General features: G+C 42.6%; 11 protein-coding genes across 15 annotated transcripts; 5 read left to right on the forward strand and 6 right to left on the reverse strand.

Moving 5' to 3' along the window:
- Window positions 1-11616: 11616 nt before the first annotated feature.
- cmtr1 (cap methyltransferase 1) lies at window positions 11617-21105 on the forward strand. Of its 2 annotated transcripts, XM_080490236.1 has the most exons (24): window positions 11617-11820; window positions 12780-12884; window positions 13073-13233; window positions 13371-13529; window positions 13630-13722; window positions 13821-13892; window positions 14177-14271; window positions 14647-14719; window positions 14830-15028; window positions 15147-15265; window positions 16022-16118; window positions 16215-16347; window positions 16802-16981; window positions 17064-17120; window positions 17203-17260; window positions 17347-17415; window positions 17606-17737; window positions 18332-18457; window positions 18649-18740; window positions 18927-18995; window positions 19119-19166; window positions 19284-19396; window positions 19807-19915; window positions 20020-21105. In XM_080490236.1, the coding sequence occupies exons 2-24, from the start codon at window positions 12782-12784 to the stop codon at window positions 20153-20155; spliced, it is 2493 nt and encodes an 830-aa protein (XP_080346362.1). In that variant the 5' UTR covers window positions 11617-11820; window positions 12780-12781; the 3' UTR covers window positions 20156-21105. The 2 variants fall into 2 exon arrangements, with proteins under 2 accessions (XP_080346362.1, XP_080346363.1); XM_080490237.1 differs by lacking the exon at window positions 17064-17120 and having other exon boundaries at window positions 11634-11820.
- Window positions 21106-22374: 1269 nt separating this feature from the next.
- On the forward strand, window positions 22375-27005 carry hebp2 (heme binding protein 2). Its single transcript, XM_080491456.1, has 5 exons — window positions 22375-22411; window positions 22575-22713; window positions 24483-24618; window positions 25144-25324; window positions 25426-27005. Exons 2-5 carry the CDS (start codon window positions 22639-22641, stop codon window positions 25610-25612), a joined length of 579 nt encoding a protein of 192 aa, XP_080347582.1. The 5' UTR covers window positions 22375-22411; window positions 22575-22638; the 3' UTR covers window positions 25613-27005.
- Window positions 27006-28882: 1877 nt separating this feature from the next.
- Window positions 28883-128200, reverse strand: nhsl1b (NHS-like 1b). Of its 3 annotated transcripts, none has more exons than XM_080490212.1 (8): window positions 127721-128200; window positions 50323-50475; window positions 44842-44969; window positions 42410-42614; window positions 40412-40543; window positions 35421-38678; window positions 34290-34425; window positions 28883-31424 (listed from the first exon to the last, which is right to left on the reverse strand). In XM_080490212.1, exons 1-8 carry the CDS (start codon window positions 128037-128039, stop codon window positions 30749-30751), a joined length of 5007 nt encoding a protein of 1668 aa, XP_080346338.1. In that variant the 5' UTR covers window positions 128040-128200; the 3' UTR covers window positions 28883-30748. The 3 variants fall into 3 exon arrangements, with proteins under 3 accessions (XP_080346338.1, XP_080346340.1, XP_080346339.1); XM_080490214.1 differs by lacking the exon at window positions 127721-128200 and adding an exon at window positions 79516-79638; XM_080490213.1 differs by lacking the exon at window positions 40412-40543.
- A 3615-nt stretch (window positions 128201-131815) lies between these two features.
- Window positions 131816-139993, reverse strand: acbd3 (acyl-Coenzyme A binding domain containing 3). 2 transcript variants are annotated; one of them, XM_080490718.1, is made up of 8 exons: window positions 139691-139993; window positions 137283-137424; window positions 136907-137047; window positions 136517-136675; window positions 136199-136373; window positions 135829-136078; window positions 134968-135255; window positions 131816-133995 (listed from the first exon to the last, which is right to left on the reverse strand). In XM_080490718.1, the coding sequence occupies exons 1-8, from the start codon at window positions 139956-139958 to the stop codon at window positions 133781-133783; spliced, it is 1638 nt and encodes a 545-aa protein (XP_080346844.1). In that variant the 5' UTR covers window positions 139959-139993; the 3' UTR covers window positions 131816-133780. The 2 variants fall into 2 exon arrangements, with proteins under 2 accessions (XP_080346844.1, XP_080346845.1); XM_080490719.1 differs by having other exon boundaries at window positions 131823-133995; window positions 134968-135252.
- A 3603-nt stretch (window positions 139994-143596) lies between these two features.
- On the forward strand, window positions 143597-145557 carry mixl1 (Mix paired-like homeobox; the record flags this gene model as incomplete). The annotated part of the gene is made up of 4 exons (XM_080491076.1): window positions 143597-143672; window positions 143747-143958; window positions 144748-144874; window positions 144983-145557. The coding sequence occupies 4 exons, from the start codon at window positions 143597-143599 to the stop codon at window positions 145555-145557; spliced, it is 990 nt and encodes a 329-aa protein (XP_080347202.1).
- Window positions 145558-145706: 149 nt separating this feature from the next.
- On the reverse strand, window positions 145707-154320 carry lin9 (lin-9 DREAM MuvB core complex component). The gene is made up of 15 exons (XM_080490482.1): window positions 154267-154320; window positions 153409-153441; window positions 151489-151580; window positions 150573-150686; window positions 150157-150287; window positions 149779-149904; window positions 149463-149620; window positions 148501-148634; window positions 148284-148412; window positions 148065-148166; window positions 147890-147970; window positions 147677-147802; window positions 146783-146965; window positions 146580-146677; window positions 145707-146484 (listed from the first exon to the last, which is right to left on the reverse strand). Exons 1-15 carry the CDS (start codon window positions 154295-154297, stop codon window positions 146379-146381), a joined length of 1644 nt encoding a protein of 547 aa, XP_080346608.1. The 5' UTR covers window positions 154298-154320; the 3' UTR covers window positions 145707-146378.
- Window positions 154321-155578: 1258 nt separating this feature from the next.
- parp1 (poly (ADP-ribose) polymerase 1) lies at window positions 155579-167199 on the reverse strand. The gene is made up of 23 exons (XM_080490442.1): window positions 166943-167199; window positions 165623-165791; window positions 165013-165131; window positions 164704-164918; window positions 162961-163051; window positions 162760-162876; window positions 162284-162460; window positions 162012-162174; window positions 161776-161916; window positions 161455-161694; window positions 161278-161343; window positions 161058-161190; window positions 159582-159777; window positions 159359-159487; window positions 159145-159228; window positions 158455-158577; window positions 158219-158347; window positions 158032-158130; window positions 157771-157923; window positions 157414-157541; window positions 157267-157328; window positions 156961-157075; window positions 155579-156289 (listed from the first exon to the last, which is right to left on the reverse strand). The coding sequence occupies exons 1-23, from the start codon at window positions 167063-167065 to the stop codon at window positions 156208-156210; spliced, it is 3054 nt and encodes a 1017-aa protein (XP_080346568.1). The 5' UTR covers window positions 167066-167199; the 3' UTR covers window positions 155579-156207.
- adorb1a (adenosine receptor B1a) lies at window positions 163542-164642 on the forward strand (the record flags this gene model as incomplete). The annotated part of the gene is made up of 1 exon (XM_080490433.1): window positions 163542-164642. The coding sequence occupies one exon, from the start codon at window positions 163542-163544 to the stop codon at window positions 164640-164642; it is 1101 nt and encodes a 366-aa protein (XP_080346559.1).
- A 2758-nt stretch (window positions 167200-169957) lies between the features above and the next one.
- On the reverse strand, window positions 169958-177872 carry LOC308126811 (adenylate cyclase type 8; the record flags this gene model as incomplete). The annotated part of the gene is made up of 20 exons (XM_080491449.1): window positions 169958-170170; window positions 170244-170446; window positions 170601-170715; window positions 170823-170915; window positions 171002-171148; window positions 171351-171509; window positions 171646-171727; window positions 171864-172024; window positions 172120-172206; window positions 173438-173639; window positions 173955-174055; window positions 174174-174344; window positions 174423-174657; window positions 175097-175255; window positions 175440-175567; window positions 175703-175814; window positions 176090-176220; window positions 176522-176671; window positions 176778-177521; window positions 177717-177872. The coding sequence occupies 20 exons, from the start codon at window positions 177870-177872 to the stop codon at window positions 169958-169960; spliced, it is 3549 nt and encodes a 1182-aa protein (XP_080347575.1).
- Window positions 177873-185619: 7747 nt separating this feature from the next.
- On the forward strand, window positions 185620-215829 carry LOC308126127 (protein EFR3 homolog B). Its single transcript, XM_080490262.1, has 24 exons — window positions 185620-185750; window positions 186170-186309; window positions 197458-197534; window positions 200476-200603; window positions 201094-201244; window positions 203890-204011; window positions 204338-204487; window positions 207046-207180; window positions 208124-208202; window positions 208536-208671; window positions 208748-208909; window positions 209053-209164; window positions 209300-209351; window positions 210282-210454; window positions 210557-210632; window positions 210748-210909; window positions 211473-211604; window positions 211711-211778; window positions 211910-212037; window positions 212138-212229; window positions 212845-212893; window positions 213091-213197; window positions 213304-213353; window positions 213455-215829. The coding sequence occupies exons 2-24, from the start codon at window positions 186303-186305 to the stop codon at window positions 213558-213560; spliced, it is 2454 nt and encodes an 817-aa protein (XP_080346388.1). The 5' UTR covers window positions 185620-185750; window positions 186170-186302; the 3' UTR covers window positions 213561-215829.
- A 2604-nt stretch (window positions 215830-218433) lies between these two features.
- On the reverse strand, window positions 218434-223733 carry LOC308126696 (pro-opiomelanocortin-like). The gene is made up of 3 exons (XM_080491253.1): window positions 223395-223733; window positions 220346-220509; window positions 218434-219296 (listed from the first exon to the last, which is right to left on the reverse strand). The coding sequence occupies exons 2-3, from the start codon at window positions 220463-220465 to the stop codon at window positions 218625-218627; spliced, it is 792 nt and encodes a 263-aa protein (XP_080347379.1). The 5' UTR covers window positions 220466-220509; window positions 223395-223733; the 3' UTR covers window positions 218434-218624.
- Between the last annotated feature and the right edge of the window lie 35931 nt (window positions 223734-259664).

The raw sequence follows: 259664 nt of genomic DNA on the forward strand, positions 1-259664 counted from the left end.
TTTTAAACGATATGTCTACATGCTGATCAATGTTACTACAAACTGAATGTGAGTCAAAGAGAGTCCATATCTATTGTTTTTCCGTGGACACGTTTAGTACTCACGTTGTGTTTGTTGGCCAGTACTGAGTCTGTACAGTGAGTCACTCATGTGTCAGCTGTTCTGATCACTGGGACAGTAGGTCAGGCCTGACGGGGTCAATCAGCAGGACACCGCTGGGATTAACCCACCTGCTCTCAACGTCTCACACAGTCACAGATGTACAGCGCAGCTAAAAATTGCTGCAGGTCTAAACCTGAAGTTTGTCTGGCAGCTGGACTCGTCTTTCTGTTTGTTCGCTTGTTCATTGGTATGTTAGGACAATTAGTTCCACTGAAAAAGTTCCAAATACAATTCTCCCTGGAGCACAACTTCATATTTTAATGATCTATGACAGGAATCTGCAACGTTTATGACCAAAACAGCCATTTTTGTCACTTTCCACAAAATCAACTTTTACTGGAGCCAGAAAACACAATAGTTTAATATATGAAGATAAACTGTGTCTCATGTTGCATTTATGAAGTTTCAGTTACAATTTAGGATGGTAAACATTTCATTACACTTTCAGCTGTTTTTGTACCTGATTTTAGAAGTTTCAAGCTTCTTTTTCAGCATTTCTAAGACAATTTTGACATTTTAGCTGTTTTATCTCATTTGGCTCTTCTTTAAGCAGTTTTGTGTGTTTTGGGGTTTTTGTTTTTTTCAAAAATGTGTAAATACTTTCCTTTCCTTTTAGAAATCATTTATGGTTCTATTTTAACAGGGTTTTACGACGCTTTAGATTCACCATTTTTAAAAGCCTCTTTAATCCAAGAGTTAAAAGTTCTTTTGAAAATGACTTTACGTGTGGAAATAAAATGAAAACACAATTAAATTTTTATTTATTTTTAGTGAAAGGTTCAGGAAGCTACAAAAGAAGGACCAAAGAGCCACAGGTTGTAAACCTCTGGTCTCTCCCAGCCATCTCCTATATCGTTTATCCAACATAAGCTTTCGGAGCACTCGAGCTGATCCCAGTTGACTATGGGAAAATGTAACAAACACCCAGGGCAGTTTGCAAGTCCATCACAGGGTAAACAACCCTCACATTCACATCGACAGGATATTCACAATCTGCAGTTATCCTGAAATGCATGTCACATACATGCAAACTCCAAACAAGAAGGCCCTGAAGCCCACCCTGACTCCAGTCGTAGACGTTCTCACTAACTCACTGCAGTTAAGTTATTTGTCTCACTGATGCAACATAGTAAGAAACCCACATACAATGATAGAAAATGTATGTATGAATAAGAAATTGGTTGACAACTGTTCAAAAATTTTATTCGCAAGGAATTTTGCTTTTTTTAAAATTTGTATTAAAAAAATCAACAAAGAAGCTATAACAGTTAAAAGCTGAACGATAGAACAACATTGTGTATACAGTCCTATCAATGTTTGCTCTGTCTATATTTTACCCGGAGATACGATACGTACACGTGACTGCGCATCTCAGAGATCTTGACTTTATTCCTGTGGTGGTGACACTGCAAACAGAAGGAGCCGGTCCAGATTAACTGTGACTCAGCAACTATCTGATGAGATTGGCGGGTCATCACATCCAAACTCGTTGGCCAGGAGCGAAGATTAAAGCTTTAATTATGTTTGCAGGGATGTTCCTTGGAGACTCTCGGCTGAGCTGTGCTGTAATGAACAGCCGGTGTCTGAAGACTGACTTAGAAATTAAAAACTCTATAAGTTTGTTGTTCTGTGCACATTGCATAATAACTTTGATCCGTGGTTAGTGCTGAGTTTCAGTCAACAAAGTACGTACTGATCAGTATCAATTGCACCGAAAATTGTTAGAAACAAAACCAGACTGCCTCATTGAAAGGCTGTGGACCCCTTTTAAACCTCTAATTTAATAAAACACTATGTTTTAGTAAATATAGTTAATTATAGTTACACTAACTTTCCTACCATGAGTGTTCTGGATCCTATCTTAGGAAATACCGATTTTGTTTACTTGGCTGATTTGAAAATGGATGAATTAAAAATGAACATATTTCCCCCCCTTTTTGCTCTTTCAATTCCATTTATCTTCCAGTGATGGCCTTTTTACTGTTTGTCAGCCATGTGCTTATTACCCACGGAACTGTTTTCTGTCTGACTGGACTAAAAAGAAAATGCCTTTGCCAGAAGTCAGACCACAAGTCAAAGTCAGCCTGAAGCTGTTAACCCAGCAGGTTTTAAAGTTTTTGACACCTGTGAATTGTAAGTAGCTTCACCATTAGTGCAGCTTCACACCAGAATTTGGAAAATACGTGCTCCCTTACTGATGTCGTGGTACTTTAAATTAAATATTAACAGATTATTTTCCATTGGCACTGCAGTTTTAGACATTGTACTGTTTGTTATTTAGATTTTTTTTGTTTTTCATAGCAGGACAGTTTGACGGTAAATCTGCTGCGTTAGCACAGTTGAAGGAATCATTTATACTGAGGTCCTTTTCCGTCACACCTCATCAGATTTGTCCATTATTTTTTAAAAGGTGGTGTTGTAGCATCTCCACCGTCTTCTCAGTGTTCAGGAGCAAGCTTTCTGGAAAAATCACACAACCTCACGCCTCATGTTTCTCCTAAATCTTTCTAAACACCTCGACAATATATAAATTAATTAGATAAAAATGTACAGTGATAAAGACTCACTAACATGAGATTAGCTCTTTCTGCATGTCATGGTGCCGTTAAGGATAATTGACTGCTGAGAGGGTTTTAATGAGCTCACGCAGGAGAACGTATTTAAAACACAGCTGAGCTGTTCCTTCGGTGATGATGAGCCGTTTAAAGGGAGGAGGAATGTGCTGTGTCACTGAGTATACGCACACACACGCACGGACTCACACACACACCCGCACACACACACGCACTCTCGAGCAGATAAGTCGACTGGGCTAAAAATAAGATTGTGCTTTATCACACCACAACATGTGTTCTTCACTGTGTTTTTGTGTTCGTCTGTGTGGGAACACGAGTCTCTGTCCGATAAATGAACTTCATGTTCGTCCGCTCACCGTGTTCACACTGGAAAGAGAAAGAAGTAAGATAATGAACATGAACAAAACAAGATACAAAGATGGAACATGAGTTTTTAACATTTATCTCTCCCCCAAAACAAACAAAAACCACACAACTTAAGAAAATAGGACTGTCCAGCTTTAAAGGTTAAACATTTAAACATTTTGAAGTATTCATTATGTAAAAGGAGCTGATTGTACTGACAATAATTTCTATGTATCCCACCTATTGACGTGGTGAAAAGGGGTGCATTTATTCTTTGAGACAGTCAATATTGCAGTTAAACACTTTGGGGTGTTGATTTTCATCTTCATCAACATATATGAATGAATCTTCACCTTATTAATCTCATATGACAATAAAATATCTTCTTTATCTTTCCCTTGATGGCATTACTATTTCAAAAGTTCATCGACAGCGACTCCAACGTGGAGTTGAATGGGTCTTTTACAAAGAAAATCCATCCATGCACAGGGAGAACATGCAGAATGCTCAACCAAGGCTGGAGACATTGTCGAACCACTTCATAGCCGTCACTGGAAGTTACTTTAGCATAAGGGCATCAATCATTTGTCACTCAGACGTCATTAACATTTTAATGTGGATGTATTCATATTTTATTTTATTCTTAAAACATGTTTGAGATATAAAAATAGAAAGAGATGCCTTGGGAATGTGATTAATGGGTGTTTATCAATGAAATTGCTCCCACTGGGCCATTTCCTTGCCTTGTGAAACTTACCAATAATGCTGTGAGGCTTTAATATGTCACTCTTTGACTGGTTAATGTTTTCCACGTCGACTGTATTTCTCATGTGTGAAAACTGTCTTACACGTTTTGATCAGAAACCGTACACTAGGAATGGCTAAGTAGGTGTCCGTAGAACTCATGTCCTGCATGTTTCAGGCGTCTGTTCTTCAGGTGTGCTGCAGCAGGGAGAGACTGAACCCATGCAGGACGGAGACCCCCCAGGACCAGGGTGGCAGGACCCTGTGGTACATGAACACACACGCACAAGCTTACACGCATGCATGAATGCACATAAACAGTCTCGGACTTACAGCGTTTTCTTTTAAAAATGTTTTTCTGGATATGCCTCTCGCTCGTCGTTCTCATCGACCTCGCCACGAGAAAAGACATTTAGCTCTTTGTTGCTGGCTGTAAGGAATGGTAACAAGAGCCTCCTGAAGAGACGGCACAGACGCAGACACACAAAGGACCTTCCTGTGTGTGCGTCTGTGAACCTGGAGAATGTGAGACACAACGTCTTTCAGTCCCCGACTCCCTTCTTCCCTACGGCTGGGAATTTCATGTGTAAAACGAGAAAAGAAAGACAGAAAAGGTGCGAGGCTGTCACAGTTGTGTAAGTGTTTCTGTGAATCAAACCAGTGTTAAAAGTCTGGTCTTAAGCACCATAGGTGTTACACACCGCCTCCATATTTCCACACGTTTTCTCTGTAAAGCTCCTCTCTAATCTGTCAGTGGTGTAACCCCGACTGGCTCGTACTGGGTAAGATTTGGGCTTTTTCCAAAGCAGCTTATGTCTATAACTGGGTCAGAACTTGTCGCCTCATTCACCCTGGGCTGCTGACAGCTAAACAGTAACACTGCGAGGTGTCCAAACAGCGGATCAGATTGCCTGAGTTTATCCACGATGAATCAGCGAGAAGACTTTTTTGTTTTTTTGGCCAGTGTTTGATTTCCACTAGAGACAAACATGGCGTGACTGTTGTAGAGCATCACTGTGGGTTACTCCAGCCTTCTTCGTGAACTGTGAACTTGAGTGAACAAAATGTTTGAGTGGTTGTTAAACTAAAAGTGGGGCCACCATGGAGATCAACAAAATTCCAAAACTCTTTTTTTTTTTTTTTTTTTTCATCAAATATTAGCTTTGCTGATACGCTTGTGCAAGGAACGGGTCACTTCCTTTGCCCCCCTCACAAATCCCAACTGTTGATTATTCAGTTAAGTTCAGGCACTTGTTGCTTCAGAGTGAGAAATCTGAGACTCTATGCTGACATCTGGTGCACAAAGAAAGTAAAACTTTCATCTTTTATCACTCTGAGAATCGGTGAACAAACTCACACAACATGCCGACCAAGTCTGCAGTTTCATTTTATTTCATAAAGCATACAGTTATAAAAGAAAAGTTGTGTATGCTCAAAGGTGCTTTGCTGTGCATTTAACAGGATTCCCGCCGCTGGAGCAAAATCTATAAGAACTTTACCGCAAGTGAAAGTAACTCTGGTTTATTTCAGTGTATTTATACAGCAAGATACAATATTCACACAAGTGTGATGAAGCATCAACGTCACCTGCAATATAATCCTATAGCACAAACAAAACACTGAAGGTCTATTTCCGTTACCTTTGATTACCCACTTTTCACAATGGGAATTTTATTTTGGTATCGGAAACATTGAATTCAGTCATTTCATAAACTTGTTTCGCAAACACCGATCAGCTAGACTATGAAAGCAGTAACAATATAAGATAATGGTGTATTGTTTAAAATCCTTTTGCTGGCATCGATACGTTCTTTAGAAATCCATTCAAATAACTCAATCCCTCCACCAGTCTAATGGGTGAGGGGTGTAAATAATGACATAATGTTATTATGACATAAATAACTTGCTTTAACACTGATTTGTGTCTACCTGTTAGGGTCGGTAACCCTTTTACACCTCTAAGTATAATCTGGTCTAAAAAGGAACATGAATGATAAGAGGATCTTTGACAGATCACTGCTTCACTCTGACCTGTTTACCTGCTAACTTTACACATCCATACTGCAAAGAGGTTACGGATACAGTCGCCCTCACAGTTTCACTTCAACGGCTCATTGCTGAAACATTCATGTGCTGTCAAAGTCATCATAAAGAAAGAAAAAAAAAAGTGTGCACGATAGCGAAAGAAAAACAGAAAAACTACCTATGTTAAGAGACCTGAGTGGTCATTTCATCGATATTCATCTAGTCTGACGTGGACCTGGGAGAGATCCAGGGGGATTCACACGCTGGTCCAGGGGGTGTCCAGGGTGGTTGTCCTGGACCCTCGGCCTGACCGCAGCACCGCAGCAGCGCTGTGGGTCAATCCAGCCAGATGTCTCCCAGTCCAGCTCACAATACAAGCTGGCAGCTCCACGTCAGGAACTACGAATCTCATTCAGCGTCCAGATTGTTTGGACATGATTATATACAAGTTATGTACACATAAGGTGCAAAATAGCCTCTTTTTTTTCACATTTCAAAAGTTACACATTTGTTATGTTTCTCTCTCAAGGTTTTTTTTTTTCTTTGTGCATCTTAAATGTAGATTTCTCTTCTTCTGCATATTATTCGTGTGGGAGCGAGAGAGAGAGAGATACCCATGACAAACTCACTCTATCAAGTCCAGAATCAAAGGTAAAACCGAGGCTTCTGATGTGATCCCTCTCTTTCTCAAGCCAGCCGAACCGCAGAAATCCGTAGCATCATAATAAGTGCCAAGGGGAATATTTTAGGATATTTTTGTCAGGTCTCATCTCAACTGTGTCAATTTGTTTGGTCAGTTCAGACACAAGCTTGTGATTCATCAAGTGCAACATCCACCACAATAATCAGAAACACCAAAAGCTGCCTTCTCTTTGTTTTACCGCTTCACATTCAGTAAAAACTGCTCCGTGCTTTAACCAAGAGGTAGTTTTAAGAAGTGCGTTATGTTTTCTCTTTCTTTTGATTCTTAACTCTTCACTGCAGCGGTAGAGCTTTAAGGCAACAACCTCATCGACTAGAACACAACAAACGTACAACAAATCACAATCATGGATGATGATAAACTTAAACTGCACAAAGAGCGACATTAATCTGGATGCAGAAAGAAAAAAAAAAAAACACAAAACAGAAACATAACATCACTCAGCATCGCGCCAATCAATACTGTTGAATATTCAGTTTGATATTTTGGGAAATATTCTTATTGATTTCCAGGCCTGAAGTCAGCGTGTACATACATGGTTTTGGATATTCTTTTCAAATTCCCCCTGAACATGCTGCACAAACACAAGAAAAGCCGCCAAATAAGTTAGTAGGAGTGTACAAAACTTTGGATCAATCAACCACCTGAAATTTAACTTTATGGGTTTTCTGCTGCCTGGCAGCTGCAAGGGTCAGGAGACGGCAGTCGAACAAAGCTTATTTCCCAAAATAGCTCAGTGCTTTGATGGAAAAGTGTGTGTGTCCTCCATCCATCTCATCTGAAAAGGTGACTGGCCGGCTTGCAGTGCAGTGTGAGTTGGCGGGAGCTGTAGCCGGACATGCCGATGCCCATGAGACCCATCAGGATGGCCATACATGGCATGGCGGGGCCCACCCGGCTCTGCAGCACAGTCTGAGCTGCCTGAGTCTGAAAGAAAGAGGAGGGGTCAACACCACCACCACCACCACCACCACCACCTCCGGACAGCGACCATGCCACGGGGTCAGCAACCTCCCTCCTGGCTCTGGCTGCAGAAGAGTCCTTCAAGAGGTGACCCTGGTCACACGCCTGTCTCATCCCAGCGATGGTCTTACCATAAGGGAAGAGCCGCACTAGAAACTCCATTATTTACAAGTTCGAGTCTCACTTCATCTATTCTGTGACTCAGAAATCTGAGCCAATCCAAGAAATGTCCTGAAGTCAGACATAAATTTAGTTATTATCCCAAAATCATTGTTCCCATTCTTGTCACTTTCCAGTGGAAACCATATCCTACAAATACAAGTACAAGTATTCCGATCAAAGTGAAAACATCATGTATTTCTAAGGTTTAAAAGCATTTAAAATGCCATTTATGTTTCTGAAAAAGACTATGATAGCAAATCTGAAAGTAGAGTTATTTTACTCTTTCATTTAAAAATAAAAAAGCAGAGGTTCTGGAGGTGAATAGTCCTCGAAGAACAAAACTCATTCAAAAAGAGTCTAAATGTGGAATATTTTGGTAACAGAGATAATGAGCTTCACACTTAAAAAAACAAACACAGTCCATACTGTGAGTTTCAAAATGTGGCTGAGGGTCTATGGGAATACCCATCGTCATTGTGCCCGCGAACATGGATCTCATGCCATACCTCAGGAGATCCAATTAGAGGGCATTTACCTGGCCCCGGGGAGCTAAGACGTTCCTAATTCAAATCCATTCAAAGACAGGCTGCTCTAATCCTCCCATGACACACACTGAAACAACTTTTTGTGTACAGGGATGGTCCGTGCTGTTATTCAAAACAAACTTGGTTTTAAAAAATAAAATTGTATGTTAACAATATTCTAACACAATAATTACTCTGGTTAATACATATAAAATACAAAACTGTCTAAAGAGACATTTTCTCAGTTTGAAATCTACAATCTAAACATCCAGGTCCTGGGCTCCAGGGACCAAGACATGTTTGTTTAAAGAGAATAATGAAATGTTTTCCTCTCCAAATGACCCTAGATTTCTGTTATTGACCTAAAGAAGGACGCATCATACGCACCTGCAGGTATCTAATGTATCCTGGAGTCAGACGAGGGATGCGGAAAAACATGGTTGCTGTTCTCTCCACTGCTTCACAGCCGAAACCACGAAACCCCTCTCCAACAAACCCTCCAGGCTTTGTGCTAGGCAACTTTGTTACTGGTAATCCCTTTGCTGCTTTGGGTTTCTTCTGCCTCCGTCTCCTCTGCCAGGCCGGGGAGGCAGCAGCAGGTCTCTCCTGTGTCCAAACACACCCCTGAGCCCCTGCGCAGAGACACACACTCGTCCTATGATGAGCTCTCTGAGGGAGTCCAGTCTCTACAGGTGGTATATAATGAGTTGGCTTCGTTGCGTAAGCCGATCACATGGTTTCAAACCGTGTTTGTATTTGTCTGCATTGTTTGTATTTGTGCCCATGGTGGATCAGCAGAGTCACTGGTGTCGGGGGAGATTATTCTAATTGTTAGAGATGCTCTAAGTCCATTGTTCGACTAATATCTGGGGAAGAGACGCATTGCCCCATCAAGGAATGACAAGGCAATGCCGCAGTGACGTCTGCGGGGTAATTGTGAAGCTCTTTTAACAATTAAGGTTGCCCTCGGTGAGATAAAGTACGAAGGATTCTGGCACGAGTGTCTGCAGCCAGGCCGGCACATACTTCAAACTTTCAGTGTCCTGATGTGTGCCTGACGTTTTGCAGTTACACAGCCGTAGTCCATCTATTTTCTAAAGCTACGGATATCAAATAGAATTCGAAAAAAAAATTATATTTATGATTTTGTGCTATTTTTAAGCCTATTAAATTTCTACTATTTATCATCAATAATGTTTATATGTATAAATGTGATTTTTTTTTTTGCATCTCTTTATCAGGTAAGAAAATTTAAACAAGACACTATTACATCAGATACTGATTACCCACAGATATAAAACATTTATTGTTGAAATGATTTCAAAGTGAAGGCTTAGAGCAGAGAGAACTACGTCACTACGTCACAATACAAAGTATTATGTGGATTAACATGTCACTGAGGCAGTTTTTGTAAAATCAACTTTGCCATGAAATGCAGATAACAAACTTAAACTGCCGTGTGACTGCGTGGATCTGTTGCAATCTTCGAAAATAAGGATTTGACCGCTTCTTCTTAGAAGGATTTCAGAGACTCATCGGTGAAGACATGCAATGTAGTGGCACGTTGGCTTCGAACTGCTTCACAACAAGGAAACTATTCCCCTCTGCTATCTCTTGCGTCTTTTGAACGTAAACCAAAGGGATTAAAAGTTTGTCCTTTTGGAGAAAATGTTTTTTAATCAGTTGTGTTGAGAAGTTGGCGCCTCAGAGGTCATGGTGACACCCTTTTGTCTGCCTTTTCTTTCCCACAGAAAACACGCACAGTTATTTTTGACAAACAATCACGGAGCTCCAAAGCCTTTTAATTGTTTTGACAGACGGCTCAGGATCCTTTACTTCACATGCCGGGAACAGATTAGCCCCATCTTACAGACATGCAAGACCGGTCAATGGGAAATCTAATCACGTTATCGCACAATAAACAAGGTAATTAAAGATTTATGTAAAGTTGTGTTCGCTCATTCCCACGGAAATATGTAAGCTCCTTGAACATGATTGCCAATTTGCTGCACACACTTGTAACAAGAAAAAAGTTCACCCTGAGGTAAGCAAGTTGGCTTTGGTGTGAGCAGTACAACACGACGATTGCAATGCAACGCAAAATATTTGTTTTGAAAAGGAGCATAAGAACACATCCCATGTTGAAAAGTAAGATATTTTACAATTTCATTAAAAAAAAATATTATGATGGCAGCAACACACATTAATAAATTTGGCAAAAAAAACCCATTATTAAGTATAGTGAAGTATCCACTGCTGAAATAAGTCTATAAATGTCTAAATAGTAAGAAGACCATTTGCTCCAGTATTTGATTGATGCCATCTAGTTCTTGTTTGATGCAGGATTATAGCTGTATATATAACTGTCATTTCATAAGAACCGTATTTATTGTCACCTTCTTCTTTTTTAATATTGCATTATTTTTAAATTGTCCCAAACTGTTTGGATTTGGTATTCAATTGGTAAAGTTTTAAGAGTTATCATCATTTCAAAAATGTTGTCTCTTAGTCATATAACTTTGGCTGAGACAATCACAGCGACGCTTCGAGAGCTTTCCTTTAAACAATTTGATTACAATAGATCATAGTCTTGGTCTATGTGTTTTTATAAATTACTTTTAATGTTATTTAAAAATCTTAATTAATGAGGGACTGATTATACATGTTCATTTTGGTGTGAGTTGTGTGTATCAAGTCATTTTTGAACTTATGATGAAATTTGTCTTTTGTTGAATAGTTGCTTTATTGCTTTCAATAAAACTAAAATCATTAATAACCAACAGCACTCAATCATCTATCCCAGCAGGGGTGGGCAACTAATTTTCCCAAAGGGCCACATGAAAAATTTGCACTACCATGATGGCTGAGACACAACTTGGATTAAGTTTTGCTCAATAAGAATTATGGCTTGATCAAAATTGGGTTTTTTTTAAATTTATTTCTAAGTGCTATAGTTGCTTTGAATCACTTTTTCTCAGAGTTTTTCTCAGTCTTTGTCTCGAAATCATGATTACATGTTTCCAAATTTCCATTTCAGTACGTAAGTGAATAAAAGCTATATATATATATTTATTTATTTTTTTCATTTATTTATTTATTTATTTTTTATTTTTTCCCCACTGTGAAACACCAATCTTGTGAGGTCACAATTGATAAGACACTATTAATGACAGATAACGTGACAACTTTGACTATTTTAAATGTAATGACGCCACAGTTGACAATAATGTTCATTCAATTAAGGAATTCCTGCGGTGACACCTTGAGGGCCGGTCAAGCGGCGCTAAGGTTCACATCTGGGCCCGTATGTGTCTATTTTGGGCCCCCGAGCATTATGATATCCCGATCGGCTTGAGCTTTGGAGTTTTAATAAGGCAGTTGTATAGACAGGCCCTTTCTCGGTGACATCATCATTGCGCGTCGACGGATACAGAAGGGCCTTTGAACGCTCTAAAAACAGAACGCGGGCTGAATGTAAACAACAGAAACTTTCAACCTTAAAGACAAATTTCACCTTCAAATAAAGGCATTGCAGGAGAATCTGGAAACACATGTGGAGGAAACTTTGTGTCGATGCTTTGCCACCACAGAAGAGTGAAGTTTTTCTCCTGAACGGGTAACAGAAATAAAAGAAGGCTAATACATGAGCTAAAGGCTAAATGCGCGTTAGCTGCGTAGTTTCATTTCTGTGGAAAACAAAACACTTTACATCAAGCAGAAAAGTCTCTTTTAAAACAAAAAACTTCTGTTGTATTTTAACGCTACAGTTTTTCTTGCAGTCCGACTGAGCCCCGACCTCATATATTCAATACAACTTAAAAGACGGCGCCACATGCTTGTTTGAGTTTTCTCGATCTTTTAAAGCTACATTCATTGAAGTGCGTGGACATAAGTGGGATATATCTTGTGTATGTGGATATACTGCGCAATGTGTAAATATCAAGACAATGCACGAAAGGCTCTGACCAGCCAGGTATCCAAAATAACAGGCGAATCAATGACATGTGCTTTCATATGAGAACTTGCAGATGACACTGATTTGATGCAGCTTTACCTGACATGGAAGCTTATCAGTCAGACTTTCTCACATAAGAATGGCCAATATGTAGTAACATCATTGTAAACATGCCTGCTTTTATGATAATGGTCTATTATCGGATTCAAACATAAGATCTCACGCCTTCCACAGCAGTTTTTGGCTTCGTGTGTTTACTTATGCAATGAGAACTTGGTCATGGTCAAAGTTGATGTCCTGAAAATATTTTTGTTTTTGTCATGAAAAGACAAAACTAACAAGGTGACTAATATACCCCTGCAAGCAGTTAAATCGTTTAGTCTTTCATCTTTGATAGAGTGGGAAATGCATTATTTTTTTGTTGTTTTTGTTTAGGATGTCTGAGTCCACATATATGACTGAACTCGTAGCACACGTTTACAAAAAGAATTTGAAATAGTTCTATCATGTTGAAATGATAATTTATGTTTTTGTTCAATATATTTTCCAACATGCCCAATGCTTGCTGCCGTTGCACTTCATACATTGTCATTTCTGTTGTACTGTCTGCTTATTTTCAGCCATGATGAAGAGACGGACTGATGCAGTGTTGGCGCCACTGCAGGGAACAAAGAGACGCCTTGATGACAGCAGCTCAGATGATGAATCACAATTATCCAGACAAGGTAGATCGTTCAGTTTTCTTACCCGTCCTTCCACTGATTTTGAGAACCCCGTTTCAGTGTAAGATTTCAATGCTTAATGATTAATTGGTGTGTATATTTACTGATTGTACATATGCATAAATTGTCAGAACTGTTACTTTGTTGGTCTGAATGAATGATTTGAACGCGTGTGGTTTTGTCTGCTCCAGACTCCAGCCAAAATGACTCCCTCAGTGACCAGGAGGACCACAGACCGGGCTTCTCCAGACCCTCTATCTCTTCCTCGTCGTCATCTTTTGATGCACAAGAGACAGATGCTCAAGCCGCCTCTAAGTTCGCTATGTATAACAGTGTCTCACAGAAGCTCATGGTAATATATCACATTTATCCTCATGGTCTCTCCCACTAAGTTCTATTTGCAATATGTTTACTGTGGATTTTTAGAAATGGAAATTTCATTAGTGCTTTATTAAATCCCCAGCTTGCTGTCATTTATTGTATTTCTAGGCCAAAATGGGCTTCCGAGAGGGCGAGGGTCTGGGGAAGTTTGGCCAAGGACGCAAGGAGATTGTGGAGGCTTCCACCCAGCGAGGGAGGAGGGGTCTTGGCCTCACGCTGCAGGGTTTTCAAGGAGAGCTCAATGTTGACTGGCGTGATGAACCTGAGGTAGGCAATAATAATAACATCACCATTTTGTCTTGAGGATCAGTCCACTGTCAGTTGCTGGTATGATAAATGTCTCTCTTTTGTTTCTTCCTTTGCACAGCCAAGTGCAGTAGAAAAAGTTGATTGGTTCCCTGAATGCACCACCGAAATCCCAGATTCAGATGAGCTGAGGGACTGGATGATTCTGGGCCGGGTAAATGCACAAACACTCACTTAAAGAAATCTAGTTCAGTATTCCAAACATGGTCTTTGTTTTAATTGTATTTGTTTTTCTCTTTTGACTCCCGACAGAGAAAGCTGAAGATTGAAGATGAGACAGAGTTTTGTACAGAGGACCTCCTGCACACTATTTTACGCTGCAAGGTGAGTCAGAACATAGAACTGCTGCCAGTTGAATATATTTTTTTTCTTTTTACTAAATGCATCTGCAATCATGGGATAAAAAATATGTTATGCTCAAAACAAATTGTGTTGTTTTACGTGGATATTTAAGATTTTCTGTACATTTAATTATTTGGTTGATGCATTATCAACAAAAGCATATATTAAGTACAATCACTGATGATTGGAGGATCAAATCATTATTTATTTTTACATCTGCACATGTGCCTGTTGTTTCACTTCAAGTGTGTCTGTATGATGTTCAGACAGTATTTGATGACCTGGAGGGAGAAGAGATGAGGAGAGCCCGGACACGCTCCAATGCTTATGAGACGATAAGAGGAGGTATCTTCCTCAACAGGTCAGTTTTTAGACAAGCAGGACCAGACATCACCATGGATAAAACCATTAATGTGTTATGTAAAATAAACTATTACTTATTTTGTTCTAATTAGCTTTTACTAGTCCCTTATTGTGTACATAATGAGAATCGGTACCGTGAGATTTGTTGGTTTTTTTGCATATAAGTGACTGCAAACATCAGCCATTGTTTTGTCTGACTAAAACTCCTTCCAGATTGAAATCCACTGCCACAAATTATTTTATAAGATAAATTATGTGGGAAAATATACAAATTGTAGTCAAATATTCACATCTTTCAAAAATTCACTGTATGATTAGTGGTTTTAGGATTAATGTGTGGATCCGTTTGTATTTATGTGCTTTCTGTATTTAGAGCGGCAATGAAAATGGCCAACATTGACCACTGCTTCGACCATATGTTCACCAACCCAAAGGAGTCTCAAGGGGTGAGGGGATCAAAGTATCTGCTGATATGAGCTGTGGTGAACCTCGGTTGGATCGCCTGACACAGGCCCCTCTGAACAGATGGTGAGACGAAACCTCTCTCATTATGTAGAAACCCCTGACGAAGGACCGCGAGAGCGAGCTTTTATACTTCGGTGACGTGTGCGCGGGCCCGGGGGGCTTTTCGGAGTACATACTGTGGAGAAGACGCTGGCACGCCAAGGGGTTCGGCATGACGCTGAAAGGACCCTGTGACTTCAAACTGGAGGATTTTTATGCTGCACCGAGCGAGCTGTTTGAGCCTTATTACGGTACGTCGAAAAAACCTGCACATGAGGCGAGAGAGAGAGAGAGAGAGAGAGAGAGAGTCACAGGTTGTGTTTCATCTGATGAATGATTCAGTGAAAGCTTGACCTCTGTGTGTCCCAGGCGAGGGAGGGGTTGATGGAGACGGTGACATCACTCGGCCCGAAAACATGACAGCCTTCAGAAACTTTGTCATGGAGAGCACGGAGAGAAGAGGGCTTCACGTCCTCATGGCAGATGGGGTAAGACTCCTCCTGCACAGGACGTCAGTAGAGACTGCTTTGCTGTGGTGTCCAACATGTGGCCCACAGGCCAAAGCAGTTCACCAGAGGGTCTCTTGAGGCTCATAGAATGAAGATGTAAGGTGTGTGACTGTGACACGTCATTTGGTAAACCCCTCGGAATTTCCGTCCAATCAAAGTATTTAGCAATACAATGTGCTATTTTTTGTGTATGCTGTTCCATTTTCTTAATAAAAAGTTTTAAATATTGAAAAAGTTTTAAATATATTTAGCAATGCAGCATGCATGGAAATACACACGGTGTGTGTTCCGTATAAACATTTCTTATATGTTGTGTAGCTGAAAACAAGCATATTCACCTGTTCTTTCTGAATAGTAGTAGCTATGTCGGTAAATGGTACTACATGTAAATATTAGTAGTTCTCTGGCAATTTCATGCTGTAAACGCAGCACACTGCACTTTTGTCAATGCTACTGTTTGTCCACTGCGGGTCACTCTTTGAGTAAGAGTGCTGGACATAACTGACTGAGCAGAGATATATATATATATATATATATATATGAAAACATTATAGTCGTCAGTATTTATGGGTTGTTATATAATCATTTTACTAGAATGGCACGATTGAGATGTAGCGCTGGAACTAAAAGACGGTTCAAACCTCTGCTGAGGAGAATTCAGAGATTTACATATCAGAACCTGAGTTCTCGCTGTCTCTTTATTGTTTGCGTTGGTTTTGATGTGACATCCTCCAGGGTTTCTCTGTGGAAGGACAAGAAAACCTCCAGGAGATTCTGAGCAAACAGCTGCTGCTCTGTCAGTTCCTCACCGCCATCTCTTCGCTCCGGACAGGTGTGTGTGTTCACATGAGCAGAAACAAAAATCGGCGTCCTCTCTGAAGCTTTGGAAAAGCACATGAGATCTAGGGTTTCTTTTTGTCTTCTCCAGGGGGCCACTTTGTCTGTAAGACCTTTGACCTCTTCACTCCCTTCAGCGTGGGCTTGGTCTACCTGCTCTACCTCTGCTTCGACCGGATCTCTCTCTTCAAGCCCGTCACCAGCAGGCCGGCCAACTCTGAAAGGTGGGCTTCCAGCGGCGGATCTGTGTCTGAAGAGCGTTTGGAACACGTCCCTTTCCATTTCCTCCCTCTTGTTATCAGAACTTTTTTTTCTGGGTTATCTAGTTTCCACCCACGGTATAAAAATATGTTAGTCACTGTGGGTTATCTGTAGATGTGAATGTGTGTTGCTGTTTGTTTCGCTGCGTTTGTCCTGTGATGTTCTGCTGACCTGTTCAGGGTGTACCCTGCCCTCTCGGCTGGAGTCCTGTCTAGTGTCTGGTGACACTTAGTAGGATAAAGTTGTTTAAAAACCTCAGTAAAAAAAAACAACTAACAATGCAGAATGAATCTTGTTCTCATGGTTTTGTCAGTAGGAGTGAGTGAAGCCTTCTCATCGGTTACAGATCCGATTGTGGATTTTATTCAGATGAGGTGAGCGTCATCCGTTGCTCTCTCCTGTCCTCTTCGTCCACAGGTACATTGTGTGCCGCGGCCTGAAGCCCGGCTCAGACGCCGTCAGGGAGTACATGTTTAGAGTCAACTTGAAACTGAACCAGCTCAGGAACACAGACACCGACGTTACAGAAGTGGTTCCTCTCAGTATCATCAAGGAAGACATGGACTTCTACCGGTTCATGGTGAACTCAAATGAGAGGTAAGAAACACGCGGGAGAGAAAGAGGCTGTGATCACTGTGCGTCTTAGCAGAGCAGCTGATGCTTGTTTTTGTCCGTGCAGCCTCTGCGTTGTCCAGATCAAAGCCTTGGCCAAGATCCACGCTTTTGTCGTCGACCCGTAAGGAGCCTCTCAGCTTCACCGTGGCCTTTTATGTCGCATTGTGTGTGTGTATGTGTGAAATTTACTGTGGTTTCTTTAGGTCGCTTTCAGAGGCGAGGCAGGCTGACATCAGGAAGGAGTGTCTGAAGCTGTGGGGGGTGAGGAGAGAAACCAGGAAAACGATAATACTAGAACATGTACTTGTAGTTCCGCTGAGCTGATGTGTTCTTATGTCGCTCTCTAGGTACCAGACAAGGCCAGAGTCGCCCCTGCTTCTTCAGACGCAAAGTCCAAGTTCAATGAACTGGTTAAGGTTGGTTCATTAAGTTAAAATATCTAAATTTTCTCTTTTTATACAGACTTTGGTTTATAAAAATAATTTCTGTTAATTGATAATTAATTCTAAAGTCCTTCTTGGGTAACTTCTGTTTTGTTCTTTGTGCCTATAAATGATTATTAACAGCACAGACTGTGTTTCCTCTCTGTCCCTCGCCCTCCCTCAGAGTTCAGATGTGGAGGCGTTTCAGTGTAAGCAAACTGCCCTCAACTCCACCACACTGGAGAAACTGCGTCATATCCTGGACCACAGGTGCATTGTGGGAGGCGGGGAGCAGATCTTCCTGCTTGCACTGGGGGTGAGTCCTAGAGAACCTTTCAACAGAGGAATGATTGAGAATAATGTGGATTAAGGCCTAAAATATATGATAAATGCTGACAACTTGGACGAGGGGGATTCAGGCATTTAAAACATAATGACCTCTGAGTCTTTAGCATCAGGAAGACGAAACCATGACTCACTGCATGTTGGTGTAGGAGCTGAAACAAGTCCAGTCAGCTGAATTGATCTGCTGCGAGCGACACACACGCTTCCAGAGACGACTCCTGATCGCAGCATGCAGAGATTCTGCAGCGAGTTAAACAGGATTGATGTTTAAGCTCACGAGTTGTTTGTTACAGAAATCTTTACCATCTCTCTAAAAGAAGTCTCTCTTGTGAGGAGTCTTCATTTCATGTGTGATAGCATTGGCCTGCTTTGCTCCTCCATCTCTACAGTGTTACACCCATTAATGGCAGACAGGACAGTTTCATCAAGCGCAGACGGTTTATGTGGAGGTTTTTATTCCTCTGAGAGGATTTGCTTGTTATGCACAGGCTGGCCTGCGATTGAACCTGTTTTCATGTCCTTATCTGTTATTTTCTGATGATTTCTTCTTCTTTTTTTTGGGTAGAAATCTCAGATATACACATGGGATGGGAAGCTGCCCGTACGCTGGAGGAAGATGGAAAATTTCAACCTGGAGCTGCCAAGAGATACACTCCTGAGTGTGGAGATTATCCAAGAGCTGAAGGGCGAGGTGACAGACGGGGCTGATAAACTGAAGGGAACAAAAGAAATATGAAAGTCTTTATGATGCCTCCTTATTACTGATGCACATTTCTCATTAGTTGTTTTATGTAGTGGTTTTGATGAACGTCTGTATTTTTTACAAAAAAAAATAAATACTGAATCATTTTCGGAGCTTTAAACTCTCTGTTTGGTCCTCAGGGTAAAGCTCAACGTCGAATCAACGCCGTTCACGTCATGGATGCTCTGATATTGAACGGCACTGATGTCAGAGATCAGCACTTCAACCAACGGTGAGATTCAGTCGCGTTTGTCCTCAATAGGGTGATGCTGCTGCTTCTGATTTCAGTGAATCGGATTTATTTAAAAATAAATAAATAAACATTTTCTATCTGTTTTGTGTATTTATCACATACAACAGTGAAAATGTCTGATTGTTTTGCTGTGAATTAGTTAAATAAGTCTTGTCGTATTTCCAGGATCCAGATGGCTGAAAAGTTTGTGAAGGCCGTGGCTAAACCCAGCAGGACAGACATGAACCCAATCAGGTGCTGACTCCTTGAAATCTCACTGAAAAGGACAGTTTGTGAATAGAAATCTGAACCAAAACGTTGTTGTTGATAAATATAATGCTAAAATAAATGTTTAAATTCCTCACTTCTGTAATTTAGAGTGAAAGAAGTTTACAGGCTGGAAGAAATGGAGAAAATCTTTGTCAGGTAAAACACAACATTTCTATTGAATAGGATTCCGTATGGTACAATAATATCGCCGTTTGAATAGTTTCTCCTGTATGTCGAGATGAAATACACATTTTGTGTGTCTTTCTCGCGCAGATTAGAGATGAAGGTCACCAAGAGTTCAGGAGGCGTCCCTCGTCTGTCCTACACTGGCAGAGACGACCGACATTTCCTTCCCACGGGCCTCTACATCATTAAGACCGTCAATGGTTCGTGTCCACGCAGTGCAGCCGTGTTGTAGCGGAGCGGTCATGCTCCTGGGAATTGGGAAAGTTACCAGATGGGAGCGTTCACATGACGACAAGCAAACGGCCAGCACCACGTCTACAGATATGTGACAAACAACAATGACAAAGAGTTTCTTTTTAGCCACGCTTGTAGATAAGATACTGTACATGAAGTAGGTTTTCACTGCAGTTAATGTTAAGAAGTAAAAGACACATACTTGTATGATGTTTATACTGTACCTACTTAGAAGTCAGAAGTTTTCCCATTTCTCAGTTACTTGTGAACGCACCGTTATCAGCCTCAGAGACGTTGGTGTCGTCTGTTTCTGTTTAACAAAAAAAAAAAAAAAAAGGCGTCTATGATTGCTGAGATCATTTGTTTCCCTCCTCAGAGCCGTGGACGATGGCGTTTAGTAAAAACTCCAAGATGAAGTTTTTCTTTAACAAGATGACCAAGGAGTCCACCTATGACATGCCACCAAACTCTGCTGCTCCTTTCCAGTATGAACTGTCCTCCTCACTAGATCTCATTTTATCAGTCCGCTATTCATCTTCCTGGACTTTGCATTGATTGATGGAGTTGTAATCGCTGTGTTTTTCCTCAGTGTTTGCCACGCCGAGAGACTCTTCTGGGCCTGGGTAGACGGGGTCATCGTTCACGATTCTCAGACCCGGATGGACCCTGAGAAACTGTCCAAAGATGATGTGCTGTCCTTCATCCACCAGCATTATCAGCCCTGAAAGACTCACCGAGTCTCTGGCTGTCTACAACTTGTACACAGAATGCACTCGGAGGTGGCGCAGATCGAGTCCCGACGAAAACGGAACATCGCAGTTTATTCATTAATATTTAATTTGACAGTAAAAGAATGACTTTACAGCTGATTGCCTTTGATTTTATGAATCTTCTTATTTTATTGTCTGGTTAAATATCAGTTAAGAAACTGCTTTATGACCCTTATCTAACTCCTCCGTATTATCAGAGAAGTTATTAACCGGTTGCTGCTGGGATTTTGCAGCCAAAGAGATTATTTTGTTTGCTCCCGTTTCTCGTCACGTTTGGAATGTTTCGTTTTAAAGACTTTTGACAAACCGGTTGGTCTTTGTGAATAATAATGAATACGATGCACCTCATCGCGCCCGTATGGAGACTGGTGCTGCTGGAGTCTCTCAGCTGAGCTGCATGTCCCTGTAGATCCAGTTTTTCTAGTCTTTCAAGCATTGCGTGGGTGCGTGTGTGCGAGTGTGTGCATACAATACATTAGAAACGACAGGGATAGACGAATTGTGTGTCCATATCAGTAAACACAGTCTTGTTTGCTTGTTGTGCTCCTGTTTTGAGCTTGACTGTTCTCCAGAAGACAAAAGCGGCTGGCAGCCCGGACCTCCACTCCCAACAAAGTCCCCTGCCAGACCCGCAAATACGACAAACTCAGTTTTAATGTTCAATCGAAGTGACAGATGTAGCAGCTTCCTCCTGTTGATACTTCATCTCTCGCCAAGCATGTGTGTGTGTTTGCAAATCTAGAAGGGATTCTAGTAGTTTTAAGATTTGTTTCTGTTCTTTTGGATTGTGCCTCACTGTTACCTGTTTTGTTTTGTTCTTCTTAAATGCTGTAAATGGGTTCTTTCTCTCTTGTAACTAGCTCTGAATTCACTTTCATGTAAATAAAGAAATGTTCATAAATGGGATCTGTTCTTCATATAATTTAATTTCCGACTGTCAACAAACGGCTCGCAGCGTGTCATGACTTCATCCTACACAAAGCAAAACGCAGAGGATGGCAAGTTCCCTCATATTTGTAATTTAATGAAATACAAGAGTTTTGCAGGAACATCAGGGTCCATCATTTATTTATTTAGGTATATTAGCTTACACCCTGGACAGGTCGGCAGTTCGTCACAGAGCAAACAGACAGACAGCCACACACACTCACCAATTAACCTCAAATGCATGTTCTTGGACTGTGGGAGGAAACTGGAAACTGCCGTGCGCAGATTATTGTCTAGTTCTATAACATTTCAAATATTTTGATTCTACAAAATATAAATAGAAAGGAAAATAGCAGACAATTAGGTGATTTTCCTTGAAAGAATTTGCAGTCCTGAATAACGAGAAACTTGATTTTTGGGGGTCCAATACCAGTCCTTATTTATGCTTTCAAATTGAACTGTAATACCTGGATTGTGATCCTGCCCTTCAGTTGGTCATTCACTAACTTTGAAGACATCACAGCAATCTAATCTAATACAGGGGTGTCAAACACATTTTAGTTCAGGGGCCACATATACAAACAGCCCTATTTCCCCTTGAGGGGGCCTGACCAGTAAAATAGTTCCACAAGAACCTTTAAATTTCAACTTTAAAGTTTTTCTTTGTAATGGTGCAGGTGAAATGTCAAAAAAAAAAACTTCAATAACTTTTTAGAAACTCAATATCTCAACTCAAGTGTTTTGTCTGCTACTCTTCAGAAATGTTAAAAATAAAAAATAAAAATCAATGTTGTCTTTGACATTTTTACCATTTTGTTTATTTGTCCTGTCGGATTGGAGCCTCCTGCGACCAGTTGTGGCCCACTGGCCTTTTGTTTGAAGTCCTTGATCCAATACAATTTGATCACTTTATCTCACACTCAATATATTGCAAACACTTTTGCACACTTGCAACAGACACACTTAAATTAATGACATAATCAATGTAAGTTGCCACTAATCGTGAAGCAAAGTAATTGTTTTATAATATTATATTTATTTATTTATATTTATTTATATTTATTTATATTTATTTATATTTATTTATATTTATTTATATTTATTTATATTTATAGTTGTTTCGTAATATTTTTTATAACTCATAATTGGCCGAAGTGACTAACTTTATTTGCCATTGACTTTCTCGTCCAATCAGATTTCAGCTTTATGTAACCGGAAGTGAAGTTACGAAAACAGACGCTCGTCACGCCCAGATCGACAGCAGCGGACGGACGCGTCTCTCGGGTAGGTTTGCTTCTCGTATCTTTATTATTGCAACAATCAACCAATATCTGATTTTCGATACGAATTTAGGCAATAAGGCTTCTCGTGTCATTTGTCAGACTTGTTAAACACTGTCACGAGCTGTGAACACTGATTCTGGTTCCATGTTGTTGATGCTTTGCAGCAGAGAAACTTCAGACTTTATCAGGACTGTTTTTCTTGGGGTTCCACCACCTGCTTCTTCAGTCATGTTCAAGGCGATGGGTCAAGCCTTTTTCTCCTCTGGACTGCAGTATCCTGAGTTCACCGCAGCAGAGAAACAGGTAAATAACGTTTGAGAGGTCACCTCGTTAAAAAGAAAAAGGCAGAAATGGGACCTTTGTCCTGATGTTAACTGCTGTTTGTCACGAGACTGACAACCTGACTGCTGTCATTTATGAAAGAGATCACATGGTTAGGGGTCATTTCAAAACCCAGATCATCCTCTTTCTCCTTGAGTAATTGCAAATTCAATGTTTTATAGTTTACAGCACATTCTAAGCATATCACCTGCTGTAACAATTATTAATCTCTTTATGGTAGTTAGATCTTTTTTTTTAGGTTTTTGGTGAATCAAACCAGATCAAAATCCTTCTCGTCAAAATGTAGGATTTGGACGTTATCACCACATTTTGCAAAGGCGTTCATCATAGTCCCTATCCTCAAATTCTAATTTCCCTAACTGGACGCTGGAGTGAAGGTTTTCGGGTGGCAGGAATCCTTGATATCAACAAAATGTGAACTTAATGCTGAGCAGAGCCTGTTTGTTGTGATCATCTTTTACTTTCAAACACGGCATCTCGCGTGATCATACAGACAGTCTGTGTAGTAACTCGGCAGGGAGGTTTTTCCAAACGTGGGCAACTATCCAGAGATCTTCTGTGGATTTTAACTGGCTCCCATCCTTCAGTTTCTCCTTTTCATGTGATCCCAGACAGACTGTGTAATGTTGAGATCAGAGCTCTACGGGGGGTGTCTACCGTCACTTCCAGAGAACTCTGTTCTTATTTTATGTCGATGACGTTCGCTGTACGCTTGAGGTTGTTGTACCGAGCGTCAGAATAAATCTGGAGCCAGTCGCAGAAGTCATTCCTTCATTTCACACTCACTTAAAAAACAAGGATAGCTTTTGCAAGTACAAAAAACTACATACTGACAGTACTTTCATGAGCACATATGAATCTGCTTTGCCTTAAACCAGGAGTTTTCATAATGTGAGAGGATGAACTCCCTCCTTCATATAACTTCAACAACGTCACACATCCCAGCCCTCACGCCACGCTGACTGTGTCTCATAGCAAGTCGTCCTTTTTGATTTAAAACCAGACTCCTTTTTTTCCACATTTTAAAGTTTATGTTCAATTCTTGTTGGGCTCTAAAGGCGATCAAACAAACAAATCTTAGTGTGACGCTTTCACCTTAAGATGTCTGGTAATCCTTCATTAATTGACTGAAAACAATATTTGATAGTTTTTACCTTTTTTATTTACGTCTTTTCATCCTGAGTTATTCTCTTGAAATACCAGGGAAGAATCCTGTTGGAAAAAGGCATCCTCCTGACCCCCAGATCCAGATCCTCCCCAGTGGAACAAGACGATTGATGTTCATGTAGAACCGAGCAAAATCCAAATCTTATTTATTCAGTTGACAAATTGAACGTGGATCCTTTATGATCCAAATGAGCTCAGGAGCTTGATGGTTTTTAGGAAGCAGGACTCTTATGTTTGTGCACAACATTGATTTCAAAGGCAGTCCCCAAAGAGCCAATTTGTTCCTTGGTTTCATTCTCCTCTGAACTCTTTCACGACATTCCCTCACGCTGGTTATGAATAGAAGTTTAAGTTTCAGGGGACGACCATGCTGCAGCCGCCGCTGCGTTTGAACTATGTGATGCACATCTTATTCTTATATTCTTTCTTCTCACTAAGTTTGGTGTTTTATGGATAATAACTGAACGCTTGGACCTTTTTGGGAAGGAATATTAAAAAGAAGAATCACTCGTGAAAGTGGCCATCGACAAAGATCCAAATGAGTGTTTGTTTGTGGTTTCTAGGGACAAGACTATGAGATTCGCACCTACCACCCCACCAAGTGGGTCAGCACCACTGTGAGTGGCGCTGAAATGGATGCAGCCACGAGTTCTGGCTTCTTCAAGCTCTTCAACTACATTCAAGGCAAAAATCAAAACAGTGAGTCTCGTTGTCCTAACGGGAGGACAGTCGCACACACACGTTTACAGCTGCGCACGCTTTAAAGTCGCCAATCAACCGCAGACCGACTTTACGAAGCTTTAAGCCCGCCAAATGAAATGTCACCTCATCAGGCAAATGTGAATAAATGTCACAGACAACTTCAGTTCAAAAACAGAGAAGCCGACGAATAAAACGCCAACACAGAGTTGCTGCTCAGCGGTTTGTCGCAGCACCACTGCCGTGGCCTTAGTCAGCAGTTTGCAGGAGCATTATTTATGAGAATATATACTGTCCGTGCCGTTGCCATCGAACTGTGACGTAAGGAGATTGGATTGTGATCCAGAACCATGGTGTTTAATCATCTCCGTCTGTCGCAGGTTGTGGTTTTCGTGCCACGACCATCTGTCCCCCCCACCCCACCCCCCCCCCCCCCCCGACGCTGCAGTCTTCACCTGTTGGATGTGTGCTGGCAGCGTTTTTTTTTTTTTTTTTTTTACTGTGTCTTTCTTGCCGGTTCCTCAGAGACCAAAGTGGAAATGACGGCTCCGGTGACGTGCCTGGTGGAGCCCGGCGCCGGCCCCACGTGCGAATCTCAGTTCACCGTGTCCTTCTACGTCCCACAAGAGCATCAGGAGAATCCCCCGGAGCCGAGCGAACCGGATGTGTTCGTGGAGCACAGGAAGGAGTTCACCGCCTACGTCAGGTAGAGCGTCGCGTCCCAACTCTGAAAGTTGTTTCCTGTCCGAGGCGACGACAAGGAAACACCGAACCTGAACGCGCCTCCTCTTTCCTCCATCTCTTCAGGACTTTTGGGGGTTTTGCCAAAGAGAATTCGAAGCGTGAGGAGCTCCTGAAGCTTTTAGAAAGCTTGAAACGCGACGGAGTCGAACACGTGGACAAGCCGTTCTACACCGCCGGGTACGACAGCCCCTTCAAGCTCACGAACCGCAGGAACGAAGTCTGGATCCTACAGAAAGTACCGGAGAAGTAGAGGGTTCTAAGGTCACACCCTATCCATACCAACTGCAGCTGAAATCTACTCGCATTACACACGGACTAAATATGTTTCTATTTTCACTAAAAGGAACTGATTTAAGCTCCAAAAAAACCTTTGTGCTAAAGTTTTAGAGGGATTTTACTGATATATCGTGTCATACATCGCTGATTGACTCCAAACACATATGATGTTTAAATTATGTGAGGAAAAAAAAAGAAAGTGGTAGTCATAAAACTGCCTTTTCAGGAAAAAAAGAACAGAACCTTAAAGTGCCTTTCAATTATCTTTAAATTCAAAATATTTTAAGATTTTGTGTGCACACATCACTGCCTTTTTTTGTGCATTTACTCGGCTTAATGTTAATACCATTGTTAGAAATAAGATATTTTTGCAAGCAAATGTTCATGTGGGACACAGAAATGAGTTTTTGTTTTTATGAACTGGACTGTAACTTCACATCTACTTGAACATTGGGTTTGGGTTTGGTCGGCTTTGTAGTGGGATGATTAAATCTAACATTTGTTCCGTATAAAAACGCACTTTTATGTTCAGCTGACATTGATATAAGGATTCAGTAGAACATAAAGATGAAGTTATGGTTAGCAGTTTATCAATAAATGCATCAGTCGCTCCACATCTACCAGCTGCTGAGGAGCTTCATCCTCGACCTGGAGCAACGATGTTCACCAGGTGTTTTCCAGCGAACGCTGCACATTTAGATCACATAATCTATAAGCTATTGGCTGAGGTGGCACTGTGCCTGTGGAAAACAGGCGACGGATCAGAGTAAATCATCGCTTTCCACATTTCTATTTGACGATCGTCGGGTGTCTTGACCTCAGGTGAACTTGTATATTTGCGTAGATTTGGACTGTGACCGGTGCCGTTGGATTGAGCCCAGACGTGAATGTTTACGCCGTCACCTTTGAGCGGGAGCTGTGGAGTCTGACAGCCGTTTTGATTTTGTTGGCTTCTTGTCAGCCGGTGCAGGGAAGGTGACTCTGCTTGGATCTCTGACAAGAAAAAAAGAAAAACACTAGCGCATTTATTTGATCTGATCTAAACTGGCTTCGCTGCCTTAGATAGTACATTTGTAAGAATCGGTTTGCACCGGTTGCGTCACTGAAGGTTTTATAAATAAATTGATTGGACTCATCCTGTCAACTCGTTCTAACGTTTCCGGGTGAAACAGAGCAGCTAAAATCATCATTACACTTGTTTTAGAATAGTTTTTGCTTTCATTTGTTAAATTATACTGTGTATGTTCATGATGTTTACGTAATGCTTGATTAAGGGAACAATGTAATAAACACTTGCACATTTGAAAAAAATAAAGGAGATATTACCTCTGAAAGGTGTAAAATTCATGATTAAAACTTGTCAAATGAATACTGTGGTTATTAATCTTCTCTTCTGTGGTGTGATTGTTTTTGTCAGCCACAGTTAAGTTCCTCACAACATTAAAGTTCATCTTGAGCCGCTCATCCGTTCTGTAACAGATAAAGTTCAGCTCGTCCGCCACACTCGGATGATCGTGACCTTTCTATCAGCCGGATGAAATCCTCGTCACATTTCACTCCGCCCTTCACCTTGTCCTCTCGTGCCCTCTCTGGCGTTGTCACCGTCAGGTTGAAGCCTGCTGAGTCATTCCATTTATTTGTGGCTGAATTGTTCTCAATATCATGTTCAGACACTCAGCAGAAAACCCCTGCATACACTGACGCTCGCCCCATCTTCGTCTGCTGCTCACCGCCTGTATTGATCTCATTGGCGGCGCCCGGTGAGGTGAAACATTGCCGCAGCGAGGAAATGTATAATGAGGCTCGGTGTTTTAATCCAAACACCTCAGTGCATTTTAATTTGACTTGCCCTCCGGCCTGATTGAGCCTTAATGTGAAAATGCACCAGCGACGACACAAAGAGAAAGCATTGTGACTTCGTTATGCCAGGGTGGGTAAGTGTACATGATTTTAATTTGAAGAAGGCAAAGTGTTGGTAGGTCACACTCAAACGAGCAGCCATGGATGATCATTCATTCTTTATGTGTCCACATTTATATCCAATCCCAGTATGAGGAGATGCTCAATGGCACGCAGAGCCTCTTTAGTCAGTGTTGGAATGGTATGGTGGGGGGTGGGGGGTGGGGGGTGGTGTTTTCAAAGCATTTCTAATCACTCTTGGCGCAACATTCATCTAGAACGGTTGATTCAGGCCACATGCAAGGATTTTCTCTTTTCTCAGCGGGGAAATATTCACACAGGCAATTTAGTTTTCAACTATTCACATCAGATGCCCGTTTGTTGACTGCAGAAGGAAACTGAAACACCCAGAGAAAACCGAGAGGGAAGACATGCAAACTCACAGAAAGGTTTCCATATCCACTCAGACAAGTCCGGAAATGTGATATATTCTTTCTCACTTAATTTTTGTGTGCAGTGTTTAGTTTGTGATTGTTGCACTTTTCATTTACTGTCAGATCATGATATGATCTGACATATGCTTGATTTTAATGCTGCATTACTTTTTACTCAAAACAGATTTGAGATTTAGAAATTGGCAGGTAGCTAATTTTTTTGAGGTTTAGAAAAACAAAAGTCAACAAAGACCTGAATACATTTAGTGAAGCATAACACTCAAAGTCTCTGCAAATCACGATGAACACAGGCGGGGTGCAGGTCAACGTAGTTAATGTTTCACTTCATGCCCCGTTTGTTCAGGAGGACAGAGGAAGGCATTCAAGTGTTAATAGTGTGATTACAAATGGGATCGTCAGCATTGATTCTGTCCCAACAGATGGACGCTGGCGTTTTGAGAGCATCAGAGCAGGTGATGAACAAGACGGCCTCCATCTCGGTTTCCTTGAAGACACTCAACAAGCCAATAAAACAGTATTTATAGGATTTTGGCTGCAGGTCACTGCTGAATGTTGAGAGGTGGCACTTTACGATTTCAAGATGAGGGCAGGGCCAACTGTGGGTCAGTGACTCAGGATGGCTGGTTGCTGCCTTGATGTTTATTCTGGGCAGGTCTGTAATTCACTGTGGGTCCTAATGGGATGTCCAGATGGACACATAACTGATGACCCCAGCGGAGGGGAGGAGAGGGGAGGCGTGAACGATGGCCTCTGGAGTTTCCCAGATGACAGACGAGTGTGGGCGCCATGGTGACGGCGCTAATGAGGCCATGATTTGAGGTGCTGGGCGGGCAGGCAGCCGTGAATCACACACACTCAGATAAATGACACGCAGACACACACTTTACATGTCGTCTTTTTTTCCTTTATTACACAGACACAAGAGCGTCAGCATCCTTCCTTCGGCTCGACTCCCACTGCCTCACCACTCCTCACGTCCTCCCATCGCTTCTCGAGCGCTCTGTGATCGAGATGTTCTGCTGTCATGAGATGACGCTCAGTCACAGCTGGGCGGGAGCTGGGGGGGGACACACTTTGGTCACAGGTGATTAAACCACTGGGTGTTACGGCCGTTAAGAGGTTATGAAGTCTCGCGCCTGTCACCTCAGTTTGCAGCCAGAAAGACACCACATTTACTCACCTGAGAGCACCAGTTTGGGAATTTGCATGACTCGAGATTAAGGGCAGTAGAAGTCCAAAGCATAAATATTGACATTATTGCATTTGTGAAGCACCTAAAAGAAAAATGGCCCTGCTGGGTTCAGCTCAGTAAATGCAGCCCTTTGATGTCTCTGCATAACCGCTCATTCAAGTGAATCTCTGACCTTCTGAAGCCCTGCTATATGGAAATAAATAATCTACTAAGAGGAAACCACTCCCGTTCGGCAAACACAGGGCTCTAGAAATGTACAAAGTCTCAGAAAATAAGTCAAATGTTACTAAAAACTCATTTTCTCTATGTATTTACATACAGAACTTATAAAAACTGCAGGAGGATAAACTCAACAGAAAAGTCGACAGTATAGTAGAAATCATTTCAGGCCTAAAAGGTCTATCAGAAACTTTCAGCAAACCGAACAAAGTGTGGTTCAGACAAACACTCTGGGATTGTGTCAACATCCAGATTAACAGCCAGCTCGGTTTATTTGTCAAGCTCTTTGGTAACCTACACAATCACTAAAAGACCCCGACTATAAAATAAGATTTATATCTTATGTCACTCTTTGCTTTACATTTATAGATTCATACCTAGCTCCTGAACACAATTTATGACATTTTCATGAACTAAAACAATCTTTAAAACATACTTTGAACATAAAAAAAAACAAACAAACAAAATAAGAAGACCTATGCACAGTGTAAAATCTACCAATCAGAAATTGGTTAATGGAGATTTTATGAGCCTTTTTCAACTGAGCACATTTACCATTTTGGTCGAGCCTTTTACAACCCCGTCTATTGTTCACGCCATTCTCATGTCGCAGTGCAGCACTGAACCGTCCTGAACACAGCAGCTCTGCATTCGAAACCACTGAGCTAAGAGCAGAAAGTCAAAACTACCTGGGAACCGTAGCTGAAGTCCGTTTCATGGAGCCGTCCGCTGCGCCACGTTCGCAGTATCATGAGCTGTTTGAAGCTACCACTTTCAAACCGCGATGTTCACACTTTTACAGAAATCATAGGCAAAAAGCAGAAACTGAGAAGATTGAGAAGACGAGCGTCCAAGCACACCTTTAGATTTCTCTCTTTACGCTTCTTCTACGTTGCACCAGCAGGAGCAAAATTAATCGAACGGTTTGTAACTTTTCAATTCTTCACTTCACCTTAGTTTCCAATCCTATCAACAGAAATGAAGCTGCTCCCCAAAAAAAAGAAAAGAAAAGAAAAAAGAAACATAAAAAGAAGCAAAACAAAGGGGAAACAAACTTAGAACACCAGGCGTTAAAGAAACACTATTCTTTTAACAAAAAGGGGTAGATAATCAAAGAAAAGAAGGGATGACCATGATGGCAGTCTTGAAAAGCTACACACTCTGCTTCAGGCCACTTCCTGTCCACGCTGTTCGGGCGACCACTGGCTTCCGGTCAGGAACTTACAGGCCCGCTCCCTCGGGCAGGAGCCTTCAGCGGGCCTTTTCTAGGGTCCTCTTCCAGCACGCTGCCCGGCTACGACAAATCAGTTCAGCTCCCCGCGTCCTGGCGGCGGCTCGTCCACCTTTAACTTCTGCTTTCATCAGATAAAGTGCCGTTGGAGTCTTTGAGAACGGGCAGCGTCTGAGCTGATGGTCCGGACAGACTTTCTGCGATATCCCCGTACTCGCTCTCGGCGAGCTCCCCCTCGCGCTCACAGATTACCGTCATTGGGCTGCTGAGGATTCGACTGCGTGCGTTGTACTTGCTGCTGGCAGCTGAGGGCGGTGTTCGGGAGCGTCCATACTTAAATCCGCTCATCGAAAAAGGTGAGGAGGTTGGCGAGGACAAGGCCAAGGCCTCGTAGCGGCTCCACTCCTCTGGTGGCCTTTTACCACGCCCAGGGGAGCCCGACGGGCTGTGTGGAGCCGATTGCGAGGACGGCGAAGCATTCGGGGGGTCCAACGATGACTCCGATCGTGTACGCTGGCAGCGCGGGTCGGTGGAGCGAAGCATCTCGGCGGCTGACATCCGGAAGCTGGTCTCAGAGCGGCTTCCCTTTTTCAGGAGGAGAGCCTTGAAGGTGTCACTGCTGGTGGCGGACTTGCGGAGGTTGCGCTGAATGGAGCCCGACTGACGGGGCAGCGGCGACACCGGTCCTGGAGCCGGGTCTGTCGGGGTGGCGGGCGGAGACTGTGGCTGGCTTCCAGCCCTGGACTTCTCCTCCTCGGACTCCTTACGACCCAGGACCTTGCGTTTTGACCTGTGGACGGACAGATGTTCACAAATCAATTGTATATTTGGCCAAATCCTGCAGAGCGAGTGAGTGTAAGCAGGGTTAAGTAAATTAACCAGTTTAGAACAAATGCATGTTAAAATGAGAGAAGAAGAGGAAACAAAATCCATTCGTTTGTGGAGAAAAGCAACAATTGGGGGCAGTTTTGTCAAGAGATGATGACAACTGATTCAAATTGTTCAAACTAAATTAGGCTGCAGTGCTAAGGATTTCCTACACGTGAGCAAAAAAGCTCTCCCTCAGTGATGTTTGTGTTGCAGCTTAAAAAAAAGATTACATTTAAAACTCTGTAGCCCACGTGCCTCAAATATTTGTCCCAAATTTGCCATATGTCAGCTCTGCCCCCAGCAATCATGCGTCATGGTGCTGATCTCACTGAGTGGTGGGGATGTTTATAAAAAAATAACTGAAGGGGAGGCAAGAATAGGAGTTACATTATGGTTAAGAAAAAAAAAAAATCCAAAATCTGCAAACACTGCATCTCTGCAGAGAAGCTCACAAGCAGCACAATGAAATTAATCAAAAAACAAACTGGGAAAGGAGCCCAAAGCCTTTTTAATCACATGAGGACGAGTCAGGCTCCTCTCAGCAGGGGGTATCAGAGTAGTTGACTGCACCACTCAAGCCTACACTGTCGATGACTCCTGCATCAAAGCAAAGCAATAAAGCTGCATCTGAAGGGAAAAAAACGGGGCATTAGGGCGAGCAGGGAATCAGCCTTATTAATCTGTGATGCGGGGGGGACTACGCCGAGGGAGTGCTAATCCCAAGGTAGCATCACCACCGTAGTAGAAATTATGCTCGCTAATTAAAGGGAAGGGGCTACTTGCCACTCCGCACCTCTCTAGTAAGGTTGCTACCACCCACTGCAGGCCCCCTCTGTACAGTGGAGACAAGAAACATGTTTAAAACGGTAGATTCTGTGATAAGAAACTGATCCTGCAGGTGAAGAGAGCAGTGAAGGACACAGTGAGACAAAATCTTTTAATCCTCAGTTTACCTCCACAGAAATAAATTCTCCTATAAAAGCTGTGAGAAAATAGAGAATCTGTTGAAGGTCAAAACAAGGGGGAGGAATGAGGGGCAAAAATGGTTCGTGTGAAAATCGGGGCCCACTCCGTCTCTCACAACGAGAGCAAAATATGTCTGTGCCCCAATTTCAACCTCAAATATATTGTCTGCGCCTGTGAGCTCCCCCGACACATTAGCCCATCAGCATTACATAACACTCGCCTCACACACATTCTCACACATGCACACCTGAATTCAGTCTGCCATGACAGCACCGCGCTGAACTCGTAACAAACAAACACAGCGACACTGATCTCGGTTGAGACGGCAAGCAAGGCCATGATTTAAGACATGGCTCAGAGTGCTGGATCGATTCCTTTCTCTTGGCTGCATTACATTTGTTTTGGAGAGACCTCCCTTAAGACATGTTGTATTTTCTGCTACAGCTGTGACGGCATTTGATTCTGGGTTTTTATCAGTCTACTTTCCCAGAGAGAGTCAGACAACACAAGACAAATGGAGGAAAAAAAACAAAGTTAAAAGGAAGGTGAGAAGAAAAAGGTGGCATGTCACAGAGGTGACAAATCAAATGAAGGCACTGATGTGTTTCCATGTTTTTACAGTGTGAAAATTATACTTCATGATCCGTCAGGTGAATGTATTAGAAAATGTTTTGCACATCAGCTGAAATAGCACCAGTGTGTGCCTGATTGGACGAGTAATTCTTTCTACAGGAGTACATTTGCTCACACTTTAAAGAGCTCTGCCAAGAATCAGCGATGAAAATCTGTAAAATTATTCTATATGCTCTCTCTACTGGAGAGGTGTGATGGAGGAGGGAGCATGGTAAACAAGTACAGTTCCTGGCATGAGGTTTCTTACATGCACGTACATAATTAAACTGCACAAAGAGTCGCTATTGAACACGTGATGTGGGCTTCCATAAATACATAGACTATCTGTCCTGGGCAGGGATAAAATCCCGTGAAATGAAATCCTGTGGCGTTCAATGGAACTCCGACTGCCGCCGCACGTGACGGCGAATGGCAAACTGGTGGGCAGCATGAGAAATTTATGTGCGCGCTCTCGCTCTTCAAAGCACATAAGCAATGTGTGTCAGAGACCGTAGAGCAGTGTGTAAGAGAGAGAGAGAGAGAGAGAGAGAGAGAGAGAGAGAGAGAGAGAGAGAGAGAGAGAGAGAGAGAGAGAGAGAGAGAGAATCTCTCCAGCGGCCTCTAACCTAGATTAGGACCAGAGGGTGTCAAGGAGTTAAATAATGGATGAAGCAACAGTCTTTATTCTCCTGCTGAGAGCGAGCAGTGATAATGTGATGACACCAATAGACGTCTCAAACACTCGATTATATGGCTTCCTGAATAGACCCCCACATGCTGCAGTGTCCCACTTGCTAGACACCGACAGCCCCCCTTTCTCCCGGTCGGAAGATCAGTATCCTGACAGATGTGTGCGCTTCAATACGGGACAGCACTGGGTGAAGTTATGACCAGGAGGTGGAGGGAAGGAGGAGGTTGATGAGGAGAGTGAGGGGTGACGGAGGGCAGGAGCTGAGAGTTCAGGGTGACATGTCGTGGTTTATGAGGGCAGTGAGAATGAGATTCTGACGGAGGGAAACGAGGAGGAGGGAAATTGGTGTGCGGGGAAGAAAACAAACAAATATAAAGAAAACATGATGAGAGAGTAGGACCAGCTCAGAGGAATAAATTATACATCGGGAATATGAGTGGGGGAGGAGGAATGAAGTTGTTGGAGTACCAACTAAACGAGTGACATAAGGCAAAAAGCAGAAGTGCATCGTTGTACCTGTGTATGGCGGCAAAGAGGTCCTCGGTGGTTCGGGGCCGCGTGGGAGTCGGGGTCACCATCTTCCCCTTAGATGCCCCGTTGGAGGACGATGGGGCCGGAGACGATGTTGTCGTGCTGGATTCGAAAACCTCACCTGGGCCAAAAGAAATGCACAAGTTAAAACCAATCCACACAGTTGGAAAAGATCTAAAAAGAACACAAACACACACACTCATGAATCCTTCCTGTCGCATTAACCTGGCAGCCTATGAAATCTGAGGTGGTACGGAGGAGGTGTCCAACTGTCTTCTTACATTCTCTCTCTGTCTCGAGATTCCCTCTCTTTTCTTCTCCTCTTCCCTCCGCGCTCACGTCTGCGCTCCGACTGCCTGAGTCGCTGCAGGCAGTCTCACTTTACGCTCTCTCCATCCTCTCCTTCATCCCCATTGCCAGATCCCTTCCCCCCCTCCTCCCCCTCCACTACGACAGAGCCCCTCCCCCTTCTCCCTCCAACCACAAAAAGCATCTCCCCCGGGACACTTGCCCCCCACCCCCCACCCCCCACCCTCACCTCATAGAGAAGAGTGGAAACAGACAGCGCAGGACAGAAGGGGAGAGGATGACAAGGAAAGACTGAGGATGACAGATTAACAAAAATACAAGCAGACAGGCATAAAGAATATTTGGACAGCGGGATGGAAGGATGGAGGAGTGTAGTTGAGACAATGGAGGCTGAGGAAAAATAGCGACGTGTAGGGGGAAAAGAATTGAAATGAAAGAAACCATAAGAGAAGTCTGCCGAAAAAATATCGAAGGATGAGTAGAAGAGAGAGCGAGAGTGGATGATTTCACAAGACTGCAGCACTGCTGTCCCATGATAAGCTGTCTCCTCTGTTCTGTTTTCACAGCTTTCAAACCTTTAAAAGCTTGTGGCTTCAAGTTTGTCTCCCCTACTTTGGATGTAAATTAATTTCATAGATGCCCGAGGTGCCGGCCACAAGTCTGGCAGGCAGCAGAATCACTCATAACCATTACAGATTTATGGGAATTCATACATCATTTGAAAGTAGACATCTATCCTGAAGTGAATTTGTATCCTAAAGTGTTATTTTGTGTCTAATAGGACAAAGAATTCTAAGTGAGACTCACCTGTGTCATCCTCTTTGGAGCTGATGGACCCAGTGGTGCTGCTCGCTCCATCTGCCTCCTCCTCTTCCTCTTCAGGGGTCAGTCCATTGGTACAAAATCCTTGGTCAATGCGAGTATCCAGACAAGCTGAGGCAGAGATATAGAACTCCTCCTGTGCGAATACTTCATTGCTTTCTGAAACCTCTTCCTCCTCCTCTTGCTCAATGTCTTTCCTTTGAGTCAGCCGAGCGTCTACTCGATCTTCTGTTTGCAACAGTCTGCTTGAGTCCTTGTGCTGAGCTGCAGACTTTTCATTGGTTGGTTGAGAGTTAAATAATGGCATGAGGGAAAGTTTGGGTTTCTTTGAGATCGCAGGAGGCTTTTGTTTGATGGGGGAGCTATGAACACTCCTGGTGGAACCAGGCAGTTCTTCATTTCCATTTCCATTAAAAAAAAAGTTGCTCTGGTCATCAGCTTTCCAGATTATGGCAGCACTATCTGGTGTGTTATTTGTGATATTGCAGTCCAGTAACTCATCCAATAGCTTTGACACAGGTGATGGTGGGCAATAATCTGAGTCTTCGTATGAAGAACTGCTCAGCACAGGTAACACAGAGGGCCGCGGTTTGGAGTCACAGGTATCCAGGGTCAGGGGCTTTAGCCCCTGAAGGAGGTCCATTCCCATTTCCTGAGTTGTACTATGGTCTGAATTGCCATTGATTTCTTTCACTGACCGCTTGACTGAACGAAGCTGAACACTCTGGAGCGCAAATGGGGTGATCAAAGGCTTAGGGGACTTGGTCGGGCTGTTAAGAGCTGGTTTCGGAGCCTCCTTCACTGATGTCTTAACAGATGGTTTGGAAGAAGCTGGGACAAAAGCAGGCAGAGGAGGTGGAGGAGGGGGCCCTGCGGAGGAGGCAGGGGGAGGCGGAGGCGGAGGCGGGGGACTGAAGCTCCCGTTAAAGGATGAACTGGGGTGGATCAGTGTTTCGGGGGAAGGAGGAGGGGGAAACTCTGGGGAGGTGGAACAAGCAGGGAGCGGGCTCAAAGAATTGCCCTGGGTATTGGGTGGTAGTGGGGGAGCTGAAGAGCAGGCTGAACTTGGTGGTAAAGGTGGAGGGAAGAGTGGAGGTGGGCTAAGAGGGGTGTTGGGAGCTGAGGAGGAGGAGGACAGCAGTGGAAGCAGTTGAGGAAGAGTGCCACAACTTTTAAGAGAATCTGAAGTGTTGGAGGAGAGCGATGTGGACGAGGAGGAGATGGAAACTGAGGAGAGAAGAGACGACTTCCTCTCTGGGACTTTGGGCTTTGCCCGGCTGCCTGAAGGGGACATGGACCTTACGAAGGCAGGCACTGGAGTTCCGGCTGTGGGGGTATTAGACTGGCTGGAGTAGCCACTAGAAGGGGAGGTCAGCCTGTGCACCCTGTCGGGTGAGGAGGTGGAGGTTTTGGGCTTCAATGGGACGCTCCCCTCTTTGGCAGGAGGCCCCGAGGCTGGATTGTTGCTCTGAATCTGTCCTCTATTCTGCACTCCAACATGAATGTCGGCCGACGAGTTATCTGATGCATGGCCCGGGGGGGTCTGTACTCTCTGGTCTGTATGATTGCGAGGGTAGTCCATGTAGTATCCCCAAGAGTCTGCATAGTCAGACCGCAAGCTGCTGGTGTCACTGTGGGCAGGCGTCACGTGGCACAGCGAGTACACATTCGACACGCCGTTCGAGTTAGTCGCTAGCGACGCTGCAGAGCTTCCTGCACTGATGCTACTCTGACTACGAGGACGTAACACCCAGGGGTCGTCGTAGTCACTGCTGGGGCTGTGAGAAGGTGACGAAGGTGAAGCACCTTTTCCTTTCCCCCCCCTCAGTCCGATCTGTAGGCTCTGCTGCAAGCTGGCAATTAGAGTTTCACTGAGCATGGCGCCGTTAGGCTCATTAGTACCACTGATAGCACTGACACCACCAAGGGGCTTCTTGGCACCTGGCTTACGTCTGAGAGAATCTGTACGGGCCGGGGGCAGCGGAGGCTTCTTAGACTTGCGAAGGGAAATGCTGCGGGATAAAGAGCGATCACTGTACAGACTTCCAGTTTCCTCCTGATTGGCCATCTCCCGACACTCGTACATGCTGTGTCTCGTAGCTCGTCCAGCTGCCACTCCTTGTCCGCTGCCATGACTGCGGGACCGCAAGCCTGAGTCCATGTGCATGGAGGTGTAGTAGCCATCATTATCTTGGGAGTAGAGGGAGCTAGAATCGGTAGTGGTCCTGGAGGAGTGGTCCAGGCTACTGTACAGCTGGTTTATCGGAGTGGAACAGCTGGAGGTCAGAGTGCGGTGTGGAGCAACCACATTTTCCGGTGTGTCGTAGATCCACTGTTCCTCTGGCAAACAGGAAGGTGGTGTTGGAGCGAGGGTGCTGTGGCTGTGCACGCTGCCTTCTGAGTGGCCCGACTCACTGGCGGATGCTGCGGCTTTAAGACCACTATCTTGTGGCATGTGAGTCGGGGTGGAAGTGGCCAAGGCTGGGTAGGTAGAGCTGTGCGAAAAGCCTGTTGAACTGGCGATCAGGGCATCAGTGTTGGTGGGAGTCGCTACACTGAGTGGTCGAGAGGCGGGATATGCTGAATTTGGTGAGTGGGTAACCTGACTAGACTGAGCGTTTAGAGCGATTATCTCGGAGGAACAAGACAGGGTGGCATTGGGGATGTATGAGGTGGAATAGGCAGCATGAGGAGAGACTGCACAAGCTGGACCTCCACCCCATTCGCTGGACTGTGTCGCTCTCACCTCCTGTGACTTGGGCCGGGGCAGGGTGCCTGTCCTCGGAGCATTTCTCATGTGTACCACGGTGTTGTCCACCTGTAGCTTTCCAATCTGTCTCTGAGGCTGCTCCTCTAACTTGATGGGTGTGCTGCTGTAGATAGGATCAGCGCTGAGAGACACTCTGGCACCCTGTCGGGGCAAACTGTGGAAGCGCGAAGAGTCTCCGTTAAACTGATGAGGCAGCATCACGATACCAGAGCTGTCGCTGCTGCAGATGGATATACTTCCTGTCGAGGAGGAAGCAGATATGCCCGCCATTTGTGCAGCAATTCCTTGTCCTCGCTGTGCCCGAATTCTTCTCATGGACGGGGGTACAATTTTTATTTCCTCGGTCTGGCAGCTGGTGTCTCTGGTGTCCAAACGACGGAGTGTCGAGTTTACACTCCCAGCTCGGGTCAGAGTGGAGTATTGTCCTGGGATGAACATGGAATGCGGCCGTAGTTCTCCGCCGCGTCCTTTCGCTGTTATCAAAGAGAAAAAGAAATTAAGATAAAAATGAGGGAAACGTGCATTGCTTTTCTTGTAAGGTCTCTTTTCCCCTGTTCAGCCATCAAACCTTTCTGCTCTTCTGCCTGGACTGTCTGCTAAACTGTAGACACACAGAGGCTAATTAATTTAATTTAACCTGGTCTTGTGTGTTATTAACTTCTGGTCTTCTTCATTAGGCAGGAGAGGTTATGAGGAGAGACAGCGCTTCCTACTATGCTGCTCCTCCTACTCTGAAAAACAAAATAGTCTCCTGGGATCCAGGACATGCAGCTGGCGAAGCATGAGGCAGCCAAAAACACAAACACACACACACAGAGAATCAGACACAGACACGTCATACATGAGAATCTGTGCATACCCATACAGAGCTGATATGGTCATGCACAGTCAGAAAGGACACAACATACAAAATGTGCAGGGACAAGGACACACAGAAATGCAGATATCAAAAAGACAGAACATACCAGCCAGTCAACAAACAATGTGAGGAACGAATTGTGAAACGACAAAGGATTCCTAATGTGTCTCCCATCTGTAGAGGCTCTCCTGTTGATGTTCGTATTCCCAAACATACACACTCCTGTGTACTTTCTTCTCTCTCTGTCCCTGTCCCTTTGCGCTATCTCCTAAGCCACACATACACTCTCTTCCCCCTTTGCTAAAAAGCTAGACTGACAGCTTGGCTGCTGCTGCAACTGCGATAGATTAAGCTGCAGGTCTACTTCGCAGGCAGCTCTAGTGCAGAGCGAGGGAGGGATGGAGCACTGGGACAATTACACCGGCCCAGTAATCATGACATTCAGAGGATGTCATCAGCCGGGTGCTAACAAGACTTTCAATCTCCTTTCCGATCAGCCATGGGGATCTTATCTCACGGAGAAATGATAGTTTCCTCCAATGCTGCTGCTGTCCTGTGGCTCAGTGATGTGCAAATAAACATTAGCCATGTGGTGAAGCCGCAGAGCACAGTGTCAGCTTAGTGGGTTTAGTGTTCACTTAACACCCAGCTCAGTTGAGCCACCAAGGTCAAACGACCTTTGAACTTTCATATTGGTCATGTCACCCACATCTGTTCAGTTTGAGGCTCATATTCTCAACAGAGGCAAAGAGAAATGACTCTGCAGCCGTTCAGGTGTGACTAATCTGAGCCCATTGTCATGTAATCTCTAATTTTGGTGAGTGAGACATGCATGGATAAGATTATCAATATGGTGGCAGGATTAAGGCTCATATACACACACATTTAGACACAATTCACAGAGAAAGGACAACAGAAAGTAGACCCCAATCGATTATGACGCAGTTCGTATGTAAGAAGCGCAATCCCGCATTCAATTGCTATGTGGCAATTTTTTCAAACAGGAAGAACCTAAGTGCAAATCAAAAGATTTATATCAGGTATAGGAGGAGCTTCTTCTTGGCTGTGTGTTACTGCTAAAAAGGAGACCAAATGAGGACACATCTATAGAGGGGAAATGGTGAAACACTGGACAGCTGCAGGACCTTGATCTAATACAGTGAACTTACACGAGTCAGTTGTTCTTGACAAAGTTACTAACTATATAAAGCTACGGTTGATGAATGCATGAAGTCAGCGAAGCGAGGGAAACCATAAGTACTGAAAGGAGACGTGGTGCTCATCCAGAGTGTTGGTGCAGGTCTGTGGACAGCAGAGGGCAATATACAGCCCCACAGTGATGCATACCTAGCTCCTGGTTGAAGTTGTCAGGCAGCCCTGATATAGTCTTTCTGCGTTTGACCTTCTTGGGCCGACGGGACACGGTGTCAGTGTTAATGAGGGAGCGCCGGATGCTCGCCTGTCGGTCAAACACTGCCCCTAGTAGCCGGGAGGGCGAGAGCAAGGCAGGCGGACAAACAGGCAAACAGCAGTCGGTTAGTCAGAGGGAACAAACTCAACAACATGCAGAGGGTCAACATGCAACAAATGAAAGGCAGGGAATATTAGGCTCAGCTCAGCAAATTTACAAATATAAATGATCTTTTCTGTTTTTAGAAGCATTGTAGTTCCATATAGCTTTGGTGTTCACTACTCAACAGGTAATATTTTACTTAAATTAGTGGAGTCACATTAAATAGTGGTTATAACCTCTCAAGTATTATTGTGAATAATAACAAATAAAACACAGACACTTGTGAGTTGTTTCTGTATTAGAAGCAAAGCGTGAATTATTTGAAAAAACAAAGATTTTATGTAGGTGAACTGAACCTTAACCAATTCATTATCCATCAGCTAAACTATAATCTTGTGTCTGCTTAATAGTAATTTCTTATGCATGGGTCACTGAGTTGTAAACATACAAGTAAGATATATGAGGTATGAAGTGCATGCTCTTATCACAAAAAACACATGCACAGGACATATGAAGTGAAACATGCACTATGACTCTATCTCTCTCTCACACACACAGCTTCTAAATATTCTCCTCTCTCCCTGTCCACTTTCTATATTGGACAGGCGATATCGTCAGAAAAAAAAGCTGATACTCCTTCTGCTATCTGGGTAGCTGGTGACAGGCTGCAGGCATCAGGGAACTAAAATTGATATGAGGGCAGATAGTGTCAATCACGTAGCGCACGAAATGATAGAAAAGTCCCTGATCTGTGTGCGCTTTGCTTTTCCTGTTCCAGTAATCTGAAGTGACAGCAGATGAAGCCTGTGCTGATTTGTGTGGAGTGGAAACTCGTAAAGCTCTCATCAGTGTTTAAAAGGTGAGTTTGGAGTTATTTGACAGCGGCAAAGTTCATATGCTGAATTGGGATTTTGTGGCATCTGCAACAGGAACCTTTTTTTTTTTTTTTTATAAAATCATCTCACTTGTGTATTCTGTGATTGACTATAATAGAGACAGACAATATATCTAGGTGGCCAGCTTGTGAGCAGTGGACGGCAGCAGTGAAAAACGAGGCCTGATAACAAGGGAATAGAGTCGACACGTTTTGCTGTGTACGAGTGTTCGTCTGTCAAACGGCTGGTGATCTGACATCAAGTCAGTGAAAAGCCTTGACCTCTGGATAAGCTGTCAAACGATTTTCACACACAAACGCTTGCTCTCGCATGCATAAAGGAAGGTGAAGGTCAGGCTCCAAGAGGCATGATGGGAAATGAAAAGATATGGAAGAGGAGGGAAACATCAACGGCTGACGCTCTGTGGACGACTGGATGTACAGAACTTGATTTGTGTGCATCCATTCGGTCACAGAGGGTTAAATTAAGGAAGAGTCTGACATCTTAACAACTTGGGTCCCTCATTCTTAACTGTATTACTCAGAGTTGGAAATTTCACAAGTTGGAAGAAGCAGTTTGGAAACTAGATGGACAGATCTTTTCATGACATTTCAGTGTGTCACCAGTTCTTCCATCTTCTTCAAGCAACTGCTTTTTTGTTTCATATACGAGTTATGATTGTAATTATACATCATTCAGCTTAAATAATAGTTTGATAAGATATCTAATTTCCAAAGATGTCAGGGTTTTCCTTTAACATAAAACAAAATGTGAATGGATGAATCAGGACGGACCGAACTGTTTGTAAACCACTAAAGAATGGAAATGCGGAACTGGCTCATTGGTTTTCACAGAGCGACACTGATGAAGAGGATGTTGGCTGATTGCTACTGGACTGATGAGAGACGGACTGGCTGGCTGGATGGATGGTTACGGTCGTTTGGATATCGGGCCTACCTGTGACGTTGATGGGCACGATGTCCGTCCCCACGGCCTGAGCCGCCCGTCTCATCTTCTCCTCCGGGGTTGGGAGGGGTGGGGCCTTGGTCCATACCACCTGCCCGTCCACTTCGGACACCTCGCCCGCTTCGCCTCCTCCGTGCGACGTATGAGACCTCATGGAGAGCTGAGATTTATCTTCCTCGGCAGACGACGCTGTGGACTAGATGAGACAGACATGGGTTAATAGGATATAAGATATCAACTGCAGAAAAAAAGAGAAAGAAAATGGATCAAAAGCAGACAGGATGGAAGTAAAAAAAAAAAAAGAGTAGGAGAGGAAGTGACTGAGCAACTGAAATGGGGAGGTAATGAGGCAAAGAGAAACCAGCGAAGACAGAGTGACAAAAATGACAGAACAAAACAATAGTGGGTAATAAAACTCAACAGTAAACAAGCATTTAGTAAGATAAGGGCACAGACATGACGTCTAAAGGAAAATGTCAACATAATCAAAGAAAATATGAGTTGGGAAACAGAACATTGCACAGCCTCATTGACCATAACTGACAGATCGTTCAGGTTCTATTGGCACACAAACTTTAATACATTACATTGGAGTGACCTTTTGAAGCTCGGCGCATGATAAACACGATTAATCAGATCCAAATGGAAACCGCCAAACCTATGCGCACACACACACTGTTAACAAGAGTGAGGAGATATAGCGGCTTAAGGTAGCAGGATAAAAGCACAGAGCTGGAGCAGGAGGAGGAACTGAGAGTCACTCAGGCATTAAACGGTGTTGACACACTAAGAGTTCTCAATCGGAGAGTCAAATTTACTGCAGTGAGCAATGCCGAGCGCAGTGTTTTACTGCTGCATCCAGGCTTTAAATTGAGCCGTTAGTCAACAGTTTCATTCACCGTCAGAGACTCTTTTCAATCAGAGGAGACGCCACTTAGAATGATCCACAGCACAGATTAAAAACAAACAGTCCTAAACTGTTCTGATTACTGATGAAATCCAGGAGAAGAAACATCATCACTACATTATTACAAAGTTACTCACATGTTAAACATCTAATAGTTTTCCAATCAGAAAAAAAAATAAAGAAAAGAAAGAAAAACAGGAATAAAAATCCAAATATCACAGAAAATAACAAGCCTTTGTATTATGTGCACAAATGTTCATCCCGACGATTAGAAATGTCAAACTGGCCACAACAAGAAAACATGAGCGCTTTCATACAAACGGGGGGGGGGGGGGGGGGGGGTTTAATGTAACCAATAAATCTCTGCAACAGCTTGGTGGCCTGTTACTGTGTATTTCCGTGGCTCAACCAAGAACCCCATTTCTCCTATTGAAGCTGCGGTCAGGCATAGTTAAGCTCAGCAGCTTTAGGACAACAGGAAATGACGGTGACGTGAGAAGAAGGGGACAAACAGAGGATGAGTGGTTAGTGGCTGGGGGGACGAGAAGATGGGGTGAGTGCGCAAAATGTAGTATGTAAAAACAACAGTGTAGAAAAACAACAGTTTGGTGTGAAGTTGAAATCAGGCATGAAACAAAAGCCTGGCATCAAGGGGCTTCAGGGTACAAAGGAAAACCTGATTACGACAGAAAGACAGAATCTGACCCCCCTTTTTTTTTTCCAGAGGAAAAAGGACAAGAGAGAAGAGGGGGCATAACTTTCATCCACTCTAATGGCCAATTAGATGAAAAGAGCAATAAATAATAACTTTTGTCTGGTTCTTTCATTTCTACCCTCGTCTCTTTTATGTATTGCGCCTATTTTTTCCTGTCCTTTTCATTTAAATTTCACTAACAATAAAACTCTGCTGGACAAATGACCAGTGAGGCAATATATCTAAAAATATGCAGGCTAAATGTCAGAATGAGGAAAGTGTTGGGATGGTTTGATCAAATAAATGTAAATAAGCAATAGAAATTGTTGCACATTTGTTTACAGTCTTATACCGGTACTGTGGGCTGCACAATCAACCGGGGGCTCAGAATTGTGTTGGTTGAGGCAGGGAATGAGTAAAGCAGTACAAAAGATGGCTCCATTAATTGCTATTTCAAACACCTGTATTTACATTGATTTAAACAGAAAGCATGTGATATTGTCCTGGTGTTAGGTGAATAAAAAACATTTGTGATTTTTTATTTATTTTTTTCCCCTAAATAGAAAGTAGAAAAAAATTATAAAGGAAAAATCCTAATATAAGTGATGAGATTGAGGCACAGACAAAAATTTGACATTTCCATGAGACACCACCAGAGGGCAGGCTAACACAACCTTTTTCACCACGCGACCATGTGACTCGTATCCTGCAACTAGATGAACTCAGAAGTTAAAATAATAATAAAAAAAAAAAATAATAAAAAACCTCCATCTGTACTGCTGGTGTGTGTGTTTTTTGATTTGGGTGCAGATCTGTTTGTACCTTTTTGTCAAGTTCATCCTCCTCTTCATCCTGCAGGCTGCTGGTGGACTGTAGTGGGTCAGAGAAGGTGGGACCCTGAGAATAGTACTGGGAGCTCCGAAAGCCATCTTTCCTTAACTTGTCACATTCTGGAGAAAGGGTCACAGATAGAGAAATGCTTCACATACAAAAGGTTAAGAGAAAAACACACACAATGTGATACGCAAGACTGATATTTAGATTTTGCTTCTATTCAGAACCTGACAGAAAATGGTCATTGTTCACAAGGAATAATGAATTTCTAAATTTCTATGAGAACACTGAGAAAGCAACTTTTTTGTTTTGAATTAACCATATTGGTTATGAAATCACGAGAGAGAAAGATGTTCAACAAACTTCAAATATAACAGTGTCATAATTTGTGCAGCCAAACTCTGATGTGTCTATCAACAGATGTTTCTATTGTCCAGTTAAGCCTTAATAGTAAATGGGACAAAAAAATAAATAAAAAACTACTGATGACAGGCAAAGGCAGTGGACACCGTGGACAGTTCAGCAGTCTATCACAGGACAAACACAGATACATGTTGAGTACTATGAACTGCAGGCATAGAGAGAACATGCAAACGCCACGCAGAAAGACTCCGGAGCCCGACCCAAACTTCAACCAGCGCCAACTGGGGACAATGATCACGAAGTTAAAAGACATTTAAAATACAAACTAAATCTGAAAGATGAACTGTGGTAATCCTGGTTTCAGCTACAGATCAGAGTATTGAACTTTTAAATGTTGGCGATATGCAACAATGCAGTTAAAAGAAAGTGTGGAATATATCTAAGGCACAGATAAAGCTGTGTGCTGTCCAATGTACGCAGTATGATATAGAACTGGCTGACCGCCCTGTGAGCACGATCCCTGTTGGACACTGCCAAGTGCGACTCACACCTTCTTCTCATCACCACCTGCTGTGATGGTGTGCGCGTGCGTGCGTGCGTGCGTGCGTGCGTGCGTGCGTGCGTGCGTGCGTGTGTGTGTGGGGTATCAGTTTCAGTCTGTCACACACAGATGGCAGAACCGTCTCTCTCTCCTCCATCCCCCTTTCCTCTCGGGGGACATTTAGCACACCATCTCTCAGTCTCTCTCTGCAAAGACCAACTAATGCTTCCTTTGTATATCCATTTAATAATCAATCATATTCACGACCATTGTCCTTATTGAACGTGTTCGGCTGCTTTTCCACTTGATCAAGACGTATCAATGACGTCTACCAAAATCCTAAAAAGACACAAATTCTCAAAATATGAGGAGCTTTCTCCACTTTCCCTCAGTTTATTTCCATTATGTCACAATTACATTTCCTTTTATGTGTTGCCCACTGACACATTGACTGCCTAATCAATTCAAATGTAAACCCTCCTGATATATATATATATTTTTTTTTTAATCCTAGGAATTAATTCTGGGTGTGCGCGCAATCAAAGTCTCATTTAGTGAATTATGCATGTGTACTTAAGCACATGCACTACTAGAGCTGATACCTTAAAGATGCAGCTTTTGATCCCTTTTATGTGCTTTTATTTCCAGCGCTAATTAGAAGCCCTCTCTGTGGACAGGCACTCTGATGCATGTATAATACTGTCAGCTAATGGAACCTGATGGGACTGGCGTACTGTAACAAAAGGGTGATGCGGTGTGGAAGATGGGTTTTAGAAACTATAATGATAATGAGGACGATGACGGGGAGTGGAGCTCTTGAGATGATTGGTGTTGCATGATTGAGGACGGTTTTATAAAATAAATAAGTCGACAAGCCGAGTGCTGCTTGTTGCCATGCAGAACTGCAGAGAGAGAGCCAGGAAGTGATTATGAGAGGATGAATGGAAAAAAAAAACTGAAGGGCACTTTGGATAAATGTGTATAATGGCATTACTGTAGTGTATGGATGTATATGAGATTTGGAAATACTAATTGCCTTTAGGCAGTCTCATCCCTAATCATCATTTCATACATACGAAATAAAGACATGTAAAACAGCATCTATCTGAAGCTCATGTTAAATCAAACAACATAAAAATATATCAGTATTAAGCTGATAATCACATCCAGCGGAATAAGATAATTAAAATGGTGATTTATTAATGTGTGATTACACGCTAGTTATCTGTTTAATCGTGCTGATTGGCTTGGATACAGGAAGCACGGTTCATGTTTCATTTTTCCATTAATTCTTAATGCTGTGTAGAAATATGAAAAACATTGGAAAACAAATCAGCGCCCTTGTTCTCAGTTAATTATAATATTGACTGAACACGCACACAAGTCTGAGGACACTATTGACAATTACCACGCTCCTTTTATGTAACTTTAATGATGTATTTCGACCCTTTGGCACGTTTTCTGTGTAACTACCGAGCCGACTGACACTCCTCGTCACTGAACACGAGCTGACATCCATGTGAGGTGCAAACTCAGGATGCACTTTTCAACGCCGATTGATTATTCTGCTTTGCAGAGCAGAAAGCCGCCTCGTGCACCTTACCACGCTCATGATTGGGGCACCGGTTACTGTGAAAGGTTCCATGTGCACGGCAGTGGAGAGGAGGCTGGTGTAACCTCCACATATGACCTCGGAAATACTGTGACGTTGCCTGGTGCAGTACAATGTGTTTTTGTGGTTTGAATTATGGTGCCATCCTGATGAGACGTCTTTGAAATTACCGTCTGTTTCTATACATTCTCTGTGTCTGTGCATTTGCCCTGTAATGAACTGATTGGATGGATGGAATTGATGGATGGATGGATGGATGGATGGATGGATGGATGGCAGAAACACACTACAGATGGCAGGATTTTGTTGATAAGCTACATGTCCAAAATAAGAATAATTAAAGGAGTAACTGCGGTGTGACATGTCAGTGATTTAAAGGGATACCTGCGCCCAGACTCCACGCACCAATGGCATGTTGATGCAATCAGGACTTTTTGCCAAGTTAAAATGTTTGTCTGTTGTAGATTTTTGTCCATTTTGTGTTTAAAACAAACGACAAACAAGGATGTCAACCTTACTTTTACTCCTATTTAAGGTGGAATTGTGTTGTGAAGTTAGCCGTACAGAGGATAGTCGTGTCTTCATTAGTAACTGAAGTGACATATGTCCCACTTCCCAGTGAGACAAATGCATCTGAACAAATGGGAACCTCCCACTTTAAAACTGTGAGGTTTTGGCAGGCGCTCATAAATAGATTCAAGTTCACTCAATATGGTAAAACTTAATAAATGTATTCGCTCTGAGCACAAATGAGTCATTTCAGCTATATTTTGCATCTCGCAGCTATAAATTACAGACCTTCAGATAAATAAACTTCTCATTTGTAACAAATATATACTTTTTTTTTTTTTTTATCAACAGTTAGAACAATTTGTTAATGATAAAAACAAGAATGTTGTTTGTTTGTTATCAGTATGAATAGACTGGTAACAATCCCAGTTCCCAGTGACATGAACACAGAATACTTCCTGCGGCAGAATGTAGTTATCTAACGATGACCAGCGTGGAATTATACATGCCGCCATCACAGATTTACAGCATTACATGATACGACACTTCTCTCAGACTGAAACCATAAAACAGTCACAGCTTGTGTTGTGTACTCCGCAGTCTCCAGCACTTCCTGGAGAGAAGCGTTCGACACAAGACATCACATTTCAAATGGAGCGCACAGATGCGCTCACTGCACACCTGTTGCCTTTCAGTCAGGACCCCTGGGGTTGGGTGGTGGTGACACAGGCTGACAGGATGGTGACAGAGTGAAGGGGAGGGGGGCTCAATTAATCCCACCTCCCAGGTGGCGTCTGTGTTTCCCAGCAACATCAATATTGCAGGAAGTAATGAGCAAGAGAGACAGAACAGAGGTGAAACAATAGGAAAGGTAAAGATAAGCGGAGGCGTGTTTGAGCAGGTGACTCACTGAACGTCAGCATCAGGTTACAACCCCCCCCCCGCCCCCCGCCCCTTGCCCCATCCCAGTTTAGCGCTCGTCCTCTCTTTATCTCACCGTCGTTTTATCTTCTGGCACACAAGGCCAGCGCCCAACGTGTAAACAAATGGCTTTAACTGTAGCTCATCAGTCAGATACATACACACACAGACGACCCAGTGTGTGCATTTTCTCACACTGTTATCTGAGAAATAAGTGGGAAAACATTTCCCAGAAACTCTCTTCGAAACCCCCGTCAGCATTTTATTCCCCCTTCCTGGTCCGGGAAGTTTGTGAGGGTTTTTAAAACGTTGTCACTCTTCTGTGATTCCACTACAAGATCAGGCCTCTGATCTAACCTGAAACAAGCAAGTAAAGGATCTCACACTGTTGTGTTGTTTGATAAACACAAAGGACAAGTTTGGACTTTTTCTTTTTTTTTTTTTACACCGTTGTACACAAACTTCATCCTAAGAGCTCCACCTGATGATGATGAGCTGGTTGGAATCGTTTTATCCAACATGGGATTTTTCTCAATGTGTTCGGGTTGGCTTCTAATGAAATCAATGATGTATTGAAGTAAGCACCTATATGTTTATCAAGTTGACCGTTTCTTTTATACATAAGATGTATATCTGATATATATCACAATAATAAATAATTATTAGTATAATACTGTATAGTATAATAATTACAGTATCAATACTTAGATGGTGGGACTTATAAGCACTAATAACCGCTGCCCTCCTCACTAAAGCTCCACTCTATCATCACAACCACTGTTGTTTCTCTCCACCTATCAAGGCCAGTTATCAATGGAGGGACTTATTCACCTGTGCGCGACGGCGCAAATCAATCAGCCTGACCAATGGGCAGTGGAGTTTTCTTCCACCTCAGTGACACAGTGTTTAATGTAACACTGACTTTTCCCTTTCATGCAATTCGTTGGATGTAGGGGTCCTATTGTGGGACTAAATCCAAGGTGGGTAAACTTGTTTGAAAATTGCGAGCAGAAGGGTCTACCACAAACAACTGTAGCCCGACTCTTTGCCCACCCTTCAGAACCTGGAAAGCTCACTTTTTATCATGACCGTTTCTAGCTGCAGACATGCTGGCCGGTCATACTTCATCAATTGGCACTGGATCATACACATGATACCATCAAATGCAATTTTATTTTTACACAATATTTACGTTATATTTAATACCACATTTATCACCAATATACTGCTATTTCCCTATTAAATACACTAGGATCGCATGGCTAGATTCCAGGAAATATCAATGGGTTTTTTATTGGACAATTATTAGTTAATCATTATGGCGCCAGCTTAATTAAAACTGCTGCAGTTCTGATGTATTTTTGGCATTCACAACTAAGATACCATTAAATCTTGCAAATGTTGGCAAATTTGGTTTTATAAAGGTATTCGTCAACTTTTTTATGTGAATTTGACAGTCAGAGTGGTGGTCATCACGCCCACTGTCAGCGAGCATGATTATGCTTTTGAAGAGCTTCTTTACCTCGCAGAGCGGTCTTGAGGTTGACTTTGGCTTGGCGGTGGAGGTCCTCTACACAAGGCGGCCTGCTGCCTGGTAGGAAGACGTTCTCCTGCTGGTGCCACGGCGCCGTGTAGTGAACGGTCCACTTGCTCTCTTCATCCAGGTTAGACACAGCTAAAGAAACACACAAGTGAAACAAGTTCAGTTAGTTTTTCTGGTCTTCATCATGCCGATGTGTATCTCCTTTAATTCTCACCATTTCGATAAAGAAGAAGAAAAAAAGCAGTTCAGTTATAAGAGCTGCAGAAACTGAAGCAATAAATAAAAACCAACACATAAATGATATCAAATCATACCACAGGTAAAACAGCTCTACAGGATGCATCATGTCGTTTACCTGAGAGCAGCTTTGTTAAACTCAATTTGTTTGAGTATTGATCACATGTCACGGATCCCCTTTCCTCAACGTCTCGAATCACTTCACAGTTTCTAAGCCCAACCATTGAGAAAACGACATGTCCTCTTGAGTACTGTCTCTGCAAAGCATTTGTGTATATTTGTAAAAGAAAAGGAAGGGGAAGGAGAATGGGGTGTTTTGTATGACGGTGTTAGTCTCGACACCATCAACATGACACTTATCTGAGACATCAGCAGGCCACACAAGTCTTGGGGGGGGGGGGGGGGGGTGAATCTATCTGGAACAAGTTGGAGGGAAACGCTGACCAGTTGGTGTCCACAACTCACAAAAACAGACAACTTGACTTCTCAAAAATGTCTCTTGAGAAGCAAAGTACTTCAATAATACTGATATCAAGTCAGCACAACTGGTTAGAATGATATTCCTTCCACGTCTCACAAGGAAAACGGCACTTACATGCCATTTTTAATATCCAAGGTTCTTTCTCCCAGTCAGATGTACACATGATACTGCTGTACTACTGCAGCTCATGCTGCCATCACATGTAAACACATGGATACAGCGTGAAAAACTAAATCAGTGGCCAAAAATAGCAAAATTCAATGGGGATCAATCATTCAATCAATCACTGTCATAAGTCATCTTACCAAGCGAGCGTACCCAAGCCAAAGTTGGCGATCGTGGATGCAGAATTATCTCCATTTATGCAGCCAAATGGGGGACAAATCAACTGTTTGCCCCCTGCCTGACTCTCTCAGCATGTCCATCTGGTGACTGGGAGCGGGGCAGGGGACTGGAAGAACCAGGAGGAAGGGGACGGACCTCGACAGACAGTGGAGGGTTTAGAGGGGCTTTCACAGGTGCAAATGAGCCACAGTGGGACGCCTGGAGAGGTGGACTATGTCAGTGGAGGAGGGTGGGTTAACCTTAACAAACTGGTTGATCAAGAAGGTTTGAAGCAGTTTAGTGCTGTGTGACATAATGAATTGTCAGTATAGCTGAAACCTGAAAAGAGTAACGGATGCATTTGAATGAGGACGTTAGCAGTTTTGACACTGATGTCCTGAAGTTTGTGACAAATGGCACCTTGGAAATGTCAATGAAGCTCAAGAGAGAGTTTGTCCATGGCCCCTGATACTTTATCACTTATTTCAGTTTATGCCTCTGCTTTGCCACCTTGAAACACTCTTGAATACTCTGAGCTGGACCACTGGGCCCAGCTCCAAAACTAGTTTAGTTTCATGAGCTGGAGCAATAAAGTGACGATGGTATGTGTCCCACTTAAGCCTATCCAGTATCACATCACATCCAGTCCAGTGGGGGCTGTAACAACTAAACAAGTTGTTCAAACATGAAATGTTCAAGTAAGTTCATTATGTCTTTTGTCTTTTCGAAGGTTTTTAAACATATCATGCCATGTTTTTTAGGGCACGGACAACTCGTCTATGTGGTTCCGAAAATCTCATCCACGACTAATTTGTTTCAGCATTACTGATTTGAAGGATTGGATTTCAAAGTATATTTGACACATTTGGAAGGATTATTAAGTTTATTTGACACATATTTCATTATCGTCCACTACTAATGTTTTCACGACAACTTTTTTTTCAGCATTATTAATTTGAATGATTGGTGAATTTTGATCTAATACTGATCTGATTTTACACATTATGCCAATATTTTTTGCTAATTTTGACTTCAAGATATTTATATGTGACTTCCAACTGAGCTTTTCATCAAAAGTAATTCCTAAAAATGTATTACATGCACTTGTTCAATTTGTTTACCATTAAGAGAATGGTAAACATCATGGCACTAAATATATAGTACATCATACAGGATCTATTTTCTCACGAACTGTCCTGCAATCATTTTTGTTTGACAGTGTACTTCCGTGAAACATTTCTGTGTTTGCTGTATGTGATGCGTTCAAACTCTGTGTGTGTGTGTGTGTGTGTGTGTGTGTGTGTGTGTGTGTGTGTGTGTGTGTGTGTGTGTGTGTGTGTGTGTGTGTGTGTGTGTGTGTGTGTGTGTGTGTGTGTGTGTGTGTGTGTGTGTGTGTGTGTGTGTGTGTGTGTAGTCACTGATTATCTACCCGCGGCTCAGTCATGCTGCTCTGCAGCGTGCCTGCTTGGATCCAAATTGTCAATCAAATGTATCACGAGGCAAAACTGTCCCGAGCACAAGTCTGAACTGAAAAGCCGCATGCGACAAACAAAACCAAATCTATACATACAACCAGTCGGTGCCACTGGAATTAGGAAAGTTGCATTTTCAAGCTCATTTTTAGTTTGGACCAGTTGTGGACAGTCCTCCTCGTTGAACATGGACCTGAAGCTGCAGCAGTGTGTGAATAAGAGTCCAAAAGATTTTCCATTCCCACCATTTCTCCCACACACTCGGCACAGGTATCCCCACCCCCACCCTGCTTTCACAAACCGTGGGGTTTTGAATAGACCTCAGTGAGCAGGCAGGCCAGGGACATGGGGACCAAGGACACAAAGCATGTATTGTCCCCCCCTGCATCAGTCTCCACATCAGCCCTTTCAGTGCCACAATACCCCCTAGCTCCTCATCTCTCACACGCACAAACACGCAAACGCACGCACGCACACATACACGACTCTGGCGCGAAAGTCTTTTAGAAGTCTAATCCCGCCGCCCATTGACATCCCAACTCTCCCTGCGCTCTTTAACAAACAGACAGAGCAGCACTGGCTCAGGACAAAGTGCCAAAGCAAGCCACAGAACTTCCCAATGTAAAAGCTGCACACGGTATGGCCGGCCTGGAAAACGCACCAGCATGCACGAAAACACAGCAGAGCTGAGGGATTAGCTGTAAGGATCAATAACGGTAATCAAATTATATCGAACTGGGTCCCAAATTGTGCACCAGCAATACAGAGTATTGACTCCCAGTCATGATACATTTCTAAAAAAAACAAAAGAAGCATAACATCAGGCATGTCTGATTATTCCTAACCTTTGTTTTAACCTTTGACCCATTTGAATTAACAACCTTTTATCGTCAACCTACCAATATGAGAGACTGTGCAAATTTAATTTTGCCAAAAACATGAAATCCTCTGGTTGCACTGACCACACAAGACCCTTGGGGGCTGCAGAGGAAGGTCATGGTGCTGCGCTGAGAAGCAAAGTGCAGGCATGTGCAAGATGAAATGATAAGATGTGAGAAGTCTCAAAACGCTGAGGTAATGATTAACCATATCAGCTCAGCCTTGGCTCCAGTTAACACGTGGGCTATAAATACCTTTCAGATTGGAGCTTGCCCTCCTTCATCTGGACTTTGCTCTGCCGTCATATCCTCAATGCACAGACACTGATAAAATAATAGCCTTGCAACATAACTAATCCCCTTAAGCATAATCCACTCTGCATATGACACACAGACCTGAAAACCAATCTCTAAAATCAAGCCGAAACCGGTCAGATTATTTTCTTTAAACATAAGTAAACTTCTAAATTGGTACAAGAATAGGCCATATTGATTTTTTTTAAATCTCCTGTAAAGTGACTGATTTTAGATTCCTCCAACTATCCCTTAAATAAAAGCTACTGGGTCATTTAGTGGCAATGCTTGGAGTCTCGGTCCAGTGGTTACCTGGTAACAGGGTGCAACAGAGGGTCGTGTCTGGGCTCAGCAGCGTAGCTGTACCACCACAGGGAACAATTTTAATGAAATCATGTAAAAAATCATTCAAGCTGATATGCTGCTGATACAGAAAATGATAAGTAAAGCCATTAAAGTTGAATTAAATTAAGATTGAATTAATAGAAAGCTCCAGGAAATTCACACACAATAGCAACAGTGTACAGACCGGAAACCAACGGTCTGTTTTCCATTCATTTTAATTGAAAATATAAGTCTGATCCACTTTCGAGAAGCATCAATCCGAATTAAATGAAGACAGAAAATCTTACCCTTCCTTTTGAAGTACTTGATGACAGATTTTAACGAGGTCCCGATAAAAACCATTATTCCGACTAAGTGTGTTCGTCTCCTTTACAAGAAAAAGTGCCACAAAAAGAGAGAAATCCAGGGAACGACAGAGAGAGAGGATCAGGATAAAGGCGCGCTGGCATCGGCTCTCCTCCACTCACATTCTCTCTATACGGCAGCTTGGCTGCAAGTGTATGTGCGCGTCTACTATGCTCACAATAAGTCTCTACCCCTATCAGTCTTTCTAAACACACACACACGGTCCACCACTCCCCCCATCATCACCACTACTCCTCCTCCCTCAGGCAGTCCGGTCCTACGAGACAGAAACACACACACACACACACACAGCAGGAGGGGTGTAGGACCGGCCCCTCTGTTCCTCTGCGCTTTGGTTACCAAGGAGTTCTGGCTCCTTTCCCTTTATTTCTCATCATCAGTCATTTTCTCGTGCCGCCGTTACCCCACTACACTCTCTCTCTCCACGCTGCTAAGATTACAGCTTGAAGTGAAACTTTTATTTTCCAGCCAATCAGGACAGCGTTGCCATTTTTGCCTTTACAGTCAATACTCATTTAACTGCGCCCCCCTTATTTGGGGGGGGACTGTCCATAGTTTTTCTTCTCTTTTGATAAAAAAAATAAAGAAAAAAATGCACTGCCTCTTTCAGTGCGATGACAGACTCATCTGGGGAATATTTATGCATCTAATTAAACTATGAGCCACCTCTTCAGAGGAACCTTGTACATCCTTGGGAGGGAAAAAAACCACATTGAGCTTTTCACAAGGTATTCTCCAGGGGATTCAGCTTCCACCTGCATGCAAAGTGCAATGCAAACAGAGAATATCATTACATACAGTGCATCACACAGATGCATGTACATGTTCATGTCATTCTAAATCATAGTAAAAATTATATTTAATTCCAAATTTTCAAATATAGATCATCCAAGTTGAAGGAACTTGTCACTGATATCCGTTATTTCCTCTTATCGTCTCTTTCAATCAACCTTTCCTCTTTGGTCTGATCATCTCCAGCCTGCTGTGTGTGCACATGGCGGCTGAATCTGTGCCGCATAAATATAGACCACATACAATCCTCCCATTGTCCAACCTGCTCACAATCTATCACACACACACACTCCAGAACCCACCCATTCAAACACACACCCATGGAGGGCAGGACAGCCCCTCCTTCAGCGATTGTATTTCATTTCAGCCAAAGTGGTTGATGAGCGGAGGGAGGGGGCGTGTGGGAGCTACGAGGGGGCTGCAACATGAGCTTGAATAGAGTGCAAATGATCCTTGAATTTGTGGATTAAAATGTTTTTTCCCCCCAACTGCTCACTCCCAACCTCCCTTTTGTGAACCTTTTAGTCCATCATTGAAGTGCAGTGCGAATGTGCAGACACAAGGTTGAATTGCGCTTTAATCATTTTTGTTTATGTTAAAATAATTTACCACTTCCGCAGAGTCGGCTGTCTGCTGTGATGTGTCTATTACAGTATTCATCAGTTGAAAGAGACCTTGGGCATTGGCGTTGTGGATGGATGTCTGATGAAGGTTCAACATGTGTCTGACCTGTTCTCAATATCAGCTTACACACAAATATTAAACCAAAAGCAAACACTACTATGACTACTATGAGTGATATTAAAAAAAATTAAAAAAAAGACCCAGAAATGTGGTTATAGTACATCAAATGCAATAGATTTAGAATCCAGTTTTTATAATTCACAAAAATAAAAGGTAATGTAACACTTAGTTACTCTCACCTCACAGTGAGAAGATTCTTCCTTTGCATGCCTGGGTTTTCTGAGGGTTCTGTGGTTTCCTCCCACAGTCTCATCATGCATTTGATTTTAATTGGAGACTCCAAACCGCCTAAAGATGTAAATGTGGATGGATGGATGGATAAGCTCAAGTCTTGCGTGTTTTGACAGCAGTTTCTCATTGGTTTACATCACATCCAGCTTGGCACACGTACAGAATTAGGATAGTTAATGCAGACACAAGCCCAAGCAGAATCTCTCATTAAAAGGCCTATTGTTCTTAGGGCAATGTCAACACGCACACACACACGCGTGCACACGTGCAGAGGCAGGTCAACATATCCGCCCGAGAAGTGCGTCAAATCTAGGCCACTTCTCGGATTAGGGATATCCGTTCAGCCATACGTCCTTCTGCTCTTCCTCACTGAAGAAAGGAAGCCCCCACTGCTCCCCAGCCCAAACAATATCAATCTTTCATCTGTTCATGCTTCCAGCCGGATGTGAAGGACGAGCGTAGGGACTCTGTGAATGAAGCCTGAACCGAAGAAAATAGGCCATTTAAGAATACCAAACACCAGAGATTATGTCTCAAGGAGTAAAACCACATAAATCACTCTGTAGTTCATATTGATCAATATTGTTCACTTAAATCAGCCAATTTCTATATTTTCAGTTGCAATATAAATGTAATTAGGATCTTATGACTACAAATGCACATGTCTATGATATGATTAGTTTATTCAAAGCTGGAAAATTGCAAAGTATGACGGTGTCAAGCACTCAGATTTACAATGTCAAACTGAATGATTTGTTTTGCTTTTCAAAACCAGACATGAGCATCCAGCAGCCGCCAGGCAATATGTGGCCAATAGCTCCATTCTTTGCAGATCGCAGTTATTATTGTTGGTTATGAGAAGAAAGTAATTTTAAACAAATTTGAAGAGTAACTTCTCTGCAATTAAAGCAGAGAAAATCATGTTTTGAATTTTTGCACTTGCTCATAAAAATCAGGGCAGAGAACCTTCCTGTTGGTTACTTCCGTTTTCAAAAATTCCTTTAATATTCTCACAAGTGTTTCTTTGCAAAATGCTAAGTAGTTTCAGTTACCAGGTTTAGTTGAAGCACAGAATCCAAGCACATGATTGTTAGCGTTAAGTCATAAGGTGGAGGAAGAGGGACAGTGAGGAAGTGAGGGGGATGAATCAGGTCATAATTACGACTCCTGAGCAGAGAGATTAATGAGGTGCTCCTGTTCATTCTGCTCATTTCCTTTGTCTGCCTTGTTTTCACACCACAGTTGGATCTCTCCATCAACCTGGCTGAAGCAGCTGCAACCTCTCTCCCGCTTTTCCTTACAGATTTATTTATTTACTTCTTTTTTTTTTTTTAAATACAAGGCTACTGAACTCTGATTCCCTCTAAATTCACAAAATCACCTCTTCTTGTCTTCAAAACAGTCATTTGGAAGGATTCATGCACACACACACACACACACACACACACACACACACACACACACACACACACACACACACACACACACACACACACACACACACACACACACACACACACACACACACACACACACACACACACACACACACACACACACACACACACACACACACACACACACACACACACACACACACACACACACACACACACACACACACACCCACCCACACCCCCCTGCGACAGGTCTCAGCTTTTATTTCTGTAATTGGACTTATGAAGGAGGGCTAAGCTGACCCTGCAAAACCCTTCAAACTCACCCTGATCGGCTAATGTGACCCCCCCTTTCTCCTCTTTCTTTTAGACATAAGCACTTTCATGACTGCTAATGTAACCAAGACTGTATTGATTTTACACTCCCCTGACTCCCCTACCCCTTCTTCTTGCCCCCTCTTGTTCAGGCTCCGACCTCGTACACCTTCCTTGCAGAGAAGTAAGCATTGGTGAGCATGGAAACGTAACACACTCGCATATGAAAACGCAAAGATTTTGCAGTTCGGAGTGTAGCACACAAAGTAGCTGATGAATGATCTAAAACGGATGATGTTCCGAAATGTTTATGTTTGGTAGATATATATGATGCACTATATTTTCTACAGCGTATGAAAGTACTTCACAAAGACTGAAAATATAATTTCAGTGCAGAGTTAAATACAAAATCAATAGATATTCATATTACACACTCTTAACTTTAAATTGATTTAAATTAGAATTCTCTTCGATTCCAAAATGACTTCAGAAGTAATGTGATTACTTTGTTCAAGAATGGAGAATGGAAATTTAAGTTGTTCGGTAAAGTTGACAATCAAAAGCAGCAAATCCTCAAATCTGTTCCTTCTATAGAAAATAGTGTCAGTACACTAGATATGAATGCTTCAACAGGAAATCTACCAGAAACCTTGATCCTGCAGTATGACATCTGTGTGCTGCTGCAGGTTTTCCCTCTCCGTCTGTGGACTCTCTCTACATCTTACTATTATATCTGACCTCAGGTATCATCAGGTCCCAAACACATCTTGGACTTTGCTTTCAGGACTTTCTTCAATGGATGTTACCAGAGTGAAAAGAAAAAGTTCAAGTATCCTGTCTTTTATCTTGGAATGACTCAGCTGAATTTGAGACCAACAGATCGGATTACTGTTGGACAATTTAAGGAACAGAGATTAAAGTCACAATTAATCATTGTGACCATTTTTAAAATTGAAGCACTGTACTCTTGTTTGACTTGGTCAATGTACTCCTTGTTTTACTGTCATCTACCACTTGAGAGAAAGGTTTGCACCTTATGAATATAGAGTAAATCTTATATAAACAAAGTCGTGCAGAACATTTTATAGTTCCTCCCCCTTCTCTCTTTTTCTGTGAATGAAAATCTATAATTCATAGCATGCAGAGCAACACCCTGGTTTTCTCCTCCCCTCCCCCCGTCTTTCATGCCTACATGTCTGTGAATGAAAGCGTAGCATGAGGGGTCAATGGGAATTGGATAGTTTTTTCCTCTCTGTGATATACAGGAAGACATGAATAATCTAAGAGCGCTGGGGGGGGTATGTTGAGAGGGAATAATAAGTAAATCCCTGTTAGGAAGCTATTTCTGTGAAAACTAACATTCATTAGTTGATATTTCACACTCAAGCAGCAGTTATCTGTTGATCATTGCTGTGAGCTGTGTTGCTGAGCGGCGGAGCGGCGGAGCGGAGAAACCTCTCCACAAGACCCGTAAAACGACAATTAGGCCGAGTTAAACTTCAAACTCTCTCCTGAATAAACATCAACTCTCACTCCAAGTCCCAGTGCAGCCAAGGTGACGGAGAGGTTAGGCTGAGTAAACATGCTGCCATTTCTGTCACTAATTGTTTTAGCATGGGGTTCAGTTCCCGCGCATCTCACACACACACACACGCACACACACACATTTCAGTTCAATAAACTCCTGCACTCACTGAACGACCTTTTGGAAACTGAGTAAACACTCGCTGCCTCCGTCTCCCCCGCCTCCGTCTCTGTTCAAGCAGACAGAGGTTACTGGGTAACTCCAGTCCTCCTTTAAACCACCCCCCCACCACGACTCCCCACCTCTTCAGCAGTCTTTCCGTCTGACCTGCTCCATTGAAGCAGCTGGGATGCCATCACACAGACACACACATGCACGCGCACACATTTACAATCGCCGCGATCGGCAAACTACAGTCAAGATAGACACAACAACCTGAGACTGCTGTGCAACCCTCACGTTGATCCTCCAATCCAGTTTAACCAGCTGTCCGCTCTGTGCAGACAGCAAAGCTCTCACTATTCATCCAGACAAAGTCAATGGCCACTAAGCTTTTGTTTGTAGTGGTTTTCAGCAGGCCAATCAGCAGTGGATTTGCATTAATGTTTTGTGGAAAAAAAACAAGTTAGGTTAAAGAGGCTGTGTGTGAATTGTTTGAGGAGATGTATTTCAAGCTACAGGAGTGGTTCAAAACATTTTAGTGAAAAGGTTTGTGCGTTTGCGATTTTGGTGAGGCTTTCAGAAACGATTTTATTGGCTTCTTAAACAATTAAGCATGAATCTTGTCCAGCTAAAGTTCACTTCATGGATAAAAGCAGATTATACAACATAAACTGAGGATGGATCTTTAATATTAGCAGTGCTTGTCTGTGTGTGTACCAGATTATTCTTTTGATTGAAAAGCAGTGGGGCCTCTCTCTCTCTCTCTCTCTCTCTCTCTCTCTCTATAGGCTGATTCTCCTTTGTGATCCATGAGAAAAACCTGAGTCCTGGGTGACACCCTGCAAACTAAGCCCAGAGCCTGCACACATCATTTTAAATTTAATCACACCCTGCTCTTTTGTATTTATGTGTTTTCTGTTTCAGATGTGCACAGAGGAGCCTTGATGTGGTGACACATGTATGTTTGTGTTTTCAATTCAAACACAACAAAGCTGCGCCTACTTAGACCGATGTGTGTGCAAATGTATGGATCAGAGAGATGTCTTTGAAAAAGGGTGGAACAATACCAATGCGGGGAAAATGGAGATGGTATCAAAAGGTGAAAAGACTTTCAAAGTGAGACACGAAGAAGGGAAATGAGGCAGGAAGCAAAGTTGCATCCGCAGAAAGGTTGAGGGAATCTTTGATGTGGTAGAACTGGAACCATATTGCTGAGTAGCGATGTGATGCAGGATAGAATAGACCGCTTTTAAGGGAGTAGATGGAGAGAGGAGAGAAAGACAGCTAAGAGAAAAAGCTCAAGGGAGTTTGAAGGAAAAACATCCAGATTGTAGGCCTTCATCTAATAGAAAAATGCATACATACAGTGAGACAAACAGACACCAAGGCTCAGCAGGCTCACTGGCCATGCTTGATTTTCTCTCCGCGAAATGTTTAACCTGGCTGCTCCTTATCGACCGCCTGTGAAATTCAAGCCGGGATAAAAGGGGAAGGGAAGAGCCAAGACTGCGTGTGTGTGTGTGTGTGTGTGTGTGTGTGTGTGTGTGTGTGTGTGTGTGTGTGTGTGTGTGTGTGTGTGTGTGTGTGTGTGTGTGTGTGTGTGTGTGTGTGTGTGTGTGTGTGTGTGTGTGTGTGTGTCTCTACTCGAGGTTGCAGATAGACAAAGACACAGTAGAGTCAAGTCTCTACAGAAACAAGTAAGAGCAATACCATAGAGATTTAAAGAAAAACCCTCACAACAGCGAAGTGTAACCGCTATACAAGTCTTTCCATGCATCCATTGAACAGGAAGAGTTTTACGGTCGTGTCAGCTTCAGCACAAAGAGGGCGGGTCACTCTTAAAATGTACACGCCTGTTGAGCAGGGACTTAAATGCTGTTATTTTACGAGCTGGGCTGATTTGTACGCATTTGGGGCCGTTGGAGGAGGTGGCAGCTTTGTTGGTGACTTGAGATGTTTTATGTCGTCGCCAAAGTCGATTTGTAGCCAACGGACCGTTTCATCCCCAGCAACAGAGTATTAAATCCAATGCAATTTGACCCGGCCGTCCCATCACCTCCCAACGCTGGCAGAACAATGAGCTGAACCAGAAGCAGGCCTTAAAAACTTTGGGGTGGCTGTTTTCCTCGTGTTTGGATGAGCTGAGGAATGTTAAATAACAGTATTATCAGCCTGTTGATACTGGTCATATGATCAATGTAAGCATGTTCATTGTAATGGCTTAAACATATATGGGAAAGTTTTATCCAATTTCAACTAGATTGAAGATGTTTCACTCCATCCTAAGGAAATAAATTTGCCTTGCATGTTACACTGGGTATGCAAACTGTCTTTAGTATGATAAGTCAAGCTTTTTATTAATGTCCAACGACTGCTATGCTGTAATAAGGGGATCACTGAGCTGCCTGCAAGGCTGATTGAACCTCCTGTTGTCTTCTAAACAGTCCGACTTCACTGTATTTACATGTAGCATCATGTTTGTATGTGAACACTTTCATGGCAGGACTCCAAGTAGGTAGGTCATCCAGCGTTAACCGATAAATACATAAAACATTAGCTCAGCAGTTCGTTTTCAATTATTTACCTCACAAATCCCTCCCTCTCTTTCTCTTACTTCTTAAAAATATTCATTACACTGTGCAGTTGCAACAAATTAATAAAATATTTTTTAAAAATCCCAGAGGAGATATCTGTGAAACCACAAGTACCGTTTCATAAAGACAGACCCCCGGCAGAAAGCACATTACATTAAGGTCCATTACCATCCAGCCACACTGTCTCCACTCATATTGACTCATGGCACTTCGCACTCTCCAGCGGACCCTCTAAGAACCTGCAGCATCAATTACCACAATGCCTAAGTGTGTGTGTGTGCATGTGTGGGAGTGGATAGTGTATCTGAGGCATGCGGATAAGATTTAATTCTGCATTATCACGACCAAAAGCGACATTGTGATATGAAATCTAAGTATAATTGGTATTGTGTGAACGCATGCCTGCAGCGCTTTTTCTAATCTGCTGCAATAAAGACCACAGACACATTCCAGTGAATGATAAAGGTCAATATCGCTGCATTACATTCCCATTAACCCACACTTTTGTCTTTTTTGCTCCATCTTGATACATTCTTGCACAGATAGGTTATAAGACAATCAATGTCCATGTGCCTAAAGCCTATATGCATGAAAGGACGCGAACACACAGCACATCCACATCGTAAACATTATGTTGGCTGGCACACTGGCTTCATGACCTACATTTCAACACCAGAGCTGTCGGTTCCCCTCTCTGAAGAGGAGGTGTGTCGTGATTGTTTCTCCTTCCTCCCTCATTCACAATCATTAATCCAATTTCATAATTAGTTCCAGGCATAAAACGCCATAAATCTGACAATGAACACACTATATTTAATAGTCAAATGCAAAGCCTGTTGTGGTCTTCCACATACGAGTGGGTTTTTGTGTACTCGTGGACTTTCGACATTGGAGTGATTCCAATGAAGTATGAATTATGGTCAGTCGTAAGATCACTGGCAATCAAAAGGCAAACATTAACAATATGATTCACAAGTTTCAATATGTCTGGCATAAGGCCGTCAATGAAAATTGATTTGCCGAGTGGCAATAAGGAAATGTGATTCATCTTTCTGTTGAATTTGTGTTAGATAGATGTCAAGGGTTTCAAATATGTCAGAGCATGTAATAGATATGTAAGAGATACTGTTTCACAGTAAATTGACAGTCTATTCATTCCATACATCAGTATGGTAATTGTGTTATGTGGGAACGTGCAATGACAATGAAGGGATTCAATTTTTTTCCATTTTTACTGAGTGACATGTCACTTTGGCCGTTTCCATGACCCTCATGTTCTGCTCGTGCTGCTGACGAGACGGTCCTGTCTGACTTCAGCATAGAGCCGCAGAGACAGACTGAGCTAATTTAGGTTAAGTGCCTCCGGTAGCTCAAGGGCACAAAGCAACAAGCCACCTGGGGCTAAAAAGCATCATAGCAAGTGTGTGAACGGCACACATAAACCCGGACAGCAACAGCAAGTGGGCTAAAGCTGTAAGAGCTACAAACTGTACACGAGTGTATTTGTCTGCAGTTTTTCCAACACTGTGCCGTTTGACCCATTTCCCACAATGTACCTCACTTCTCATCAGCAACATCAGTAGGTCACTTGGGGAGTGTAAGGGGGATGGTTTCGAAACTAAAGCACTCAATCAGTAATCAGTGACACAACTGACTGAGCAATGACCACAAGTTTAGGAAGTGAGCAAGACAACCGACCTCCAGGCAGTAACACAGTTAGATATGAGGTTAGATCTGAAGTCGGATTCCAGGTCTGGTGGACGGATCGATCGTGTTATTAACCAATACGTTTGCAATGCATGACTGCATCTGCCTCCGCTCATCAGGACGGCAACATGGATTCAATTTGTTCCCCATCTCTGTTTTTTTAAGTGCGATAATGACTTTACACAAATTTGACGTGTCCAAACCTAAAAGCATGAAGACCAACTTTTGGAATTGTGTGAAGAGATCCCAAATTCACACATTATTCTTTAAAAACTACGTTTGTAGCAGTGCTATCTACAATTACACTAATGAAAAAAAAACTGAATTAAATTATTAATTGCTGCATGTAAAGTGCCCCCAAAATTTCCCAGTTTGGGGTGGCAGAGCATTTTCTAACCCTTGGGTTGGTTGTTCACTCTCAGCCAGACGATAGTGTCCTTTGCCTCCATTGGTTCACCTTCCATGACTTAGTAGTTGGAATGGGCCTGTGTGTCAATGACTGTGAATGCAAACGTGAATTACAGTGTTGATGATGTGTTGAGACTGTTGAAGTGGCAAAAATACCACGATATGGACAAAACATTCATTTACAGCTACAATTTTGTTGGAGCTAAATTTAGAAACAGGTCAAAGTTGCATATTTTGAATCTAAATATCCCAAATATTTAATACATGATTGTATTTGTTCCATAAAGATTAAAGATGAATTTGCCTCAATAACACTTGAGTCAAGAAATTAAAGCAGTTAAAGAGATTTCAGCCAGTCACTTTGTCTTTATAACTGCTCCTACTATTGTGACTTGTCATTGAGTCCTACATGAAATACAGTAGCAGCAACATCCTTGGAGTTAATCAATGGCACTGACCCGGAAGTAAGATAGTATTTACGAACTATTTTCACAATTTTCACAAAGCTTAAGTCATTACAAATCACCATCTGTCAGGGTTTAAGTCACAGTCTTGTTCAGTAGCACTTCAGTGGATCTCAAACAGTGATTACAAAAACTCTTATGACTCACAATTTATCCAGATATTTTATGAGAGCAATAACGTAGCCCCACCACAGTGTCACAATGAGAGTTGTAATCCGAGGGTGAGGTTAAACATGTCTCAGGACAGACTTGGTGCTCACAGGATGACGTGGATCAGTATCACTGTGACACACATGCTCATACGTCATCTGACTTATCAATCAGATAAGGTAAAGCCTCACACCGGGGTGTGTATCTGAGCACACATGCTTCATTCAACACTAATCCTATGTTGAGACCCTGTCTGGGAAAAAGGCACAACCCCAAATCCCCTAAACCCCTCCTTCCCTGCCTCTCCCCTCTTTGCTTCCCCCTCCTTCTCTTTGGCGAAAGCTCCATCCTTCCCCCTTCTGTCCCATCCAAGCAATAATGGATGGAGAGATTTAATAGAGAGAAACATCCATGAGTGTGCCCTCTAAATGGGCCTTGAGGGACATGTAGCAAGCTCCCTGATCAAATACCATCAAAATTTAAGACACCATCACTCCAAATCAAATTCCCTATGACACCTCTTGTGTCTCATTTAGGAGCAGACCAATGGGCACCCAGTATCTGAGAAACTATTAATTCAACCTTAATTGTATTTGATAATCACTGATTAACTTATGTTACACACTAAGCTGTTGTTTTTTATGTGACGTAACTTTTATATTAGATAAAACACAGATGAGAGACTTTTGTACTGATAAACGTGAACATTGCTCTTTGGTCTTCTGGTTGTCTGTATTATTGTGCCACCTTGTGGTGAGTTAAAGCAACAACCGAAACCTCCAGTGAGGCTCTACCTTGTAATTTGGTAAAACTTTAAAGAGTTTAGGGAATACAGAGGTGTAGTAATTAGCACTCTGACCTAACAGAAACAGCTGGAACTCTGGTTTCCTCCCTCTGTCCAAAAACATGTGTTTTGGACAGTGTGACAGTTTGAACATGTGATTTTTAAACTTTAAAATTGCCTGAATGCGAGTTCCTGTGATTGTATCCATCTCTCTCATGTGACGGACTGGTAACCCGATCAGGGTGTGTCCTGCTTCACATGTTCAGTTCCCTCTGAGTTGGATATATAAAGGATGGATAAATGTCCAGGTAATTCTCTAAACAAACACTTTCACAGCATAATCAATAACTGTTCTCCTGTAGTTTTTAGCATGGGAAGAAAAGGTTTTATCTTGTTTGTCTTCATGGTCTTTTTTTTTTTTTGTCTGTAACTCCTATCAATCCATGTATGTGGTGTGCAGGACCCATAACAAGATGTTGCCATGGTGAGGATGGCAACTCATTAACGAGACAGATTTAAAGAGTCTCTAAAAATCACTTTCTCTCTTTTCATAATCAGTCTCTATGGGGGCACACAAGCTTTTCAGAGGCTCAGCTTTGCTCTCCGAGGCTTAAAGGAGCGTCCAGCTGAGTGGGACATAAATGAGGACTGGGGACGGAGACGGAGGAAGGGTCCATGGATTAGAGGTCAAGTAAAAAAAATATAAAGCGGGCTTCGATTACCAGAGCAACCACAATCATCGCCACTCGGATCTTAACATATTTGGTCACTTTGCTTTTTATTTCAAGGTATACTAAGCAAATTTGAATGAATGCTTACAGGAAGCCAATGCTGAATTCCAAAAAGTTCAAGTTAAAATCAGAAAGAAACCACATTAAATACATTTTGTGAGCATCATTGACTCACTGTGCTGCTATTGTGAACCATGCAGAATGAGCGAGGACTGAAACTGTGCATGCAGGCAGGGAGCAGACTGGTCAGGAGGGTAAATAGGGCCAGAAGCCTCAGAAAACCAGACTCAAAACAGCATGAGGTAGAAAAAAAGCTCCCTCTAAACGCAGTGCTCATTAAAGAAATGAGCTGTGACTAAGTTCGGTACAGCCACGGACTGCTTAAACACACTTATCCTGCACTACAGCGCAATTAGATCTTTCCGACAACAAGACTGAGAAGAACTGCCTGAGAGTAAAGGATAGTAAAAGCTGTTGCTGAAGGAAATGTAGGGAAGATTAGGACTTGAAATTAATTACCTCTGTTTCCAGGATCTTGATAACATAATCAGAACCTTAAAGCGGAAATGATTTTTGCACTAAACTCATATTTCATTGGATGAAGGAAGAGCCAACTGTTGGCAAGAGATTATAAAAAAAAGCACATGCTCAAAAACACACAACAGAAAATCAAAAGGTCGCCTGATGGGTTAATTGTATAAGATAAGATAAGATAAATACCAAAACATGCTTTTTTGGCTTTTATTGGAAACATATGTACAGGTAAAGTGTGCAGATCCTCCACATTCTTTACACCAACCCGACCTCCAGGAGGCTCTCGATGTCAAGAAGGGGCAGGGAAGCAAAAGGCGCCCTGACCACAAACAAATACCTTCAAAAATATGAAAAAAAAACAACAAACAATACATTAAATTTAAGTTACTCAGAAAATAATAAGGGGGGAAAATATCCTCCAAAATAAATCTATTGGAGGCATGACAGCAATACTTAAGCTGTGTGAGACCCCCACACCTCCTCTGACACATCAAATCAATGACAGGATAAATGACTGTCGCAGTGATTATCTGCCTGTTATGTCCTGATGAGATAAACAAGCCATTAAGTAAAACTGCACTGAACACACATGGGGCTGTGAGGCTCTCTTACACCTGCTCACTCCTTCTATATACACCCCCACCCACCCACCCACAGGTCTTCACCACTCTCCATTTGATGCAGTTTCCCAAATGAAAAGCCAGCTGAGCCCGGACCGACCATTAATCCAAACATATAATCTGGCGCACACACAGGCACAAGACAAGACTGAAGGCTGTATAGGCTTAGTCTTGATAAAGAGTGTTTAGAAGGTGGATAGATCGCTGTAAGTACCCATCCAATAGCAAATAAGCAACACATGATGAAAACAGAAGAAAGAGACATGGACCTAAACTCGACTGGTCATGACTCAATTAGGCACTGGTAGCACAAGGTAGAGAAGCACATGATTAACCAATCACTGGCCAGCCATTACCTACTAGCCCTCTAACAAGCTGAGAGGCCTCTGTCCTTTTTATACAGCGCCTGCCATTACCCACCGATTACCCTTCACCTCAATTATCTCCCACATTCACCGAGATGGAAATGATGCAACTGCTGTAGCTTTTCTATTTGGAATGGGCAAAAGAAAATAAGAAGCAGACATGCAAACACATAAAACAGCGCTGCAGACTTAACAAGTGAGGGGAAAAAGACTGAGAACGATTGAAAGAGACAAGGTTGCTTTGAAGAAAAACAGAGCCTTAACCCATTTTACAGTTGAATGACCTCAACCAACCCCTGACCCCTTATTCCCAAAACTCTGTGTGTGAGAGAGAGAGAGAGACAGAAAAATCCCTTTCCTTTCTTCATCTCATTAAGCCATGTGTCATGCTCTCGACTCCATTGTTCTGCCACCTCAAACCAGCAAGTGAGGGGGTTTTCATCCACATTCTGTCTGAGAGCCTTTTCGTCATTCACTCAACTGTGTGTCAGTTTGTCTTGTGGGCCCTGAAATCCCTGAGTCAGAAAAGGATGAAGCTTCATGAGATAAATGGGTTTTTTTTTCATTCAATCGTTCAATGTACGAAAGTCTGAAGGGTTTGGTGTCAAAGAGGGGAATGAATGAAGAGATGAGAAATGGGGCCGTTAATACTTTAAACTTCTTGTACCTTTGCAGGAGGACGAACAATGGAGCACATGTATTTTGTTTAATACATGACATACTTCTTTGCATTGAAGGTTTGTGCCATCACAGGTTGTATGGATTTTATCACCCTAAATAGATGAAAAACGCAGTTCTGCTTGCGTGAGCACAACATTGAAGGAGAGACATTGACCAAACATCACGGTTGAGAAAGAAAAAACCCTCCCAAATCCCACTGCTAGAATTATATTACCCTAACCGAATTTCAGTGTGGCTTCCCCCGTAAATGCAGCCAATCCATTTAATTTGGTCTCATCTAGTTACTCAACAAGCCTCGCCTCCCTCAGGTGCTCTTCCCTCGGGAGCCGTTGGTTAAATGGTCAATAACTGAACCTGCCTTCCCACCATGGGATTATGGGAGATCCGGTCAAACACCTGCTCCACCTTTAAATCAATGGGATATTTTAAAAGCAAAAAGGTTGGCTAAAAAGATAAAATAGAATATAGTGAAGCTCATACCACTTACTGGAATTTGAAAAATATAATATTGATGTAAAAAATGTTATATGGTGTAGTAGAAGAAAATCTTGAATATAGAGAATAAAGCAGTAAAAACAAACATGATGTTTACAAAGACAAATGGACACAAAAGCTGTAGCAGCCAAGTTCCAATCTGAGTTTGTATTCATGCACCAGTGAGCAGGCGAGCCTCATACGCAGAGTGATTAGGAGCTTGATTCAACCTCCAGACAATACTCTACCAATGGCAGCGACATCTTGAGCTGTCATGGCACGTTAGCCAAAGCGTGCGTGAGGATGGGCTGCAGTCGTCTGGCAGCATATTGTTACGACACACACACACACACACACACACACACACACACACACACACACACACACACACACACACACACACACACACACACACACACACACACACACACACACACACACACACACACACACACACACACACACACACACACACACACACACACACACACACACACACACACACACACACACACACACACACACACACACACACACACACACAATAAAGGGTTTGTTTCTACATAGAATGGACAGTTGAAAGAAAACACGGCCTTGTCTCATTACCTTCATGCATTCTGCTGCAGTTTGATCGAAACACTAAATGCTGTTACTCAATTTTGGTTTATGGTTATATTGCGAGTACAACTCTCAGGTGACTGAAAGTCATGTGTTTGACCTGCGTTCAGACTGTTTTATACAGTTCTGTCTCTCGTCTATGTTTTAAGACGCCCTTTTATCTCCCTGATTGCTCCTTTATGTAGTGGCAGGGTGAAAGTGGGTCACCTCCGTAACCCCGCCAGTGTCGGCCCAGCACCCCTGTACCATCAGCTCTGCAACACTTCCCTGCAGGCCTGGCCCATCACCTCCAGCTGCTACCTATTATGTCTTGTTCCCAGGGGTAATCACCCAGCGGAGCATCCTCAGCAATATCTGTCCTAAATAAGAATGACACATGGGTGCAAGCATGTGCATGCAAATACATCCATACACTGAATGCACAAAACCATATATGCAGGCTGAAATATTAAAGAAAAGATTTCTGCCTTTACTATATCAAGGAAAAGGAAAAAAACAGGAACAGACGTAACTTCCAGTAACTCTTGAGTTGTATGACAGGTTACATCTTTACATCGAAAACTCTGTCAGGGTCAATCAGTTCCTGCCTGGAGAACCCTCCCTCATACAGGAAAGGTCAAAGGTCACGAGGTCACAAAGCCACAATCTGCACCCATGCTGCACAGGAGCTCAGCAAAACACACACACACACACATGCAGGTTCACACTAACTCACAGAAGGACAGACGGTACAGATCACACTCAGTTACACAGAGATGAGAATCACCTAATAAGAAGCGACAAAGCCCGGCTTGAGAAAAGCTTCCACCACATGTGTTGTGATTCTCTGACACTGTGACATACAATGTATAATTATTTCCAACAAACAGCTCTGGTGACTTAAGTACATGTTGAAGAAGAAGCCTGGTCCCCAGCTAAGACAAACACCACAATTATTCCTGCAGCAAAACAGAAATGTGGCGTTAAGTCTCTTAGCCTCTTAGTCAGACTTCAAAGATACAACCTTACAGAGGGGAAGCTCTACAATTGGAGGCAACAAACCCTAAAATCACAGCGTATTTCTGTGTTTACATTGTCTACTGTCCTTTAATGAGCGAGGACAGACACTCTGCTAAACATAACAGCTTTAAGTATAATGAAGACGCACAGTAACTCTCAAAGACACAAAGTTTGCATCGTTCTCTAGTACCTTGGCCATCTTTGTAGGATTTGGTTTTCCCCGGTGATCCATGAGCAAAGGGTCCAAGCATTGGTTTGGGGGTCCAGAGCGAGTCCTGTTTCTGGTGCACCTTGGACACGGAGAGCAGACGTTTGCGGAGGCAGCCCTCTGGCCTGGTGGGCCTGGGGCTGGGGAAGGCCTGAGCTTGGAGGCTGTTCCCCATCTTGTTGGCGGGCCGGAAGGAGCACAGAGTTCGCTTCTCGCCGGGGGGTTCCTCATAGCAGGCCCTGTCCCAGCAGCTCACCGCCGGCTCCGAGGAGAGGCAGTGCACGTATGTGATCATCCCCAGCTCAGAGCTAAAACCCCGCCACCTGCCCTCCCCTGATCTCTCCACGACCAAAACCCCCCAACTCCTCCTCCTCCTCCTCCCCCCTCCTTCAAGCTGGACTCTGCACTCGAGGTGATGGGATGAGGGGTGACTAAGGGGATGTGCGTGTGTTGGGAGTCCTCCCCCTTATGCTCAAACCCCCAACAGGCCTCCCTCTCTCTTTCTGGGAAGATGAGATGGAGGGTTGGAGGTTTTCGTTAACCACCGGGGACACCCCCCGTCTCCTCCTACTGTTTTTGTCTTTTTCTCTCCGTCTCTCTAGGGATCCTATTGACTTGCATTGATTTGCCTGACAAAGGAAGGCTTTGCTCAGTGTTCAATTACAAGATTTAACTCCAGAACAAATATTGCATGAAAAAGTTGCATAAATAATCTGGTACAAATCCTGCAGTAGCCAAAAAAGTAGAATTCTCACTCCAGAATTTGACCACAAAAAATTCCCAAATACTCCAAAGATGCAATGCTAAAGTTTCGAAACAAGGGTCATTGTCTCAATGGAAATACCTGCGGCTGAAGCATGTTTTTCTAAAGATTGTTATGTTGTCCATTGCAATTATCTTCATAAAGTTTTTCCAGATAAAAAAAAAAAAAAAAAAAAGATTCCCCAAAAACTAAGTCATGTCAAATCCAAAGTTGTGGGCTGTCTCCTCTAGTAAATTCAAAAAGATGAGGAAAAATCTCTGTTTCAAAAGGACTCATCCGGCAAGTTTGCAGCATCAGAGAGGACCCTCGTTACCCTGCCTGCACCCGTCTGAGACGGAGCATCAGCATTGTCCAGTGGCTCCACTCAGCTCCGCCTCCAACTCGCTCTTTTCCCCCGGTGCGGTTCTAATCTGTAAACCCAGATTATCCAGCCTCCAGCCCCTCGCCTTTGATTGTGACGGACACCCTCACACAACACAGATGGACACCAGGCTGCAGTTAATCAAGTGCACCACTGCCACTTTGCAAATGTGTGGAAGTTCAAGAAGCCCCGACATGCAGCCTGTCAGCTGGGTCATTTGGGTGAAATCAAACTGCTGCCTCACACAACTGATGTTTCCCAGCATGTATCCAGGTGAAAACATCGGTGTAATTTCAAATGCACAAAACACACACAAATAAACACAACTTTGAATTTAAAAGGATTTGAATTCAACCGGAAGGTGCAGCAAAGCAGCGTCCAGATGGACCGAGATGTAATACCTGACAGTCTAACGCAGACAGATGTAAACGCAGCGGACAGCAGATAAGTGCCACACAAAGAGATACAGGCAGATTAACAAACAGGATGAGAGTAGTCACAAGTGGTTAAAAAAAAAAAAAAAAAAAAAAAGGTTGAGAGACTAATCTGCCAGGTGAAGGTGTGTTTGATCTTTATCCAGCTTCACCTGAGGTAGGTAAACCTATTGATATCATGTACTTAGATGGAAAGATTTAAAATAGGTTAAACCTGAAAAGTGGGTTATACACAGTCAATGGATGCTGCACCTATAAACTAATAGTTATTCTGTGTATTAGAAAACCAGTTGACAAAAAAAATGAAAGTTAAAGAGACCGAAATAATCAGTCGAAGATAGTGAAGCAAATGTCTCCCTCTGGTGGTAGCTATCACAGGTGACAGCTTTATATATCAGCTATATCCTCCATCCACATACTCAAATGATTGGTTTTACAGATAATGGGAAATGAATAGTGAATTTAACCACATAAGAAGATTTTTTTTTGTTTTTGCTCTGTTTATCTATTATGCCTCTTGCTGATAAGAGCAAGACCGTTTTGTACCGACACTGGACTATTATTTAGAATAGAATGCCTTTTATTGTAACTTGTACAGGTACAGTGAGATTAAAAACAACTCCAGTGACAGTGCAGCAGTTAAAAAAGGGCAGAATATAGTGCAAGAAGGAGGGTGGGGGGTGTAGGGGGTAAGGTATTTATGGTTTTCATGGGATTCTGCACCATCAATGCACTTTTTTTTTTTGTTTACAACATACTATGTGGGTTGTGCTTCAACAAAATTTTGTTGCATCTATATGACAATGACAATAAAACGATTAATAGATATTACGTGAAATAAATCCAAATTACTGCATTCCTGATCACTAATAATCAGTATGACAGACAGTAATTACTGTTTGATATTAGTGACATACAATTAGTCCTGTTCATTAAATCAGTTGCCATATTTTAAATTGACAGAACACACCCACCACAACGATCAAAGTCGGCTATACTTGAATTAATATAGCAATAAGAGTGAGGAGAATTTTGTGTCACATACTTGTTAATTTCAACACTGTTGGTTCTATCTTCAGTCTGCTGATGGTGCAGCCTTGAATTTGGAAAATGTGGATGAACATATATACAGATTATATAAAAATATTCAATGGATCATTCGTAAAAATGAATAAAAAGTATGTGGAGATTAATTTGTTAGAAAATGCTTAATCTCAAGGCGGCATTTGTAAAAAATACTGTACCTTAGCAGAAAGAGGGGAAGAATGTGTGTGTGCGCATTTGAGCGTGCGTGCGTGCGTGCGTGCGTGCGTGCGTGTGTGCGTGTGTGCGTGTGTGTGGGTGTGTATTCGTGAGATACAGCCAAAACCTCAGCAGATAGCTCAAGGCTAAAACAGCCATTACCGATGGTTATCATCTCCACTGCATGGTAAGGCAGCCAACACACAAGCTGATTACAAAACCCAAACCACAATGTGCACACACACACACACACACACACACATACATAGAATGGACCAACCGCAGGACACACACGCACCAACGTAAAACAGTGTGTGCCCCAACGGGCATGCCAAAAAGATTCTGGCTGTGGCCTAAATTGCACTTAACACTGTTGTTGCCCTAAATCCACAAATGCATAGACCCAGTAGGTCATCCGGTTCACATGCAGAACAACATCAGGGCTCAGTAAAGTCAAGTGATCCTGCACAGTTACTGGCATCATGACAACAGAGGGTGTTTTGCTAGTGACACGCTGACAGACATACATTAGCCATGCCAGGGCATGTTTGTAGAGGTGACAGTAAATACACACAAACATCATTGTGACCAAATGTCAAGACAATCCACCGTCTGTGTGTGTCAAAAATAACTGCTTAAAGCATCCATGCATGCTCATTATAGTCCTTAAATAACACCAGAACCAGTGTGAAAAAGTGTGTTTTCACACTGTGTTTTAATTGTGTGTGCGTGGCGGGGGGAGCAAAGCGGAAGGCTTTGGGAACGGGACAATAGTAACCATGGATACACGTAGGTCTGAATGGCGTGAGCGGAGCACCTGCATGCCGAGTTGGTTCTCTGTCTGGGGAAGTCATCCACGCAGCCACGGGGAGTCGGCCATTGTCCTTTCAAACTTCACCCACAACAACTTTTCCAGCATTGTCCCTGGAAACACCACTAACATGCTCGCCTCCTCCAGTACTTTTCCCTGCATTATCATTCTCTCAAACTGGCAACACAATAAGATCCCGTTAACGACTCCAGCATCTTCTTATCTACATCTAAACTTCCTAAAAATAGGGGGGGGGGGGGCTATTGTTCTGTGAACTCTATTCAAAGGATAGAAGGTTCACTGGAGTTGTGGTGGACACCTACTGAAACTCCATGTGTTGTTTATCTATCAGGAACAGAAATCCCTTCATCGTTTGCAGTTTGGCTTGTTTTCAGAGGTCAGCTCTTTCTCAATTGTCTCCAAAATAACTTTCAATACAAGTAGACCGACATCTCCAGATAGAAAAGCCATCAAGCAACCTACAACAACAGCAACAAACAACAAGATGTACCCTTTTGGTTTTATTGAAACAAGTATGCGTGCCAAATTGCACCGACGGCGAGTAGAAGTGTTAATTCTGCAGGCGATTAGCTACCAACTGCATTTCATTATTTCCTAATCGTTAAATCCACCAATTACTGAATTTACTGCAACTGTAGACAGAAAGAGACGGCCGTTTTTTAAACAGTAGATCAAAATCCAAGATATTGTGTGTGGTACATAAAGAAAGTTATTCTTTACTGGTATAGAGAATAGAATAGAATAGAATAGAATAGAATAGAATAGAATAGAATGAGCTGCAGAAAGTTCTGTTCACGCTGAAGGACAAAGTTGTCCACAGTCTGTCTCATCACCCCCGCTAAGAACATGCTCATATCTAAATGTCGACAGTATTAATAATCCAAAGTTTTAACGTATAGCCATATAGTAGAACTTTGAACTGTTTGAAGGATGATTTAGGTATCTGATCTTCAGCCTTTCACCAGACTTCACAGTGTTTATTCTAAGCCTGGAATTCCACCGTTAGTCCACCGACTCTGCTCCCCACATTTCCACACCGCAGTCCTGTTGCCATTTCTTCCTTCCCAGTTCAGATAAGCTCCCTGCCGTACTGAGTGTGAGAACATCCGTCAACATCACTGCCCACCAGGCCAGGGGGCAGGTAGCAGGTCAGCCTCAGGTCAGGAGGTCAGTAGGGCCAATGGACACACAGCACAGGTGCTGTGGCTATACAGAGAAACTTCCCTCTTACACACTTGGATAGGTTAATGTGGGAGGACATTAACGAGAGCTGAATGAATTACAATATAGTATTTCTCTTTTGGGAGGGGGACGTTTTTACTTTGGACAATAACTTCCGTTCAGTTGCACAGTAAAACCTAAACTTAATCAATCCTGTGCTTCATAATCTTAAAGAAACATACTCCTAATGTGCAAAGTATTTCCTGGTAAAATCACAAATGTTAATTTCTACTGCTCAACGGTGTTTCCCTACGATTGGAGAAGTTGTTTTGTTTTGCTCTTTTCTCTGAACCTTTGTGCAGGACCTCTGACAGTGGAACATTGTGACCCGTCTGTCTCACATTTTTACACCTACCAAATCTAGTCACATTTTGACCACCTCTCTTCAAATTATGACTTATACTGTTATGCAATCAAAAAGTTTCATGTATTGTATAATAACATTAGCTACATCCACTAATTCATGATAATTTTTCACTTTGTTATAATATTACTCATGTTGTCTGATTGGTCCATGCTGTGCAACAAAGACAACAAAACTGAATAGTTTGACCAATTGTGCCCAAGTAAAGAACAACAGAAATTAGATCGCGGGATTATAAATTCTGACTGAACTGCACTTTAAGTCATGGTTTCATCGCCGGAGCGTCTGTAAACTGACCGGCTGGCACGCCGGCAGTCTCTCTCAACTGCTTCCCACAATAATTTAAAAAACAAAACCTCTGAGGACTCTAGAATGCGCACACAACTGAGTGAGCTGTAATTAGGAGCTGAAAACGAACCAGAAAACACTCGGCTGACATCCACCCAGCCACAGATCCGACATGGCCCGAGCTGCCCTCAACTGACCCTGGAGCCAGGAGGCCGGATGAACCCTCTTCAGTGTTTGTGCTCGACGGGGCTTAAACCAACGGCAAATTTCTTTTCCCCCCTCACACTGCAGGAAACCTCCAATTTGAGCGAGGACAACAACTCCAACTCCAGCTAATCCCCGCTCGTGCCTCATCCCACTGGCTTTATGCGACGGAGGCTCAAGTGCAGAAATAACTTATGTGAGAAGCCAAAAGCCACAGCAACACGGAGAGCCTAATTCTAGCCTTGAAAAATGGCTCAGACTAAAATGCAAGGCTTCACTTGGGGGAGGAGGAGGAGGAGGAGGAGAGGAGAGGGGAGGCAGTGGTGGTCAGTACAGATGTGAATTCACTCTGGACACAGCTGGATGTGCAGAAACATGGATTGAAATGTGTCACATCTGCCCCACAGTTGGCAACCACAACTCAGGGGGGCTTGTGTTTAAATCATAACATAAGTAGACATTCACTCACTGGCAACTAATGTAGAGCAATCTACTGGTCAGGTCGCCATTTTTAATGTATTACTGAGTATTTGGGTCAGTTTGTCAAGGCTCCTGTAGCTGGAAACACAAACTGGGACTGGTGCTTAAACTGCAGCTGTTCGTCACAGAGGGACAGCCCAATTATTTATGATCTGATGTGCATGTGAAAACTTTGAGACATTAAACAACACGCACGTCAAGTAATAATCCTCCAGCAAACACAGATGGTTGCTTAAGCAGTGTAAAGCACCGACGGTCAAACAGAAAAGACAGATTTGGCCATCTTGTCTTGCGAAAAAACTGAATTACTTCATCGTACAAAACTGAATTCCTTCTCCAACTCAACTCCCACAACATCTGTTTCTCTCCATTTTCCAAGTCTGTTAAGAGTCACATTGCACCGACTCTAACTGACAACTGCATTCAGCAAATGAAATGGAAATCTGCCACAAATAGTTGATCTGTTTGCTTTAAAACGCCTCATTACAAAACGTCTACGGGAGAAGAGAAAACACTGGTTTCGCAAGAAGGTTCATTTTCAGTGTTTGTGATAAAAACCCAGATTGAAGTGCACTCTAAAATTAATCTGTAGATTAGTGTATCTTCAATTCAAATCAACAGTTTAGTTCTTTACATTGATCATTTAAAGTTGTGTATTTTACATTTTTTTTCTCTATATAACAAGACGGTATGACTTTATACAACAACAAATCTATATTACGTTTCACTTTAGTTCTTAAGTACATGTCTTTTGCAAGTATCTGTGATTCTACTCGAATATAGAATATGAATAGTCACGAAATGCTTCAAAGTCTTGACAAGACAATGAACCCACAACAGCTACGGCACAACTCCTCAAATCCTCACCGACTGGAAACGTTACACAGGACTTCTTAGAGGTTCAACATGAGCAGGTGACTCTGGTGGTCCATCACTTGGATATATCTGTGTCTGTGTTGGCTTTTGATACCGTTACACAAATTCAGTCCTTTTTGTTTTGAGGCTCTCCAACGTCTTGAATCAGCTTCAGTCAATCTGCTCGACGCTCTACATGAGAAACCGTTTTACAACATTGTCCTAATCTGCTCCGAGACGTCGCTCAGTTAGTCCTGTCAGCATTGATCTTCTGTGAATAACCTTCCATGCAGAGGATTTTGACCAGGGTCTTCTCTTTCTGAACGTCAAGTCAGCAATCTCTCTATTGACTGCTTTGGTGTGTAATGAAGAACAGATTTAAGGTAATCTGGTGTAAAATGTGTTTTCTTAAAGCAAGTGTTGTGTATAAATCCTGATCTTTAGAGAAACAACATTAACATTATGTTCTGTCAAATCACAGTTGACGTCCAGAAACGTAATGAGAGAATTACAAATTTATTCTTAGTCAAATAAAACAATCAGAAGTTTGGAGACGCAGTCCTGCACCAAGTGAGGAGTTTAAAGGTTTTTTTTTTTTTTAGCTCTGAGCAGAATAAGACCTTTCAAAAAGGTAAAAAGATGAGGCTGCCAGTAAAAGAGGAACCGGTTTCCCTCTTTCATCATTTGAACTGGTCAGTCAGGTAATAGCCAACACATGGCCTCTCTCTGCAGGAAAGCAGCACACAGACTGCTGCTCCACCAGCTGTTACTGAGGACAACACTCACATACACATGCATCTCTCCTATGTATAAAACTCATTTTACCAATAAAGCTGACTCAGAAGTTAGAGAAAGTAAGATAAATTCACGACGCATGCAGCGGGGAAAAAAAGCTTTCTTTGATGTCGAGAGACAGGATTGGTGGAGAAATTATATCAAAAAGCAGTAATAAAGGGGAAAGAAAATAGGTGGTTCTCAAATCTGAACATGCATGACTTATAGACAGGAAGAAACAACAAAGGAGGATATGATTAAAGTGAGGCATAAGGAGAGGATCGCGAACAAAAGGAAAACATTTAAGGAAGGATACTGGGTGGAGGAAACTGTGACCGAGTTACTTTGCTCTCTGAGGAGAGAGATGGAGCTCAACTTTTCTTTGTCTCGCACAGTCTGGGGGAAAAGTCCACACTCACACCGGAGCAAAGCAAGCACACTCGCACTGACCTACCTTTCAGACAGAACATGGCTCTTCATTTGACTCCCACACCAAGCGAAATGCTCCTTTTTCTTCTTTCGTCTTCCTTGCTACTTCCTAATAATCATCCTTCTTGCCCTCCTCCTCCTCCTCCGCTCTTCCCGGCTCCCGGTTAGTCCGCGCCGCTCAGCCAGCCCGTTCACACACTGACCCACAGACCCTGACACATACGCTCCACTCGCCATCTCCCTCCCTTTCTTTCTCCACTCACACACACACTTTGAGTGGCAGCAAGCCAACTTCTACACCGCAGGAAACTGCTTTGCACCCCCCCTTCCCCTCACTCTGCTTCCTCTCTCTCTCTCCTTATATCACTAAACGTGTCTCGACCACGCCGAAACCCCCACCAACAGCCATGTCTCCACACCATCACTGTTTAACAGATAGCCAGAATCTCAAACTCAATCTGAAACTCCTAAATCTGCCGTCACCCACAATCCCTCCGAGTAGTCTCCCAAGTACAGTCTGAAACATAAACACTTAACATGTTAAGTCAATACATGAACTGAACATGGACCTGTGAGGTTAAAGAGCAGGTGAAAAGCAGAATTACATGAACACACCCGGACGGTCGGCCTTGTAGAGGGTAGTGCCCGTGGAGAATCTGGGCAGTCAGCAGTTCAGAGCGAGACGGGGGGGCCCAGCTTGAGGCCGATCCTTTGTGCAGTGATCAAATATAATCGCTTTAATCCCCACAATTCAACTGCTTGTTATCAGATGCTGCTACAAGCTTGGTGCATCGCAATCCCTCCACTCTGGCTTTTCTAAAATTACCTGCATCAATGCATGGATAAGGGGCAGAAATACAGATCGACTTGCAGTATATAAACATGAACAAGACAAAATACTGTCGGTCTATGGATGTCTATCAGGATGGTGAGGAATGCAGAGACCAAATACTGTGAGTGTTGGGTTCAGTTCAGACTAACTAGCTGAATGCACAACCATATTGATTACCAATGAGGGTCTGTAATGGCTTTCTCAAAGTGGGTAAAGATGCTGTGGGGTACAGTCTTTAACAGAGCAGTAAAGCTTTGAGGACGCAGAGGAACATTCGAGGCCTGCTAAAGATGTCGCTACGCAGGATCAGGGTTAACTACATTTCTGGCAGTCATCAGTATGCCTGTCTCATTCCTCATCACACACATCCATGGACTAATGAATTCAAATATCTTTTCATTTTAAAAGCACACCTGATGGTAAACACAGCAAAAGTCATTTTAATTTGCCTCTATTTATTTTGTGCATTACTTTCATCTAACCAGACAGGGAGGACTTTTGAATGTTATCGCTCTTCCATCTATTCAATATCTGCAGTAGTTAACTTCCTCAACTGCTATGATTTCAATAACTTACATAAAGTGGAACAGCTGAAGTAAAGAGGAAATATCACTGGGAGATGCAGTATCACCTACTGCAAGTAATTCTCCGTGTGCACGTGTGTGTGTGTGTGTGTGTGTGTGTGTGTGTGTGTGTGTGTGTGTGTGTGTGTGTGTGTGTGTGTGTGTGTGTGTGTGTGTGTGTGTGTGTGTGTGTGTGTGTGTGTGTGTGTTATTTACATGTTAATCCCACTTTAACACATGTGCTTCTACCAGATGTCAACAATTACAGACTGATTGGGGCGACTGTCGCCGACATGCTGCTACGAACGTCCATAAGGAGAACGCCACAAACGCACAACGCTGGGAAAAGGAAAATCTGCAATTAAAAGCAGACAAAAATGTTTCCATAAAGCCACCTAACCAGACAATAAACTCTCACGTCATCAAACCTTCACCTTAATTGAATGCTGCCTTGCCCAACATGAATTTAACTTTAACCTTTTCTATAAAAGCCTCAGCTTGGAGGCAACACTTTAAGGTCTGTCTAATCACTGCTCCCACAAAAAGCTCAGGACAGTAAAAGTAGAGAGGCAGATTTCCTTTGCTTTTACGACACAGCCATCCCAGTATACATTTAAACGTATTGCTCGTTTGCCCCCTTTTAGATATCAGTGTGAGTTTCCAGACTTTTTACATGCGATGTCAAAAATTGTTTTACAGGAAATAAAATGCAAAAAGCGACACCAAACACATAAATAACTTAAATACATAATAGACATACAAGTTAAAGTTATAGTGTTTTTGATTCACATGGCTATTGATTCTTGTACTTATCACTAAATGTTTCCATATTTGTAGTATTGGGGTGTATTTATCCTAAGAAATTTCTGTACAGTATTATATTGCCTATAATTATGTTTGTTTAAACTTTGACATTTGCTGTACAAAAGCTACTCGTTCATACATTTCAGTACTTGACTGAATCCCATTAAAGCACTTTTTGACAGGCGGCAGTCTCTTTTCTTAACTTTAAATACTAAAGATGACTTTAAACTCAAGCTCATTTGGATAATCAGCTGCAAGGAACGATTGCTGCTGCTGCTGCTGCTGCTCGCAGTGCCAGTCCAACTCAAGCCAATTTGGTATCATTTACTCAGAGACGTTGTGATCCCGCCCAGTCAGAGAAGGTAATGCAGCTCATCACAACAATGAACAAGAGAGATGAGATTAGATGCCAGTAAACATCCCTAATGAAGAGCATATTTAGAAAAAATACGACTCATCACTGCTGTCATGTTGTAAGATACAATCTGGCTTCAGATGAAACACTATCATTGCTCTAATCTAAGGACTAAATCACCGAAACGCCATCTCAGCAGACTGCAAATCTTCTGTCACACCGCAGCTGCACGAGCACGACATGCTGTTATTGTGTGGTCCAGTCCCCGCGCCAGTTCAAGATAAGACTAAAGCAGAGCAGGAAGATATAAACTAAGCTTATTTTGGCAAAAATACAGCTTCAGGGCCAACAGTCACATATGCAAAGAGAAGATCCTAACAAAGAAATATAATAGGCTACCTGCATCAAATTCATGCAAAAATGTGTTAAAAGCAGAATTTTTATTACATGACATCACCACGGCTCTTCTATATGTAATGAGTTGGATTTTAAAACCTCACATCAGCACATCTTATCAATATAAGCCCCAGACCTCAATCCTCTTGGAAGCTAAATCATGCTCACCAACATAACTAGTTCCACATTTTAACATTAGGTCAAGGCATTGATGGATTATAGGTAATCATACAAAGCCAATATATGGTGTAACGCTGTGCTGGTAAGGGTGTGCAATGTAGGGCAGAGATTTGTTTTATATATCTGGAAGTAAGAGGTGAACAGATTTAAAATAGGCTGAAAACTAAATGCTGGCATGTGGCCCTGCTTTGTAGGGTTTTTCCCAGCAAAAGTAAGTCTGATCTGGGATGAGCTATTAGAGACATAAATAAGGAGATCAAGCAGGTCAGAGAGAGAGAAAAAAAAAAAAAGAGACTTACCTGAGGTTGAGCAAATTGGAATCAGCACATAGGAAAAATAGAAAGGAAAAAAAACGGTTACCGGTATTCGGATATTCGGTTATTCGGTACTTTCCATAGGCACATAGGTTAAGATTAATGTTGACTGTATGTGCTAAAGTACATGATTCTGAGCACGGTCAGCGTGTATATGCCCTGGGCTGTGGGCCATACCACCAGATTTTCATGTCTGTCTATTAATGAGGGCTTGCTGGTTTATACATCCCATCTCCCCCCTTCCAGCAAATTATCATCTGCTAATCTGGATTTACACACTGACGACACAATGATGGTGTGTGTGTGTGTGTCCACAAAAAAAGGCTGTTACGCAAGAGCTCGGTCTCATCTGAATCCTCTCAAATTTCACTAAGCATCTCACAGACGGCCATGTCCTAAAAGAGCCTTTCATCGAGCCTAAATTCTAAAACACCTTCTAAATGTGAGACCCAATTTCATTTCTGGATGCCACAACACTCATGTGCCAAGAAATGGTTGATATTTAGGTCAATTTGCCACTGACCTAAATGTTCGTGACATACAAAATAACCACAGCGATACCAAATCTGTAGATACCAAATAAAACATCTACCCAACACTAATCTTCAAATCTTCCAACTTTCATGTTAACATGGCTGTTCCACATTTGCCAAAAGCAAACATCAACTCGTCTAGTAGAATCAGAATCAATCTGTGTTTTATACAGCGACTTCATATACTGCAAATAACTTAAGCAGCATATAAGGAGGAGGAAACAACTAAAACCCAGATTCCTGGAACCTATACAGCCCGGACAGCGAATGTTCAGAAAAGCTTCAGCTGACTGGTTGTACAATCTATTTTTTCAGGTGGCCTTCCAAAATGAGGCATTATGCCCATGCAGGCTGAGCGGGAGCACCGATTGCATGCCGAACATTCTCTCAAACAGCAAATTTACAGTTGTGTGTGAAAGGTTTTTAAACCAGGGTTTTCTGTATAATGACAATCCAGAAATATTCCACAATAAAGGTTGTTAAAGACCTTTGCAAAAGGACTACATTTAAACAAAATATCATAGTTGATTTATGTCATTCTGTTTAGTGAGCTCTTCTCCTCTCTCAACACCTAATACTTTTAAAAGTCTCAAGAGCATGTAAATGTCTTTGTGTTTCTCTCTTTCTAGCAGGTATCTCCGGCCGTAGAGCTAAAAGTTCCTCATCTACGCTTCCTTCGCCTTGTTCTACAACATGCTGATTATTTTGCGATCAGCTGTTTGGTTGGGTTTATAGGCGAGTAAATAAAGGCATTGCCGTGAAAACAACAGTCGAGGCAAACAGCTGTTACCTTTGAGTTGTGAGGTTTCTTGTTAAAAAGGTATTTATTTTTCCTTTTCACGGTTAAAGACGCTTGCTTGTGTGGATTTGCTGTTCATATTTTTCCCCCTTTATATTTTAATCAATGTCCAATGTTGTGACATTTTTGCGATTGATTCTATAAAACAAAACAAGAAAAAAAATATTAAATAATTTAATTTGTGTTCTGTTTATATTTTCCCCCAATCACAAACAACGCTGTAGTGTATTGTTCACCTGGCCTTCACTGTATATTCATTAGCAGCCTGCCAGACGGCCCTCTTACACATGATTGGGTTCTAAACTGTCCCAATAGGAAGGTCAAACCGAACCGCACCAGAAAACTGTCACAACACATGCCAGTTACCTTAGCAACTGAAGCAAATGTAACTAATGGAGCTGGAGGTTGCGTCAAAATTGCAGGTTTTGGATCGCAGGCACTTATTTTGGGGCTATATTTACACACAGGCATGGTGCGTGGCTGTCCATGTGTCTTGTAATGGGCCCCGGCAGGCATGTGGAAGCGAGATCCAGATGTTATAAATACTTCAGGTTCAAACCTACAAGACATTTCCTGTGTGGTGCATCGAGACTGTATGTATATGTGTGCTCACTGGACGCAATACTTTCGTATTGACCCGTCTATGACACCATGTCTGGGGTAGAATTAACTATAAAAAGATACAGATTGAATAACAGAGAGGGAAAAAAAAGGACAAAATAAAAAAATAAATAAAAAAAAGATTGTGTAAGACGAAACCAAGAGGAAACAAAGAATTAGTTTGTAAGCAGCTCAACTTACGTCTTGTTTTTCACATTTGAAGTCCTAATTCCCTCATTATTTTTAAACAACGTCCAGGTTTTGTGGTGAGATGATATCATCTAAATAAAGAAACTCTCTTTCCACTCTTTATAAATTTAAAAAGCAAAGTCAACCCTGACCGACATGGTTTCAGATTCGTCCATCAGTTAACTCTATTAGCCCAACAACTGACTCCCATATAACAGATCTGATATTCAGAGTTTTCCTGGGAACTCCGCCAGGGACAAACATGGATGAGATGGACTGATTGAAAGGAGGGTAGGATGATCGTTTTCCACAAGACCGCTGTAACAATATCATATTTCAATAAAGATGGAGTACAGACAAAGGGAAAATGTATGTGCACACAGTCAGCTACTGACATTCAAAATACTACAGACTATTGCGATCACCTTATTTGAACTATGTGTAGAAAATACTCAGAAATATGCTGTTTGTGCTTAGTGGTGGATGGTAGAATTTCAACATAGTAAAAGCGGGACCTTTCTGACATTGCTTGCCTGCTGCTTGTCCCCTTTGACTTTGAGAAGTATGCGAGGACTTTGAACTATTTGAGCGATGTGTATCTCCAGGCTGTTTTAGGAACAGACAGGTTCAGAGGTGACCGAGAGACTAAAAATGATTGAGATGCACACTAAATGACAACAGCAAGTTACACTAGCTGTCACACAACTTGAAGAAATATTGGTACTTGTTATATATGTCCAGTTGTATTTCAACACCTTTAATAAAACTAGGACTGAAAATGTGTCAGAAATCAAGTGTGAAGTTTGCGTTTTGCTGGTATTTTGATGGCCTTGATGCTGCAGCATTACTGTACTCAGGAGATTACATTGGGGCAAACTACTTCCACACCGCATGCAGTAGGTTAGGACAAGGTAGTATGATAAATCTGTAACATTACTGACATGTTGTCCGACGACTTTGGAATTTAAAAGTACCGTAGTGAGAAAATGACAAGTCGTCACAAGAACTATGGAACCTGACATTGGAAAAAAAAATCTTAATTGGCTGAATCAGAAATTTCCTGAAGATTTCTGACCTGGAGCCACGTTACTCCAATATCCCTAACGATGTGATGGAACGCAGTTTTATTAAAATCTGCTTCATGTGTGTCATAGAGTTGAACAAAACAAAACAAAAAAAAAAAAAGGTAAGCATGTATCCACCAAGAGAATTACCAATCACTGAAATAACTTAAGTTAAGACATCCAGATTACATTGTTTAAATGTAAATGCTGCTCCACCTACTTATGAATGCTGTCATTTTACCACTAAAACTATTAGTGTGAGTGATGATTATACAGGAGGTGACAGTAATAACTTAAAATTAATGAAGCAAGAATTGTGTGACGATAGAGGAGCACTGGTGTCCTTTTCCACTCTGAGGTAAACCTTGGTCTACAGTTACAACCACTGTCCTTAAAGTCCTACTGGCATCACTGACAGGGTATACACACAACTAATGAGCTGATCAATAAATGATGAATCTCCTCCTGTAATGTCTGAAGAACAGTTATAGTCTTACCTCATAAGTTGTTCGAAGAGAATTCAAGAAAGTTAGAAAAGTGATGCTATTCTGCAGTTTTCTCATTTTGTCTCAATGACAAACTATAACCTGCAACACACACACACACACACACACACACACACACCATCGTGCACTCTTTTCTGGCACTAAGTGCAGCACTCCCATTGGTGCCAGCCTGTGACACCAATACACTTGTGACATCACCTTCATCCGATCTGACGCCTCCTTGTTTTGCCATCACACACACAAAATGCCCATTGACCCCTTCTTAGTGCCACTGGCAGCTCACAGCTATCAATCACTCCCCTCAGAAACAAGAAAGTGCAGGAGTCATGGAAAAAAACAAAACAATGATACACTTATTGTGCATGTAAGGAAGGTTTTCATTGGCTTAAAAGTCAAGATCCAGCATTACATACAGCTTGGTTGCTGTGAGTCTGATACAACGCATCTCTAGGTATTCATGGGGGGGGGGAACACACTTTGTCTACTCTCACCTCTTTTGTGCTGAGGCTGGTACACCCAGTTGTCGTCATCCTCATCTCTGTCCGTGGCGTGCGACTGAGTGTGCGAGTGCATGTGGCGGCTGTGAACGACGTGGAGTTCATTTTGACTGTGGAAGATGCGTCTGCTTTGGCGGGAGAGGGTGGACACACTGAGCCAGCTGAGAGCCCGAGACAAGCCCACCGGTTTCTCCTTTCTGAACGAGGCTGATCTTCTCTCCCTTTTCATTTTCACGTGAGAACAATTCCAAGATGGGAAGACGTCAAATCAATTTTTTTCTTCCCACAGTAAATGAGCATTTGGCGTAAATCATAACCTTGGTGGGTTAAGCAATTTATTTCAAGTCCAGATCATGAAATCTAAAGTATTTCTGACTACAGCATCTATAGCTAAAAGGCTTCAGACTACTCGGATTTATTAAATTAGTTCCAGGAGTAAGAACCCAGTTTTTCTTCCATATGCTCCCACACATCATGAATTGGACCCAGACAACTTCCAACCTCCTTCAATCCATCTGTTTCACGAGCCAAAAGCCAGACTTAAATCCTTTCTTCTCCTCTGTTTGTTTCCTTTGTGCTGTAATACTCCAGGCGAGATTCCCAAACCCAACGGGATAATAAGTCAGTAAAGCAACCAGGAAAAATCACCTCCCTTCTGCAGCACACACTTGGATGTGTGCTCACTAGTCACTGCTGGCGCTGAGGTCCAGCAGTGCATGAAAAGGTGGAGAAAGTTTCCAAATTGCATCAAGACACTTTTCAATCACAGCAAGTCAGCGGCTGTTGTTTACAACCATGTGCACCCTGGAGTGTTGCTATGTCCTTTTGTTGGCACACACCAGCTGACAGGCACCGCGTCAATGCCAGGCAAGACCGGGAGGTTAAAGGGGTTTCAGCGTATCTGGATCCATTCCCGGTCTGTTGAAGTTACTCCCATGTGAAATCCTCCAGCCTAATAGAGTTCCAGCGTGGAGAGGAAGATCAGTGCATCCATGTTATCATATCCAACAACCTTATTCATTCTTCTTCTTCCTGTTTTGACATTGTCCGCTCCAGTATCATCGTGGTAGAAAGAACAAACAAAGTTGGTCGACGGGGTCATCCAGGTGTTAATCGTCGTCTGGCTCTCCAATCAGTTGATTGTCACAAGTGATAAGGCAAGGCTGAGCGGAAAAAGATCCACACCTGCTGCACACACACACACACACACCTAACTCCTGTAGTCACACACTCTTGAGACTTCTCCAAGAGGAGAGTTCAGGGAATCCTCAGCAGCCCGTACTTGAGCCTATTTGTGCTGCGAGTATAGGGTTAGAATTACAGCCAGCCCTCGTACAAACCAAGCTGAAATACGAGTCAGGCCGTCCCTTCTTCCTTATTCCCTGCCTCTCGTTTTCGGTTTTCTGTGATCACTGATCTTTGCCCCGCCCCTTCATACATTTGCAGGCATGGCAACCACTCCTTACACTCGTCTTCCCTCCTTTCTTGCCTCCGGAACACTTTTCACCCCAACACTTCTCCTGTTGCTTGCATTTCAATATTATCCATATGCCCGGGGCGGTTTCTTTGTGTCGCAAAAGGTAGTGACTGTACTAATCGCAATTCCATTTCTTCTAAAGGACTTTCAAATGAAGTAAGAACAAAACCAAAAGCACGTCAGTTTTAATGTTTTAGAGCATGACCATGTACTTTGAGTGTTGAAACAGAGCCATCACAGTGACAGTAGCGGATACTGAGGCTGCCTGGGGTGTGAGAAGAAACTGGAAATACAAGAAATTATAAATATCAGACCGTGATGCTGGGAGAAGAATTACCAAGTCAAACATTTTGGCAACTCGGAGTAAAGATGGTCGCTGAGTGTACAATCTTACAACACACAAGTTTCCCAACATGTAGTTGGCGATAGTAAAAATAGCACAAGTCGGCCCTGGGGGGGAGACAAAGTCTTTATGGGCGACTACTAGTGTGTGTTTGGGAGGAGTATTCACACTAAAGTGTAACTGCGCAGCAGCATGTGACCACTACGGGGCAACAATTACCCACCTCTGCCCGTGTGCCTGTTCGCTTCACAGCCGCCTCCAACACCAATCGATTGCTCGCCTTGTTGGGACTTGCACCATCAGGATTAAACATATTAGAGGAAGTTTGATTTGCCCGTACATTGATATGGAACAGTGGGGACCTAATGTGGGTCTTTTTGTGGATATGTTACACTTCTGAAAGCTGATTCCACATTTGTGGTTGTGATGCGGTGTGAATCTAGACTTAACCCTCATCACTGTCAGGTCGCGGCACCCTCCTTCTCTTTCCCCTCAGGGGAGAAAACCTACCATTTTAGCACCGTTTGCACAATGTGACAACTGTTCTGCCCGCACACAAACTAACACACACATTTTTTTTTTTTAACGACCTTTGTCCGCAGCGGTGACACAAAGGCCACAGTCTTTCAATAATTGATCAGCATTTCTCTTCTGTGCAGGCACGAGGGGATCAGTTGGACATATGAATAAAGAATGAAAAAAGATGCAAGCGATTCAAAGAAAGCGTTTGGGAAAATGTTAATGAAGTTGAGGAAAATAAATAACAGACGCCATCCAATCCAGGCAACATGCAGAGGACCATGCAAATAAACGCTTGGTGAAATGCACAGTAAGGGCCACTTTGTTTTCACTTTTCAGGAAGAAAAGCTGTTTTAGTATCTTAACCCCTGAGAGAACATGGAGAGGTCAGCATTCTGGTTCAACCCCCCCACCTCATTTCTATTTCATGACCTGCACACAGTGACAATAATCAATAATTCCACTGGATATCCGAGGTGGTCTAAATGGACATGAAACAGCTCGGCTTGTCTCCTTCCTACAGGAGGGCAACAACATCTATGACAAAGTTTAGAAAACATATAACTCTCAGTTCTGTGTGAAGGTCCTGATCAAATGTTTGCTTCTGTCTATGTTCTTCTTGACAGGGGCTCTCAGTAATTTAATTTAAAGAAGAGTCAGTAAATTGGAAGAAGAATCTCTATGGTTAATGTGTTTTTTCCCCAGCTGCTTAATTTTCCTCATCACTACTGCTTTAAAAGAAAAAAAAACACTCGAGTCACACGTTTGTCCACCAAACTTAATTATTTCAACACAATCACATTAGTTCACTTTAGGTAGAGGTAATCTCCTGATCGGCACATTTACACTTGAATGTTTCATTAAATAAACTTCTGTCAAAACCACGACCATATTTAGACAATGAATCATTAAAGCTGACCCATTAACACACGGTTTTGGTTAATATGTGTAAACGGAATCACATTCTGAACTGTCCTGTATCTGATGGACTCATTGGGATCATTTCCCCAATGAATTGTTATTTTAAATATTTTAAATTAATAATATTTTAAATTTTATATTTTAAATTCTAAATTTGCACCAATAAAAGCAATTACTTAGTCTGTAACTGTATAGTTCATTCACAGACACAAAGCTGCATCGAAAAACCCTGCTGAATCCCAAAAAAAATAAAGCATGGGTTCAAGGGTGTCTCACCATCACGATTGTGACACAGACGTGTGATAGAGATTTGCAGTGAAATGGTGCAGACCCAAAACACACACGCCGCTGTTTAAACAGGAAATCCAGGTCAGAGTCAGTTTGGGACATTCCTGTCGTCGACGTGATAAGAAACGAGACGAACGGCAGAGTCAATATTAGAACAGGCAGTGAAGAGCTGCAATTAAGGTGCCGTGCAATTACAGCTAAATAACATGAAATCACACACACAAGATTAAAGGTTATGACAAGATCAGCCAAATTCCCACAATCGAGCATCAAACAGACACAACGGTTAAGTGACAGGTACCTGTCATTGAGTGTAATTTCTTAGAAAGAAATGGGAACAACTAAAACAAGTACATGCATCAAAATGTGCGGGGGAAATGGCAACCTCTTTAATCTACTGATATTCAAGACAACATAACAGACTTCTAATTTCACTAAATTACACACCCTAAAAAAGGTCAAAGATGAAATATATGAATCTGACGGTGTGTGTCCGGAAAACGTCATGAGGGTTTTACCCTCTTGGGGGCTATGTGTGTATATATATATATATATATATATATATATATATATATATATGTAACTTGCAAAGAACTACAGACCAAGGCAGCATATCAGTGCATCCACCAGTCCATAATTGTGTCATAAAAGCCTCAGTCGAACCTTTTAGTCTTAAAAATTTGAAATCCAGTAAGTACAGTTTAACAGTGTGAGTGAACTTTCACTCAGCGCGTTGAATACAGGACAGCTAAAGCACAGAGGAAAGCTTTTATTACACTGGAGCATCCCACATGTACAGGGACCGTGACATGGAAGTTAGTGAAGGGAACTGCATTCAATGTTCAGCTCATTTGTACAAATTCTGGTTCATGATGAGGAACATGGAAGTAATGCAAGTAACGGAAAGTATGCTTGGCCTGTGTGCGTGTGCGTGCGTGCGTGCGTGCGTGCGTGCGTGCGTGTAAATGTGTGTTGTATAGTATACGTTCTATATTCAGTTCCTTGTGGAGGTGTTGGATTCTCCTCCACGGGGGAGCGAGGGCCTCATCCTGACATACACATGTATCACATGTGCAAATATATCTGGGTACTATACACAAACAAAAAACTTTTAACCCTACTCATCCAGCAGCCTTGTCACACATGACATATTTATAATGTTTTGCCAAAAGTTTGCAGGTTTTATTATCGGCATGCACCCAAAAATAATTTGACAAAATTTTGAGTGTGGAGGAGAAGGATTAAAATTGCAAACGCAAGCAGGAAGTGCATTCAGCATAAATAAAATCAATGAAAGTCCACTGGGCAACTTGCAATGACAATCTTATGAAAACCGTCATTTCTAAAGTATGTCTTCATGATTGTCAGTGGGTGAATAGAGTTAAGACTGTAACACATTATGTGAGAAACCTTGATAAACAATGCTCACAAAGTTAAAGAGATGGGGGGGGGGGGGGGGGGCTTGTTGTGGAGTTTCCACATTATCCCTGTGTTTGAGTAAGTAACCTGCAATCCAGAGCCTTTTTCTATCACTTCCTAACATTCCATCTGCGATTTTGTGAACTCTGCCATGAGAGGTGAGGGCTGAGCACTGAGGGTTGAAAAGAGGTCAGGGGTCACTACCTTATCCAGCTCGTTAGCATCATCTTGTTATCCTGCTGTCATGCAGAGAAGTACACTCGCCGCACGATTAACCATCACAAACATTGTCTAATTAACCTATATATATTTCCAGATCCTGCTAAACAGACTTTAAATGACTTCACGTTATTTTGTTGCCACTGTATTCCATCATGCGTGAGGAAGAGGCTGGAGAACAAGTCACTCAGTCAGCCACCTGAGCCCCAGAGAGGTCACTGGAGTCCATCGACTATCCTCAGACACTAAAATGAAGCACTTAAACTGCCACTAAGAATGATGGGAGGCGAGAGGGATGGAGTGAGGCCGACCTTAATCATTAGCCGTCTCAGTAAAAAAAAGATCCACACACGTACACGCACAGTCACAGGTTAACTAGTGAGTGTCCTCAGACCGGCACGGAGCGGTCCTGAAATATCTACAACCTACCAGCATATTTTTAACAATTTAACATATTTCTCCTGCAATTTTGTCTATAGACTGTTTTTTTTTTAAATTACTAACACTGTTAACTTCATTTACACAGCAGAAACTCAAAGACACGGAGAATAAAAAACATCTAAAACAAAATCAAGAGTAAAGTGTCACGCTGGGTCCGACGTTAAGGACCCACAATGTGTTTTAAGAGCCATTTAACGGTGAAGAAGCCCACCAAATGTCATATCAGTCTGTTCCATGAAAAGAATTTTGAAACTCGGAGCTAAGCAAGTTTGTGGCATTTTTAATAAAAAAAAAATTGACAACCTGGAAGCAATTTATGAATCAAACTAATCAATGTGTTGAAACAGCAAAATATTCAGAAAATACATTTTGATTTTAATTTCGATCACACTTAACAATACAGTTTCAAGCCGATTCTGACAAACAAGTGTAAATTTATAGAAAATTTTATCGTAGTTAGTGTTAAATTAGTAGGGAGTTGAGGTTAAAGCAGCAAACGTATCAACTTTCTGCATGTGTAATGACCATTTCCATCCACGAGGGGTCACCATCAGACCGTCTCCCATGGTTTGTCAGAGTCACTCTGGTATTTCACTGAAAAGTTAAATGGGCCAGAAAATGTGTGGGTGTGTTGTCAACTGTGCACACACGTATAGTTGTACTATCAAAATACAGTCAATAAACAACAATACTGTCCCTCGGGCGAGCAGCAATAAAGGGTGTTTGTGTGTTTATGGGCGTGCACGCAAGGATAGCAATCATTAGTCAGGGATAACGTCGCTATTTCAAACACTCAAGGCCTATATTTGGCCTCTGTGGAGTAGTCTATTAGAGGACACACACACACGTGCACACACGCACACATACATGAACAGAGGGCCTTGTAGAGTTAGTGAGTAAGCTGGTCCAAACCTCTGGAGTTAACTTTTGTCAGTTCATCCTGGTAAGGAGACAAATCCCTCATTCCAGTGGCCACGTGCGCCATTATTCCAACATTTATTATTCCAGCTGAATGCCCTCAGTGTGCGTCTGTGGCTGTGTGTTTTGAACTTTTACTTAATTCTATTATTCATGGGTAAATGCTGCCAGCTTAGCAAGGACAAGGCACCCGGCAGTGCGTATGCCCTTAAAAATGTGCGTCCATACTGTGTGTGTTGAAGAGTCACGTGTGGATTAACCGCTGAGACAAAGGAAAACATCAAGCAGGTATTGACCTCTGACCTCTCTAACCCTGAAGCAGGAGCATGGTTTTAATAGGTGGCACTGAGTGCATCTTAAAAAGCTTGCTGCATACGATACTGTGTTTTATGTTTTATGCACACACACACACACGATAGACAAACACCATCAACTAGACAAAGAACAAGGAAGCCCAGTGTGGGTGTGCATATAAGCTGCATGTGTCACGCAGCCAAGTCCTACATGAAAGGCTGGACCCAAAAAGATGATACGCATACAGTTTAAAGGTGGGACGACCACAACAGCAGATTTATGAGGCCTCGTGTCTGTTTTTCCCTCTATCAAATGCTCCGAGCAGAAGAAAAAGAGACACACAAGGAAGCGATGACGTGACACCATAGCATGAAAAGAATAAAAGTTTGAGAAAGGAGTGGCGCTATAGCTTCCAAGACAAATGAGCGTGGGTAATCCGAGTAAGGCATTCACACACTAAAACACACACTCGCGCACGCACACACGCCCAGCAGGCCTGTGTCCAGTGGTTGAGCGGGAGAAAGGGTGCGGTCGACTTTGTGCATTCCTGATCAGTCATGCCTGAGCGGCGCAGCCAGCCCAGCAGACCTGAGCCCAGATGTGGTTTGCATATGCATTGTACAGTTCGCGCATATGTATTGCATTTGTAAAATCTTGTGCAGCTGGAGCTTTTCAAAAGAGGAGGAAAGGCCTGTGGGTGACGTGTGAACATTTGCAAGCCAAGTGTGAAGATGTATAGTTCAGATTAATGCTATGTTCACTTTTATCTATGACTGTGCACGATAATGAGAGGAAGAGACATTATGACATATGATACGTGGTATAAAAGTAAATATGCATTACCCCTACTAAACTTGTTCTATGCAAATAACACACTGTATGAGCACACAAAGACATTTTACTACACCTTTTATGATCAAGATAGTAAATAATACAGCCGTTTAGTGCGTATTGCCATGATTAACAATTAAGTTTAAAATGTCTGTACAATAGGCGTTTCTCACTTTCCTCATGAGTGTCATGTTTGTCATTGCTACAGTACTCAAAGAGAGTGTGTAATTCTACCATGTGGTTCGACCTGCTCTCAGCAGAGACTCTGTCACTTTTCAGGTTTGGAATCAAAAACAAACAGCCCTTTGACACCAGCTCTTTGAGGAAGAGCACCCGTCAGGACAGAAGAATGCTCAGTGTTACAGCTCGCGCATGAAGACAACATGCCAATGTAGATATGGTACGTACAGTATATACAGTACCGTGTGGAAGTTTTAGACTGATGCATTACAACAATTACAGATGTATTCTGCAGTAGAGGAAAACATACCCAATTATGCCGATTGGTGTCTATGAAGAACTACCTTGGAAGTGACGTTGACGGCCCCTCAGAGCCCTGATTTCAATATTATGGAATCTGTCTGTGTTTACATGAATAGACGGAAGGATCTGAACGTCTGTAAATAGAAGTGTGCGTAGTTCTCCAAGACCTTTCAGCAAATTGCTTCAAACACTGCAAGGATCTTTTGTAAGGAACTGATCCTGCTTTAAAGTGCTTTAAACACTAACTACTAATTTAATTCACTTTGTAATTCCTATTAAAGTTACTCTACCAGAATCCACATGGGGAAAATAAAAACATTTAGTTTTAGTTGTTCATGTACGTTTGTAATACATTGTCAATACCACTGGGAAGGGAATTCCTCATCACACGTGTACAAACACATATTTCAAGCATTTGAATTTTGCAGAACATAAAGACTTTTTGACATCCTGGCGCCTCGGAATCTCCCCAATATTCCAGAGGAAAGTTCCGTTTGTACACTCAATCTTGATTTGCATTGGGAAAACGAATTACGATCAGTTTTACAACATTTCAGACTATTCTCATGGCTTGAATACTTTGAGAAAGTCTGGCTTTTTATCGGTAAAATGTTGATATTTTCGCTTGAGCTGCCGCGATATCCCAGAAACCCTTGCGGTAGGTTTCCCAAGACGATATCAATCAGCGAAAAATAAACAAAGCTTTAAGGCTGCAAATTCTGGTTTGTTTGTAAACATATCCACTTTGGTGTGATACATTAAGGCAGGGTTCCCCAGTTCTGGCCCTCGAGGGCCGGTGGCCTGCATGTTTGAGGTTCCTCCCAGTTGCAACACACCTGAAGGCAATAAGGGCCTCGTTACTTGGCTTTTTTTTACAAGCTGGACGATGACATCATCATCAGATTGAGGCGTGCTGAAGCTGGGAAAGAGCTAAAATGTGCTCAACTGTGGTTTAGAAATTTGTGGAAATGAGTGGTAAAGGTCTTGTTTTCATGTATCAGTTTTATTCTCTGTGCAGAAGTGATACCTTTTATGGAGAGTAGAATTTAAAGATTGTTTTAAGGTAGAGTAACTTAAGTGAAAAATCCTACCGAGACGTCATTTTTAAAGCTCTCTTGCAGTCTTCTTACCCCTATGTGCACACCGACACTCATGGTTCTGACATTATACTTGTGACGATTAAGGTTTAAGTTAGGAACCATGAAGTGATTAACCCTAATGCTATTTTTTATGTTAAAAAAACCACATAACTGTTAAATAAATACCCTGCCTGGTACGGCTATATGCTCTATTCTCCTGAACTGCACAAAGACCATAAATAAAAGGGAAAAGGGACCAACACACACGTATTATCACACAATAATAATGTAATTGCAATGACAGACGATAAAAGTACCAATATGTACATAAAATTATTCACATAAAGACCACTTGGTTTTGAACCCACACCACCACCTTCACTCCCCATCAGAGATGGAGTTCACATAAGTAGAGGCTTGACTCATGTTTCTAGATTTTACTGTAATAATTCATACACATACACACTGCCTGCCAAAACCTAACTAGATCACCCTGAAAGCACATGAAATTATGTGGCATATAAAGACATTAATGTGGGGTTTTCATGAGACACTGTAAGCTTCGCGGTGGAGTGGTTGGAGAATCCGACAGCGGTCACAGGATTGAATTTCCCCACGATGGTCATGGGATTCCCAGAGGTAAGTCCATGTGTATGAAATGTTATCACACTGCTAGTAGTAGATGAAAGTGTTTGCTAAATGAAAATGACACATTGAGATGTAACCGCCAAATCCTAATGAGCTATAATCTTCAATAAAATGGCAGCAAGAATTTGTGCAGTCGCTCCCGACCTTGACCTGAGGAATCAAAATCTAATCGCTTCATTTTCTCAGTGAAGGCAAATGTTTGCACCAAAGTGTTGTACACTGATTAATCTGGTTTCCATTAAGTATCCTGAAAGTAACTACAACGTGAATTATGTTGAACCTTGAAAATCGACTGTTCTAGAATAAAAATAAACAAATCGCTCAGGGTTCATTTTTCTTCCACAGACTTTATTTCACAAATGGCAGAGCACGAGGAACCTGCGTAATTTAAACTGAGGGCTGGACAGTCATACGGAGGTGAAGACAAAGTTCGGCTCATGTGCTGACAGCCAATCTGGCAGCCCACCAGGAGACCAATCTGGCAACACGCCCATCAAATCCCAGCGGGACTGGCTCATTACAGGTGGCTGTTGAAGCCTCTCTGTTTGTGAGAGAGCATGTGTGTGTGACGAAGACGCAACGCGCACCTAAACAAATATCATCCATAAAAAAAAAAGGGAGAAAAGAGCATTAAATAATTAAAAAGAAAAAAAGTTTTGCTTTGTCTTTATTTATTTTTTTAATCAGCGTGAGCAGGTTTACTGCCCAGAGGTGTGATCATTATACGCCATGTGTTTACATGTACAGGGCCTTTTTAACAAGCACACAAAGTGGAACACTTTAATAAAAGCCAGGATGTGTGAAGTAACAGTAGCAGCAACCATCTGTGTGTGTGTGTGTGTGTGTGTGTGTGTGTGTGTGTGTGTGTGTGTGTGTGTGTGTGTGTGTGTGTGTGTGTGTGTGTGTGTGTGTGTGTGTGTGTGTGTGTGTGGCCTGCTCACATCATGTGACTGTGTGTTATTAGCAGAAACACACATTCTGCCATCAACAAACAGAAAGACAGAGAAAGGGATCGAGGATGAAAGAAGATGAAGAAGAAGGGAAAAAAAAAAAAAAGGAGTCGGGGTTATGCTGATTGAGCAGACGGCAGGCCGACCGTTACCGTGACAATAGGGGCTGACTTTAGGTCTGGCGCTCTGCCTCCTACAGCTGTGAGCTGTCTGACACACACACACACACACACACACACACACACACACACACACACACACACACACACACACACACACACACACACACACACACACACACACACACACACACACACACACACACACACACACACACACACACACACACACACACACACACACACACACACACACGTTCGTTATTTCAAGCTCATCCTTCTTATCCAGGCTCGTAGCAGCAATACATCAACCCAGCAGAAACCTCTAAAAGCTGGACTGAGATCAGATTTAATTTACGCATACATACACACACACACACACACACACTCATGCCTGAAACCTCTTTCCTCCCCGCTGGCTTACGCGCCCTTACTCCTGATCCAAGAACAGCTTCCAAAGCAAGTCATCCCGTTCAAGAGGGATTTAAGAGCAGAATCCAGATCAGCAGTGGTTGGCCAGACCTGTTGGCTGCGTTTCCCTCCAGCAGCCGTTACATGGTGGGCTTTAAAATCATGGGTGTAATGGGGAGGAGAAACACACAGACACAGACATGGACAGAGACACAGAGACAGACACACACAGAGCTCAAAATAGAATCTTCGCATTGAACGCGGCCTCAAAGTGATTTATAAATAAAGAAAGGGTTCATATTTTCTGTGCTATCCTTCACCACGTGACATGGTGGATGTCAAAACACACAAAAAAAAAAAAAAAAAAAAACAATTAGAAATAGTGTTCCCCAAAGATGTTCCTCCCACAAGCTGTCAGAAGCTTCAGAGCAAAGTTTCCATCTGGACACCCTCCATTTCTCTCCCGCTCTCCTCATCCCCACCTGTCTTTCTTCATCCCTTTGTTTTCATCTCTCTGTCTGACGCCCATCTTGGTCCGCTTCATCTATTTCAAATTTCCTTCATGCATCTCAGAAATAACACTTTTTCCCCCCCTCAGTCTTTCTAGGGCTCTGTCCTCCTTATCGTACCTTACCACCCCCCCCCCCCCCCACACACACACACACACACACACCAAACACTGCCTCTCTTTGTGTCCCAGCATTGTGGGGGAGTAACACAAACTTTCAGCCCACCTCGGACTGGAAGCCAAAGGCCAGCCGTTCTGGCCACCCACAATCAGCGCACGAGCGCAGTCGGGGCTTTCCCCGTGTGTTTGTGTACGTCTGTGTACAGCTGCTCTTCGCGTCCGTCTGCTTGCGAATGTCTGCGTTTGCTTACAGGTGTGTGTCTATACGCACACATAAGCGTCCATGTGCCGGCGGTGTGCGTTCCACTGTTGGATTCTTCTGTGTGGTTTTCATACGTTTCTACTCAACAGCCATTATAGAAGCATTCACATACATGAACGGGTTGCAGCTTTTAATCAATAGAAGAAGAAAAAAGACAAAAACAGACAGTTATTCTGTATTTTTCTTTGTGTATCGGGTTTCTTAAAAACCTTTTCCTCCTCCTGGGCACCTATCCATTTTAAACTCATGTTTTTTGATGTGCTAAGGAATGAAACCTGAAGTTTCCCCCCCCCCATTCGTGTTTCACTTTTTGCTGTGGCTTTGCAGTATTGCCTCCCAACTCTTTGTCTGAGACGGATCAGCGTTACTGGCAGCGAGTCAAAGCATGAGAGTGACGCGCTATGCTTCAAACAGCTGCCAAATGTCTAGAAAGTAAACTGATTTGAACATTGGCGTCAGACACATTCAAAAGAACAAATGACTTACACTGCTGCACTCTGAGGCACATCCATTGGTGTTTGCTTGAATTAGTTCATGGTAATCACAACACAAATATGAACACTTGAGGAACATACTGGTATGTAAGCTTTTCTGTGGAGGAGTTCGCTACTTGAGCTGGGAGAGTCAAGACAGAGAATTTCTTTGGGGGGAAAAAAAAAAAAAAAAGAAACACCCTGGAAAGAGAAATCCTGACTTTAAGTGCTCAACAGGGGTAGAATTCCAAAAATACCGGATTGTGAGGGTAAAGCTCAGGCTCTTCACAAGCCAGAGGAAACTCTTTAGTATTAAGTCTTGGCCACACGTGACAGCAGCTTGGCCAGAAACAATTTGGATCGCAGAAGACGAACCACTGAATTTCAGTCGGAGGCAAAGAGAATTGAACGTGCCCACTTCTTATGAAGGGAATGATACCTACCAACTAATTTCCCCAAAGGTAATAATTTAAAAAAAACAAGACAAGAAAAAGAACTGGAAAATTTCAGATGAAACTTTGTTTGCCTGCCGCTCGCTGTCGAGTCGTATCCTCTCCATTTTGTGTTTTTCACCAAAATCACATTCACTTTGACTGGCAAAGTTTTCCAAATTTTTTTTTGCAATTTCTGCAGAAATGGTTTTCCGAATCATTAACAAAAGTCACAGCACAGTATTCCTGAAGTTTCCTCACATCTGAATGTCCTTCTTGTGGACATGCTGCCTCTTAAAAAGGCATGCACACAGAAAAAGAAGCAAGTGTTTATTATCATGGATATATTTCCTGAGTGTTTAAAAAAAAAAAAAGACTCTTCCGTTAGTGGAGTCAGACAATTGAGTTTAAACCAACCCTTGTTTAATACAGCATCCAGTAGCCTCTGCAGTCGACAGACCTCCAATAAAAAGACAACCATAAAGTCAGTAGACCGTACTCTAACAATGACTCACACTGCTAAGTGAAGGGTACAGACTCCATTTGGCCAAATCGTGTAAACATAGTCATCTTCGGGAGCAACGCGCTTTGTAGCCGTGCGTCGAAGGGTGATTCTCCCCGACTCCCACACGTCTAGACAAAAGCACCATCATTAAAAGCACAATTTCATAAATGCCCACTTCCCCAGACGCCTGCCTCACAATTCACAACTGATAGCGATTGATGGTATCAGAATAAATCCCATTTGTCCCGACATAAAAATATAAATGTCCCTGCCTTATTGCGGAATATTCAATGCAAGGACTTCAGACTGGATTTAGTAGGACACGATTATAGTTGCCTCACTGAGTCAAATGTGTGCCACACCTAAAGCTTGAGTGAAGAGCGAACAATTACTCAGCCATGATGTTAAATAAGAGGATAATGGAGGACTATTTTTAGACAGTGTCTCCTGGGAGGCTTCCCTAGTGTTGGTCCCAGGTGTCCAACAGAGCAGAAGGAGTAAAGCAAAGATTCAAACCGCTTCAATCCCTCGTTAGATAAGCGTGTGGGGCGGTGATGGGGAGGCAGACAGTCAGTGTTCAGACTAACAAGCAGTTCAAAACAGCCAAACAAAACCCGTCTCCAACTAGGAATCATTAATGTCGGGATTAGAGACAAATATCACGACAGTGCTCCAGAAAGTGAGAGAGAGAAAACAAAGCTTCAAATAGCTGAGAACAAAACAGGATCTGAAAACGTCACAAACATCTGGGTCAATCACATGTGATCAAGCCACACCCAGAAGAAAGTGATCAGCAGAGAAGGCCTTTTCAAAAAGTGTACTGCTTTGATTGCCTAAATTTCAACTCTATAATGATACCAGAATAATGTGCCAAATTTAAAATAGGAAATCAAATGATTAGAGCTTTAAAAATCAAATATGTCTATTTAATGATGTGGCAACTACTAAAATGTAGAGTTGCAGACACTCAATGCCCCTCTATCGCTTTTCTCTTGTGGGAAAATAGATAGCGTTCATCTACTCTTTAGGCAAAGGCTCATATATTGAGTTGAATATATCAGAGTTAATAACTTATGGAGTCACAGATGAGTTTCTATGTTCCCTTCTGCACCACAGTGCACTAGTATACCCCCCCCCCCCACACACACACACACACACAAACTGAATCTCCTTCCAGAGGAAGCAAAACCCAGGAGACTCTTCACAGTCCAGAAGCGACACCAACACCTGAGTACACACATCTGTGCACTCATAAATACAGTAGATATAAATCTCTCAAAACATCTCAACACTTTTCCATGAAAACAGTTTTAAATGAACGATGGCCCATCAACGGGTGAAACATTGATTGTGTTTGTTATTCGTCATTGAAAATGACTTGCTATTGATTTCATTTTATTCAAGTCTTCAGAACGAGTACGCCGAAAAATCATTGAAATTCAAAAAACATTAGCATAGTAGTTTTAATAGCATCCAAATATTTACAGAACACTATATTTTTTAAGATTAAGAAACATCTTAAACAACAAATGATGCCAAATATGATAATATGAGGAGGAAACACAAAGGTAAGCCAAATATATCATGTAGATAATTTCTTGCTTTAGTCATTAAATAAAAATACTCAAAGATTTATGTGAATGTGAAGCATATTACCTAAATACACAAATTCAAATCATAAATTCTCTCAACTCCTCTCTGACCTTCCGTGCATTTCCCAAACCCCTGAAGCCCAGAAGTGGAGGCTCCACTTCCACACACAAACAGTTAAAAATAATAGAAATGCTTGTAAATCTTCAAATCTGAGCGGCCGGTCAGACAGGGCGGACGGGCCAGCTGTAGTTGTTTGCAGTGCATAAAGACGTCCAGTGTAAGAAGAAGCGATGCGGGTCACGGGGGTGTGAGAGCAGGTCGGAGCACTACAGTGGGGGAAACATTTCATGGCTGAGCTGAAAGAGCTGCAGTCTCTGTGGGTGGGTACCGAAGGCGCTACAAGTGTGTGTGCGCAAGGAGGTGTGTGTGTGTGTAATGCGGAGAGGAAACCAGGAAGGCGCCTGCAGGCTCTGCATGGTACAGCATTGACTAAACCAACACAGTGGAGGTACTAATACATGGTGTGTTCCTGTGTCATCGAAGACGTTCACAAACACACATGCACAGCGAACCGTTACCCTCATTTGACCTTAACATGCTGCTTCTCATCAATGTAAAATATTGAAGAATGAAAGAAAGTTTGACACAGCAGTATGGAGGGAGTATAGGACATAAACTAGTCAAAGTAGGAGTGAACTTACTGCACCTGGCTTCATCCTAAAAAACTATTCAGTTGTGTAAATCAGTGAACAGCTGTGGCGTTGTAATAAATAAAGCACTTACCTGTTGAGTTGTGAAGATGAGGTCAGGCAGAGGTTGGATAGAAATAATCATGTGGAGAGAAGAGAAAACAAAAAAGAATCTGGAATTAGATCATCAGAAGCTTTTATCTAGGAAACACGAGTCCATTCAAAATTAATGAAAAGTGTGGATTCCCTCAAACAAGTTTCAAAATATTTTTAGTGCAACAGCACATGCTAAACATCTTTTTCATTACCTTCGCCAACGAACGTAAGGGAGAAGGTTATGCATTTATCACCTTCGGCAAAGAAAGTTGGGCCAAGAAGGTTATGTTTTGGGCTGTGGGTATTTATTGGTCTGCATGTAATCAACTTTTCACAAAACCTACTCAGCCGAATTGTACAAACTTTTCAGGGATGATTTGTCTTTATCCAAAGATGGCTGCGTTAAATATTGAGAGCAATTAGGTCGAAGGTCAAGGTCTGGGTCATGAGAAAGTCAAAAACATTTTCACCATAACGACGTCAGTTTTAATCCGGTTGATGTCAAACTAATGCCAAAATGTTCCGTTTTAATTCCCTATCGTCTGACACGCCACATGATGCAGTGACGTCATTACCCTGGTTAGCGGTCGAGGGTCAAGTCACATGGACATTAAAAATGTGTGTACGTCTGTGTCAAACAGTGATAACGAAGCAATTCAAATGACCAGGACAAATGATGGAAGGAGTGGAGGATCAAATAACATTGTAATCCATTTTTCACATGTTAAAGGTTAACATGAAGCGAATCATGATAAAAAAAATAGAAAATACAAAAGACAAAATGTTTTTTACTTCCTGCTTCTGTTGAAACTGAAACAGGAAGACATTTGAGTAAGAGGCTACGATCAACCGCTGTTTTGAAATGGGCTTTTCCAGTAAATCTGACTTGATGCTAATATTTCTGCAACACATCAATACTGCAGGAAACCAAAAGGCAATAATCAGCATGTGTGTGAACAAAAAGTGCAGAATCTTCAGAAAACATCTGTGGGTATTTGTACATAACATTTTATTAATTTATCATTTTATATTCAAATAACTATCTATTAGGTAATATATCTTAACTGTAAGAACTCACTTGAGGACATCAATATTCAGCTTTTACAATTGTAGCCACATTCAAAATGCTGGTGAGAAAACTGAACCCCCTTATGCACAGAAGAGAACACAGTCCAAGAACATTTATTTTGGGTAAATCGGCGACTCTGAATTGGTTGTCGGTGGCAATAACCATGGGTGTGACTGTTTGCCTCTCAGAATTTGCCCTGTGATGAACTGATTAATAATCCAGAGTGTACTTTACCTCACCTTTAATAAGCTGACATCGGCTCCAGCCCCCCACACTCTTAATCTCTCCTGCATGAGAACCAAACTTACTGTATATTAAATATATTAATTTCTTCAGTTACATCTTCAAATTAGTGAAAGCGAGGTGCAGCCTCACATATATACGCAGTGGCTAAAAAAGTAAAAGTATTCATACCCATTGAACTTTTCCACATTTTGTCACATTAAACAAATGTAAATGTTTGTGTTCTGACTTTGAGATGAGCTGCTGTCTGCATTCATGGTTTTCCTACTTTGTTAAAAAAAAAAAAATAAGTGATTTCTGACACGTTTAGAGAATCAATAAGCAAAATGTGCAGTCAGCAATGCAAAAACTCTCGCCTGATGAAACAATAAAGATGGACAGAGAAAATACACATGGTATGTTTGAACAGAAACCTCAATACTATCCCAGTATGGGTAAGTCTTTAGTAAAGCCAGCGAGACTGACGATAAGAGAACAGCCAGAACGAGAAAACCTGAGGAGCTCAAAATGAGATGTTGATGAAACAATTTAGTCTGAAGTTGCAATTTTATGAATGTTCCGTTTCCACAAAAAGTAAATATTTCTATTTTTCTACATTGTATGAATCACTCTCTTTTTATTCCTGGGATTGGTGAATCCTTACACTAGACTAACACAGCAAGCTGCCAGCAGAACAATGAATTTATAATTACAACTGAAAGAAAAAGACCAAAAACACCAAATAAAACGGAATGATTGTTGGTGATTTCGACAACTAAAATTGGCTTATATTTTCTAACCAAAATGTGTTGTGAAGCTCACTCCCAGTAAGGGTATTGAGGGGAAACATTTAAAAAATTATGAAAGAGTAAAGTGCTGATGATGATTACTATTGCGGCACTGTTAATAAGCAAAGTCACACCTTTGACAATTTGCAGCAGTGTGTGTGTGTGTGTGTGTGTGTGTGTGTGTGTGTGTGTGTGTGTGTGTGTGTGTGTGTGTGTGTGTGTGTGTGTGTGTGTGTGTGTAATGAGAGAAAGCACCTGCAGAGTAACAACAATCAGTAAAACCTCCCCTGCTGCTACAGAAACATGACCGGACAGTCACCGCCGCTCTTAACACCTTGTTTTCATGAATTACTGTTTGGAGAGTTAGAGATCTGCCTGAGAGCCTTCCGATGGTTTTGATTTACACCAGCAAATATAAATAAATATGGAATTGAACCAATGGTTTACCTGACTTTGGTTCAAATCGCTGTTTCACTGTTGTACGAAGAAACGTTTAATATCCATTTACACACACCAGACCAGTGTCCAGCCCATCACACTCCTCACAATCACACCTACAGGCAATTTAGAATCACCAGTTACTCTCAAACATGTTGTGCGACCGAGATAGGAAACCAGAGAAAACCCACGTACAAACAAATTGCAGCCTCCACACAGAAAGGCACCCAGGCAGACTCAAACTGGGATTATTCTCATTTTAATCCAAGTCTGTGTTCATTATTCAGTCCAGTGTTTTAAAGAACTGAATCCAAATCCCATCCTAAATAAGAATTTACTGATATTTTGTCCAACTTATTTAGCACTACCCCTGAATAATAATACTCAAAGCTCTGTAATAAACCCGCAACTCAACACCACTTCGAACGTCTCGCTTCTAAAGACCAACAATCTCAACCAACAGGGATTGCAATGAGCTCCACCCAAACTGGATTTATTACTGAAGAGCTGGATCACATTCAAGACAATCTAATTATGTTTAAGCTTTTCAATAAACACGAAAGATGATTTGCAAAAACACCATCTCCAGTTAAGCCTGACGTGTGGGGTTTCAATTGTACATCAAAATATATTTTTCCCTGCTGAACGTTGACGTACAATCGTGTGTTTTCGAAGGAGAAAAAAAAAACAATTTAGAAATATAATGAAACGGGTTAAAGTATTTAAGAGAATTTTCATGTTACTTTAAAAGTATTATCCAAACATGTCTAAAGGTTAAACTAACAAGTCATGTGAAAGCCTGAAAGTAACAAGTCCAAGCAAAACACGATAAAGCACCTTGATGCACATAATGACAAACAACCGTCTCCACCAGTTTTTAAAGCCTCGGCTCAGTCAAATGAATGAAGTCATCCTCTCCATTACGACATGAATCCAATGTGCTGATCAGGCCAATTAAAATCAACAAAACACCTCACCTGGAATGACATTTAGTTGTCTGTACATTATTCAACTCAGTCCCACTCCTGTTTCTCTTTAGCGTTTTATCTCCACACGCCAGCATCCTGAACAAAGCTCCCGGCTCACACTGCACAATAAACCAACGACCTCCAGCTTTTCCTGCGTCTCTCCCTCCTTTCTTCAATTCACACCATTAACACATTTTTCTGTTTCCGCTCCCCCGTCACATCATCAGCTGTTCATTCCTCTTTCTGACTTTGCACTCACTTCTTGCCATCATTGTAGACTGCGTTGTTTTGGTGCAACAAATTCTGCTGAGGTAGCAGCTTAGTTTGAGCCGTGAAGTTGAGAATAACACACGTGGTCGATGGGTCTGACCATCACACATGCTCCCTCCAAAAACACACCTACCTACCGTCATACGGGTTCCTCCTTTGCTTCCGACCCAAAATCCCACTGACAGGCATGGTGTCGTCTGATAACTACACTACTGCACACATAGCGCGAGTGAGGTTCGTCCTGGGCTCAGCATCAACAGGATGGTCTCCACTCGTTCGCCTACCTTTAATTTTAAAGATGATACACGCTGACACACAGCCTGCAACCTTTGTCACTCCTCACTGCACACGTGTGAAGAGCCCACACACACGCTGGCCAATCAAACGCTGTCATTAAAAAAAAAGGGTGTGTGTAAGGGGGAGTGGTGCATTCAAAGGAGCTCCCTTAACTGTGACCCCCAAACCCCCCGGTTGCTATGGTGACACAGTCGCCATCTACCAGAGGCTACTGTTGCCGGGGCGCTGCACTATGGCCCGAAGTCTCCTCTATTGGGTCCTCGGGCCCTTTTAAGTTATCAAGTTGGGGGTCATCGGCACATTCGCAGGCGAACTCACGCTTGCACACGTCTGAAATGGGCTCTTTGTGGGGCTAAGCTGCTGAGCAATCAGGCCTGAAGAGTGGCCAAGTTGTGTCTGAACTAGAGAGGCAGTTTAATGAAGGAAAACCTGGTTCGTTTTGAACTTGCAGTCCTGAAAAAGCAAGTGCACATATGCGATTCCACATTGAAACTACAGCGCTCTCCCACTCCGGAATCCTGACTTTCATCATTAAGTGCATTTTGCCACTTTAACTCCTGTAACTCCCAACATTTGGTGAGAAAAACCTTTGACCTTAACCCAACTCTGTCAGCATTCTACCTGGCCGGTAACCCTCAGCCGCTCTGCCTCAAGTCTCTCACAGTTCACCAGTTTCTTTCTTGGCTTCTTGACCTTTTTGTGATTCTTTTATGTCCTCACCCCCTCCCAAAGTGCTCCTCTCTCTCCCACATGATACTAGATGGCTTTCACAATTGCCAATTCGACTCACGAGGCAAACTGTTGACTGCTGTAACACCATGTTCGCTTTTGCTTACTTTATTCACGCTGAAATGTCTGTATACAATAAACTCGGTCCCATATTTAGAGGTAATTATGTGGGTGAACAACTTTCAGCAGCTTGCATTGTTTGCTTTAATCATAACCTGTAAAGCATGCGGAAAACCTTTGGGGGTAACCTTTTTCCGGAGACACATTCATCACTGCTGTTCTACTTTTCCGATACAGCAGGAAACAACGGTGAGAGACGTGTCACATCCTGTCGCTGGACCGAGGAAACAATCACAAAGACCAATCTGACAGAGGCAATTGGATGAGGCAGTTGTCCGATAAAGAGACGTTTTCCTCTGAGGTCCGAACGTACCGCCGGGGGTCTGGGGTGGAGGGAGGATGGCGACAGGGGCAGGAAATGGAAAGGGATGTCGTTGACAGTGCCATCTCCCACAGGATGCTGAGAAACGCTTGGCCAGCAAAGGGTTAGTTCATGGCTAATGCTCCGAGGTGTGGACCAGAGAGTTTATCTTAATTACCAGGACAAAGTCGCAGTTCAAAGTTGAAGGAAATAGTCTTTATATGTAAATTCACAATGCCAACATGTTTCCTTAATCACACACCACTAGCGAAATTGTATTTACCACAAACAATCCCATATCATGACATTTCTCACCTCAATCACCCTGGAATGTACTCTCCTCCTTCCCACACACATTAATGCAACTTTTTTTTCCCACCTGCTGCAGTGTACATGTCAACAATGTGATTCGTCAGAAGTACCAGAGACTAACAACAACACACACGCACGCATTCGCACGCGCGCATTTCTTCCTTGTTTTTTCCCCCCATCCTCTCTGCATTTCCTCTCCTCACTTCCCTTTAACCAACAAATCCCCAGTTGGAAAAAAAGCAGCTCTTACGAGCAGATAAACACGACAATGAACACTGGGGGGGGGGGGGGGGGGGGGGTGGAGAAACTAACAGCAAAAGAGAAAAAAAAGCCAATAAGTAAACAACACAAAAACCTCAAGAACTTTGGAAATGTCAGAAATGCTGAGCGGACGAGCTGCTGTCGGGGATGTGTTGTGAATAAGAACGAGTGCATGCAAACATATGCAGAGTGAATTTGTGCCGCTCAGGCTGAATGGCTTCCTTCTGAGCAGACAGTGTCGACTACCAACAACACATGGGCTGCCACGCAATGTATGTGTGACCAGACTTTAGTCTTACTTCCCACCATTAGATGCCAAATTTGCACCTTATTAGTACGTTGGGGAACGGGGCCGTCTTCAATTATTCCCAAGTAAATCCTAATACGGATGTGGGTGTGTACACACACACACACCTACACCATGGCACCACAGTTTCATAACATTCGTTAAACATGGCTGAAGCACTGAGCCGAAATACCACCACCACCACACAGCAGGAAACCACTGACCACACATTGAAACAGAGGAACTGGTTCTGCGTTTTGTCTCGCACAATTTCAGATTTTGTAAAATCCAACAAGCAAGTCTGGCACTCAGCGAGTGAGGGCAAAGGAATAAACTTGCTTTTGCAGAACCTTTAAATGAGTTACTTGTGTAGTGCCAGTGATACTGCCAGAGTATGACTTGCTTTAGTTACTGTCCAATGGGAATGGTACTCGGGACCATGTCCTCATGTATATTTTGCATCACTTTTTTCTAGATGACAACTTTGAAGTGTCGTTACTTCATTTACTACCCGTTCTATGCCTTGACAGACACGCAGATGAAATCAGAGCTGTAAAACCGCAGTGAAAAATAATGTGCCAAAAGAGTAAAAAATAAATGAATAAAAATAGTTTGTGTTTGACTTGAATGATGATCACCTTCAAATAGATTTTAAAAAAGGATAGTTGAGATCAATTAATTGATAGGAGCTTAAAAGAAAAATGTACATTTTAAACCAAAACAGGTGACTTCATGTCTTGTTCAATGACGAGGATTCACTGTTAAACTAACACAGTTGTATAGGAATTGAACAAAACATTTGAGATTTGACTCAATCAGGCACACAGTGGATAGAAAAAGTTTATTTTTAGTGACATACCTAGCAACGCGATGGCTTCTTCAATGCAGTGGCATGAAGATATCATTTTTTATATATTTTTCATTTAAAGATCATAAAAAAAAAACCATAACTTCGGAAATCCAACACCGCAATGAGTCCAAACATCCTTTAGTTTACACGTCTATGGAAATGTGGCCTGATTCCATTCATTGTGTCCCAGTGACCCACAAGGGTGTCTGTGTGTCTGTCTGTCTTATAGTGTTACTACATTACAAGCTGTCGAAGCCACAGTATTGAATGATAGTAGTGATGAGCTCATACTTCTGGGAAAAGATGATGGTAAACAATAAGGCAGAGAGGTTGAAACATGCAGCCGCGTGTGTAATACTCCTAAATCTGTTGGGGTAAAAGGAGAATGTGTTGAATGCGTGCCAACAGCTGTTTACTCTGACGAGATGCAGAACAACACAATGCTACACCATCGCCATGTATTACATCAGAGTTTAGAGTAAAAAGACTAAAAACCCTTTCACGAGGTATTGGGGTGAAACCATTAAACTGCTAAACCACACGTGGCAAAACGCAGTCAACTACACCCAGGGCACTCCGCCCTAACTCTCCAGGCAAACAGGAGGCTATTGGGGTTTCGTCCAAACCACAAACCACTGTGTTGCCTCAAACCCCCCCAAAATATCCAGGTCTTGAGCTGAAACAAAGTGATGAGATGAGGAAGAGGAGGAGGAGGAGGAAGAGGAGTGCTTAGATCTCGTGTGTCACCTCCCTGCTCCTGAAATTGCCTCCCCTCCCAACTCCCCCCCCCCACGAGCCTGCAACCACATGAAAGGCCTGCTGGGCTGGGCTCCCATTTGGTGAAGACACAGGGGTGTGTGTGTGTGTGTGTGTGTGTGTGTGTGTGTGCGTGTGTTTAGACAGTTATGGGGGCTCCCTCCGACCTCGTGCCCTCAACCTTAAGAAGCCACGCAGACAGCTGTATTTCCTGAAGAGCCTCACTCTCTCTCTCTTCAACACACATTCATCCCTGACCAATTAGGACCCCCAGTTAAGTTATTAGTGACTGTTTACCATAAACTCCCTGCTTCTTTCTTCCCTTTCCCCTCGTCCTCCCTCCCTCCCAGTTTGACCTTTCTTCATCCATTTATTACCCTGGTCACTGAATTTATAACACAATCTTTTTTTAATCTCAATTTGAAAACGTTGCATTTGGTTTCAGCCGAAATATAAAAGCACGGAAAAAAAAAAAACTATTCTTTTACTGTTTTTCCAAACACTGCTTCATTAAATAGTCCTCCCATGACAGTGAGGGAGTGCAATGAAAACAACATTTAGCCTAAATTAAAATACAACGGCAAATAACTCTAAGCAGTCTTGACAGTCTCATTCAGTCCGTCATGTCAACACATTACCATACCACAAACGGACATCAGCAAAATGTTTACTTTGAAATAACAAACAAAAGCTGAAAAGAGAATATTGTTTGAGCGGAGTATCTTTGCACACCACTGCCTTGGCAGCATTGGTGCACTAAAAGGTTCGATCAAAACAAAGAGTTCGGCCTGTGAACAGCCTCTGGCACTCATTTCATCCTCCTCTCACTTTCTCAGCTCCCTCACCTCATCCTCTCAGTTCCTCACACTCCCCTTTGTGGCTCCTTCCCAGTCTATTGAGCCACAGTATTTGGGACTTTTGCAAAGTGGTCAGCATGCTGGGAGGCTTCCAGACTGACCAAGAGTGTGCGTGTGCGTGTGCGTGTGCGTGTGCGCGCGCGTGTGATTTTAAGCGTGTAACTGTGCCGGCCCGTCAGAGGGAATTAGTCTCCATTTTCCTCTCTGTTGTGCATAGCCCTGTCTGACTTGTCAGCCTCAGTGGTGCACAGATCGTTCCAAAAACACCACAAAGAAGCACAAAATGTGAGGAGAGAGAGAAGAAAAAAAAAAGGAGGGAGTTAAGAAGGGGAGAATGAAAGGAGGAGAGATTTGAAAAGGAGATGTGCTAAATACAGTTAGACTGACGGGTCTGAAAGTTCGGTTCAAGACGGTTAACAAAGACTGAAGGAGGTTACAGTAAACTGTGCCCCCGTGTTTTCTACGTGAAAGCTGCAAAGCTTCCTGCCATCATCCGGCTCCATTCAGCTTTTCTTGTGCATTTTTGTAAGCACGACCCTGATTAAAGTTTGCACACACGCTTGTTTGCATCTGCAGACAGAATTTGCCCGGCAGGTTCATGAAGACTAAACAGCCTCAGCAGCATCCAGCACATATTTACTTATTTAAAGTGGGAAAAGCTTAACAAAATGGCATAAAGATGAAATACAGCAACAGACAAAAAGACAAATCAAGTATAAAGAACAAAGAGAAGACTTATTGATAAATGTTTGATAAAAGAGAACGGCAGATAGATTTTTCTACCCCCCCAGCACCACCCCCCCACCCACCCAAGAGGATCTGACATTTCCCCCCCAGACCTCTCATTGCTGCCCGAGTCTCCACACAACAAAGACCCTCAGTCTCATCTCCACATTTCTGGGGGCTCAGGGGCCCGGAAGACTGCTCCCTCAAGACCAAGACTCCTCACCGGGGCTTATTAACCGGCCTTCCTAACGCAAAGTTCATTCAGGACCTCTGGCCAACAAGTTTCTCCAAACAGTCCCCGGAGGTAGGGGGTGGGGCGGAGGTGAGGCCCCGGCAGTGGGAGACGCAGCTGATTGGGTTAATTCAGCTCGATTCCAGCAGACAGTAGGGGCGCATTGTTAGGGTTGAGGGTGCTTAACAGAAAAAAAAAAAAACGGTGGGGGTGAAGGGGGATTTTTCTTTTATGTGGTGCTGCCTTGGTAGCTGCTGTGGGCCTCACTGAAAATAACGGATCAAACGAAGGAGGGATGTTTGTGTGTGTCTGTGGATGTGTGTGTGTGTGTGTGTGTGTGTGTGTGTGTGTTTCTGCGGGAAACCTGAGGAGTTAAGCATAGCAAGAGACAGACAGGCAGACTCTTTATTTAAAAAGGTAATAGATGGAGAGATAAGTTGCCAAGCGTTTGCTATTAAATCCAGGCTCACTACTTTGTCCGACTGATTGTAAACTAAATTCATTTTTCAAAGCTCTACACTATTAAAATCTAAAAACTGCCATCATGCTCTGGTCAAGTCAAATCACACAAGAAGGGTGAGTGTAAGAACCACAACTGCAACACCACATAAATGGGGGGGGGAAAAACAAGGGCAGATCACCAGAAAACATGCAAAAACTGCTTTGAGGTAGGAATCAGATCCTGCACCAGCAGCAGTGAATCCAACAGGAGTGAAACTGACCTAGAAATACTTCGACATCACTCTATTGACAGGTGCACAATAATGTCACCCGATAGTCATCACACTATATCCTACAGCTGGAAGAAGCACCATTAGATCACTTCAGTACGACGACAGTTTAAACTTTCTCTGGATATAAAGAAGAAGGCCGACAAAATTTGAATTTTGACGATGCTGGAAAGTTGAACACTTCATTTCAACACAATAAAATGTTTTTTTTTTAAGAATTCCTCATTCCTGTGGGAAAGAACCTTTTTATTTCACTTTAAGAATTAGACTCTCTTAGACAAGTGCAACCAGCTTTTTTTCTACCATTTCATCATTGTGAAAGTTTAGGATTGTCACTACTAACCTCAGCTTTTGTTTAGTGTGATTCAACAGGATCCGAATAGACACTGAGCAGAGAAGAAAGCAGCATTTCCACAGAGAGAAGTGGAACCGGTTAAATTACCCATTCCAAAGAAACTAAATGGTGAAAAGAACAACAACGTTGGCGAGGAGCAACCCACACGTCGGAGCTTTTCTTGTACCAACATCACCTGGACTTGTTTGGCCTTTTCAAAAAGGAAGACAAACACCTGAGGCCAGAGAACACACCCAATCAAACAGCCATGATGGTAATCGTGTGCCTCACTCTTACACTCATTCACATGCTGAGCCTCTTTCCATGCACAGGCGGAGAAGGTCAGGAACACAGCTGAGTAAATACAGCAGGACATTAACCTGCAGTAGCCTGGAAAGAACACATCGAGGTTTGCGACTGAAAGACTCGCTAAATCAGATTCAGTTGATTAACAAGTCGTCGTCAAAACCCCTTCGATCAAGAATTATAAAAGCTGTGATGGGATTGCTTTCAGACGGTGTAAAATGGAAGCTCATATTTAAAGTGTAAAACCATTTAATTCGGAGGACAAACCGAAACCCCCACCATGTGTTTGACAGAGACAAACTGGAACCAACTGCAGCCGCCGCTGCAGGTCAGAGTGGACATGAAGGAGACTACAAAGCAAAGTGGATGAAGATGAGTCATTCTGCATTACAAAAACAAGTTCAAATGTCTCTTTTCATACGCAGTCAAAAAGAACATGTCATGACAAACACCCAAAATTACACCCATCTCACTCAGAAACCAACAGGTGTCACACGTTCACACTGCAAGAAGTCAAATACATTTGACTGCAGACTCACTTTACCTTTCCTCCTTAATATAACCTCAGAACATGAGTTTACCTAAAACAAAAAGGGTCTTAATGGGAACTGTGTGATGTGAAGTCACCACACACACAGAAACAGGAATGGTCGTGCAGACTGGAGAAGAGTTTAAGGAGATTAACCCTCTCAAGCCGTATGAAATAATATTCCTCATAATCCGCATCACTGACTGCGAAAATCCCCGCATGGGAGGGCTACTCTTAATGTGCTCCCTTGTTCTTTTAAACACACACATGCAAGCAACGGCACATATTAGGACACGACAGCTGGATCACAGGACGATGTCGGCAGACAGATGTGTGGGATTACAGACCCATTGTTTCTGTGTGGAAACTCACAAATGAACATTGTTCAACAGCCAAAGTGCACATTTATGATACTGGTACCGTGTATCATGTATCACTTTGTGCAACTTTTGTTTTGCATGGAAAATGTTTCATAAATAAAGATTGACTGAATTAAACAATTCCTCAGAACTCTTCTATGCAACTCGCTTGACAGATATACAGAAGGAGCCTTTTTTTTTTTTTTTTTTTTTTTTTTTTTTTTTTATCCAGATGCTCCAATTCACTACTCATCCGGATGACAGCCGTGCAGTAGTGGAGTAGTGCTTAACCTTTCCCCTCACAGTGAGATTATCCACGGTTCGAGTTCAGGCTTGGGCCACTCTGTGTGGAGTTTGCATGTTCTCCCTATGTGTGTGTGTGTGTGTGTGTGTGTGTGTGTGTGTGTGTGTGTGTGTGTGTGTGTGTGTGTGTGTGTGTGTGTGTGTGTGTGTGTGTGTGTGTGTGTGTGTGTGTGTGTGTGTGTGTGTGTGTGTGTGTGTGTGTGTCAATCGTGTCAATGAAACTCTCCATGCATGCTTGTGCAAAGTGTTTGATTAAGCTACAAATACATGTTTATACCAAGACTCGGCAAATGTGACAACTCCTTCAGCTGCCTCCTCAAATCTTGTGGCTTTTAAATATACGATATATGTGATGTTACAACTTCAAGACGCTGCTTCTCAGGTTTTTCGTCGTCATGATTGGCCACCATTTTCACACAAGGTAACGATCCTACAACTGCACGTGGATATGTAGCACCATTTCAAAATAATAAAAACTACTGGTCTCACTTTAATTAGCAAGAAACCCTCTGACAAAAATATACCAAAGAGAATTGTCTTTACATTTTTGCTAATTATTTAAAAAAAACAGATTTAAAAAAACTATTTCCCATATAAATAAAAGTTTCAGTTGTAGTTAACGTGCCATTACTAGGATGAATAGGCTTCAAAACCGGGGCCTGGTAATCCACTGCTCTGCAAATTCTTGCATCTGACACATACCTTGAAATGAAGAGCTTAATGATAATCCTTCCATTTGAATCAACTGCATTGTAACTGGGATGAATCAGAACATGCTGAGTGGTAGGTCACCAAGATGTTCAAAAAAAAAAAAAACATCCTGGAGACGGTGATTACGACACATCAACTAGAAGTTCATCAGTTGACTGCTGTACAAAGTTTGTGATACAACGCAGGAGATTATTTATGATCCCACGCTACTATTTGACGTCTATTTAATTCTTTGTTGTGCGTTTATCCACCTTGAGTGAGTGGTGATGTGTGCACATGCTGTAACCAGCCCTCAAACTTGAGTTCCCAAGAAGCAAAACAAGTTTGAGTTACATAACAACCGAGCGGTCACGTTCCGTTAAGTGTGCATACAGCATGAGACACTACATGTGTTTTGACTGAGAAATTTCATGCAGATATTTAGATCGCTGTCTGAGTTGATTCACATTAAAAAAAATGTCTGATTAAAACCACTAAGCAGCCAGGTGGTCTCTGCTTGATGAGCAATTAAAAAGGAAAGCCGACATTCTTTGGATATGGTCCCTCATGGTGACTCCAGACTGCAATTTTGGCCATCGCAAAAGATAAGCAATCATGATATATTTGATTTGGACTTGAAATCTGTGATCTTTTGTCAGAAATAGACCCCGGGTCCGTGTACACTGTACACGACAACGGCGCTTGGAGCCACTGAAAACACACATTTTTGAAAACGGCTCCCAAGGTGGAGCTTTTCAAAAACACGCCGACTCGGGTCTCCCTATAAACGGAGGAAAACCCTGCTACTGCGCATGTGCATGATGGCCATAATAAATAGTTGTCGTGCACATGGCCAGTTGATGTCAAGTGTCTCTGTCGTTTTCGTATAAACGGACATTGAGAAAGGTTTTGTGTTTGCACGGCAACATTTTGAAAACAAACAAATGCAAAAACAACCGTGTTTTCACTTGAAACGTTGTTGTGGGGGGCCTAAGACCTGTTTGTGGATGGCCACCGTCATGGTCTTAACCACAGAAAAGCTTGGGATTATTTTACAACAGAGTCAAAAATGTTGGTCTCCGCAACACGAGGAGGCGGCAAATAACGAGGTAAAACGACAGATCCATCAACATTCTCCTTAAACAGGCATTTTTCTCTGCACGACTGCTACTAGAAAGATGACGTAATATACAGCAGTGACAAATCAGCTGTAACCTTGTTCTGTAATAAAGTTGTAGTGAAACCTATTCCATCAAGTTACTTTGTTTTTGTATTTTGGTGTGACTGCTCTGTCCCGATGGTGTTTTTCATGGCATGTTTTATGAGGGAAACCAAAGACAAATTTCCACATGATGTGGTTGATGTTTGCAACAAAGCAGGGCTGGAGGCAGGAGGTGGAGCACATATGAAATTACAGACGGTGAACGGATTAAAAACAAATAAAGAGGGGAGAGGACACAGAAACTGAATGTGGGACACAAACAGCTCCTCAGGCTTCATGTGAGCTGGTAATCCAAACAGATGCAGACATCACACAACACCAAACTCAACGGCGAGAGGCCAAGGAAGAGGTAGTTGAGGGATAGTGGTCTTTGTCCCATGTTAAATCCTGACTGATGGCCACAGCAAGTTTAAATGAACACAGACACACAAAAACCCACACAATGAGGTCTCTGTTAAGGACCAGTGCAGCTACAGCAGGAGATTCAGTAGTCAGCAGGGATTCCTTCGTCTAGTATGTCATAATTCATAGTGACAGAAACTTTCTCGGATGCTTGCAGACATATTGCAAAGTTTAATGGCGATACAGTGAGATGGACGATGGGCCAAGAAGCCGCTTCAGGCAAAAAAAATTGACAAAGGCACTTTGTCCCTTGTTCAGTTTCTCTAATGGACAAATTAGGAAAGAAAATGAATCGCCAAGACTCTGTATGACTGCACCACCACATTCAACTCTATCTTTTGGATATTCAGGTTATCGGGCCACTTCACATCGTTTACTTGAAGGCACTTGATCCCACTCAGTCTGAGAATATAATGCAGCTCATCGGGACAATGATCTCACAGGATCTGGCTTCACTTAATTTGACTGAAACTTTAAAGTCTTTGGAAGGTAAATTGACTATTTTGAGCATATCAGTTTAAAAAAGTGTTTTCCTTCTTTTGTTCCAGTATAATCTAAATTTAAATGTTCATTTTGTTGACAGGGAACATGTTGCTAACAATTCATTCGTTCTTTACAAAAGTGATTATATGGTCAAATCTTAAAAGTGAGTAAGAAAAAGTAAACTAAAGCGATCCGCGATACAAGAAAGAGAGAAAAGGCTATTAAAACTACTCTGTTGAGGCAGAGGATGGTCAATCAGTCTTTTACATGTACGTATAAGTCGCTGTATGGCCAATAACGTCAGACAGAGAAACAGATTTAATGAATTAGGAACTTATTGAAACTCAAAAACTCTAAGGAGGAACATGGACACCGTTTATACTAATAGGAGACTGAATTAAAACTGTTTTAATTATTCATCAAGTATATCGAACAGAAATCTAGATTAACAGGACATACCCATCATATGTAGTGGCTGTATTCGGCATGAGCCAAGTATGAAAGTCTTCAATCATTTTAAATAGAAATTAAAATAAATGCTCAGCATTTATTGCTGCACGTTGACATCTTATCTTCCAGGTAGCTTTTCTAGAAGTGGAAAAGTCAAATAGACCAAATATATCTCAATAAAAGCCAGGACAGTCTCTAAAACATCAGGAAGACTTCAAAGTAAAAGTCGCTATAAATAATGTACACAATGAAAACTAGCTTGACAATCGTCCCTCACGTTCAGGATATTATTAGGAGTTTTTGTAGAAACAAAAGTGTCTCTCAATATAGCATCTCCATCGGAAATAAATATTTAAACAACCTCTGTTTGTAACAGCCAAAGGCACACAGCGTATTACAGCTGGGACGTTGTGCCGTATGGGGATGAGCATGTTTACGTACATAACAACCTCAGTCAACATGCTGACAATGGATTCTTTGGCCCTTGGCAGGAGTCGGGAGACAACAGATTGTGTTGCAGCTCTCCGACACAAACATAGAGGGCAGGGTGGAGACCAACACACAAAATAAACCAATTTGTAAAACGGGCAAGAGCCTGATAAAAATGACAACTCGTCATTAAGACAATGAAATGTGTGTAGAACACACAATGGAAAACCTGAGAACTAAAAAAAATAAAAATATGTACGGATTTACAAAGGACATTAACCCCAACGTGTGACACTGCCACATACATGAAATTTGTTGGAAAGCTTGAGATACATTTGTGCATTATTTCTACATTCACATCACAAACATTACTTAGGGCTACTGTCCTACAGTAATGTGTTAGTAGTGAGAAAAATACCTTGATGCTCCGTTTACACAACAACGTGAAAACGGAAAACTTGCGTTGCGTTTTAGGTGTCTGTTAACATGGAGCCACTGAAAATGCAACTATTTGGAAACATTTCCCAAAATGGAACTTTTCAAAAACCGAGTCACCCAGTTTCAGAGAGAGAAGTGAGGGAGCGAGTGCTTGTAGCCTTTTAGGAAATTTAATAGGAGGAAGTGGAGCAAGAGAGAGACAGGTAAGAAGACTGGAATTCTCCTGCAGGACAACACAGTTGGTTTATCGTACAATGAACAATGGCAGGGAAGAAACACGTGGTCAAGTAAGAATATGAAGCTAAACTCAGGACTTTTCTCGCAGAGTGGTTTTGTTCTGTGTGTGTGTGTGTGTGTGTATGTAAATAGGATTATCAGTCATCAATTGCCATTGAAGCATGCACCACAGAGCTTTTCTCACCGGGTGTTAGTGCATGTGTTAAAAGGACACAAGTGACAGATGTGGCAAAAATACATGCGTTTTTACCCCGAGGCAATAATAACGTCAGTGTGTCTCCGTGTGTGTGTGTGTGTGTGTGTGTGTGTGTGTGTGTTTCCAGACCTTGTGGGCAGTTTAGTGTAACTGCAGGGTAACAATAGCCTTTATGCTCCTGTTAGATGAGCTCCCACCTGCTGCACTATGTCATTATGTGCTGTATGAATGTGTGTTTGCATCACTGAAGAACTATAATCTCATCCAGGATGTAGTGCACCCGTTAGTTTTCTGCCATCAGAAGTGGTGGGTGTGCACAGTTACAGGATTTCCTATTAAATGTTTACAACTTTTTATTATAATTATTTTTCATTCATTCCATTTGAGCGCCCCTAGATTTGTTTGGCTGAATTATTTTGGACATTCGTGGTCATCGGCATGTGATCATATGCCTCTGTATATTTGTAAGTACACGTTTGTATGGATATGTATGTATTTTCTAATACACGAGTAGTTGTGTATGTATGCATAAATGTTTCCTTGTTTGTACTTCACACATGTGGAGCAATTAGAATTCAAGTGCTAAACGATTGAATATTTCAGTAACTTGGCAAAAACCAGTGAAAGGGTCATTGTAAATATCGCTTGATTTTTGATCCTTCATACACAAGCAGCACAAGGTCACCTTCAAGCCTGTCGAGAATAGAATCAATACACTATTTTCAATTCATTTATATAATCTGTAAGCATGGGGTTTTTGACCGAGGTAGTAATATAACTTGTGTTATACAGTAGCTGCTGTTGTACTGAAACTTAGATTGTGCAGCCAAACTATCAACAGTAAGATCCATCCACCACAGGCAGGAGACAAAAGGAAAAAAAAAGGAAGCCAAACCCACAAGACGTATGTTCTTAAAGTAAAAAAAAAACTGAATGTGTCAGGTTGATTACAAGTTTCCCACCTGATTTACCACTGCATGTGTACATTTCTACGTCACAAAAGAGGCTTGAGTTACATCTATAATAGGTAACTGTATCGTCTCCCTTCTTCATACTACAAGCAGCTGAAGACTACAGCTGTTGCACAGAGCCATCCTGTCTTGTCCGCAGGCACAAACATCCCCATCTATCTTTATCCATACATCGATGCACAAATAGGAAGTCATTTTGTCTTTGTCAATTATTTCTTTGTTGTAACATGCCTTATTGGCAATAGATTTTACATCAATGAAAATAATTATTTCCCTTTATGCCACATTTGTATGAAAAATCCCTTTGTGGAATGAGCAGCAGAGCAGAGTATGTGGATTGCGCCCATGAGTTGTGCTGGCTAACTCAACCCAGGGGATGCCTTCAGGCGTGGATGAAGTGTAACAATCAACAACAAAAGAACACAGAAGCTGTTTGGCACAGACAGAGCATTATTTTTCCTCATGGACAGAACGCACATACTCCACTATGCTCATCCCACTAATGCATATTTCTTACAAATGAATAAACAGGCTTTAACATTTATCGCTAAGAAACATTTAAAGAAAAAGAAAAAAATTCCACCAAGCAGTGTGCCAATGATCCTGTTCTGGCGTGTGAGGTCTGTGCCTGAGGTCGCCGACAAATGACATAAACCGAATAAAGTGTTTTGGTAAAAGTCACAAATTTAAATGAACCAAAAAGCTTACAATGTTAAATGGCAAAACTTCTAAGGACACTGATATTTGTCAAAAATATGCACAGATGGGGGCATAAAAGCAATGTAGAGAGACTCAAGCTGATTAGAAAAGAGGCCCAAGTGAGAGAAAGATGAAGGGTGAGAGGATGAGTAGGGGGCTGTGTGTCTTTGTTGTGGCCAGTATGAGGGTTGACATCAAAGTGTAGACGATGGACAAGAGATGAGACGGGAAAAGGTCTGGAAACCATATGAAACAACACGAGGGGGAGAAAGGGAGCGAGCGAGAGGGCCGGGAGCAGGAGGAGGGGAGAGAGGAAGAGAACTGAAAACACAGGAAAGAGGAAGGGAAAGCAGTCGGTGAAAAAAAAAAAAAAGGAGAGTGGGTGACAATAAAATATGCTGAAGCAACAAGTAACATCTGTGAGTTTGGAGTAGACGGACAGAAAACGAGAAGGTTGCGCCAGACTCCATTGCAATTAAAAAATGTGTGTTTCAAATAGAGCTCACATTTCAACACAAAGTGAAAACTAAACACAGGCTCATTGATCTCGAGACGTCCCGTTAAAATGTTGCTTTCACTTCAGTCCGTTTGTTGCACTAAAAGAAATCCATTTATATATAAACATCAGGTTGTGATAAAAAAGAAACTGCAGTACTTTGTAGTGCATATTTGTAGGACTCTATTAAATCAATGCATTGTTCTCCTGCTCCACCTTGACGGGACAAGTAAAAGGCAAACAGAAAAGATGGCATTGTAGGTGGTCAAAGAGCCGTTTTTCTAAGTAAATTTGAAAGATTCGGTCATCAAATATATCATTTCCGTAAGTGCATAAAAACAGAATCAAATACAGGTCATACTTTGATAATTAAAGACCGTGTGGGATAATTCTAGCTTGGTTAGATTCGTATCATTGCAGGGTAGGTACAGTATAGTTACATGGTAACAGCAATACAACAAAGAAGTTCAGGGGTTGTTACGTGTCAACACTGAAGCAGTGCTAAGATCACTGAGTGGTGGGTTACAATGTTAAGATACTGTGCAGGTATAGCAAAGGTTTACAGTAAATGACAGGTTAGGTACAGGAAATGGTCAAATACTCCATAAGAAGATTTTCTGTCTTTCTAATACAGCAAGAAAAGATCCAAGTTGCTCTTTTCTCAGAGTTTTTGCCGCCTGTTCTGGACACGTCGACATAAAACTTTTTATTGTCTGACCAATGTATTGACCTCAACAGGTGTAACGTCTGGGCAATGAAGAGGTCACAATAGGGTAACTACTAAAGTAAGACCTCTGTACCAAAAGTAACATACAGCTTTTATATTTTTAAGTAAATTAAACACAAATTGTGATCTCATAACCTTTGTTCCTAATCATGGGACCAGTGTAAAATCCAAACATATACAACATTTGTGTGTGTCTATATTGGAATGTGTACATTACCACATGCTTAAAGCGGATAAATGAGGGAAACACAGGAACCCCGGGGGTGTCCCACTACATCCCCTCTTCAGGTGGAGGTCAGCGCAGTTGGGATTAAAGCTTTCTTATCTTCTCGTTGGTCTGGTTAAACTCTGGATTACCCGCAGCACAGTCAACTGTCATATTGCCCACATATAATTCCTGTAAAACATCTATACAGAAACTCCTACATACACTTAATAGTGCACAGACTTGGGGAACGGAGCCATCCCAACACTGACCTAATGGTCCACGTCCTTTTAGCTTTCTTTCTGCAACTTTGCTTTACTCAGAAAATATCAATGAACTGTCTGATTACAATTCATTTATACAGGAAAGAAAAATCACTTCATGTATTAAATATAGGAGAGAATACACTTTTCAGCTCTATTCTGACAATGACAGCCTACTGGAAGCAAGCATGTGAACAAAAAAATTATTTCATACAAAATTTATGAACAACACTCTTTACACACTCAACTTTTACGGCAATATCCCTCCACTTCTGCCTTCCTCACTCATCTTCCCTTCTTTAAACCTCTTTTGTTGCACACGGGAGAAGGTCGTCTGCATCCCGGCCAGAAACCTCTCCCTGAACGAGCGGTGTGGGGGATCTGACTTGTGGATTCTGGCTGCGTAGGTCGATTGGCTGAATGGAACGGACCACACTGGACCAGAGTGAATAGTGACTAGAGGGAACTGAGGTTGGATAAGCGAGGGTGCGTCAGACTTTTTGTGTGGCCAACGGGAAAGGCAAGATAAAGACCATAAACAACAATTTGTTCATCCAGGCATGACTGGGATTTGTTATTCTTTGGTTTGTGATACAGATGCAACCTGAGCAGTTCAGTTCCACCGTTGAGAGCCGAAGCCACAAGCGTCCATCAACAAGGAAGCCATGGGGGCTGGTTCCCACACTTTCAGGTATTTAAGAAGCACGAGACCCTTAAACACGATAGCGTGGTTAAAGTTGAAAGATTATCAAGCAAATACACATGCCTATGAATATCTAAAGGAATGTTCACCACAGTGTGGGTGTAATTAATGAGGTGGACGTTAAAAAGGTCAGCGGGAGGCATGTTGTCTATTTGCTCTGTGTTTGAGCTCGACAGAAGTGGGCATCAAGATAACAGACAGGGAGGCCCCAAGTCTCTACTGGCTGCAATTAACCTTGTCTCGTCTGGCCTACTTTAATCATTAAAATAGCATATTCCCAAGTCAACTCTGGGTTATATTTGGCAAAGAGACTTGGTGGTTAACACATAGTTAATTAAAGGCCCACTTGACAAGAGAGTCTCAAGGAGTCATTTGTTAGGTGTTGAAAAAAGGCCCTCAGACAGGCCGGGAGTCAGAATCTCAACAGAATGTGTTCAGGCACAGTGACGAGCCATAAGTCATTTGAATTAAAAGGGCTTCAAACAATTCACAGTAGTTATGCTATTTTACTAAAACACAGGAAACCAGACTAAATGTAAAAATAAATCACAGCTAACTTTTTAAGAAGCTGTGTAGCATGAGTACTAAGAAAACATGTCATGCGAGGATCTACACTGAGTCGTCACTCGCATGGATCAGGAAACACTGGAGCCCGACAATAACTGCTCTTAAAGAGACTTCCATGTAATTATCTTACATGTCAGCGTTCGTATCTGAGCAGTTATTCACTTCAATTGTAAAGGGATTACACCGTATACTCCTATATTACTGCATTAGTAGTTGCTTAGTGATGATTCACACAAAACCGTGAGAACAAGTAGAATAAATGGTACACAACTCAATTTATTTCCCAAACCCCAAAGCTTTAATGGGCAAAAAAGTTCAATCAAAAGGAGCAACTAGTTTTATCATGGCTTCTAGATAGTCAAACTTTGTCTACACATTACAACTGTTCATAAATACATATTGCATGCCCATACTGTTACTAAAAGAAGTAATCGACTCCCCTTTCAAAGGCATAAACACCTTTATTTCTTTACGTTTCGTTTCTGTCAGAACTTAATTCAACTGCCCCAGCTTCAATATCATGAGGGAAAAATGACTAAAAGCACATGTGGCAACAGACACCGTTTCCCCACTAAAGGTGAAGAGAACCTCTGAACTTTGCATTGAGGGCCACTACTTCACCGCAAACTCATTAATGCTGGCATGAGACGGTCAACATCCACGTCCATTTGCCCGCCGTGCCCCTGTTCAAACTGCTGCTTTGTGTGTCTACTCAAACAGAAAGACACTGAGGCAAATACACCCTTCTCTCAATGTCAGTCGCCCAGCATACATATGAAGGTGTGGGGGTGGGGGGGGGGGGGGGCTCTGGTTGCCCCTCACCAGTAACATGATCCATCTCTGAGCAGAGGTTAGAAAAGGAATCCTGACCCACAGGCAGAGACGACAGAGTGACCGGCCACTGTTCATCACAGAAAGGCCAAACTCCAAAACGCCAGGGGGAAAACTGGGAAAAACGTAAATGCCAGCATGTGTAGTTTGAAGAAACGGTTTAATTCACATGAGAACAGTGAGGAATTCCTCTATTTCTTTGGAAATATTGTCTCGGTTTGAACAGCTAAAACAAAGCAGCTTATGAGTTGGCAGAAAGAGAGTTGTACTAATATAAGATGCGACCCATCAGCATAATTAGTACAAGGTTCAGTAACATTACAGGGTATAAAAAAACAGTTTACAACTATTTGTAAACTAAAAAAAGCATCTTAAACATTTACTTTATAAACGTAGCATAAATGATGACATTCCCAAAGTCTTTGAAATTTTTATTTTGGAACCTATTTTCAGAATCTGGAGAAATTTTCTTCCCGCAGGAGGAAAAAAGAAGACGTTTGATGTTGGATGATTGGGATTTTTGAGCCACACACAAAAATGGAACAAAAATAAATAGCCTCTTCAGACATTTATACCACCATTTATATAACTTTAAAATTTTATTTTTTTCATAAATAGTCTGACTTTACACATCTGACATGTCTTGTTTTTTCCATCAGGGAAGAAAAAAATATTTTGAATTTAAAGGGAAATATTTTTTTTAAATATAGCCCACATAGCATTCAAAACTTTTTGGGAATTAATTTTAGCCCATGCAAACTACTTTCTGATGAAATACACACAAAGTCCACATCACTGGACAACCTGAAGCCACTACGTTCTGAGAACTCACGCTACGAGTTCAGATTAACCTTTGCGATGAAGCGTGCCACTAGAACTGTAAAATACTACAACAGGTCCATTTGTTTAAGTTACAGAGTAACTTTCATTCAAAACAACTCCACCAGCTGTCATGTGAGGCATGCTCTAATCAGAAATCCTTGTGGAAGTGAGGATATTTGTGAAGAAGTACTGTTCGGCTTGCAGGTCTGTTTTGAAATCAATCTGCAGCCGGTGCTTCTGTGCAGTCAGGGCTGGCCTTGGGGCGATGTGGGAGCTGGAAACGGCAGATCACGACGTAACAGCCAGCATTCCTGTCTACTCTCTCACACCTTCTCTTCAGTATCACCCTGTTACTGCACTGAATGAGTCAGTGGATGGCTTGAATGGAACAAACCTATGAGAAAAACACCAAACCTCCATCCCGCCCGGGGTTGCAGCAACTCTGCAACAGGTACCGACAATGGGAGGGGCTGACTGACGGTATAATGTCTGGGAGCCGTCATGTCGGTAAATGTTAAATGCAGTGAACAGTGTGTTTTCAGTAGGTTGCTCGTCATACATCACATTCACTTGAGTCTGGGATCTGTCGGCTCAGCTTATCATTTCCCTGGAACCAGTTGTGTGTGTGTGTGTGTGTGTGTGTATGTGAGGGTGAGTCACATTCAGACCCGAGACAGCGTGGACAGACTAATGAGATGTCAGAAGGAGTACAGTAAAAAGGAAACAAAAGCCACTGAGTCGGAACTGAAATCCTTCGACAGTGTTCGGGCAGAGCCTGGGCTCCACTTCTCAATCCTCTTTCACAGCAGACTTCAGAGGTAAACCAGGTGAACAAAAAGGAACCATGGCGGGGGAATCAGGAGGAAACATGATCCCTTAACTACCGTGTTTATAGGTATTACTACATAACAACCTGTTTGAAAGGAAGCAGTGGCACAAAGATGCCGATGTGTTCTCACTCCAGGGATCTGCAGCAGCTCAACATCACAGCAGATAATATGACAGGCCTATCTCCCAAACTGGCACGGTCGCCGCAGAGCCAAAGTCTGAGTTAATATACAACCACTGTGTGTGAGAGAGACTCCAAGAGGTAGCTTCACAGTGACATACAAAGCAAATAACCACAAGGCAGGAAATTGATTTTCCATTTATCTTTGTGTTGACCGACTTTGTTTACACTATTAAAATCAGCTGGGCCACGAGGCCTTGTGTGATCTTGATGTGCTTTAAACAGCTGAACACAGATGGTCAAATACGTTGGGAGGAAATCCATCATTTCTGACAGGACACAATGCCCCGATTAACATAAGTCCCAATCAAGACAAACAAAGCCATGTGTTCAAGAGACACTGGTCACTCTTTCAATGGACAAAGCATGACAGTCACCTTGGACCTGACCCCACCACACCAATGACTATATTATTGTTGTTATTATCCCAGAGCAGAGAGACACGCCTGCTTTTTACAGATGCATCCAACTCCAAAAACTAAAGTATATCATTTGGAATCGGTTTTCTCCACGAATTGTCACATTTGTTACACATAGGATGTAAACTTTTACGCATATCTGTCGGGTTCAATATCAGAGCATTGTGCCATATTGGTGACGAAATAACACTGACTGATTGGAAAGAGTTCAGAAGACTCCAGGGGAGAAAGTAAAGTTTTCCCTCCGTGCAAACTTACGGATTTGGGTCTTCTTGGGGTCCAGCTTGCGCACTTCGTTGTGCAGAACCTGCAGCCGCCCGTGGATCCGGCACGACCTCCGGAACACCATCCCCGCCTCCATCTCGATGCCCAGGAAGATGTCGCTGGCATGTCGGGAGAGATCGGAGAGTTGGTGAATAATGCTCGTCAGCGTGTGACAGCCGACCTCGTCCAGGGACGAGAACAACACGGGCTTCCTCAGCCTGCGTCTCCCCGCGTCCTCCGCGCGTCTCCGGCCGTCCCTCGCCGACAAGCGACTCACGCGACGCGGCTCCACGCTCCTCTGATGGAAGGGCATGTTTATAACGCGCAGAAAGAATCCCTCGGAGCTTTAAAAACGAGTCCTTTCCTGCGGTTTCTACTCATTCCTAGAGAGCGTGTTCTTTCAATCCCGCCATATCTCTGTATTTGAACGCACGCTGCAGCCTCCAGTACACCGGAGACGTTGCCTCCCAAAGTCTATTCAAATTCAAGCAGACGCGAGCTGGTTCAGAGAAGAAAAAAAAAAAAAACAAGGAAAAGTAGGGGGGAAAGTGCAAATAAAAACCCGGAGAATACTACAACCACCTGTAGTGACTGGAGCGGAGCCACAGGCTGGAGTTTACCTGCCTCTGCGCGCACTGAGCCGGGTGGAGCGCAAAGCCCGGAGCGCATTTCTCCCAGGAACGGAACCGGATCGAGACTGACAACTAACCAAGTACGGAGTATGAGTGAAGTGTATTAGGGCCACTGAAGAAAAAAAAATAGGTTTAAGGTAAAAAATAAATAAATAAATAAAAATAATCCTAGTTGTTTCAAGAGTTGTGGCTAAAAACAATAAAGCATCAATGTTTATAGAGTTAAATAAAACATTTTTTAAAAAACTACTATGACCTGCTATTTCTTTGAATCTTTTAGTATCAGATGATAATCATAGCACAGAGGCAAAAATTGTTAATTGGACAAGTCTGAAGTAGAAGTATTATAAACTCTTACAATTTTCATATAGATTCTCCAAGCCGCACTCATCTTGTTATTAGTTCTGTGAAACATCCAGACCCCTCAGGTCATCTGGAACACGTCTGCCGTGGTGCCACAACAAGAACCAAACAAAGTAAAGCAGCATTTACTTTCTGTGCTCCCTTATTTGTGGAACAAACCTCCTGAACACCTGAGGTCTGCTCAAACTGTCGGCTTATTCAAATCATAGCTGAAAACATCATTGTTCACTGCATCATTCTCATGATCTTAATACATTACTCTTTGTAATATTTAAATTTTTCACTATTATGAACTCATTTTTTTTAGCTTTATTTATTCTCCTGTTTTGATTGACCCGTGTCTCTTAAATGCACTTTTATTTAATATGTTTTTAATGATTTAATGTAATTATATGCATTTCTTTGCCTTCTTGTAGTACTTTGATTTGCCTTGTGTATGAACGGCGCTGTATAATAAAACTTGCCTTCCCTATTGTATAACAACTATTTCAGTGATCGTCATTAACTTACTATGGCAGAAGAAACGTGAGGAAATGACGACTAAGTAAAAAAAAAATGTCAATGATAAAAAATAAAACATTTGTTTAATATCTAATAGAAGGGCATTAAAAACAGCAAAACTTGCAAATATATAAGACACTTGATTGTGTCATTTTCCAGTTGTTTTTTTTTAAACAGAAGCTTGTGAAACAGTCACTCCAGTTTCCTCATGATGCTTAAAATGCCCTCTGGACAGAGACATGTTCTGCCCCCTTGTCTCTGATTTATCTCCAGTGTTTACAGCAGCAGGGCATGTTTGTCCAGCTCCTGTCTGCCATGATCCCACCAACACTCTCTTCAAATTCCAAAAGGACAAACGCTCCTCAGTGGCACACACAGTTCAAACACACACTTTTAAATCACTCAGGCACCCAAGATCAGTCCAGGCTTTTTTTTTTTTTTTTTTTTTTTTTTTTTACAACCTTTAAGGAGCCAGGTGATGAAAATACGCCCCCTGGTGTCTTGCAATCGGCACAACAGTTACCTTGAGCCACTGGAAAGTTTTTCCCCTCGTCACTCATCAAAGTGGAAATCATGACATTCCTCTTTAAGCAGGTGGAAATGTCCGAGTATTTGGTGTAAAAAAAAAGCTGATACAGCTGTGCTGGGTGGTGTCTGTCCCCTGCATGCGCGCATCACAGGAAAAAACCCAGTAGAAAACCAGTAGGTGCTTTGCTGTTAGATGAGTAATGTGAGTTTGTCCCTACCTCAGCATAACTGACTTTGACAGGAAAACAGCAGGACGATGACACATTGACTGCTGCTGGAAAAAAAGGAACAAGCCTGATAGTCACATTGTTCCAGGACCTTTCATGGCTCACGGTGTTTGTTTAAACTGGGGGGGGGAAGGGGGGGGGGGGGGGGGGGGGATGTCCGCTCTGTGAAGGAGGGGAAAGGGACAAACGGTGTCACACCAGTGGAGAAAAGGAAACACAGGTGTGATCAATCAGCAGCTCTGCCCGCCTCATCAGTGTCATTGGTCCACACCTGTCAGCTTTCTGCTCCCAACTTTACTGTCTTCCTGAAACTCGCTGGACACGCAAAATAAACTTCCTACAAGCACAAGTGCAAGCCTTTCTAGTTTGTCTCATGCAAAGACGTGTGAGTCCATATTTCAACGTTCTGCCAATTTCAGCATGGGGGACTAAACGTCAAATCAAATAAATGAATATGCCATTATATTGTTACTTAAATGCGTCATTAATTAAATTGGAATTGAGCACCATCTGTCATCAATTATTTAAAAATGTAAATTCATTTTAGGAAAAAATTTCTTTTTTTACTTAATTATTTTATGGATAATTTTATAAATGAATTTGTATTCTAATTACTTAATGACACATTAAAAAATGTATGTATTTAATTCCAATTCTAATTAATTAATGACCCATGTAAGTAAATATTTAATAGTGTATTTATTTAGTTAATTTTGGCACATTTAGTCCTCTATATTTTAACTGGGCATACTCTGGAAATCAAAAAACCAAAAACATCTATTCTAAGTTCAACATGTGACTCAATTTTGTACATTAACTGGCTATCTAAATATGCAGATGTCTAATCTTCTTCTCAGTAGTGTATCTTCTAAATAAACATTTTCTGCAGCCAATTTACACATTTTACGCATAAAACTTTCCTTGCAATAAGTTAGCTTTTAGGACTGCTACTCCTGATAAAACAGTGGAATACTTAAGGAAATAAACCAGACAGAGCTGTTACTGCTATTAAAAGTGATGAAGATATGTTTTCTCTGTACTTTTTCAACTTTGAATCCAGATTAGACCCTGTGGCGGACCAGTTCTGTCCTGCTGGTCCTACGTTGGACACCGCTGCTCTGGCCCAAGTAGGAGAACCAGAGATCCCGGGCAGAGGCGTTCCACACTTGAATTTATCTGAATTATATTTGCACCTGACCAAGGATGGTCAGACACTTCATAGACTCTTATTTTGAAAGCCTGTGCCTGTTCACCAGCATTTGGCTGGTGAAGATGGACAAGAACAAAGTCCGATCTGCACAGGACCTTTCATTCTTCAAGTGCAAAACTCCCGAGGGAGATGGATGGGAGTGAATGTGGGCGGCACTTTACCTCATCATTAACCACTTGAACTATAACTCCCCTTGTAAATAGTGTTTGTTGTTTCTCTATTATAGTCACTGTTTGATTTAATACTTATTCTGCCTTATTGACATTCTAATTTCTACTTGTTCTGTGTGGAGCGATGCTGTCAAGCTGCAATCTGTCACCAATCCCACAATAGTTGCCCGACATCACAAGAGGAAATAGTTCCGCTCCGGTGATGTGTCAAACCAACCACACCCCAAAGAGCATCACAGACCTTAATGTGTTGGTAAATTACAGATCTGAGAAGGCTGTCTGCAGCCTCTCATTGAGAGGACACGAGGACCGAGGAAAGCTCCACGACATCGTGGTCCAACCTGCACGTATGTTTTAAGACCACTCCCATTTGTTTACTTCCGTCATGCCAGATTAGAAAAGCGAATCCCAGGGAGGTCAGCATTAAATCTACAACAACAACAAAAGAAGCAAAGTGTGCACTTTTAGAGATGAAGATAAGTTTAATCAAGATTAAATATATGCCCAAAAAGATCTTGCAACTCATAAGAGATCCAAACAAGTCAAAACAATACAAAAAGATGAGCTTTTCCGTTTGTCGTATCAATAGAGCCTTATAGTTTCATACTTTCTACACATGTTGGACTTTCATTCGGGGTAAAACGTACATCTCATTCACCTTATTTTACAGTGCATTGACTCGCAAAACCGTAGCCTTCTTCCACATCTAGAGACCCACACATAAACTCATTTATAGAATTATTTACATACAAGGCTTGAAACAACTCAAAAGCATTTGGTGCACAATAAGAAACTAAAGAGAAACAAACATCATGTATTGGTGTTGGACATGGGAAACTGGTGTGAATGGGACGGCTTGGTAAAGCCACGGGTGATGACATTTTGTTACACAAATCCCTCAATAGATGTTTTTTTTTGGGGGGGGCAGGAGGATTCAACATGTTCCACCTGTCTTTAAAGTTTGGTTGCACACACACACACCCACACTCACACACAGAGGAACCGAATTGTCATTGAGACAGCTCAGCTCCCACAAAGCTTCAGGGATATCAAGAGTACGTCTGAAAAGTACAACCCAATAATGGAGTAGTCCTGAAGTACGGCAGCAATACAAAGTAGGGTTCAATAAAAAAGTAAGGATTGAGTAGGATTCATGTTGGTACTAAAGCACAACTCATTCATCGGTTTTATTCCCAATCAACAGCAGGAAATCTAGAAACCCATTGTGACTTTCTCAAACTGTGAATCCCCCCCCCCTCCAATAATGCACAGACATAAAAGTGTGTCGTAACTATCAGAACCAAAGGTTTGAGGGTTTTTATTTATGGTCAAATGTCATTTGTGTGCCAAAGCCCTGGACAGAAATTTTCAACACACACGGAATGATGAACATAAAGACCTCAATATTGACAACGACAGCTCTGATCGGTGACTCTTCAGTAAAGAAATGACAAGGTGTGAACAGCTCGAGTGTCAAGAAATGAACGATGAAAGAAAACAAAGACACGCTGACAAATTAAATAGAATAAAAAATAAATGTGTTTAGAAATTAATTGGTTTTTAATCTTATTCTGTATCACCCACTGAGATGTTCATGCAGTTAAACATGTGTGCAGCCTTCTGGACTTCCCCTCTTACAACCACGTGACTGGCCGACTCCTCGCCTGTGACTTCATGAAATATGCCAACTCCTGCTACAACCTGTCACAATGTATCCAGAAATGAAAAAGGGAGAAGCTGTTTGAACAAAAGGCCAAAAATAAAGAGAGAGAGAGAAACACTTCTTCCAGTAAATAGCCCCGGTCGATCTGTATATCTACACACCAGCTAAGAAAGAGAATGACACTGTGCACACTTGTGTTTTTAATGTGTGAATGAGTCTTGGCAACGACCAGATCTGTGTAAAAGGCATAGTGTTATGAAGCACATTTGGAGCAGAGCATCGCCAGTTTTCTCACTGGATAAACGACCACGATTTCCACCAAACAGGAAACGCTGGCTCACAAGAGTGTTGTAGTTGCCGAGTTTCCCCAGGAAGGACAAAAAAAAAAAGTGGTCAAATACAATATGAGAGTATTAGTCCTACAGCTCGGTGTGTGCGATTGTGTGTGTGTGTGTGTGAGCACAGCAAGGACAGGTGGTGGATTTACAACAGGAACACTCGATGACAGGCTCTAGCATGGGTGTGTCTCAGGTCTCTCTTACATGTACAATACATACATCAGTCCCATCAACGGTTGGCGCTCCACGCGTGTCTTTGTCTCCCTCTGGTGGTTTTGTCCAGAACTTCCTCCACCATACACCCACGCACACACACACACAGAGATAAACACACTTAACACATACAGGCTGCCTTCACATCAATCTTTACCAACATACACGCATACAAATCCTCATCTCCCCCCTTGTGTCTGTATTCAGGCTTATCTGGTGTAATAAACTCTGTAGTAAACACTCTTGGATCGCCAGAGTGAGTAGGAGTTGTCGAACTTAAGCAGGTAGACTCCGCGGCCAGGATACTGATGGCTGCCAGCGTATACCTCCTCATGACAGTCCCGCCGGTATACCGGCACAATCTCGTCTACCTGGGGCTTCCCGGCCTCCTTCTTCGCCTTCTCCTCCTCGTTTGGTGGATCACCTGTGAGCACAGCGTACAAGGTTAAGAAAAATCACCATTGAGCCTTTAAGAATTGGTTTTTTTTTTTTTTTTTCTTTCTCCAGCTTAAAAAGATAAAAGATTGCTTGGGAATTTGTTGAGAAACATCTCAGTGAACGTTAATTTGCGTTAGGTTGTAGGCCCGGCTTAGGCCGAGCACAAAGACACATTTGTAAGCGTGTAAAAGAGGAAAGACGAGATATCTACGACACACGGAAACTGAAACCCTAACCCCTGTGGGAAAGCTGTATTTGTGGCTTTCTGCTGGGCTTCTACCATGAAAGCTTAACTCTTTGCCACGGTAAAGAGAAACAGAATGCTCACACATTCGTCCTGGGTGTGTTCGGTGCATTAGCGCTATCCATTTGTGAAAATGTGATTTAGAACGCTGAAGAGCCGCAAGCAGACCAAAGACCACACTGACTTTAGAAGCGCTACATCCTCCCTGCTCATCTGATAAGGCCAACAACACGATTCCTGCCACCGTTGTAGCATCTTCATACAAAGAAAATAATGCATGATCCACAGTGTTGCATTTCGCGAGGCATCCAGCACTGTGCCAAAGGCATGTCATAGTATTTACGGCATGCAACAAGAGCTGTTCGCCGTGTTCTGCTTGACATTTTGAATAATGAACCAAAAGACAGTTTGCGTTACAACTTGAGGAGAGGGTTAAACCAATGTCACCTTCGAGTGACTATGCAAATAAAACGAACAAAGAAACTTCAAGTTACCTTTTTTTTTTTTTAACATTGGTGGTGCTGTTCATGCTTTTTTGTTTCAAAATAAAACATCGGTTTGAAGGGTTTCAGTCCGTCTAAAGCTGGTGAGGATCAACTCTGGATGCACATGCATTAGTGAGTGAAACCTCAATTACGTTTGTCGATTGAGCAGACAGAAAATACATAATTGGGATAACGAAAAAAACAAGCAAAAAACATGAACAACCCCAACCTTCTTCATCCTCGTCTTCATCACTCGACTCCGAGACGTGCACGCTGACCGAAGCAGAGGCGGCGTCCGTCCACTCGAAGAACACCCCGAAGCCGATGTCATAATAGTCTGTTGCAAACTCCCAGAAAAGGTAAGAGCCCTCCTCGTGCGTGGGAACCCGCACCGTCACGACCTCGCCCCGGCCCACGGTGATCACGCTGTCGGCATCCTGGCGGATTTTCTCCTTGAAGTCCTTGATCTGCGGCCGCGTCCACATGGAGGGAGCAGCTATGACGGGAGGGGAGTCTGCTGTAGGCAAGAGATGTTTTCAGCTTAATGCAATCTGCTCACTAGATCCCGACAGAGTAAAGGATTTATTTCTACTACAGGTTGAAGGACAAACGAGAAACGTATGTTTGTTTGTCTCAGAGTGGACGGGGAGAGAGTATACATGTGAACTGACCGGGGAAAAAACTAAAACGCTCTTGCAGACTCAGCGATTCTTCCATGCAATAGTTTGGAAGAGAAAGCTTTAGTGCATCCATACTCTACAGGATATCCTGTGTGGTTTGGACTCAAACCAAGAGCTTATTCATTTCCAATGAGACTTCCCACATCTTGAAAGGCAGAATGTGTGGCTGGATGATATCTAAACCAGCACATTATCATGTATCACTTATTCCCGCTCTTCTCTTCTCTGCCCTTCAGGTCATATCAATTAGGACTCGGCAGATAAGAATCAGGTTTCAGGTTTGATATGAGGCTTGTTTTCTGTTTAACCTCCAGGGAGTGTTTGGGCTCCTGCTGCACAGGCAAAAGCCACAAGGAGAAAATGTTTCTTCTTTATTGATCTTAAAATGAAGCAAATGAAGGCACACCAACCTAATAAAGGCCCATTCTCTGACACCTCCTCTGCCTGCTCGGGCTCTGGCTCCCGGTCCATACTCTCCGAGTACGAGTCCGACTGGCCTCCGTTGACTGTGGGCGATTCCTCACCGACAAATGGTGACGAAGCACACAGGGGTCCTGCTGCTGAGGCCAGGATGGGCTCGCCACTGTTGTAGCTGCTAGAGTCTAGGGTGCCCTGCACCATTGAATCAACCTGCTGCTGTTGCTGCTTCTGTAAGGCCGCCTAAGGATGAGAGGAAGACGGAGACAAGCTCATCACCAGGAGCCAAAGACGCATCTCAACGAGGTCATGCAGTTGCAGACCTGTCGCTGAAATGACATCGATCATCTTGTACGGCCTTACCTGTTGCTGGGCGAGCTGAACCTGGTAGAGCTGCTGCATGTACTGCTGGTAGTGCTGCTCCTGGAGCTGCCGGATCAGACCCAGCTGTTGCTCTGGGCTGTTGGGGTACTGCTGAGCAGCATACTGTTGGAACTGCACCGCTGTCTGGGCGTTCAACGCCGCCATTATCTGTTGTCTGGTTAGCAGAGGCAAAGCAAGTGAGAATGAAAATAGTAGAAATACCGAAGATTCAATAGACAGAGGAGGTTAAATTTATCCTGTTTGTTGTCACAACTTAAAAGCAGATTTAAAAAAAGCAACGTCAGTTCATACACATACTTCTGTTGTTCAATCCGTAGCCTTTCCTCCTCCGCCTGTCTCCTCTCCTCCTCCTCCCTCCTCAGTCTTTCCTCCTCCTCCAACCTCCGTCTCTCCTCTTCTTGCCTTTGTCTTTCCATCTCCTCCTCCTCCAGCCTCTGCCGCTCCTCTTCTTCTTTCCTGAGGAGGAGCAAAGTCAAAATTGAAAAGCCTTCAATTCATTTCGGACAAATAAATACAATAACTGTAACGGTTAGAGAAACTTTTGAGACTCAGACATTGACCTTAATCCAAATATAGCCATTTCTCAACAATCAAAAAACATCTAGTTTACTGGATTCAAACAGAACAGATTGAGACCGACTTTACACTTTTGAACTGGAGCAGAGATGCTGAAGCCAGGCAGCTCACCTTTTCCTCTCCTGCTCCTCCCTTTCGATCTTGTGTGATGTTACATAGGGAGCAAAGAGGTTACAACACTTGTTGAGGAGCTTGACGAACTCCACCATGGCCTCCTCCTTCTCCATGTTACCGAGGGAAGCCCACTCTTTCCTGCACACAAGATTCACACGTAACAAAAAGTAATTTTATTACTTTTCTCTTGTAAACAAAAGGTTGATCCACTCAAGGTATTGCTTCATGTTCAATTATTTAAAATGTGAATTGGTCTGTCTCAACAGTGGACCACAATGAACGGCATGCTTGCAGTTGTTTGGCAGCTACAATGACGGGTATGTTAACCGGAAAGTCGTGCACAGAGACAAATGCAGATGTTTGCCGAAGTTACCTGCGGTCGTTGCCCAGCACATCAAAGAAGCCGACCTCCGGTGAGGCGTCGGGGTTATAAGGGCCGAGCAACACCTGTTTGTGCAGAGCCACCAGTCGAAGCTTCTCCTCATAGGTGGGGTGGAAGGCCTTTCCATCTTTATCTAAAAAGACAGAAGCAATGAGTGAGCATTTTGCCCCACAGAGATTAATAACATATTTCTATTTTATTCATCTGATTTTGTGGCTCCGTTTTTGTACTTGTGCTAAAAAGTGCTTGGAACTATTCAAATCCATCTTTAATGCAATAAGTAGTTGAAACACAGAGGCATATAGGCCATCATATTCCTAAGTGTAGCAATTCTAAAGTGAGATTACCGCAGTCACACTGACAATTTATTTGAGCTACGCTGAGGCAAGACACAGATCTGTGGACAAGTCAAGCAAGTAGACCAATCCCTAACTGACACAATAGAATGAAAAGCAAAGCCTTGATTGCCATTGCACAAACTCTAAAGCAGGCTCAAACCTGTTTGCACAGTGTAATAAAAGCTCATAAATTGGCTTCCACTTGTTTGGTGTGTTTGTGAATTAACCAGTGCTCAAATCTTTACTGTGAACCAAGGAATCCCATTCAATATTTTATTATTATGCTATTTAAAAACAACAAAAGGAGGAGCGGAAAACTTTAATAGCACACCTGCAACAATACATCTACACCACACATCTGTCTAGTAATCAACTGATTTGATACAATTAAAAAAAAAAAAAGTCAGCTATGTAGGGGTAACAACAAAAAAATAAAGCCAGACAATAATGTATAATAAGATGCATTTCAAGTTTTCCATTTCAACTTGCTGAACACAAAGACCCTGGGATAGATTGTAAAATAACCCCATGGTGAAAAGCTCTGGCAACGGCACAGTGAATAACTCATAGAATGAATCAACTTTGTCCTCGGATAACCTTATTTAGCAAAGGAGGATCATGCCCGTATTTATCTGACAAACACAAATGACAATGACCTTCATGCGGGCATGTTGCAAAGTCTGAAATGTCATAGTATAAAATAGTAGGATTTTATCATTGTTCAACAGGTCTGTAGTGCTGTTTGCATACCAGCTACTCCACTCAGCCAAGCCTCCCTACCGACATTCATATTTTTCATACATTCACACTTGATATAATCGCGGTATTCAATTGCAGGTAAAAGCTGCTGCACAAGCTGAGCTGCAGTCCAATAATATCTTATTATGTAATCATGTGTTTCTGTTAAAATGTCTGGAGGTCAGGCTCACTTCATAGAGACACCATCAAATACAATATCCCCACTGTAAGTGCAGTGATCACAGAAACAACAAATATACAAGCTGTAGGAGAAAAACACGATGTGGTCTGGGTTTGAGAGATTTCATCCATTTGGAGTTGAGTGTTTTCAAGTTGGTGTTAAGGCTCACAAATGGTGCTAATGAAAGGTTGGCCTTGTATAGTTTCACTCCACTTAGGAAAGACTCAGATGTCTTTGCAATAGAAAATATTCATCATGACATGGCCCGGTTGGTAGAGCGGTCGTCTCCCAATCGGTTGCAGGTTAAATTCCCATCTCCACCTGTCTACACACAAAAGTGCCCTTGTGCAAGACACTGAACCCCAAATTGCTCCCAATGGATTGACAGCGCCTTGCATGGCCACAGCCTCCTTTGGTGCGTTGATGTGTGTGAATGAGTGAACGTGACTAATGAAGTGAAGCGCTTTGGGACTGCCCACACAGTTGAAAAAGCACGATATAAATCAAGTCCTTTTACTATTTAAATAACATATTACCAGTGTAATATTTGTAAATGGGCATTTGTTATGTTGACCTCAATCTATAAACATGTTGGTTAAATTGTGGGCACATATTGGCATTCTGACATTATTAAGAAGGTGTTATGAATTTCTTAGTCATTTGTTTTCGTTTCATGATCCAATTACTATTAACACTCCGGTCAACCTCTCCCTTCAAGGGCATGAGTCCAATACTTTCCGATTGAGGGGGTTGAAAGATACAAGGGATTATATTACTAAAGTGAGAACGTCTTAGTTTTTAGTGTGGGGGTTGGTTCAATTGAAAGTATTGTTTCATCTATAGGTATGACAAACTAGATGACTCTGCCCAAATGCAACAAAGACTGAAACTCGCGAGGAGAAAGATAACTTCAGGCCACGGATGGGTTGCAGTTCTTGTTTTTACTCATGAAAGTGCAGCTCCATTAGCAGTGCTAGCCTCACGTTAGCCGGGAGCTAATGCGGCTGACAGCAGCAGCCCGGAGGTGACAGCGAGCGGCTAATGTTAGCAGCCTGCTATCTCCCAGTTCCAGTCCAGTGGACACTTCACAAGACGGCGTGTTTTGTCCGTAAAGCCACGCGGTTGTAACTGAAGTGAAATACCTTTGAAGAATTTAAGGGCCATTCCGTACAGCTCTATGAGAGGAAAGCCCCATTTCCTCTCAATCGCAGCCCGGGGAGTCTCTCCATCTTCGGCTTCAGCAGCGCCCGGCGTGTCGGGCTCCGGTTCGGCAGGGCCGGAGTCCGGTTCCTCCGCCTGGCTCTGCTCCCCCTCCGGGTCCGGACTGAGGGTGAGGCCATCGATGGAAACTTCGAGCCGGCTGGAAGTGGCGCTGTCGAGGTCGCCGCTCTGAACCTCTGTCGCCATCATGTAGACTGTCTGCTGAAGCGGCCACGTACCTACTTCCGGTTAGCCCGACCGGAAGTTCCGCTCTTTTTTTCTCTCGCTTTCGCTCGACATAAATAATGACGACGCTCAAAGCTTTCATCAAATAAATCAAATGAAGATTCTGATTCATTCTTCCATCAAATAATACTATGTTAATAATTTAACAATGAATTAATTAATCAATTAATTAACCTGTAAAGTGCATTTAATTTTCATGAACGGTAAAATTTTCCCCTTTTAAAACATTTTATATTTCTATATTTTGAAATTAAAAGTATTTTGTGTACTAACCGTTAGTGTTAATGTCAATCTGACCACTAACCTGCTTTTTTTTGTCCTTTTTCTTCTTTTATTGTATGTGGGCTGCTGAAAACTTGAATTTCCCTCAGGATTATCTATCTATCTATCCATCAATCTATAACATCTTGTTTAATGTTAAAAAAGGGAGACGTTTCCACAGGTGGGTTTCTATAAAATGCTGCACGATGGAGCAGTGCTTAGCTTGCTCGTCTCACAACAAGAAGCCCTGTGTTCAAATACTCGATGGGGCCTTTCTGTGTGGCGTTTGCATGTTCTCCCTGTGTGTACGTGGGACAGACTCCCACACACACTCACATTCACAACTAGGGGTAGTTTAGGACCACCATTGAACCTCACATGCATGTTTTTGGACTGTGGGAGGAAGTCTGTCTCTGTGTGTTTGCCCTGTGATAGACTGGCGACCAGTCCAGGGTTAACCTGTCCTCCCCCATAGAAAGTGAGAATTAGCTCCAGCACTCCAAGAAAAATAAATTAAAATGTATCTATTCCTCTGATTCCATATTTACAACTGAAAAATGACCATGCCAGTACCTTAAGATATAGACAACGTGAAAACGGAAGTATATTATTATATTTACCTTCAAAGATTGAATCCTCTTGACACACCTAACATTTATTAATAATGATATCCTTCAATTATGAATTCAATTATTTATTTAATCTAGCTTTTAAAATAATACCGTCACATTCATCATGTGGGGCTTAGAAAATGTGTACACACCAACAACGAATGTATTGCATCAATTTGTGGTTACCTAGATTTACAAATCTCTCATTTCTCCTGGAAGAGTATAATTACACCATTGCTCCTGAAATTATCCAACCAAATACACAAAAGGTGCATGCATACCAACACCTCATTAGACAAGTGACATTTTAGCATATCTCTGTCACCTCTTGAGGAGAATTTACCTGTCTGTCTGCAGGATAAATGTTTAGTGGCCAGGAGATGCAGGCTGAATAATGCCCAGTCTTTCAAGATGTGAACAACATGCTTTTGTTTTTTGGCACACAAGCAGCTGCCGACTGGGAATAGTCAACAGTAATCCCAAAGATTACTGTCCGAAGCACACTTTGTTGGTCAAAGAGGATCGCTGAGTAAAATTCATGAAAACACAGATATTTGCAACTCAAATGTTAAATCTCTAAAAGAACGATATTGTCTTGACTTGGATCAGGGAAAAAGTCGCCTTTGTTTTTTGATCTACAGATAATTCTCACTTGGAATGTAACTGACAGGACAGTTACAGGTCAGGAACTGTGACACCTTGACTTTAGCATAGCTATCTGGTCTGTACACACAGCCAATACATAATTAAGGCCCCGAGACAAAAGGAGCTGTGAAATGCACATTTCCAAGACAACAGGTGTCAAATGATAGAATTGTTGATGTGGAGTGAAATGATGGCCCACAAGAAAATGCCACTGAAGAAGAACATTATTACAAAAAACTACAAGTGCTCTCGATCTGATATAAATGTGTTTTAGCTGCTTCATAGTTAAATGAAGTCAATTGCCAAAAAGAAGTGTCCTTTGAATCATACTGATGAAGGTTTTCAGGGAATCAAAGTTATAGTTGATCAAGTTATAAGTCAACACCATAAGATGTGATGCTCAATTCAATTCAACTTTATTTACACAGCACCACATACAACACAGCCATTTCTACTCAAAACTGTGTCGCGAATGTACTCTGGCCCGCTATCAAAGGGGTCATTCAATAATAGAACCCAATGCAGATCCCTTAACAGGGAAACAAATTAGTCGACGCAAAATGTGGCCTGACCTCTTGACTTGATCCCACCTTTGACTCTACCTACAAAAACAGCTCGGTCCTGAATACATTTAAACAGTGATTTGTGTATTGGGATTGACGTTTGATGCTACAGAGTAAGAGTCAGGAGTCAGGAAGCCACGTTAAACTGTTGACCAGTGTTGGAGAAAATGCTCTGGAAAAGAGATTTTCTAATTCAGAAATGCCACATCTCTGCTTCATCATCCCGTGTTCAATAGTTTGATTGTATCTGAATAACCAAAATGGCAGTATATGTATTATTAACTGAGAAAATACATTTTCAGTTTGATATAAATTATTGAATTACTCATTTATACTAAACATTTTACAAAAATAGTACAGTTTTCATAAAGAATCACACTCAAACGCCCACTGCAGAGACCAAATCAAGTCAGCACAAAAGATTCTTGAACCAGTATGTAGAAGAGGATTGGTTAAAATATAAGTTAAGTCTCTTAGAGGAATCAATAAAGTCTACAAGTCCAATTTTAAATGCAATACCAAAATGTCTTCATAAAACTGAGATCGGACCTCTGTGGTGGCTATAGTAGAAGGTCAGCTTTGCTTAGTGACTGAATAAGTTTTGATCCAACACCAGTTTCATCTTGAGTGGCAAAAATAGTGCCATAATAACCTTTCAATTTACACTTTAAAGTTTTTCATGCGGCGCAGAGTATACATGATGAACACGTCTATATTTTCGGGAAACCACACAATTACTGTGGGAAATTACTAAAATATTAAAATAAAGCCAATTCATGTGCAAAATCCAGTGAAATGACACAAAAAAACCAACAAAATTGTTGCACTATGCCTGTTTTTAGAAACTCACTCTGACAACATAGTTGATATCTCAGCATTGTGTTGTGTCCAGTAGAGATTTGTTTAAAATAAATTAAATTACAATTTGCTTGGTGGTTTGGCGGGCCAGATTGGAGCTTCTTCTTGGCCAGTTTTAGGCCCACGGACCTTATGTTTGGGACAAACTATGAAATAAGTTTCTCAAGCGGAATCAAAATGATATACCAGTCCATTTTTAAAATTGAGATCAGACCTCTGGGGAGAACAAAGTACAAAAGACGACCATCCAATGATCTCCGACCTCACCAATAAACTTGGTTAAGACCCACAGAGCAGGTTGTGTGTATGCAGGAGGAGGTGTGTGTTTGTTTCACTGTTCCAGCAGCTTCCGACTGTCTCTCTTTGATGCCCACTGGTCCATCATTGCTTCATCCATTCCAAAGTGAGGGAGATGTTTTCTCTCCAGATGTGTATTGAGCGTGCAGAGTCGACGCGCGGCCGCCGCGCGGCCAGCGGGTGTGAGGTGGTCGCACCTCGGCGGACCCGCGGCAGTGCCAGCCGTTCACACGTCCACAAAAAAAAAAAAAAAAAGACAAAAAAAACCAAAAGTAAAGAAAAGAGGCATTACCTTTGATCGTGGGGAGGATTTAACCCCGGCGGACCCTCGGGTCTCCCACTCTGGAGGTTTCAATCGACGAGGATCATGTCTGCAGTCCGGGATGCGAGCAGCTTCCAGATGTTCCAGGAGAGACCCACTCCTCCGCAGAGGGTCAATCCAGGTTGGTGGGTCCGTCTACGATCCTTTTGCACCTCCTCTTCAACGTGAATTAAACTTATTTTTTATTATCTTTAGAATTCGGGACATCAGAAGTGACTAAGTTCTTCAACTCTGGCCCAAAGTTGGAAAACTGCGTGGCGATGCTGACCCAGAGGAGGAAGAGGACGAACTTCACACAGCAGCAGATCGAAGTCTTGGAGAAAGTTTATGTGGACACTAAATATCCCGACATCTATTTACGAGAGAGGCTGGAGGCTCTCACCGGTCTCCCGGAGTCCAGGATCCAGGTAATGCTCAGAAACCTTAAACAACCAGACCAGTTGTCTGCAACCTGCATGCGACTCTTTAACCCTTCTGCAGTGGCTCTCTGAAGCTTCCTTTAAAGTATTGGGAAAAGAAAGGACAATTGCTCCTATTGTTTTTCATTTACACACCAGATATCATATCTCTCAGATAAGTAGTATCACACTAGCCTCAAACATCTTAAAAACTAGTGTAGAACCAGACTAAAACAATCATCAAACTAACCTAGAACTGGATCAAAACCCGCATAAAACGAGTTCAAAACATGAGTCAAGCCAGCCTGAAAGTGGTCCAAAACTAGCACACGTGTGGCACAAGACTAATCCAAAAAGTGCATATATGAGAAATACTTGAAAGGCACAATAAGTAAAATGGCAAAAGTAATTAACATAAGACATAAAGCAGGATAAAAACATTAAAATGAGTCGACTTTTTAAAGCAAAAAGTAAAAAAACTAAACATGCAACACTTAAAAAACTCAAAATAGTTAAGAAAGCATTAAAGGTCAAAATTGCTTAAGGTTACTTTAAAAGTTGAAACTGCTAAATTAAGCAGCTGAAAATGGAATGAAACATCCACGATCGTCATTCAAACTTCATAAATGTAAGATCGTTTTTGAACATATATCAAAACTGTATGTGAATTTGTGGCTCTAGATATATTTGATTTGGTGGAAAATGACAAAAACTGCTCTTTTGGTTCTAAAGGTAGTCGACCGCTGAATTAGGAGACAAGAGTCTGTAGATTGGATTTATGTTTTTTTTTCTGTCTAGGTCTGGTTCCAGAACAGGAGGGCCAAGTCACGCCGTCAGGTTGGATCATCTTTGTCCATGAAGGTCACAAACACGCATGCAGCTGCTTCCTTCAGCCAGATCCAGAGCAGGATGGGTCCCGAGAAAGGTCATTAGCTCACTTTCCTCTTATTTTCTGTTCACTGCAAAGATAACATGTCTCTGTGCTTTTTTTTTTTCTTTATTTGATAATTCACTGCTTTGGTTTCAATTTCAGGTTATGACCACCATAGCAGTGAGGCACACAAGACAGCGGGTTTCGGACTACAGGCCAGCTTCAGACCACCGACCCACCAGAACACAGACGACGCTCTCAGGACCGGTCTTCCCACCAAATCAGGCAACTACGAGCACACGCCTGGCTCCTGCGCCTACAACAAAGACGTTCTCCGAGTCAAACCTGAGCACGCTCGCCAACACAGTCTGAGCGTTTCAATCCCAGGCTGCAACATCCAACTTTTCTCCAAGGAGAACCTGCATCAGCCCAAGGCGGAGGCCAGCGTGACCAGCAGCCACTGTGCTCAGGTACTGGTGGAGTACGACAATTTCCCACCGAACAAGACAATCGGGCCGGAGATGAAGGTTGTGATTCCCCCCATTCCATCCCAGAGTTCCTTCAACAGGTCGTCCTCAAAGGACGGCGCATGTCAGCTGCAGTATCCACAAGCGAGAGCCACGGAGGAGAGCTTCGGTCACTTTCCTGCCGTCCATCCCACTAACGCACCGGATTTTACCGACTCAGACTCTGAATGGGAAAACGAGGCCATGGCCGGCTTCACTGGCTTCATGTGAGCTGATCTGAGTAATAAACATGCAACATTAAAAGGATGGAAACCTGTATTTATTGTTTCAAATAAATAATAATGTAATAATGACTTAAAATGTTTGTCTGTTTTATGCGGATACAACTTGTTAATAAAAAAGGAGAATGGCCAAAAGCTTAGTTGCAACTTCTTTAATATAAAAAGACAAAAACATTTATATACAATTGCCCTGTGGCACTCTCATATACAACTTTACAAAACTGAAAAAGGATTTTCTCAAGGAAAGAACGATTGTTTTCAGGGTTAGTGATGCAGGCATTGAGTGTGTTTGCTTAGGGGTGCTCCACCTGTTATGAAAATATTGTTTCATAACCAAACACCTACTCAAAAATAAATAAATATGATCTATAAAACAGTGTGAATCAATGTTTGGCACGTTGAAGCTCGACATCATGAAATCAACAATTTCATAGTGTGGAGATCTGGATGGCTGCGTTAAAGAAAGACTGTTATAGACGTGCGTTCGGTTTGAGTGCACAAACATTTTTCAGACAATAAAATCGGGGGAGAGGGGACAAGGGGATAAAATATCCAAACTCCTCCCTCCCTTTATACCCAAGCTTTAGGAGTTTGGGCAGAACTGAGCTGCTTCTTTGAGATACAAACTCAGACCAAGTGAAACTGATCCACAACATGGACAGAAGCCATTTCTTTTTGCAGTTCTAACAGTTTCGGTGAAAGCACCATTTCCAAAGACTACATTAATGTACCACACCTGTGTGTGTGTGTGTGTGTGTGTGTGTGTGTGTGTGTGTGTGTGTGTGTGTGTGGTCAGGATGATGCAGATATTCAGATTGCATTGGTGTTATTGGCAGCAAACGCATGCAGGTTTCCCAGCTGACTAAGGCCACTCTGGATGTGTGCCACGTGGATCTCAACGTTATTCTGGAAGCAACTGGAGAGACAAAATAATGATTAATGTCAACACTTTCTCTTAGTTTAGCTTAAGCAAAGCTTGGGGTGTAGGTGAAAACATGGCAGGGTCGCTACCTGATGTTGGAGGGATCGATTGATGCCTTGATGTCATCAAGCGAGTCTGTGAGGGATTTGAATTCAAATGAATTCAGGTCTCCACTGTCTGCCAGACACTGAAACGAACCACCCAGTTACATAAACAACAGACGGTCAATCAAATCATCTTTCAATTGATTTGCTGGCAGAAATACAGCAGAACGAAAGCAGAAAGTCTTTACCCTGATCTGGATGAGCAGAGCTGTGAGGCGGGAGATGAGGTGTGTGAGGCTGGGGTTGGACAGACTCTGCTGTCCCTTGTTCAGGGCAGAGCTCATCTGCATCATCTGCTGGGCCTCTTCTTCACAACGCCGGCGCAGCTCTGTGGGATGGTCGGCTGGTACCATGCCCTGATCAGGGGCAAGCTGCACAGACACACGTCAGAGGTTGACCAGATGTTTCTGATACGAGTCCAAGTTACAATCACGTTTAAAACGGGTGTTTGCTGATGAAAACAAACACTTAATATAAATGAGGCCATGTTTACACGTACCTGGGTTTTTACAAAAATTTATATTTCCCCCTTTTCTAGAGAAAAAAAAAATTAATTTATAAGGACCCACACATACACCTGGTCCATAGCTACTATGAGCATGCCAAATCTGTAGGGGGCAGTGTAACGAGACGCATTAAGCCGTAATAGCCCATCAGAATCCTGGAAAAAAACATGACGTCACGAATCGCGCAAGTTATTTCCTGTTCAGTGATAATGACGCACGGCTCGTTTATCTGGCGCTATAAAGAGGCAGAGCTCCTCCTAAATGTGGCGGTAGAATAGAACTAAAATGTAGAAAGAAGCACCGATTTCACCGTATACATTTTCATCACTGCGGCCAAACTGTAAACACAAAGATGACGCCAATGATGCTTCTGTCTCATATAGTGACATCATTCTCTGTCTACCCCTCTTGAGATGCAATGTTTTTCCAAATCTTTATTGTGGCTGAAGTTTTCAGAAAACATCGTTTGTGGGTAAATGTAAGGCCCAAACACAGAGGAATATCAGTTTGTTTGTTTTTTTAAAATACCCGGGTACGTGTAAACGTGGCCTGAGACTAACGTATAACTGAACTTACTTCACAGCAGAACTGTTTCACTTCATGAAGGACCTTATTCAGGTCTTTATTGAGTTGGTCCAACTCAAGCACGGTGGTCGCATATCGCTTCTGAAAGTCTCGGTCAATCGGCATAGAGTATGATTTCTGAAAAAGCGCGAGACAAATAAGTTGCAAGGATAAAATAAAAATGCATCTAAAATCATAAAATCATTAAAATGTTGACGACTGTACCAGTTTTTCAGCCTCCGTGTTCATTTCTTTTAAGTGCTTGATGTGCTCTTTTTTGATCATGAGGATTTTGGAGAGCCTCGTCTGGTAATGGAGGGAGAAAAAAATACGCGTTGAAACACAGCATCAAGGTTTAGGTTCTTACTGTTGCATTTACCATCTGAAAGAAAGCACCAACCACTTGGACCAAGAATTTAACAGGAAATCCTCCCAGTGTTCCCTCCTCAGTACCGGGTAGTTTATTCCTCCAAGGTGACTGGCTGATGAGAGGGTCATTCTCCTGTTCATTAAAGCAGAAGGTGGTCGGCTGGGTGATGCATCGACATGAGCATGAACGATTCATACCAACAATAAATTGTTGCAGATGCACAGCACATGAGATGTAGCGGTGCAGTACCATGAGGACAGGTGTGGTAGCGGACGGGTACGGTCCTCTTGGAGGAGTCATGAGATTCTGTGTGTAGCGAGCCGACCGATGCTTCTGGGCAAAGGCTGAAATAGGCATGGTCTCATTGGGCTCATTGCTCTGGAAAACACAAAGAAATCAGATGTTTGAGAGAGCGATCTCACACGTTCGTAAATGGAAAGACACTCGGGGGTGAGAGACGGCCTACCAGGACTTCGTAATCAGGCACAGTGTGTGTTCCCAGGCCATTGCGGTCAAAGGTGACGCGATAGGTGGCGGCACTAGTGTCAACTGCATCAATCTGCCCCGTGAAAAGCCCATCATGGACACCTCGGAGCCGAGCTGCTCAACAGAAACACATTTCTTATCAAAATCCCTGATGAAAAACCAGGCCCTTCCCTCACATACTGAACAGTCCGACTCCCCCATCCACCGGCCTATTAGATAAGAAGACAAATAGCAAGATATGGCTTTAAATGAAGAAGCAGAGTGGAAACTATTAAATCCAATGAAGGCCCATTGAACAAAGAGAAATGTCCTCACCCAGATTGGAAAGAGATCAACATCACAGTGAGAAGGAAAATAAAGAAACAACTCAAAACAGATTAAAATGAAGGGCCTTGAATCTGTTTTTTTAAAAATTGCCAGCACTCTACAGCCCATCCTGTTGTTCCATGTTGGAAAGCTGCTTCACTGTCGTTTTTTTTGTAATTTTAGAAAAGCTAAAAGGCCAAAGGACCTCAGGGTCCACCAGGGTTCATAAAATAAAACAAAGTCTGACCATCAAGACATTTAAAACTGATTAAAAGGATCTTAAAAATCAATTCTGAAACACACCGGGAGCCAATGCAGCGATTATAAATCTGGTGTTAAGTTAACCCATCAAAAGATGTGTAGCTGAATTGTGGAGTAATGAGATACTATTTTGAGAGGAGAAAGCAGGGCACTGCAGTCATCAATACTGATAGAAAAAACATGTATCAGCATATTGGCGTTAGCCACAGAGAGAAACGGGTAACAGACTCTGGCTATATTCTTATGACAAAAATAAAATTCTATTTGTTTAACACGTGGAATAAAGCTCAGGTTTCTGACGTCAGTCTCGTTCTGGTTGAGCCGTGAAAAGTTCTGTAACATCCAGGATTGGATTGTTTATCTTAGCCATCTTACCAGTGACTTTAGTTCCTATGATGAGAGGCAGGGGGATTTCATCGGGAAGGTCTTTACAGCTCGACACGTCGGACAGTTTCCGCTGCTGCAGCAGGCGCATTTTCTGCCGCTTCTGTCGGAGAGCTGTTCGCTCTTCGGAGAAAAAAGCTGACGAACACCTGGATGGAGCAACAGTGTTGCACTATAAGAGCACTTTACATTGTTTTTATACAAAAAAAAAACGATTCGGTGAAATCGCTTCTGAAAGTCGAAGCGGGAAAACAAAGAAGACAAAAAAAATGCATGTAAGCACAAAGTGTAAAGATTCCGCTCGTACCGCCTGGGCTTTCCCATCAGTCTCCTGATTGTCCCCCACTCAACTCTCGTCAGCTTTCTTGTTTTCAGGTTGGGGAATGACTCTTTGAGACACAGGCAGAACTCATTGTCACCCTCGAAAAGTGGCCTGGAAAAAGACAAAGGCAAAGAGATTGCATGGAAACACTGAATCGCCCATTTAAAGCCACAATGTCAGAATTAGAAAGAAGCTCAATAAAAGTACACTGTTTTAACACCCGGGATGTCTGCTGTACCCACACATAGAGAGCAAAATGACGGTTTCCAACATTGTGATGAGCATGAAACGTGTGCAAATGTCATTTTCTTTCTTTAATTACTGTAGCTACTTGAGGAAAGTGAGTTTGGAGTGAGACTTTACCTGTCAATATTAGAGTAGAACCATTCATATATGCACCATTTGTGAGCTTTGGGCAGCTTTAGGAGGTTTCGTAGTCTGAGACCTATTTTCTGTGAAGCCTTTTTATCTGGTGACACGATATTAGAAAATTTCTGTGAAGAAGAAAAACAAACACACGTCAGCCTTAAAGATACATGGGCATGTATTCTCTAGAAAAGCACAAACACAATCTTTCTCATTTGAATTTCTCTCCTGAAAAGATCTGGAGATACATTGTAAATAATGATACGTTAAAATAAATGTTGCAGAAGTTAAAAAGGCTACTTCAGTCTTGGGAATGCAGGTCATACTAAGATTTAACTGCAGCTCCACAGAAACCGTCACGTTACAAGCGGTCATCAAAACCCTTAAGTTATGGCTTAGTGTACAGTCTCTACCTGTGGTGTGGTGCTGACCCTCTGACTCCTACGAGGGGATCTGGACGAGACACGCTGCTGAGGAGAGTCATCTTCATCCCGAAACAAACGACTTCTCTTTGAGCTTCGAGTGGGCTGAAAGGACAAGTGTAGTTTTAAATTGGATGTCGTATTGCGTTTAATTTCACCAGGCACCTGTATTAAGTTTGATACCGAAAAAAAAAACAACAACCTTGCAATGTCTAAAGTATTGTGAATATAATGTAGAGGTCAGTGTGTTATAGGTGAGCAACTGCTGCTAGAATATACCAAATCATTGCCCATTAAAAGAAACAAACAAAAAAAAAAACTGGCTACGTTTTCGGTTCAGCAGAATAAAAACATGAATTGCTTTCGGGATACAAAAACCCATTCATGCACACATCAGTGTCATGCAAGGAGCATGCACATCACCGAAACTAAGCTGGTTTTCAGTAGTTTGTCCAAAGACACTTTGACAGGGGAGCTAAACCTCCAATCTTGGGATAAGAAGGCAACCAATTGTATTGATTGAGGCAAAGCCGCACAGTAAAAGAGGGCCGCTTCTAATCAATCAATAATGCCATAAGTAGTCCAAACGATTTACACAAAGTCAGATAATATTCAGACAAACATCTGCAAGGTAGGTTTTTCTAATACTAAAACGAAGGATTTACAAGGATGATGAAAATGTCCCCCTTCTAGAGCACAGACATCTTTTACACCGTTTTATCCAACTGAGGGTCTCTATGGTGACTACAAGAAAAGTAGGGTATACCCTGATGCAGACATGTCTGTTTTTAGACCGTGGGATGAAACTTGAGTGCCATATTCAGGTCTACCTTTCATAATGTGCTTCCCTTACTACTGCTTTCCTTTCTGAGTTTTAAAAATCCATCAGTAGCTGCATGTCTCTTACCGTGTCCATCGTGACCGAGGAATGTCGTCCCCTGGTGTTGTGAGCTCTGGGGAAGCTGTTTTTTTCATTTAGAGTGTTGGACAAACTGCCCTCTGTAAAACAACCACTACATTAATGCATAATAATGCACGTTCAAAAACAAAAGCAACATCCCAGTGTCTGAAATCACAAAAGATGGAAAACACTGATAATTGCCATCATTCATAATCAATTCTTTATGCCAATATTGAGCAAAATAGCACATAAACACCAATAAAATATTCATTCCAACTGCTTAACAGATGCAGTGGCGTGTCACTTTAGGACATGCTTTACTCTTTGGCCCTTTTTAAGGCTAAATTATTTAATTATCTCGAGTCCAAATAGGATCTGACTTTGTTAGTTTTCCCAGCTTGTTGTTCTTTGATCCTTTTTTAATTTTTTATTACGGTAATGTTTATTGATGAGGAGGATTTCATTTAAACTCCCTGGGTTTCTTTCCTTTCCTGCAAAGTTAGGATTATTTCTTGTAATTCTGTATAATTCCAAATAAATAAATACATTTATAAATATATAAATAAAGAAACAAACAGACAAGAATTCAGAAATTGCATGTCGGTTAGCACAAGTTTACAGTGGCTGCTGATGAGTAAATAGTCATTCATATTCATACATTTACCCTTTTATTCTGCCTTGACAGTGTTCAGTCTGGCACAAGACTGTCAGAGGTTTACATTCAGGTAAATAATTATTTTGAGGGAGTACTTTACAATGATGATGAAAGATGATCTAAATCGTCTGCTCTTCTCACGTATGCCAGCACTCCAGCAATCAACAACTTAAAGATATCACATATGTTCAGTTAAACCACTTATGAGTTAATACTACAACCTTTGTAGACGCAAAAGTGATTGGAAAACTGCATCACATTTGAATGTAGAAACCCAACTAAATAAGTGTCCAGTAAATGTATATCTTTCTTCTGTGTCCTTATTCTTATTATTAGACTATTACTCTGCTATTCTATTCTATGTCCCTAAAGATACATTCATACAATAAAGTGACTGTATGAATGACTTTGCACTGGAAAGAACTTTGATCTGTTTGTAAAGTTATTTTGTCAGAGCAGAAATACAGTACATACACAAACAGAAGTATCAGCAACAGATTAATACCACCCAAGTGCACTACAGATCGCCACAGGAGGTTGTTCGTTCCTGCGGGCCAGAAGACAACATAGCTATCCTTGTAAATAGTGTTTGTTGTGTTTTTCTTTTAATTTTATTCTTTTATGCTTATACTAGTCACTATTTAGCCCTGCATATATATTAATATTACTTATTTTTGATTCTGTCATGAATATTTTCATAAGCTTCTATTCTATTTAACAGCAGAAACTGAATATGTGTAAATTACTGCTGAACACTCAATTCTGTAAATACTACTGCTACTCTGTGTATTCACCCCCCATATGTGTCTTCTGCAGTTCCGTGTGTATATATACATATATATATTTAATTACTTACTTAGATATGAAGTCTATTTTCTTGTGTGCCACTACCCTAACTATAGCTAGTTGTGCAATGTGCTGTTGTGACAACGACTTTCCATCGCGATTAATAAAGCCTGATCTAATCTAATCTAATCTATTCTGTGTGGAGCAACACTACAAAGAACTCCCCCTCTAGAATAAATGAGGTATTTCTATTCAATCTATTCCATGAGCAATCTGACACTTACTGCATTGTATCATCCAAAAAGTACATTATTGTCAACATATTTTAGGTATATTTTATAAAATAACAGCTTGCCTATTCATATTTATGTGACAATATACAAGCAAAATGCAAGCTGCACTTAAATTGGCCAAGATCATTATATATGACGGGGTCCATATGTGTAATTAAAGCTTAATCAAGGGTAAATAAGCTGTGTTCATACCTTTCAAACTGACAAGTGCCTCTGCTGAAGAGCCTGAGGGACACAAATTGCACTACATCAGTAAACATTATTAAACATTTGTCCTACGAAAACACATGATCGAATAGGGAATAAAGACGAAAGCTCGTTTGTGATACAGTTAAACTATAAGGTATATAAGACAGCGTGGGAGTAAACATTGCCAGCAGTCAGGTGGAGTAACCGGAGAGACAGGCAGCTAACGCAGCCGGTGAGGCCTTTACCCTCAATGTGAGCTGTCATCAGCTGGACAGATCGCTTCAAACAAACGAGCCCCAGCCAGCAAACACACGTTACAAAGCCACCGATTACATGTAATCCCACTAGCAATCTTCACGTCGACTCCTTGCACAGAGATACTACTTTCTCTTCGCCGGTTTCTCGCAGCACATAACGGCGTAGCGCTGACCGGCGCTAGCGATCGTTAAATACGTAAAAACTGTCAAACTGGAAGAAGAAGAAAAAAAAAAAAAAAAACTACGTCCAGGTAAACTGTGAAAGCTAGCTGGTGTCTAGTGGGGCCGCGGTGGTTATTTTATTGTTGTTGCGGACGCTGTGGGGTTAGCAGACATTAGCTCGGGGCTCAGCTAACGTTATTTGTTTACGCAGAAGTAACTTTAACCAACATTAGCTTTGGTTAGCCTCCGGTGCTAACGAGCGTTAGCCGACTTGGACACACCGGTCTCCCTCCCTCCGCGTTCATTTATGAAGTCAATCCCGAACCTCTTCGTCCCCCCCACTTGGACAGTGACGATGGCGCTCGCTAATTGTGTGTTTCGTCACTACTAAACTCGTCCTTATCTCGGAGAGCAAACTCCTTGAATTCGTGTTGTTACTCACTCTCGTCTAACAGCTGGTCCATCTCCGCCATCTTGAATTAGCCGCGCCGCTTTTTCAAAGACCTTGTCAGGATGCATTCTGGGTCGGGACGCCGTCTGGAGGGCGATTTGAGAAATAAAAACACTACAATTCGCTCAAAATACCACTTTATCTTTGCACTACACCGACAAATACGCTCAACTACAAACCAAACTTTTCCATAAATGTTTGGGAAACGTTTAATAGGAGGGAGAGTGCGGGTGATAGGCAGAGTCCATTGTTTTATGAGAAGCTGCTATACCGGCTCCATAATTTATTCCTTTTAAGTTTTAGTCACATGTCAGGTTAAATTTATTATTTTAAAGGTAGTGTGTCATTGAAAAGCCTATACATTTACAGAGGAACGTATTTTTTACCCGTTAATACACGCTACCAATAATGAGGACATAGAAATAACACCAAAACTCAATTTATGAAATCCAAGGCCTTTCAGTGGCGTTTGCATGTTCTCCCCGTGCATGTGTGGGTTTTCCTCCAGATACAAGTAGCTTTACGAATGCAATTCACCTGCTCTCTCAATATCTTCATAAACCAGCTACCTTTACATTTATGAGTTACCTTATAGGGAGTTTGCATGTTCTTTCTGTACATGCATGGTTTTTCTGCCTGTTTTCTCCTACAGTCCAACAACATTCAGTCACTGTAAAATGCCATATACTCTTGACTATCTCTATTTTCCAGCAACAACCTTCATTGGATAAAGTGGTATAGAAGATGGATGGACGTTGCCGTCGAGCTCCGTCACATTCACTTCCAGTATACCAAGTAAAATATCAAGTACTGTATTTTCTTTGTATATGTAAATGTGTATTTACTGTGAATAATCACACAATTCAAGCAAATAGTTGGTAAATATACTATGCACCTGTGACAGATCATAACACGTTTCCATTTTTGTTGGTAGTCCGAGTATCGGATATTTTTCCTTTCACACTCACACTCAAAACAAGAATATCTTTGGTTCAAATACTGGTCGGACCTTTCTGTGTGGAGTTTGCATGTTCTCTCCATGTGTGGGTTTTCTGAGTATTCCAGTTCCATACTACCGTTCAAAAACATTCATGCGAGGTTAACTGGTGATCCAAAATTGCCCCCTGGTGTAAATGTGAGTGTGTGTGGTTGTGTGTCCTGTGATGAACCAGTGACTTGCCCATTGTTAGTTTGGATCGGCTCCAACGCCTCTGTACAGAATGAAGTAGTATAGAAGAAGGATGAATTGTCAGATTGAAATCAACCTCTATAAAATAAAATAACTCAGCATGGAGACATTATTCAGCCCGGTCCATGTTTTATTTTGTCTGAGGTAAGCCAGAAAGACGAGAAAGTGTCAACATAGCATTTCAATGCAATCGTGTCCTTGACAGAATACTCTGCACAAACACATTCATTTTTTTATTCATGCAAGGAAGACCGTGTGAGATAGAAACAACATAACAAATATGTACATGTCAAACTGTTTACAGTATGATCACACTGAATTTTAGTGGGACCTGGCAGGATAGAAACACTTGCACATTCTAAACTTGTAGTACTATGCCGTATGACCTACAGTATAAAGAACACAAAGAAACATAAAGCTACTAATATTTTTCTGGAGTTTATCCCCCAACCTTGATTGGATATAGTAGTATGAAGTGGGCAAGTACTGTGTTGAGAGCTGTAACTTTCAGGCATCTGAATGAGTCAGAAGTGTTTTTTTTGAATTCCCAACCAAATGTATTAAGCAAGAAAAACTAGCTCCTACTACAAAACCTGATCAACAATACGATAAAGTGACTTCAGATTTCCAATGTCCATTGCAAAGAGTGGTATACCATCACTACTTCACCAAACCTTTATTTTTCAAAGAGTTTAAGCCCAGGCATTGGAGGCAACAGAGGTCTTTTCTTGTCTTAGTCCCTCTCACCACAGGGATGTCTGGTAGTTGAACTTGATCTTCAGGAGATACTTCATATTTATCTGTGCCACATCATACACAATGTACCTGAAGGAGCAGTGGTTGAGGAAATCAGATGACAAAGATGATAAACAGCAAAAAAAAAAAAAGTTAGAACGTGTGAAACAGGTTTGGTGCCATCAATCAAGCTCCTCCCTTGTAGAACCAGCTCCCATTAACTGTTCAGGAAGCGAAAACAGTCTAAAGATCAGGTTTAATACTTTTCTATTTGATGAAGCTCAGAATTAAGGCTGGACTGTTTTTTCTCGTGAAGCTGCTATAGGTTTGAGACTGCTGCGAGACCATATTCAATGTCCCTTCTGCCTTTGTTTTGTATACATACAATTATAACTTTCTGTAGCTTCCTGTAAGATCTTTCGCGGTGAAGCTTTAAGTTTTGTGATCTGTGCTTTCTACTTCTCATCACGTCTGCAACCTGATGTCAACTTGTTTGATTGTTGCTCTCTGTCCGGTTTTTTACGGTCTTAAAATCTCCACTATTCACTGTTTTCACTGCAAGCTAAAAGCTGCCACCCATCAGATTTGATCTGTTATTGCAATGGCTATCCAACCTTTTATGCAACTAACTTCTGATTTTCTTTAAACTTTTGCTGTTACATTCTAATGAATAGAATTTTGTTCAAAAGCAGGAATAAACTTAAGTATTTAGAAAAAAAATGATTAAACTCTCAAACAAAAATATCTTAGTTAAAGGATACTCGTTGTAGAGTAGACTAGTGTCGTCAATGTTGGTGTGGACTCCTTTTCCCAGAGGCACCTGTACCCCGTCCAAAGCAACTGAGGCGCCTGGATCAGGAGCAGTTCGACCCAAACCTAAACAGAAGAGAGAGAAAATACAACTGGTTACGGAGCGAAAGGCCCCAACAATGGCAAAATAAGCTTAAATGATCAAAATCCAAAAAGTCTAAGATAAAAATGGCTTTTATGTATTGATGCAACTCCAACTACACCGACCATAACGCAAAACATTTCAGCAAGACGTAGGGTATATTGAAGTGTCTCACCTTTAACACTGTGTTTGCCTTTCGGTAGTTTTGTAATATGAGAAGCCTTCTTCAGCTCGTGCCTGCATTTTAACAAACGGGGAAATAAATTCATTCACAGAACGCGGATGGTTCATATCCATCAGAAGATCTCCGACTGTCACTCACATGTTGCCCAGGGCGACTTCAGCCAGCAGTAAGAGACCAACCGGGTCTGACTGGGAGGTGTGACAGTAGTTGGCACTCTTCGACACCATGTCAGCAAAGTACACACCTTTACCGAACATGTAACCCGTCTGCAAAATAAAAGGAAGATTAAAAAGGGCAATATGTAGCAAAAAACAAACTGTTTTATTTCAACAAAACTTAATGTCTGGAAAAATCTAAATATGCAATAATGAATGGTGGATGCTTACTATAGCCTCTGTCACTCATGAGCATCATCACCCTCATTCCTACCCAGGAAATCATACCCAGCATACAACTGTGCATCTTCATCTTGACGCGGCCACTAATCCAACTCACCACTGGGGCCTCTGGCGGGGCAATACGAAGACCCTGAGACAGAATACCAGCGTAGTTTGTGGCGCGCGAGCCGTGCCACAACAACTGGCGATTGTGGAGCTCCTCGAACGGGCGGAACCGCTGATGTTCTCCCTCCCGGACAATCTTAAAGATCTAAAAGACGCGAAAGATTCAGCAAACAAGGCGAAAATGATATAAATTGCACAAGAGAAACATTCTTGTAAGAGAATTCGATTTAATGAAACCGAGGACGTGACTCACTTCTTGTACTTCCAGTGTGTACGTGTTGTGTGTAGCAGCGTGGGTGTTCTTAACGTATTGCTCGATGACCTCAGCCTCGTTGGAAGTCTTGTCAACAACCTGTTCAACAGCAAATACATCAAATGCTCATTTTGATGCAACTCCCAGTCACGATCGTCTGCAGTTGTGAGAAGGCCGCGGTGCTTACCTCGATTTTAGTTTTGAGTTTCTCATAGTTGATGTCGATGGGGTCATTCTTGTCGTCAAGGGCTCCTCCCCTCAGCAAGCTGTACGCCACTTCAATGTCCAACAAGTTGTCCAACATCTGGACTTTAGCCTGTAAGATGGCACGTGTGTGATATATTATTAAAGCGTTTCAAGTAAATTCTGAAACGAGATTATTAACATTATGGAGCGAGGGGGACAGAATGTGTGCGCCCTTACCTGGATGTAGTCCAGGCTGTTGAGTAGTGGGGGCTTCTTCATGCCAAAGTCATGCGGTATCAGAGTGTAGAAGCGATTGGAGAGATCCAGGATCTGCGCTTCGGGCACACAAGCCGACACGGCCTACAACAAGCACATGATTAAATCACAGGTCACTGCCAATTCAAGGACGATGCACTGTGCTATTGAAACCAAAAGGCACAAAAATCTATTTTAAATTCAAATGAATGAGTCTAGAAACGTCATTTATTAGTAAGTAAATGAGTGGTAAAGAACGGAAAGAAGTCATTAAACACAGATATTTGTTCTTATAGTAAATAATGTAAGTGCTTCTATTGCGTCAAAATGCAACTAATGTTAAAAATAAATAAAATTACTTCTTACAAGATATATTTTATTAGGAACCTTAAAAAGAAAAGAAAAAGATCTTAAAAAATTTTTTCATAAACATTAATTATCATTAATATTTATGATTATGTCATGACCAGGTTAACTTTAACAGATTTAAAATGAACTCTGTTTTTTTTTTCCTTCAAGCAAAAATAACAAAAAAAGGTTCAAATTCATCAATCTACCACAGACAGAACGCCTAGAAGGTTGAAATATTAATGTATGTGACACTGTTCTGCAAAAAGAAATTAAGAGGTGAACACAAAAAGAAAATCAAATTGTTGGTAGCTCATCACGGACCTGCTGGACTTCGGTGAGCAGAGAGTAAGCACTCTGGATTTGCCTCTTGCTCAGCTTGCCAAGGGGCATCTTCTGGAGGTCAATCTGAAGGTGGAAAAATATATAAAGGGAAATGATCTCGTCAGGCACCAGGTCAGCTCATTTTAACACAATTTCCCCATAAATATGAACCGAAAAGAATTTATTCAGATCTGCCAACCATGTTCTTTCTTACCTCAAACTCTACCATGGCCTTCTTCATGCTCTCCACGTCGAAGATCATCTTGATGAGTTCCTGGACGGGTTTTTCGAGCTTGGAATTGGTGCCAGCGGAGGCCGTCAGGTTCTTCACTGCCTCCTCATCCTGTACAAAAACACCAGCGTGACCATCAAAGCCGAACCTCCGTCAGGCACCGGAAAAAGAAAACCCCATTTGTCCTGTGCAGACGTGCGCCTACCTGTCCATAGTCGATCTCCAGTGGGTAGAATTTATTGGGATATTTGGTGAAGTTGGAGTCGCCCCAGTCGTTGCCCGTCTTCTCCTTGTAAAGGCCAAGGAATTTATCCAGGGCTAACTTCTTGTCGTAGAATTTGATCATCTTGTTGCCCCCGATTGTGGTCCCCACTCTACCCCAGGACCTGAATACCCAGTACCTGCGAGCGCGTGAGCGAGTAAAAAACGTTGACAGAGAAACATAGCAAATGACAAAATCAGTACCGTATTTTCACGACTATAAGGCGCACATAAAAGTCTTAGATTTTCTTCAAAATGTGCGGCGCGCCCTATGGTGCAGTGCGCCCTATGTGTGTGTTGTTGTTGTAAAGCGGACGTAGTAGTGAACACCATGAGAACGTTAAAGGGGGAAGTGTGGGCGTGGATTGTATATAAATGAACGGGTATGTGCGTTATGCAGAACATCGTTGTTTTAACAACCCTGAAAATGGAGAAGAGACACGCTTATGAAGCACAGTTTAAACTGAAGGCCATCAGCTACGCGGAGGAACATGGAAATCGAGCAGCCGCGAGAGAATTTAAGATTAATGAATCGATGGTTCGCAAGTGGAGGAAGCTGGAAAACGAGCTCCGACAGGTGAAGAAGACGCAGCTGAGTTTCCGCGGACATAAGGCGAGGTGGCCCGAGTTGGAGGAAAGACTCGAGCAGTGGATCATCGCACAAAGAACGAGTGGGAGAAGCGTTTCCACGGTCACCATTCGACTAAAAGCAGTAACGCTAGCAGAAGAAATGAAAATTGAACATTTCCGCTGGACATCGGTGTGAACCGGCCGTTCAAAGTAAGGCTGCGAGCGGCGTGGGAGCGATGGATGACCGATGGAGACCACAGTTTCACTAAGAGTGGAAGGCAGCGCCGGGCGAGTTACGCCACAATTTGCAAATGGATTGTAGATGCTTGGGCTAGCGTGTCTGCTGGCACTGTTGTTCGAGCTTTCGCAAAAGCCGGCATCATTTGCAAGGAGCCGCACGGCACGGAAAGTGACTCTGACAGTGAAGAACAGGAACCTGGTATGTTTGATGGAGATTTAGCGCAGCTGTTCAATTCAGAAACAGAGGATGAGGAGTTCGATGGGTTTGATTGATGACGATTACAGGTAAAAAAAATGTTAGTACTTTGTAATCAATACTTAAATAAAGCACAACCAAACTCAGTTTTGCTCCCGCTCTATTTTTAAATACGCACACTTGTATGCTTGTGTGCGTGTGTTGTTGTAATGCGGACACCATGAGAACGTTAAAGGGGGAAGTGTGGGCATGGAACCCGCGCCCTATGAGCAGGTGCGCCATATGTGTGTGTTAAATGCAGTAATGGCACACATAACTGAGACTGCGCCTTTTAGTACGGTGCGCCTTTTGGTCGTGAAAATACGGTACTTTAAACAAGCTTATGTTCAGAATCCTAAAGAGAAGTGGACGTACTGTTTCTGTATGTCATCCTCCAGCAGCTGGAGTTTATAGTAGGAGTTAGTTCCCCTCACGATGTCCACCAAACCCAGGGTAGCACTGTACATCTTCCCATGCTGCTCCAGGACGTGGGCGCTGTTCTCCAGACCTACAGAATCGAAACAGTCAATGTGAGGTGGGGAAAAATAAAACAAAAACAAAGGGAGAAACAGGACTGTTTCCACATCATGAATACCTGAGTCCGGATCGACAGCCGCTCCACCTTTTACAGTCAGCTTCATTTTCTTGGCTTTACTCCCGCCTGTGATGAGGATGAGGCAGATTACGTTTCTGAGTGTACATTGAACAAGAGTCCCATTTTGATGCTCGCTTGGCAGCAACATTTCGTATTAGTTTTGCCCCGACCAGTTACCTTCCTCCTCCTTCACCCGTCCAGTGCTTTTGGCTGCCAGCGCTCCGGATTTGGACGCTGCGGTTGGAGCCGGAGGCTCCGCCTTGACCTGTGCACCCCATGGGGAGATGGCGTGCAGCGAGACCAGCTCCTGCAGGGGTTTGCCTGATGACTTGGCGTCCGTTAGGAAATCCTCCGAAACCACACGCACGCCGGCATCCCTCACTTCCTCCATCTTCTTATTGAGCTTCTCCACTTCCTCTGTGAGAGCATCGAGGGGGAAACGTTACACGACCGCCTTGAAGACATAAAGCGAAGTTGCTCGATTGGATCGCCTCTCACTTTTGGTGCTGAGGCACAAAGATGCCTTGTTGGCCGCAGTGGTAATCTTCCCACCGAGCTCCTCGACGGCAGCCTTCAGCTCATCTTTGTTCTTGGCCAGCTTGCCCACAGACAGCAGCTTCATACCAGTGAGAGGTTTACCTGTGTTTGGAATGTGACAAAATGTGCTAAAGCTCAAGGGGTATGGATACTTTCGCAAGCCGCTGCTTTAACACCCTCCGTCAGGTATCTCTCACCTGAAGGGGCTCCCTCTGGGAGTCGCTCCGTCGGGGCCGTGGACGCACTCGCCAACGGTTCGGCTTTGGCTTCAGTCGAGGTTTGAGTCGGAGCTTCTCTGGGGTACACTCTGCTCTGATGCTTGAACTTGAACTTTTTCAGGAAAGGAATTTCATGGAATTCCTTGAATAACAAAGAGATCAACGAAAGAAGTTACGTTGAATCAAAACACTCGAAGCACAAGATATTACCGTTTTCTGTAAAGATGAAACGAAGACACGAAGAGACCGACCTTGGGGACGACCCAGTCTTTGCGTAGGGGCGTTCTGATCTTGAACACGCACTTTGTCCAGGCTGAAATATCTCCCGTACAGTAATAGGCGTCGCCTTTAAACACCAGCTGGCCTGTGCACACCTTACAGGGCTCAAGAGCACCGAAGGCCATGCCGTCTGCCAGGCTGTCCACCACCTGACAACCAAACGCAAGAGTCAAGCTGCTCAGTGCAAAAATCACAATTCCAGTTAAATACAGTGTCAAATTTATACAGCAAATCTACACATCCACAATGGACACGTGGACTTTTACCCTACAGTTCATTTTCTAGCACTGAATCCAATTTGAATGCTTTCATAACGTACAACAATGCAACAGAAATCCTCAACGACGCTACGCGTGGAAGTAAATTATTATTGTTGCGGAATCTCTTGTCAACTTTAATTTTATCCAAGCTGCCAGAATGTGGAGGAAAGAAGAAAAGAGCCTCTTACGTTGGACTCTCCGGAAGGAACCTCCTGCACGTTGGCAATCAGCAGCTCCTTCATGTCATTGACGGAGCAAAATTTCTTCAGCTTGTCTTTGATTCCCCAAATCAGCTGGCTTTGAACCTGCACAAGCCGCACGAGAACCGTGAAGAGCAGGATCGCCGCGGACTCGGAATGTTCGCACCGAAAAAGAGACGACGGGAGTACCTTCATCTGCTCTTCAAGCTTTTTCGTCTCTTCGTCTTCCTCTTTCTTCCGTTTCTTCGAGGGTCCGTCCAGGTCGTCGGGTTTCTGCTTGCTGGTGAGAGAAAACGAGGGGTTTGATCCCGGGATGATTCAGCGGGAAACCAAAAAGGTGACAAAACAGCCAAATGAATTTCCTAAACGAGGCACACTGGACGAGGTAAACCATCCTGTGTGCGACACCTTCATCCACTAATTAGATAATGAAACACACACCAACAGGCTGAGACATGTCCACACAGTCCCAGGTTCTGGATCACACTCTCACTCCATCAAGAGAATTAAATGAAGGTTCCCAGGAGAGCACACACATTTCAGTTAATGACCACCCAGAAGGACTTTTTTATTTTTAATTTTTTATAAACAAAATCTCTGATCCGGTAACGAGGGGAATGACGAGGGCTTTATAAACGACGTGGTCTAGATTAGTTCAGACAGAAGCGAGTCCATGTGTCGGGGTAACGCTGATTAGCCTCTCACGTCGCCGAACAACCTTTTTCTAACCAGATGCAAACAGCTGACTGCAGCGACTCTTTAGGTCAGTGATGGAGGAGGCGCCGCACACTCTGCAGGACACTAGCAACTCTTCGCACCTGTTTCCCAGCTTCGTGCAGTCGATGCAAAACCTCTCAGCGCTTGCCGGCTCCAAAGCCGCCGCCTCCTCTTCTCCCCCCGTCTCAACAGACGTGGTCATCTCCCCCAACGTGGCCTACATGACGGCCGAGCTCGTCATCGCGTTTCTCTCCGCCGGCGGAAACTTGTTGGTTTGCGCCGCGGTGGGCGTCAACCGCAAGCTCCGCAGTAATGTCACCAACTACTTCCTGGTCTCGCTCGCCGCCGCCGACATCTGCGTGGGAGTGATCGCCATCCCCTGCGCCATCATGACCGACGTCGGCTTGCCGCGCCACAACTTTTACCTGTGCCTGCTGATGCTCAGCGTGTTGATAATGTTCACGCAGAGCTCCATCTTCAGCCTGCTGGCCGTAGCCGTGGAGCGCTACGTCGCCATTTTCATGCCCTTCCGCTACCAGGTCCTGATGACGCCCCGCAACGCCGTGCTGGTGATCCTCGCCACGTGGCTCCTCGCCTTCCTCATCGGGCTGGTGCCTCTGATGGGGTGGCACAAGACTCCGCCCGATTCAGGCCAGTGCTTCTTCGTGCTGGTGGTGGACATGACCTACATGGTTTACTTCAACTTCTTTGCGTGCGTGCTCGCGCCGCTGGTCATCATGTTCCTCATCTACGCCCAGATCTTCGTCACGGTCAAGCGGCAGGTGAGGCGCATCGCGTCGGAGCAGGGCGGTCGAGGCGAGCGGTCGATGAGGGCTGCGGCCAGCATGCGGCGGGAGATGAAGACGGCAATGTCTCTCTTTCTGGTTCTCTTCCTCTTCACCGTGTGCTGGATCCCGCTCCACATCATCAACTGCTTCCTGCTGCTCTGCCCGCGCTGCTACGTGCCGCTCGAGCTGCTGCTCGCCGCCATCATCCTGTCGCACGCCAACTCTGCGGTCAACCCCTTCCTGTACGCGTTCACGATGACGGCTTTCAGGGACACGTTCAAGGCCATTTTCTTGTGCTGCAGGACCATGAGAGCCGGGGTGGTGGCGCCCGGCGGTACCGCTGCTCAAAATGAGCAGCAGCCCTGACCGGCCGGAAGCTGAAAATTAGAATAGACGCAATAAATCCCCGTCCCATCGCCCCTCTCACCCTTCAGATTTGATGACAGGGAGCCGCTTCTTCAGCTCTTCCTTGTCTTCTGCTCGCAGCGCGTTGAAGCCCTTCAGCTGGGCGCCGCTGTACTCGGGCTTGAAGAGCAGCTCCTCCCGACGGCTCACGAAACACGCCGTGTGGTACCAGCGGTCGATCAGGCCCAGCTGAGGCTTCTCGGGGTCCACAGATTTCTTGGACACGCGGATCTGATCCTGAGGGAGACGTTCAAAAGGTCACCGGCCAGTTAACTATTTACCTTCCAAGGCCCATGAAATTATAAAAACGGTCCGAAAAGCTGCGGCAAACCTTTTCTATTTTCTGATCACAGCCTTTGCAGGTGCTGCGGTTCGACTTGGCGTATTCCACCGCAAAGTCGTTCCTTGTCTTCTCTCCTCCTGCGCCGCCGCTCTTCTGCTCAGCTTTTCCTACAACAGAGAATAATTCATTGTCCTAATATGTTAGGAAGTCAATGTTCCGCCTGATTCAATCCAGTGACAATTAATAAAACCTCACAAAATTAAAATAATCACCACAACTGAGCGATGAAATGAGAAATTGATCCGTTTTTATTCTAGTGCTTTAGAGCAAGAAGGTCCTGATCAGGATTAAATTCTGTTGTGTGTGGACTTTGCATGTTCTCCCGGTGTGTGCAAGGATTTTCCTCTGGTTTCCTTCCACAGCTAAAAAAAACTCCAACATCTATTTGAGATTAATTTGTGATCCTAAATGTGAAGAAAACCGGTTATTAAGAGTCTACAACATAAAGGTTTGTTTTTCCACTGATAAAGCGAGCCAGTCATCGTTTATGATTGCACAATATTACAGATTGTGTTTACTTGGATATAAATCAACAATCAGAGGCTTGTCAAGATGAACCGTTTCCACCAGACAGTGACAGAATGTGACGATCACCGACCCGCTGTCACGCCGTCGCCGTCGCCCTCGATGGCCTTTTTGACCTTCTGCTGGTCCTCCCAGCGCAGAACGGAAAACCCCGCGATGTCGGCGCTGGACTGGACGGCCGCTCGCTGCCAGAAGCAGGAGAAGTGGTGCCAGTGAGGAACCTTCCCGTCAAACATGGGCGACTGGAAGACAAGAGAGCAAACAAGAGAGATGCAGCGTTCACAGGGACATTCAACATGCTGTGATAAGATTGTCTCGCTGTATTTAATTAAAAATGGCATAACTTTATGACTGCGTGTCAGGAACGAGCAGAAAACGATGAGCTACAGGATGATGGACAATTTGTGAGAAAGAAGTTCTGCTTCAACTGGGTGATTTTTATTTGTTTGAAGGCCTTTTTTTGTTTTTCCTAGCAGGATCTCCAATATTATGAAACCGTAAATAACCTACATTACAAATGAATGAATGGTTTACTTCAGGTCGCAGTTTCACGCATAGAAAATAAATACTCATCATATTACCTAACCAAGAAAAGGAAAAAGGCTGAAGTGTGTGGCTCATTTATGCGTATCTGATAAATTCTATGGATTGACTTGAAATATGTACAACTTACAGACAGAAACTCAAAACAACAAAGTTAGATAAGAATCCCATAAGTAATAATATTCACTTTCTCCCACCATCAGTCTGAACTGTAACTCTTCATCAAACAGGGCATGCATTTAAATATGTAATATGTGTTTACATTTACTATTGAGAGTTTTCATACTAAATCAATTTCACTGAGATTATACATAATGGGACTGTTGTTGAAGCTTGATCACAGGTTTTTTTTATGTGGTGAACCGTAAAATGTTTATTCTCTGCATGCTGCTACTTTCTTTAAGATATTGATTGGAGGAGACAGGGTCAGCAGGGCCAGCAGGGCCAGCCCATCTGGAGCAGCTCCACAAGCCATGAGTAAGACAAAAATAAGCAGCTTTCCCGTCACTTTATTGGGCCGTTGCTGTGATTGCTCCTCCGCTGCAGCAACGACTGCCTCCGATCACACGCATCTGCCCTGCGTGGAGAGAGAAAAGTGTGCAGGAGCCACTTCAATGAATGGACCACGTTCAGAAAAGCTCGACGGCTCTTTGTGGAGTCGAACAGACAATGCCAGCCTCGATCGGGGCCTTATTCAGCACAGAGAGTCCCGCAACACGAGCCGCATAGATTTAACCCGCAGCCGGCTGCAGACACTCAGTCTAAAAATGGGACAATCTTCAAAAATCTGACGAGCAGTGTGTTATTGAGCTATCTGGGCGCGAGGGAGCTTCCGTCCTGCACACGGTACCTGCACCATGATGGCCATCCTCAGGGAGCTCTGGGCGATGTTTTCTTTACATTTCTTGCACGAAGCGCGGCCGCTCTTTGCGTACTCCGCCTTGTAGAGTTTATCCTCCTGCGAATCTGCCATGGTTTGCTCTTGAAAGAGTGCAAAACGACGCGGACCGAGAAGCGAAGTGAACTTTCCTCGAGCCACAACAATCAGCACGCAGACGGGGAGCAGCCAGAGCCGAGAGGGAAGAAGAGCGCGGGAAGACCTCTCACTCTGACGTCGTTTCCTCACACCAGCAGACGCTCGAGCTCTGGGACTTTTTTGGGTTCCTCTGTAGCGCCTGTCTGGAGCTATCTAAAAAATTAAATGGAGAGCATATTTCATCATATTATTATCTTTTTATTTTCTTAACATTTTGTAGCTTTATTTAAATACCTTACTTATTTTCATGAAAACTTTCCGGGCTAAAATTGTTAAAATGGAAAAAAAAAAAAAAAAGTAGCCAAAATGAACAAAAGCAGGTCAAACTTAAAAAAAAAAAAAAAGATTAAAATGCTAAAATATTTCAGACAAATTGAGCAAAAACATGTCAAACTGTTAAAATGGATTAAAAAAAAATAAAAAAGTCAAAATGGATAAAAATTGTTTAAAAGAAAACTATTCAAAAGTGTTAGCAAAATGTGTTTTTTTTTTTATTTATTTATTTATTTTTTATTTAAAGGTGTATGTATGGACTAAAACAGCAAGAACAAAAAAGTTGCCAAAATATAAAAAAAATAAATAAATTGAGCAAAAGTATGTGAAACAGTTAAAGGTGGCTTAAATGGTTAAACAGGCCAAAACTGCTAAAATTGTGATTTTAAAGAAAACTCCTACAAACTGCTAGAATAGGTAAAAAAACAGGACAAAATGTTTAAAGGAGGACTGGAGAAAAAAAACTAAATAGAAAACGAAAGTAGCCAAAACGTTTGAAAATACCAAGAATTGGTTAAAATAGGCTTAAAAGGTTCATACTTCTAAAAATGGCTACTAAATGCAGAAACATGTATTCCAAATTATGGCCGTGAAACATCTCCAATGTACTTTAAAAAACAAAACACATGCATGACTATATATGTGTGATCTTTCATTATTAAACGTGTTTTGTGGCTCCAGAAGAATTTTATTTGGTGGAAAGTGACAAAAACTCTTGATGGGAATGGTTGCAGACCCCTGGTATAGTGTAAATATCTGCAGATGTATGTATATTTAATATCGCTAAGTGCATATAAGCCTATAAAAAAATTACCTGAAATCAAAAGGTAACCCACTGATCCATATGTATGAAACCCCTGCTCTGAAGATTTTAAACTGAAGCTTTACTTTATTTTGTGAACCTGCTATCCCTCCATCTTCATAAACCAGCTGCATTATTCACCATCAGGGTTTCAGAACCCCTCCTAAACAGAGAAAACCACTGCTTCAAATAAAAGTTCATTTTTTTCTCTACAGAGTGAGACATCTTCTTGATAGATGATGACTGAGCCAGCCGCAGAATACCCGCGCGAGCCTCAGACAGAACCAACAGAGTGACGATGAATCGTCCAGAGGGCCGATGAGTTTGTGTTTGAATTAAAACTCAAAAAAAGCACATGTTCTCATAAATTACCGGTTTTTATTTACAGGAACTGCGCACACTACCAATGGTTCAGTAAAAAGTATTTCACCTTGGAAAACATTCAGTACATATTTGCAGAATTCCAAACTTTTTATCCTAAAGGCCAAACATTAGTTTCATCACATGAATCTGAGGTATTTCTCCACCCATTTTATAATTATGGTTGTTTATTTCGTGACCACAGATCAACAGTTCAGCATTCATTTCAAAAAGGTTTTATCTACACAATGTCTGCAGAAAGCTTCACCCTTTTTACATTAGATTCACAAAATAAGCTCAAAAAGTGAACATTCATCCAACCTACAATATATATATATATATATATATATATATATATATATATATATAAACATGATTACACTTAAAAGAACCCTCTTGGTACTCTGTTTTAACCATACGAGAAACGGAGTAGTAGTGGGTGTGTTTTGGCATTGAAGTTGATTTAGCACCTAAAATAACTGAGGTTCAGGAACTGAGGCAAAACAGAATTGGCTATGGTGTATTTTGACACATTCAGATGTATCACATAAAAACCCAGAGTAACAAGAAAGGTGAAGTGAAAGCAGAGGAGCATAATTATATATGTTACAGGACCTGGTATGTAATGTATACAGGACATGAGAGAGAGAGAATTCCCTTGTAAATACCAATAAAAAAGCATTTAGTGTCATTCTAAGTCTGTAGGTTCTCAGTACCAGGGTTGTAAGCAGTGTAATCTACCATTTTAGATATAATGTTAAGGGAAATTAAAACATATTTGATTCCAATACTGCAAAATCAATCTCTCATAAAGAATCTTTCATAATAAAATGGACTAAAAACAATGTTTGAGCTCACAAGATGAAATGTACCAAAACATAAATGTAAACATGAAGCAAGACAACGAAATTTTTTTTTTAAAAATGAAACAAAAACATCTCTGTTCAGTCCTGCTTAGGCCTTCAGTCATCTAAATGAGGTCGGTCTGTTTACTTTGGGTTATTCTGTGTTTTAGCTCAGAGGTCTGAACTTTCCTTTTTGTTTGTAGAAAAAAAAAGTCTAAAAAGTTGAAATCACTGTTTATGGTGTGTAGATATGGCAATAAAATCAGAAAAGAGATGTGCTCTCAAGATGATCAGTAAAGTTCAAGTGAAAGAAAAACCTTCCATTTCTTTGGGATTTCTGGAAAGATGAAGATGAGGACATACTTGTAAGAAGAAACAATGAGAAAAAAAAAAAGGCTTTTGGTACATCTGCATGGTAACACAGCTACACCAGCAAATGTGTTTGTGCAGCAAATTCAGATATGGCAAAGGTTGGAGGAAGTTTATCACCAGTGAAAATCAACAGGGGCAATAAGTCTGCGCTGCGTCCCCCTCCACAAGCGGCCCTCTTTAACACTGCAGTTTACTGGGAGCCAGACTGTAGCCTCCATTCAGCTCTCTTGTCTTTTCCTTGTGTCTGGCCTGGACCAGACCGAACACCACTCCCGCCAGCGTCATGCGTCCCGCGCGCGCCCCCGGGCGGCCATCTGTCCCTCCGCTGGCCCTCTTGCTGCGCATGGTGCTGATGAAGTAGGTCCGGACTTTCCCTTGTTGCTCGCTTACCTGCAGAGACCAGAGTGGCCATGAGAGTGTGACGAGCTTGTCCTACACTTTGGACCATTCAGTTTCCACTCACCCCTTTAACAAAAATTTCTCCGCGCAGCTCCAGGACGAAGCCCCACTCGGCCAGAATTTTGCGAGTGGCCTCGGGTACCTGGATGCATCCGCTCACCCCTGTGCTGTCCATGCGGCTGGCCAGGTTGACCGTCGACCCCCAGATGTCGTACTGCGGTTTGGTGGTGCCGATCACTCCTGCCACCACCGGCCCGTGAGCAATACCTGGAGGAGTGCCGACACATCGATCAACTGAGGACTCATCATGGACAAGGGTACACAGACACAGACACAGGCGACCACGCACACTTACATTCCCACGTTTTAGAGTGTGTTGACGTGTGTGTGTGTGTGTGTGTTAGTTCAGCTTAACACTCACCCACACGCAGCTCGAAGTTTTTGGCAGAGTCCCTGTTAATCTCCTTCAAGGTCTCCTGCATTGCCAGCGCAAACAAAACCAGCTCACTGAGGTGATTCCACTCATCCATTGAAGCCTGAAGGAGGGAAAAGACAAACGGAGATGCAGAAATGGGAAACGAAAGAGTAACGACAACTGGTAGCGACACAGGAAAATCTACGCAAAACATAAAGCGCCACTCACCTCTTTGTCCGGGGCCAAACCCGAAGCCGCCATGTAGCAGCTCCCGATCGTCTTGATTTTCTCCACATAGTGGAAATACGACTCCTCCAACAACTTGGTAGAAAACACAGGAAAAACGTCAATGCGGCAGCGACGTTGCGATATAAATTGCGATTGAAATTCAGGAGTCCGATTCCCACCTCGTCAAAGCCTGCGATGATCTCGTTCAGAAGTCTGAGGCAGTCCACTCCCTCGTGTTTGATCTCCTTCTGCTCAAAGTACTCGTTGAACCCGGCGATCGATGCAAACATAACACCCACTTCGTCATAGGACTGGGAGTACACCTCCTGAAATCACAACCACGTCTTATACTTTAGTCATTTCTAAAAACCTCAACTCACATATGTACTGATTAACTAGAAGTACTGGAGGTCTACATGAAAAAAGTCATCATCATGCATGCAACACAGCAGATTATCCTTGGAAAAAAAAAAAAAAGAGAAAAGTAAACGATAACAGTAAGTACTTTAAAAGTTGAGGTCAAAGTACCTCGTCGTTCTTGCTCCTGTCCAGGAAATGCCGTGCGACATGCACGGGCAGGATGTTGTGCAGCAGACACTCGTTGTGTTCCCTCAGCTCCCTCATGTCCTCCACCTCCCGCTGGGCCTGCAGACGCCACAGGAAGTCCAGCCTGGCCGTGGCCTCCCACTAGGGGGGGGGTAGTAAAGTACAACAACATCACCTGCCTGCGACAGCTTCGGTCTCAGGAGTGCAGATTACAAACATGTCGCCAGGAGGAGTGACTTGATTGCTGATAATGTGAGTCGGATAATCAGATCAGTACCTGCCGTCCGTTGTAGAAGACCGCGACAATAAACATGGCCATGAGAATGATTGAAATTCCTTTTCTTCTGATATACTGAGACCTGGATGTGAATGAAATGATATTTTTCTACTGAACAAACAATTGAAAGTTGAGATATTAATAAAAAAATTTTTTTAAAAACACTTATAATCAAGTCAACTTAAGTATAGTTTGTGTACTCCGCACTGCGGGCTGACCTGTGCAGCATATCGTGGCGTATGAGCGTGAGGAAGGCCAGGTGGATGAGGTAGGAGTACACAGCCGCCGCCAGCAGCAGCACGGCCAGCTTCAGCAGGGAGTTCAGACGCAGGAACACGGCACAGGTCACCATGGCGATCACGCCACTGAGCACAAAGATCTGACCGCAAACAGGTGACGCACAGAGGACAGATTATCATCCCGCGGAAACCCGCAAGACGTCCGTTCAGCATCAGGCTTAAGATGCTCTCTGACCTCGGGGTAAGTACAGACAGTGAGCGGATGCGAGCTGGTTTTATCCACGACGTCGGCCTCGTCCGCGCTTGTGAGAACACACCACACCTGCACACAAAACACACGCCACCCCCCCAGCAATTAAAGAATGATTAAAGAGAAACTTTGGATACGACTCATTTCGAGACGTCTGGGTTCGCGAGCTTTCATATTCTGTTTGTACTGGTTTGTCCAGATGCTCCAGTGTCTTTCCACAGTCCCAAAACAGACATTTCAGGCTCATCTGTGACACTAAACTGCCCATAAGATTGAACGCGGCTGTGGTCGGCTGTCTGACCCAGTGTGCGCTGCGTTTAAAAGATACATGGATGCTTTCATGTTCTGCACTGGGTTTTCTCTTTTTATGAATAAGTGAATGATTCTTCAATCAACGCACCAACAACTGAGCGGGCCTGAGATTCTCATGATTACATATGTTTGGCCACTCGATGGCAGCAGAAATCAGTTGTGAGGATCGACAAGCACTGTATTGATTATCATTGGCGTGTCTCCAAAAATGAAGGAGTCACTAGTTTTACAGAATCACAAATCCATTAGAGATATTCTGTCACTACCGTGTTTCTGAATGCATTTGGAATTGAGGAATTTTTAACACATGAAAGACATAGTTCTCATATATTTTGTGGTAAATGTGCCGAGTTTGTCCCTCTGTTACTGAGGATCACATGTTTCTTATCATTGATATACGTCCCCCGGCTCCGCAACCTGTGGCCCTTCTGAAGTGGAGTGGCTCCATGAACAAAATTATACACAACTAAACAGTTTATCTATTTTCCATTGTATGAAAACACACAAAGCCATTTTTAAAGTTGCTTTTAACTCTTGGCTGAAATGAGCTTTTTTTTTTTAAAAAAAAAAAAGCTAAACTTAGCAAAAACTGTTTAAAAAAAACTAAAATGACTGGGATTTGTAAAATAAAATAGCTTTAAAAATGGGGGAAAAACACACAAAGCTGCTTAAAAAAAACCCAGTCAAAATGGTTAAAACAGCTAAAATGTCAAAATTGTCTAAAAAAATGCTGAAAAAAAACCTTCTCAAAGTACGAAAACAGCAGAAAATGTAATGAAACGTTCACCATCCTAAATTAAACGTCATGAATGCAACATAAGACACAGTTTAGATTTCAAAATTACATGTGACATTTCACGTGCTGTGTCAGATCATTTTAAGTATTAAATGTGTTTTATTGCTTCAGTTAACTTTGATTTGGTGGAGAAAAATGGACAAAAACGGCTTTTTAAGGTCCCAAAGGTTTCAGACTCCTGGTTTAAACTCTCACCATGTTGGTGGAGGCCAAGCCAAAGTTGATGACGATCGCCGTGAGGGTGAGGAGGTTTCGGGCACTGTTGTTCTCATGGATCCAGCAGCAGAACTGCTGCAGGGGAGCAGGGCACCACTTGAACTCCTCGGCCAGAGCAAAAAGCAGGAGCACCATGTAGGCAAGCAGGAAGACCGAGAACTGGAGGACGAGTGGGAGGAGCCTGCAGGTGGAGAATGAAGTGGAGTAAGAGTAGGCGGGAAGTGAGCCCATCGAGAGAAATGCAGATTTTTGGAGGATGAGGAACGCATGAAATAGGCTTTCAGAATGAATGGTCGGCAAGCTCTTCAATGGTGCATTTTATTCTTATTATTAACAGCAGAGAGCGCCAAACTAAAACAGACTGAAAATTGGAAGAAAATCATAATGGCTGAGATTTTAGTTTACTCGATTGTAGGGGAAAGATGCTAATCTTATTTTTCTCTTTAAAACAACAAAACACAATACATTTCTGTGAGATATAATGATTGTATTTTACCTGGGGGCAGGTATGAGTGTTTGTGCAGCCATGAGAAACAGAAGCACGATGAAGGAGCACACCAGGTTGGAGTTGAACATTTCATCTCGCAGCTGGGAAAACTGTACAAATCAGAAGCAATCAGGGAAGATGCATTGTCTAGAAGGAGATCATTTGTTTTTCTTATTATATTATAGAACTTATTTTCAGCCTTTCTTGCCTTTACCTAGTGCAACATACCTTCTCCTCAATGTGTGTGTCTTTGAACACCAGGGTCAACGGAGTGATGTGCTCCATGTGCATACGCTCGCTGCTACGGACTTCTATCGCATGCTTAATGCGCTTGTTGATCTCCTTGGAGGTGGAGTTCCATATGTTGGGCATAGAGCCATTTGTAAAGGAAGCCAGGATCTATAATATGAACAATCATATGGTAAAAGGCGGGTATATCTTTCACAGCTCATCCCTGATTTTATTCTCGACACTCACGCTATTCATGTCAATGCCGTTCCTGAGAGGCACCTCTGGAATCCAGGTGCGAATAGTTTTATGGACTTTGGGGGGCTCAGCTGGGTCAGCTTTGTCCCTGTCCTCCTGGGGGATGATGAGGAAAGTGTCGATATTGTGCTTTTGTAGAAACTCATTTCTGTCACGCCCGTGACCTTCTTCGATCTTATAAGTCCCTTCCAAACAATCCAGAGTCGCCCTTGAGATGTGAATGCGCCTGAAAGAGAAAGAAAAATCAAAGAAATAAAATTAAAAGGTTAATTTAATTGAAGCAGATTTGAACCAATTGTTCATTTTGTGAGCGTCGGGTCTGGATCAAGTGCACGGATCTTTGTTTCCAAGATTTCCGAATCATATACAGTAAACATTAATAACTGTTTGGTGTGCAGGGATCACTGGTGTACTGATAACAAGACAGTAACCATAAAAGGTCCTTAAAGGTAAATAATATAGGTTGAGCACTCCACCCATTCATCCATTCTTCTGTATTACGTCCTCTACTTCAGGCTGGAGCTGGTTACAGCCGACTGCTCACCAGCCCACAAAACAATCAAACGACAAACAAACCACAAGCACTCACATTCACACCAATGAGTCACCAATCGACCTCACATTCAAATAACATACAAACATACCAACGCCATCACAAAACTCACCCTGGTATTCCCCCAGCTTCCAGCATGTTGGCGATGCCGACATCCCAGGACCAGACGTCAAACTGCCATTTTTGGAGACCCAGCACCCCACACAGGACGGAGCCAGAGTGGATCCCGATCCTCATGTCCATGTCAAAGTTCAGCTGCTTCCGTACACATCTGGGGGAAGAGGGGGGGGGGGGGGGGGGGGGGGGGGGGGGGGGGGTCAGTGGTTGGATGATCTTGTTAGAATAATATCATCTCTTTCACAGTGAGGGTCAATTTGCCCTATTTGAACATACTTTATGAGTCTTTTTAAGCTTTGCTTTATTTCTGTTTTGTCTTTTTTTGAGTCAAGACTGACCGTATCGAGTTGATCATAGCCAGACCCATCTCCACACAGTAGCGGGCGTGTGCACGTTGTGGCTCGGGGACCCCTGAAACACAATAGTAGCAATCTCCAAGTATCTTTATCCGCAAGCAGTGGTGCTCCTGTGATGAGAAAACACGTCATTTAAAAATGTAAAAAAAAAAAAAAGAAGGTCTTTTTATAGCAGAACCTGCATTGAAAAATTGAGTTTCTGATGTATTTCAATCCAAAACGGTGCTGACTGCTGAGGTTCTCACATCTGCAAGTCGGTCAAAGCGTCCGAAGAGCTCATTGAGAGTCTGAACCAGGTCCTGAGCTGACAGGTTCATAGACAGCAGGGTAAATCCCTTGATGTCTGCGAAAAGGATGCTGCAGGAAGGAGAGAAACAGGTGTGAAGGAAAATGCTCCAGTGAACACAGGCTTGAGAGGCAAAGCTATAAATTATTAATGAAATGGCTTTCCATTTGGAAAAGGGGACAGAGATGGAAAAAGTTCATCAAATACTGCAGCCGCACAGAAAAAGACTCCACCATCAATCTGGTTCACTCCACATTTCAGAAATGTGAAAGTTGCGTGATGATTCAGTGGTTTTGAACCACACAGGTCACATACGTCACAGTATATAACGTGTGAGTGTCGGTACCTGACATCTCTGTACTGGTGAATATAGATCTTGTGGAATTCCTGAGGGTTTAGTTCATCTTCCAAAGAGCTCATGTCAGCAATCATCTCCAAGGCAACAAAGCGAGGAAGGATCGACAGCACCAGGCGCTCCTGTGAGGCGGCACAATGAGGCGATCAATAAACAGTGTGCCCAGGGCCGGACATCATGAAGAAATCGTAGACATTTTATTTTACACTTGAGATGAATAGGACAAATGATTTTCACCACAAAGATCTCCCCCAAATCTTTGGATTCACCATCAGCTCTGATGGTGGAATTCCTCTTGTTTCTCGAGATTCACCCCTGACTTTCTCTTCATTGTTTTATTCAAATGTTGTCATATTATGCCACTGTCTACAAACTCCTCCATTCTGAACTGCAGGGCTGTGGCCACTTTCACTTTCACTGTACCTGTCTCTGGTTTTCCTGCTCTAGTTTCAGGCGACCCTCGATGCAGCGCCGGGTCTCCAGAAAGACCTGCCGCTGAGCGTGGTCGGTCAGGTAGTGGATGAACAGTCCAGCTGTGTTCATACCCAGGTACAGGAGGGCTTTGGCAAACACCTGCCAAAGTTCAAACGGCAGGTTAATTCATTTTATATCAACCCCGAACAGTAATACCATGTGAGCTGGCATTAGCATTTAAAGCCATGTTAGATACAATTCTCACCTTTTTTATAAGCAAAGCATCATTGTAGTAGTGCCCTATCTCCACCAGAAGATGCAGTATTGAGGTGAGGGAGCCCGCGCACATGGCCCACAGCAAAGGTAATGGCAGTAGTGTGTATGTTGCAAATAATGTGAATAAAACATACCACGAAGGGTCTTTCTCCAGTCCATAGACTAGTCCCCCAAGCACCTGCGTGGTCTGTGAAAGCCAGCTCGCGAGGCCAGCATAGTGAAGCCACCGAGGGGACATGGAGTCCTTGCAGGTTAACACTACAATGCAGAGCGCGATGGCGAACAGCATGAAAATGCCTGTCAAGCAGCCTCGTAGGGTATCGACATCAGTCTCTGGGGCCAGAGCAAGGTATAGGACCAACACGTGCAGCTTGGCTATGGCATCGATGACGTTGGTGATGGCGAGAGAGTTGCGTCTCTGGTGGGAGGAGTGCTGCTGGTACAGCTTCTCCAGGTCGCGGGACTTGAACGTGTGCCTCAGCCGTGGTATGTAGACGCCACGGATAGTGTGGCCCCAGTGTACGAAGAAGTCGGCATCGCTGGAGTAGTCGGTAGAGGAGCCGGCGACACTGTTCCGTGTGCTGGTGGAACCGCGGGGGATGGTCGGCTGGACTCTGAATGAAGAGGAGCGGCGCTTGGTGACCCCACGGGAGCCCTTGTTGCGGATTTGTTTGTTGATCTCCTCTATGTACGCATCTGTCACAACGATTTTGCGTGCCGGTTCCACACCAACCTGCCAAAATGATGCCGAAAAATCAGATCGAGTACTTGTTATCTTTCTCATCGTTTTTTCCTGGAGGTACATGAATGCTTGTGGATTATTCAGGTCTGTTTCAGTACACACTGTCCTACCTATCTTGTTGTAGTATTTATACAAAAATGCCAAAAAAAACCAATTAATCTAATCAGGACCGGAAAGATCAATCACCTGGGCGCTGAGCTCCTGCTGAATGATGATGTGTTTGACTGCGTTCTGCCACAGCATCTTTTTCCGCCGGAGCCCAGGGGACAGGGTGGCGGTCAGGCAGGGAGGCTCACGCAGCTCCATCGGAGAGACCTGTGTCGTCTCAGCAAATGTCACCATGGTGATGACCTTTGCTGACCTCGGCTGTAGGTCTCAGATCCGGAGAAGTCAACAGCCTGGAATATGGAGACCAAAAGGTGGCAGTCAAGATTGTTTCCAACGTCTTCAGAGGATATTGTGTCAGCACAAGTGAAAAGGACAAATGAACATGATTTCTACTGCCTACAGCGGTTTCTGGATGGAGGTTAAACCAAGCTGTGCCGTTATGCTCGGAACTAGGGCAAAACGATTAGTTACAAAAACCAAAAATAAGTAAATGATTTCAGCTCCACAAAAGTTTTGGCCAAATCATATAGCGACATCTTTATCATAAAGAAAGAAAAAACCTCACACAGTTGTTTTTTTACTTTCTGTTTTCCTTTTTTTCCCGTTTCCATATTGCTTTTTCTTGTATTTTCTGTCATGGTCCTGGATGTTGTTGTGTTTCGTGTAGTTCTAGGTTTTGTTATGGTTCTGGTAGTTTCTAGTAATAGTTGATATATGGTTTCATGTATCCCTTCTCTCCCGTCATGTCCTCCTCAGCGCTCCTTCTGCTACAATGATTACCTCTGATTGTTGTCAGCGAAGTGTCATTCCTTATGTGCAGGTACCATCCCCAGGCTTGTCAATTTACCTGCTCAGTTTCTCCCTTGATCTTCACAAAGTCTGTGTCCCTGCATCTTTGGATTTAATTGTGGAAGCTTGGGCTTTGGTGATTATTTCCTGGTTTCGAGGTTTTATATTTTGTGTAACTTCTTTTGTTTTGATCCTGGTCTGCAGCTTCAGTCCCTTTTTTTTTTTTTTTTTTACAGTTTTTAAAGGTTCAATCAGGCTTTGGGTACTTGTGATGGAGACATTTGATATTTGCTGACATTCTGTAACAGAAAAAGGGGGAAAGCGGTACTATCTATAGCTAGACCAGGTGGCATTGCATGAATGCTTCTTTTGACAACTTCAATCATTTTTACTCTCTTCTTATTCAAAACAGATATTAATTTCACTATAGGTTAAACTTAAGCTCACGTTTAGGTGTACTTTTTACCTGCGTCATGAGTCTCAAAGTGCACAATGTTAGTCACATTCACCCATACACCTGCTATGCAAGGCACTGAACCTCCATTGGCGGCAATTTGATGTTCACTGTCATCTTAAAGGACATACTGACAGGGCGAAATGAGATATTGAACCCGCAACATTGCATTCAAAAGGCGATCACATTTAACCGACTGAGCCTGCGCTGACAAGAAAAATATGAAAAAAATCTTCTAAATCTGTGACAATTTTTATATTCTTTGCCACCCCATCATCAAATCAGACGTCGGCCTATATGATGTAGCCTGAACAAGACAAAGACACGACAATCCTTTTGTGTATCGGCACATTTCATGCACCGACATAACTAAAAATGCGAAAAAAGAGACAGGCTTGTCAATGAGACGTTAAAAATGTTTTTTTTTTAAAAAAAAGCTTCATGGATGAAAGCGAACCAGATTTGAAGCGTCAATACTGTTTTCCACTTTAGAAATGATTTCAGTTGCCATTTAAGTCCTTCCAACAACATGTCTGAAACTTTACTGCTTTACTTTTGCTGATGTAAGCACTATTACTTACATCACTTTCTCATAAGTATCTGCACTTTCCTTAAATGTGTGAGTTGTTTCACAAGTCAGATGATGTGAAAATCACACTGGACATAAATCAAGCCCACTTTAATACAATTGTACATTGAATTCTAACAATATTTTTTTTTTACTTTAGGATGTTTATCAACTACACTAGCAAATATTGAATGGAATTATGTAAATATAATTTAAAAAGTTTAACAAGCTGATTTCTCAACCGGAATCATTTTGCAAATATTGTACACAAATCAACAGAAGACATCTGTTTAAATAATGCGGCTCTTTTGTTGTGTTTTTGTGGTCGGATCAGTCTGAATTGAGCATGTTGCATGGAGCCACCTGCTCGGCTCCACGTGTCGATGCAGCGTGTGCCAGAAGCAAGGCAGCTTTCAGTCGAATTATCTGGTGGCCAGATTTAGACTTGAGCTGGTTAGTGCACAGAGTTTAACTCCTCCAAGTCCTTCTGGCTCCAAGTGCTGCTGTCTCACCCACTCACAGCCCACCGTCTCCAGTCTGATTCTCACCAAAATGGTGTATTTGCACAGCACGAGCAAAGACAAAACACTTTGGTATCAGAGGAGCTGCATTCTTAATGATGACAGCTGACAACAATATTCACTGTGAGTGTATTATGTCAATGGCTTTTGCAGCAATCAACAGAGATTCTGTGCTATGAGAGAATCACCGTCATGTGCTTGCACCCCGACAAAATGGTGTTTTTAAATTTAGGGTTCGTCTTCAGCAAGAAAGAAATGGTACAAATAAATAAAACTGACCTGTAGTATTTTCACATATTGTGTGTCCATTCTTCATATCGGGCCTTTACCATCTGTTATATTCATCCAGCTGGTCATAATCCATATCTGCTGATTCCATTGCGCAGCAAAATTAGAAACACGAGAAAATGAAGGCACAACCATCCAAAAGGCCAAATGAAACATGAAGTCGTCCCCAATGCGAAGAGGCATCCAACGCCGATGCGGTGTGGACTCGTAGCAGCAGAATTGTAGGTCACCACCTGGACCTCAATGCAATGAAGTCAAGGAATGCCACAAAGCAGAGCTGCAGGAGTGAAGAGTGCAAAAGAGGATTAATTAGTCAGCAGCCACTCTCACTGGCCTGCAACGCTGAGGTCGCTGAACCTAGATGATGCCAAGGCAAAGTACAATTACACATCTTTTGACCAAGTCAGCCACGGCTTTCAAAAGCAAAACTGACACTTCAATAGAATGGCATTATTATTTTCACACACGCTACATATTTTCCATTAAATCTTCCACTCTGGTATCGTAGAAACAACAATAATGCTCCAGAGGCGCTGCATCTTTGTTGTGCTCCTACTTTAGCATGTGTCTGTGCAAATAGAGGCATGGTAGTGACAAGATCCTCTCAGGCTGTGCACATAAAAAAAAAACATCACCTACAAAGGCCCACTAAACCTGAGGTGCTGAAAACAGGGTCGCTGAATCATCTCCCACCTGACGACGAGACCTCGAGGCCATTCAGCAGCAAACACAAGCCAATGCACATGCCCTTATACTTACCATTCAAAATGAGATGTAGGTGTAGCAAACTATCAGGGATGCATGTACTGTATATTCAGCTGACATTTTTGAAAACAAGAAGACAATGTGACCGCTTGATGACAAGAAATCAGACTTCTTCTCTTGGGGATACAGCTATTTATTACACACGAGTACAGGCAGAGTGATTAAAACTTTGAGATCATTCAGGATTGTCTGTTTTAGCTTCTGGCCTTGATTACTCTCACGTCTGGAGTTATTTAGTTGTTCGTTGCTCTCTGTCTCTTTCTCGCTTACTCTCTTACTATCCCCAACTGGCGCAGCAAGAAAAACACCACCTTTGGTGGAGTTCAGTGTATCTTGGAGTCTTTTTCATGAATGATGGGAGGAAAGATCGGGACACAGGCCACAGATTCCGACAGGCAGCTGCTGTAATGCATTCGCTGTACCGGTCTGCTGCGATAGACTTGCGCTGGGTCCATGAGAGAAATGGCCGATACAAGAAAGGCAGCGGGCGTCACTCTTTGTGATGGAGATTGGAGGTCAGTAATCCGGGATTGACTTAATGTTGAACTGCTACTCCTCCACACTGAGGGGAAGCAATTGAAGTGGTTCGGGCATCTGATTATCAGGCCTCGTCTTCTCCTCAAATGAGAGGTTTACCAGAGATGTCCACCTGGGAGGGGGGCCTCACGGTCCGCCCAGGACCGGACTGTAGGGATTATATCTCCGTGGTGCTGCTTTGCTCCTCCTCACTGTCCATTTGGATTTGTTACATTTGTGTCAGTGAAAATGCCATGAGATGGCTCTGCTGTAACTGTCATGTTGTAAACAAAAGTGAATCAAATCGAAATTTCAATACCTTTTTCTGGCATCATCATATGATCTATGTGTCTGTACAATAAAACAAAAACTCAAACTAAAGACATGGGTGAGGAACAACACATTCACTGACTAATCAATAAGCCAGTGTTTTGATTTTTGTGCTCGACTGTCCCTTAAACATCTTCATCAAGTCAACTTTCATACCCACTTCACACGGGATAGGGCGCCAGGAGGCCGGAGCCATATCCCATCAAAACAGCGTGAGGCATGGCGCAGTGAAAACATACAAACCCCACACGGAGAGGAACAAAATGTTTCTGCTGAGAGGCAACATTGCTGACCATTCTACCACTGTGGACTATGAAAGGCCACGGGGAGAGAGCAAGGAAGAAACAAATCTAGGAATCTCTAAAAGCAATAGACCTCAGAATTCTATTGGGTTTCAGCCGATGACTTCAGCAGGCTTGTGGGCCCAATGGTTGTAAGCTGGTTAAAGTTTTTCAGACTTGACTTGCTAATTGTGTCCAGGAAACACGCAAAGCCTCTAAGACTGATCTAATGAGTTCCCATCTGTCCACCCGTGACTGCGTGGCTCAGACCTCTCTTGCTAATTACTGTACATCTAAAAATAAGTGCCGTGACTAAGGCAATTAGTTCTATCATCAACAAACCTCTCTGACACTTCACCATGCAGTTTAAACAGGCACTTTTAAAAAGGCTCAACCAGACGTTACTCATACCAGCTGGAAGGAGTAAAGTCACCTTTTGAACCAAAACTTGATTAACACTGTCTCAGTTTTAGTTATTAAATAATATTTAATGTTTAACGTCTGCCTATTGTTGACATCCAGCGTGTAATGTTGTTTCGTGGCACTGACTGCCAGAGTATGTGTTAACTTGAGTCCATCTGAGTGAGGAGTTAGTCCGCAACGGATAAAATCCTTCAATCTATTTAGTGTTAAGGCTAATTGCTTTGGCTGTCCACTAATCAGCTGACTCCCATCCACGTGCCAAGCCAGAAAACAAAACTAACAACAAGGTGTACGTGCTTGCCAAATATCGCACGTATTGCAGGACACAGAGATCTATTTGTGTCTTTCTGTGTAACAAACATGCCGTGTCAGCACATGTGAGAGGTGTGACACTTTACTTGGATAGAGCTGGGGTTGGTTGGCTGTTGCACAAAAGTGAAGTTGTACACAGGTCAGTGACGGTGAGAGTGACACAAAAATACGTGGTAAAGTGGAATAATGACACTCAACCATTTCCCACAACAAAATAAAACCCCTGTTACTTCAAAAGCTTCTTTAAAAAAACTGAATAAAAATAATTAAATTTTATGACATATTTAAAATGAGTTCTCCCCGACAAGAAAGTTCAGAAACAATCACATGCAGCTCGGAGCATGTGGCCCCATGCCGATCCGGGACCTGCGGCCTGATCCACATTAGACCTCCATGGTAATCCATCAAGATGATTGAGCTATACCGTACGGCCCCTAAGTCAGCTAAATTATATTATCCGCCTCAGAATAGAGCTACAGACCAACAGTAGTCAGAGGTCGGAACAGATGAGCCCATGTCAGCAGAGGGGGACAAAAACACCGTCACAATAAGTACAATGAGAGTGACCTCAGAAGGTAATGATTTTGTGTGCTCAGTGAATCACTAATAAGGGTAAATGAAGGTCACATACAATATTGATGCAAACATGTTAAGATTATGTTCAACCTACTATGAGTTGCTTTCTAAGTGGATGATCGAGTCTTGGAAGGTTTAGAAAATAGATTCATTCTCACTCACTGCCTCCACCAACTGGTAGAACTGAAGACTTGGAGGATCGCACATGCTCCTGTGCACAAACTGTCTGCAGTCAACTTGTTTAAAACTTTTCATAGATTTAACTCGTTAAGTGAGGACAAAGCCTTGCACAGATGTGTAGAAAAGGTGAAGTTTAATTAATATTCAACAAAGTCACAAAACAACAATGAAGCACATTGCATAAGTGAATCTTGAAATTGAATCATTGAGCTCTTTTGCAAAGTGAAAGTAACCGTGTGGGTACTGATATGGAAACACTGGCATGGGCATTTAACCTGCTCCGAAGACGACATGAGAGGTTGAAAAACAGATCAGTGTATGCGGCAGTATTTTTTGGGAGGCAATATCAGCGGCATTCACTATGATTCAGCAAAATGAAAAGACTGCAATGCAATATTGCAGCAGTCTTCTATGTTTTCTCAAGTTGGAATCTTTCTACAATGAAAAAAGTGTCTCCCTTATTTTGTGCTGCACTGCATCTTTACTGTATGGTAGAAATACATTGTATACTATGAAGAAATACAATATACACTGTATACTGTATCGTATTTGTTTTTATAACAATGTCTCACTTATTCTCCACTTGCTGCTGTTTCAGTTTGTTGCACTCTGAATTGCCTTGTTGCTGAAATGACGACACAAAGTTGCCTTGTAGTTGTTGAACTTTTGCATTAACTTACGAAGGAAATGGTAAAGTCATAAAAAGTGCTCAGGCGGTGATGAGATATGAGCACAATAATGAACCTGAACATGGCAACAGATGTTGATCTCCTTTGAATTCAGAAATGGTGAGCCGTTAATGTCCCAAAATCTAATCGACTGGTCCTTGAAAAATCATCCTTGAAAATTTCATACAATTCGAGTGAGGTTTCTTTGTGAAAAGTTGGAAAAACATACATACAAACCAATAAATAAGTAAATACATGCATACAGACACATAACCTTCTTGGCCAACTTTGTTGGCGAAGGTAATGAATGAATGAATGATCGCTTTATTCTTGTCCCTTAGTGGCAAGATGCAAAGATTACTGTCCTAGGCGACTGTTTAATTTTATTATCATCATCATCATTATTATCATTATTATTATCATTATCATTATTATCATTATAATTAATAATGATAATAAAAAGAATGTTTTTCTGACGTGTTTTTCTATGAGTCACTGGACCGGCACCATTGGAAGCATGGACACAAAAAGAACATCAAAACATGCAGAACATTCGGGAATATGTTGCCATGTTGTTTGTTAACGATTTGCCTAAACCAATCTGAATAAATCCTAATAAAACCCTGTCCTCTGGAATTCTCTAGTTTTGGTCACAATTCTGCAGTACAAAACTTGAATTTCATGCATTCAGTTTACAGTACTGAGACATTTTCTCAAACAAAGCTTTTTACAAGCTATGTAGCCGAAATGGGTATCTTTTAGAAGACAACAGGACTTTATCTCAAAACAATGTGTTGTTTTTTTCCAGTATGTAGTTGAATACCTATAAAATACCTATAAGTCTTCTTTTATCAGATTTGGTGCAATATTTATGATTTACTAAAGCTGTGGAGATATTTATCATTATTTGTGTATAAAGTTTACTTTTTCATGTAAAACAAAGTGAACCATGCAGGTCCAAACATGCTGAGGGTGATGCACTGTGGCTGGAGGCTGTCACAACAGCTGGGAAGAAGGTGTTTCGGATTGACTAGTTTCCCTGCTAACTGGTGACTGACGTTCTCTAGCGTCGCTTGTTGCTGCTGGTAACAGCAGATGTGAAGAACGAGGCAGGAATCCGGAGCCGTCCCAGTGAACTCCGTTTAACCGTATTCACCTCAAAGTTTAAAGTGTCGTACCTTTTGTGAGTCTATCCTTGTTTAACGGACGTCTGTCAGATCGTGACAGTCACTCAGCTGCAGCTGCACGTGCAGTCACCGATGCGTCACTGAGGGGGTGGGGCTCTGACACATGTCACCAGTTAGCATGGAAACAAATTAATTCGAAACAAGGGCACACCAACGCTGGTCTCAACTTGTCTGGCGTTTCATCCATTAACCCGTCCCACATCAACAGCCCAGAAGCCCGACATTTCGAGGACTTTTATTGAGTTCAGTTCATGGTAAGCATGGTAGTCGCTGACTAAATAACATTCTCGCTACGAGAGAAGCCTCAGGTTAGTTGAAGCTAACGTTAGCACACTTACCTGCCACTACGAATGACTGTAAATACAGTTGTGTCTACTATTAATTATTGGCTTAACCTTGTTGGATGCTGTTGTTTGAACTCGTAATGTCAGAATCGTATCGAAATAGAGTGTGGCTGATGTAAACGTCCACGAGCTAGCAGTGCTAATGTCCAATTCATTAACTCTGTTGTGATTCATCGTTTCCGCCCAACCGGCGATTGATTAATTCTACGGTCTCTTTGGCACATTTATGGAAAGCAACAGCACTTTTTCCCTTCATTGGTTTCAACACACACAGTTGTCAAACTAATTTTTGATCGCTTTGGCTAATCTGGGATATTTAACTTCTGCAGGCCAAAGACAATCCGGCGGCTTTCCTGATTTCTCGAACCGCCGGTGGAGACTCTGTCCAGGGCTGAGGTGCCACCCATCGCCCTGTCTGTCTGAAGCTGGAGGAGGAACGCCTCCTTGTGACTAATATCCAACATGACAGGTGAGTTGAAAGCAAAACTGTGTTAAACCTGCTCCCCAACTACCCAGAGAAATCTTCCACTCCCTCTAAAATTTTAACAAAACTGACGACTAAGTGAAAAAAGTGACCTGCAAACATAGAAGATGCTGGGATTTCACAATAACAATATGCAAATACAACGACATGCTCGTAGGTTAAGATTATTATATGAGATGCGTGCACTTACTCTGAAATGATGCAGTTGACAGTTTTTCTGGTGGTGGTATCTGCTGACATCCATGTCCACATTCCTTCAAACTCAAGCCCACTGACTGAATGACTGTCGGTGCCCCTTGTTCGCTGCTTCCCTCCACCCTCCGTTCTCTGTCCTCTCCCTCCCTCTGTCCCAGGCCCAGAGAGGGACCCGGGGTGGATAGTATAGTGAGGTCCATTGTGTCAGTGAGATGTTTATTAATGAGTGAGATGCACACAGAGCTGCAGAGCTGCTACTGACGGACTAATCGCTAATCTCTTGGTTAATGCGGACAACCTGCCTCCTATGGGCTGACATGAATTTCAAAGACTCCTCGAAATAGAATCATACTGGATGGTGTTCACTGAAGACCGGTGGGGAATTTGGGATTTTGTCTTGATTACAAACTTCACATAGAAGATTTTCACTTTTTTTTTCCATCATCCACTGGCTCAACTTTGAAAAGTGTGTTTTCGTGTGGATGTGTACGATTATCGTGGAATCCTGAGATATTTTTATTTCAGAAACCAAGCAGTTTCAGTTGGACAACCGGTTTGTTTTTGTGCTATGTATGTTTTTGGCTCTGAATAGGAAGGGGATTCAGTCTATAAAAGCAGTAGTGTTTGCTTGAGTGTGAGCGTGCTTGTTGCTTGCCATGCCCTTGCCTGCGCCTGATGTCCCGGCCTCTCAGAGGTTGGCACTGGACTGCCGTACCCTTTTGGACCATCGCATTGGCAAGGGTAAGTGATAACACTGCCTCCTCTGTTCTCCCTCTGGGTGCTCTCTGTCTTTGCATCACACTGGGAGTTATTTTAGTGAAAAGATGTACCATGGCGCCATATCGTGTGATTGAAAATTGGTAAATCTGCCAATAGAGATTTCTGATCTGGGTTTTACTTGACATAAACTACCTTGTTATCTTACAAAGTTCCTTCCTTCCTGGAAAGTTGACTTTTATTATATCGTGTTGAAGATACTTCAGTGCATGAATGAGCCAATACCAAAAAGAACGCTGGGTGTGACTGGTATTGTGTAATTGAAGGTGATCATTTTCAGTATGAGCTGTTGAATTTTCTTCATGAGCTTTAATATGAGTTCAAATGTACCTTTATTGGCCAAGTGTTTAATATTTGCAACATTCTTTCTCCAATCTTAAAACTAACTACACACCTATAATAACAACATTAGTACCATTGCGGTTTGCTTCTTTGACATGATATACGATGACATGTATTGTGCACATAAAACTACTGCAAATTACAGCATATCCAATGTCAGACAAACATCACATGCACCCGAGAGATAATTCAATAATATGTTGAAAAAGGAATGTTTAACCTTTTCCAGATCTTCACAAAGCTCATTAGTAGACATTTCAGAATGTTTAATTTGAGATACTTCAAATATGAATGACATATAATAATAATTTTTTTTTATCTGTAAAGGTTAAATTGTACAATTTTGAGGTATTTTAATGAATGTCCAACAATGGGTTAATCTACCATCCATTGAAATTGGCAACTTTGTCTGTTATGAATCGATACATGCGCTCCACCATTGATGTGGATTATAAAGGCTGGCATGCAACAAGAAGGATGAAACTCTTTTGACTGTACATGCTGCCTAGGTGGAATGAAAAGCAGGCATCGTCTGCTTCTGTACGCACATGCAGCTTGAAGAAAAAAACCCCACGTCTGAATCAGTTTTTATAAGTGGCTCAACTGAAATCAATTTGCCTTCATCTTCAGTTCATTGATCAGTCCCGATGCAGCCCGCTGTCTTTTCCCTGTACAATCAGTGACAGATGAGCACTTCTTATAATTGAAAAAACAAGCTTTATAGCAAGTCTCATCTTTCTCACACTCTATTAAAATGGTTAATGGTTGTTATACACATTGTTAATGCAAAAAAAAGGTGCACTCAATTAGTCTTGGAAATAGGCTTTTGTTTTATTTGCCAGGTTTGAAGAATTGCTTGAGATATTCAGCACTGAGTAATATTGGGAGAAATTCTGAATGTATGAAGTGAATTATTTTTCAAGCTTTCACAGGAGCACAACAGCATCCTGAGTTTTCTGGTCCCACAGCGAATTTGCACATTAGAGACAATTATGATCAGACGTCTGTCTCTGCGTTTGACATTCTCGTGGCTTTGCGGGAAAGCAGATAAAAGCATGGGTTGATTTGAAAGTTGTGCTACTTTGGCGTGTTGATGATTTGCAAGTGAGAAGCTAGAAACGAAAGCCCTGTTCAGCGCAGTGTAGCATTCATGGATATTTGTTTCAGAATATGGAAAAGCGTGATCAGCTCTGTCTATTTTCCACAATACGTCTGGATAGATTAAAGTTGCACAATAGAAATTTCCATCAAATTTCTAATCTTTGAAGATTTAAAAAAAGTCACTTCGATCACAAACCAGAAAATGGAAGATTGTTTGGCTTAAAGTTGCACAATAGTGGAAGGAAAAACCAAATGCAAGTGAAGCAGGAGAGATGGGGAGATTAGCGATGGTGAGAAGGGAGAGTGATGCTCGTGTGGGGGGTGGGGGGGGTGGAAGGAGGGAGAGGAAGGAGGTTGCGTGGGAGGAAGGTCTTCTCCCTTTTCTCTCCCCATGGTGCACATTTCTCTCTTATTCTCTGTCATTGCCCCCTTTGTTTTCTTTTTTGCCCCCCTCTCCCCAACTGAGAGATTGATTAGAAGCGAGGTGGGTGTGTTTGTATGTGCGCCTGCATGTGAAAGCTGCACCGCCCCCTCTGAGAAGGAGCGCTGTTGCAGAAAAATGGGAAAATCCAAGGTCATCACGGCACGCTTTCTTCTCACAGTGACTTTCAGCCTCCTTTTGTGCTCTAGTGTGTAAATGCTTGTGTGTGCGTGTGTGTGTGTGTGTGTTTTTGCGTCACAAGAACTGACTGTGTGTCCGTGCATGCGAGCGTGCGTAAATCATAGCATCGAGCAAGGCTCTGCACCAATCACGGTGCACATTCATATGCGTTTTAGCTTCAAGCACACGTGCAGGCATTTATCCCAGAGTGAGCAGTGTCTGTGTGTGCGTGTGTGTGTGTGGGTGCTGGTGTGCATTTCCAGTGCCTCTAGACACGGCAGTGTGTCTGTAAGAGGAGCTGAAGCTGCAATAAGGAAATATAAGCGTCTGTAGTGAGAGACTCCCTCATCACGATCGATGTACGGTAAGGATAACAATCATTTTATCCTTGTGTGTCTGTGTGTGTGTTTTTAGGCTGTGTAAGCATGCGAGTAATGCAAGGCATGCAGCGTTCAGCCAGTTTTCCGACATTCTACAAGCACGCTTTTTTTTTTTTTTCATGGGTTTATGGCCATAGATTGCTTATGCCACTAGAGTGTAAAATCTCCTGAAAGTACGCTATGTTAACCCAGACCCCTTTTGTGGATATACTCTACTGCTCTGCACTTTTAGATTAGAAAAAGATTCTACTCTGAAGATGTTTATTTTCGGTAATGTACATTGATCTCTTTTAACTCTTTGTGCTTTTACTGGAGACTGTAATGGTGTTTTACTGGCTGTTACTAACTTGGGTGATGAACACCGGCTAACCGTATAGCACTTTGTTTTCTCTGATCACACTTGAATGATTTTCATCATGTGGTATTATTTATTGATGGTATGTTAAAACACTTGTTGTCTTTAAAACTGGAAATTTAGTAACTGCCGGTTCAAAATGAGAATACATTCCTCCCAGCATGTAAATACCTTTTGAATGTTATGATTTCCTGTACTTTAGGGGTTACTGGGTCATGTTGGAATATAACTTATTGATTAATGCTAATTAAAAATGTAGGTTGCTTTGCAGAGTATTGATGGGAAAAGACTTTGGTGTGTGTGCTCAAACTGAGCCCGCCTCTCCAGTGTGCACTGACTTCAGTGTATAGAAATGGAGCTCTGAGGCAGGAGTCTCTCATAGCCCAGTTTCAGTAGCTGTTTGACAGTGATTCATACCGTGATGGTTCGGTCTTGTGTCATGAGGATTTGTTGGCTCCTGGGTCTGGATATCAGCGTGTTGGTCATATAATACCATACATGCGTGTTTGAATTGGACTGTGCATGTACTTATTGGCTAAATACACAGTCACTTGATCGCATGTCGGATAATAGATTGTTGTGCTTGTATGCAGAGTGTTTGAATAGTTGCCGTTCTTTGCTTAAGATTAGCAGCAAAAAATTCCATTTCCTCCTCTGTGTCGTGATTTTAAATAATGCTGGCAGCTTCCTCCACGACGCTCACCACCTCTCCTCATCTGCTGCACAGCTTTCCCAATATCAGAACAGCTTATGTGCATATTAGCTGTTGCTTATTTGTATTTCTTTTTGTCTCTTTGCCTTGTTCTCGCTGCTGGTACGTCCTGCCGGATGCTCGATTTTTACCGCAGGAGTCCATCGCTTAAAGATGTTTGCTGATGTAAAAATAGCAGGGCATAGTCTCTCACCTCCTTCCCTCTTATGTAATGACACCCCTGAAGGGCATCATGCACTGTAACCATCATGAGCAGTGGTTCATATACATCATTGGACAGGTAGTTCTGGTTTGACGGTGACGAACGCTGCTGCAGCGTTCATCTGCCTCTGTGAGAGTGGCCTAACAAGCAAATAATTCCAACGACCCCACATGAAGGAGAAGTGTCAACGTTTACTCCTCTGTGTCACATTTTTTTCCCCCTCATAAATATACACACATGGGCATGTTATCTCCCCCCCCATTGGGTTTAATATTTTGGCCCTGCAGGGTGTCGCGACTATATTTACTCGTTTGTCCGCCATGTGACTTTGAACACAACAGAACAGCTTTGGCACAGCAGGTGCTGATATGACACTGCAACATGTGAAGGGCTGTGCTCGTCACAGACTGTTTTGTGTGCATTTGAGTATTTGTCCCAGTTGTTTTAGGAAGCCACACTAGAGGATTCTGTTATTGGGATATCTGGCAATCCTTCTGCCCGACTGCTCGTGTTTGCACAGGTTTTGCTCTATGGAGTTGCTGCAAAGTTCTGGTAACTGTTCGTGTTAGTAAGCGGGCTTTTTGCAAAACAATCAAAAATTTTCTTTTTCACATTTTAAGTGAAGCTTAATTTTAATTAATGTAGTTGTGAATATGATTGCCCCTGAACTGTTTTATTCATTCTTGCATCAAGTGTTGTTTTGCCAGCGTGAATAGAAGAAAATCAATTTTAAGGACACATTGGACCAATAACTTGATGTGTAAATAATGTAATGCATACCATTATGATGCACCAATATGTCTCCAATAGTCATGCGTTTGTGAGTGTGCAGTTAGTTGTTTACCCCCCCCCCCCCCCCCCCTTCTCTTTCCGAGTGTCACTCGCCCTAATGTGGAAATGTTAAGCTGACATCCAGGGGGAAATGGAGAGTGTAATCTGTTAATGTACTAGCCCATTGTTAGCAGGATAAAAATAGATTAGTGATTGGCTGGCTCCTTGCTTGTGCTGATTTTTGTGAAGATGGAGACCCCCACTCGCATAAACTCCTCCTGGACGAATGTGTTGCCGAACATCCAATCAGTGAAACGGGAGTTCCTCGGCTCAGTTGCACCGAGCTGCAGAGATGTTTATACCACAGACTCCAGTGAGTCATTGTTGCTCTGCATGCCCCTTTTAGTTTGTGCGCGACCATGGTATGTGGGTTTATCCTGGATGTGTGGTGATGTGGACGTCCAGCCACTAAATGTGTTGTCAGCATGCCATGCAGAGTGGGCGGATGTCGTGAGACCTCCTGCTATGCGTGCCTTTCATAGCTGCCATCCAGATCCCTGTCCACCCACCTTGTTGCGTTCTCCTCGCTTTTCCAAGACTAACCCATCATTATCAGAAACACAAAACAACTTGCCCTTTTTTCTCAACACAGCTCAGAAGGAACGCTTTGTTTTTGTTTTTTTTTCAGTCTAGATGGAGTAACTTCCAGCTGAGAATATGTCAATGTTTGAAGCGGTGGCAGGTGAATTTATAATATCCTATTGGTGTCGTGAACCAAATCAAGTTTGGTTTTGTTTTTTACATTTTCTGAATGTCTTTTTTTTTTTTTTTACTTTCTACTGACAAACTGTCTGAGTGTGCGATGCACTTTATCCAGGAGCTGTCCAAAAATATGTATTAAAAATAGAAAATAAATCCATAATAGAATTAGTGTAGAACTCAAAGCAGTTTAAAATGTTAATGTTTTCAGTTCATCGTGTGAGTTTGAAATAGTTTGTAAACCAGGGATCCAAACTCAATTTAGTTCAGAAGCAACATGCAGCCAAGTTTATTCTTCGATTTTCCGGATCGGTAAAGTTTTGGCATAATAACCTTTTATACAACAAGAATGTTCCTTTTCTTTGTGCGCAGCCGAAAAATTCTTCAGAAAAATAAGTTCTACAGGCCTTTTTTTTTTTTTTTTTAAACAATCCCTAAAATATTTGGTTGCAATTGAAAATACAATAATTGATGCTCCTTAATTATCAATAAGTTTTCATAACTGCATCACTGATTTTCAGTGTTACTTCAGCTAATCCTACTTAAACATTGTTAATTTTTCCCATTTTTAAAGATGGAAGGAAGATGGTTTGATGAATTTCCCTTACATGGCATTTCCCCACTTATTCAACAGTCTCCAAAGCACTTCACGTCATTAATCACTTTCATCCAGTCACACATACAATGACACAATCAATGGTGGCTCCATTCAGCCACTGGGAGCAATTTTGGTGTTCAGTGTCTTGCTCAAGGACACTTTGACATACGAACAGGGAAAGGTGGCAGATTGAAATGGCAGCCTCGTGATTGAAAGACAAACAGCTCTACCAATTCAGGTTTTGGCTCATGGGTCGTATGTTCGACACCCATGGTGTCACGCTTACTGAGCTGTTCAAATGTGTTGTGAGGGTGAAGAAAAGAGAGTCTAATGAAGTTTTCCCGGAAACATTCCCCACGTCCTCATTCTAATTTATGTCCTCCACTGTGGACTGAGAGGACAGGAGAGATTTGTGCTCGACAGAGAAGATGCAATAAGTAGTGCTAATCTGTGACTCACTCGGTGCATCTCAATCCACCTCCTTGATCACAGTTCCATCTGCCTCCTCCTTTTTCTCCCTCTCTCTGTCACTGTTTCTACGTCCTCTACCCTTTTTCTTTTTACACTGGGGACCTGCTGTATTTTCATTAATTCATTGGCGACTCCTACTCTCCGGCTGTGGGCCAGTGCTGTGAGGACAGGAGAGGGAGGCAGTGGAGGGCTGGTTGATGATGGCAGGAGGAAGAGAGGGAGGAGTGCAGAGGCCTCATTAGAGTTTGAAGTGATGGACGAAAAAGGAGAGGCACTATGAATAGGCACACTGCTCTCGGAGATAAACAGCGACCAAAGTCCTGCTGTGGAGTTCAAAAGGAGTTTTCCAGCGCAGACCGTCGCAGTGAAACAGAGAGGCCTTGAAGAAGCTCCCACGCTAAAGATGCTTTTTGCTCCTTTAAACGGCTTTTCAAGGACACCCCGCCTGCACTGGCTGTCTCCCGCCAAGTGCAGGTCACTGATTACATTTTTAAAGGGCAGTGACTCTAGAAGTTTGATCTTTGCACCTTTAGCTTGCAAAAGGTCATATAGCAAAATGTATCGGGCTTCTGTGTCCTATTCTATCAATACCATATCTCCTGTATCTGTCCTGCTCACGATCACTTGCATGTCACATCCTCCTTCCTCTCCTCCTCTGACCTGGCAGATCCACCCTCCACCAGCTGTGTGTCAGGAAAGAAATATTGATCAAGACTATCTCAGATTGCGGCAAGCATTTTAGGGAAATATGACTATATAAATTATAACCGCTACCCACCTCACTACAACCTCCACCAAACTCTATACAGCTGCCACCCATCATTCTATAACCACTGTGACACTCTCCAGCTATCAATACTAACAAAGTGAACCGAGTTTTTTTTAATTCACCAATGTGTAACTGTCCATATCACTCACCCTGACGAGCACAGAGCAGAGGGTTCATGAAACATGAAAAACACAACTCAGACGTCCATGTAACACTGCGACTCTCTCTGGTCTGTGGCAAAATGTTAGAGGAATGCAGGCAAAGGTCAGAGAAAGGTCGTTCACATTTGTGGCAAACTGTTGTGTTGTCCAACTCCTCGCCAATTATTAAAAAAAAACAAAACTCCAACGCATGTTTGCTAACTACTGTAGGGTTACCGTGTTTAGTTTGTTGTCACCAGCCACCTCTGGCTACTCCTGTGTGACGGCTTTGGTTTGCTGCCGTCACGCTCACACACGCTTTGTGTACGCTTGTTTCCTTATGCATGGTGGGCAGGCGCGCAGGAGGCGGCAAGCAGAAATGGGTGAAAACGTACCGGCTCAAAGAGGGCTGGCACCGGATCATTTCCACAATATACAATTTTCCCTCGATAAGACAGTTATCACCTATACTGATTCTATTGTGACCGTGATAATGGATATATTCTTTCCCCCGTGTACGACCAAACCATCTCTACCTGGTCTCTCTCTTTTTCCCACCAAACTGTCCGACAGAAGCTGTCAATCAAATGTACTCATTCTGAAGGGGTGGCATGGCTGGGTTGGTAGAGCGTTTGCTTCCCAATTGGAAGGTTGCAGGTTTGATTCCCATCTCCACCTGTCTACATGCTGATGTGTCCTTGGGCAAGACACTAAACCCCAAACTGCTCCCATTGGAGTGACAGTGCCTTGCATGGCTGCAGCCTTCATTGGTTTGTGAATGTGTGATTGAATGTGATGAATTATGTAAAGCGCTTTGAGGCTGCTCACGCAGCTGCAAAGCGCTATATAAGTGAATTTCTGCTCACTCTCGGTGGAAACCTAAATATTCTCAACTCTGCCACTTCCAAAAGAAGGCTGAACAGTCTTTTAGTCAGTGTCACTATCTCTAAACCGTACCTTCCACCTTCCCCTTCCATCACAGATCATGGTTAGTCGTCTTCATACAATTTAGAAGTGTTGCAACACATAAATATTTGATTTTGATGCTAATTTATCTTTGGGCTTCATCCATCAAAGTCATCTTTGCACAATATCGTCTCAGTCACATAAACACAAATGTATGTTATGGATAGGTGCTTGAAAACGTAGAGTTGAAGGGATTGGTCAGTAAATCAATAAGTCAATTGGCTTCTTCCTGTCCTTTCCCCATCTAATGTCAGGGGTGTGTTTAGCTAAATAAAAGATCACTTTCCTTTGGGGAAAAATATATTCATTTGCATATTCTTTGTAGTGCAGGCTTCTAAGGTGGTGATATGTTTTCCATTTTTTACTTAAAGGCAAATTTGACTGAAAACCTTCATGTAAATCATTCAGATGACTGAATGTCTCAAAGATCTGTGTGAAAATGTGCAGTTGTCTCTTATCAGTCAAAGCATATGAAGTCAGATTTAGTATTTATTTTTTTGGGGGGGGGGGGGGGGTCGTGCTTGTTGACAGCTGGTTTGTCTCTGGAGGAGTGTCTCTAAATCTGAGCAGTGTTGATCACAAGACACCAAAGACTGGCAGGCTGCCTTGGTTAGAAACTTATACATTTGGTATTGGATTAAAAAGCAGAAACACTTTTTTTTAGTGTCCTCTAAGTTTGGTCATGCTGCACTGTTGGATAGTATAACAATTTTGGCATTTGCACTCCCCTGTCCCAGCAGCTTGGTTGTACAGTCTGTGAAAAAGCAGCTCGGATAATAATGCACCATTTTTCTCCATTGAGAAAATACAAAGAATGGAATCTGGGAGGAAGGAAAGCTGTTTATGTGCAGATTATTTAACTTGTATTTCTTCTACATAGCATATTGTCTCACTGCGTTTGAAGTGTCTTGACTTAGCGGTGCTGCTACTGACGTAACGACCTACTTTTTACATTAGCTTTTGGGAGTCTGACTCTTACATGGTAAGCTTTCATGAAACCAGGAACAAACAGAGCTGCACAAGAGGTTACAGCAGTACTTTTTTTTGGGGGGGGGGGGATGGTTATTTATCTTGATGTTTTCTTCTTATGACTCATCACTGCTGAATTCCCTTCGCCAATCAGATTTGAGTCTGTCTCCGGCTGCCTGCTTTCCCCTCAGTGCAAAGCAGAGAAATCACTCTTCATACTGTGTGTCGACTCGGAGTGCAATTTGCCTCTGAGCTCTTCTGTTGGCTGTCATCAGAGTGGCGTTGTTGTGACTGTCATGTGATCACATTCCGCCCAAATCTTGCTCTTCAAAAATGTGCTGACATGAAAATGACTTGGCCCAAGCATGCGTTTGAAAATATTTTATAGCGGTTCAGGGACACTGCTGTATAACAACTGAGCGTGCCATCGACAAATAGTAATTGCACCTTATGGCTTTAATGTCAGTATTGACATTGGTGGATATTTGACATTTTAGTTTTTTATTTATATGTTTTTTTTAATCTTGATAATGTAAACGTAATATGTTGAGCTCCAGCTCTGTCTGAAATCTTTCATATAAGGAAGAGTGGGAAAACTGGGGAATCTGTTCCTAGTCTGTCACAGGCTAAATCTAAGTTTCACTCTATTAATGATGTATATGTTGAGGTTTAACTTTGTTCCTCCCAGATCATGTATTGGGTTTGAATCGCAGTTCCAATCATGATTGTTTTTATTATAAATTTTCCTTATGGGTTAAGGGGGTGTTTATTCTCTGCCATGACTTTTCTTAAAACATTTGTCGCTGTATGCAGCCTTATTGAAAGTCCTCCAATGTCCTGCCTGACCTCTGACGTTAGAAGCTGTATTGAGACGCGTTTTGTTGTTTTTGTTTTATTTGCAGAATCTAATACAGGACTCACAAGATGCTGCAACAGAAAAAAGGATGAGGGAGGACGACCTCTCTTGTTTTGTCTGCCATGCTATACGATCCTAATTACCGTCTTATTTTTCCCTCTTTCCTCAGGGGTTTGTGGTTGTTGCGGGGCGCTCAGGCCTCGGTACAAGAGACTTGTAGACAACATCTTCCCGGAAGATCCAGAGGTGAGTGGATTGTCAATTTTGGTGCATTAGTAATGCCTTGTCATGCAGGATTTCATGTCGGAGAGCGATGCACAATTTTCCTTTTTACTGCATTCTTTCATATATAAACATACTGAGCTTGCTCACGGATGGTTTTGCCTAGTGTGAATTTCACCTAAAGCACTGACTCTCTTCCATAATGTGCAATAAATGACTCGTAAAGAGAATTCATTTGGGTGGAGATAAAGAGGAGGACTTTTTTTATTTTAAATTTGTTTGAAAGAAGAAACCTTCCATTAGTGTTTTCATATTTCTACAGTAACCAAATTTACCCTTCAGATAGGCTGCCAAATCTGCAATACAGGGACATGCTGATCCAGGCACATTTCTTAACCTGGTGTGTGTGTGTGTGCATGTGTTCGCGTTTACCTGCACATTGCGCTCAGAGAAATGGTTTCTAAGTTTGGCTTTGAGCTGCCGTGACCAAGTCTTTAACTAATGGCCCCAGAGGAGCTCTGGAATAACTGAGCTCTCTGATAACATTGACTGAAAATTGTGTCACACTGTGTGAGCATGGGGGCGTCTGTACGCGTTTACTCTATTTCTTCTAAATAACTGGTGGGAAGATGGAGAAATATGGGTTTCTTTTTCTGCCCGTGTCTCCGGGACACAGAATATTTTCACAGGAGAGAATAGTGGTTTGAATATTCTGGCTGATCGATAATGCATTTGAGCCACAGTTTGTTTCTTACAACCCCCCCTCATTGGAACAGTAGGAATTTCTTCTTGTGAGGATGTAATTCAAATGTCTGACTGAGACTGTTGAGGTGTGTTAATTAGATGCAGGAATTAGCTGGAATACACTGCAGCTAATCTAAAAACCAGAGGTGAGAGTAGCTGGTAATTTAATATGGTTTCTAAAAATGAATCCTCTCCCATTACAATTTAAAGCAGATGAAGTTGTTCATAGAAAACTAGAAATAAACTTAAACAAGGTGTTAGATTGTGTTTTTTTTTTCTTCTCTTCTGTGTATGCTGTTATCTTCATTATTGGGGCATTTTCATGTGTCCTTATTGGAAAAGTTCTGGTTAGAATTGAGTAAATCTGAATCCAGGGCCCGGTTGTTCGAAACTCTGTTATTTTAACCACTGGTTCAACCCGGTTAGCTAACCCACCGTTAAATATGCGTTGTTCAAAGCATGGTTAGTCATGCCGTCAGCTCACGGCACCGTCAAAATTAACGGTGTGTTTAATGTCATTGGTTAGCACCAATATATCTCACGATTCCCCAATTTCTTTCCATGAGGTATTGCAAAAAAATGGCTAACCAAACAACGTCTTCCACTCTGAGGAAAAAGAGAAGCACAAATGTATTTATTTATTTGATTGCTGTACATTAGAGAAAGAAATAACAAAAACAAAACACACACAAATGCAAAACAAATCATAACAAAAGTACTTCTCCTGCCTTCTCTAAACATTATCTTCCCGTGTTAAACTTAAAATTATTTAATAAATTATTAAATCAATTAATAAATGAATTTTAAGTATTAAGTTAACTAAAATGTAGTGGAAAAATAAAGTCTGAAGAATGTTATTTTTTGGGGTCTGCATTCATTAGAATAATCCCCAATGTCAAAGCCAAGTCCACGATACACCCTGTCCTTCCTTTGTTGAACTGGCATCATAAACGCAGTGTTAGCAGTGAATGCCATGGTGAGAGTTAACCACACTGTTAAAATTTTAGCGGCGGTCCGTAGGTGCGTTAACTTTAACATCAAGATGAGACCCAGTTAAAGTTAACCGAGTTTTGAACAACAAGATAAGAGTGCTGTTAAAGTTAACGGTTGCTTAAATGTATTTAACAGCTGGCTAAAAGATAACCGAGTTTTGAACAACTGGGCACTGGTGTTTTCCATTTTGACTCAGTGTCACGCTGCTCTGAGTTACTGAGGCTCCAAAATAGAATAAAGTCAGAGTTATGTATTTGGTGAACTGTTCTTTTGCTGCAATAATAGGGGGAACATTTATCATTATTTTTTTTTATGTCATTTGTTTCAGGCTCTCAGAAAATGCAGCCAAATTGACCTGGCGACATGTTCACTTTTTTAAACACATTTTCCACATTGTGGTGTGCAGGGTTTTTTCCATAAATTATGAATGAGACACTGCCCATGCATCACACATAGTATGTCATACTTGGAGTGTAGAACTAATTAAATCAGTCTGTATGTTCCCATTATGGCCTTACAGCATTACCAAACACTTGAGATTGTACCGAGGGCCGACCTCCCCGTGTCTTATATAACCGTTCTGCCCATGTGTCTGTGACTGAGCGACACACCGAACCCAAAGTACTTCCTATGGGGGCTTGAGCACCTTGGATGGCAGTCGTCACCATTGGTGTATGATATATCGGTGTGTGTGAACGGGAGAATGTGATCAACAACATAAAGTGCTTCAGGACTACTGAAGCAGTGGCAAAAGTGTTATGCAAGTGAAATCCATTTGTGTGAGCACAGCTTAATTGACCGCTTCTCTCTCTGAGTAAATGGCTTCTGCGTGGACTGGATACTGTTTTTAGCCCCTCTCCTGACGAAACAGGAGGTCTGAGAAATAGGTTAAGGGGGAAAGTAGGAGGTGATCTAGTTTTTATTTTTACATTTTGGGGTTGGCAAGACATGCAAACATCAGTACTAATAATTGGATTATCTCAATATGAATAGGAGATTAATCTTTTAACCGAACTGCAACTTGCCTTTAATGAATCATGGAGACATTCTCAGTATTGTAGCCAAGATGCACTACTTATGTCAGTAAACATGCAAACCTCAAATGTGTGCCCCGGAACCTCTAAGGTTTTTTTTTTGGGGGTCAAACTGCTCATTTGGTAATATTCATGTGATTGACACCCACATTTCTTGTTTTCCTCCTGTGTGTTGCTGTCTGTCACCTACCTAGGATGGACTGGTCAAGGCCAACATGGAGAAGCTGACATTCTACGCCCTGTCGGCTCCAGAGAAGCTGGACCGTATCGGAGGCTACCTGTCTGAGAGACTGTCGAGGGATGTTGCACGGCATAGATATGGGTGAGCTGCAACCATCACCATTCAGAAGTAGAACTGTCTGGAAATGTCGGGTTGTTTCGGGTGTGACACTTGCCGCATGTATATTTTGGATATTTTAATTTCGCTGTGCATCAGCTTGACTGAATTCAACACAATTAAAGCACTGGAAAAAAAGAGTCTGTGCTCTATTAAATGTCAAGGAAAGTGTTACCTTGATGATTTATTAGAAAGAAATGCACTGATGTTTGCTCAAGAAAACAAACCATTCATTGCATTTAACTCCAGTATGAATAATTAGATGAACACAATGTTGTCCCTTTATTATAAACTGCTTGACTAATTTGGGGTAAAGCATCTTTACAGTTCACACTAATGCAGACAGTCGGTACAGATAACTTTCAAAATTGGCACAAGCTAATATATCATTTCGTCAAATGGAATCCTCACAGTTTTAATTTCCAGATTCACATCAAGGTTAATTATGCGTCTCTGTCTCTCCTTTCCAATTCAGGTATGTGTGTATAGCTATGGAGGCCCTGGACCAGCTTCTGATGGCCTGTCACTGCCAGACTATCAACCTGTTTGTGGAGAGCTTTTTAAAGATGGTGCGAAAGCTGCTGGAATCGGACAAACCCAGCCTGCAGATCCTAGGAACTAACTCGGTGAGTATTTGTTTTTATGTGGATGTGAAAAAATCTTTTTTTAAATCTGAAAAGTTATATTACATACATGGTTTCTTTTTCTCTATATTGTTTAGCTGTGAATTGTTGCGTGAAAGAACTATTTAAGCATTTTAAAATAAGCACTGTAAAAAGTAACTACAAACTGGGGTTATCGTAAAAGGAAGGTATAACCAAACAAGAACAACCAAAACAAACAGATTGATCCGTCTTCACAATGTGCTGCTGTCATAGTTAAACAACCTGTTTTGCACTGTGAGGACAATTCAATAGAGGTTGGTGAAGTGAGCGTGTGACCAGAAGGTCAATGGTTCAAATCTCAGTGGCGAAGGATTACAACCGTGGCTCCCTCTGTGACCCATAAGCCCCAACTGCTCTGCATGCGCTGCACTGCAGTAACCCAAAGCACAAGCTTCCAATATGTGTAAATATTCTACCAATATAAAGGAAGGATTTAATACATATTGTTGTGAATATAAGAGGATTTTTCCTTGGATTTGGGTCTGAAAAAGTGGTGTCGTCTTCTCCTCATTGTGTAACATTAAGCTCCTCCAGCACGGCAGACTCGGAAACAAGAGCAACATGTGGTGTGATCTGCGGACACTTGACTGATGCCTGGATCTCGCCCATGTGACGGAGTTGGAAAGATTATCAAATCAGAAGTTGACAGGCTACATTTACTTTCCAGACGGCACAAAGTAAAAGACGTTAACCTTGAGAGAAATACTGTGTTTGTGTTTCCGAAAGATCAGAGCCCAGCAATAAAGCTGTGGGCGAGGGTGATGAATATCTTCTGATGTGGAGAGCAGCTCTCAGCATTGGCTGGCAGGTTAGCAGAGGGCACATAAAGAGAAATCAGATTAGCAGCAGACTCTTCACGCAGAGCGCTACAGTCTTCTATAGAGACCGATAAGACATGCCAGCATCTGACTCATGAGCTTACTTTGGCCAGTCTCTCACTTCTGAATGTGTGTTGAGCACAAACAAAAACTGAAGCTGAATAATTGAATAATATGATCATTGAAATCTGCATTTAGAGTACTCCCTTATTTTTCAGTCCTTCATTCCGTACATGCAGCGGAGGCCAAACTTAATCTTAAAACCAACAACAATATAACCTCGGCGGGCTACTAAAAGACCAATTGTATGCGTTTTCAAGCATGCTATTTAACAATAAATATTTACTACTTCTCACAATGCCACAAGTTTTGGATAAAGAATTGATGACCGCAGTCTTTAACTTCCTCTGAACCTTTTAGTTTCTCCACTGGCAAAGTGATTGTCACAGTGACACCCTAAGTACAAACTGTGAACTACATTATATTGATCTGTAAATCACTTTTCACACTGAATTAAGCCCATTTCTTTGAGACACGAGTCAGTCTGTCCAACCAGGTTCAATCACCTGCTTCCCATGCCAATTAAACACTTTCACACTCACCCCACATCCAATAAATGCAGATAAAATTAGCAGGTGCAGTGTTAATGGAGGTTAGGAACCTACTATCCACAGGTTATTGTTGTAGCTCCTGACGGCAGCAGCTTCCTGCTGCTCCCCGTGTGCGTAGTGATGGGTTACTTCCAGAGAAATTGGTTTCAACCAGTCAAGGATTAAATCTAACTGTGAACTCGTCCCGAGAACTTTCTTCCTTGTCTGAGTCATTTCACAATCTGACTCTACACACAGAGTGTTAAACTCTTTAATCCTCTTATTTCTTCTCATCAGGACTTACCCTTGATAAGGTTTTCTTGAATTGTCTTGCACACTCACTTCTGCCTCCTTCCTGTTACTTTACCTATTTGCTCTGTGATGAAGGAGAACTGAGGCCTGCGTATGACTCCTGTGGGAGCCTTTGGTCTCATCAAACCTCTTTATAGCCTCTGCTCTCCATCACCAGCAGTTTTTGAGAGTATTCCTAAAGCTTTCAATCAGATATAGAGACGAGTTCAGCAGACTCAGGGTTGATGCATTAATACAGCGAAGCTGCTCAGAGTTACTGGTAGTGATGTTGGACAGCCTCCAGTTATCAACTGTGGCATTAAATAGCTGCTGCTGCTGCTGCATTTGACAGCTTCACCGAAGCTGTAACACACTTGATTCATTTATTTGCTCAGTGGTACTTCATTTAATTTCTTAATCACCACAAGCAGTAATTTTACACTTGGAGGCGGGGCGGGGGGGCTGGCTTTCTTTTGATTATTTTTCAACATAAACGTACATTTTTGTTGTACGGGTTCATCGCACCCTTTTAATTTGCACTGGACTTTGTTTGCGGCGAGCATATGTGCTTCCCCGACTCCTGCTGGTCCAATTTCTGCTTCAGGTAGTGTAACGATGATGCTGGGTTAATTGGAGAGTGGCGTGAAGCTGAATGTCAGCCAGTTAGCATGTGACATTTTCAGGCTCAGTGGGCGACCCCCCCCCCCCCCCCCCCCCCCCCCGGTGGTGCAACCTGACTTTAACTTTGAAAGTAGAGTCATTTCATAAAGGTCTGTTTAATCTGAAGAAATCAAACTTTTAATAAGGTTGGGCCTTTGAGGAACAGGCTGATTACCCCAAATCCCCTGAGCTGAGGAGTTTCTGTTTGACAAGAATATGAATTTATCTCTCATCTTCTGTCTTCCAGTTTGTAAAGTTTGCCAACATAGAGGAGGATACACCGTCCTACCATCGCAGTTATGATTTCTTTGTGTCACGCTTCAGTGAAATGTGCCATTCAAGCTACGAGGACCCAGACATCCGCACAAAGTGAGTGGACAGATGCTTGATTGCACTGCAGGCAGAATTACAGGAAAGCTGCTGATTTTAGATGGTTTAGAGAACCGGTTGTTTTTGTTTTTGTATTCCACTTGAACGTTATATAATCTTTCAAATCCCTTTTAAAAATATCTTGTCATCTTAAGGCTTTTTATAATCTGCTGTGCTGAAAATAGAAGTTACATCTTTGAAATGCAGCCTTGATGATGTGAAAAAGATGAAGATGAGACCTTTAAAAGCTAGATTAAAAATATAACTTTCTAAATATAGTCATTTGCATGTGATGCGTGTCTGTGTGTTTTGATTTTTCCATCCAGAATCCGCATGGCGGGTATTAAAGGTCTGCAAGGTGTCGTCAGGAAGACTGTCAATGATGAGCTGCAGGCTAATATCTGGGACCCTCAGCACATGGACAAAATTGTCCCCTCGCTACTTTTCAACCTGCAGAGTGGAGAGCGTACAGAGAGGTGAGCGCTGCCATGAACAATCAGAACTGTATCCGGTTACAAATTTAGTAGAGCATACTGGATTTTTGATGAAAGAAATTGAGTTGGGGTGACGTCCTGTTCGTTTTCAGTTGTGGCATTATTTCCGTTTTTGAGCAGTGTGCTTTGATTTCTCAGCTTTGCTGGGTGAGAACTCCCTCCCACATGTGAGATTTTATCATTTTTATTGACGTTTGATCAGATTTAGAGCCACAATTTTGTTAAAGAAGATCTGAATTTTGATTGATTTCCTTCCACATGTGGCATGTCTGCCATATGCTGCATAGAAATCCGTGTTTTCTCCGCAAAGCCTTTTTCAAATATTGTTTGGTGATCCTTCCTTTTATTCTCAAATTGCAATAATTTGAGCAGTGACCTCCAAACTCCTATCTGGGGGTTGATTTGAAAAGACAAGTCTTAAAGGCAGGTAGATAGTTCTTCAAACTTTCTCAGTTCCTCACTATGACAAACATTGCAAATTTAATTTATCCTCCTATTTCTTGTGATTTCAAAAAAAAAAAAATGGATGTACCTTTTGTATATCTTCACTGTGTTGAAAGTTGACAGTTTCAATCACTATTATTAGAAAATATTTGCAAAGAAATGGAACAACTCATCTGATTCAGAGCAGAAACAGTTGCTTATCAAGACAATCAAATATACTGCTTCATAGCAATTGCATCGCTGCAGGTTGTTTTTCCATCTGCCCCCTCTTGAATAAATAAAGTGCTCCCTCCTGCTTTAGATCTTTGCTCGGATTAAAGATGGATTATATCTGAAATAAAATATATCATTTGCGGTGTCTTAAAAACTCATGCAAATGTTTGTGCGAAATTGTTCAGTGTTGACCTTCTGTTTCTGGATCACGCGGTGCAGATTCCCCTTATGTTGTTGCCCACTCGTGCCACTTGTCCTGGCATTTGCACCCACCACAACTGTCACGCATCATCGTCGTCATCCCTGGGCGAACCTGCTGACAGCTCTGTCCGACATATGGGAGTCCAACACAAGCTGCATTCAAAAGCAAAGTAACCAGGAGAAAAGCAAGGAGCAAAACAAAAGTGGGTGCATGAGCAAAAATAGCGCAATGGGGTGGAGAATAAATGCTCGCAAACACGGAGAATGCCAGTATGCGAGAGTCTGCAGAGTCTGGAGCCTCCCTCTCCTGGCACTTTTCCACATTCTGAGATTCATTTTGACGTCAATGCTGAGATCTGAAGGTTATGGGAGCAAAAAAGGGGCGGGGGGGGGAACATCGACAGATTGGCTGGAGGACAGATAATAGAAATTAGAGCATCAGAAATGGAGACGTTATTGAAGGAGAGTGTCGGAGGCAGGCTGGTATAATCCAAGAGGGAGGTTCAATTTCCCTCTCTGCTTCTCCGCTGTGCACGTTATGAGGCCTGCCCCTGCTGTGCATGCTCATTTCCTCCTCACGCTGAGTGTAGCTCGTCATTACCCTCAGCAGTGAGTGCAGACTCTTAATTACCTGAACGATGAATTCCCATGCACAGGTACCAATTCATTTAAACTCCAACTTCAGTCGACTTTGTGACGGTTCTTCCCAACACCTATAGAAGGTTTACCTCTCAAAACAACTAAGGTGTGTTATAGAAAAAGAATTGATGTGGTTGTTTTGACATCATGTGGGTGCCTTCCAAATGTTTCCTCCACAAAATAATCTTCAGTCTTAACATTTACAGAGACTCGGAGAAGCCTTTGAGGTGGCAAATGAATGTAGATTTAAGATTAGATGACAGCAGCCAAATGGAAAATCAAATGCTCCAAAAAAAAAGGCATCTGCGAAGATGATTTAAATAAAAAAAAAAAAAATTAAAAAAAGCCTTTCAAAAAGAATCCTGACTTTCTTCTGTGTAGAAATTATCATATGATTCAGCATTTGACTTCTAAGTTACCCCCAAAGTTTGTCAAATCAAGGTTTTTAAAAATTTTTTTTAAATTGGCTAAATTTGAAGAGCCGTGGAGAAGCCCAAATTCACATTTAGTCCCCAGCAGCAGCAGCAGATGAAAGAGTTAGCCTGTTAATAAATAATGCCACCATTGCTGGACTACCTGAGGCAAGTCATGACCAAGATAGAGTTATGGCGGATGTCGTTAAGTATGCATGAGAACAAAGAAAGACTGGACCCAGTGTGCACTCGCTCATCTACCAACACACGTACGGATTTGACAGACATGCCCCCTCGCGAGCAGAACAGATACACAATGCTTACATGTGTACACACCCAGCAGTCGAAGCCGTCATTTAATTTTTTACTGCGGATGAATTTCAGAGTCTCCTCAGGAACGAATGCTGCAATGATACAGCAAACCACTGAATGCTTTTGTAGGACAAACAGAGTCGTCGTAGAACTGTTGGGTGGTGTTGAATCAAGGTGATTTCAATCCTTTGCCTCATCTCTCTGTTTTCTCCCTCGCTCTTTCTGTCTGCACCCTCCCCAATTTGTCTCTCCTCTCCTCTCCTCGCCACTCGCTCCTCTCGTGTCTATTCTTTCCTCACCTGCATTTCTCCCGACCAGCCGCTCTCCCTCTCCGCTCCAGGCGTCGGAGAAGGAGAAGGAAAGCCCGGTGGAGCTGACGGAGCGCTGCTTCAGGGAGCTGCTGGGACGAGCCGCCTATGGCAACATCAAGAACGCCGTCACACCCGTGCTGATGTGAGACAACCCTGCACACTCCTTTATTCACAAAATCTGTTGCCCGTGTTTTGAAGTGTTTACTGACGCTGTTGTTTGTTTTTGGACATGCGACTTGATGAACGAGCTTGTTTGCATCATTTCTTGCTTTCACACTGAATAGTCCACAGGGGCATGACAAGGTCAATGCAAGGTTATGTAGTTATTACTCTAATTAATCTGAATTTTGTATGGCTGTTAGGGACATCTATAGAGGTTGTTTTTCTGTCTTGGGAGAGACACTTCTCTCATGGTTATGTTTTGAATCCTTTAGTAACCAAACGTGGTTCTCATCGAGGTTTCTTTTCCATCGTTTTGCCTCTTTAATCTCTCCCCGTTTGAATCGGTTCAGTCTTTCTGATCCTCGAGGAATATCCAGTGTCCAGACCTTTCCTTGTCCAGCATGTGGATTTGTTTGACCGCTATAGCCCTTATATGTATTTCTTGATTTTCTTACTCCCCTCCTACAGTTTTCTTATCTTAAATTACACAATGTACTTTCAGAGTGTCTGTGTTCTCCGTGAGGTCAACCCTTATTGGAACTTCACAGGCTCTCCTTTGTATCTGTCTCATGCTTTAGTACTTCACACTCTTCCTGCCCTGACATCTTTAACTGCGTAGTGAGTGCTGGACTCTGCACCAGCTGTTCAGTCAAATTCGCCTCGATCATGTCTGGATCCTGGACACAGATTTGTTTTGCCTCTTCGACTTCAGATTATACTAAAGCTCTGAAGCAATTAGTCATTCTGAACTGTAAACGCAGGAAAGCATCATAATACATGTTTAGTTTTGGAATCCCCGCCCATCATCTTGAAAATGTCTCTAACCTCTAGAGACTGAAAAGGTACTTACTGTATCTCGTTTTTCTTAATCAGTCCTATTTAATAGCTTCCTCTCCGTCTTCTCTGTCCGTCTCGTCCCTCAGGCACTTGGATAACCACTCTCTATGGGAGGGCAAGACTTTTGCAGTGCGTTGCTTCAAAATCATCATGTACTCCATCCAGGTGAGCAGTCCAGTGCCTCCATGTTGCCCCTCCACCTTTTGCTTGTCCGACTTTCTGCTGACATTCAAACAAAGCGGCAACACAATCTGTGTGGTTGTACATCGCCGTGTTTTTCATTGCTGTGAGTGGTAATTACATCCCCGAGTCAAGGAAACAAGAAACATACTCCAGTATTCATAAAGCACAGATTTAGTCGAGATGTTTGTAATATTCTGTCCATGGAATCTTCATTTGTTTTTACCCCCGCTCACATTTGCTCATCGTTTCAAGTCAGCCGAGTGAATTTAACTTTTAGTTTTTTGAGTAGTTTTGTTTTGATTTTCCTCTCTCCAGTCCCAACACTCTCACCTGGTAATCCAGCAACTTCTCGGCCACTTGGATGCCAACAGCAAGAACTCGGCTACAGTTCGGGCTGGGATTGTGGAAGTCTTGCTGGAGGCAGCTGCCATTGCCGCCAGTGGCTCTGTCGGTCAGTCAAACACGCACGCACACACAGACAATGTCAAAGCGTCACGTCATCCTGAAATTTAACTTTGTGTCTCCAGGTCCCACGGTGTTGGAGGTGTTCAACACTCTGCTGCGGCAGCTTCGCCTGAGTGTGGATTACGAGTTGACCGGTTCGTATGACGGCAGCACCAACATTGGCACCAAGATCATCAAAGCTCACGAGGAGAGGCAGCTGCAGGAGGCCGTGATCAAGACCATTGGTGAGCATGTGAACAATATAGCGTCTTTGTGTTGTTTGTTTTGGTCGTTGGGAGAAAAAGATTAAAAGAGGAAGAGTTTAATATGGCCTGGTAGCTACATTTGACTAGATCTTTGTACACTTGTATGTTTTATTCTCTGTCAGGTTCATTTGCCAACACTCTACCAACCTACCAGAGGTCAGAGGTCATGTTCTTCATCATGGGCAAGATCTCCGTCCCCGGGGTTCACCTTGCTCTACCCTCCACCAGCTCAGGGTATGCTCCTCCCGGATCTCACAGCATGCACATAGTGTGTTTGGACAACCTTTTCCCACAGCACAAACAGCTGCACGCCAGCTCGTGTCACGTAGCTTTATGAATAAAATATTCATATTCTGCTTTAATCCCCAGAGCTGAGGGTACCAGGATGATTCAAGTTATGTTGCTCAAGTCTTTGGTGCAGGTAAGCTGTCTTTTGTGAATAATTTCTGATGTTTAATGTTGTGACGTTAAAAACAGCCTGTTTGAGTTTTTCCTCAAAAAGCCAAAACCGGATTATAAAATAGTCAGGACATGTCACATTGTAGACAAGACAGAGGTCCCACAGCGTCTTATTTTACAGAGGTGGTGATATAATGCAGTGGAGTCAATGTAGTGTTGATTATACTGCAATTGCAAGGACGTAATATCAGAACAATCACTTAGCCTGACATTTAATCGCTCTTCTCAGCAGCAGTTTAACATACAATTGAGCACTTAAGAAAATTTGCCCACCATGTGTTTATTGCAGGACTGAAACAGCTTAATTTGTTTTTGAAGCAGCTCATAATTTCCCAGTAATACAATTTTTATAGAAAGCTTATGAAGACATTAATCTTCCCTTATCTTAGCAGGAGTTAGGTCAGGCTCACTTTAGTTTTTTTTTATTTTAGAAGGGCAGCTTCTCTATCCAGTGTGTATTAAACTTGGTCATGTAAGGAAAAAGAAAGCATTTACAACTCGGCAATAGTTGAAATGGAAAGAATAAGAAATGGGTTGAAACGTTATTAGGAACTCACGGGAGAAAATATAAGAAAGACGAACAAGGTAAAACAATGCAGGTGATACATTTTAAAACACATTTGTGAGTGATAGTGAATGGGATATAGTAAAATAGTTAAATCTTGTAAGATAATAATGGTAAAACAACTTAACCTTTCACGGATTTAAAGCCAGATTGATGAAGGTTGTGAAAATTGTTTGTGCCATCGTTAACTCAACATGTTACTTTTGATGGTTCAGTTCTAGTTGGGATCCTCATGAAGCTTGTTAATGTGCTGATGTCCCCTGCATCTCATTATCCTTTATGTTTAGCGTCATGAACCCCACCTCAATTTGATAATCGATCTCTCAGGTGACGGCAGGCTACCAGACCACCAACATGCTGACGGCACTGCCCACGTCCTTCCTGGAGCCGCTGCTGTCGCTCTCTTTAACTGAGGATCCAGAAGTGCGCCTCCTGGTGCTGCAGATCCTCCTCAGTCTCATCGACCGCCATGACAACAGGCCCAAGTTTTCCAACATAAGGTGTGCGGTCGTGTGTGCGGGGACACCTCAAGGTTCACGTGGTTTTGTAACTTTGAAGGGTTATTCTCTCTGACATGTGCGTCTTTGGTTTTCTCTCTGCAGCAGCATCTCTGGCATCTCTGTGCTGAAGCTCAAAGTGGACAAGTGCTCCAGACAGGACAATTTATTCATGAAGAAGGTAAGTCTTCATGTCTTCCCTATGCTTATTGGTCCTTATCCGTGGATTGTCCGATCATGAGTTTAAGTTTAAGTGAGCATTGCTTGGCCGTCACCTGTAATTCTTCCTGTGGCAGCACGGCCAGCAGCTGTACAGACACATCTACCTTGGCTGCAAGGAGCAGAGCAGCGACCGGCAGCACTACGAGAGCCTCTTTGCTCTGTTGGGTCTGCTCAGCGTCGAACTGGCCAATGAGGAGGTGGTGGTGGACCTGATCCGGCTCACACTCGCCTTGCAGGTGAGGATGCACATGCGCACGGTCGTGCACTAATGTATTTATTTCTTGTTTTTCTAAAGACAAAGATTTTTCTTTTTTCTTTATTTGTGTAGTGTCTTCTTTATGTAACCTAAATTTCGTAGTGTTTGTCCCTCTTTTGTTTAGCAGGACATCTTCTAATCCCAGTGTTGGTGCGTCCCATTAATGGGATTATTTTGTAAGCAATGGACACAGAAAACGACACTATTAAAATGTAGTTGGTCTTTTTTTTTTTTTTTATAACTGACACATTATATAGTTGGACAGTAACACTCAATAAAACCTTGAGTGGGACTAAAGCCAAAAGAGATCTATCAAAATAAAAAAGGTGAAATGTATTTGACTGTGGTCAGTTTTCTGTAACGTTGCAAGAGATTTGATCCTCTTATCGAAATGGAAAAGAAGATTTTCAGACGGACTTGAAAGTCTTGAAAACCATTTCATGATGAATTTTGACTTTCCGTGTTTTCTTGTAGGTTCTCTATGATGGGTGAAAGCTCCCACTCCTCTAACAGGGCGTTACACATTGTCTGTTTCCCTTGCAGGACCTGGCTCTATCCACCGACGAGGGTCTGCCTGTTTATAACCGCTGTGCTGTTCACGCCCTCGCTGCTGCCTACCTCAACCTCATCTGTCAGCTCACCACCGTCCCTGCCTTCTGCCAGCACATACACGAGGTGTGGGAAAGTTCTTCTCTTCATACTTGTTTTTCTATGGTTTTAAATCTGACTGTTAACAGCTTTTTTGTTTTTTTGTTTTTCCCTCCCTCTCTCTGCCCTGAAGGTTATTGAGGTGAGACAGAAAGAAAGCCCTCATCTTTTGCCTGAAGATGTTTTCGTGGATAATCCCAAGTATGTACTCGCCACATTTACGATTTTCTTTCTCACAAATCATTCGGGTGTCAATTGGAAATGCGCAAGGCGAAGCCATGAATGGCTTCTATGTGCCGCAGACATAAACTAGGACTGTCTGTTCATTCCAGGCTGCCTTCTTCACTGGAGAAGGTGGAAGGAGACGTTTTATTCCTGCAGTCCAAGATTACTGAGGTACTGGGAGGAAGTGGTTACAACACAGAGAGACTGGCTACGCCTTATGTTCCGCAGTTTACAGGTGCGCAGCTCAAAGCAAAGCCTTGGAGCAAAGAACACAAATTCACATCACAGCTGAAAATAATCGCCTGCTTGTTGAAAATTATCACTCTTGCTTCCAGATGAGGACCGCCTTTCCAAAAGGAAGAGCATAGGAGAGACTATCTCGCTTCAGGTGGAGGTCGAGTCCCGAAACAGCCCCGAAAAAGAGGAGGTAAAAGAAATAGAGCAGGTTTTGTCTTTCTGCATTAATAAATTACATTTTAAATTTTTTTCAATGGCGCCACATACGACAGTTATTTCATGGCAATTTTACAGAGAAATCTCAACAATTCTGCAATAGGAACACAATCAACAGTGGAAAGGAAAATCACTGTTAACAGGGAGAAACCTGCAGAACCAGACTCGGAGGTGGCGGCTCTCTGCTGCTCTGGTTGGGAGATGGGGGAGAAAATGACAAACAGATTGTGGGGAGAGATTCAAACCCAGTATTGAATCTCTATTTAATTCAACGGACAGAAATCCACTTTCTGCAGATTCAGTTCAGTTTCCTGCTCCGACAGACTTCAAAAATGAACCTGCACTCAGAGGATTCTTACGTTTGAAATAGTTGTGTTGAAGCACGTTGTTCTCTCGCGTCCTGTTCACGCAACAACATTCTCACAAAGGACGACAACTGTGTTTTAAATCTCTGGAAACAGCTTCCATAGTGGGGTGTCTACAAAGCGCCTGCAGGTTTTCAGTGCTGGATCCTGCAAAAACAAACTATCAGTAAGATAAAACGTACAAAGCAGAACCCATTTTTATCATTTATTCCTCTTCTCTGCAGCGGACACCAGCGGAGGAGATAACATTCGAAACCCTCAAAAATGCCATCGGTATGGAAACTCACATTTCTCTTTCTCACTTCACTTGGTGTACTGTAAATCTGTCCATGTTGGTCTTCCAGTGAATAAATCATTCAATTAAACAACCTTTAAATCAAACTGTTAAATTCAAAGCATCATCCAGTACCAACCACACACAGCCTTGTTTAGTGCACACAGGACATTGTATTGTTTGTGTCTCCCTCTAGTGGACAGTGTTGGTATGGAGGAGCAGGAGAGGGAGCGCAGGAGACAGGTGGTGGAGAAGTTCCAGAAAGCCCCCTTCGAGGAGATAGCTGCCCACTGCGGTGCCAGGGTACAATAACAACAGTCATTTTTTATTGTTTCTTAACCTTTTTTCTTTGTTTGTGCTCTCAAACAGGCTTTGATTAATTGTTTTTTATGACTTTTGTCCCTTTTAGGCCACACTACTGCAGAGTAAACTGAATCAGATCTTTGAGATTACAATCAGGTAAGAGATGGAGACTTCAGAGTTTAAGGCGGACGGTCTCAGCAGGGATGGACACTCGCCTGATGATGACACTGACTCCCATTTCTTCCTCTTTGTTCCAGACCCCCACCCAGCCCATCTGGAACCATTTCTTCAGGTTACGGCCAAAGCCAGAACCGATCTGTACCTATTTACGAGATGAAGTTTCCCGACCTTTGTGTGTACTAAAGCAAAGTATCCCGAGACGCCACTTCTAAACCCGCGAGGATTCTCGCTGTTAAAATGACGAGGAAAAAAGATGACCACAGTGCATGTGGGTCAAACTGCAACAGAAGAGCAAGCCACTTGTTGACGAAATGAGCTGACCGAGATTTCCTTTAACTCTTTGATCGCAGCCCAAACAAGCCAACCATTGTCAAATAAATGCAGCAGTAAAACAAACTAGTTTTCCCTGGATATCTGGAACAAAACTACCGGTTGGACTTTCTGTGTAGAAACGTCCGCGCAATCGAATCATTTCAGAAAAACAAAGTTCCTTTCAGCGTCATTGGCTGTCGAAAGAAGTGGGTCATTGCCCGTAGTTTTGATTACAAATATTCAGTGGCACTTTCAGTCTTGAATATTGTTTTTATGGTGCCATACTACCTTTCATTCTACACTAAGTTTAACAAATCTCACTTTTTCATGACATTTTAGTATTTTTTTTTTAATTCATTTTATTGACCACCAAAAGTGTTTGAATTACAAGCAGTTTAACTTATTAACGGCGCATTTTTGTACATGTTCATTTGATGGTCTTATTCCTCCTTATATTCCATGTTACTCAGCTCTCAAACATCATTCCTCGAGGTTATTTTGCCTTCTTAGACTTAGCCAGAAGTGCTTTTTTTTTCTTCCATGCTGGGGCACCTATTCATTATTATACGTGTTTTTCTTTTTCTTTTTTTTTTTACTCTTTAGGCTATGGTTTTACCAAGAGGTAACTGCTAGTTTAAAAATCACACAGAGATGCACTGCTTCACTGTCCTGACCACACTAAACTCCTGAAGTGTTTACCGAACCGTTTACCAGATTAAAACCGAGAGAATAATTCTTTATTTTTCTCTTCCCCGTATAAATGTGTATATATACAGAGAGATATATAAAACTTTACGCTGATGTACAGAGTTGGGATGCTTTGTGTGTGTGTGTGTGTGTGTGTGTGTGTGTGTGTGTGTGTGTATATTCTGATTAAGACTGTCACTGTACTGGTTGTATAGAAGAAATCCACGTATCCAAATACTCTTGCTAAAATCTCCAGGAAGTAACCAGCAAACACATGAAATCAGATCAGTCGTCCACAATTAGCCTGACCGAGTCTTAACAGGCCCGTTTGATGACGTCCTCGCGAGGAAAACCAAATTGCATCGCCATAAGAAGCCACAGTTTGCCACCCCAACGTGTATTAATGTCACGACCTCCTCCTCGACCCGAGCCCACGCTCTGCTTCCACGCCATAACGCTGCGGCGGCGGCAGCTTCTCCACGTCTCGGCCCGATCTCGATGAGCCCCGAAAGCCATTTTTTTGTGTGTGCGTGCGTGTGGACGTGCACACAAACGCAGACGCGACAGGTACAAAAACAAAGTATAATGGCAATAACGAACACGGTCTAACTGTAGGTAGCAGATCCTTTTGTTTATTTCCCAATGAGACCTCCCGTTGTTGTGGTGCCGTGACAGTTTGTTTTGGTGACGTTTCCAGAGACTCTTCTCTTCCTCTCCGGCGCTTCTGTGAATGAACCGCGTTGTTACTGCCATCTCGTTTAATGTCGCCGTCTGATTCGTCCCCGTCATGTGTGTAGCAGTTGATCTTTTTTTTTTTTTTTTTTGGGTGTATCTACGACATAGCTTCCTCTGTGTGTGTGTGTGTGTGTGTGTGTGTGTGTGTGTGTGTGTGTGTAGTTTTGTCCACACAGTGTATCAAACCTTTCTGTCGGTGTGCGTGTGCGTGCGCGTGCGTGCGTGATCTTATTTGTGTCTTCATCATCGTTACCTGAGTCCAAACTCTTCGGACTCGGTCCACCACTTTTGTTTTCCTGTGACTCTTTCCACAACTTTTAACAAAGAACAAGCTATTAATTAATAACAAGCAACGTGCAGCTGTCTGAACCTTCCGGTGACATCTTGTAAAGCTGTCTGTTGAGCATCATCGACCTGGCGAGTGGCGCCGCGTAAATCTGTGTGTCTGCGTGTTGTCATTGCATTGTGTGATGTAAGAATACCCCCACCCCCACTCCAAAACTTACTTTCTTCATTACATGTCCGGATAATAGAGCTGTTTACATCGTAGTGCTGTAGGTCAAATGTATTCATTCTGTGAACTTTGCACTTTAAAAACTGGATTACCTAGTGACAAAGGCAGCTTTTACATGGAGAAAATGCCTTACGAGTGTCATAACCTGACTTTGCATGCTAGTGATGTTGCTGTTGTTGTAGAATAAATTCATCTCTAACCATGAAAGCTCCCGCGTGTCGCTGCTTTTCTTTCACCGCCGGTGACTTTGAACTGCAGAGGAACAAAGCTGCTGTCTGGCCTTTTTAAGACGCACAAGTGCATCATTATGCATCACTGGGGTGAGGGGAAAGAACCTGGACACTAGGGATATTTGAGTGAAAATTACACTTGGTAACTCTGTGAAGCCGCCTTGTTTGCTCACACTTCGCTGCTCCACAAAGCGTATATTGTGTGTAAGGCAGGACGTGCGGGTCATCTGACTTGGTGGTTCGATCCATCTATCTTAACGGCGTCTTCAACAGAGCACGATCCCTAAAACCAGGGCAGAAGAAGTCGAGTGGCCTAGATACATTTTGTTAGAGGAAAACTAAGCAGAGGGAACTTTTTCGGATCGGAAAGCTCTTGACCTCAGATTGTGTTTCAGTCTGTAATACCGTCACTTTGGTCAAAGTCTTCATGGCCATCATTCGTCTTGGGTCCGGCCTCGGCCCGGTGGCTTGTCCTGGGGCCCGGTGTCCCTTTCGCCTGCTGGCTGAAGGCGTCATCTTCTTCTCCTCACTTTTGAATGATCTTGTTTGCCGGGGAAGTAAGTTTAATCAGGATGCAGAGGAATTAAATTCAGCAAACGGGAGGGGCTACATCAGGGGTGTCAAACATATGGCCCGTAGACTAGAACCGGGGCCCGTAAGATGAAATCTGCCATCTGTAAGAGATTAAGACCGTAACTGCTATGTAACGTGAACTTCATAATGACATATCAATACTTTGTTCCAGATACATTCTAATGTTTTCTGGTTTGACTTGAGATCAAATAGTGTAGCATTTAACTGATGCAATAAAATGAGTTGAACACCCCTGGGTATCAAGCAATGCGGCTTCGGGGGCTCAAAACGTCCTGCTCAAGGGTCCAAGGGGATGTAAAGATCACCTATGGAATTTTTCCAGCACAAGACTTACAGACACAAAACAACATTGAGGCCCGAGAGCTCAGCTGGCCACAGCATTAACAGAGTAACATTAGCACCCAGGCTGCACTGTGAGAGTGAACTTGGTGAAAACACACCTGCTGGAAGGCCAGAGTTTCTCTCTGCAGGGGGAATAAAGGTCAGCCAGGATGTCTAAACCAACATGTTTTGGAAGTTGGGCCGGCCAAAGCTCCAAGCTGTTCGCTGTGAAATGTTGGCGCCTTACATAAAGCTCAATAAAAATGGGAAGACTCAGATTCTGTCTTCTGCGTTCTTGATCGCAGATATCGCATCACAACATATGTTTCTGAAATATTAGCGTGTGAGGCGACGCTGCTAGTCTATGAACTGGTTTCTTTGTGTCTGGTGCTTTTCTGGGGGTGGTTGTAGATTTCAGTTGTCTGTCATGTCACTTGAAACAATGCACGTTTGTGTATTTTAAAATGAGGGTTGAAATTAGTCTATTAATAGAAGACAAAATGCAGATTGTGTTTCTGTAATTCTAAGTTGTTCACAGGATCTCATGATCACACGCCATGTAGTTTAATTGCATTTTGCTACGGTGTCCCTTCAGCAGATGTGACCAGCCCAACTCCCAAACAACTACTGAATGAGCATTTTTTTTTATTTATTTATCCTGAAGCAGTAAAATACCACAAATGGAGGACATGGTTTGAGGACATTTGATTTTGTAGACATGGTTTAAAAATAGTGTCATGGCCGGACAGCAGACTCTAAGACCCACAGGGCCCAGTACGAACGGTTAGAGAACCCCGAGGCCCTCCCGACACACATTTTAATACACGCCCACACAAAACAGACACATACCTATATATATATATATATACAGAACACACACACACACATTTCCCCTCCTCATGAGATGTGTTGCTGATGTTGCTTGTTCATTCGTTCAACTATCAAAATCAGGTTTTTCTTTTGTTGTTGCTTCTTTGTTAATTTATGTTCCTGCTTGAAAATCATCTTTCTGTCTAGACAGAGCTGCTCAGGTTGGTTTAATCCAACAGTTGGAAAGTGTTTGGATCAGTGTGATAACTGTGAATAATATACGAAGCACTAACAAAAGTATTGTATGTTGTCCCACCTCTCACCCCCCCTCTCTCCCCCTCAATCTTCTCTCTTCCCTCTCTCTTTGAGGGTTCCCCCCCTCCCCCCTTTTTCGTGAAAATGTTAAACTTTTCATGCTTTAAATGTGAAGCCTTTCATCATGTGTTCACACATCTTTGCACTAAAATAGAAGAAATTGTTTGGAGTTGTCAAAAGTTTCTCTCCAAACGTTATTATGCTACATTCCATCAGCCTCGCTTGCTTGAGATGATCTTGTGCATTACGTTGTTAATTAACTGTTTTGCCAAATTAGGTCGGTTAGTAAAATGGGAATAATCTTTAATTTTCTGTTACTTTGCACAAGGGTGCGGAGTCGACTGAATCCACTGGGCTCGTGCTGTGACATTCTTGACCTTCATTTCTTTAGTTGCTTTGACTGACAGGTTTGGATCGATGGTGGCATTTCCCACCAGGAGAGAAAGACTCTTAAGGCGGCTTTCAAGTCGAGGCCAAGAAGTTGAAGGCAGTCAGAGGGTGCGTCAGTGCTTTTATTTGACATAACTCTGCCTTGTCGTTTATCTCTTAAGTTGTTTTTTTTTTTTTTTGTTGTTTTAATGAGAGAAACATTTGGCCCAGAAAAGAAATTTGGCAACATGCTAAAGATTGCAACAAGTTTTTGCAGTTTGAAATTAAGACATTTGGGTACAAACATGCAGTGGCAGTTAGATTCTTTCATCTATTCTCCTCCTTCACTCATGCTTCTGTTCAACCCATTATCCTCTGTACATCCTTGACTATAATGTTCCTGATGATCTTGGCAAGCCCCTGAGGTTTCTCCTCCCATGACTTCATCAAGACGCCGTTCCGTTTGGACGCTGGCGGGCTGCCCCATCTGAAGTGATTCATCCGGTAGGTCCCGTCTTTCCTCTGCTGGAGGCTCAACGGGACTTGTGACTTGGAGTTCACCCTGGACCTCAGCGATCCTTGAGTTCGAGGACTTCCGCCGTCAACGTCGTCCTTCACGTCGTCTCCGTCGGTCCTCAGCTGCCTGCGGACCTGAATGGGGAAGGCGGCCTCGGATGAGCCCCCTTCCTCCAGAGACGAGGCGAAGACCTTGACGGGTCGGCGTTTGCGGCCGGGCGGCTTCCCCCAGCGAAAATGCTCCATGGAGTAGGAGCGTCTCTCGTTGCTGTGGCCCCTCAGCTTCGGCTCTCGGGCCTTGTCCCCCGAGGGCTTGCCCCAGCGGAAGTGCTCCATGGCGTAGGCGCGCCGCCCCTCGTTGCGGGCTTGCAGGTTTATATTGTCATTGGGAGCCACATTGGCCAAAAGGATGCTGAGCAAGAGGTCATTGTCAGCATCGTCGTCCACAGTGGAGTCCAGCGTTCGGAGCTCTGGGACCTCAGTCTGGATCACAGACATGCAGAGATAAACGCAGTCCTTTGTGGGAGAAACGACAGAGAAAACAAAACACGTTTACCCATCGAGCAAGAAGACTTGTTGTCGACAACGTGATCAGCTGTTGACGGCATTTTACGGTGAAATCAATTCATATACTGCAAATATGGAGAAAACAATCCGCCAACCTATAGTTTTAATTTCATTTCTAAAAGAGCAGCCACAATAATTGTAAAAATGAATGTGTAGCTCCTCGCACAGAGATTTGCTCTCACATACAGTTCATCTGACTTTATGACTCCAAGATATTCAAGACCCAAGAAAAACAAAACAGAACTTTAGCAATGAGCACAATTCACATGGGAGCCCTCCTCTCGGCCCGCGGTCCCTTCAGTCACTATAAAAACACTCTGAGTTCATAAGCAGACTTGAGAAATACGTCGGTACGTGACGCTCTTTGATCATCAAAGTAACAAATGACTGATTGTGCAGAATCATAGAAAACTACAGATTCCTAAACAATCATAAAGCAAAAGATGTTTTTCCAAACAAGATTTGATCGTTAGCATTTACAGTGGTGGCTTTTCAACAACGTTGTTTGAGATGAGAAGCTCTTTTCATTTGATCCCTTCCTCTTGTATGAATCAACTTCAATTCAAATCTGTCTTCCACTGTTGCCTCAATGCAAAGTCTCGCAAGGCAATTAATTCTTGGCATAACAGTCTGACCTTGTGAACAGAGATGGACATAGTCCTTCAAATATAGATGTCTAAATATTCAATGAGCTCTTTTTTTGTCTGGCTGACTCATAATGCAGCAAATTGTTCAAAAAAGACTGGGGAAGATTATTTCTTTCACTGTGACTAAATGAACTTTGGGTTGATGTTGCTTGTTGACTGTTCCTTTCAAGAAAGAAAATAGCTTATAAGAACACAATAATTTTTTGTTCTGTTTTAATCTCGTAGACTTTTCTCTACCGTTTTCCTCCCGCGGTTTATTTACATTCACATGTTACGCTCAGCGCTCCCTTTCCAACTGGCGGCTGAAGCGAAACAAAATCCCAAATGATGGATGAGACGGCTTCCACCTACCAGTAGCCTCCCTTTGTTGCTCAGGTTGTTGCAGATGGAGCTTTCCAGGCACCCTGAGCCAAACCCAGGGACACACAGGTACGCCATCACAACCACCAACAGCCAACACTGGAACACCATCTTCAGCCCGGTGCCGAGGTCACAAGCACAAGTGAGGCTTTGAGCTGAGGGGGACGACAAAGGAGAAATTCTCTTCAGAGCACAGGAAGGGCTTTATTAACGGTGCGATCGCAGCAGACTCTCAACGTTCGCTGGATCCTCCCTTGACGGAAGGAATTGCCACTTTTTGTGAGGCAAAACAGAAGGTATCTCTTGATGATTGTTATTGAGCAACCCTCCTCCCTCTCTTAGATAACGTCACATGTTTCAAATATCATCTTGGAGACAGTTGAGGGATTTGCAGCCGCATGTGTCACGGCTGAATATTAACTGCCTGTTCAAGTCAACATTCCTGGATCAGTCATCAATGCATGCACTGTTGCAGATGGTCTTGTTTATCACAGGAACATCCATCTAATTGTAAGGTGCTTGGTAATGTACGTGCTGGGAAATGTGACTCCCTCCCCCCAACAGTTTGTATGAAAGTTGATCACGGGGGGAAAGGAGGAGAGCCATGTTTGATATTTTGCCTGTGCTGGGCCAGCATGCTGGCGTCCTGTGTTTGTCTTGTTTTCATCTCACTCTGTAGTGATTTCAATAATTTTGTAAAAAAACTCACACGATGAAGATCAGATGAAATGACGCAAATGAGTGTCATAAAAATGGCATTTTGCCTGTTTGTATTCTGGTTTCCCAAAAAAAATCAAGCAAGGCCTGATCCTTTTCCGTCTCTGTTTACAAGAGGGGGAGTCATAATGAAGATGGTTTACGTGCGATCCAGTGTGATTGAATCTTATCACTATCAGTGTCATTGTTTCCTGGTGACTGAGCAGGATTAACCCGATGAGACCTGGAGTGACGTTTTCACACCCGTCCCTTTTTGGCTGAATGTGACGTGACAGCCTTTATTGACCATTGAAAAACATCGTGAAACACACGGCGTGGGAGAGGGTGAAATCACTGTCATATTCAGCTCTGGAGGGGAGAAACACACAGATATCTCCAAGGGAAACATGCAAGCGTTGCCTCAGGTCTTAACGGATTAAGTTGCAGCACTTCCAACCAAATATGTCCTGCTGCAGCTTCTTCTCCTTTACACAGACTCCTTTTGTCTCATGAAACAGCTACCAAAACATGCAGCGCTTTTAGGGAAAGAATATTTCAACTATTTGTTTATTTTTTCTGTCTGAGCTTGAAGGACTATAAAACATCCCCGAAGCTCGACGACGCCTCATATATCTGGTTAATGTGACTTACAGTACGTGTGAGGAGATTGAAATCAAAACCAATCTGCCTTGGTGGGATTAGAGCGTTTCATTTTGTTTGCTTGGCTCCACTTCTACAAAACAAATCTACAACAAACAACTCAAGCTCTCAAAGGGTAGCCGCCACACCAAGACCGATTGCTGGAGCATCAAACCACAGCCACACCAGTCACGTCAAATCATGCAGAACATTTCAGTCAGGCCCAGCGTGCAGGATTTAGGGGAATCTGCTCAGAGAAATGAGTCATCAGCTCTCGTTTCACTGGAGTTAGTTATTGGTAACAAAGTGGGGTTGTGTTTTCCTTAATGTAAAATTGCCCCCCCCCCCATTTAGAAGGCTGGCCATGTTTCTTCTTACAGTAGCCTGGAGTGGACAATTCAACCTCTGTGGACACTTGTAGACTCTCTTTTATGCTTTGAAGGGCAAACATTTTCAGTTGGTTGCAATCTTCAACTTAGTCATTAAAAAAAAAAAAAAAAAAAGAGAGAAACCTTCAAGCTACTGCTCATGTGTTATATTGTCGGTACGTTTCTATATGGGTGCTCGTGGCAAAAGCGAGTGGAAAATCTACATGTGTTTTTATTGTCCTCAGTTGCTCGAGCCAATGATTAAACAGCACTTCAGAGGCTATGAGAAATGTTCCGTTCTCTTATCAAGTCTGGAATGGCAGCTGAGTTGAGAAAATAAAGAGGATGTTGTTGCAGTTTGGGGTTTTTTTTTGTCCATGAGCTAATTGGCTTGCAAAGGTCATTTATTTTGGTGTTGATGTATATGTGAACACAAACATGGTAGCATTCATATCAGTCCCATAAGATCCAGCAACAGTACACTTATTCATTCAAACGTTGGGGAAGAGGCACGCAGTTGCTGAATGACAGCTCTTTGAATAGAATGGAAATGTTTTATTAATTCCACAGGGAAATTCCTTTAATTGCCCTCATTTATTTTTTTTATCACACCTTAGAAGACCTTTACAAGCATTTGGTAAATGTAGTTTTATTGCTGGACATCTGCTTTCTCACCTTTCACAGACCACCCTTGCTCATTCATAAAATCCTGCCTCCATTTCCCCTGTTTCTTTCTTTCTTTCTTTTTAAAAATAACTTTTTATCTCAGTGCATTAAATTGTTAACGGCAGAAGAGTTCATTTCCTTCTACTTTGTTGGGAAAATTACAGCTTGTTATTTCTCTCTGCCTCCCCCATTATTCTAAGGAGTGACTCCTTGGTGGGCCATCGTCTTTGTAACTCTGGCAGAGACTCCTTCTCCACTCTTCCTACAGTATGAGTCACTCAGCTGAGCTTTGCTCTCCACAGACATGCTGAGATAAAAGAAAACCCGAGAGCTGCAATTAAAATAGATAGAAATCGTATGTCTTCATCGATCAATCGATAATTTTTTTACATTTTTTTTTAAGGTTTGGAAAGCTACAGTTGTCTTTGCATTGGTTCACAATAAAAGAAAGCAAATTTACTTAAGATAACTATGAGCACACTCTGGATTACATCTGTGCACCCAGTAATGTGTTAAACTCATCAATGTATAGATGGGTGTGTGTGTGTGATCAATGGAGCAATGTTCTTCCATTCAGAAAAAAAGGAAGAAAAGAAGTTATAAGTGATCACACATATACATATGTATTTTTTTTTTCTTGACATGCAATATAAATTCAAAATGTTTTCTACCTTTTCCAAAATGCTTTTCCTCTCTTCTTGTTTTTTCTCTCACTCCTTTTTTGTCCACAGATCGTCCAAATTGGCAACTCCTCCACCGTGGTCCTTCTCCTCCTCTCCGGCTTGCTCTCCGCTCTGTAATGAAGCGCTCAGTAGGAGAGGATCTGCTGTTGCTTCCTTAGAGGAGGAAAGCTCTTTTTATAGAGACGTGAAGTGAAGAGCACAGAGTCTCAAGGCCTCAGGGTGTGATTGAGGTAAAGGGTCTCTTGCTCCTTCTCTGGATGGGGAGGAGTGTGTGTGTGTGAGTGTGTGTGTGTGTGTGTGTGTGTCTGTGTGTGCCTGTGTGTGTGTGTGTGTGTGGGGTGGGGGGGTACGTGGAAAGGCCACCCACACACTTCCTAATCGATAGTGCAACTCACTTCTTTAGATACAAAAAGAAAGCTCTAATGTACTTGTTAACTTGCCGTCCAATTTCTTAATCTTCCACTGCTCGGGGGGGGCAGTTTTTTTAAAAACTCTTTTAAACATCCTGAATCAATGATCATTGGAAGAGTTTTGGGGGATTTTGGAAAACTTGCCTTGAATGTGTGGCGACATTATTATAAAAGGATTAAAAAAAACCCAAAAAAACCCCCAAAAAGACAAAGTGTTTGATGGTGCGGGTCTGTTAATCCTCACCCCCAAATCCCTCAAAGGTCAGGCCTGATCACGGAGTGTCGTCCACACACCAACATCTTTTCAACAGGGATGGAGAGCCTCGGTGAAGTGTGCAAATCAATTTGGCTGATTGGATCGTTTTTCTGCGCCTCTCGTTTTCCAAGGTGAGCGTGTATCCTGCTGTGGAAGCTTCATTATGAGGACCTGACTCACTGGTTAGACGTCATGACTGCACCTCGAGTCAAGAACACACACACACACACACACACACACACACACTGGAAAAAAGAAAAGCCTTTTCCTTTTACCTCTTCAATGTCAGTATGATACACACGCGGCTTCCTCCAGGCTCAAATATTTTCCGATACCGCACAAGGATGAGACACAGCGAAGAGCAGGAGTGTGGTGGCTGAAGTGTAACAGGAGAGCATACGCCACTCGTCAGAAACAACCGTTGAACCATCGATTTTCATAATACACAGCCCCTAGGTTGGTTCGCCGATCAACACATAATAGTTTCAATGAAACATTTCCATTCACTCTGTTCATGTCTTGAAAATGAGAAATACTTCTTCTTATACTTTTATCTCCAATCTTAGCAAAAGTGGCTGCTGGAAAGGCAACACAGAAGCCACCTGTTGAATTTAGCAAACCTGTAAACTAATGCAAAGTGGCATGGGGGATAACCGTGCAATAAGTAGAAATGCTCAAATGTGGGCAGTATAAAGTCACTCTGTGATATGTATACTGTCTCTTTAAGGATTTACAGTGATATGAATGAAATTGCAGTCTTAACGCCTTTACATGTGCATTGAAATGCCCCTGTGAGGGCTTTAGTGTCTATGTGATGACATTCACATGCAGTTTAATTTTTTTGCAGGAGGAAAGATGGACTCCATGTGATTTTCCCCCAAAAATGAGAAAAATAGAATGCAAACAAAGTGTTTAACCTTTAAAAGTGTGAAACCACTTCGTTTCATCACATTTGTTCTGCTTTTAAGACCACATTTCTTTATCACGAATGATAATATCAGCATAGCCATTTTAACTCAATTATGACTATAAAGCTCCAAAATATCTGATATTTGTTTTGCACTTCTTTTGTTTGATGACCGATGACAGTTGATGACAGTTCATGGATGTGTTTGAATGAACATTTACATGTTATCTTCCACTGTGAATTCCTTCTGCTCTGCAGAGGTTCTTGTCATGTCAGGAATGTTTACACTTGCATATTTCAATAAGGTCTCCAGACTCTCCGTCGATGTTCTGTCCTGCATCGTGTTACCACATTCTACTAAAACCTGTCGGGGGGCGGCTTGTCTCTCCTCACTATTTAATCAAAAAGATATATTAAAAAAAAACATGCATCCAGTTTTTTTCCCCCACTGCTGCACAGTGATGCCAAACCTTTATAAGAAATGGTTTGCAGACCACGGCCACCATTTGCCAGCTCTATATGGCAGACTGGAGTAACCTTTATTTAGCCATTTGTATAACTCCGAATTCGCCTTTTCTGTCCCCCCGGTGCACAAGATTGGTGCATTGATCTTCTGATGGTGAGGTCACATTCTGTCTGCCTGATCGTGCTTTAAAATCAGTTGGTCCAGTTACAGGGAGCTGCACGGAGAACGCTGAGAAAGCCCCCCTTCAGCGTGAAATAACAATTCCACTCTCGGGGTTGGATGCCAAGTTTCCCAGCGTCTCAGTCGCTCCTAACGTTTCAGTAGAAACTCAAAGCAAAGTCATGATGACAGGTGAACTCTTTCATGTTTTGTTTACTCCCATCTGATTGTAAAACCTTCTGACTTTGTGTTCAATCACGTTTCAACAGATAGATAGATACGCCACGATGTCGTGGTTGACCAGCTTCCTATCAAAAATGTCCCCCGGGTTGGATTTGTTGGACTTTTGAGCCTTTTTGTATGGCGATTGCATATTCTCCCGGTGCATTCATGGATTTTCTCATTTTCTTCCCCCTGCTGTTGATAAACATGCATTTGACGTTTCAGTTTTTTCCATTTTCGGGAATCGGATAAAGTATTCTACGTAATCCTGGGAAAAGTGAGCTACTGCATAGACACTCGCCGACAACAAACTGTTGCGTCGGTATTGTAGTAATGATGCAGAGAGTTTTGAGTGTCATCCACATCCTGAAGTCTGTACGTCCCTACATGCTGGTTCGTTTAGTTATTAGAGTGCGTTAAGTTTGTTCTTTGGTTACATCACAAAATAAATAGCATTCATCAGATCAATCGGGGGTGAGGAAGACAGCCTTTCACACTATTCTGAGATAATAACAAAAGTATAGTATGGCATTCCTGGAATCTGACCAAGATTTCACAGTTTGAACTTGAATAATAATATCCAGGCTGCCGTCCACATCTCGGGGGTGTTTTCTTTTCTTTCCTCTTTTTCTGGACCACTTCTGCTTGTAAACTTTGAATCAATGTGAACCGTCAAACAATAAGAGCGAAGGAGAGATGACGCAGTTTAACAGGACTTAGGAGTGGATTTAATCTCCCCATTGATGATTATTTCCATGACTTCGCAGTGTGAATCACTGCCTCATAATAACTTGATCAGATTGCATATACAAGATGTTTTTTTTTTATTTTATTTCATCAGTCTGCAGAGACTCTACAAACTAGTGTAGGATATTTTAGAGGATGCTTTATTACAGTTGCAAACGGCAGTGAAATGACAGCCTTCTACCTCACTACATGAAGAATGGTTTGGCAGCACAACACTAAACTCTAAAGGACGGCAGAAGGACCGTGTGCCGGGTTACCTAACTGTTCCTGGACCTGGAATCTCTCAAGCTGTAGTAGGAGTCTGCAGGATCGCCTCCCCAATGCCCTAAAGCTGCTGCTATCACAGCAAACGCTTTCCACATCTGCGCCAGTTGTTGTTCCTGGCACCGTGCCATCTTTTCAAGCTGGTTAATCCAGATGTTAAACCGAGCGCCGGGATTGACACCTGCACCTCCATGACTGACATCTTCTGCTCTTCTACAAACAAAAAACCTGCTCAGATGTTGAATATTTCACCTTTTCTCTCTTTCCCATGTGCCCCCCTAAGGAAAACCAGCTTCCCAGCGTCTCTTCTATGATGGCATCGCCTCAATTCTGCACGGTACAGGTTAGTATGTATGGAAGTGTTTTCAGCAGGGAATAGTATTGTTTTTCCGTTGAAGAGCGTTCCTGTGAAATTGAAGCAATACACAGACTAATCGCTTCAGTGCTCTTGGGCATCGCAATGGTCATACTTTCACAAAACATTTGGGAATTCCACGGGTTTCATAACTGACTTGATGTTTTCGTTTGACTCTTCAAGTCCTATAGAGTGTTTTACAGGATACTGGATGAATTGGTTGTGACATAGATTTCAAAAAGGTGCTGGGAACATTTCCCAGACAGTTTGGTCCATATTGACGCAGATGGTGCAGAGCTGTAGCCTCAGTTTCCTGTTTTTGTAGATAGTTTAAAAAAAATTAAAAAGAGTCATCAATTCGCCTCAAACGCATGTTTGTGAACTCTCGGGGGAGACATTCATAATATTTGATATTCAAATATGAAACGAGCGCGCCAAGCACTACAACACTGAGCAAAACACAAAGAAAGCTCATTCAAAGATGTCGGAATAATTTCACACGGGCACAAAGTGAAGAAAAGCGCCCATTGTTTATGCGGAAATATTTACTGTGTACGTGACACCTGAGGGCCAAGGGAATGAGGGATTTTCATTTAACAGGTTGATAAACGGATGGCTTTCATGCATGAAAACATCACAGAGTCCAGAGTCCGCAGAAGAAATTCCTTTTGGAGTTATGTGTTGGAGAAACTCCCCCCACGTTTGAGGGAAACTCATATGACCAGTCTTCAGTACAAAGACCCTTCTAAGAACTGACCGGCAACAAACAAGAGAGAAAAGCACAACGGCCCTAAATAAATCACCTCTTCTCTGCTGCTCGGTACATTGCAGATAACTATTCCCACTTGGAAGTATTTCGACTAAATCATAGGAGAACAACACAGAGACCTTTCGACAGGGTCTAACTTTCTCAGCTGCCAGTCTGACATGAAGAATGATGAACATTCCACTACAGCATCAATGTTTTTGATATATATGGCCACCCAAACACCGCATATTGTTCATGGTAATGTTTAGTTTAGCATGTCCCGGACCGGCCGTTATGTGAAGTGATACCTCGGAGTTGCTTATTATAAAAAACAAGAAGGTCTCCACAGATTTCCAGCTGCTCGCTAATTGGCTGCTGCTTCCAACAAAGGGGAGGCACGACTTCATGAACCACCTTTTGTCACTTGCAGACATCACACGAGCCAACAGACCTTCAGATTTGTGTTTCTTACTTTGATCGTTATCAATGAGTCCAACGGTGATCATGTGATCATCACGTTGGGACCGCGGTAAGAAACTCTATTCACATCCCCGAACAATAGCGAGGGTTTCAAAATAAGACGTCTACTGTGTGCAAAGTGAAATCGATGAAGCGTGCAGAATAATTTCAACTATTCTGTACCGGACTTGTCTGAAGTGTTAGAGTTCAGCTCCCTGCGATTTTAGTCCAGAGATCTACAAAGTGTCATGGCTCCCTGTTGTTGCTCGCTCCCTGCGACATCGCCACGGTGGACGAGGCGATGCGCATGCTTGATCTAACACAACGTTTACACCGCATAACCTTCTTGCATTGTTTTTTTCTTGTTGTTGCACTATTTTTTTTTTTTTACTACCTTATTTACTGTTCTACTGTGTTGCACCAATCTCATCAATACAAAATCCTCGTATTGTGTCAGCTATACCTGGTAATAAACCCGATTCTGATTGTGATTGATGCAACCTAAGCAGCTGGGCGTTGGGGCCCACCTGAATATAATGACTTCCTGCAGATTTTCCAAAAGATAAATACTTTATGGACTCATAACTCACGCTGACAAATAATCCCTCCCGGCAAACCGTTTATATCTCATGAGAAGATAAACAAGACAAAAAGGAATGCTGAAAGAGTTAAAAAGCAAAAAAACCAAACTGAGGATGATCATCTTGAAGGTTAAACACTTTAAAGACATGTATTAATGTGGAGGGAGGCAGAATGGCTCTTTTAAAGCAGGTACAGTAATAGACGGTAGATGGATTTATTATCGTCTTTTTTTAAAAAGAATTTCCCTTTGAGGACGAGGTGTTGTTGCACAACATCTATTTTGTTGCCGTGTGCTAATGCTCAGCAAAAGAAAAGCATCAGGGGGAGTGAGGCGCTCAAAGGGTCTCTCATAGACAAGTTGCACAACCATTCTGCTCGTTCATCATGTCATTTCTGTTTGGCTGTATTATCGGCAAGGCCAGTACTAATGCATGCCAGCTTTCTTTCACTTTCAAGGTCGTGTTTTCATCTACGTCTCTTCACAAAGCTTGTTAACCTCGGCTCCCCTGTTGCACTCTCATGTTATAGTTTTCATTTTTCTTTTGGTCTTTGCCTGGAATGTATTGATCATGTTATTGACAAGAGATCTGGCCAAGAGGAAAGAAACCAATGACGATCACCTCGTGCACTGAAATATGAGTTTTAAAGTCTGTCAATAGCATTAATGACTTACGGTTATATTATCAACGAGCCTAAATCAGGGTTTCTTTTATATCGTTTCCTGGAACTGGTTTTTATCTATAAATGTGAATTCAAGGCAAATAAAAAATCTCTATAAAGTTAATAATGGAAATAAATGAACTTAACACATTGATGCATTGATGCATGCTGATGATCCTGTGCCGTTTAACCAGGGTGCCTGACTGGTTTAAATAAAGTCGCTTTATGCGCAACTCAAAAAAAGACAGTGTGCATGATGTTCAGTAAAAAAAAAACCTGCGAAACAAAAATCTTTGCACAACAGATCTTCTGTGTTCTTGGAAGGTTAAGAATTGGAGTTGGTAACCCAGTTCAAATATCTCGGGGTCGTGCCGGACTCCAACCTCACATTCAAAAACGTATTAAAAAGGTCACAAATACAATTAAATTTAACTTCTGACCTTCTTACAGAGGCAGGAGAGTCCTCCCTCCACTGCATGATATTCTCCCACATGGAATACTGCTCCACAGTGTGGTCCTTTGCTGGCGTCACTGCGCTTAAGCCAGTGGAACAGCTGTATAAAAAAGCTGTCAAGGTATTTGATCGAACGGCCCGGCCCCACCACCTCTTAATGGATTCATTAAAAAACAAGGAACAGTGAGACTAGTACTGGATCCACAGTGTGAGGTGCAGTTTCGGAGCACCACCGACGTGGGGCAGGAGGAGTGTTTGGCTCATATTTGGAATGTGTGATAAGGCTTTAGCACTTTAGGGATAGACGTAGTAATGTTTTTTAAATGCCGTACTGTCTGGTAATGTGGTACGTTTCCTCATGTGTTATGTCATACATGTATTGTAATATGGTGTGTTTTCTAGCGTGTGGTTTTATATTTACAGCACTGCTTGTCTGTTCATTGATATGCACTGTCCCTTTCAAATAAATTAATAAATCAATGCAATGAAATCAACTTAAACTAAGCAGATGCAGTTACAAATGAGACATCTTGAGTTCTTCCACCACTCGGATTTTGGATGCAAACCTGTGTAGAGTTTGCATGTTCTCCCTGTCAGTGTGTGGATTTTCTCCACATAAAAACATACATTTGACCTTAATTGGTATCTCTAAATGTTCTGTAGGAATAAATATGACCGTCTTTGTCGTTGGTTGCACACTGTGATGGATGTGATGTCCACAGTGCGCCCTGCTTGGGCTTTTATGAAAGACTGTGGATTATGGATGGATACAGTCTCACTGAGACAAGCGTGAACGAATTAAACATCTTTTCATCTCCTCATGGTGGTTTTCACGCCGAAGAACAGCGGTAATAATCCCCATTCGAGGACTCATTTCTTTCTCATTGCTCAGTCACATTATCACCTTCAAGATGCACCGGGTGCAGATTATTCAGGACACGTTTGGAGATGGAAAAAAGAAATTACTCTAATTTTACCTGTGAACTTTTTTTTTTTTTTTTTTTTTTTTTTTCTTTTTTTCGCCCTTGTCCTGTTCGGCAGCTTGGGCCAACAATATGATGTGATTGAGAGCCTTCGGAGTCAGAACAGATTTTGGTCTTGCAACAGGGAGAGACCTGGAGTCTCCTCCTGTTGCCTTCTCCGTCAGAAGATGGCATGGCTGCCGTACACGACCGGGGGGGAACGCTCAAAGAGAGAGAGAAGAGAAAAGAGAGAAAAAGGTTGAGGGAGGAGGGAGGAGGGGGGAGGGGGTAGGGGGATAACATACAATATCCTTGTTGTGCTACATATATTATTTGCAGTTATCACACTGATCCAAATATTTTCCAACTGTTTTTGGATTAAACCAGCCTGAGCTGCTCTATCTAGACAGTAAAATGATTTCTTAGATTAACCAGCCTGAGCAGCTCTATCTAGACAGCAACGTGAAGCAGGAACATGAATTAACAAAGAGGCGACAACAAAAGAGGAACATGACCTCCAAAGTTTGAGCAAATGATGATAGAGAACAAGCAACTTCAGAAGCACCTTTCGTGAGGAGTGGAAGTGTGTGTGTGTGTGTGTGTGTGTGTGTGTGTGTGTGTGTGTGTGTGTGTGTGTGTGTGTGTGTGTGTGTGTGTGTGTGTGTGTGTGTGTGTGTGTGTGTGTGTGTGTGTGTGTGTGTGTGTGTGTGCGTGTGGTTTGTCCACTGGGTGGGACCGGAACTTCTGTGGGGGGACCCGTGGCGAGACCCCGGGGTCCGAGGCCATCGGGCCCGGACACCGCCACCCCGGCAGACGGAAGCCCCCCAGGCCCGGGGAGACCCCAGCGAACCACCCCAGAGAGCCACGTCCCCGCCCAAAAAGCACCCGACGGAGAATGCAGAGAGGAATCCCCCCCAGGCAAGAGGGGCCCACAAGAGAAGGATAAAGGGCACAGGGCCCAAGGCCCCGACCCAAGCCGCCAAGCCGAGAAAAGGCCGGAGCAGGGCCCCCGGGCCGAGCGGGTCGAGAGCCCCTCCAACCCCGGCGGCGAGTCCCGCCGCACCCCCGGGAACAGGCCCACCCACCGCCCCCCCCCCCCAACCCGGCAAGGCAGAGACGGCCCCAGCCGCCGCGCCCCGGACCAGCCCCGCCCCCAGACCCAGGAAAGCGAAGGCCGGCGCAGGCCCCGGTCGGAGGACAGTCAACTCTACACCCCCAGGAGCCTCATATCCCACCCGCCCCATGACCCTCCCCCCCGGTTTTAATTGAAATACCCAACCCCTGACCCACCCCCCACAGACACCCACCCCTGACGCAGACGCAGACGCACACACACACACACACACACACTCGGGACGGTGGGGGAGTGATGACTCTCGCCCCCCCAGGCCGCCGGCCGGGCCCCCACCCGGCCACCGCGGTGTCCCAACCTCCACCAATCCAACAGCAAATGGAGAAGGAGCACCGCGCCCCAGCCCCCCCACGAGCGCCATGCCCGAGGGAGCTCGCCCCCCGCATCCCAGCCGCACTCACCCCGGGCCGGGGCGGGACCCCAGCGGGAGGTGCTGGGGGGAGCCACGTCTCCCGCCCTTCCCCTGCCCTATATGTGTGTTGGATGTATGTAAGGGTGTGTCTTTGTGTTTTGAAGAGGTGGATGCAATGTGTGTCTATGGTGCGGTTTAAAATTGGGGGGGTAGCGGGGCCCGGGCGTTCTACCGCTGACAAGCGGCAGAACCCCGAAAGCGGCTTACCCCCTCAAGACCCTGCGTGACTAAGTGTGGTTAAAATTGTGGGTGGTGCAAAGTCGGGGGAGGAACCTGTGAACTTTTAATAACCAGTGCGTTGTTAAAAAAAAAAAAAAAAAAAAAAAGTTTTGTTTGGAGCTTTCTTGTGCACAGCCATCCATCACAGCTCAGTGTTGTGTCGGGCGGCCGTGCGTCATGACTCGGCTGACGTCACCGGAGTGAGGAGGGATGTCCCGTTTGGCAAATGTGAGCTACTCTGATTCGTTCCCTGCAACGTAGGAGGACAAGGCTGTTGTTACAAAGAAGTGATTCAATTAAAAGGAAGTGAGAAAGTGTCTCTACGAGCTGCAGAAGGTTATAAAATGTCACATTATTTGTAAAGCTCCATTTTTTTCCCCGACCGTTCTGAGTGCGTCTCTAAGGTCATCGCCTGCAAGACCATTTTAGCTTTGTGGGTGGGAAAGATTGACTCGGTGCGGAAGAAACAAACTAAACAAGTGAAAAGATATGTTTTTTTCAAAGTGTCCATCACAGGAGCCTTGGCCTCTGCTGGTGGAGGGAGAAAAATAACCTGCTCTCGTCATGTTTCAGGGCAAACAAAGGCACGCAGGATAAAAACCTAAAGCCAATACATGTTAGACAGACTCAACAAAAACGCCCACGAGGTTCTGCGTCCTGGGATGAACTTCTATTTTATAATCGCCAAACATTTGCTCCTCCGAAAAACGGCTCTGGCTCGAAGCCAGACGAGAGGCTGCCTCTTGGTACACCGATGGACCCCGGTTTCATCCCACAGCGGGCAAACGCTTTGTAGTGAGATCAGGAGATTGTGGGCCTTTGTTGTCCGTTCATACCGCAGAGCTATCTGGTGTCTCTGAGAGCCGAATCCTCAGAGAGGAGCAGTTTTTTTTTTTTTTTTTTTTTTATGTTCAGCTCAACCTAACACCTTAATTACTCATTAGAAAATTGTTATGATGTCTTGACTCACAAATGACTGTTGTACTTTCTGCAGTTGACTAAGTCTGTGTCATTTCGCCGCTCACTCCAACTAAATTCAGCCAGCCTCCTTCAATTGTCACTGTTCAACTTTTTCCTGTTAATTCCTCCTGAGAGTATAAATCTTGTCCAACACACAGTTTATATTAAGAACATCTTCCGAAGAGGATAAAGCAGTACTCTGTGGCCATACTGGCAGACATTCGCTTTAAAACATAATGTGTCTTTGCAACAGGAACTTTCCCCTCGGAGTTCAGTTGACTGATCACAGTTTGCTTTGAATGAGAGGACAATTTACGACAAAACAAGAAGTAAGGATGTTTTCCCAACATGCTTTCTATTTCATCTTTTTTCTTTTTTTTTTCTAGAAGAAATCAAGATGAAGATGGTATGAGCGGCATTTATTATAAAAACACACATTTTTGAATCAATGTAATGAACATTTAATGGAGACAGATTATAGTTATATCGTATTTTTCTGCACAAGACCATACACTTAACATGTCTGATAGTTGCAGTGCGATGATATATTTTACACCTAAAGCCTCTTGCGGGCTGTTACCATATGTTCTTTTGTGAAAATAATGTCCAGCATGCCGCATCCATAAATTATTGTTTAACCTTACATAAAGTATGTGAGGACACTGACTCCAGAGGCAATGTAGTGGCTTTCATTGTCCATGTGGAGCCTGCTTTATAAATACACAATACCTTTATTTTGGGGTCTGGCATGTTAGGAAAAAGGGTTTTGATTGTTAAGGAGAATTATATTGATCAGCCTCTGTCACAGAAATGATTTAGCAGATGCGGGGATACATAGAACAAAGAGCATCTAAGTAGTCACATGCAGAAACACTTGCTCTATTGTTTAGATTATAAATAAAAAGGAGCAGCACATGATCTACAAGCACTTTACAGACAGTGGAGTCGGTGAATTATAGGTTCCTGAAAGTCTGTTGCCTTGAGGCGTTTGCCTAATTTGCACAGTGGGTCCATCAGTGATTGTTGAGTTTCAGAAGAGCCGGGGGGGGGGTGAGTAGCCTGAGTGGCAGAATTAGTCATTAAATACAAATTACGCGAATCAGGCTGCGGCATTAACATCTTTGATCTCCGATAGTCTTTAACTGAGTCAAACAAATAAAGAGGATGTCGGAGATAAAATGGCAATCAATGCAATGTTCCCCATAGTGTTTAAATGAGAACCTTGCAACACAAGCTATTAGTGGGGATTTATTCATAGATTTATTGATGCAAGAGAGAGAGAGAGAGAGAGAGAGAATCAAATTAAATGAGGTGAGTTGAGGTCAGCTCACCATTAATCACAAACCGATCTAAAGTCACAAACATACCTGCATCCTGCACAAAACAAACAATTAGACAAGCACATCAGGCATTTCTTTGAATGCGCAACTTTGACATTCATTGAAATGTGCGCTCAACAACTCTTCTTTCAGTTAATGAAGGCTGAGGCAAGTGTTTCCATTTCAATCCAACGTGTCTGACAAGTTGACTTCATCAGCATTTTATTCCTGAGTTATTATCATGGACATAATACCAAACTGCTACAGAAATATATCCTCTTTCCAAATGAGATGCAATGTGTGTAACATATAGCCTACAAGGGTTCCCAGGGCTCTTTATTGCTGTATGCTCAGGGGTTTGCGGTGAGTTGGAACGCTGTTTGAAAGTACTGACACATGTTTTCTGTCTGGAGTAAAGCACATTTTTGCAACCCTGCTTGTATGAAAAACACTATTTAGATAAAGTTTGATTGATTTATTAGGAATTACCAGATTGTTTTTACATAATCTATACTCAAGACCAGAAGAATAAACTTATTTTTGTTGGACTCTGGGCAACATGTCCTGCCTCATTGAAATGCTGTACAAATCTTGTAAAAAAGAAAGTTCGGAAAATGTAAATTAAAATGGGATACAATGATTTGTCGATAATATAAACTCTTATTTTTTTCACAACAGAACACAAACAACATATTGCAGGTTGAAAATAAAGATTTAAATTGTATGGAAACTGAAGATCTCCAAAAACACTTCGGACAGGAGAAAGGAAAAGCTTAAAGTTTTTATTGATTGCAAAAAAGGTTATCTGCAGAGCTCAAGAACAGGGCTCACAAATGTCCTCTTCTGAGCCCCGTGTTACAGCCTTTGAGGTGTTGGGATTGCACTCAGATAATGTTGCATTCGTCTTCTTTGTATCACCGTCTTCTTTATTACGCTCCTTGGTGGTGTTGAAGCTCAAAGGCTGAAGGGAAGCACACCAGCTTGAGCCCAAGTTCAAGAAAGGGATCAGTTTCAAAGGACGGTTTAAGGGCGTGTTCACATTCCCGTTTGATCCAGACTAGAGTTCTCTTCAGGGAAAAACCATTTAGTTTGGGTGAATTGAAATCCCCCACAAACTCTGAACTGGATCTTACAAGCAAATTCTGGTCCCCTTGAAATGCTAGCTTTCGCTTCATGTGCAAATGACCTTTCCAGTGGGCGGGGTGATAGGATGTGACGTAGTGTGTAATGCATTCTGGGTAGTAAACAAACAAAACTAACCGCGCCAATCAGAAGAAGCAGATGCAGAAAAAAGTAGTTAATAATGCGCTCATTGATATCTGGTCTGAAGACAATATATTGAGGTTGTTTGTGGCTACCCATTAGCCATGAGCTAACAAGCCGAGCTACCATGGGCTGAAACAGCAAGACTTCCTCTTTGAGTCCGGACCAATCAATGAGCTTCGTTTCTTCTATACTTCCTCTCTGGTCAGCGTTTGTTTTGAGCGACAGCGCCCCCGAACCAGCAGCCGTTGTAATTGCATGACATTTTCCAGGTGGTTTGATACAATGAATGTGAACGCCACCCGGACCGAGTGAAGGAGTGAAACCTCCACCAAGGGAACCGACTAACCACCAACTATCTGAACGTTAAAGGCCCCTAAAACAAACAGGACGACTTCCCTCTAGTGAAAGAAGTATTGACAACGTAAACTAACAGCCAGTGCAGTATCTGCATAAATATCTGTGCTGAATAAAAGCAGGGACGACACCGGAGCAGTCCCACCAATCTGAGCGTCATATCACAGTACAGTAGCCTTTTCTGGTGACATTTATCCAATTCCACATTTTTCTTCAGCTGGACTGGGCACTTTTACTATACCTTTGGTGCCCATTATACGGTTTTAGGGTTTGGGAGCCAGCAGCACACTCACAAAAACGCTTGAGCATGAAGTGTCCCTAAAAACACGAGGAAGAACCTCTTGTGCCTTCTTTGGCCTCATTCAACACATGAGCACCACTTAAAAAGTCAGTGAAGCCGAACATTAACTGAAGAGAGACGGAGGGTCTCCCAACAACAGCGCTTGTATTTACACTCCCACAGCATCTCCCACAGGAGATCCCAGGAAACACAGTGCGAGGCTGTTCCCATCAAACACCCCTGAAAAGAAAAAGAAAGCACATGTTGTTTCTCTTGGATGTGAAGCTGCGGCGTCCTTCTCAAAACCACGGCATAAACTCATATTCTTACTCAGAACTGTCACTTTTCACTCCCTCCGGCTTGTTGATAACATCCATCTACCTGGCTGAAAACACACCGCTCTGCAGTTTTGACAAAAGAAAAAGAGTCGGAACAGTTGGAATTCTTTAAACAACATTTTTATTGGCTGCGTGACGTTTTGCACTATCGGGATCTTAGTAGAGATTTGAAATGCATTCCAAAGTCGTTTTTTCTGTGCTTGAAGATAGTCTTCGGAACAGACCCACTTAGAACTATAATTGTAGTTTGCAGTGACAACCATCAGCCTAATACACACCTACTGTACATGTTCACATCCTGATGCTTTTGCAGATCGTCGGTAGTAATCGAGAAAAGAACCGGTTCTTTAGTACAGGTACTCTGCACAAGACAATGAAGAGATGTCCTAATCTTGATCTTCAGGGTATAAATCATAATTGATCTTGCAGGCTTCCAATCAATCAGAGGGCAAACACAGAGAGGCGGACAACTATGCACCTATGATCAATTTAATGGGCCCAATTCACACGAGGAACAAGAAAACACACAAGACAAAAAAGTTTAGAACAAAAATTACAATTACAGTAATTTTCTTTTCCTTCTTCATTTTTTTTTCTTATTGAACACCCTTTTCAGTTAAGTTTTTAAGAAAGTTCAAGTATTCAATTATATTTTCTGAAAACTAAACCTAGAATAGAGTTGACATTGGTATTAAGATAGATCACATAAATAACAGAATTGACCAACGAAACTTAAAAACCCACCAAAGTGAAACTTTTTATTTTTTGTCTGACTCCTTAACTTTTAAATAATTGGATTGAGAGAGTGAAAGCATTTCAATCCTAACAAATCTTAATTGCAGACATCGCAGGAAGGAAGTTGCACAACATCGACCGAGACAGAATGTTGACTATTATTACATCCATGATACATTTGTTAATGCACCCATCTCCCGAGCAACATATTTATTTTTACAGGAACTGTAAAAACAGAAAATACTGGTCAACAGGAAGGCACTCGGTGTGTAATCTTCACCATGCCGCATCATGTGCTGATTTCTTCTGCACAGTATTACACTATAGACAACACAGTATACTTTTTGTATTTAGTAGTACTCAAACAGTTTCTATAATCATAGCCAATAACATTACTATATTTACATTTATCCACATATATAAATCCCAATACACATTCTACTGCATAAACAAATACCTTATGAATTCAAAATACACTTTTATAGTGCTTTTAACCATTGTTTTTGATTACTGTGTTCTCCTCTTAACAATGACTCTTATAAACTCTTATTATTAAACAAAATCTATTTTAAACTAAAGCACTTTGCCTGTATTTCTCTTCTATTTACATTCAATGAAATAAACATAGAGCATTTTAACCCTCTCTCTGATCACCAATGAAATACCGAGTGCATCTTTAACCTAAAGGACATGTCCAAAATACAGACTATCATAAGGGGCCATATTATGCAAAATTCATTTTCTAGTGGTTTTCCAGTGACGTTGGATCCCCATAACTGGGAATGATGCTCCGAAGAGTAAGAAATCTGTCATCTCTCTCCCTGGCTTGTTTCAATTTTTTTAAAAGTGTGTGCTCCAACAAGCCAATCTTAACTCAAACCCTATATAGTGTCATCTAGGGTTTATCCAATCCCAATCAAGGTAGGCCCCCTTTGATTAGGGTTGGGTGATGTGGCCTTTTATCAATATCTTGATATTCTTAAGCCATAACACAATACACGATAAATATCTCAATATTTTGCTTTAGCCTGAAATCAACACTTTTGATGCATGCAATCACACGAGTGTGACGATTCCATGTCTACATTAAAACATTCTTGTTCATACTACATTAATACTGTACATGCTATTATTTAACTCGGATGCAATAAGAGGGAAATCACAACAAAACAGTATTTATTAAACAGCACAATCATGAAATTGTCCTTTTTTTCTTTTCTTCTCTCACATGAGTATAAAACGCAGGTAGAGCTTTCTCTGCTAAATATTTGCGACCAGGCTGATCATATTTTGGGTCAAGTGGGATGAGCTTTCTGAATCCAGACTTCTCAACCACATTAACTGGTACCACGTGTTCTGCTATGTGGTGGGTTACCGCCGACGTTATCTCAGTGTGTTCTGGATTATTTTTGTCGTCTGGTATTGATCTGGAAAGGGAAGACACCTGACTCAACTGCATTTCTTCGGCTTCTTAGTTGTTGTGGATCCAGCAGGACATGTTGAAGTGCGTCGTTTCAGACACTCTTCATTTTCTAGGGGGTGGATTTTAAATGGTGATATAAAGTTGTTGCGCTGCTACCTTTTGTGGCGACACTACTGCAGAATATTTTGTGCCACACTGTTGCTTGTTCAATCCAAACTAGCGCCAGACGATGGATCCCATGCTCTTTTTCTGTGGAATTAACTCGTCTTCTTCCATCTTCCATGTCTGTTCGCACATTCTGCTACTCGCTAGCACTTTGCTAAGCTAAGGTGTATGACGTAGCTCTCGCATACGAATATGGGATCCAAGAATACGTCCGCCATCTTGGATTTGGAACGTGGTGAGTTATCTTTTTATAAACACCTAAATTTACAAATTCATACTTTAACTTGATGTCTGTTACACTCCAAGACACTTATAGTCTTTCACTACTGTTGGCCATTACTTATATATTGTTTAAAAACCAGCTTCCCTGTAAAAACCTAAAAATACTGGTCAACATAATCTCTACCCGGCCGCATTTTACTGACTTCTTCTGCGGTTGTCAGCTGCTGACACTCACCGAGCGCCCTCTGCTGGCGAAACCTATATGGCAATATACTATAGCCGGTTAGACCTTAACAGTATGCAGTATTTACCAACAGAAAGTGACCTTAAGAATAAACATAAAATGGGGAGCAACTCTTTTCATCGATTACACTATTCCATAGTGCCACACATACTTTTAGGCGGTTTGGTCCCTGGCTACATGCTACGAGCTCCTTCACTGTCCTTGAGGATTTCCGGACGTTTTTTTTCTCCATAATGCATCCTGCCACTGGGGTTGTTTGTGGGATGATTGTGATGATTTACTCCAAGGGACACCATGAATTATTCTCACTGTTTGGCCTAAAGGACACATTCTTCACCTTGCTCATACATGTGAGTCGCAAGCAAATATTACCACATTACCCCCCTGTCTTTCTGGAACACCTTTCCCATGATCTGCTGCAAAACAGCTCCGTGTGCTTTGACGGATTTAGTGGGTCTTCATTTGATGAAGCGCAGATCATCATGTCTGTTTCCTCTCTTGATGCTCAGATAGTTATACGTTATTCCTGTCAGCTGCATCAGCTTTAGTGTCCTCAAATAGGATATAGTGGAATAAAAGATACCTGCATGGATGGATAATGTTTATATCGCATTGTGGAAATAGGCACACACCTACCATACATGTAACCTTAAATACTGGATTCCTTTCATTTGATTCTTTTTACTGGCTCTTTAACATGACGTTCATTGACACCGTTTCTCTGCTCCTGCTGATGTGCATTGCATGTGAGCCACAAGAGGTTGCAATTTGGTAACAAATGAGAGTTCTTTAGCTTCCCTCTGCTCAAGTAGGTAGAGTCACTGCTCATTTTCACTGGGCTTTGGGGGTTAAAATTACTCATTTTCAAAGTCCACAATAATACTGTGATAATAAAGGAGAAATTATTTGTGGAATATATGTCGAGGACTATTTAGAGAAGTAACGTTTGAATATCTGCTTGCCTTTACTTTCACACTAAACACAAACAAGCGATCAGGCCTCTTTGAGAAAGCTGTGAGAGCTCTTTATGATTATGCTGTTCTTTCCAAAACTTTCTGCTCTATCGTATTATCCATGTCGGATGAGACCTCACTCACAAGGACTTCATTCACCATGTGGGACTTACTGCCAAATAAACTACGTAAAACCATATCAGTTTATCTTCTGCTTTATTCAGGTCAGGGTTACAGTCGGGCTGCAGCAAATTTCATGCAGTTGACTTGCGGTAAAGGCAGTGTGTACCCTGGACAGGTCATTAGTCAATCACATCACGCAGCAACTGGCAATTTAAAGTCTCCAATTAACCTCAGATACATGGGTTTGGACTGCAAGAGGAATCCACAGAAAATCTATCCATGCACATGGGGGAACATGCAAACTCCACACAGGCATAGGCACCACATACAAAACTCAATTAATGAAAGGCTACTTTAATAAATAGTGTCTTCATTTGCATATTCATATGGGTTTTGTTTTTTGGGTTCAAGTAGGTTATGCAAATAAATCCCTCCACTGGAGTTGTAACTCATCCATAACCAAAAGGCAAAAAAAAAACGGGGACATAAATATGTGAGGGGACTCCTTTGTTGGACGTGCAGTCACCTCTGTGGCCCCTGGAAAACCATTAAAGCAGGAGGTTTCTCCCAGGAGCCCGGCATTCCTCTCATTCCTCCGGTCTGATGTCAGAGCAGAGGGGACGGCGCTCCGCAGGCAATCGGACCGGTGATGCGTTCAGGAACCCGGCCGAGGCTTGGAACTTTCCACGCTGCTGGCGTGTGCAGTCAATTCTCACTACGCTATGGTTTTTATTTTTCCTCTTAGCGTAAATCTATAAAAAAATTGAAACACATTACACAGTAAGGCCTACCAACTCAACTCTAATGCAACTTAATAATTGCAATCACATTAAAACTCATCTGATATTTGCAAATAAATCTGAATTGAAAATGCATAAAATATTAACTCTTATTGAATGCATTTTATTAAGAGGCAGTTATGTTTTCATTGCTGTTCTTCATTGTTCTTCTGTTCTTTTGTAAAGTAACAATTGAGATTGAAGTTGAAAAAACTGAAGTTGAAATGAATAAATTAATAGGAGAAAGCGGTGTTTTTTTCTTTTTTGTTTGGATTTTTTAAAAAATAAATAAAGTGGCATACGATAAAATACAAGCTCAAGCTATAGATGATATTCAAGCAAATACGTCGTTTTGAAGTTCAAACAGTCTGGTAATTTACATTTAAAAAATTGAAGTTGTGCCGCTTTAGTGCGAAGCTCAATATTCCGACACTGAGTGCAGCTGTTGAACGCATCATGCTCCCACCCCCTCACCCCCCCCCCCCCCCCCGCCTGTCCTGAACGCCTCCATTGGACGAGCAGAGGACCACTACTATAAACATACCAGCAAACCCATCGATAGAAGAGCCCCTCGTAGTTCACGCTGGACAACTTTTCTCACTTCGCTGTTTATTCAACCACATTTGTGTTTTCTTCAGAACCCGAACCCTTTGGGTTTGACCCGTTGCGGGACTTTGTATGCGTCTGCGACTTTTTTTTTTTTTTTTTTTTTTTTTGTTCCCAAACTGCGCTCCTGAGTTGTAATAAGCGCTCATCGAGACTTTATTCGTCCGGATTGGATTTTATAAAGTAATTCATCTGACTTTTTGAGGATTATCTGTTTGCTGTCGGGGGGGGGGGGGGGGGGGGGGCGTTCAAAGCCGTGGATCAGAGGAGTTTCTTCATCTGGGGGCAGAAATCCGACATGTAGCGCAGGATCAGAGGTGAGAAGCTGTTTTTTTTTAATTTTTTATTTATTTATTTTTTTCTTCATGCTTATACTTTCCAACACGTCCACTCATGGTGGAACTCTTTTGGTAGTTTGCAGCAGCAGAGCTGTAATGTAGGCCAAGTGGCTTTGGCCACGTAGGGCAAAAGAGAAGGGATCCCAAATATTTTCAACCCCACCACCACCCCCACCCCCTCCTGCAGCTCATAAACATACATTAAATCACAGACTGAGCCCCCAAATTCCCCTCCTCTGTGTGATTTCACTGGAAAAACCCGGAGACAGGCTGTCCTGCGAGTGGTTGGAAAATAGTCACACCTCTAATTAGGAAAGTTTACATACAATCATGAAGTTACATGTGTGTAAATGACAAAGAGGGCCTCTTGGGGCTGTGTGTGCACTCCAGGGAGGTCCTGCAACACCTGGATCATGTGTACTCTGTGTCTTTGTCCTGCAAATGACATCTTCACGCTTGCTGTTTGTGGAGACGTGGTGAGCGTTCGTACCTCACGGTGAGAAAACCCCCTGTTTGAGTCCGGGCTCGTCTGTCTGTGTGGACGTTTCTCCGGTTTCCTCCTACAATACAGAGACATGTGCATGAGATGTGAATGAAAGTGACTGTGGTTGTCTGTGTTGAGGTGGTGTGACCTCTGCAATATACGAAAACTAAAATGATCGCACTTTATTAAACCCATTTGGGGAAATGATGTGGATGTGATGGGTGGCTACATTAAGACGCTCTGTCACACTGATGGAGGTCAAGGGTCTTGCTCAGGGACCCACAGTGTCCGCTGTGGGAATTGGACCTGCAAATTCCCGATCCCACGTCCACTTCTCTAGTGTCAAGGCCAGCATGTAATCCAAAGAGTCAGTCATGTGAAAGAAATGGGTTAAAACTGTGGCCCAACTATATTTCCTCCAAGATATTGGGGATGATGTTAGTAATGTTAGTAATGTTGCTGAGCTGCTGTCTCACTCTTCTCCACCTTGGCTGCACAGTTCATGCACACATGGTTGGGCTTTAAAGATATGTTCGAACATGCATACTGCCGACATTACTGTTAAAAAAAGGAGGGCGAGAGTTCTGTAAAGGCAAATATAGCATAGCTGCAGGAGGCGTAGGCTGTACACACACACACACACACACACACACACACACACACGCACACACACACATCTGGCTGTCTTTATAAGCTCAAAGGCATGCTGTGGAAATTATATGGTGCCGAGCAAGTGGCTTGGGAGAACACAGCACTTTTAAAACAGAGTCAGGAGCAGTCGCCTCCGTCCATGCTTCTCATTATCTTATGGTCACTTTTAGTTCAAAGTGGAAACACAATCGTATCGCTTAAATATCTAGTATCAGTTTCATTATTGTCACTCTGTATCCTTACTGAAGTCTGGAATCTTACCAGAACGGTACGAATATAATAGGTGTTTACAACATAATGTGAGGCTGCATGTAAAAGGAAAGTGGCTATTGTTTGTGTGGACAGTGGTCATTTTAGTCCAAAGGCCATTTGATTGCTATGCGGTGCAAACATACCTGTAATTTTGGTCAAATGGTCATACTATAACAGAGAGAGAGAGAGAGGGAGAGAGAGAGAGAGAGATGGTGGGAGCAGTTATTGTTGTTATTGTTATTGTTATGACAGTTGAACCAAGTTGAAGAAATGCTGAGATCCTCCAATCCTGGCTTGTGGGTCCAGTGTTACGCTGCGGAACTGCTGTGGAGAATGAGTCAGAGAAGCAGGTTGTGACCCCTTCTTCCTGTTTAAAGTGGTAACATGCTGATGTGATATAATTCCCATTGTTGAGGTACAACGAAAGCATGTCCATGGAATAAATTTAAACGGTGGCATCGAGAGGCTTAAAGTATAGTAGGTTGGAGAACTGAGGGAGAATAGCTGAGCAAACTGGTGGGAAAGAAACATGGGGAAGAAACATCAATATTTCAAAGCTCCTGAACACTGTGCGAAAAAATCCCACACTGTGTAGGGGCCTTTAGCCGCTTAGCAATGCTGGTGAAGGGACCCAATGGAAGGCGCTTGTGTGGAAACATTTTAACCACATACTAGGTAAAGTCTGCTATCGTGAAACTGTACTTACTGTTGCAAGTGCATTAATGTGAAAAATGTACTCAAAGATTGTGGAGAAGAAGTCGCAGTCAGTTTATGTTACCATCATCACTGTTAACTTTTGCCATTAAGAAAATGCATGTGCCTGACTGCTGTTCCAGACCTCTGGTTCTGAGCAAACTGCAACCGGTATGGTGGTCACCATACATGACAGCAATGGTAGACAGAGAACTGGCAGGATATCTACATTGTCCAGAATACAGTGTTAAGAAAATGTTCACCCACCCAGTAGCCCATAGCCTTGTACCAGAAAGACCATTCAAACATTTGATGATGGACTGTGTAGATATGATTGACAGAGTCCAAAGGAAAATATACATGTTTGTGGTAGTTTACAGGTTCAGCAGATAGATTGAGGGCATGCTTACCACCAAATGCTGATCATAAGTCTGCAGCACAATACTTGTGCACTTTTTCCTGCCAGATACTATTTTATCGGACTCCTTGAAGGTCCATCCTTGCCGCAGCTTGGGTGTGAGCTGGGGGACCAGACTTACCATCGTCATCACTGTACCCGACACCCTCCATCAGATCTGCCTGGTCGCCTGCCTGATCAACCTGCACCTGTACCTGAGCATGCTGGTGGGGATGCGCACAGCACCCCTCAGGGCACAGACCCGAGAACGGCGCACTCACCACATGGGGAACCGTGGTCAGCATGCTCAGGTCAGGGTGCACCTCAAACTAATAATGCTGAGTCAGTGGGTGATGGTGATGCTACGCCTGATGACAATGACAATCAGTCAGCTGCTGAAGACACAGAGCCACTGGGAGTTGCCGCAATCACAAGTCCCACAGGGAGGAGCAACGGAGCTGAGGTTGAAGGAGCACCAGGGCGGACATGGTTTAGCTCCACAGATTCAGATTAGTGCCTGTTTTTTCATACGGCTAAGGCCGTAGCAGCGGGGGAGATAACACTGACAAACCCCACAGTAATGCAAACACACATAGGGAGTGACGCATCATCACACACTAGTCAATTGTGCAATAGCAATGATCACATTGGCCACTAACAAGGGTTTAGTGACACCAGGAGACAGCAAACAACTATTGTATGTCAAATCAGACATATATGACTATGTACTAGCAACTGACATAGCTGAATCAATGGGTAAGCATTGGTTGGGATACCCTCAGAATGCTGACTGCTGTGGTGAAGGGATGGTGGTCATTAAGGTAAAATGCACACACACTACATGCCAAGAATTAGGGACAGGTCAAAGAATGACAATAGCAGAAGCCAATAGTAAAATGAGATTAATGAATAAAAGAGAAAAACGTGAGCTAAACCAACTGGGAACTTCACAATGGAATACTAATATGTTTCAGCAATGGTTAAAGTATTCAGCTAAAACAATGTTTAGAGCAAAGAAAAAGAAGAAGCATGTTACAAGCCTAGAAAATTGCCACAACTCAAAGCACTGGCAGGAAGTGAGATTGGTGGTTGTTCTCACTTATCAAAGAGTTTCTCCCACTGTGCAATGCATATGGCTGGAAAACTTGAAGGATGGAGTAAGCAAGCTCAAATATGTCCTCAAAGAATTGATGATTACGATGCTGCAGAAGCACTGCCACCTGTAGTTAACAAACCTGATTACATGGGCTTTCCTTTCTGTTTCACAAGAGGGGAGGAGCTGGAATATCTTACAAAAAGATCAACAGATCAGATGATTGGTATGGCGGGACTGGTGAGATGCAGCACAGAGACATGGTAGCCCTTTGTCAGAAACGGAAATACCACCACCACGCTCAAAATATGTAAGACCAGCCCGAAGGCCCGCATCCAGTGTGCACAAGTAGTACCAAATGGAGGACATGTCATTTATCAGAAAAACTCATCCCACATAGCTCAGTATCAATTACTACATTTTAAAGATGGCACAGCCCCAATGGGAGACATCTTCTGGATATGTGAACATAACACCAAGTTGCTGTCACAATTACCACATACGTAATTGGACGGGCACATGTGCCCCTCTAATGATACAAGGATAATGGTTCCTAATCACACAGAGAGAGAATAAATCACTAAACCGAGCGAGAGGAGATGCAAACAATAACAAAACAAATGAAAATTGGGAGGGGAAGAATTTGGATGAAATATACTGTACATTAGTTGGGACAAGGTTTCATATGGAGTCCCTGAAGACTAAACAGCAATAGGATCTAGCTGGATAAAATCTCAAAGGGGATTAGGAGCAGACCCCCCCACTTGTAGGTCAGATTTGTAATGCTCAATACATAACAGCAAACAGCAGGTGGGTCAATCTCTTCCTGGTACAATCAACAAAGGTTCATGAATTTTACTATCTCAGGCATAGGAATGATAAGATAATAACTACATGCAACTTCAATAATGACTACAAAACAGATTTGCCATGGAAATATTAACAGCAGGAGATCAAGACTTATTTAAAACAATTGGGGAGGAAATTTGCACAGAAATACACACAGCAATAAATGGTAGTCTAACACATATCCTGGAAGACATGAAACAAATGAACACTCAATTAAAGGGCTTAAAGGGTTAAAGGGTTTCATGGGATTGGTACCATTACTGTGCATCTGTTTTAATTACACAAATTTTCACGACTATAATGGGAATTTACCCAGTAGGGATAATGCAGCATAATCTAAATAAAATCGACATGCACAGTTTGGGGAAAGACAGCATCATGGAAGGAAATGTCCCAGCATGTAAGACCACCATCCGTTCTTCACATTGTACACAAGCAGTTTGTTGTTAAAAATGTCATGTAAATGTTTAAAATTGAAATACCTATATTCACAAGTAGTAATTGTATTGTCTCCATTACACACATTTTTGCCCAGACATCAGACAGCTGAAATATACAAAGAATGCTATGCTTCGATTCTGCCAGAAAAGACTAACAACAGACGGAAGTGCTAGATGGACTAGATGCCGTCATGAGAAGAAGCACCCTGGGAAGTACCTCACTCCCCGGTAATGAACATAGGGATGCACAGGACAATGTTTAATACAACCATCATAAACAATAAACAAACAGTGATCAAGTGTAAAGAATGTCAATTTGTGTAAAAAATGTGAAACTACTGACATAACTTTGTCTGTACTAAGACAGCAAAACCAGTGTAAATTGGATTATGGGGATGTTGTGACTCCTTGATTTCATTTTTATAACAACTCGGACATTTACCTATGTCCCCTTGGCTTTATATACAAAATGTTTCATATGCCAATAATATGGTACAATATATCTTTCAGTATAAATATAACTCATATTTTAAATATTCATAACCCCTTGCATGGTACTTATAGTGTATGTTCAGGAGAGTAGATAATTAGTTTTTTCATATAGCTGCAGACTGTTAGTTAACATCTGAAAGTACAAATATAATCTGTGGTATGATTATGGTTATAAATAACCCTAATAATGATGTCTAGAGCTGCTACATAACAATTATGGAAACCACAGGTGTGTGTACCCCAGTGAAAAGGCCTGCTATTTCTGATTGACAGAAGAAGTTAGAATAAGACTGAGAAGAGGATATGGTGAAATTTAAAATGAATAATAAGGAATAGTCCTGTGATGCACATCAGGGGTAGCCTGATCATGAAAAGACTGGTGGAGTGTGCCGGTGCCATAAACTGCACAAATGCAAGGGTGGTGTTAACATTTCTGTAAAGTTTAGGCACCTACGGGGGCCGCATGAAAACAAACTGAAAATCTACAAAAAGGTTAAGGGGAAAAAAATCACCAAGTGGTGCCAAAGGTGTTGTAGTATATTGCTTTGCAGAATCTTTTATCCACAAAAAGCTTTATGTATTCGGTTTATCATGAAATTTTAATTATGCATGGTCACGTGTGTTTTCTTTTCCTCCTATATTTAGATTAACATACTCAGTTGGATGGAGAAGTGCTGTCCTGCCACATGATGGGGGGATTGACAGACATTGGGGAGGAGGCTTCCTCCGTCAGGTCACAGGTTCAGCGAGGGTTCTGTCAACGACAATCAATCTCTACGCCATCCGATTGTTGGCTAGTGCCTATTTGACTTAACAGTGCTACTTAGCCATCTTTTGATGGCAGGGACACCCTTACTTGGAGGATTCTCGCTGTCAGGGATGGGTCACATCAATGATGAGGAAGAAGTTGAAAAAAGGAGGGTCTATGGTGGAGAAAGCCAATAGGCTGATTAGTAGATAACAGAGAGGCTCGGGAGACTAAAGTCAGTCTACCCAGAGTATTCTCATTGTTGTTGACTTATTGATTCCTGCAATAAACACCTGGTTGGCTTGAAGATCAGTTGACTTGGCTTCTCTTTGACTCAACCTGGGAGTTCTTACTGAGACAGTTTTTCATAGTGTATAGGTGTTGCTAGAATAGATCAACCAGAACTACCGAATGGACATTTCAACAAGATGTAACTCGTTTCAAATCAATCTGGATATTACTTCTTCGCTCTCTGATTACTTGTTGTCAACCAAAATCAGAGGACTGCAGATGTGGCACCTGTCAATGGTTAAGTTCTGAGCGCCACTCTCCCCATAAAGGGAGGAGCCATTTTAGTGACCATGTGGCTGCCCGCGCAGGCTGTGGCAGGGGTGGCAGTGATAGCAGCTGCGGTGTGGCGGTGGAGGAAGACGTTGCTGATGCGGCCTCTGCACCCACCAGCACCGGCCCTGTGCTTCCTCCTCCTCAAGGACCAGATGGCGGCCATGATGAGCCCGTAGGGTCGCCTGCTCCAGTAGACTTTCATTGTAACTTTTCCCATCCTGAAAGAGGAGAACAACGTCTTTGCAGCTATCACTAATAGCAATGGGAATTGATACAACTTTTACAATTCTCATTCCATCTTCGGTTCAGCTTAACAATTTGGTTGTTTATCGATTCTCGTTTGGAAGTGAAACCTGCACTATGAACAGCAGAGGATGTGCTCACATTGCTGCAGCTGCTGCTGGGTTGAGGATCGAAAACGTGAGATTCATTCAAAGTTATTGCTGCTGTGTGTGTAAATGTTTCTGCATATTGGTAGTATTTCCTCCCTTTGATGAAACATCCACTTTGCCAATATTGCAAGTTGCCCTCTCATCTTTTTTGGTGAAATGTAACAAAAACTTTCCGGAGTTTGTGCCGGAGTTTGTGCCGCTTGGGCGCCATGTTTCCTGCTGGCTGCACTGGTGAATGACATCACCACGCACGTCGAGTAGTTTACGGAAGCTACACAACGTGTGGCAATGTCATTCTTGCCCACTGGACTTGATAATCGACATTTTGTAAATTTGGCAAATGATTCCAAGGGTTTTGTTTTCCATTCCCATCCCTAATCATGAACTTTACAACAAAGAAGTCCCCAACAAGATGATAAAATCATTTGAAAACCTGAATTTTAGTTCAGATTTTCTGATACCATCCTCCACTTTAGTCCTCTGCTGTTAACAGTATCTTTCTTTCACCTTCTTTTCTTTTCCTGGCAAATTGAACTTTGTTAGTTTTTACTCGAGAAGTCCATTTTGTTTTCACTGGGACTTGAATCCGGTGCTACCACTGACGTGGTCAATGTATAAGTTTTATTGCTCAGCGGAAAAAAGTCGAGCATCACTGAGGAAACTAAGGCTCTACTTCTCATGAGCGTTATAAAATCAGTTGCATCGTTCAATCAGTCATCAGAAAATAGATTTATATGCTCTTAAGAATGCAGTGACCTTGATATGTTACAATCTGTCAGCATATATTTCCTCATTTAATTTCTTTTTTTTTCTCCCCTCTGCAACTATTAGTTCTAATGTAACTTGTAATCATGAAAATAATCTTCTGATTAGTTTAAATATAACTTGCCACATCACAAATCTTTCAGCATTCCCAGCTTCATATGTGGTATTGGTGTACGTCTTCTGAAACAGTAAACAAAGGTAATAATAATTCAATGCTTTACCTTTTATCACATAAAACTGAGTGGGGGGAAGATTTGCGTTGTCGAAGTTAAACGCTGTTTGTTTCGGTTTTCATAATAGGTATAAAGTACACTCTCAACATCTCCACAAATGATCAAAAAAAGCAGCACATTGCTCTTTGTGCAGCACGACTTTTAAATAATGTTTTGTGTGACTGACTAATTTGGAATTAACGTGGAAGTCAGTAAATGTAGTCACTTTCCTGATGAATAGTTGGTGATATTGTCAGTTTCAGGGCTCCACTGACCCAGATTTGTATTAGCACCAGTACCGACTAGTTTACAGTAAAGACAAGTACAGTCATGTTGTCAGAAATGTGCATTATATAGCATTTCTTTGTGAGTGCTGCCTTCCTGCTGCCTGGCGAACTTCGATAGAAACCATTTAAAAGAGGCTTTTAACTGTGCAAAACGGGAGGATTTTTATTTTCTTTTTAAACATACTCAGCTAATCATGTAAAACATGATAATGCCATGTGACCTCAGGTATGTGACCGTGTGGCCTGTCTGGTCTGGCCGGTGAGTGTCGTCAGTCTTGTGTGGATGCTTTTTATTTGTGAAGCTGTGTGGGTGCTGCCCTGCATTCTGGCAGCTCCGGCAGACAACAACAGATCAGAGAGCATGCTGTGACCTGCCCAAACTCTCCCACACTCCACCGGGTTTTTCATGCCAGCTGTCAATCGCTGGTCCCCCCCCCCCCCCCCCCCCCCCCCACAGAAGGTCGGGCCCCGTCTCCCTCTGACTTCAGAAGCATGCCACTCTTTCCATGATATGCCCCCAGTAGCAACGGTTCGAGGACACTTTATGAGGATGTTTGTTTGTGAAATGTTCCTTTTGATCTGGAGTTGAAAAAGTGTGACTTTCCTCCTCCGTTGAGAGTGTTGGAGACAGCCGGATGTAAACAGTAGCGAAACCAAAGCGGTGCTGCTTTCATGGGCCTGTAAACTCGCCGCTGTTGACGTCCTGGTCGGCGTTTGTGCCTGAGGGCTCAGTCGTGAGAAAATACCGAGTGGCTTTTTGGTGATCAAGCGTCCGTGTGTGTGTGTGTGTGTGTGTGTGTGTGTGTGTGTGTGTGTGTGTGTGTGTGTGTGTGTGATGTGGTTCCAAGGAGGAAAAAGGGGTGGCGTGGGGAGGGGGGATGGAAAATGTGAAGAGCACGGGAGTTTTGGCTGCAGCTGACGAGTGATGGTCCTGTTTTTCCTTTTGTTGTTTCTGCTATCAGTTTCACCGTCAATGTTTATTCACTCCTTCCCTCCATCCTGACCCTTCCTCCTCCGCCTCCTCCTCCTCCTCCTCCTCCTGCTCCTGACCAACTGTACCAACATGATAAGAGCAGGAGAATCACCAGTGTGGATCTCCTCTTTCCTATTCCGGCTCGGCTCTCCACCACCAGCTTATCAGCAGTCTTTATTTTCTCAGTCAGGTGCTGAGAATCAGCATTGTTTTGTGTGCATCTAAAGGATGCACAAGCACATGTGTACACACAATGCCCCCCCCCCCCCCATATCTCTGTGGTGACTCCAGTCCGTCTGATTTCACTGCAGCGGGATGAATCAGCAGATCAGTGTCACTTTCGGTTTAGAAATGACTTTGCTGTCAGTGTAAAGTATCCAACCTTGATCCTCTTTATGTTCTGGTGAATGTGTTTAGAAGGCTGAGCCGGGGCTGAAACACTGGGTAATGTGGAGTTCCCCTATCTGCTACAGTCAACCTGCATAAACACATACTTACTATTGTTTCATGATATTTACAAGTGTTTATGTGTACAGTTGGTTTTAAGTATTGTAATAAAGAGTATCGAAATAATATAAATAAAAAAGATCAGGACATTAGATGCTATTGGTGGTAATATAAGCTTAAATTACATATATCGTAGAAACAATTTCCATATTTTAATTTCCAGGATGCAGGCAATTATTAAAAAAACCCGCTATAGTCGGTTATTTGCTACTAAATACTCAAGTAAAACTAAAGTAAATCTAGAAAGTTTCCTCTGCATCTTTTCTTGAAATTTATCTTTGACAATATTAAAAAATGTCTTCCATTTGAAAAAGAAGTGTTATCAACAGGTGACACCATTATGTTAGTTTGGCTATTTCCACCCAGGAATTGGACTTACAGATAAAAGTGACAGCGACTTATTGACTGGTTCGATTGTGTAAAAGCTGCAGAAGACGAGGCTCCGTCACTGTCTGGATGTCACCTCTGTGTGAACAATCAGCTCCGTGTGCTTGTCACCGTCACCATGTTCTCATAGACGGGAGAGAATTTGGCGTGTGTGTGTGTGTGTGTGTGTGTGTGTGTGTGTGTGTGTGTGTGTGTGTGTGTGTGTGTGTGTGTGTGTGTGTGTGTCTTTGTTTCAGAGATGAAGCTCGAGAGAGGATGAAAAAGAGGAAGAGAGAGAGAGAGAGAGAGAGAGAGAGAGAGAGAGAGAGGGAGAGAGAGAGAGAGAGCTGGAAAGTGAGAAAGCAGATGCGCCTGTTAGAAACATACTGTCTGGTCGCCTGGCTCCACCATCTGTTTGCAGCTGCTTGTGTGTGTGTGTGTGTGTGTGTGTGTGTGTGTGTGTGTGTGTGTGTGTGTGTGTGTGTGTGTGTGTGTGTGTGTGTGTGTGTGTGTGTGTGTGTGTGTGTGTGTGTGTGTGTGTGTGTGTGTGCAAGAAGAAAGAGGAGGGTTGTCTGTGCTTGTTGCAACAAAGAGTAAATGTACAGCACACCATGTGAAGTGTGTACTGATGTTCATTCCATTTTAAAAGTGCATGCGTGCACACATATAGTCCTTCGATAGGACTCAGCCAGTGTCAGATAACGAAAAGGGCCCTGGTGCCATTTCCCCCTGTCCCCTAGACATGTCTACATAACAGTCCCTGTGTAGTATGCCAGAAAAATAATGACAGTAAAGTGTATGGATAAATAGTGTAAATGGTGCAAAGTTTGTGTTTTAGTGTTTAGTCAGCTGTGCCGCGGGTTCAGCCAGACTCGTAGTGTGTCTCCGACCAGCCACGGGAGAATGTTGTGCTCCGGGGTCGGCTATCAGAAACTGCTCTTACCCAGACACACTTTGAACGTGTTCAGGAATGTGTGTGAACTTCAGAGCTGTGTTTCCCCAAAACAGCTCACTACTGAACTCCACGGCAAACCGCCGGGGCACAAGAGGATCAGAGTCTTAAGAAGATTTGGGGGAATATCGGACCAAATCTGGTTGTAATAGTATTTTCAAATTCTTCGGTTTGAACTCTATCTGGAGTTGCAGGATAGGATGGAAATTCAAATTTAAAACTGATTTTTATCACGCAGTCTTGAGTGTTTGTCTTTATATAGCCTGTATCAATACAGCCAATATAAAGACAATGATAGATTTTTTCTTTTGAGTCCCTAAAAATCCTCACTTTCAGCTTTAAATATGTGGATATTTTCGGGGTCCTGCGGCGTGTAACCCGTTTGTTTTGCCACAGCGCTCATGTGTAAGAGGAGGGGATTGGTTTGGGTGCGGAGGGGGTGCTGGTGCTGGGGTGGGGTGGGACGGCAGCGTTGGTATTTCAGACAGAGACAAGCAACAGAGATGAGATTGATTGAGTTACGCACGGTACACTTGCTTCCTCGGCTCTTGGCGGCCTGCGTCTAATGGTCTTAGCAGTAGGTGACAAAGTGCTGTTTTGTTCCCGCTATTGTGTGGGTTGTGAATGGAGCCCAGCGACCGGAGGGGCGGGGAGGTGGAGGGGCTCGGCTCGGCTCGGCCTCAGATTGCTGCGGAGAGGGAGGACGTACATCAGCGGCTCTGCTCTGGAGCGGCAGACGCGTCACGGTTTGTTAGCAGCCTGTCGGTGTGCCACCATAGGAGCACTTGCTGACTGGGAGGTGAAAAAGGATAAACACCAAAACATTTGCACTGTGCTTCCCCGTGGCGTTCACCCTGCAGATGGCTGTTTTCACCGTGCGTTGCTGCCCGGCTGCCTGAGGTGTTCGTCACAACATGTTTTGGTTGAGGTAATCCTCAGGTGCCCCCCCCCCACCCTCCTCGTCTGAGCTGAATCCACACCTGAGTGAGCGGAGAGGTGACTGGCAGCAAAACATTGCACCCCGGAGCGAAAACCTGTGTCAACATGGTGTTTTTTTTTTTAACCTCGTTTTATATTCTTCTTTTGTCAGCTGTTAACACATAGCTTTAACTGGCTATTTGCTAAAACCCGCCTGCCTTACTTACTGTTGTACACCTGTCGGCACATCAGCCGCTTTTTAGTCGGAGATCTCCTTCAAAGCCAACCGTTAGAGATTTCTGTCCTGTTTCAGTCAGAGGAAGACAAAAGCAGAAGCTATGTTGAGGAGTGATACTGATAAAAGGTTTGGTGTCGCCATTTCTGAAGCGTTCACATACTGGGGAACTTGATAACTGAAACAATATGTGTTGCAGACTCTCAGGTGATAAATCTCTATGTAAAGTGAAAGATGAATGTAGAATTGTGTTTTTCTCCTGCTGCTTATCTGTTTTAAGTTGAGAACTAAGCCTTCACATCTCATCTCATCTTGTTAATGAAGTTTGGCTGCGGAGTAAACTTGTCCAATACAAAGCAGCACAGGGTTCTTAATGTTCACTCAGAGCACAGACTGTACGGCGGCTGATCATCTCGTTAGCTTCTTAACTCGTAGTAGAGGAACGTAAACACACCGTCTTGTCTGACTGAGTACCAGCATGACGAACCTCAGCCTGGGACTACAGGCGCCGCCAACGTGAATTATGGCTGCGCAGTCTATCTTGTCAAAATACATATCGGCAAGGAATGATTATGTCCCCATACATTCATGCACAATACATTCATCATGATGGAATTTTAAACATGGAAGAAACAGTGTGATTGATGGTGAATAATGCCAAAAATTGTTAGTGGCTAATTGTTGTGTAAATTGCAGACGAGAAGCACTATTATTTGGAAGAATAAAGCTCAAAGCGCAAACAGTTGATTATCATAAACCTGACTGCTTGGATTTATTGTACAGCATTTCATTATTACAGTACTCAACAACTTTTATTTACCTGATATCATGCAGCCCAAGTGGTACTGCTGGATGTTTGAACATAGATGTGGAAATATAATAGGACTGTTTTCTTTCTTTATGACTTTATCACAGTAAATAGCCACAGGGTTGATATCAATTTGTAAATGCTGTCATATCTGTCATATCAACGACTCAACTAACCTGATTTCAAAATCGGATTAACTTGATAGACTGTGGTGTTTATGGCTTGCAGATACGACTAAGGAAGTACTGATTGTTATTATCTACACTTTAAATTTTTTTTAGGGCGCTTTACATTTTCTTTATCTTTTGTATACAATAAGATTTTCAAGAGAAAAAGGAAAACTTGTTGCATTTTGTGTGTCCGTGTACGCAAAGATGGTGGTTGGAGCCGCTGGAATGTTTTGAAAACGACTCCCAGAGATGGAATTTTTCAAAAATGCTCCGTCTCCATGTACGTAAATGGAGGGAAACACAACGTTTCTGAAACGCTGCTACTGCACATGCACACCACAGCTATAATAAACAGTTCTTCTGCACATGCACAAGTAGATGGACAATAACAACAATGTCTGCCTCTAGCGTGTCATCACTCCCAGTCCATATTCTCCTGGTAGTTTGAGAGTTGGCATTCATCAGTAATGACAATCCGTTGTCAACATCTGTCCGTGTGAGTGTCCGTGTGCTCACCATTTTTATTGTTTATAGCATTTTTTTGCTCTCTCCAAGCAGGTCTGTGAGGTTACATTACAAAAACAAACAGTAGCACCCACTAGTGGCCTTACATGAAAACTACATTGTTTTCTGCTTTTTCCGTGTAAACTGACATCTTTGTCGAAATGTTGCCGTGTGAACGCAAACTTTTTTCCGAAATGAAAATGCAAAAACAAAATGTTTTGACTTGAAATGTAAAATGTAAATGGGGCCTCGGATTATAGTGTTTTTGTGGTCACGCTATAGAAGACGTTGCTACGTACAGTGGCTGTGACACTGAACTTGTTTGTTTGATACATAGATAGAATTAAAGCTTTATAGTCGGATTATCAGGCTAAACACAACATTTAGATATAATAAATGTTTTTAGTTTAATCCCATTTTCAATATAAATTCTACTGGGTTTTTGTCAGATTGTAGACTTCTGGTTGGACATACAAAAATACTGCATTGATGTGGCCAAACTAAAATCGTCTTTTACTCAGTCAAGTAAATAACCAGTTGTGTAGAATTGATCTCTTCGATCTTTTCCTCCTGACTGATTGGAACAAAGTGTGTAAAAATGCCATTTCACAATGCAAAAAAATAAAATAAAATACAAACCCAACAACATTTGTGGGGTATTGTGGTTGAAGCCCACACAAAGAAAAAAAATAAAAGTCCTTGTTTTTGTTTCCACTTTATGTTTTCTTTTGCCATATCAGTTTTGGGGGGAATCAGGCAAAACACAACAAACGATGGGAATAGTTTCATATATATGTATATATTTAGACTTGGCTCACTTCTCTGACAAAGAAAAACAGCCCATTTCCCCTCGCTTTTCCCTCTCGTTCCCTCCATGCCACAAAATTACAATGTGCAAATTCATAAATGTATACGCTGTTTTTGCACGCTGGAAATAAACATGACGGTCGGGAGAGAATGTCGCTGCACCGAAGGAGCATTTTTTTCTCATCAGGGAGTGGGTTTGATCCCAAACTATTGTCTGTCTGTCTGTCTGGATTTACTCAACCACACACTCCCAAACCATGCCACTGATTACTAGTTTAGAGTTGCACCAACTGCTGTCTGGTCCTTTGGCTAACCTCTGCAGAACCTGGTGGGTGTGTGTGTGATCCTGTGTATGTGTTTGTGGCGTGTCCTGTTCATGCATGTCTATGTTTGTACACTACACCGTGAAAGTATGCATCTCCATACGACTGTTTTTCCAGCATCTGTATTTTTTGTTGACAGAAATCTTGCAGTGCTAGTGTGTCTGGGAATACTATTTTTGGGGGGGGCAAATTTTGGGAAGGTTTTACTGTCGACTTGTAATATCACATGGCTTAAGCTCCAGTCACAGAGAAGGGATTTCAAGGGGTGGGGGTGGGTGGGGGGGTGGGGGGGACTGCAGTTCAGGTCAGATGACGGCTCGCGGTCACGGCATCCCTAAATCCTAAAGTAGACCTGAGTTTTTCACCAATTGCATACACGTTGTTCGCTTGCTGTGGCTTTGCACTGCTCGACGTGTGTGTGTGTGTGTGTGTGTGTGTGTGTGTGTGTGTGTGTGTGTGTGTGTGCTGGCACAAATACACGATAAAAACCACATGGATAGGATGATGCCACAGTTCAGTGCTCTCTCAGATGGATTCAGAGGTAAGGAATGTGCTTCGGCTCCCAGAGGGGCACGGCCGGCACAAAAGACGAGCGTGAAGCAAAGTGTGAGTCAAATTGTAGCAAACAACCCTGTTGTGCAGCTTCGTGCCCTCTCCCATTCAGGACTTCCTCCACCGTGTCTTGTTCGACACCTTTCTGGCCCGTGTCAAGCACGCACGCACGCTCGCCGTCCTTCCTTGTGGTGCATACTTGTGTCAGGTGTGCTCTGTTTTTCCAGTCGGGGTAGAGAGGAATCTGGGCCAGGGTCCAAGCTGACTATCAACAGCACATTGCCAAAGCCCGGGACAAGAAGCAACACATCCACTCCATCTATACTCCTCCTCCTCCTCCTCTTCCTCCTCCACCGCCTCCCCCCTCTCTCTTCTACGCGCCCGATCACTGAAGTTGTTGTGATTGTGCCTTTTATCCTTTTTTCCATATCCATGCCAACTCTTATTTGCATGTCTCAGTTTTCACACTCAGTCTCTTCTTGCCTCCATATTTTTGTACTTTTAGATAAGCGGAGGAGCATTTTTTTCTTTTCTTTTTACTTGTTGCTGACTAACAAGGTCACAAGTTAGCCACCACACGGCCTTGAACTTTTGGGACCAAGTCCCATTGACTTTACCGGATTCCTGACAAGAAATGATCAGTGTCTGGGTTGTAAATTAATCCGTTTGATACTGAATGTGTGTGTGTGTGCATGCATGTGTGTGTGCGTGCGTGCGTGCGTGCGTGCGTGCGTGCGTGCGTGCGTGCGTCTGTGTGTGTGTGTGTGTGTGTGTGTGTGTGTGTGTGTGTGTGTGTGTGTGTGTGTGTGTGTGTGTGTGTGTGTGTGTGTGTGTGTGTGTGTGTGTGTGAGAGAGAGACATACTTCAAAAGGTCTTTCCCCATTATAGACATGAAAGCTAAGACCTGATGAGTAACCAAGAGATGATTTCAAAGTGTTTCTCAAAGACCAATCTTAAACTTAAAACCACAATATGTGTGTGTGTGTGTGTGTGTGTGTGTGTGTGTGTGTGTGTGTGTGTGTGTGTGTGTGTGTGTGTGTGTGTGCGTGTGTTCTTGAGTTTGTTTTCTTGTTCTACTTGTGATGTTGAAGCAATTAACACTTTTATGAGTTTCTCCATGATAGCATGAAATCGAATCTCCTGTTAGGTGACAGTAGACAACAAAAAGCACATATGTGAGAGCATATGTGCTACAAACGCATGTGTGTGAGAGACGGAAGAGAGAGAGAGAGAGAGAGAGAGAGAGAGAGAGAGAGAGAGAGAGAGATAAAAAGGAAAGGCCTCCCACACAGGCAGATATGAGAC

This window comes from Lipophrys pholis (genome assembly GCF_963383615.2).
Source record: "Lipophrys pholis genome assembly, chromosome: 21".
In the NCBI taxonomy this organism is placed as follows: Eukaryota; Metazoa; Chordata; class Actinopteri; order Blenniiformes; family Blenniidae; genus Lipophrys; species Lipophrys pholis.

Coding starts and splice junctions, on each gene's coding strand:
- lin9 (XM_080490482.1), bottom strand. CDS start 154,297: ATGGCGGAGATGGACCAGCTGTTAGACGAGA. Junction 151,581..153,408: donor GGCACTTGTCAGTTTGAAAG/GTATGAACACAG, acceptor GTTGTTTTACAG/AGGGCAGTTTGTCCAACACT. Junction 150,687..151,488: donor CCTCGGTCACGATGGACACG/GTAAGAGACATG, acceptor TTGTCCTTTCAG/CCCACTCGAAGCTCAAAGAG.
- LOC308126696 (XM_080491253.1), bottom strand. CDS start 220,465: ATGGTGTTCCAGTGTTGGCTGTTGGTGGTTGTGATGGCGTACCTGTGT. Junction 219,297..220,345: donor GCAACAAAGGGAGGCTACTG/GTAGGTGGAAGC, acceptor TCTCCCACAAAG/GACTGCGTTTATCTCTGCAT.
- cmtr1 (XM_080490236.1), top strand. CDS start 12,782: ATGATGAAGAGACGGACTGATGCAGTGTTGGCGCCACTGCAGGGAACA. Junction 17,121..17,202: donor CACGCTTTTGTCGTCGACCC/GTAAGGAGCCTC, acceptor TGGTTTCTTTAG/GTCGCTTTCAGAGGCGAGGC. Junction 19,397..19,806: donor CATCATTAAGACCGTCAATG/GTTCGTGTCCAC, acceptor TTCCCTCCTCAG/AGCCGTGGACGATGGCGTTT.
- nhsl1b (XM_080490212.1), bottom strand. CDS start 128,039: ATGCCCTTCCATCAGAGGAGCGTGGAGCCGCGTCGCGTGAGTCGCTTG. Junction 50,476..127,720: donor CCCCAAGAAGACCCAAATCC/GTAAGTTTGCAC, acceptor GTGTTTCTTTAG/CTGTGTCTAACCTGGATGAA. Junction 40,544..42,409: donor CGTGCCCATCAACGTCACAG/GTAGGCCCGATA, acceptor CCCGGCTACTAG/GGGCAGTGTTTGACCGACAG.
- hebp2 (XM_080491456.1), top strand. CDS start 22,639: ATGTTCAAGGCGATGGGTCAAGCCTTTTTCTCCTCTGGACTGCAGTAT. Junction 22,714..24,482: donor TCACCGCAGCAGAGAAACAG/GTAAATAACGTT, acceptor TGTGGTTTCTAG/GGACAAGACTATGAGATTCG. Junction 24,619..25,143: donor TCAAGGCAAAAATCAAAACA/GTGAGTCTCGTT, acceptor CCGGTTCCTCAG/AGACCAAAGTGGAAATGACG.
- acbd3 (XM_080490718.1), bottom strand. CDS start 139,958: ATGATGGCGACAGAGGTTCAGAGCGGCGACCTCGACAGCGCCACTTCC. Junction 136,374..136,516: donor CTACGGATTGAACAACAGAA/GTATGTGTATGA, acceptor TCTGCTAACCAG/ACAACAGATAATGGCGGCGT. Junction 133,996..134,967: donor TGAAGACGAGGATGAAGAAG/GTTGGGGTTGTT, acceptor CTGTGCTCACAG/GTGATCCACCAAACGAGGAG.
- LOC308126127 (XM_080490262.1), top strand. Junction 200,604..201,093: donor GTTGCACGGCATAGATATGG/GTGAGCTGCAAC, acceptor TTTCCAATTCAG/GTATGTGTGTATAGCTATGG. Junction 208,203..208,535: donor TCATCATGTACTCCATCCAG/GTGAGCAGTCCA, acceptor TCCTCTCTCCAG/TCCCAACACTCTCACCTGGT.
- parp1 (XM_080490442.1), bottom strand. CDS start 167,065: ATGGCAGATTCGCAGGAGGATAAACTCTACAAGGCGGAGTACGCAAAG. Junction 165,792..166,942: donor GGATGGCCATCATGGTGCAG/GTACCGTGTGCA, acceptor CTTGTCTTCCAG/TCGCCCATGTTTGACGGGAA. Junction 161,695..161,775: donor TTTGTGCCTCAGCACCAAAA/GTGAGAGGCGAT, acceptor ATGCTCTCACAG/AGGAAGTGGAGAAGCTCAAT.